Here is a 288,358-nt window from a genome sequence, read left to right as displayed (position 1 = left end):
CACTTTGTTGTAGTTTGGTACACAAAAATTTCGTACTTCAGTTGAATAATAACTCATCAGAGGTTACCCCTGAGCTTTTAATTCACCAGTACACTGTCTGCCTGGTGGAGCACAGCGACACCCTCCAGTGTCACTCTGCCCATTCTTTGGTAAATGGTTTCTTTATCCAAATCCTGAATTAATCTCTGCTTATATTTATCATTCTGAAATTATTCAAACCACCACATAATTTCTCTTTAGTGCTATCTTTCTAACAAATAGTTAAAAGGCATAAATTTATTTTCAGCATGAAGATCATCCTGGCTTTGATTTGTTTCTAAGATCAACTCAATCATGACAATAAAAGAACTGGGGTAACAATTATTTTCTGAAAATAGGTAAAAAAGTAAACCAAGGAACAATTGGCCTGTTTAAAAGAATAAACATTTAAAACACACCATTTATATACATACATTTACTTCCTTTAACTTTCCAGAATCTCGTAGCCTGTATGTCCTGGTGCTGGATTGAATAATTTCCTCACATCCTTTGCCCAGGTTTATGCCATTCCCTGGGAGCTGCAGAAATCAGAAAAATAAGTATCAAGAGAAGCAACTTGTGAGCAGCTAAAATTCAATGTATTATAACTTCAAGAAAGGAAAAAGAAAAGATGAAGGGAGAGCTCGCATTGTAGAATTAATTGGCAAGTGGAGAGACTGATCAAGATGGGAGACAAAGCAGAATGGCACAGGTAGGAGTTGGCTGGCTGGAATCTCAGGGAACAGAAGAGATCCTTGGAATTCCCAAACCCGACCATTCTCATCTTCCCAGGCACATCACTAGCCAGGGGATTCTCAAAGCGTGGTTGCTCCTTGGATTGGTGTGTATCAATGCCTATTAATACATGACTCTGTAAGGAACTCGGATGAGAATATAAATCACTAAGCACACAATTAAGTGGAACTAACATTTTCTTTGCCAGAAAGACTTTCCTGAATGAAGGAAATAACGTGTTCATTTATATTCTCATTTAAGTTTCAAGGGTTTAGTAGAACAGCTACTTTGAGCAACGCCAAATTAAATAACATTATCCAAACTCCTTCCATGTTTGGGGGGGCATGTGATTGGGTCTCCCCAGTGTAACATGAACAGAAATAACATGAGTCAACTCCCGGCCAAGATATTTGTGGTGGACACTGTGTCTTAATACCTGGTTCTTCCTCTTTACAAGTGAAGTACTCATTCCTCTAGCTGCTCTATTAGCTTCCAGCTCATGGCTAAATACCTTCGCCCAGGGATTGCTTTCGGCTGAAGAGAGTCGCCCCTCCCAACACTGCAGTAGCCATATTACTTATGGCTACAGTAATAGAAATATTACTTCTCAGCAATGGCCTTCATTTGATGATTTATTCATTTATAAATATAAAGTCCTGGCCCCTTACCATAAATTTTGGGCAACTCTGGTTCAGGGATCCCTGTGGTTTGACTGAGCCCTTTGTTTGGACTACATCAGAGCTCAACTCCTCTCTCTGGCAGCCATGCTTCCTTCATTTCCCCAAAGATTTTGATTCCAAGAGAATACCTAAAAGCTTGCTGAACACGAATCATCTCAGAGCATACTTCCCAAGGAACCCACCCTTCCACAATGATGACAAGCAGATCCGATCTCTTCCAGCCCTTTCTCTTCTCTGGGCTGGCAGGCTTATGAGGAGGATTCACCGGAGACCCGAGACTTCGGGGAGTCACGTGATGCATCCTGGGACCCTGAAACCTTAATCAATATCAGGCCAGGGTGCAACAACATTTGCCCTGTTTATTTGTTAAGCATTTCAAATTTGTGGTATTTGTTGAAATAGTTAATCTACACGGAATAACAGGGAACACAGATTATGTATGCATTAAGAACTAAATATTACCTAGACATTTTTTACCCTATTCCAAAAATGGGGCGTTTTTCCTCCTTTCTTTTTCACAGCCAATTAAGATTGTAGTACCTATTTTTTCAAGTGTTCTTTCCTCTCCGTCTTCACTTTTAACTTTTCAGATGTAGTAATGGTAATTCCTGAAGATGCTATCCAAATTCGATTTAAAGAAATATAAGCAAGTGAGGAGATAACTTTTCCTGTGGAAATTCTAAGTGATTAGATAAATTTCTAATGGAACAGCTGATACACAAATCATAGCAAAAGGGATATGCACAGTCTCAACCTTGTATTTGAAAGTAACTATAAACCTGTTAGTCTTGACAGGTGAGACAAGTTGAAATACAATTAAACACTGTTAATATTCCAAATAATGCTTTTACTAAGAAAATGGTGTCTCGAATCAGTTGACTGTGCCACAAAGAAGCAACCAAAGACAAATTTCCATGCAAATCATATAAGATAAATAAGAGTAGACTCAAATATTTTTAAAAAGAAAATCATATGATTTAGGAACAAGGCAAAGAGCTGTGTGCTGTAAGTATGTGCTTTTAGTTGACTCATTAAAATAAGGTGATAAAATATGGTCTAACAAGTAACTAACTTCATAAGAACTTGGAACAGCTGAGATTTGTAATTTTATGACACTCCTCGGTCAGAGGCAAAGGAGAGTTTATTACTGATAGCAATAGCGAAATCCAAATTATTAGCAATTTTTGCACTGATTCCTTGAACTCAATTTCCACATAGCAAAATGAAAAGAACCAGTGACTCCTACACACCCAATAAATTTCTTATAGGAGAGGAACTCAGAGCTTACAGAATCTAAATTATTTATAATGGGCAGCAAGCATGCACACTCTTTCATCCAGAGGGTGATAATATCTTTATTTTCCAATACTATAATAAAATCTTTCCTTAGTTCCAGGGCTATACATTATCTCCATCATCTAAATGTTCATTATACAGATAATACAAATATCAGCTGGGCATGGTGGCTCATGCTTGTAATCTTAGCACTGTGGGAGGCTGAGGCAGGAGGATTGCTTGAGCTCAAGAGTTTGAGATCAGCCTGAGCAAGAGCAAGAGCCCATCTCTACTACAAATAGAAAAATTAGCCAGGCATTGTAGCAGACACCTGCAGTCCTAGCTATTGGGGAAATTGAGGTAGGAGGATCTCTTAAACCCAGAAATTTAAGGTTCCTATGAGCCAGGTTAACACCATAGTGCAGTAGCCTGGACAACAGAGTGAGATTCTATCTAAAAAAAAAAAAATTATATGTATGTGTGTGTGTATATATATATATAATATATACATATATAAAATTATATATAATATATAATTATATATAAAATTATATATATAATATATATACCTACACAAATATCCTTGAAATATCCTTGAAAAGATAGTCTACGACAAAGGCAGTCATTGCCACCACTCATAAGCTATACAGAAACATGAGAATCCATTGTGTTTATTTTCAAAAACACAAAGAATTACTTCCAAAGATCCTGAAACAAAGCTTTTCTATGTTCACATGTCATACAACATAAAAACATAAAGCTCATGTTTTATAGGGTCAGTATTTTTAGATACTTAAAAAGAATATAAATGCCAGTATTTTATTCATACTGTTTTTAAGATCAGCTAGACTGATCCTTCTGTTTTATGTCTTGGGCCTTTTGGAGGACAGAATATATCCCTAGAGCTAGGGTTTCCAAACATTCTAAATTCTCCTTCAATTTGTTTTATGCCAATCCAGTCTCTCTTAGAATTTTAGTCTAATCCTAACTATGAAGAGAGATTTGCCCTTCTGTTCCTCTCTCTTTGTTACTGATTGATTCAGCCATGTCTTTGTGTTTTGTGTCTGGAGAAGGCTTTCATCTGTCATGATAAATACCCAATTAGGCAATGGTTATTATCTTCCTGCTATTACTTTTTCCCCTGATGCACCCCTGAAATCACAGTAATTGTTTAATGTACCAAAAAGCACTTGATGATAACACAGGACCTCTGCACTTCAGGATTCCTGTGAACATCCATGAAGTTTCTTTCATTTGGCTTTTGCTGTGGAACTGACACTCTGTGAGATTAATGGGCTGACCTAATTGAGGCCACTAATGAGCTATTCTTCTCTCTTGAACGAACATTTTGTTCAATTTCTTGCACATACATAGCATAGCATTAGGAAGGTTCATTTTTCTAGTTTTTTGCATTGTGATAACATTGAGTGTCCTGGGAATTAATAAAACCTTCATCATCAATACACAGTGCATGCCACCTGCCTGGCTTCTGTAAGCATATGAATTTGAGACCTACTATTTAAAAAGTAATGAGAAAAAGATGGAAACTTAGTAACCAGTAGTTTTTGATCTATCGATTGTAGTAGATGTGAAACCAAATCCTGATTAATAGCAGATTTTCCTCTCTTAATAAGAATTAGAGTATAAGTGATAAATTTAGTAGGTAAAAGATCATAGGGCATGAAAAACCTGATATAATTTACTTGATAAATAAACTAAAATAAATTTTCTACTACCTAATAGCTTTCTAGTATTGTAATGGATCAAAAATGATTACAAGTAGGGTGAATCGTGATTCTTTCATTTTAATACTTTGTAACCTATGAAGAAAGAAAAGGTGATAGAGATGTGAAAAATAACACAGTAAATAAGACAAAATAAAATAGATAGCAACAATAGAAAATAGATGTCACAGGCCTGTGTTCCCAAACCCCCAGGGTGTGGACCAGCATCCTCGTCTGTGGCCTTTAGGAACTGGGTTGTGCCGCAGGAGGTGAGCAGTGGGTGAGTGAGTGAAGCTTCTTCTGCATTTACGGCCGCTGCTCCTCATTCCTTGCATCATTGCCTGAGCTCCGTCTTCTGTCAGATGAGCAGCAGCGTTAGGAGGGCAAACCCTACCATAAACTGCATGTTCTAGGGATCTAGGTTGCACGCTCTTTAAAAGAGTCTGTTGCCTGATGATCTGAGGTGGAGCTGATGCAGTGATGCTAGCTCTGGGAGCAACTGCAAATACAGATTATCTTCAGCAGACAGGTTTGACTGCACAGAGACCATAATAAATCAATAACTTACAGACTCATATCAAAACCCCATCGGTGAGTGGCAAGTGACAAGCTGCATCTGGTGGCAGTGTGCCTTGATGTGCTTCAATCGTACAGCTGCATCTGGCGGCAGGGGTTAAGTCAGCATCAGAAAGGTATTTTAGTCCACCATTACTCATTCACTATTTTATTTACCACTTCCATTTGCACCTCTCTCCCACACTATGCACTGTCTCAGTCAATTTTGGTAGGCCCACAAGCTAATCCTAGCAAAATGAGTAAAAACAAATATTGCTGAAGATCTTTGGAAAGGGGGAAAGACCCACCTCCCGATGAGAAAGCAGAAGAGTCCAAGACTGCCAACAAAATGAAAGCTGTATTTAATAGAAAATATCAAGAGTCCTACTTAACTTACAAGTTCATTGCAACAGGTTATTCACATTCTCCAAGCCTACTTTGCATAATGTATGGTGACCAGCTATCTAATGAAGCCATGAAACCTTCAAAACTGCTTTGTCATTTAAAGACCAAGCACTCTGAATTAAAAGACAAGCCTTTGGAGTTTTTGAAAAAAAGAAAAAGATGAACACAAGGAACAGAAGCAATTATTGAAGACCACCCTCTCATCAAATGTGTCTTCGCTGAGATGATCATTCTCAGTGGCTGACGAACCACATTGCTAACACTAAGAAGCCCTCTGCTATTGGTGAGGATTTGAACCTGCCCGTTGCTAAGGACAATTGCCATGAACTTGAAGCTCGAACACATAACTCAAAAATAAGGAAGCCTGCTCATGAAGGCCTGCTAAGCCACAATATGTCTCTGTAGAGTTGGGGATTGATGATTATATTTCAATAGTCCTGTGTACTGCTCCATAAAATCAGAGATGAGGGTGGGGATGGGTATTAAACACTTTGGTCAAATTCTATGTATGAAGGAATTCGTTGTTAAGCTATTTAGAGACTTTATCTTCTTTTTGTGAGGTAGTGCCATGAAAAATGCCACCCTTGAGTTATACATACCTTCATTTCTGATGACCCAAATTTACCTAATGCAATTTTCACTCATTTCTGTAATGATTTAAATCTTTAGTAACTGGTGAAAAGAATAAACAATATTTGACTTCATACTTTTACTACTGGTGTGAGTACAACACTCATATCGAGATACTCTATTTGAACAATCTTGATATCAGTGCTGGCCAAACCCAAACTGATTCTTTGTGTTGCAATAACATCTGTTCCTGGCATGTGTTCTGGGGGTGGTGGGGTCTCTACTTCCTGCTGCTCACATTCTTTGTACTCCCTTTTCTATGTTGGGAGTTGATTTTAGACCACACAATGCAAAAAGCTCTCAGTGAACTTGCTCATGTGAGATTTAGAACCTAAGTTTCTGTGATTCACTTGTCCATGGTCAGATGGAATAGCAACAGCAGCCTGTTAGACTTTCTCTTCAGGCTAGGAAACGAATGCTTTTCCTTACGCAGAGTAAGTTAACAGCATCGTGACTTTGCTGACTGAATCCATTCTCCTCATGTCTTCCTCCCTTTCAGGACATTCTTTATTTTCAGTCGTCTGGGATCTCATGCTGCTTATTCTATTCATAATTTGGGGGGATAAACTGGCCCATTGTAGAATAATGCAATGCATTATTGGTTTGAATACTTACTATGGAATTCCTAATACATAGGAATGTGTCCTATACTCACTATACTTTATCTGCTATGTAGAATTTATAATAACTACTCTAAGAAACGTACATAATTGTTGTGAATTTTAAAAAGACAATGAAAATGGTAAAGTACTGCACAAACGTAAGGGCTGTTCTTACTTACAACAACAATAATGAAAGCTTTTATGTTAAAATAGCTGAGTTACAAGTTCTGACAGAAGATTGACAAAGCCTTATTTTCTGATTTAGGTTATGATACTGATGCTAATCAGAAGAAATTTTGTCTTTTTAATTAATTACTTTGGCATCGACATGTAAGTACCCACTAAGTGTCAGAAGACATTGGGCTAAACATTCATTATACAGAGATGAATAGTCAGATTCCCTACTTTGAAGAAGTTCTTGGCCTAGAGAAGAAGACAAACAATTAACAAAAATTACAATATAATGGGCTGGAAGTATATACAGATATTATAGATGCGCAGAGACTGGCAAGAAGTTTCCCGCCTAGTGTTCATTTCACCAAACACAGCAATTCTTTCTCTGCCTTTCCTTAAAGGGAACTGGCTTCTGTCACATCAGTTTTCCTAGATGTGCACTCTCAATGTAGCAACAGAGCAAAATTGTATCCACAAAGAAAGCAGGAAGAGTTCAAGTATAGTAGAGCTGGTCATATGTACAGATGTTCATTAGCTTTGCCAGTCCAATATTACTTTCCTGTTCTTTTGGTAACAGACTCCCCCTTTCATGGGGGCATTTTAAGCAGTCAGAGCAGGCTGACCTTGTCCTCCCCCCATAGGTGTGGGCGCATGACCCAATTCAGACCAAACAGAATCTTGTTTTATGTTTTTTTGTCTGAACTATCAGAGCAAATCTCTACTGTCCCTGAAGATACTAAATAATTAATGTGTGAACCCTAAAGCTGAAAGGAGACCTTAAAGAGGGTCTTCTTTGCCACTGAGGTGGGAGCCTCCCTGAGAGTGCCAGGAACACAGATGAAGCAGAGATGAAAGCTGAAAGACAAAGTTGTACAGACGTGATGATGGCTCTTGGTTCCTAAGATCCTGCCGTGGCTGAATTGCTACATCCTTTGAACTTTTCACTTCTTTAGTTAATAAGTTCTTTTCTTTGAGTAAGTTGGTATAAATTATGTTTGGCTTACTTGCAAATCAGAGAGAGTTACTAATACAGTCTGAAAGGTAGCCATGAATCTTCCACTATTTATTTCTTCCAAAAAGACGAAAAAGAAAGCTGAATGGTCCTGCTCAGCACTGCATCAGTAATGAAAGAGAAATTCCCAACTGAATGAAAAACTCATTACCAGTGTTGCATTGTGGTGTTCTTTCTTCATTCAGCCATTTTCCTCTCCTTCATCTTGTCTAACATGCGTTCCTTATATTGAATAGATCATGTGTTGATTCTACAGTGAGAAGAGGATTTTGCTGCAGTCAGTGTCAACAGGACTGAATCTGCCCCCAGCACACATGGTTTGCTTCAGTCTGATGTATTATCTCCCATCTTTGACTCAGTAGCAATAAGGAAGGTGGGATATCATACTGTTGGGTTGCAGATACAGATTTGGAAAGCTGGAGATTAAATTGAAAGATACTTTCGTGTTTACAGAGTTAAGTGAAAATATTCTGTTGTAAATGACACGGCTTCCTCAGGATCAAAACTGCTTCATGCCAAAGATTAATTTTAAAGGCAAATATTTCCTGTCCTAGAGATGCAAGCTTACTGAAATATCTTCGTGTGTTTTTAAAAATGCACGTGAAACCAAAAAAAAAAAAAAAGTGTGGAGAAAGGATATCTCTTGAGTCTCTAGGATTGGTATTAAAAAAATTAACAATTCTACTTTCTACACTCAATTAAGTATTAAGAAAAAACAGAAACTCATTAAATAATAATAAAGCCAATAAATTTAAAAAATCAATATACAAAAAAATTATTGTCCAGAAATATATATCAAAGTTGTTCAACTCTTAAATTGACAAGCCAAAAAGTACTTGAGTATAATAGCAAATAAAGTAAGGCAAAGGAGCTTTGGGAATTAAAAACTTGAAAACAGATTCACGAACAAAACTGAACCAAATTGTCCATTCATTAAGTTTTGAGATGCTGAAGGGCTGACTGGGTGATGAGAAATCTAGATGAATAAAAGCACAGACAGCTTTTACTTTGTAACAAGGTTTTTATCAAAACAGTAAGAGATATTCGAAGTTATTTGTTAAGGATAATTCAAATGGCTTAATAAAACTATCACAGCAGTGTTCGAAACAATGTAATTGACACAGTTTATTTTCTCTTTAATATAGTTATAAATATACTCAAAGGTATTCTCAGAGTGTGGTTTTCATACTTACCAAGGAAGGCTAGGTGAGACTTGAGCTATTTCTAAGGTACAATGTGTATATCTGGAACCAGGAGAAAGGGGAAAATGTGTAGAAGAGTTAGCGAGCCCTGCTGAAATGTTTGGAATTCTGAACATTTAATTGTTAGCTGACAACAAGTTTTAGAGACTCCTAAATTATAACCTCCTCATATTGCTTATGATAGTTATCAATGAAAAAGAAAAATACAGGAATAAATATATTAAGTTCTACTATGTTTGTGAAAGGATGGGATTATCACATATGCACATGATGGTGTTGTGAGACCCTTCTTCCCCAAGGATCAACAGGCTGCTTCAATCAACTGGTTCTGGCCTGAAAACTGGGCAAAGGATGATGATTTCTTTTTTTTTTTTTTTTTTTTTTTCAGTTAAGAGCAACTGCCCTTAGCACCCTGTTCATCCGTTCTGGTTTTCTTGTATTATGTAAGTTAAGCAGTATCCTTGTTGGTGGCTCATCTGTCTCTCCTAGGGAGCTGGAGTCTATTAACCATTTCCATATTTCTCTGAACATCATTCTTCCTTGGGTGTCATGCTGATCTTGCTGGTCATTACACATAAAATAATTAAAACACCCTGGATTGGGGCACTACCCAACCTCTCTTGACTTGGGACTTTACCATGCCCCTTGTCATTCATAAGCCAAACTCTGTTGATTTTTTTGGCTGTCAGTCTCTGAAGAGCCATGACTGATGTCACCAATGCCTGCCTGGCCAGCGCATTCTTGGCCTAGGTGAATGGTTACGCCTTCTGGTCTTCCTGTACTATAACACTTGAAATCGTCTTTTGTTCTCACATAACATGCCCACTTCAGGATGCTTCTTTCTCTGATGCCTTTGTTTCCCCCATCAGTTTTTGCTATAGCAATTTAAGCATTGCAGTATCACTCTGGGTGCGCCCTTACTTTCTCCAGACTTCCAGGAGCCACACCAGCAACATGTTGACGCCATCTACTAGGATGTTTGCCAGATAGTCAATACCATATCTTGAGTAAGTGCCTTCAAGCCCAGAAAGGCTCCCATTTCTAAGTTTTGTGTTCTAGTTCCCTTTAATTAGTCAACAAAATATCCAGTTCTACTGTTACTCCCTTAACTTTTTTGACTACTCACTAGTTAACATGTGCAATTCATTTGTATTATCACTCTTTTCTTCCCTTGTCATGCTCAGCTAGATAGAGGCAGATTCTGAAGGGACCTTCTGATACAAGGAAAAGACCACAAAGGGAAAATTCTGGTTCTTAATAGGAAAGGCTAACTACATCAGTAGGTTCTGATTCTAAATCTTATAGAAAATTACCAATGTAAGGAATGAAAAACACCATTACTATAGATCATGCAAATAGTAAAGAGATAATAAAGGAATGTTATAAAAAATGCCAATACATTTAACAACTGGAAAAAATGAACAAGGTTTTTAATAGACATAAATTACTAGGGACAAAAGAAAAATTTAAATAGTTTTTATCTTCAGGAAATTGAATTCATAACGTAACATTTACACAAAAAATTCCAAACCAAGATAATTTTACTGAATTTTATTTGAATTCTATCAAATATTTAAGAAATAAATAATATTGGCCGGGCGTGGAGGCTCACGCCTGTATCCCCGCGCTGTGGGAGGTGGATTGCCTGAGCTCAGAGGTTCGAGACCAGTATGAGCAGCAGTGAGCCAGAGTAAGACACCATTTCTACTAACATCAAAAACAGCCGGACGTTGAGGTGGGTGTCTGTAATCCCTGCTACTGGAGAGGCAAGGGGACAGAGCATCACCAGAGGAAGCATTGAAAAAAAGAAGAAAGAAAATGAACAAAATAAACAAAAAAAAAAGAGTACTTCAAACAAAGAAGAATGATGAGCAAGCAAGCTAAAATTTAAAAAAAAATTTTTTTAAAGAAATAAATAATATTAATTCTACATAAATACTCCTTCTGAAATAGAGAAGTTACATTCATCAACCTGTTTAATAAAGCTGGTACAACTTAGTAGAGTGATAAACCTATGAGTATAATAGCACTCAATCAAATATTAGCCAGTTAAACACAGTATTAAATGAAAAGGTAATACATCATTATCAAGTGGTATTTATCCCTGCAAAGAATGAGTAAACAATAATAATTGTTAATAATAAAATAACTAATAATTTAATAATAAAATAAAATGCAATTCACTGTGATAAAAAAATAAAAAAGAACTAAAAAGAACTATATGGCTATTTCAGAAACAATTCAATATATTCATGAAAAAATTCTCAGCAAACTAGAGACTGAAAAAAGCTCTTCATTCTGATAAGGGTCAACCATAAACACCTACAGTATCAAACATAATGTTGAATTAATGATTTTTTTCTCTAAGATAGAGTATAAGACAATGATATTCTCTCTGCCTACTTCTATGCCATATTTTACTAAGAAATATGATTTAAAAAGAAAAAAGCCATAAAATTTAGAAAGGAAAGAGTAAAACAGTGTATTTGTAGAAAACATGGTTGTATACACAGAAAATCCTAGGAAATCTACTAAAAAACTAAAAGTGACTTAAAGTTGTAGGATACAAAATTAAATACACAAAAAGCATCTTTCTGTATACTATAAATAATTATAAAATGAAATTAAAACAAAAATATTTTTATTAGCAAGCAAAAATATAAAATACAATAAATTTAAAGAAAATACAAAAGGCTACCATACTGAAAATTACAAGACATTGCTGAAATAAATTACAGATAAAATTAAATGGAGATCTATATTAAGACTGAAAGACTTGATATTGTTAAGATAACAATTCTCCCCAAATTGACCTATACGTGCATTGCCAGCCCAAAGAAAAGCCCAATATATGTTTTAATAGAAGTTGAAAACTGATTGTGTAATTCATATTGAATTATTTAGATTTCTTTTCTATTGCCCAGCAGTTCAGTGATATATACTGGTCATCCAAAATGCACATATATAAACATCTTCTATGAATAAGAAGTCCATGTGCATCTTAGCAAACCATCTTCTGATTTGTTAAGTTTCTTCCACAATACATTTGTCTTTATGAATGAAGAGTCATTAAAATAAAGTTTATACAACAAAGAATGAAATTTCACTTAACTTTCAATTGAAGAATTGAGTCCCCAAGTCACTGGGGATCATCTTTAATATATATCACGCACACCATTAAACTCTTAAACGTAATTTAAAGGAAGTGGAATTTTTACATTCATTACAGCAGATCTCTACCATGTTGTAGGAGTGATTTAATAACAAGCATCTATGTCAATGCCTGACAGTTTAAGAGAGATGCTTCAGGGGGTGGGTAAGAAGTCTTATAGAAACTTTTTACACTTACGTTTTTCTGAAAATAGAGTTTTTTGGTTTATAAAAAATGACTCACCTCAGTCACTGTGCGACTGAATTTATTATTTTCGTACTTGAGAGAATTCAAATCAAGTGACTGAGATTTTCCTCTGATTGGGGGAGCTTCATGGAATCTTTTGGAAATGGTTTCTTTGCTGTAGGCATTCAACTAATTAAATCCTAACAGCATAGCTAGCAAAAAATACATAAGTAAATTTAGCTTTAAATGTCTGGAGGAAATAATAGAGACAAATGCAGGAATTTTTTATTAATAAAGAATTCATTTTATGGAGGAAATAATAGAGACAAATGCAGGAATGTTTTATTAACAAAGAATTAATTTTTGGGCGGCGCCTGTGGCTCACTGGGTAGGGCACTGGCCCCATATACCGAGGGTGGTGGGTTCGAACCCAGCCCCAGCCAAACTGCAACAAAAAAATAGCCAAGCATTGTGGCGGGTGCCTGTAGTCCAAGCTGCTGGGGAAGCTGAGGCAAGAGAATCACCTAAGCCCAGGAGTTGGAGGTTACTGTGAGCTGTGATGCCATGGCACTCTACCAAGGGTGATAGGGTGAGACTCTGTCTCAAAAAAATAAATAAATAAAATAAAATAAAATAATTAATTTTTAAAAATATAAATGCATGGTTTCTAATTTGCCTGTATTTTCTATGAGAAAAATAATGACAGATAGCTATAAATATTTTCGAAATAAAACAATCATTAGGATTTTTGCATAAGCTTCATCTTTAAAATTGAATTTTCAAATACTGTATTATATCTCTTTAAACAATTATTTTCTTCAGAATGATTTAGTCACTCAAGGTAGGGTATTATTGAGATAGAATATTCAGAAGAAATTGGTAATCGCTTCTCAGCCTTTTGGCTAAAATCAAGTGGAGAAGAAATTGGTGAACAAGCTGACATCTTAACAGGGTTTTCCTCGTGAGCTATTACCACATAGACATTTCAGTCATCAGAATTTTTTTTTTCTTACCTGTGAAATACATCCAGAAAAGGGTAGATAAGTAGATGAATGAATGGATGGATGGATATATTTATAAAATTACAATCATTAATGCAATTGCTTGCCTACCTAGGTTAAGAAACAGGAAATCATTGATACTAGAAGCTAATTTTCCATTCCTTCTAGACTCACATCCTGTTTCCTGTCCTAGTCTGACTTCTGTTATAATAAAATCTTTGTTTTTCTTGATAGTTTTACCACCACTAGAGACGTCAATTAAATAATATAATTTAATTTTGCTTGATTTTGAAGTTTGTATATAAATGATTTCTGACTACATATTTTCCTTTGCAACTTGCTACTTTTAACCAACAATTTGTTTGTGAGAATCATTTATATTAATGTGTAGCTATACTTTTATTTCCATTGCTGGATGGTATCCCACTTATGAATGTATCACAAATTATTTATACTGTTGATAAATAATTGGTTGTTTTCAGCCTGGGACTATGACAAACATTCTTATATATTTTTTCTTGATGCATATGTACAAAACTTCCTCTAGGATTGGAATTGCTGGGTTTACGCACATTTTCAACTTTCCCAGAGAAGGTAAACTCTTATGCTGGGTTGCACCAAGTACTTGAATACGACATTGTCTGAGAGGTACCTTTGCTGCTCATTCTTCATCAACACATAGTATTGTCAAAGTTTTTAATTGTGCTGTAACTTATGAGTGATTTTAATTTCCATTTTCCTAATCCTTGGGAGAGTTGAGCAACCATTCTTTATGTTTGTTAGCCATTTGGGTTTCCTCTTTTGTGAAAAATTTGCTCAAATCTTTGCTTATTTTTTCATAAGTTGTCTGTCTTTTTCTTATCCTTTTGTATTGATTTTATTCTGGATATTAATGACCTTACATGTCTGTTCTAATTTTTTTATTGAAAATGTTTTTAATGACAAATTAAAATATTGTGTCTCTTAGACATCAGAGTTGTTTTGCCTTCTAAAGCTTTATTTATTTATAGAATAAAAGAGTTGTATGTGTGGAAAAATAACACTTTTGTCAGAAAGTCATATGTGCCCTTGTATATATTCAAGGGTATAATGTTTTTGTACATATATGTGAACCTTGTAGAATGATGATATCAACCTAACATATACATTTATCACCTCACATACTTACCTTTTTTTTGTAATGATAACATTTAAAATCTGCTCTTTCAGCAATTTTGAAAAATACAATACCCTAGGTACTAATTTAAATGTTATCTGTTTTAAAAATGTATTTTCCAACTCCTTGTTGCTAACACATAGAAATATATTGTGCAACAAATTTTAGTAAATGGATTTTGTATCCAATTGCTTTGTAAAATTCTCCTAATTGATTCTAATATTCCGTCTTCAGATTCTTTGGGATTTTATCTTATGAACAAAAGCATATTGGCTATACATAATGATTAATTTGTACCTTTCTAATATAATACCTTTTTAAAGCTTTAAGTATAGCTGAGATTACTAGTGCAGCATTGGGGAGAAGGGAAAGTGGATGTAGCACTTCCTTGTTTTGTCCTGATCTCTAAGGAAAAGCTTTCAACATTTTGCCCTTAGTATACCAAATTTTTATTTTTTTTTGAAATTCTTTATATCTTATTAATGAATTTCCTTTTCCCATTTCTTTTTGCCTAGAATTTTCATCGTGAACGAATGTTATCAAATGCTTCCTGCATCTAGTAAAATGATCATGTGTTTTTCTTCACTTACTTGTTCTATAGAAATCGCAGTACTAATTTATACAATGTGAAACCCGCTTTCCATCCCTGGAATAAACTTCACTTCATGTTTCACACTTAGTGCTGGATCCAATTCTTTATTTTTTGTTTAGGGTTTTTGTATCTCTATTCTTGAATTATACTGAGTTCTAACATCTTTCTCATTTATATGTCAAGCTTTGATACCAAGATTTTGCAAACTAATAAATAACTTAAGGAGTATTTCCTCTTCTTATGTTCTCTAGAAGACATTGTGTAGGATTAAAATATTTCTTTCTGAAACATTCGGTAGCATTCTTGACTCCCATTAGGAGTGGAGCAAAATTATTCCAAGTGTGTGGACTTTAGCAGATTTCAATTCATTTAAAATGGAGTTTACAAAGAGTTTTATTAAACATGTTTTGATGGTATGTAGCAGGCACTTTTCATAATCATTAGCGTGTCTTATTGCCACAACTGAAGTTTCTAAAATTAGTTTAAAATATGTTTGGGGTGATCGTGAGACCTAACTGCAGCATCAATAAGTAGGTAGGTGGAGCCTGCTGGGCAGCAGGGAACAGCTCCGCGTAGATTTAGAAGTAGAAGTCATTCTTGTAGAGCAACTAGCTGAAGTCTCAGAGTAACCACGTTTTTCTGGGTAAATAGTATATGCTGAGAAAAAAAGTGGTGGTTAACTATCTTCATAGGTAATTATTTCTGCAATTAGCTGAGGATCTAATGGAGAGTTTGGAAAAGGAATGATGAAAGGCATTTGAAGACAGCCATATAACATGATATTGCATTTAAAAAGAAGTAAGCCAGTAATAGCAATTTGTTGAAATTGTGGTAACGAATACATGAGGGTTCCTTTCATTATTTTCTCCACTGCTGTATATGTTTGAAATGTTCCTTAACGAAAAATTAAAAATAAAAAAAGATAAGATTATTCACATGTACTTATATGGTGCTTTCTATTACATAGAAAATCTTCCAAGGTCTTTACACATGTACATTGATTTAATGCTTGCAATGCTATAAGATAGGATTAGTGAGTTAAGATAGACAGACTAGTTAAGTAGCAGCACTGGACTTTGTAACTAGTAAGTAAGTCTGGCTCTAGAAGCTTATACACTGTTGGTGGGACTGTAAATTAGTACAACCTCTATGGAAAACAATACACAGGTTATTAAAAGAACTAAAAATAGAACTACCATTTCATCCAGCAATCTCCTTACTAAGTATCCACCTAAAGGAAGCAAAGTCATTTTATCAAAAGGACACCTGCACCTGGATGTTAATTGCAGCACAACTCACAATTACAAAGACATGGAATCAACCTAAGTGCCCATCAATGCATGAATGGATTAAAAAGGGTAGAGTCCTACATATATATACCATGGCATACTACTCAGCCATAAAAAAATTAAATTATGTCTTTTACAGCAACTTGGATGGAACTGGAGACCATGATCCTAAGTGAAGCAACTCCAGAATGAAAAAGCAAGTACCACATGTTCTCACTTGTAAATGGGTATATATGTGGCATAAAGTGGCATAAGGGACTTTGGAAATTAAGGAGGTGGGAGATTCAGGGGTAGTGAGGGCTAAACAGTTACCTATCAGGTACAACGTACACTAAAAGCCCTGACTTCAACATTATACAATTCAACCAGGTAACAAAAAACACTTGTACTCACTAAATCTATTCAAAATAAATTAATAAATAACAAAGCAGAGGACAAAAATATTGAAAAAAGAAAACAGAGGGTGGCGCCTGTGGCTCAGTGGGTAGGGCCCCAGCCCCATATACCGAGGGTGGCAGGTTTGAACCCAGCCCCGGCCAAACTGCAACAAAAAAATAGCTGGGCATTGTGGTGGGCACCTGTGGTCCCAGCACTCAGGAGGCTGAGGCAAGAGAATTGCCTAAGCCCAAAAGCTGGAGGTTGCTGTGAGCTGTGACGCCATGGTACTCTACTGAGGGTGACAGGGTGGGACTCTGTCTCAAAAAAAAGAAAGAAAGAAAAGAAAACAGAGACTTGGAATGAGGTAAATACTCAGTTTCTCCAAGGAGTTCCAGAAAAAAAAGCAGTACCATGTGAGAATTCCAAAAAAGATGGTTCTACCAGGGGACTGGCAGTTATTGATTTGGTATATCAGGGAAGTCAAAGGGAAAGGCTTTTTTGTTTGTTTGTTTTTGTTTTTGTTTTTGCAGTTTGGCCGGGGCCAGGTTCGAACCCACCACCCGCAGTAAATGGGGCCAGCGCCCTACTCCTTAAGCCACAGGTACCGTCCTCAAAAGGGAAAGTTTTAAAGACTTAGTAAAACAACATTATAAGAAAAATAGAAAAGATTATAAAGCCACTCTGAGTGCATATTCATAATGATACCTGATTTTAATTTCCCTGTGGTCAAATAAAATAATAGAATTTTTGTATCTTGAAGATTTTCTCTGAGTTTAAATAGCTCAAACTTCTCATCTTGGAAAGAGGGAGCCAGAAAGTTTATTTGATCTACCTACGTTTGTGCAGCAATTAATAGCAGCACTCCCACTCAAGTATATCAAACTCAATTTTAAAATATCCCATACCACAAAGTTTTTGCTACAATAATACTAATTATTTTCTCAAATTTTTTATGTGACAAAATTGTATTTTATCTGGATGCCAAGTTAACTCTAACCTAAATTCAGAGTTTTTATTTGCTTTCTTCCAAAAGCAATCTTCTATTTTTGAGAAGCTTGCTTTGTATAATTATTTAATTTAATTTATTAAATTAAACAAATGATAGAACCACAGACAAAAACAGGTTAACTTATTAGTACACATATTTCCTAGGCCTCAAAATTATTTTAATGTTCTTACTGATGAAGATTAATTAATATTTTAATTTTTTTAGTAATCATGCAGACCATTCTTCAGAACATGAATACCAGTAATGCAAAAAAGTGAGATGTCAGATCAGAAGTTGACATCTACTGAAATTCTTATTTTCTCATATTTTCATTTCTGTTGGAGCTGATTAACTTTATTAAAGACAAAGGCTGTTAAAATTAGCTTGTTTATAGCAAAAGACAAAAAAATGCAAAATCTATAATTACTAGTACTGTTCCCTGGATTTTTTATTTTCTCTTGATTTTGTAAAATAGTATGAAACATGAAATGTTTAGTTTACTATCTCTCAAACAAGAAGCAGTACAATTAATCAAAGTATGTGCCTAAACTATTGACACAGTTTTGCCATCTTAATGGTGGTTGTGATGCCAGTAGCAAAGCAGCCTGGGGAGCCAGTGGAAAAGAAGGTGTTTTTCACAGCTTGTTGAGAATTGAATGTTTTTCTTGCAAGAAGTGCTCCAGAGCATGAAAGAAGTAATGATAGTCAGTTGTTGCAAGGTTTGGCAAATACAGTGGATGACAGAGAGTTTCCAAGACAGGCTTCTGTAGTTTGAGCAGATAGCCAGAAGATTGGCCTATCTTTATTGACCAATGATGGCAGCTTAATCACAACTATCCTCAACATGTTGTTCACGTGGTTGCAGTAGACATCTGCCAACAATTGACTGAAGGTTTCATGAGGCAGTTGTGGGTAGTACCAGTAATGTTGTGACAGCAAAAGAAGGCAAGCTTCAAGATGATTTCTCTTCTGACACTCATTTAATTCATGCAGAACCCATCTATACAGCTTCTTTACCTTGATGATTTGTTTCATATGGTCTGATATTGTTGAAATAGTAACATCAAACCTTGTTGCTAATTCACATCTAAGTTGGGGGGGATTCACTTCCACTACAACTTTCGGTTCATCATTATCCACCTTGGTCTCATATTGCCCACATGACTCACTTTCAAGATTAAAAATCTCCTTATACCGCTCACAAAAATTAATTCATGATGGATAAAAGACTTAAACCTAAGGCATGAAACTGTAAGTATTCTAGGAAAAAAAGTCAAAGAAACCCTTATAAATATTAGCCTAGGGAAAGACTTTGTGACAACCCCCAAAGCAATCATAGCAACAACAAACATTTAAAATGGGACCTGATCAAATTAAAACATTTCTGCACAGCTAATAACACAATCAGTAGAGTAAATAGACAACCTACAGAACAGGAAAAAATATTTGTACGCTGTATGTCTGATAAAGGGCTGATAACCAAGATCTACAAAGAACCGAAGCAAATCGCCAAGAAAAAATCAAATAACACCATTGAAGAGTGAACATAAGACATTAATATAAATTTTTCAAAAAAAGATAGTCTAATGGCCAACAAACACATGAAAAAACATTCAACATCTCTAATCATCATGGAAATGCAAATAAAAACCACCATGAGATATCACCTAACTCCAATGAGAACCGATCGTATCAAAAAGTCCCAAACAACAAGTGCTGTGGTGTGGATGCAGAGGGAAAGGAACGTTTATACACTGTCTGTGGGACCGAAAACTAGTACAAACTCTAAGGAAAGTAGTATGGAGATACTTTAGAGGACTAAAAGTAGAACTACCATTGGATCTAACAATCTAACTACTAGGTATTTCCCTAAAAGGAAATAAAGATAATTTTATAAGAAACACACTTGCACTCAAATCTTTATAGTATGCAATTCAGAATTGCAAAGATGTGAAAACTACCTGAGTGTCCATCAATACATGAATGGATTAATTAATACATGTAGAATAAGTTTACCTTGGAATACTATTCAACTATTAAAAAATGGTAATGTAATATCTTTTGTAACAACCTAGATAGAACTACAGACTATCCTTTTAAGTTAAGTATCACAAGAATGGAAAAACAAGCTCCCCGTGTACTCAATACTAAATTGGAACAGTTGATCAACACTTCACGTGCAAATATAGAAGTAAAACTGAATGGAAACCAAGTATGTGGGGGGGGAGAGCACTGAGTAAATTCACAGCAAAGTGGTACAATGCATACTTTCAGAGAAAGGCACATTTACAACTTTTGACTTAAAAATGTACAAAAGCAAATTATGTAACCAAAACATGCATACCCCTGTAATATTCTGAAATTTTAAAAAATCACCAGAATGAAACTTCCCAAACCATCAGCGTACTGTGCCTTCATTAGCCACATCCTTCTCTACCAATTCATTGATATTTCTTTTTTTTTTAAATTAAATCATAGCTGTGTACATTGATATAATCATGGGGCATCATTCACTAGCTTCACAGACCTTTTACCAAGTTTCACATATACCCTTGTAAGATGCACCGCTGGTGTAATCCCACCAGCCCCCTTCCCTCTACCTATCTCCCTCCTCCCTCCCCTCCCTTTCCCTTTTCCCCCTATTCTTAGGTTGTAACTGGGTTATAGCTTTCATGTGAAAATCCTAAATTAGTTTCATAGTAGGGCTGAGTACACAGGGTACTTTTTCTTCCATTCTTGAGATACTTTACTAAGAAGAATATGTTCCAGCTCCATCCATGTAAACATGAAAGAGGTAAAGTCTCCATCTTTCTTTAAGGCTGCATAATATTCCATGGTGTACATATACCACAATTTATTAATCCATTCATGGATTGATGGGCGCCAAAAATCACATCATAACAAAGATATTTGTACCAGAATGTTTATTGCAGCCCAATTCATAATTGCTAAGTCATGGAAGAAGCCCAATTCTTGATATTTCAAGCTGTCTGTGCTGCGTTGGTTCCACAATGAATTCGTATTCAAAAATGACATGAGTTTTGGGCTTATCCATAGTTGCACAAAAATTGGTCCAAAAAAAAATTGAAAGATAATCACAAGCCAAAATGTGCATTTGATGAATTAAGGATGTATCCCTACAATAAAAATGACAGTGTCAAGTGAAATGTCAGAGATATCAACCGTCAAACTTAGTATTTAAGGAAACCAGACAATTCCTTACTTAGTAATCAAACAGATTTTGATATTTTTGGCAAAAATAGCTTAGTAATTATAAAATAGAATGAAGCTTATGTATTTTAATTTTATTCTTTTTAAAAGTTTTCTCCTCTTACCCTCATCTGCCTTGATGTGAGAATTCCTTTATTTGGTTTATTTTATCAGTACATAATATTTGTACATATTTATGGGGTACATGTGATATTTTGTTACATACAGAGAAAGTGCAATGATTAAGGGTATTTAAGATATCCATCACTTGGGCATTTATTATTCATATGTGTTGGAAACATTTCAAGTACATAACACATTTTGAAGTACACAACACATTGTTAACTAGACTCACCCTACCCTGTTATTAAACATTAGAACTTATTCCATCTAACTGTATATCCATACCCATTAGCCAACCTCTCTTCATCCTCCTCTCCCACATCCCCCACATCTCTCACATCCTTCCCCCTCTTTGGTAATTATCATTCTACTCCCTTCCTCTATAAAATAACTTATTTTTAGCTCCATACATGGAGCTAAAAAATGCAATATTTGTTATTCTGTATCTGGCTTATTTCACTTAACATAATAACGTTCTTCAGTTTATCCATATTGCTACCAATGTAACATCAGAATGTCTCTCTGGTGAGTATATTTTCATGACAGATGCAATTTCTGTTTCCAAAGATTAGCAGTCCATATGATACAATACCCTCGTTCTGATATCTATTTTTTAGAGCCTTGCAAACAGAAACTTGTTTTATTTTCATTGTCTCTCCCAAGACCCTAATGCAAAGAACAGATACCCTATACTTGACAATGTCTTTCATGAATGAACTCCAGCCAGCATCAATATCCTTTACGTGCTTCCCCGCTATATGCATGAATGCTATAAAAAATGCTACAAAAATAGGTCTTTTTATCTATACTTGTATGTGCAGATGGCTCTCATAGGTTATATTGGAAAGTTTTATTCTTTGGCTGATAACAGAAATATTATTTGTGCATCATTTGATTAATATTCATGCTATTGACAGCACTGCATTTATGCATCAAGAGCCTAAGCAGTTTTCAATGATTATTATCTGAAAATTGTTACCTCCTCTTAATAAAATGATTTCAATTATAGAGTTATATTATACAGCCTATGATTTAGTATAGACTCATCCTGGCATTTGTTCTCCACTTTTGGTATTTATGGATAAATGAAATTCTAAATCTTAAAACATACAGTACGCTATTGCAATGTTAACACAAGTGCAAATTCTTTAACACATCTCTTTCCTGACCCCAGTTTGAATCAAGGTGGGCTTATGACTGCCTCAGCCAACCTGAAATGGCAAAAATGGTGATGCTAACAACATGTTTTTTGACTTCTGCAGTTAGACCATAAAAGCCACCAAAGTTTCCACCTTGCTCTCTGGAATGCTTATCCCAGAACCCCGAGCTCTTTGTAAGCACTGAACTCACAAGGCTGAAAATGTTACATGAAGGTCTTTGACTTGACTGCCCCAGCTGAGCCCAGCCTTCCATCTGTGCTGCTAAGGCTCCAACTTGAATATAAACTTGTGACAACTCTTGATGCCATGTGGAACAGAAGAGTCACCCAAGCAAAATTGTCCAAATTACTTATCCATGAAATAGTGAGATATAATAAAAATGTTAATTATTTAAAAGCCACTGTGTTTGAAGTGGTTTGTTACAAAGCAATGAACTGGCAACAGGTTACCAGAGCAGATTTGATACCTGGAAATGGGTCACTGCTATAACACAAACCTAAAAAAAAAGAAAAAAAGTATCATTGATCATGTAACTATCAGCTGCAGAAATTAGAAGGACTTTGAGAAGACTGACAGTGAGAGCTTAATGACACAAAAAACATGATTAAAGGCTGGAAAAGGGGTGACTCATGTTACATAACAGAAAGCTCAGCAAAACTATAACCTGCAGTAAAGTGAAAAATAGAAAATACACCTGATGAGCTGGTGGATCTACTTAAGGAACTTTCCAGGCAGAAGGTTGAGCATACCATCTGGTTTAAGTTGTGTATGACAAGGAATGGAAAGGAGGAGAGCACCTTAGAAGGAAAAACAAACTATTTCATTTTAATCAGAAGAAATATATAGAAACTGGGATGTGTTTGGTTCTAAAATTAAACTGTTTCTTCTCCACAACCTCCCCAGAAAACAAATTCTCAAAATAAAGAGTGGCCTCAGATCAAAAAGGCCACTCACACCATAAGAGTGTGCCAAACATTGCTCTAACACTGATCACTATCAAATTTTATTTTGTAACTTGAACTTATTTGATAATCACTGAAGTAATATCAGGAAAAAGTTTAAATAATAAATTTTCTAGCAATAGTGTTCCTTCTTGAAACATTCTCAAAGCATCCCAGGGTAAAGAATTTTGATTCTGTGTTTTTTTAATGACCAAAGAAAGAAAATTTTGACATAAAATCATTGTTTGCGTTCACTGTCTCTTTGAGAGAAAATGGATTACACCAAGCAAATGTTCAAATAAAAAGAAATATGGGTATTTAAATTGCATGTAATCAAGAATAGTTAAAATGTGCTCCCTAGGTTAGGTGACTCAACAGGGCTGATGAGTTGATGGTAGTTAAATTCTGCTCGGTTCTTTACTGAAGACAGCCTTTTTTAAGCTAAGTTAACCAAGTCAAGTGCTTTCAGGAGTTAGAAAAGCAATAGAAATGTGTGGAATTCACACCGAAGAATGCGTGTCCCACTTTAAAAAATTCTGATTTAAAAATTTTAACTTTGCAAACAATCGAAAGATGAGGGCTCCTGATATGTTATCTCTGGTTAAAGAATTCACCCTAATCAAGATACCTCAGACACACAGGCCAGCTTATGAGGGAAAACGTGCCTATTAACCTGAAATAAATTTTAAAAAAATAAAGCATTATTTACTTACATGAAAAGAATCAGTATTTTATTGTTTAAGTCATTAAGCAAAAGAATTGCTGGGTAACCAAATACAAGCAATAGACTCAACATTTAGAATGAAACTTAACATTTGCTAAGAGCTGTACTGAGGAAGAAAAGAGTGAGACCCCCACCAGTCAGGAGTGTGCCTTTAGGCCTTAAGAGGACGTGATGGGCCTGTAATTTATGTCTGCGATGGAAGGAAATAGAAAGTAGATATTCTTTGGATAACTCTGTGTGCACAGCTGGTACACTTCACCCTGCCTTCTGCCTTCATACAGCTGTTGCTTTATGTGGATAAAAGATTATTACTTCAGAATGGGCCTGTTACCAATAGGAAGCACATTTCTGCCAGTTTTCTCCAAGCTCTGTTCCCATTGGGTTCATCTCACTTGCACCCCATGGCTTTGCTTTGCAGGGCTTCTTTGTTTGGCCAAGCTCCTGGGAAGATCTTTGCTGCTCCAGTCATCTTCACATGGTTATCTGAGTCCTTGTATTTTCAGTCACACCATTGTCTCCTTAGATTTTTTTTTTTTTTTACAGTTTTTTGGCCAGGGCTGGGTTTGAACCCACCACCTCAAGATGTCTCCTTGGATCTTGAAAATGAAGTTAGCGGGGCTTTCTTTTTTCCATTCATTTTGTTGCCTTTCCCTAGTAAACAAGAGCAAAGAAGGGATATTGTTATCTCATTCTGTTTCTTCAGTTGACTTTTGTTTACATTGGGTGAGTCACCCATAAGATGACAAGAAAGAGACTCATTTCAGTGGAGAGACTGCCCCTCTGGAGGCCGCAGATAAGAACCATTGGTGCTATAACTTTCCTATCCTCTCCATGATAATAGTTAAGTCATAAACACGTCTGAGATGTCCAGGGAAAGTATGTGATAAGCAATGGGCTAAGGGCAGTTTACAAACAAAGGATCTAATGATGATCTAATGACAATAAATTGATGAAAAAATAATAAATGGCAAATCAGTTGAAAATAAACACTGAGACTGAGCGGTACAATCTGGTAATTATTAGAAGTTTTCATAGTGTAGTGAGTCAAGAAATCAATTGCAAATGATTCAGAAATCTTGATGCCAGTCTAACCCGCAGCATTCTTGCTGTCCACTCATGGTACTCATTCAAATACAAAAACATGTCAAATCATGTACAGTCCAAATAGAGACTCCTCAGGCCTTTTACAATTGTCAGCATTGAGGGTCCGGAAGGAGGACTTGACAAACTGGGAACACGAAATGTTTCCTGCCCTATTGATTCATCTGACATGTTTACAGGCCCTTTCCAGGTCCTCAGAATAAATTCCCATTCCAAATCTATGATGACAGCAGAATTATTCTCCTCAACCCCAAAAACACAAGGGCTCAAAAAAAGAGCTTTTCCCCTTAAAGCTATAACACTTTGATATTCTCCAGCAACTGATGTGGCCGGAAATACTTGTCAAATAGTTGGATGAGAGCATCTCTTTGTGAAACTTGAGATATGAGAATCAGGATTATTTTAGATAATCTATGGGCAACTTATTAATATGTTCTCTAAAACCTGAATTTTTGGATGCATGGACTCTTATTATTTATTTATTTTTTTTTAAATAAAGTGTCGATATTGCAAAAGCAAAGAAAAAACATGTAAAAAAGGGAAATTATATTTTTCTAAAACTCCATTTGAGTCGTTTATTTAACAAGATGCAGGCTGTAGAAAGTTGAAGAGTATTTACTCTGGACATGCAATTATCTTCCCCTGTCACATCTGTACCCCTGGGGAGACACTGTCAGCCTTGCTGTCAGGGGTCACATCTGTACCCCTGGGGAGACACTTGTCAGCCTTGCTGACTAAAAGAATTCTCCCTTAGCCTAGAAAGCTGGAATTTTGAAGAATATTTTTGAATGCTGCTAACTTGTTTACATGACTTGAGATGTAAATAGCTTACCTCTCAGAGACATGGTATTACCCTGTCACATAAACCTAGGTAATGGGATTCATTTTCTATTTCATTTTTAGTTTTTAGTTTTGTTTCTATTTGGTCATGAATAAAAGAAATCAGTTCCTTTATTTCCTTTTTATTATAAAAATGACATAGAGCTTTGAAATTAGAGAGAAAAGCATAATGAACTAAGACTTAGCTTCAACAATGTTCAATGTCCTGGCACTTTTGTTTCATATACGACTCGACTCCACATGCCATTGTGTGGCTGCACCGCAATCTAGGAAACCAATCTACTGCTATGGACAGTTGTCCTGTTTCCCCTTTTGCTAAAAGGAAATAAATAAATAGTGCTGCAGTGAGTCATTTATTTTTTCAGTTGTTTTCCGTGGGATGGATGTCTAGTACTTGGGTTTTCTTTGTCAAAGGGTAAAAGCACCTGTAATGGTGATAGATGTGGTAGATTATTAGCAAATCTGAGCTCAATTATGCTTCTCTCTATATTTGCATGCCCTTGACTTGTAACTTTGCAAGCCCTCCTATGAATGACTGAAGTCTGTTTTTCCACTTCGTGAGTTAGTGGTCATCCTGTGGCTTGTTTTGGTCAACAGGATTTGGTGAAAGTGATTATGGGCAATTCTGATCCTAGATCTCAACGGGCCTTGCACTTCCTGCTCACACCCCAGGATCATTGCCTCTGCCAAGTGAATGAATTCAGGTTGGCCTGAAAGGACTAAAGACCACCTAGGCTAGGGTCAAGTCAGCTTGCTTTGCTCAGCTAATGGCTCCAATAATGTGAAACAGCCTAGTTGAGGTCAGCAAAGCCAGCCAGCCTCTGCTGATGACAGCTGACATTAGGTGAACCACTCAGGGGAACGCAGCCTAGATGGATAACCCACAGGATTGTAAACGGAATAAATGGTGATTGCTTCAAGCTACTAAGTTTTGAAATAACAACATTGTTACCCAGCAATAATTAGCTTATCTGTATAGTATACATCATTGCTGGTGACATACTTTATCATTTTGTAGTCCCAATAGGAGCATAGGAGAGTAACTGCTTCCTCTCGGCATCAGTGTGCTCTTAAACATGGATTTTTTTCCATCAAAACAGTAAAGAACAATATATCTGTGTTGTTTATTTCTGCGACTCTCTTATTATGAATGAGCTTGAGATGAGCAAGCATCCTCCCATTTGGACTTTATCAAAAACATTGCTCTCCTATCCACCATTAGCATGTTTTTTAGAGCACTTCAGCACATCCAAGAAAGGAATGGCAACTGTTTTAATTTCTGATTTAAGGTAAGTGTCCCCAAATTTTAAGCTACTCATTAAATTCCTTATATCCCACCCCCAAATGAATTGTTTTTTAAGGAAATAATGGATGCTATTAGTTTTATGAAAAACCCTCCGCTCTAGATAATTTGAGAACAGGATAGCCTATTTATTGAAAAACAGGAATGAGATGACTTGAAATGATTGATTCTCCACAAGCAGTGCTCTGAAAAGCAGCTTTGCATTACCAAATCGGAAATCTTCAGCTCAAATTCAATGTAGCATACATTTAATACTGATGTTCATCCCAAGGTAATGTTAGAAACGCATCTAAGGTAACTTCTAATGTTCAGAGTAAATGAATTTAAAAAAAAAAATCAGTTTAAAAGATTTTCTTCTTCTTCCTTGTAAGTTATCAAGTTACCCGGGAAAGACACAAGCACAGAAATACTGTATGAAAGGAAGTGTAGTTACCCTACCCCTCTCCTTGCTTGAAAAGCTAACAGCCACAGAGGGGCTGGACCATGATCAAACCTATAAATTAGGCATTTGGGTCGTCTGCTTCAGGAGCGTCTAGCACCCCTGCATTCCTATTTCTCTGTGCCCATCCCCAGCCATCTGTTTATCTGTCTGGCACCTAAGGAGAAGTCAGACAGGCACCGCTCTGCTCATCCAAACATCCCTAGCCAGTACTTGCATCTAAAACATAATAGATGCCCAATAAATATTTTTCGAACTCAAACAAATGGAAAGGTAATTGCTAGCATAATGAAAACTATCCACCATAATGATAGTTATTAATATAGAAATATAGTCCCTGAACTTTCACATTTTGCTATAAAACAAGATTTCCAATTGAAACATACTCGTGTGTTTTGAAGACATTCTTATTCATGTGTTCTTTACACAGTACTGCTAAAGAGAGTAGTAGGCTTAATAAGGGAACCCTGATTAATTCTTTTATAATTGCTATTTTACACTGAAAATGCCTAACACAGACCTCATGTAGGAGGGGCCAAAGAAGCACATAGGGAGAGAAATGGATTATTCAGCAGGTTATTGGTTTTATGAACAAAAGAGTGTGGAGCATTTTCTAAATCACTTTCTCAGTCCATTTATAGGAGAAGAGAAAAGGACATAGTAAAGTTTCTCATTCTATGAATTTGTGTATGTCTGTCCCACATCCTTGTCATTGATTGTTCTTAGATGCTTTGCTATTATAAAAAATATACTCGTGGGTACAGATAACTTAGTCCCAATAGAAATAGCACATTGTAGTCTCATATACACTTTACTCCAAATGATGTAGGCTTTGCACAGTGTAGGGCTAGGGAATCAGAAGGACCTGATTTGAATTCTTTGCATCTCCACTCAGCCATATGATCTTTGGCTTACTACCTAACTTTTCAATCTCTTAGTTTCTCCATCTGGAAAAAATGGGAATTGTGAGATGCTATTTATGAAACTGTCTAGTACAGTGCCTGATCAAAACTAGGTGTTCAATAACTTATATAAGTTGTCCTGTTCTCCAAGAAAATCCTTGCCCTGCTAACCTGGGGATTCATTATGAAGCACATTTACTATGGTAAAGGCATTGGAAAATTCAGCTCAGCAGGCAATAGTAGAAACAATACAGGCTTAGATTAACTCTATTTTGAACTTGGAAAGTTGCTTAATCTCTTTAAGCCTGTATTTTCTCATCAGTAAAATGGGGATACTGAGTGAAATAAAAACACCGCATATGATGTCTAGCACACAGTAAGTGCCCAATAAGTGTCCGGTTAATTTTTTTTTCTTATTTAAAAGTATCGTACCTGAAATTTATAGCTGACTATCATGGTTTGATAGGACATTTGAACACTAAAACCTAACCTAATTTAGTTAGTTTTCCCTGAGCTGTCATCACTCACTGACAAAATAAGAAAAAAATAGCTTAGAGCAGAAATTCTTGGTCTTCTGAACTCTTGATAATGCTTCATAATATATAGATAGGATCTCATGCAATGCATTTCTAATTTATATTCATCAGTATATTATTTCACAGTCCAGGAAATGCTCGCATAGTACAATAGCCTCAAGGTTTAGCAGTCACGTATAAAATTTCATCTATGCTAGTTCAGTTATTCTATGCCGGAAACATGATGGATAAATCAGGAGAAGAAAAGGAAAGAAATAAGTCTGGGGGCTCCCCGGGGAGAGGACATGGAGCATTTGAATTGAAACCTGGTCTGATCTGAGAGATGAGATTCTGGCTTGTTTTGTCTTCTAGCTACAGAAACTATTGTTGGTGAGGAGGATGCAATCAGAAATGACTGCCTTAGAAGCGAGATGGAAATATTCCTTTTAGGTATCAGGGAGTAAGCACTAAAGAAATGACTATGTGCTTCGCAGAAAGAAATGACCTCTTTCCGGATAAAAGAAAGGAGCTGGTGATTACTCAGAGTTCATCCTAAAAAAAAAAAAAAAAAAAAAAAAAAAAAAATCATTTTATTTTATCAGGAACCCTCCAATTCTGTTCCAATGACCTCTCTTAGGGATCAACAAGGTCAAAGAGAAGTGTAAAATTGGGCTGTAGTGGATAGATACAAGTAGAGGAGGCCTTGTTTCCCCTTCAGTGCAAAAAAATACACCTTTTGTGTGAGATATGTGTTCATCGGAGGATCCAAGACTACAATGATCAATTGTGGAAAAATGGTTTGGCCATCATAGAACCAGATAATAATGACAATAACGCAGTATGGCTCAGTCCAAGACTAAAGACTTCAGGATCAGGAAAGCCAGTGGTGTACCATATTGTGCCAAATATAAGCCACAATTTTGCCCAAATTTTTGAAGGGAAAATACGGATAAGAATTATATGTAAGTAGTACTAACTCTGTATCTATATAAATGTTTTTTAATTCTTTTATTCATGCTTATGCTTTAAAATGTAACTCTAGAAAGCAATAATGATATCTGTATGCAAAATAATACCCTAGAATATGGTAATCGGTTTTGTTGAACTTACAACAAACTTGCAACAAAAGCATTTTCAGCCAACAAAGAGCAATGTATTTCTCTTTGTAGGCTTGAGGTACAGCTAGCAATCTCGGCATTGCAGAGAGTAACCTGCCTTAATCAAAGTCTGTTGATGGTAAAGGTAAATCACATCTAAAAACTACCTTGGCAGCAACATCTAGTCTGGTGTTGACCAAACAATTGAATGACATAGCCTAACGAAGTCGACATATAAATTAATCATGACACAGCATGGGTGGCTGGAGGAAGTTGATCTCGTTTACCAGCTCCAGGAGCCTGACTATTCTAATCTAATCACAGTTATCCCTTCTCTTTTCTCGATGGTTGCCTTAGAAGTCAGGTGTAAGCCAAAAAAAGAACATGTCATTCCCTTGCTGGCTTTTATTTGTTCAAGAATAGCTGTATAAATGAGCACCTGACCCCCTTAGGCTGTGCTATGGTTTAAATGTTTGTTATCTCCCAAACTCATGTTGAAAGGTAATGGCCATTTTAACTATGTTGGGAGGTGGGACCTTTAAAAGGTGTTTAGGTCATGAGGACTCCACTCTCGTAAACAGATTAATACTATCATCGTGAAAGTCATTGTCACAGGAATAGGCTTGTCTCATCTTGCTTGTGTATGAACTTGTCCTCTCTTTCTTTCTGCCCTTCCCCCATGTGATACCCACCATCACGTCAGCATGCAGCAAGATGTCACCTCAGTCTTGGACTTCCCCATCCAAGAATGGTGAGCTACTAATTCCTATTCATTATAAATCATCCCATGTTTGCAGTTCCAGTATATAGCCACACAAAACAAAGACAGGCTGAAAGGAATGTCTTTCAGTTTATATTTAATAGAGAAATTGTCTCTCTCTCATGCTTGGTTTGAACACAGAGACCATTTTGCCTCAGCTGCTGCTGGCAGTTATCTTGGAATTCCTAGGGAAGTCAGCCTCATCACAAAGATAACCCTGCAGAAAGGAAACACGATGAAGCAGGAGATCTGTGATGTGTTGTTCATTTGTTACGTGGCCAGGCATACATAGGGCATGTACTACATTCAAGAAATGACAAGAGCTCGTATTACTAAGCTCCTTCCTCTATATACCAATGTATCTCAATGTTACTACAAAATAGTTAGAAAATATTACTGGCTCTTTCAAAATAGTCCTGCCAGGAGGTCATCGGTTTCAGTGAGTTTGTCATTATTTTCTTTTGCAAATGCCATATGGCCTTTGACACATTCATTTTGACTACTGTTCATGACAACAAATTTTCTATGGAGCCTGGAATCATTTTATAGAAACAACCCAAATTTATATGGCACCAACCAAATCTTTTTAATAAAATGATAATTAAGTTGGGTAACACAATTTTCACTCAAAAAAATGAGAATATAAGGAAACTATGTGTGAATATTTTTTCTTGTCATCTGAGTTGAAACATGAAGATGCTATGCCTCAATCCTTAAGAAAAAACTTTATTTGAAATAATTAATATTGCTTTATTAATAAAGCAATAATTAATTTTCCCCTAAACTCTATCAGAATGCCAGTCTGCCATAAGAGATCATTTCTTTGATTTTTGAACTCTTGCTGAGCTTTAAGAATTTTCTGTGAAAACATATCTGAATAGTAAAAAGGAGTGATCTACTGAATTGTAATACTTTATCCAAGATAACATGGGTGGGGGGGAGTACAGGAGATAGTATGAAAGAGAAAGCTGTTTGGAAGAAGAGGACAGAGTCCATTTTAAAAAATAAAATAGACCTAATATAAAATTTCACACCAGGTGCTTCTGTACTTTAGAAAAAGAATAGATTTTTGAGTGCTTTAGCTTAGCAATGGGGGGAGATTTCTTTCAAGTAACTGTAAAGAATAAAATTAATTGAAATTCATTTTTACTTAAGTTCACTTTTTCCACTTTCTTACCTTCAGAAATAAAGGTTCCCACCATAAACCTTCTTAATATTGGTGATGATAATTGTACCCTTTAAATACTGTACACCATAGGTAGCTCTAGACTTCATTCTCAATGAACACTGCGTATTTTCTGAGTCCCAGGGATAACAAAGAGTGATTTCCTTTTTAACTGTTGTAGAGCTATAAGCATTTTTCCCAGATCTTCTAAAACATTTTTCTAAAAACTTGTGTCAAGTTTCTTTCTGAAAGTATAAAAGATTCCTCAAAGATTGTAATATAATGAGATAAAAAAATCATGTGTAAATTGGGCTTGAGTCCATTTGATGTAAGATAAAAACACAAATAGATTTAAGGCATTTTGGCATTGAGTTTGGCTTCATCGTGCAACTTTCCTTTTCTTATAAAGAAAAATTTTTTTTTTCCTAGAATGATGCTCCAGCAGTAATTTAGCATGGGTCCTGTGTTTGTGAACTGAAGGACCCTATGCTTTGTAGGACCAGCCAGGAGTGTGTGGAAAGAGGTGAGTGAGTGATGCTTTCAAATAAACTCTGTGCAGTGACTCAAAATTTCAAAATGTAACCTTGATCAAAAACAAAGAATGCTTCTGAGTATTTTAGTTACATTTCTAAAGTCAAAAAAATTCAAGTTTTTTGCATTTTCTAAGCCAACACAAGTTTGTTCAACACTGTCATTTTCTTTAATTTCTTGCTCTCCAAACTGGTTCTTGAATTTGAGCCTTTAGCCTTGATATAATACCAAGACAGATTATTTCTGAATAGAGGCAGACCACAAGTAAGTGGCTTATGAAAGGCCCAGGCAATTAGTACAGAGGTGATTTATTTTCTAGGATTTGGCATCTAGCAACACCCTCCTTCTGAAAGTTATTGCTGAAAGTCAAGCCTCATATCAAAATGAAATTACCTTTACAAACACATTCCTGTCTGTAAAATTAGCATTTCTCAGTTGGCAAATTCATTAAGTGTCCTTTTCAGGTGAGAACGTGATTCAAAGGATACAAAATGATTTTTGCACTTCTTTAGATAATTTCTTTCCTTTGAGTGTAGGGAAGAAATATGTTATTAGGTTATATTCCATGCAAAGCTATATGATTATAGTATGTTCCATGGAGATTTATGTGACTATGTTATATTCTTTTGAGTGTGTGCAGGAAACAGGTGATTATGTTATATTCTATCATACAGTTGACCTTAAGATAGGTAGATTATCCAGCCGGGCCTACCTTAATAACATGAACCTAAAAATAGAGAATTTTCTCTGGCTGGCTGCAAAAGAGAAAGAAAGATTTGAAACATGAGAAAAATTCAACACATCTTAGCTGGCTTTAAATATGAAAGGGGGCCACACGGATAGGTCTCTAAGAACTTAAAGCAATCCCTGACTGATAATCAGTTAAAAAAAATGGTGGGGAGAATTTAGTCCCAAAGTATCAAGAAACAGAACTCTGGCAATTATCTTAATGAGCTCAAAAGTTAATTCTTTTCCATATCTTCCAAATGAGATTGCATTTTGACTAACATCTTGATTTTAGCTTTGTAAAACCCTAGGCAGGAAATGTAACCCAGCTTATCTGTCATTGACCTACAGAACTGTGATAATAAATGTTATTGTAAGATTTTTGTAAAGTGTTAATAAAACACTTTAAGTCACTAAATTTGTGGCAATCTGTCATGTTGTAATAGGACATTAGAAAACCCACTCACTCTATCAGAGACATTAGAACCTTTATGTATATATGTCATAACACAAATAATAGAGAACTTTAAAATCAAAGAGAAAAATTAACTAATTAGATGAGAATCCACACCCTACAAATTTGGAAGATTTGCACCTTACCAGGTATTTCATTTTAATATTTAATGAAAATGGTAATACAGATTAGAATACCTACCTCTAAAAAAGGACTTGAGATATAATGCTAATCACTCTCTAACATCCTGTATACCAATGTACAATAATATATTTTAGAGCCTTTGAATTCTTTTTTTTTTTTTGCAGTTTTTGGCCAAGGCTGGGTTTGAACCTGCCACCTCCAGCATATGAGGCCGGCATCCTACTCCTTTGAGCCACAGGCACTATCCACCTTTGAATTCTTGTCTTTGGCTTTGATGTCTTCCTACTCAGTAAGAGTCTCCATTCACATAAAGAAATTTCCAGAGACTTTTGTTAGTCATCATGATTTAAATTAACTTGAAAGGGGCTCAGTACCCAGTGAGTAGGGCACCAGCCACATATAATGAGGCTGGCGGATTTGAACCCAGCCCAGGCCAGTTAAAACAACGACAACTGCAACAAAACAATAGCTGGGTGTTGTGGTGGACACCTGTAGTCCCAGCTACTTGAGAGGCTGAAGCAAGAGAATTGCTTAAGCTCAAGAGTTTGAGGTTGCTGTGAGCTGTGATGCCCAGCACTCTACCAAGGGCGACATAGTGAGACTCTGTCTCAAAAAAATTAATTAATTAATTAATTTGTAAGGGGCGATCTAACCTCTCAATGCTTTTCATTACAATACAACCTCTATAACTGACCACCTCCCTAAATTGACCTAACTTTCATAGACTGGACAGGCACATGTACACATCAGTATAGTAGGCTTAGTTCCCTAAGTGTATCACCGCTGTATGTTGACCAGTTTGATATGTCCCTTGGGTGGTCAACTTTCAGAAGTTATACTATATCTCTTTTACAAAGTCAGTAGAGAAAATTAGTTTAGACATCTAGAGGAATCCCAGTGATAGGATAGAAGCCAGGGCTTCTAAAAGCTAATTTCTGGAAAAAAACTGAATGGTGAAATTCGGAATTCCTGACACTGCTTTCATTTATTTCTTTTCTATGCTGAAGTCCCTACATTATCTACAAAACTTCAGCAAAAGATTGTTACACAGTAGTCTCATGTTAGTGATAGTTTAAGGAACAAAGGTAACAAGGCCATTGAAGAGCAAAGCAAAATGGGGATAGCAGGTTTGAGAGGTAGCTTGACAGTCAAGACTCAAGACCTGAGTTAAGAAGAGAGATTCAAGGCAAGAAGTAATGGAAACCCACCAAGAAAAAGTAAGTGCCGTCCTTAGAATCCTGAAAAATATACACAAGGGGTTTGTGCTTTCCATTTTTACAGGATATGAAGTGTGAGTTATTTCATTTAGACATTAAAAGAAAGGAGACTCCAGAATGCTAGAAGACATGGGAAACTATTAGACTGTGTAAGCTGGTCTATTTATGCCTGATAAAAGGGAATAGAGTCCAATAGGTCAGAAATGCCTGAGGTTAAGCAGACCATTTCTAATCCTTCATTACCTATTGTCAAATTACATAGAAAATCAATGGAAAATAATTAATATACAAGTAATATTTATCTTATTGATGACTTTGGCATGAAATGGTATCAGAAATGTTGGAAAGTGTTTTAAATTTTGTCCTGCAGGTTCTCCTGGAGTCATATTATAGATTCCCTCCCTTTTAGACATTATCCATATTACTTTAAATATTAAAAAAAAATTAAAAGCTCTAATTGCTTTAGACAAAGCTCAAACTGGGAATCGTGGAACTTATAAGATTTCAGGTCTTCAGCACCTGGAAAATATGAACTTTTTTTTATACAGGACAAGAGGAAGAAAGAAGAACATTTTTAGTTTTCATTAAAAATCTAGGAAATATAGCCAGAGGGATGTGCTGTTAAGGATACAAAATATTTCACCCTGACCCCAGATCTTTAGATGATTCACTATAAATGTCAGAAATCATTCAACCCCAAGTGAAAAGAATAATTCTTCACCTCAGTTTCTAATTTAAAAATGTCTTGCTTGCTCTTTCCTGAACGAATGATTTCTTGGAAGGAGATAAAGCAGTTGGGTGATAGCCAGTTTTCCTCTAGCTTCCCCTTCTTGATATTAAAATCGTATTTGAGTATTGAGTGCACTCTTGGGCTCAAGAAATACTGGTTAGAAAATAAAAGGACAAAACACCAGAGTGTTCTCAAAACAGATAATAGGAGTGCAGGTAGAAAAGATCTTTCTGGGGCAATCTTTGTCCCACTTTTAGTCATATTTCAATCAGTCTTTGTACTTTTTAATAGCTCAATTCCAAATAAGTTTCTTAATATCACCTCTTTTCTGCAGAGGAAATGAAACTTTCTCTGGTTAAACAAAGAAAAGGAAAGGAGAATTCCCTGTTTAGTCTTCATCTAAAAATTTCCACGCACTGATTTCTTGTCTTAGACATCTCATTGTCTCTCACTTATTTTTGTGTTATTATTGCCCCTTAAAGGCACAGAGATCTATTTAGATCTCTTTCCTTTCTGCCAGTATCCTTTAAATAGGAGGGACTTTTTCAAATGACAGCCTTTGTTCTATTGTATCATGACTTCTTCCTGTTCTTTCTGCTAAATGTCTTCCTATATTTTCTGAAAGATTGTTTTATTTACCTGTCTATTGTATGCCTATCTCAGCCAACTGGACAGTTAGTAATATCAAGTACTTCTGATGATTAGAAGAAAGAGGAATTGGCCAGGTGTGATGGCCTATGCCTGTAATGCTGGCATTTTGGGAGGTTGAGGCAAAAGTATTGCTTGAAGCCAAAAATTCAAGACCTTCTAAGGCAACATAGTGGAAAAAAAAAAAATTCTATGCATCTCCTTCTCCAATAACCTTTCTGCCATATTATAATAAAAGCAAGTATCAGAGAAAAGTCTGACAAATTTAAGGACATTTACTAGCAAGCAGACACAAGATAACCATATAAACTTTCCTTTTATGTTCAAGCACTAAAATATCTTCATTCGTATGCACTCTGACAAGCCCATTGATGGAGATTCTCATTCTAAAACATATACTATATAATATCCCATATATAAAATCTGGCTGTGCCCTGCCCTTGAGCCAAGTTCAGATTAATGCAGCTACAGCCCCCACCCAACTAGGGAGGAAAAGGAAAACCAGATTTTCCAATAAATAACTGTAATAATATCCACCACCATACAATAAGCTACCATGAGACTAAGTCTTGAGTGAACTGCATTCCCTACAGTTTCCTACCAATGCACTCTGCCTGGAAAGGGTTTCATCCTCACCCAAGCTTCCACTTTGGGAATTTAAATCTTGGATGCACTCCACCCTCAGACTGATACAGCTGCAGCCCCACCCAGCTACAGAGAGACAGGAGAGCACAAACTCTCCTACACACCAACTCTACTACCCTGCTACAGGGATGCTGTGAGACTGAACTGTCAATGGCCAGCATTTACAGCTGGGCTGGGCCCTGCCCTGTCTGTAGCCACCATCTAGTCAGAAAGGAATAGGAGAACACAAGATCTCCTAACCACACTTAGGATATCACCCCCCACCCGCAACCTCTTATGGGCAACTGTGGGACTAGGCAGTATCTTGCCATGTCCATTAAAACTACCAGCCTCACCAACGTGAACAATTTAGACCCTAATGGCCAACTCCATCACTACTGTTACCACCTCCTGTATCATACTGTCTTCGCAGGGGTCTGAGAACCTACCCACACACCCAACCTTCTGCTCCAACTACTAACTTTTGAGCAAGTGACCAGAAGTTCCAAGAATTAGCACCCCCGGACACACTAACTCCACTGCCAGTGTACGCTGCTTTGGGGCCTAATGTCAGACAACTCAGCCCTAGCATTTAGAACACAGTTGGGACTTGAAGACAAGCTCAGCTAGCATTCTATTCCCCAGTAAAACTTCACTAATAATTATTCCATAAGCACCAAGGAAATTACAGATACCACTGACCCTGTGTACTACGTAAGGAGTTATACAATGATCACACTACCACAGGCACTCAAAATCAAAGCTAAAGTGTCCTACTCAATCAACAACATATATACATCGTCAAGAAAAAATTCTTCCCTATGAAAGCAATTTCAAAAATTTGAAATAAGCAGCTACTACATCAGAGGCCCAGATATGAATGGAGGGGCATAAGAAACATGGGAAAGCAAAGAACTATGACACTACAAGCAAAGGACCACAACAATTGTCCCAATGAAAAAAATTCCCAATAATGCCAGATAAAGAATTCTAAATATTGATTCCAAAGAAGCTCAAAAAAGATGCAAGAAAAATCTGAAAACCAATACAAAGAAGTAGAAAAAAATTAAGTCTGGATATAAATGAAAAATTAATGAAGCAGATTTCTCAAGAGAAACTGTACAGTCCAGAAGAGAATAGAATGGCATTTTCAAACTGCTGAAAGAAAAATATATATATCACCAGGAATCTTATATCCTGCCACAGTAAGCTTTATAAATGAAGGAGAATAAAGACTTTCCAAGACAAGAAAATCCTGAGAGAACTTGTCACTAATAGACCAGCCATATAGAAAATGCTTGAAGATGTCTTAAATCGATAACAAAATGACAATATTTATCACCATGAAAATATACAATTCAAGTATCAAGTAAAATAATCACACGAAGAAGGAAAAGAAAGAAATTATGTGCCAACATGGCAAAAGTTCAGTTCAAAAAATATAAAGACAAAAAAAGAAAAAGAAAGGAAAAAATAATTTATTAAACAATTAGAAAACAATTAAAAATATGGCAGGAACAAAGCCTCAAATATCAATATTAACTTTAAACATAATGTTCCACTTAAAAGATATAAACTGGAAGAACAGATAAAACCCATGATTTTACCAAATGCTGCTTCTAGGAAATGCACTTTACCCATAAAGATACTTATAGACTGAAAGTAAAGGGGTGGGAAATATAGTCCATGTAAACAGAAACCAAAAGTTAACGAAAGGAGTTATACTTACATCAGATAAAAAAGACATTAAGTCAATAAAAGCAAAAAAGAAGACAAATAAGGTCATTCATTCTATAATGATAAAGCGATCAAACAATCATAAATGCATATGTACCCAACATTAGATCACCCAGATTCATAAAACTCATTTTACTAAACCTAAAGAAAGAAACAGACAGAAAGAAAATGACAGCAGGAATGTGGCTGCAAAAGGAGGGAGCGGTGGCCAGAGCTGCTGGTGGCAAGAAAAGAAGCATTGATTTTAGGCATCAGCATATGGAAATCAATGAACCAGTTCCTTCCTTTGAAGTCAGTTCACATCCAGTTCCCCGCCAGATGATCCTTACATTGCAGATCTCCTGCAAGTGGCCGATAACAGGTGCTGCATCCCAGAATAATGGAGGCTTTCCAGTTTGGAGATATGCAGAGATGTATCAACTTTCTTAAAAACCAAGGAGGCAACTTAATGTGGTCTTAAAATCAGGACTTTAATTTGTAGAAGTGAATAAAACTGATTTTGGAAAATAGGATGACTAGAGCGGTAGAAAGAAAGTATGCTCCTATTTGAAGAAGATTATATCAGCTGGGATACCATCACACTCTGACAGTGGAGAGTTGATCCTTAGCACAAAAACTTTCCAGAGTTGAAAACTACACTGAAGAAGAATACAAGTGAAACAGCTGATCTCAAATTTCTAAATAACCAACATGTTCATAAACTCAATCTTTTGGAGAAAGAGAGCCAAGCTAAGAATGAAAAAATTCAACAGGGGTGGAGACAAGATGGCTGACTGAAGCCAGCTTTCCACAGAGGCTTCCATCCAGAAGGAGAGTTAAAGGACAGAAATTTAGCAAGTAACCTGGTGGATTAGAGCTGCACCAAGAGAGCAGGTTGAAGAACGCACACCAACTCCACTGAGGCGAGCTGCGACCCCAAGGATACAAACAAAAGGTACAAAATCCATCACCAAGCTGACAGGAGTACCCTCCCCCATGAGAATGCCTCGGAGTGCCCCACAAACAAACGAGCAGAGTTCAAAGGTCCTCCCGCTACACACGACGGGAGAGACCCTCTAAAAACTGGACCTACCTCCCCTACTAGGGTGCCACAGAGTTCTCCTGCCAGGCATAAAGCTGTATAAAACTTTACATATTCTCTACCTGCAATTTGGAGCTCCAGCACTCCCCTCCAACTCTCACTATGAGGGCTGGAGGCCTGTCCCCCAGGAGTCCAGATTCTTGGGTGATTTCTCGAGGGGTGTGGACAGGGCCTAGACGACAGCTGGTCAGTGCTGATTCTGTGGCACAGGAATGAGGAGAGGAGGGTTGGCTGAGAGGAAACCACGCCCGAGCGGCAGTGCCTGAGGTGCAGAGCAGCAGCTGTTTTTTGGCAACAATAGGGCTTACCCCCAGATATTCTGAAGCCACACTTCCTGTCTCCCTGGGCACACAGAGGAAGCTGAGCATCTTCTCAGGTGGCAATGACCGCAGAACAGATCTGGGACTGAAATGCAGGCCCCCTGAGTAAAGGGTTTGCCTGAGGTGGTACCAGCCTAGGTAGAGCGTGGGGACTAGAAAACACACGTGCAGAGCCGGGAAATTCCCAGGGCAGGGCTGACCCAGAGGACCACTTTACGGAGCCTAAGATGCACCCGGCCCTCAGGAGATCATCAGCCTATAGATAGAGGAAGACAAGAGGCTAGAACTGACAGCTAACCGTGCAGGAGCAAAGACAGGGCCTGTGGTGCAGGTTCTGGGAACTCAAAACAGCTTCTCTTCTGCAGGGGAATTTAGCAGGGAGAGAAACAAATTCCCACAAAGTTGTTCTGTTCTGTCAGTAACATCAATCAGGGGTGGGGCTGGAACTGAGTGAACACCCCCCAGCCTCCATCAAGCACCCGAGGTTGTCAGGCCTCACCTCCTTCTGCTGGATAGAGGCAGAGGGCAGTGACCTGGCTGCACAGATAAAGATTTCCTTGTGATTCAGGCAGGTGCAAACCCCTAGAGTATCTGCTCCCTGGAGGCAACTGGGTCATAGCCCTGCGGGGCTATCAGTGACTGGGTATGACAGAGGTGCAAGGTGGGGAAGGAGGCCTCAACCTTCCCAGACTAATCTATTTGCTGGGTGGGTCCTCCTAACTTCAAAGAGCACTGGAGCAAGTCATATTTGAGTTGTCAGAAGACCCCTGCAATCCACTTGCCAGAGAACTTTTAAACTCTCCCACCTGAGACAGGTACTGACTGAGACAATTGATTTGGACCTTTTGAACTGAGCCAATCGCCCAAGGAATATTCAAGTGGTGCACTGGGTATGTGGTTGTAGGAAGGTGTGATTTTCCTTTTCCAATTGTTGCCTGTGGGGGGCGGGGTGACTTAATTGCCTGTATTTCTCCACAGCTGAGACTTCAACCCAGAGTAACTATTTCACTAGGGTCAGACAGAGACCAGCTGAAAACAAGACAGAACCACTTAGAACCACCACACCAAACAGGTCCCCAGTATCTCAGGCCATAGCACTTTATGGGTCCTTGACAAAGCTCCAGGGGAAAAGTCAAATGGTGTAAAATAATCATGGCGCAGAATCAGCAGGAAAACGCTGGTAACATGAATAACCAGAATAGCTCACAAGAAAGACATGGCAGATGTAACTGAAGATCCCATTCATAAACAGCTGGCTGAGATGTCAGAAATTGAATTCAGAATTTGGATTACAAACAAGATCAATAGAATGAAGGAAAATTTGGAATTAGAAATTCAAGGAGCAATTCTAAAGTCAGAATTAGAAATTCGAGGAGAAATTCAAAAGTTGTCTCAAGAATTTAATGAATTTAAAGACAAAACCACCAAATATTTTGATGCACTGAAGCAAGAATTTGCAGCCCTCAAAGATCTGAAAAATACTGTAGAATCCCTCAGTAACAGAGTGGAGCAAGCAGAAGAAAGGATTTCTGACATTGAAGACAAAGCTTTTGGACACTACCAAACTCTCAAAGAGGAAAAGAAATGGAGAGCAAAAACGGATCATTCTCTCAGAGAGCTCTGGGATAATTCAAAGAAGGCTAATATATGCCTCATTGGAATCCCTGAAAGTGATGAAGTGGCCTCGCAAGGCACAGAGGCTCTTCTCCATGAAATTATGAAAGAGAATTTTCCACAAATGCCAAGAGATTCTGAAATTCAGATAGCAGACAGTTTCAGAACCCCAGCACGACTCAACCCGAATAAGACATCCCCCAGGCATATCATAGTTAACTTCACTAAAGTTAATATGAAGGAGAAAATTCTGAAAGCAGCCAGACGTAAGAAATCCATTACCTACAAAGGGAAGAATATTAGAACGACTGCAGATCTCTCTGCTGAAATTTTCAAGCCAGAGGAGATGGTCATCGAGGTTTAATGTCCTAAAACAAAATAACTTTCAACCCCAGATCTTGTATCTGGCTAAACTGAGTTTCATTTATGATGGAGAAATTAAATACCTTAATGGCGTTCATATATTGAAGAAATTTGTTGAACAGGCCAATATCAAGTTCTGAAATAGCATCAACCATACAAAATCTTCCTAAAAAGAAAAGTCCGGGACCAGGTGGCTTCACATCAAAATTCTACCAAACCTTTAAAGAGGAACTAGTACCTATATAACTCAAACTGTTCCAAAATATAGAAAAAGAAGGAAGACTACCCAACACATTCTATGAAGCAAACATCACCCTGATCCCCAAACCAGGAAAACACCCAACAAGAAAAGAAAATTATAGACCAACATCACTAATGAATATAGATGCAAAAATATTCAATAAGATCCTAACAAACAGAATCCAGCAACACAAATAACAAATTATACATCATGACCAACTTGGTTTTATCCCAGGGTCTTAAGGCTGGTTCAATATACGTAAATCTAGAATATAATTCAGCACATAAACAAATTAAAAAAAAAAGACCATATGATTCTCTCAATTGATGCAGAAAAAGCATTTGATAATATCCAGCATGCCTTTATGATCAGAACACTTAAGAAAATTGGTATAGAAGGCACATTCTTAAACTGATAGTGGCCATCTACAGGAAGCCCACAGCCAATATCATATTGAATGGAGTTACATTGAAATCATTTCCACTCAGATCAGGAACCAGACAAGGCTGCCCATTGTCTCCACTGCTCTTTAACATTGTAATGGAAGGTTTAGCCATCACAATTAGGGAAGAAAAGGCGATCAGGGGTATCCATATAGGGTCAGAGGAGATCAAACTTTCACTCTTTGCAGACCACATGATCATATATGTGGAAAACACCAGGTATTCTACTACAACACTCTTAGAAGTGATCAAGGAATATAGCAGCGTCTCAGGTTACAAAATCAACATCCATAAATCAGTAGCCTTTATATATATACCAACAATAGTCAAGCTGAAAAAACAGTTAAGGACTCTATTCCATTCACAGTAGTGCCAAAGAAGATGAAATATCTGGGAGTTTATCTAACAAAGGACGTGAAAGATCTCTATAAAGAAAACAATGAAACTCTAAGAAAAGAAATAGCTGAAAATGTTATCAAATGGAAAAACATACCATGCTCATGGCTGGGAAGAATCAACATTATTAAAACATCCATACTACCCAAAGCAATATACAATTTTAATGCAATCGCTATTAAAGCTCCATTGTCATACTTTAAAGATCTTGAAAAAATAATACTTCATTTTATATGGAATCAGAAACAAACTCAAATAGCCAAGAAATTACTCAGAAATAAAAACAAAGCAGGAGGAATCACGCTACCAGGCCTCAGACTATATTATAAATCAATAGTGATCAAAACAGCATGGTACTGGCACAAAAACAGAGAGGTAGATGTCTCGAACAGAATAGAGAACCAAGAGATGAATCCAGCTACTTACCGTTACATGATCTTTGACAAGCCAATTAAAAACATTCAGTGGGGAAAAGATTTCCTATTAACAAATGGTCCTGGGTGAACTGGCTGGCAACCTGCAGAAGACTGAAACTGGACCCACACATTTCACCATTAACCAAGATAGACTCTCACTGGATTAAAGATTTAAACTTAAGACATGAAACTATAAAAATGTTAGAACAGAGTGCAGGGAAAATCCTTGAAGAAATTGGTCTGGGCGAGTATTTTATGAGGAGGACCCCCTGGGCAATTGAAGCAGCTTCAAAAATGCACTACTGGGACCTGATCAAACTAAAAAGCTTCTGCACAGCCAACAACACAGTAAGTAAAGCAAGCAGACAGCCCTCAGAATGGGAGAAGATATTTGCAGGTTATGTCTCCCACAAAGGTTTAACAACCAGAATCCACAGAGAACTCAAATGTATAAGCAAGAAAAGAACAAGTGATCCCATCGCAGGCTGGGCAAGGGACTTGAAGAGAAACTTCTCCGAAGAAGACAGGCGCACGGCCTACAGACATATGAAAAAAATGCTCATCATCCTTAATCATCAGAGAAATGCAAATCAAAACTACTTTGAGATATCTAACTCCAGTAAGATTAGCCCATATCACAAAATCCCAAGACCAGAGATGTTGGCGTGGATGTGGAGAAAAGGGAACACTTCTACACTGCTGGTAGGAATGCAAATTAATACATTCCTTTTGGAAAGATGTTTGGAGAACACTTAGAGATCTAAAAATAGATCTGCCATTCAATCCTATAATTCCTCTACTAGGTATATACCCAGAAAGCGAAAAATCACATTATAACAAAGATATTTGTACCAAAATGTTTATTGCAGCCCAATTCCTAATTGCTAAGTCATGGAAAAAGCCCAAGTGCCCATCGATCCACGAATGGATCAATAAATTGTGGTATATATACTCCGTGGAATATTATGCAGCCTTAAAGAAAGATGGAGACTTTATCTCTTTCATGTTTACATGGATGGAGCTGGAACATATTCTTCTTAGTAAAGTATCTCAAGAATGGAAGAAAAAGTATCCAATGTACTCAGCCCTATTATGAAACTAATTTTTGGCTTTCACATGAAAGCTATAACCCTGTTATAACCTAAGAATAGGGGAAAAGGGGATGGGGGATGGGCAGAGGTAGGGTGATTGGTGGGATTACACCAGCGGTGCATCTTACAAGGGTACATGTGAAACTTAGTGAATTTAGAATATAAATGTCTTAACACAATAACTAAGAAAATGCCAGGAAAGCTATGTTAACCAGTGTGATGAAAATGTGTCAAACAGTCTATAAAATCAGTGTATGGTGCCCCATGATCGCATTAATGTACACAGCTATGGTTTAATAATAAAAAATAAGAAAAAGAAGAATATAAATTAAAAATAAATATTGATGCGCTCAAAAAAAAAAAAAACAAAGAAAGAAAAGACAATAAGAGTGGGGACTTCAATACTTCCCTCACAGCACTAGACAGATTGTTAGGACAGAAAATCAAAGAAACACTGGACTTCAGTTGAACATTAGATCAAATGGACAAGACAGTCTGTCCAACAACCACAGAATACACACTCTTTTCATGAGCACATAGTACATTCTCCAAGATAGACCACATGTTACACCATAAAACAAATCTGACCAAATCTAAAGGGAAGAAATCCTATCAGGTATCTTCTCAGAGCACAGTGGAGTAACACTGGAAATCAAACAGTAATGCCAGAAATAGTACAAATATGTGGAAATAAAACAGTATGTTCCTGAGTGATCACTGGGTCAAAGAAAAAACAAAGATGAAAATTTTTAAAATGTTTGAAATGAATGAAATGGAAACACAGCGTACCAAAACCCACAAAAGCAATGCTAAGAAGAAAGTTTATAGCATTAATGTTTACATCAAAAACGTAAAAAGATCAGAAATTAACAACCTCAGTATGAACCTCAAATAACTGGGAAAAACAAGAAAAAAACAAACACAAAGTTAGCAGAAAGAAGGAAATAACAAAGATCAGAGCAGAACTAAATAAAATAGACACATACATATATACAGGATCAAATGAAACAAAAAGTTCTCAAAATGACAAACAAACTTGATAAGCCACCACCAGCTAGACGAACCAAGAAAATAAGAGAAAAATTCAAATAAACACATTAGGAAATGGGGGGATATATTACAACTGGTATTACAGAAATACAAAAGATCTTCAGATACTATTATGAACAACTGTACACTCACAAAGTAGAAAATCATCCTAGAAAAAATGGATGAATTTCTGAAAAGTATAACCTCCCAATATTAAAACAGGAAAATAGAACTCCTGAAAAGACCACAAATGACTAGCAAGATTTAATCAGTAATTTAAAAAAATCTCTGAAAAAAAAAATCCAGGACCACATAGATTCACAACTAAATTCAACCAGACATATGACAAAGAATTGGTGCCAATTCTAATAAAATTGTTCCTTCAGATTGAGAAGAAGAGAATTCTACCCAACTCATTTTATAAGGTTAGTATTACCCAGATTGCAAAACCAGACGAGGAAACGACAACAAAAGAAAACTACAGACCAATATCTTTGAGGAACATAGAGGCAAAAATCCTCAACAAAATACTAGCAAACTGGATCCAATAAAAGGATAATTCACTAAACTAGCACAATAAAAGGATAATTCACTAAAATAAAGTGGATGTTATCTCAGAGATGCAGGAATGATTAAAAATATGCAAATCAATAAATGATTCACCACATGAACAGAATTAAAAACAAAAACCATATGATCATTTCAATATATGCAGAAAAACCATTTGATAAAATTCAACACCCTTCATAATAAAATCCCTCAATAAACTCAACATAGAAACAACATACCTGAAAATAATAAAAAACTAGATGTGACAAATCCATAGCCAGCATAACACTGAATAGAGAAAAGTTAAAACTCTCCCCTAAAAACGAACATGACAAGGATCCCTGCTTTCACTAATTCTACTCAACGTAGTGCTGGAAGTCCTAGAGTCCTAGCCAAAACAATCAGGCAGGAGACAGAAATACAGGGCATCCAAATGGAAAAGAGGAAGTCCAATTATCTCTGTTTGCTGATGTAATTTTATACCTAGAAACCCCTAAAGACTCCTCCAAAAGACTCCTAGGTTTGATAAATAAATTCTGCAAAGTTTCAAATTATAAAATCAATGTACAAAAATCAATAGCATTTCTTTATACCAACAACAACCAAGCTGAGAGGCAAACCAAGAATTCAAATTCATTTACAGTAGCTGGGAAAGAATATATGTGGAAACATATTTAACCAAACAGGTTAAGGATCTCCACAAAAAGAAGTACAAACCACTTGTAAGCAAAATTATAGGCCAAGCATCATGCCTCACACCGGTAATCCCAGCACTTTGGGAGGCCTAAGAGGCAGGATCACTTGAGGTCTGGAGTTTAAGACCAGCTTAAGCAAGAGTTAGACCCTGTCTCTACTAAATAAATAGAAAAATTACCCAGGCATGGTAGTGTGCACCAGTAGTCCCAGCTATTTAGGAGGCTAAGGTAGGACGATTGCTTGAGCCAGGAGTTTGAGGTTGCAATGAGATACTGCATAACATAACACCACTAAACTCTAATGTGGGGAACAACACGAAAAAAAAGGAAAAGAAATAGGAAGGAAAGAAAGAAAGAAATTATAAATGACACAAACAAATGGAATAAACATCCCATGCTCGTGGGCCTGAAAACCCAAAGCAATCTATATATTCAATGTAATTTCCTAGCCTCTAGTAAAAATTGAACAATTAGGAAACTGACCTGGTTGTTGCATGACAGAATCACAAGAGAAAGATAGAAAAAGAAGTCACAATTCTAGGTTGGAGAAAAAAAGAGCCTAGGTAAATTGTGCCTTTTATTTGGGTAATCCTAAATTAGGGCTAGCATTTAATCATACCTCAAAGAAAACACACTTAGAACCCTTTCCAGAAAAACCTCCCAGGCTATCATCACTGTCAGCAGATAATTCATTAAGTCAAAATTTTTCTTTTGCATTAGTGTTGCGTGAAGAGCCACAGCAGTAAAAGAATGCAAAAAGAATGCTTTTTTTTTTTTATTTTCTTCTGCATACCTATTTATTATTATTATTAAATTATAAATGCATAGATCATGTGTACATTAATGCACGTATGGGGTACAATGTGCTGATTTCATATAGAATTAGGAGCATTTACATCACACTGTAAATGTAATATAATTACATTACACTGTTAATATAAACCTCATCTTGTTTAATTAATTATTGTATTAAGACATTTATACTCTATACTTAATAAATCCAACAAGTAGCCTTGCGTTATGCACCATAGGTGTGATCCCACCATTCACCCTCCCTTGATCTGTCCTCTTCCTTCCCTCCCATCCCCCCTCCTCCCTCCTTCATCTCGGGTCGTAGTTGTGATCTATTCTTCATATGAAAGTGTGAGTGATTGTAAATTGGATTAATAATAGTACTGAGTACATATCTCAAGAATGGAAGAAAAAAGAATGCTTGTTTTTATTTTCCATAAGAGATGTCCACGGAGAAAGTCACAAGGTAATGATACCTTACTCACTCAGAACAGCAACTGTGCCAATGGAATGAAAGTATGTGCTGTGATTTGTAACTCTTCATGGATTGTTGCACAAACCAGAGTGTAGTTCAGACAAAAGTAGGTATCTTCCCAGAATTAGAATGTTAGCTGGTATTGAAGCCAAAAATGTCTTCAAACATCAGCAAGAATCCCAAAATAATCTGAAACATTCATGTATATATGTGGTTTGATCCAGTGCAATTGACTATAAATAAATCCAGCTTCCTGTTAACTTCTTACAGAATAATGAAGGTCAGAAACATCCTTCTGGGGATTTTGAGTTCTGAATATTCTTATCCATAATATGTGTGTGTGTGTGTGTGTGTGTGTGTTTGTCTCTAACCACAAGCTCAAGGGAAGACTCATTTTAATTTTATTCAATTGGGAAGACCTGGGAAAAGACCAGATTGATCTGCCCATTGTCTGGGGATGGAAGAAAAGTAGTTGGGATAGGTAGGATGCTGTATCAGAGGGCCTATTTCTATAAAAGTTTCCTTGTATTTCCTAAGATTTCTCCAATTTAAGCTAAGAACAGGGACTGTTTTCACGAAATGGCAAAAATATCTACAATTACAAGTGACAGCTTGATAGATAAAATGCTACCTTTTGGCTTGCTTCCCTATGATTGAGTCTTTTAATTGAAGAGAATTTGAAGAGGTAAAATTAAATGTATCTAGAATGAACCAAATTTTGCTATTTCAAATACTTCAAAAGGTGATATTCAGACGTTTCCATCTGTAGTGAAATCTACACTACAGATATTTAGAGTTTTGAAAATTGTCAAAGATTGCACCTCTATCTAGTTGCCATAGTATTTTTTTCTTTATTAACCTTTGATGTTTTAGAGTTTTGCTTTAAAAAAAAAAAACAGCAATGGCTTACAACTTTATAAGTAAAACAACATTTATCACACTCCTCCCTTATTATTCATCTTCAAAGAAATCTGGATCTTCTTATTTTTATTTCTGAAAGCCTCAAAAATAGACAAATAGTTTGACATTAACAATAATGTCACACTGTTCCTTTATACTTAAAAGTGAGATAGCATGTTGTCTTAATGGTTGGTGAACTTATTACTTACACAGTCTTAGACATAAGAAAAAAATGTTAAGGAACCAACTATAATATAGCTCATTGGTTATTCCAGTTGAAGTCAAAAAATAAAAAACAATCTTCATTTTTAATTACAATTTGGGTGTATATATGTGTGTGTTTTGTGCACACAAGCAAGCACATGGTGCACCACAGATAGTTTGGAAATTTTTTCATATGACAAAGAAGCTGGTGAGTGTTTGTAATCTTTCCATCCAGTTCACGATCTGGAAATAACATACCCTCTGTCTTTTTCTTTGTTTTGTTTTTTTTCTCTGTATAAAACAATTTTTTTTTTCAAGTAACTTGACAACTTACAACAATTTATTAATAAAGCTTCAGAAAAATAGTTATGTCTAAGTGCCATTTCTAGGGTAACAAATTATTAAAATATCCAGTTTCACAGAAGATTGCAACAATCTTTGAACTCTAAGTACATAAAAGACCCCTTTAATAAGGAAAAAACGTAATTTGAAAATATGTGCATATTTTGGCACACTTCTCCCTCCACCTGGATAGGAGAGTAAGGATGATGCTTTTGAATGTTCTCAATGTACCCTATTTCTCAAAACCTGCTTTATGAGAGAGAATACCGTGTGTTTATGCAGCTGAAGAATATTTTCTCATTCTTTTCTTTATTTTAAAAATTCAGATTAATATGAGAGTGCAAACAATTAGGTTACAATGTGTGCATGTGTTAGGTAAGGTCCCTATTGTAATTGTGTCCTGCATCCAGGAGGTGTGTCATATACCCTTACATTGTGCCCATTGGGTGGGAGCACACCAATCACCCCTCTCCTCCCCTCTCTCCTCTCCCGCCTCCCCCAAACTTGTATTGAATTGAGTTTTTCTCTTCTGTGGGCATGTATTAGTTCATCTACTGGCTTCAGATTAGTATTGAGTACATTGGAAACTTACTTTTCCATTCTTCTGATGCTTTACTAAGAAGAATGTGTTTCAACTCCATCCAGGTTGTGTAACAATTTTTATCGTGTGTGTTAACCTTAATATAACAGTATTTAAATTAATAAAGATAGTCTAGATTATGTTGTGGAAACAATGTCCAAATCCTAGTAATTTATGACATCAAATCTTTTCTTCTCCATCACGCTAGATAAACTGTACAAGTGAGCGGAGGGCTTCTCTCCAAAGGGCCTCCAGGAATGTGGGCTAAAGAAAAATTCATCAGCTTTTGTTGTGTCATCTGGAACACGTGGCCGCAAAAGTTATTTCAGAAAGAATTAATGTCATGCATAGGCTTTTTACTGCCTACATCAGGAAGCGAAATATTGTTTCCGCTCCTGAGTGAGTGGTGTGGAATAGTCACATGGCAATTGGGAAATATGGAAAAGCAATGGAGGGGTGAGCTAAGGCTGTCTTCTCATATGGGTTCTACTGACACAGATCCACTTCCAGCCTCAGCTTATTGAAAGAACTCAACTCTTTGCAGCTGTGGAAAAGAAGTTCCTATTTAATGGCTGGCTTTGGCCAGGGGTCATCTCAGCTCCTGATGGACACCAGCAGCTCCTTGCCGTGTGGCTCTCTTCATAGGCCCTCAGAACACGCACCTCACTTCTCCAGAGCCAGCAAGGTGGGGCAGGGGGTCTCTACCCAGTCTTCTAAATTAATCTAAATTAATGTAACCTAATTCAGGGAGTCATATCCTTTCCAATTTGCCATATTCTATTGGCTAAAAACAAGTCACAAGACTCTCCCACACTAGGGGTCACCTCAAGATTTGTCTGCCATAAATAGCTATAGACACAGTCTATAACTAAAAGAAAGATGTGTGTCATGCTCCCTTGGAAAGTCAAAAAAATACTAACCTGAACAGACATAGATATAGCAACTTTTCTCCCTTTTAGAGAACACAATCCAAGTCATATTTCCTCTAAAACTTTACCCATTTGGGTTTATCAACATGTACAGCCTCTCTCCTGCTCTAAATTGCAGACATCGACTCAGAAGCTTGACTGTAAATTGATTGTACAGGTGGTAGATGCTGTTTACCAGCTACTGTTAAGCAACACTAAACCAGGCATCCTCAAACTTTTTAAACAGGGGGCCAGTTCACTGTCCCTCAGACCGTTGGAGGGCTGGACTATACTTAAAAAATAAAAACTATGAACAAATTCTTATGCACACTGCATATATCTTATTTTGAAGTAGAAAAACAAAACGGGAACAAATACAATCACACCGCCTCATGTGGCCCGCAGGCCACAGTTTGAGGACCCCTGCTTAAAGACCCAACTATAGTATGAGAAATCATTTAATAGTCTCTAAGTTATATGTGGTTCATTTACAGTTTGAGATATTTCCCAAACTCCAGCCTCATTGAAAAAAATTAAAAGTTGAGAAGTCCATCATACATAAACATTGTAATTTTTAAAAGAATAAAAATTCTCACTTTATCTTGTGTGCAGATTGTTCAGCCTTTCTATCCAAACATGTTATTGATATCTGAAGAGATTTAAGCTCTGTTCATCAAGAATGAGGCTGAAGAGAACATTCTATATTAAGAACTCATTTGGTTTCATCAGAAAACTGTCTGTTCTGTCTACCACCCACGTAGCTCAGTACCTGAAAGGTCAAACAATCATTATTATGACCCTATCAACGTAGCACAGTAAAGGTTTTGGGGGGCTTCTGAAATGTACCTTTAGTTTTACTATGTTTAAATTCAATTTGAATAATCAGAAGACTTCATTTGTATCTTTGAGGAGCTTTAATTAATTTAAAAATTTGAGAGAACGACTTGGAAAAAATATTTTTCAGTATCATGGGAGGAAGGAATTAATGTTTGAATCTCTGTCAAATTATTCAGCTTGTATGTAATATTCCCCAAATCCATGGAGGTAACTATAACTGTTCAGAATTGCTTCTAATCCATTCCACAGAATTGGAAAAGTCTTCATTGGCAATTCAATAAGAAATATTACAAGCCAAAAATCAAACTTCCTCTGCTGGCTTGTATCTAGGGTATGACTTTTGTTTGTTTGGGGGTTTTTTGTATGTTTGTTTGTTTTGTTTTTCTAATGTTTTTAACTTTTCACTTTGAAAACAATTCAGATTCTCAAGAATTTCTATATATACCAAAGATTCCTCAAATACTAACGTCTTCTATAACAATAGCATAATTCTCAAAATAGGGAATTTAATATTGATGCCATAATAACAGCTGACCTCAAAGATGTCAAAGATTTCCAGTTGTCCCTCTAATGTCCTCTGTGTTCTAGAATTCAATCTAGAACCTCCCATTTCCTCTATGCCATGTCTCTTGTCTCTCCTTCAATCTGAAACCTGTCTCAGTTTTTCTTTGTCTTTCATGATCTGCACACTTCTAAAGGGTACTGGCCATTTATTTTATGTAATATTCCTCAATAGGGATTTCTCTGCCATTTCATCGTTATAAAATTCAGCTGATGCATTTTTGGCAAAATATCACAGAAGTGATGTTGTGTATTTCTTGGTACTTTCTGTCAGAAGAACATAATATCCATTTGTTCCATTAATGGTGATGTTAACTTTGATCACTCGTTTAAGATTGTGATTAGGTTTCTAGAGCTGATGTAACTAAATATCACAAGCAGAGTAACTTAAACAACAGAAATTTATTCTCAGAGATCTGGAAATCTGAGATCAAGGTATCTGGAGGGTTGGTTTCTTCTGAGGGTTATCAGGAAGAATCTGTTCCGTGCCTCTTCCTTGGGTCCTGGTGGTTTTCTTGCTATCTTTTGGTATTCCCTAGCCTGGAGAATCATCACCCCAACCAACCTCTGCATTCATTTTCACATGTGTTCTCCCTGTGTGCATGTACGTGTGAGTGTCCAAATGTTCGTGTTTTATAAGAGCACCAATCACATTGGATTGGGGGCCCATCCTACTCCAGTATGACCTCATCTTAATTAATTACATCTACAATGACCATATTTCAAAATAAGATCACATTCTCAGATACTGGGAGTTAAGACTCTAACATACAAATTGGGGAAGGGAGAACACAATTCAACTCATACGAGGTGTTATCTGTCTGGTTTCTCCATCACAAGATTACTCTTTTTAGCTTTGAAATTAATATATATCTTGGGGAGATAAATTGAGACTGCATGGTCTCAGTATACAGTTTTCTGTCATACTTACAGCCACTAATTTTAGCATCTATTTTTGATTCTTACCTGAAAGTAATTATTAAAATGATGTTTGCCAAATGAAAATTTTCTATTTCCTTGATTGCCTTATTTTTATCCTATGAGATGCTCCTACAAGGAAAAGCTTTTTCTTCTCTCCCATTGATTATTTTATTTATATCACTATGGGCTCATGGATCTATATTTTATTCAAATCACGATGTATTTTGTTACTGATTTATTCATTAGGATCTACTTCAAGTTAGCTACCATATTCTTGAACATCATTTTTGAACATTTTCTTCTTTTCTGGCACCACAGTGTGTTCCAAACTAAATTTGTACATTCCCTACTTCACCCTTGAAATCAGTCATTTGTCAAAAACAGTCCTGTTTTATTTGAGAGTATTTAGAACTAAGATCAAGGTGTTAACCGCACTTGTTGGTTCTTGTGTTTCATTGCTTCAAGTCCTGCTCAGTGGGCAGAATTAAGATATATATAAATGAATTCACATACAAATATATTTCCATATCTATTTTAATATTTATCTTTATGTCCAACTGTATTATAAACCAACTGTATTATAAAGCCGAATAATTTGACAGAGATTCAAACATTAATTCCTTCCTCCCATGATATTTAATCCAGTTCTAATCCAACATCACAGTTGATTTAAGGCCTTCCCTTCTTCCTTAATTTGTAACTCCTTTTACTGAAAGTAAGAAACATAATGTGAAAGCCATCACCACTGAGCAAAATTTCTCCTTTATGTACATCTGTGATCTTAATGCAGCCTATTGTAGTACTTCGCAAGAGTTTCTATTTCAAGACATATGTATACAGTAAATGACAAAATTCAATAGTATACTGGTGTAATCCGGGAGTGATTTGGGGGACTATATAGATGGTTTAATGCAACTTTATTCTATTTCTTCACATTAGACATTTTTTAAAAAAGACTACATATGAGGGAAGATATTTAATATAAATTGTGCATAAAAATGTCAACTAAGTACTTCAAAAATTTTAATTACTGAGTTTGATTTCTCAAATACATGTTTGACGTTTGAAATAGCTATACACAGCCATTTTTAGGATATCTCTTCACCTTCTTGATACTCTCTATAGGTAAGAAACATTGTTCTATGAGACAGTGAAAAAAATAACACCCTTTTGAACTATAATTCAACATTAACAACAGTTACAATTGAATTTAAAAAATTAATAAGATCTTTTTAACCACTGACAAATGTAATGTTGAAAATTATTGTGATAATGTTAATGAGCATAAAATCTAATTACACTTGTTTAAATCAACTACTTAAAAATAATGATGAAGCTCGAATTTGCAAACTTTACACTCATTGTCAGACAAGCTATTCCACATCTTGGTTGGTTAGATGTTTCTTTTTATTTTTTTTAAGTTTTTTTTTTTTTTTAAACAAAAATCCTTCTTTGTCTCTCAAGAAAAATGAGACAGGCTATTTCATTTTTCTATCCTTTTTATCTATGGATTCCTTCTCACCACTCTGTCTCCCCTCTTATTTTCTTTTTATTATTATTATTTTTTTTTAATTGTTGATGATTCATTGAGGGTACAATAAGCCAGGTTACACTGATTGCATTTGTTAGGTAAAGTCCCTCTTGCAATCGTGTCTTGCCCCCAAAAGTTGTGGCACACACACCCCTCCCTCCCTCCTTCCCTCTCTCTGCTCTTCCTTTCCCCACCCCTGCCTCCTTCTTTCTCTCTCTGCTTTCCCCTTCCCCCACCCCCACTGTGACCTTAATTGTCATTAATTGTCCTCATATCAAAATTGAGTACATAGGATTCATACTTCTCCATTCTTAGTGATGCTTTACTAAGAATAATGTCTTCCACTTCCATCCAGGTTAATACAAAGGATGTAAAGTCTACATTTTTTTTAATGGCTGAATAGTATTCCATGGTGTACATATACCACAGCTTGTTAATACATTCCTGGGGTGGTGGGCATTCAGACTGTTTCCACATTTTGGTGATTGTATATTGAGCTGCAATAAACAGTCTAGTGCAAGTATCCTTATGATAAACCAGCCTTGCATCCCTGGGATGAAACCTACTTGATCATGATGTATGACTTTTTCGATGATAAGCTGTAATCTATTGGCTAGGATTTTGTAGAAAATTTTTGCATCCATATTCATGAGTGAAATTGGTCTGAAATTCTCCTTTTTAGTTGGGTCTTTTTCTAGTTTGGGTATCAGGGTGATGTTTGCTTCATAGAACGTGTTGGGGAATATTCCTTCCTCCTCAATTTTTTGGAATAATTTCTGCCATATGAGAATACGCTCTTCTTTGAAGGTTTGATGGAATTCTGCTGTGAAGCCATCTAGGCCAGGGCATTTTTTTGGTTGGAAGATTTTCTATTGTTTCTTTAATCTCAGTGCTTGAAATTTGTCTGTTCAGGAGCTCTATTTCTTCCTGGCTAAGTCTAAGGAGAGGGTGTGATTCCAAATATTGATCCATTTCCTTCACATTTTCAAATTTCTGGGCATAGAGTTTCTGGTAGTATGCAGAGATGGTCTCTGGTATCTCTGTGGGATCAGTTGTTATTTCCCCTTTATCATTTCTGATTGAGGTTACTAGAGATTTTATTTTTCTGTTTCTAGTTAGTCTGGCCAAAGGTTTATCTACTTTATTGAGTTTTTCAAAAAACCAACTCCTTGTTTCATTAATTTTCTGAATGATTCTTTTGTTTTCAATTTCATTGATCTCTGATTTGATTTTAGATATTTCTTTTCTTCTACTGAGTTTAGACTTAGATTGTTCTTCTTTTTCCAATTCCATAAGATGGTTTGTGAGTTTGTTGATGCGATCTCTTTCTGTTTTTTGAATGTAGACATCTAAATCAATGAATTTTCCTCTCAAAACTGCTTTTGCAATATCCCACAAGTTTTGGTAGCTTATGTCCTCATTGTTGTTATGCTCAAGGATGTTAATGATTTCCTGTTTTATTTCTTCCTGTACCCATCTGTCATTCAACAGGTTGTTTAATTTCCATGCCTTTGTGTGGGGTTGAACATTTTTGTTAGAGTTGAGTTCTACCTTTAGTGCCTTATGGTCTGAGAAGATACACGGTAAAACTTCAATTCTCTTTATTCTCTTGAGGTTTGTTTTGTGGCCTAGGATATGATCAATTTTGGAGAAAGTTCCATGATAAACTTTGGAGAATGTTCCATGGGGTGATGAGAAGAATGTATATTCTTTATCTTAGGGATAGAGTGTTCTACTTGCATTTATCAACCATAGTTGTTCTAGGGTCTCATTTAAATCTCTTATATCTTTGTTTAATTTCTGTTTAGAGGATCTGTCCAGCTCTGTAACAGGGGTGTCAAAATCCCCTGTTACTATGGTATTATTGGATATCATATTGCTCACACTGAGTAAGGTCTGTTTCAAGAATCTAGGAGCATTTAAATTGGGTGCATAAATATTTAGAATTGAAACATCTTCTTGTTGTATTTTTCCCTTGACCAACATAAAGTGACCATCTTTGTCTTTTCTGACTTTAGTTGCTTTAAATCCACATGTATCTGAAAATAAGATTGCAGCTCCTCTTTTCTTCTGAATTCCATTTGCCTGAAAAATTGTCTTCAACCCTTTACTCGGAGTTTTAATTTGTCTTTTGAAGCCAGGTGTGTTTCCTGCAGACACCAGATGGATGGCTTGTGTTTTTCAATCCAGTCAGCCTGTCTATGCCTCCTCAGTGGGGAATTCAAGCCATTAACATTCATTAAGATAATTGATAAGTGTGGTAGTATTCTATTCATTTTATTTTGTGAGAGTCCATTGCTTAGTTTTACCTTTTGCATCAGTGTGGAAGTTAGGTTCTGTCCTTCAATTGCTGAGTTCTTACTTTGCTGTTGATTCATTATGATGGTCAGTGTGTAGAACAGGTTGAAGTATTTCCTGTAGAGCTGGTCTTGTTGTGGCAAATTTCCTCGATGTTTGTATATCAATAAATTATTTGATTTTTGTCAATTTTAAAGCTCAGCTTAGCAGGATATAGAATTCTTGGCTGGAAATTGTTCTGTATAAGTAGATTAAAGGTAGGTGACCATTGTCTTCTTGCTTGGAAAGTTTCATTAGAGAAGTCTAAAGTCACTCTGATGGATTTGCCCCTGTAGGTCAACTGGTGTTTACTCCTGGAAGCTTGAAGAATCTTTTCTTTTGTCTTGACTTTGGACAGGTTCATCAAAATGTGTCTTGGAGAATCTCAGAATTGAGGCAACCTGGGGTCTGATATCCCTCTGAAAGGAGTGTGTCAGAATCTTTGGTGATATTTGGGAATTTTTCTTTTATAATATTCTCTAGTATGGCTTCCATTCCCCTGGGGCATTCTTCTTCCCCTTCTGGGATTTCTATAACTCGTATGTTGGAATGCTTCATAAAGTCCCATAATTCTGACAGTGAACATTCTGCTTTCTCTCTCTTCTTTTCTGCCTCTTTAACTATCTGAGTTATCTCAAGAACTTTGTCCTCTACTTCTGAAATTCTTTCTTCCGCATGGTGTAACCTGTTGCTGATACTTTCTATTACATCTTTAAGTTCCCTAATTGACTGCTTCAGTTCCTTCAACTCTGCTATATCCTTTCTATATTCTTCATATCATTCATCTCTTATTTGATTCTGTTTTTGGATTTCCTTTTGGTTATTTTCCACTTTTTTAGCAGTTTCCTTTATTGTTTCCATCATTTCCTTCATTGTTTTCATCATGTGTATTCCAAATTCCCTTTCTGTCATTCCTAACATTTCTTTATAGGTGGAATCCTCTGCAGTAGCTACCTCATGGTCCCTTGGAGGGGTTGCTCTGGACTGGTTCTTCATGTTTCCAGGAGTTCTGCTGATTCTTCCTCATAAGTGATTTCTTTTATCTGTTTCCTTGCCCTAATTTTCCTTTCACTTTCTCTTGCTCTTTAAGTTGCCATGCCTGTGGACTAGGGTTTCAATAAGTCCTTTTTGTACAGGACCAGAAGGATGAGAAGGTTAAAGGGCGGGAAGAAATAAAAGAAAGAAAGAAAGAAAGAAAAGAAAAGAAAAAAAGAGAAAGGAGAAGTGGTGGATGAAAGGGAATATTGACAAAAAGAAGACAGGCACAGAAAGAGGGATACAGAGCAATATAGGTGTACAGTAGGGTACTTTGACACAACCTTAAAAAAAAAAACCCCAACCTCTGGGGGTGCCAGGTTTGGTGGTTCCCTTGAGGTCAGCATCTCTTTGCTAGCCTGATCAGACACAGTACCCCACCTCCACCAAGTAGAGAGGGTAGGCAAAAATGCTATAAATCAAACCAAAACAAGAAAACAGAAAACTTTAATGGATAAAATTGGGTGAAAAACCAAATAATAGGGGTAGAAACACTAGCAAAAATGAAGTTCTAATTATTGAAAAAGGCAACAATGAGAAAATGTATTTAAACTACAGAAATGGAGAAAGAAAAAAAGAAAAGAAAAATCTATAGGGAAAAGGTTGAAATTAAAAAACAAAGCAACAACAACAAAAAAAACAAAAGCAAACAAACAAGCAAAAAACAATAACAAAGCAGTATATAGATCTTGTTGAATATTGTCTGGGCGACAGGTGATCTTCTGGGGTTTGAGATGTTAATCAGAATGCTGATACAACTGGAGACCTATACTGATTTCTCAAACCCTGAAATCTCTCTTCAGCCCTCTTAAAAGTCACTTTAAACTTCTAGACTTGGCTAAGCAAAAGCTTTCCCAGGAAAGCCCTTTTCACTGGGATCACTGCTGAAGTGGCTATCCACTTACCCAGTGTGCTCCTGAGGGTTAAGGCTGTAAGGTGGCTCAGTCCCGGCCTTTAGACTGCTAAGTCACTAAATTACTAGCTCCCGCCCGATGCTTGCTCTGGGAGCCTGAAGGAGGAGCTTGCTGGGGCAGTTCTCTCACAATGGCTCCCTGCAGCCCAGAGCTGAACACTATAGCTCCATCCAGCTCAGAGGCTCAGTCTGGGGCCTTAGACAACACCCAAAGTTCTCTGCACTCCTGTCTAAGCTCTCCCAAGGCAGTTCAACTGCGTGCCAAGTCCAAAAACACCAAAACAGCTCACAGGTAAGGCCTTTCCAGTTTGCAGTCTCACTGCTGCTGTACTTACAGCTGCCGGCAGGATTAGACCGAACGAACACACACAACCACTTGCCAGTTTTCCACTGCTTTTGTCCTCCTCTTGGGGTCCAGAAGTCTCTTGCTGACTCCCTGTGTCCTCAAAGGGATGATTATAGGCAGATCCCACCACCCAGAGGTGCCTGGAGTCTTGTCTCCCCATACTCACGGTGTCCAGTTGCAAGGAGGCTGTTACTCGGCCACCATCTTGCTCTACCTCCCTAGATAGTTCTAAAATAAAACAGAAGAGAGCTAAAAAGTAAACTTGGACAGCAAAGAAAATGTACCTAATTCAACAATCTTTTCCCTCAAGGAACTCATTCCCAGGTATTTAACTTCTCCACTTTGAGGGAAATCATCTTATGATGACTAGAGATACTAGAGGTTATCTTCAGTGAGGCCCGTGTGGACTGTGTCAACTTCCCTGCTGTTTCTAGCTGTGGCATCCAACACTACCTCTTACTGGATTCCCTAAAACCTGCCCATATGTTTCTTGATATAATAGTTGCTTTTGCAACTTCCCATAATTACTACATTTGAATGTGCTTATCTGTTTTAGTGTATTGAAGATTCATTGATAAAGGTTATATTGGCCTCTGTCATCTTTAGAGCTACAAAATGCAATTATTGGGATTGATTGTGCTTTGAAAACAAGGTGGTGGTGAGACCTTTTTTTTGACACAGAGTCTCACGTCTCAGGCACTCGTCCTGGGTAGAGTGCCATGGCACCATCACAATTCACAGCAATCTCCAATTCTTGGGCTACAGTGATCCTCTTGCCTCAATTTTTCCATTTTTAGCAGAGATGGTAGAGTTTTTCTATTCTTGCACAGACTGCTCTCGAACTCCTGAGTTCAAGCAGTTCACCTGCCTCGGCCTCCCAGAGTGCAAGGATTACAGGCATAAGCCACTGTGCCTGGTGAGGTGAGGCAATTTCTCTCTGAAGAAAATATACTCCAGGGGAATTTTGCCAAAGATGGGATAATACATCTCCTACAACCTCACTATCCAAAACTCTGGGGAAATTATTTAACCATTTTCTACATCTGTAAAATGAGAAGTGTTGTATTGACAGCCTTAATACATTTTCCCTGAGATGCGAAATTGAGATCAAGCTACAGGCTACTTCCTCCTTTTTAGCATCTGGTCAGAGAGCTGATGGATACCCTCTTTGGTCCCAACAGGATGACATAAATTTGCAAAAAGATGATAAGAATACCAGGGATGCATTGATCAAAAGATTTGGTACTCAGAATGGAGCTCAGAGAATTGAATTTTAAAAGAAATAATTTGCCAAATAATGAAGAAAAGATAACTGTGGCAGATGAACTGGTAAAAAATAATTGTGACCAGGTGGTGGCGCCTGTGGCTCAGAGGGATAGGGCATTGGCCTCATATACTGGAGGTGGCGGGTTCACACTCAGCCCCAGCCAAAAACTGCAAAAAAAATTGTGACCATTGAACTGTAGAGGGTACTTACATTGGATCTGAGATTTATCTTCTGATCAATGTTGTCATTGCTTTGTGAGTCCTAGATTAAATAGTCTCCTATCTTTTGGGGGGAAAAAAGATTCTAAATGAGCTTGACAATACATGTTGTTTTAGGATTCTGGACAATTCAATTGTCTCTTATTTCTGTCACATGGTAGTGTCAAAGATAAAGTTGAACACTAGTTAAAGCAGAAAGGACAGATTTTAATCAATAATATACTACTGAAATAGGAAAGGAGTCCAGCATGAACTGAATTCAAATTAGATATGTACAGAGGTGAGAATGAGAGACTAGTAAGAGGGGTAATTGGGATCTCAGTAGCATCAGGGAGGTAAAAAATAAATAAATAAACAGGTTGGTCAGTATAAAATGCTAAGTAGGCCAGAGTGCCTGTGACTAGCAGTTATGGGGATAGGGACCCAGAGATAGCCACCCTGTCTTCCCTGGTGATGACATTTTAAAGGAATGACTTTTGGGTCTTTAAGAAAGACAATCCCAAGTTTTAGGACATATGTAGACAATTCAATGGGACAAAGGTAAAATTCACCATTGCAAGCCCTTTCTAGTAAATGCTCTAAGAAAGGGTGGACAGCCAACCTCAGCCTAGAACAAACAGTAAATTTGTTTGGCATTCTTGAGCTTTCTCAGGTAGTCACTCTGGGGGGGCTTGGATCATTCCAGGGATGTGGCCTCGAGCTGTTAAAAACTATGCTCATTCTTTTATCTTTTAACATAAGGGGAAAGGAATGGACAAAATTATTGGTGCTAAGACTCTATAGTTTTTATAGGGAAATATACAACAAATAAATGTGTAAAATAAAAAGGATTAATACCATAATAAAATATAACAAATTAATAACAAAAGCTCTCAGAAATTAACAACAAAAGTCACTTGTCTAATAGAAAGGAAATGGGCAAAAGATATGAAAAGGAAATTCAAAAAAGAGGAAAGACAGGAAAGGGGACAACCCACAAAAGAGTTCAGAATTGTATAAATGGAATTTTTAAAAAAATTGGCTGTTACGTTGGCAAAAGCGAAAAAGAATCATAACATGCAGAGTGGCAACTGAACACAGAAGTAAATATTCTTGTGTAATAAAATGTTATACTATTTTAGTATATATTTCCTCAAGTTGAAAAATGTAGACAAGTTTTAATGTAGCTGTTTAAATTGGGGAAATTTAAGTAGAAATAAAAATACTATGATAGAAATAGAAAAGGAAGATTGAAGAATTATTATTGCTTAGCCATTTAAAAGAATTTAAATGTCCCAAAATGAAGAAATAGTCAGACAAATGAGTAAAGCAATGTTATAATTATTATCCTGAGAGAACTGTTAAAGTTGAATGTTAAGTTTAGAAAATTTGTTGCATGAATCCACTTTTATAAAAAATTTTGAGTGCTGTAAAATGACTGTGTGATGATATGTATGAATATGCTAAAGGAACAGTATCAATGTAGCTGGTGCAGGAGGGTTTATGTAGGCTTATTTTTGACACTTTATGTTTTTTGGATAATGCAACAAGCATTTATTACTTTAGTAATTGAAATGACTGATATTCTTAAATATCAATGATATTTTAGAAATTGTATACAGAAAAATAAAAAATTAAGTAAAACACTAAATGCAAGAAGTATAAAGTTTTGTAAGGTAAAATGACAGGACAGGAGGTTGGACATACCTCATTATCCCCCACCCCCACCCCTAGGATTTAGTCACAACAACCGACCAGCATTAATGTTAAAACAGACATGTTTTAATGTCATTAATGTCATAAGATGGACAGAATGAACTTTTTGTGTAATTGTCAATAATATGTATATGAAGAGGTTTTTTTCTGAGACTCTATATCACTTAAGATAAGAAGGACACACAGGGAGAATGATTTCTTCAAAGGTTCAAACCTGAAGGTTTTCAACACTATTCATTTTATTTGTTTATTTATTTATTTTTGAGACAGAGTCTCACAAGATAACAAATTATGAATAAGACGTAAGGCCATGCCAAACAAGGGTTAAGGCATGTACTCCCACCACTTAAAGTATAAACCATATTCTACCACAAGGTTTTTCTTTTTCTCTAGTAGCTAAACAAGCACAGGCCTCAAGATAAATAATATTAGAACAACTGAAGCTTCATTATCAGGTGCTGACCTCCATCCCCTGTTCCACAAGCCATAAATTCAGCATTGAGTGGAAAAGAGACTGATTTCAGTAACTTTCTCCTAATAAGAAGACCACTGATGATTATTGGTTCTGGCTGGTTTTATGGAGGCTGTGCACTTGAGTGCCTTTGTGTTGTGAAAAGACCCTTTGGTGTATAAAGCCTGATTATAATACTTTTAAATGTTAAGCTTCCCTACCAAGTGAACATGGATCATATTCGTTCAATACATATAGGTCAGATAACCTTCATGAATATCCATAGTTTCTCTTGGAACCTGTTGAATACGTGTACTTGGCCAACCTTTTCAGCTTAAATTCATGTCTTAACCAGTAGCCAAGAAACACATGAAAAAATGTTCATCATCCCTAATCTTCAGAGAAATGCAAATCAAAACCACCCTAAGATATCATCCAACCTCTGTGAGAATAGCCCATATCAAAAGTCCCAAAGCTGCAGATGCTGGCAAGGGTGTGGAGAAAAGGGAACATTTTTATTCTGTTAGTGGGATTGCAAATTCATACAGTCTCTTTGGAAAGAAGTATGGATATGCTCAAAGAACTAAAAGTAAAACCTTCCATTTGATTCCTCAATCCCATAAATAGGCATTTACCCAGAAGAAAAAAAAATCATTTTATGATAAGGACATTTGCACTGGAATGTTTATCACACCTCAAGTCACAATCACCAAGACTTGTAATCAGCCCAAGTGCCCATCAATACATGAACGGTTTAATTAACTGTGGAATATGTATACCATGGAACTCTATTCAGTCATAAAAAGATGGAGACTTTACATCTTTTGAATTAACCTGGATGGAGTTAGAAAATATTCTACTTAATAAAGTATCACAAGAATGGGAAAGCAAGTATCCAATGCACTCAATACGAATATGAATGCAGTAGGTAAAAAATACAGGCCTACGCAAGAGAAAAACACAATTAAACTCAAGTGGGGGTGGGGGAAGAAGGAAGGAGGGAACAGGAAGGGGAAGAGGGAGGGGGGAAGGGAGGATTGGGACCTGTTGAATACGTGTACTTGGCCAACCTATTCAGCTTAAATTCATGCCAAACAGACACAATATAAGGGTACATGGCACACCTCCTGGGAGAATAGCACAACTATAACTTGGACTTAACCTAACAAATGCAAATAAAGTAACCTAATCTTATGTACCCTCATATTAATCTGAAAAAAAAAAAAGTACGTCTTACCCCTTTCTGCCTCAAAGTATCTGTTACTGGTCTTTGGCTGGAGGCTCTTCTTCCCAGCCTGTTAGAATGACCACCCTACAGGCTGTAAACCTTTTTAAGAAGTAAATCTCTGCTCTCTAAATCCATAATGGTGTAATTTTTAAGTTAATAAAACTCATAAGATTAATGCTCAATGCAAAGTTTAACTATTAAAACCATATAAGCATTTTTATTGAGTCACCATTTCCCCATCCCTTGATATTGTCACTTCATAATTGCAGTTAGCTTAATAGGTTAAAAAAAGTCATGCTTTATATTTTCTGACTATTAATGAGGATTGACAATTTTTCTTATATTTTTGGCCATTTGTTAAAATCTGTGAAATTTTTATTCATGTTTTTATATTATATTGTTTGTCTTTAGCTTAAAAATTATTTGGAATTATGCATAGGTCTATATTCTTGATAGTACTTCATTATATATTTTGCAAACTTCTTGTAGTTTATGACTTCTTTTTTATGGTGCTTTTATAACTATCTTAGTTTTAAAAAATACTTTTCTACCTTAAGTGATACAGATTATCTCATATTAATTTAATTTTTATCATATGTGTCTTATTAAGCATAGAATTGATTTTTGTATATACCCTGTTTCCCCGAAAATAAGACAGTGTCTTATTTTAAGGTGTGCTCCCAAAGATGCACTAGGTCTTATTTTCAGAGGATGTCTTATTTTGGGGGAAACAGGGTAGTATGAAAATTTTTCAAGTAGATATTCCTGTATCAACAATAGTGCTAGCAACTTCTTGATTATTTCCTCTTTTCCCCACAGGACTGCAATGACCATTCTGTTTCTATATCAAAGCTGTATGTACCTGTGAGTTTCTTTCTAGGCTATTCATCTTTTTCCTTTAATCTTTCTATCCATCCTTATGCCGATACTATACTATCTTAATCATTATGACTTTATGTAGACCTTAATTTTTAGTAACACAAGATCTCTCCATCTTATTTTTTTTTTTTTTTTTTTTTTTTTGTAGAGACAGAGTCTAACTTTATGGCCCTCGGTAGAGTGCCGTGGCGTCACACAGCTCACAGCAACCTCCAACTCCTGGGCTTAAGCGATTCTCTTGCCTCAGCCTCCCGAGCAGCTGGGACAGGCGCCCACCACAACGCCCGGCTATTTTTTTGGTTGCAGTTTGGCCGGGGCCGGGTTTGAACCCGCCACCCTCGGTATATGGGGCCGGCGCCCTACCGACTGAGCCACAGGAGCCGCCCTCCATCTTATTTTTTAATTCTCAAGTATATTATTGTTCCTTTGCTCTTTCTAATGCATATGGGAATTAGCTTGCTAATTTTCACATGTGCACAATGGATTTGATTAAATTGTACTAATTCCACAGAACAATTTAAGGGAAATTAGCATCATTACAATAGACATTCTTCCTGTCCATGAATATAGTATAGTATAACTTCTATCTCATTAAAACTAATTTCTTTTTTGATAATTTCTTATCCTGTTCTTGACATATTGTATATAATTTTCATTAAAATTATCCCCAGAGACTGTAAATAATTTATTGTCTCTAGAGAGAGAATTTTTTACATATTATAAATTTATAAATTATATGTTCAACCTCCTTGTTGCCTGCAGAAATCTTAAGGACCATCTTAAAATCTTGCCTCCCTTAAGTTCTCTGCCTATCACAAGTGCTCTGTTCTCACTTCATTCATAGCTTTCCTAGACAATTGAAAACTGTATAAAATGTGAATTCAAATATTTTCAGAGCACAAAGTGACTATTTTTTAAAAAAATTGAAGTTGAGCTGTAGTGAAATAATCACTTACTATATCTGTACATCTGTAGCTTTCCTAACTAGGGGATGAGTTCTCTAATTGCTACTTCTATACTGAGATCTTTCCTCTTCTCAGAAGAGTAGTATGGTACGTTCTCCACACAACATTGGAAGCTTCCTCCTCTGAATCTCAATCCAGTAAATAACATAAAAATATGTGACATTAAAACAATGCCTCCCTCTTTAACATAATAATATTTATTAACCCGTGTGGCAAAATGCATATTATAATCACGAGTAAAAGATAAAACAGTAAAATGGACACTGTTTGTATAACTCCATCCTTACCTGTTTTGCATCAGAAATGGGATCTTAAGTAAAATTCCAAAAGAGAAAGTATGATTTAATTTTACAGGTACTAAAAGGCAAATTTGTAGCTTTTGATCAGGATGCAAGAACAGTGTTAACCACTGAATTTTTAGAAGTTTTCCACCTGTAATTTTCAATGGCTAGTAAGCATCACCATTAGATCTTAATTGGCAATCATGACGTCTGGTCTAGCAGCCCCTATTGAATTAAATATGAAAGTGCTGACCTAATTTCCCAGACATTTGGAAAGCATCATGTCTTGCTGCTTTCTAGTATACACAGCCTGTAATAAATGGCCCCTTTAATTGCTGTCCTACTGTTTTGACTAGCAGATCGCTTCTACAAGAGCCCTGCAGGATAAAAGCCAGCTTGAGAACTTAAGCTTCTGCAATTTATGACAGAAGCTTAATTATTCCACCATTAATCACGAGTGATTTCTGGTTTTGAATCTAACGCAGGGCAGACATGTCCATTTATTCTTAGGTTGCCATGCAGAATTCTGTACAAATTACCCTGAGCTTGCTGCTCATGTGGTATCAGTAAAGCTGTCATATTCACTGCAAAGTTCTTTTGCCGGAGAAACTGTGGGGATCAGAGATAATAGCTTCTTGCTAGTTGTAGGAACTAATGAGATTTACACTCTATCCTTTTCTGCTGGGAAAGGAATGTGGTATAATTCTCTTTCTCCATATCCTTGCTACTTACAGTGGGGGAAGAGGGGGGAATCAGCATTATTGGCATCAACTTGGGTCCCAACCTGGATGTACTGAATGAGAATCTGCATTGTCACTAGGTCCCCAGGTGATTCGTCCCCAGGTGCTTTTCAAGATTCAAAAGCAGTGCTCAGTGGGTCTTAGAGCGCTATCAACCAACTCTGAGTATAATAATGATTAATACTGTAGAATAATTATAACTTTTATACATGTAATTGTCGATAATATGTATATGATGAGTTTTTTTTTTTCTGAGACTCTATATCATTTAAGATAAGAAAGGCACAGAGAGAGTGATTTCTTCAAAGGCTCAAACCTGAAGATTTTCAACACTATTCATTTTATTTATTTATTTATTTATTTTTGAGACAGAGTCTCCCTTTATCACCTGGTAGAGTGCTGTGGCATCACAGCTCACAGCAACCTCAAACTCTTGGGCTCAAGAGATCCTCTTGCCTCAGCCTCCCGAGTTGCTGTAATCTGTCCTCCTTTCCCAGGACTGAAGACACAGCAGTCTATCACCTAAGGCACATGAAGGAGTGGATTATTCTGTAGTTCCTACAACAATCATCTTTCTCCAGATAATATCTTACCATGGTGTTTACCCCACAGCATTGAGACTCCTACCCTACATGCCAAGATCCAGTAGGCATTTGCAGAGACTGGGGAGGAAGAGTGAACCAGCTTGGCTGATCTGGGCCTGGAGAGCTTCCTGCTTTAGAAGCGTGGATGACACAGAGCTAGATGGTTGGGTCCCTACATGCCAACTAACATTTCTCACATTAGAACTTATAGTCTCTCCCCAACTCATGTTTTATTTTCTGCCAAGCAAAGGACTGTTTTAAATTCACTGTAACAGTCATATATCTCTTGACTTGAAATAGATAAAATAAACTAGCAGATAAAATAAATCCTCCTCTTTCCTATCTCATAAGGACTCTACCCACTTCAGGATAAGATCTCCCGATTACTTTCCTCCATCTCCCACCAAATCTGCTCTGAACTTGCACATTTGCATTAATGAATACGTATCTGCCAAATATAAGTGCCTTAAACCAGTAGTCCTTAAACTTTAGCATCAGGGTTACTTAGATGATTTGTTAAAACACAGACTGCTGGACCCCATCCACAGAGTTTCCGCTTCAGGAGTGAGTCCCCAGATTTTGTATTTCTAATAAGTTTCCAGGTAATGCAGATGCCACCAGTGTGGGCGCCACACTCTGAGAATCACTGCTATCAAAATGGAATTCCAGGCATCAGGAGCAGGTGAGGAATTTTGCAGTAGGTAGGTGCTACACCAGCATCTCTTCTATGCATCAGGCTTGCCTGCTGGTGTCCCCCAGGCCAGCCAAGGTCTTACTAGTCCAGGCTTTATATAGCTAGAGCAGTGATGTACAGAAATACATCACCCCTTCCCCCACAGCTGGTCTCTTTAACCAGCTTTTTTCTAGCCACTTCATGCAAAGGCAAGAAGTCTCTTGTGCAAAAACATTTTACAGACACAGAAAGTGACGCAGCTAGTAATATGCCCGCCTGCCATAGATATTTAATGGGCAAGGCTGGCACACCAAGAGCAGAAAATGGTGAGAGCTAAAGTAGCACCGTCTGTCTATTGTCTACTTGGACTCCGAGATCCACAGATTAAGCAACTATCAAAGAAAACTGTTTGGTTTTCTTTCCTTTCCCAAAAGTGGAAACTGTTTCTCCCCTTAACAAAGAAAATGAAGAGGGCTTATCTACTACACCATCTAAAATTGGTATTTTGAACTGTTATGTGTCTGTTAAATATTTATCGGTTTTCTTTAGTAGCATAAGAAATGATTGTGCTTAATATAAATAATACAAAGTTACCTATGTAATAGGAGCATGTCAAATGTAAGCATGTGCTCATTCATTCAAACATTCACTTATTTAACAAATGTCTGGCATATACTAGGAAATGTGCAAAGTTCAGAGACAACAGATGTAGGAAGTCAAGAGTGACATTTTCTCAGAATGTGAATGTTTCTTTTGCCAGGGATCCAGGAATGCCTGAATTCATCTCTGCAAATCTGTCCTCCTTTACTGGGAAATCTAAATACTATCTAATAAATAGCAGTACAACTGCTTCAGACATTTATTCTTTGTTAAAATTACACAGAAAACGCCGCCCTTGTTACCTCATCAGTCACGGTCCTGGAAGGAAATCAGGTGTACACAAAGAGCCAAACCAAATTAAATAAAGGTGCTATTCACGGAGGTATGGACAAGGTTGGGGAAACAAGGAAAAGCAAAGCTCTCAGGGACTAGCAATAGCAGGAGGCTTCTACCACCCGTAGGCCTGATGGTCCAGGTATTACTGGAATCTAAGAATAACTGTAACTGTAAAGAGACTAACTGCAGTTGGAGGAAAGATAGCCAATGCCCAAACCCTGGCCAACCTGAGGAGGGAGTGAAAATTATTCCAAACTCTCTTCGCTCCACCTTCCAACTTCCTACCACTGCTTCCCGTTAACTGAATCCAACCAGAAGCCCAAGTGACATCATTTGTAGGATCAACCTCTTGAAGCATAAAGCAGGGCTCATAGTAGATAATGTACACACTTAAAATCTCCTTCCTCAGGTGTAATCCCACCAATCACCCTCCCTCTGCCCAACCTCCCCCCTCCCTCCTCTCCCTATCCCCCTTCCCCATATTCTTAGATTATAACTGGGTTTTAGCTTTCCTATGAAAGCCATAAATTAGTTTCACGGTAGGGCTGAGTACATTGAATACCTTTTCTTCCATTCTTGAGATACTTTACTAAGAAGAATATGTTCCAGCTCCATCCATGCGGTGCATCTTACAAGGGTACATGTGAAACTCAGTGAATGCAGAATATGATTGTCTTAACACAATAACTAAGAAAATGCCAGGAATGCTATGTTAACCAGTGTGATGAAAATGTTCAAACTGTTTATAAAACCAGTGTATGGTGCCCCATGATCATATTACTGTACACAGCTATGATCTAATAATAATAAAAAAATAAAATTAAAAAAAATAAAATAAAATAATTAAAAAAAAATTTCCCTCCTCCTCAACTATAAATCACAGAAATGGAAAAGAGAAGAATTTCCATGAAGACAGAGGGGGAAAGATACCTTTGCCTCCAAAACTGATTCTTTGAAACTGATTCCTTTGACAATTCTGCTGCAACAAAGGAAAGATGCATCACAGGTAAACGGGCATCCTTTCCTAGGAATCAGGTACTACCTAGAAATGTGACAAGCTGCAATGTGCAGGGCAGACAGGCAACATGGACCATGCTCGCTGAAAACTAAGACTGATTAACAACTTGACTCAGACCAGAAATCCCTCTTCCCTTAGGAGTTAGGAGCCAGCAATAGCAGGAACAAGCAATAGCAGGAGGCTTCTACCACCCCTAGGCCTGATAGTCCAGGTGTTACTGGAATCTATTAGGGGAGTGCGTGAGCACAGGACTACTGACATGATCAAGGTGCATGCACTTCTCTTCCTGAAGATGGATATAATTAGACTCTTGGGTTTATTTGTGTATAGTCATTTCAAATTTAGAAAAAAGAAAAGTCTGGCTATTTTTTTAAAGACATATATACAGCTCGAACTATATATATATTTTTCATTCTGTCTTTAAATGTTGCTGTGCTATTTCTCTTTGGAAAAAAACACACAAGAATATAAAGAGTAAAGTCATTTTAAAAATTGTTTACACTATATTATCACAAATTAGGCAAAGTCTGCAGTAAAAACTCAGGAGACTGATTTTCAAAAATAAACAATTAAAAACAGTGGAACTAAGCTGGTCTATGTGCAGAAAAACTAATGGAAAACATTCTTTTTCACAGTGGGTTCTTGGTCCCATATTGGTTATGTATTGGTAACCAGTAAGATGTGGCAATCAAAGATGAAGCACAAGAGTTGAAAATTAGCTGATCTTTGCTATTGCCAACTCAAGCATGATGCTACCATTTGCTCTCCCAACAACACATTATTACAAGCAAGAACAATGTGCAGTGAGGTTATTCAAATTCTACTGGAAATGAAGGGGCTCTGCTCTGGCTCTAGGTCCACAGGTTTAGAAGGATTTGTCATGGGTAGAATAGAGTTGACCAATGGCCCAAAAGCTCCTTCCCTTAGAGATCACCCTCAGTATAAGGGGAAGCGTATATACACAGGTGATTAGTCCTGACACCCAGATGGGGATTGCTGTCTACTTCCTTTGACTTTGGGAATAAAATTTTGGAAAGAGAAGGAAGACCAGAAGGAGCAGTGGAGAAACTGACCAAAGCAAGAGGTGAGGGGACTTCCTTTTGACAGTCCCTGGGTCAGTATCCTTTTTGCATCTAAAGCCTCAATTATTTAAAATTTCTGGTTGGGAGGTAAGGAGGCGAAAACAAGGAGGAGGGATATTTCTCTCCTTTGTGAATCCTCATTAGAGTCCTAGGATCCTCACTGACCCTTTATCTCTAACCCATTAATTAATCTCTAATATTGGAAGCCAATCCAGGTACCTTTTATGTGCTTCAATGATGTTAGTGTGGTTTTCCCCAAACTCTTGAAGTCAAGAATCAAGTTTATAAAAACTAGTGGATCCACTCATCCCTCACTAGAAAGGTTAACTGGTCTCCTGAATTGTGGAGGGAACAGGAGCATCTCAAAGTTGTTATCAAAGAGCATCTTTTCTCTTCTGGAATTGCTTTCATATCATTTTAGTAGCAGCTTATCTATAATCCAAACGAGTAAATCACAAAGACACTGTACTTAGGAATTACTGGTATTAGTCATATACACACTTGCAATGTATTATTACATGTACATAGCACATACTAGTGATGAGCTTTTCCCCTCAATCTTATTAAATACTTTTCTTCAAAGTTTAAAGATTTCAGGGGGGGTAAAATTTTAAATTTCTTTTGTTTAAATTTCACTATTACATTCTCTCTTCACGTTAATGGCTAAAGTGCAGTTTAATATCTTCATTATCCTTTGGTATAAATTCAACTGATGCTTCCTAGTTGTAAGCAAGACTTTGTTCAGGGCCTGTGAAAAATAATGCTGTTGTTTGTTAGGAGTTCAGCAGAGCTGGGCTGAGAGAGCAAGCTGAGCTGCAGGTGTTGGAGCAACTGATTAAAGCAATAAGACATAAGAGAAGGCACTGAGGCTTAAATCACTTCCTGCAATGGTTTAAAAAAGAGTTTAAAACTGGAGAAGGTGCCAGCTCCTGTTTCAATTTCTCCCTCTACCGTGAATGACACACCCAGAGTGGGGTCAGGTGGATCGGCCCAGAAGCACCGTCTTCTTACTGTTGAGGGAGCCCCAAACAAAAAGCTCCTGCACTATATGAGCCTGAAGTCAGAGGGCTGGGTGAGAGAACAGGGCTGGAAGGGAAAAAGTACAGATTATGAATCAGAGCGTGGAAAATTGCCTTCCAGATTTATCCCTCCTTCCCTCATAAGGAGGTCTCAGCAGAGACTCCTGAAGAAGACCTCTGCTCAAGGCTTCAGATAAAGAGACATAGGAATGAAGCACCGTGGCTAGAAATGTAAATATGCAAAGAACATGCCTGGCCAGAGGGCCGGAGTCCTCACTGCAACTCCCTTCAGAGACTGTGATATATTCCCTCTGCACCAGCTCTGGAACAGGAGGGAAGGTTTCCCCATGGAGGCTGCCAGGTAAAGGCTTTGAGACTGCCTATTTCCTAATTGAACAGTCACACACAGACTTAAACCAGCAGCCAGACTTCTCACTGCTGATGTCTTACTGAAAGTCCACTCTGTCATTTTCCACCTAGGCCTACTTTGAGTGATATTCAGCCATCCAAATGGATTTCTAGTTCCTCTTTTTCAATGTTTGACCAAACATTGACTAGAGTGAAAATGATGGTAATGATAAAAACCATAGCTGAAAAAACAAAGAAAAAATGATGTGTACATTTCAGTCTATTTGAAATAACTGAGAGATTACAGAGCTGGAGTGGAAACGATGGCAGGTTCTCTTCCACACTTACAGGTGAATGTAGACCAAAGCATGATTAGAAACACTGTTCTAGTGTGACAGATGGGAACTGGGTGGTCATCCAAGTTCCTACACACCAACTCGTATATAGGAAGAGGAAAAGTGCCTCGGGAATGATGGAAAGAAAAAATTATATACAGGCTTTGCCTGTAAACTTAATATTTAGGGAGCCAACATGTATGTGTGGAAGGCAAAGCCTTAAAACCTTTTCAGAAAGTCTAAGATAGTTTGTGCTGTTTGGACTGCGATCGGCTATTTAGGTTATTTTAGCATTGGGTCTGCATGATGTAGGCAGTTTATGTGAGTCTCTTATCCAGTGTCGTATTAGTAATTCTGTTTCATTTAATATTATGTAATAAATAAATCATTATGCCTTTGTGAAATGTCAGAAATTCCTGCCTGTATTAGTCAGAATAGGCTACGCTGCACTGCAGTAACAAGTAAACCACAAATCTCAGCAGTGTAATACATATACAACAAACTTACATTTCTTGTCTACATCACAATCTCATTTCAAGTGGTTATTCACCACATACCTCTTTTCTTACAACTCTGACGGTGAAAATCCTTCGAATTCAGCCATCTGGACAAGAGGGAGAGCAAGAAGGCAGCCCTTACACTCTTCACTGCCCGACATTACTTCCACCCCGTCCCATGGGTGAGAATGAACGTGGAGGAGCACATGAAATTCTCTGAGTAATAAAGCATTCAGCCACCCTCACAGAATCGTTTCTGTCCAATTTGGTGCAGCCAAAAGCTCTGAAGGCCCAGGAATCTCTGGGAAAGGTCAGAGTGTTATCTGTCTGCAGTTCTGGACTATAGAATCACCAAGCTCAGGAAATACGGTTGGGAGGTTTCTGTGCAATAGAATCCTGTTTTTGCTTTTGGTTTTTTCTCTACATCTTGCCACTTTCATGCAAACAAGGTATTTGTGGGTTTTTTAAAAAACAGTAGCCCAAAGAGAGAATCTGTTTCACATTTTCCAATGTGATTTGGAACACAGCACATTGCATTCACGGTTTATCCCCCTCCGTTCTGCCTGCCTTCACGCTCGTCTCACGGGAATCACTTCTCTAGCCCATTGCTGCTTCTCTGTGCGGTGTTTGCTCAATGTTCTAAAGCCTGTGCACTCACTCACATGTGCATGAGAAAGCAATAAAGTGACAACAGACTGACACAAAACGCAGTGTTGGGAAGACATAATTACAAACAAAATCTCCTGCTAATCCAGAAAAACCTCTGCGCAAAAGTAGAAGAGAAGGAGAACAGTTTCATTACCGAATGAGCATTAAAGCAGCATGCAACGCCTATCCCTGGCAGGCCATCCGCCAGAGAGGTTGCAGAAACAAACAAAAAATTTCTAACCTTTTCATACAGTCGGGCGAATACAGTATGTTACATACATGTCCTCGAGACAAACACAGTAACTAGTCTTCAAGTAAGAGGACTTGACAACCCCACTCATACATAGTTTCTCTTAAATTGAACTGCTAATTGGGGTGGCCATTTGTGCTCACTAATTGTCTTTATCCAAAGGAAAATAAAACTTCGCATATCTCTATCATGGGTAGGTAGTTAGAATCCGAGCCTGTGGCCTAAGTTAAACTCCCCTGAAGATGAAGAGATAGAAGTTTTATCTTCCTCTATATTTATGTGTCAAGGAGATGGCTTCTAGGTCCTTGAGAAAGACATTCATAGGCTTTAAAGCTGGCACTTATTTATCTTTTTAGAAGATTTCCATGCATATCAAAGGAGCAGAGAATGAATGTATAATTAAAAGTTTTCTAAAGTAAACTCTCTTAAAAAAGGAAAAGGAGAGGTTTTTTCTTCTTTTTTTCTGCCAGGAAAAATTCAATTCTTTTCTTGTTTCGATTTGTCTTTACCTCACAAAAGCAAATGTGATTTTGGAGAAATTTTTTCCATTCTATGATGGGAGAGTGGTACTGCAAAAGAAAGAAAAAAATGCTGCCTGAAAATAAAGGGGGAAAACTCCTTCTACTATATAAGCACTTTATTGTTACAGCTTAACTTTATTATGCTTTTTGATCAATATTTACTACCTTCCTTTTTCCTTTATCTTTTTTCCTGTCTTCCTTTTTACCTGAGGGAAAAAAAAATTAAAATTTCCTCAAGAAATGGGACAAGAGCAAAAGTCAAAAAGGAAGTCATGGGACTTTAGTGAAATGAAGCACCCGGGACAGAACGGTGGTTGTGAGCAACACAAGGGGACCCAGATGGAGATGTAGGAGGTACCCCCCCACATGCTCATTCACTCATCTATAAAACAGATACATTCAGTTTCTTCTTAGCCCAATCTTAGACACCTTTCCAAGTAGATGAATAGACACCCAATAAAGAAGCCTGGCAGCATTTGAAAATCCTCTTCTCCCTATTTTCTTACCCCCTCTGGAAGTCCCACGAGTGCTCCAGAGTACCTCTCCCTCTCGACCTCTCACCATCCTCATTCTGCCACCAAATCAGATAAACTTAACTGGATAAGGTTTGTCCAATAAACCTTGGATAAACCCTATTCCAAGGGTTCCTAGCTTACTTTTTATTTCTTCCTGTACCTGGGAGAGTCCTGCCTCTTTCTCCCAGGGCATAGACATGGTGGCCTTCTCCAAGAGGCACAGGAGCAGTGGCAGCAGACCAGCCTCACTCCAAAACTCACATCACAGACTGTGGCCAGGTAGCTGGAGAAGAGCATGGGCAAATAGAGTGTCATCCAGCATCATTAAATGAATCTCCCAAGTCACAAAACTGCATCAGAGCCGGGATTTGGACCCAGGCTTTTTGACCACATATCTGCTATAACTAAAAGAGAAAGCTTTTTTTTTCTTTCTTATCACTTGTATAAATTTGAGAATTGTACCAAAAAAAGGTAAAAAATGAAATTCTGATCATAAAACTATTACAGACAGACATACGAATGAAGAGAACACGGGTTTCAGGGCGCGTTTCCCACCTTTCAAGGTTCTTTAAACAGTGATGGCTAAACTACAGTCATATTCACTTGTTCTTACCTGTTTTATATTTTGGGGTTACTAGTAATCTTTCCTTTGAAAAGATATGCATTATTAAAACAAGATGTTGGGAAGAAATGAAAGAAAAATGGCATAAACAAATTTGATATTTATAATCTGACATCATGAATGTAAATTAGCAGTTTGGAATAAATACAAAACTCCCCATGATCATGAAACTGTAGGGGGCATCACAGGAATCAGAAGATACCAAGAATTTATTTACTCTTTTTAACTTTCTATTACTGCATTTATCCAGCAAGTGGGATCCAATTAAGGTGCGAGTCACTATGCACCTAGGGATGCTGTCTAAAGGCTCAAAGTTCTCTGCTGCCATGGGAGAGTTTATGAGCACTTCAGGTTACTGCCAAGAGAGGAACCAACAAAAGCCTCAAAGCCTAATAAGCAAGACTTACAAGCAATTTACTGTTCTTTTCCCTAAGACCAAAGACCTGTTTGAGAAGTGTGTTTACTGATTCATATTATTATGAGCTGTCAAGAGCTCCTCTGGCCAGAGAAATAGCAGCCCCAGGTCCTGAATCTCTTTTTGAGGTACAGCTCTTTGTAAGCTGCCAGGTAAAAGGGCTCCTCAACTGTCACTCTCAGAAAGCCACCCTCTGCACCTGCTATTTCTTTCCTGATGCTGATTTATGCTTAATCCAGGACGAGGTTCTATATTAGGCTTGATGAAGATGTTCCTAATTACCCATTCAAAAAGGCAGCAATTGTGAACATTTTGTCTTCGTGCAGTTTCTGCATTCCTCACTGTGCAGGCAGAACCCTGAGGTTGTCTCCTGGAGCAGACTTTGGTGATGTAGGACATGGGAAAGATGGAAAGGAAACAGAACTACAGGGTATAGAAAACAGAGAGGGGGAACGGAAGTGCTAAATGTCATGCCTGGACTCCCAAGAGTGCAGGAGGAGAGTTAGAAGGAAGGAGCTGTAAAGAGAAGCAGCCTCTGTGTCGTCTGGAGGAAGTGAATGGCTAGGAGGAAGAGGAGGGGTTTCAGGAGGAATTGCTGAAGGTTATGAAAGAGACACCCTTTATGTTCTTTAAGAGATGTGCACCGTGACGCATTTCCTTAAGTGCAACACTGCTCTGAGGCTGGGCCACATGAAGCCAGGGCATAATTCTAGTCAAAGATGACTTATTTTCTGACTGCAGAATGTAAGGTGATGATCTCTGTATTTAAACACTTCATTGGCTTGTGCCCTGTGGAAGGACAGACAGAGGACCTTAATCTTCTCATTTATCTATTCCAAGTCCATCTGCAAGGAAGGCAGCTCAATAAATAGGGAAGGAAGAAAGAAAGAAAAGTATGCAGTAAGGGAGAGAGGGAGGGAGGAAAGGAAGGGAGGGAGGGAGAGAAGAAGGGAGGGGCATAAAGAAATAAGGGGTCTGACAATTAATTTCAAAAAGTCATCCTAGAAAAAGTGCTCATACCTCATTGCCGAGTATCACTACAGTCTTTCAAAGACCTCCCCTTGGGAAGCTGGGCACAAACACCAGCACCTAGTCCACCTTTCAAAGCAGTTTTGGAACTCTTTTTCTGGAATGACCATCAGAGCTGTCATCACACAAAAACATGCAACACCAATGATCAACACCCCTCAGCCAGACACTGCCACACATCAACACGAACACAGCTGTGAGACACTGATACACCAAGGTTATGAAACCTCACTCAGCTGTTCGTGCAATCTGCCAACTTAAGCGCACAGTGGCATTGTGAATTTACTTGTTAGACCTCATATGACAACAGCTCTGATGGCCATTCAAGAAAAAGAGTTCCAAAATTGCTTTGACAAGTGGTCGAGGTGCTGGCATCAGTGCCCAGCTTCCCAAGGGAGTTTTGCCATCAACCTACACTGAGTGATATAAGTAGAATATTCTTATGAATTTTTCTGCTAAATATACTCTATGGAGGAGGGGAGAGGCAATGTTTACTTCCTCCCTACAATTGTTCCTTTATTTCTTCCATTATTTTTCAGTTCTACTGCATTATGATTTCCATTACACAGCATACTATAATATCCCTTGCACGGAAAGAAAACCTTTCCTTGTCTTCCCACGCGCTATGAAATACTTCCTCATTTTTTTACTCTATTTAAAGCAAACATCCTTAAAACCAATTTCTGTACTTGCCATTTCTACTTTCTCTCCATCTGTTCTCTCTTAAACTCACCCCAGTCAGAATCACATCCACACACTCCCAATGACCTCTTCTGAACCTAATAGGCCAAATACTGTCACATTGAGCATTAGGGCTTCGGCGTATGAATTTGGGGTGACACAAACAGGTAGTTCAAAGCACATGTTAAATTTTTAACTTCTTAAATAAAATGTCAAGTTAAAAATTACTTATTTTAAAGATATTTTAGAAATGTATTAGATCTGAGTTTCACTTGTGGGAAGCAGAATTTAAAGACGGCTCAGGAGATTCCCACCTACTGTTGTCCTCACCCTGTGTAATCCCTCCCTTTGAATGTGGACATAATCTATGAACATGTAGGGATCTCACCCCCATGACTATGTTACTGTTAATTGACTTTCAAATGATCAAATGGGAGATTTATCTAACCAAAAGAGCTTTTCTTTTTGCAGTTTTTGGCTGGAGCCGGATTTGAACCCACCACCTCTGGTATATGGGGCCAGCACCCTACTCCTTTGAGCCACAGGCACCTCCCCCAAAAGAGCCTTTCAAAGAGAATGAAGTATCAGAAAGATGTTCTCCTGCAAGCCTCAAAGAAGAGGCAAATTTCCCAGAGTTCTATAGCTATAAGGAAATATATGTCTATTTCAAATTTTTAACAATTTTTTTAAATGCTCACAGCAGGTAAAGTATTTGAAAAGCCAATTAATAAATCACACTTTATGCCTCTAATAAATCAGTATGCAATGAACTCATTTTTAACTCAATGAATTCAAAGCTATTGTAGATTTCATTAAATATTGAGTAACTAAATATAATTTTTATTTTAATAACTTTGTGAAACAGGGTATCAGGGAAGATGCAATGTTCTAGGACTAAAAACTTAGCTGTTCTTGCTAGTAATAATTCTCTTTTGGTGGAATTTATATTAGGAGTCTCACCTGGTGGAAGATTAATCCAAAATATCAGGCATGCCAGAGAAATGAATTATAGCCCTAGTTCTGATTTAAAGATTTTAACTCTTAACAGGTCTCCCTTCCAAGAAAGTCAGTTTGAGAATCACATAATTATGCATTACACAGTGCATGTGAAGGATATTACACCATATAAAAGCTTTAACTCTCTAGAGGACTAGAGTCAATTAGGGATCAACAAGGAAGTTAAGTTTGACAGGCTGCCCAGAGTCCAGCTGTGATCTAATCACAGGGCTTATTAATGGCCTAGTGTATACATTTCTTAGAACAGTTCTAAGGAATGACTCCTGCTGAATCCATTCAATTTAAGACAGGCTGACTTAGTAGCGATGACACAAAATATTCCAGAGAGACTAGTCATAAAATAGACTGGTGACTCTGACTTTTCCTTTTTAAATTTCCCCTATCATCTTTGCCACTTTTTTTTCTTCGTAGTAGCTATGGCATGTGAAAATCAGTATGATTTGCTCTCAAGTCTGTACGGAACTTGTATTATTTTATCAATCACTTATGAATATTTACTTATCATCATCTCTTTTCAAGGATTTGGTCAGATCTGCACCTCTAGTATCTGCCACACTTTCCCCACTGCCAAGCAAAACCACCAGCACAGAGGAGATATTCTATACAGACTTGTTATAGACTAGTCTTTAAAAGCTGTTTTTCCTTTTCTTTTCTTTTCTTTTCTTTTTCTTTTTCTTTCTTTTTTTTTTCGGTAACTTTTTTTTTTTAATTTCAGATTAATATGAGGGCACAAATGATCAGGTTACATTGTTTGGGTTTTAAGGTAAAGTTCAAGTTGTAGTTGAGCCCTTCACCCAGGGGGTATGCTGTACACCCTTACACTGTATCCATTAGATGAGAGTTAAAGCTGTTTTTCCTATTATTGTTTTCCATTCTTTCTTTCCCCTGATTTCACCTTGATAAAAAAATTCAGCAGATGGGAGGTAGGATAACAGCGATCTCCTCTAGAACTCAAATCCTTCTAGGAGAACAGTTCTTCACTAGGAATGATATTTTTTAAATACTAATATCCAGTCCTCATTAAATCAAAACCTTAGGGGTTACATATCAGAATATTTTAGCACCCAGATAATTCAGCTAGCACTGAAGACCAACCACAGCTTTAAGCTTGTGGTTCTCAAATTTTAGTATCCCTAGAATCACCTGGGATGACTGTTAGAAAGTTGCATTTCATGGTCTCATAGCATAATGGTGGATTAGACCATATTTCATGGTCTCATAGCATAATGGTGGATTAGACCATATTTCATGGTCTCAAAAGCATAATGGTGGATTAGACCATATTTCATGGTCTCATAGCATAATGGTGGATTAGACCATATTTCATGGTTTCATAGCATAATGGTGGATTAGACCATATTTCATGGTCTCATAGCATAATGGTAGACTGAATATTTCTTTCCCTTCACACTTTGCCATGTAAGTATGTCAAATGTTCCCATTATGGGTGGGCCATAGCTTCCCACCCCTGGTTTCTGTTGAGCCATGTGACCTGTTTTGGCTGATAGCATGTTACCAGATGTGGCAGAGGCGGAGATTTGAAAAGCAACATGTAATCAGGCCTGGACACTGTCACCTCTGCCATTGCCATGAGAACAGCACACCTGGCTTAGCTGGCAGGTCTCAGGAGAAGGATGGGGGACCCAGAGCAGGGCCAAGGTAACCAGCCAAACCCAACCCTCATCAGCTCACCTCCCACACTTCCTACCCTCAGATGAGCAAAAAAGCCTGGCCAAGATCAACAGAGCTGCCAGCCACTCTTGGTCTAGATCAGATGATCCCTGTCAACCTGCAGATATATGAGCAAAATGCTCATTGAAATGTTGTAGTTGTTTATATAAAAGATATCTACACAAGAAACTCTGATTTGGTGATGAATTAGGTTGCTTTTTGTTACACCCAATAGAAAGCTATCCTGAACCCACTTAAAAACAGAAGATAATGTTCTGAATTACAAAATGAATAATATGGGGGAAAACACAGCTCCAGAAATGCCAGAATATAAGTATTTGAATGATATTGTCAAAAATTTGTCTCTCTGAACCCCTGGGGGTTGGCTTCCTTCCCAGAAAGGGTCTCTACAATGTGATGAAAAAGGTGGTCACCAGCAGCGTTAGGTTTGCATTCTACCAACTAGGGAACATTAGTAAAAAGATGGTTTAGAGAGAAGTCCAAATGCTATAATTATCAGTGGATCTAGTTAGATAACTTGCTGATTACAGAACCAATTACTGTAAGTCTGACTGACCAGGCAAATTACATCATGCCTGTTTCTTCACCTGGAGTGGCATTATTCAAAACAAGCCACGAGGATTTCTGCGAGTATTGGAGGTCAGGTTCCACAGAGGAAAATCAGAGTGCTGTTACTGAAAGGAGAAATAAGCACTGAGCAGCCAAATGCAAAAGTCCCACAAGTGTAAGTCTGATTTTGGGATAGCACAGTAAGTGGTTCTATTAATATTTTTTCGAAACCCCCAAGCCACATTTTAAAAATTGTTGTATTATGGATATGATCCCCCTACTTGTAGAAATACTCAGAAGGAAAACACATAATGTAGTTAGACTTTAAAATGGCGCCTGTGGCTCAGTTGGTAAGGCGCTGGCCCCATATACCGAGGGTGGTGGGTTCAAACCCGGCCCCAGCCAAACTACAACCAAAAAATAGCCGGGCGCTGTGGCGGGCGCCTGTAGTCCCAGCTACTCGAGAGGCTAAGGCAAGAGAATCGCTTGAGCCCAGGAGTTGGAGGTTGCTGTGAGCTGTGATGCCACGGCACTCTACCCAGGGCCATAAAGTGAGACTCTGTCTCTACAAAAAAAAAAAAAAAATGTTAAAACAGTGCTTTTAAACTTAGGCTTCATGAAAAAAATCTTGGTCAGCAGTAACTAATGATTTGCATCCAATCCCCAGGATTTCACTTCATTTACAGCAGGTGTTTGACTGCTGTAAATTTTTACTTCTCGATCACTTCTTATATTTTAGAGTTTATGGTGGTTGCTTTTTTGTTTTGTTTGTTTCTTTTTAATTAGTTTTTTTGGATGGAGAGGGGATGGAGATCTTTATTATCTTGACCACTAATATATTGTTTTTCTGATTTTGTCAGGGATGCTTATTTCTCTCTGCTTGACTCACAAGAACGACAAGTGAAAACTCAAGCACTGATGCCATTGGAAATGGAATTTCTTTTTTTTTTTATTGTTAGGGATTCATTGAGGGTACAATAAGCCAGGTTACACAGATTGCAATTGTTAGGCAAAGTCCCTCTTGCAATCATGCCTTACCCCCATAAAGTGTGACACACACCAAGGCCCCAACCCCCTCCCTCGGTTGAAAATGGAATTTCTATTGTGAGATCCTTGGGTTGAGCTTCTGGGGTCATAAGCCTAAAAGACTAGGTTATTTCCTCATCAACAAAAGAAACCTGTTCTTCTGTTTTAATAAACATGTGAAACAAACAAGAAGAAAAAAGTAAACAAAACTCCCAAGTTATATTAAATTCAAGTAATGAATGAACTTCTCTCTGCAATAACCTCGGTTGCCTGGCAACAGAACTAAGTTTCCTCTGATTCTTTTTCTTCAATTCAGACCATTCTAATAATTGTTGAAGCTAATTTTCTTCCTACTTTTATATGGGAAATATCTCATTTACAACTCAGTAAAGTAGAAAATTTTAAAATAATTTCTATGATGTTTTTAAAAACAAAAATAAATAAGACAAATAAAGAGCAGTGATTCACCTAAAATTATTATTCTCTAAAGCAGAGGCACACAGTATTTCATCAAGTTGAGCAGAGCTAATCAGGGCTCTATTCAAACTGAGAGGCAACTTGGAACATGGGACATAGAGGCTCCCAGACTTTACTCCTCCTCACTACTGCTGCACATTGTTGGTCAAAAGACCCATGGAGCCAACCCACATTTGAGGGGAAGGTATTACACAGGGCCCAATTAACAGGAATCAAGAGTCATTTTTTTCTTCAAAATGAAACAGAAGGCATATAGATAGCAGTTGCTGTTTCATAGCAATTCAGAAACCCAGATGAGCAGAAGTCACTAATTTCTGTAATGAATAAAGTCTGGGTTTGCTGCTGAAGAGAGTTTTTTTGTTTGTTTTTGTTTTTGTGTGTTTGTGTGTGTGCATGTGTCTTTGTTTGACCTCTGGCTTCTGAGTTATTCGGCCTTTTTCATAAGAAATGGCCCATGTTTTCAGTTGAGTAACTTTCTACTTTTCTTTCTGTCGATTGAGGGTCCAGAAGCCTCTTTTAATTTTCATGCATTAAGATAATTCTTTGTAATGTAAAATTCTTAAGATTCTAAAATGTTATGTATTCACTATTAAAATGTCATACAGAATAGTTTGCCGTTCTAACAAATCCCATCTGCTTCACCTACTTATTCCTCCTCACCCCATACACCTAGATTTCTTTATTGTCTCTATAGTTTTGCCTCTTTGAGACTATCATATAAATGAAATCAATTTAAAATGGAATGATTTTAACTTAGCAATACTCATTTTTACTTAGCAATATGCATTTAATATTCATTAAAGCATTTATTGTACTTGTATAACTTGATAGCTCATTATTATTCATTATTATTTTTTTGGAGTGAATAATATTTCAAGCCTGGCCCTGGCCAAAAGGTGCAAAAAAAAAAATTTAACATTATATAATCTCGATTAGACATAACAAGAAAATAATTATTGACAAAAACAATACTATGGTTATATCAAGAGTAAACATTCAACAATATAACATTTGTTAGTAATGACAGAAATTGTTTAATGAACATAAAATAAATAACAGAGGGTTTAAATTATTGTAGCTTCAAAGCATGTAATTAATATTAGCATATAATTGCAATTTTATCTAATGTAAATATCTAAAATAGCTAAGTGCTTTTTCAATGATAGCAATGGTAGAAAGATTTTATTTTATACTTTAAATATTTTTTATTTTGTGTGATCATATGGCAATATGTTTTGTAAGAAAATACACGAACAATGTTAATTAAAAGCAAAGCAGAAATTTTTTTATCTTAAACCCAGAGGTAATTATCATTAACATTTTGTGTATGGCTTTCAATCTTTCATCTATTTAGAAAGATTTTAATTTAAAGTCTTTAAGAGAGATGAAAACATATGATAGCTTTAATAGTTAAATGCCAAAGAGATCTGGTATTTTGATATTTTAATTTTTGGTAAAAACTTATGTTTGTAAAAAGCAATACTGTCTTAGTCTTCCAAAATGTATTTTTGTTTCAGGACAAACTAAAGGTAATACAAAAGAATCCCTAGATTGATAATCAAGAGGCCTAGGGGGTTTATTCCTGGCTAAGCTGAATAAAAAGTGCATATTCTTGGATGAGTTCTTGCCTTAAATTGGGTTTCCCCAGAAGCAAATCCTGAGAAAAGTATTTAAGTGCAGGAAGGAAGCCCATAGAGGGGATGTTATTAAGCAGGTTACTGCACTGGGAATGAGGTCAATCCTGCTAAGGAACTCTGGCAGACTGTAGCCAGGCGTCCTCAAACTGCAGCCTGTGGGCCAGATGAAGCAGTGTGAATTGTATTTGTTCCCGGTTTTTTACTTCAAAATAAGATATGTGCAGTGTGCATAGGAATTTGTTCAAAAAAAATTTTTTTTTAGACTATAGCCTGCTCTCCAACAGTCTGAGGGACAGTGAATTGGCCCCCTGTTGAAAAAGTTTGAGGACGCCTGCGTGTAGACTATGCCTTGGAGTTACTTCTACCAGAGTAAAGGAGCTGGGTTATATACGCACCAGCTCCTATCTTTAATTAAGTCCTGCTCCCAGGTGAGTTTACTCCTCAGCACTTTTGGCACCCAGAGAAAGCTTGCAAGCAATCACAGTACTTCCAGTTGGAAGTCAGATGATTGTCTGCACAGGAACAGGGACCCCAGAGGCAATTCAGGCGGGAACCAGCAGCTTCTGCTGTAGGTTTTGTACCTCTGCATCTTAGTTCCCTCATCTGTAAAGTAGCGACCTGTCTACTGAGTATGCCTACCTTTCAGTTAATGTGAAGGTACAGGGGATACATCTGAAAGATGTGTGTGAAGTTTTTACTTTAAATACTCATAAATGGCGGCGCCTGTGGCTTAGTCGGTAAGGCGCCGGCCCCATATACCGACGGTGGCGGGTTCAAACCCGGCCCCAGCTGAACTGCAACCAAAAAATAGCTGGGCGTTGTGGCGGGCGCCTGTAGTCCCAGCTACTCGGGAGGCTGAGGCAAGAGAATAGCTTAAGCCCAGGAGTTGGAGGTTGCTGTGAGCTGTGTGATGCCACGGCAATCTACTGAGGGCCATAAAGTGAAACTCTGTCTCTACAAAAAAAAAAAAAAAAAAGAAATTGTAAAACATAAATACTCATAAATGCCCAAGATGATGTATACCTCAATTACCTTGATTGCATTAATCCACATTGTATGCCTTTATCAAAACATTACATGTACCCTAGAAAAATATACAACCATTGTGTGCCCTAATTATTAAAATTTTTAAGTATATGCAGTATAAGAAATAGGCTAGATAATTCTTAGATTTTTTTTTTCACTTTTGCGTTATATGATTCATTGTTTTTCCAATAAACTCCATACAGTTAGGGCTGGTGTAACATGAATGATAATACAAACTACACGGAAAAGGTTTGGTGTGTGATTCTTACTAACAGGGCTTTAAACTTTTAAATTATTATCCATCTTTACATGTGACACCTGGAAACACTTAACTACAACCTGCTGTTCAGCTAGGGGATATATAAATATTCATGATTTATTGTCTATCTTTTTTTTTTAATTAAAGTTTAATTACTATTTTGGAAAACAGGTATTTTTTTCTCTGTGATTTTTTCCTTTTATTAAGTCATATACACATAGATCATGAATCTATTTTACAAAAAGGTAAAAATAAGTCTGTAGCAAAGAGATCAGTATCTTGAGCTGTATTTCTGTTGCTTATGTGACTCATACATCTAGTCTTATTTTGGAAGTGTGTTATTTCTAATAAGAAAACTTGAGTCTCTGCCATAAATTTTTGCAGTCTGCTTGCATTTTGAGATACAGTTTTGATTTTTTTTTTATTAAGTAATCTTTTAAACTTTGCAATACACGTATGGTGCTAATAGCTGATAGAGGAATTTTAGGATTTTAAGTCACAGGGAAGCACACTGAAAATTAGTGCTTAGTCATGGCAATCTTAGCTTTTTTCCCATCAAAGCAGACTTTTTTATTTTAATAAATAAGGAAACAATTTTTTGTTTGTTGATATGAGTGTGTTTGTTTTTATCTCTAAGGATGACCCAGTGCAGTGGCCAGTATGGCTGACTGTCTAACATCTATTAGAAGTTCAAACTAATAATAATATACTACTAATAATATACCATAATAAACACTTTTCCTTTGCTATTGATTATATAAGAAAATCACGTGATCCAATTAAGGCTGATGTGAAGGAAAGTCTGCAGACATGTTCTGGAAAATACTTCTGCACTATTAAGAAGTCAGTAGAAAAAATGGCTCCTTGGCCTATTTTCCTATTGCATTTTTATTTTTTACTTGTCAATGATATAAGTCTTTGGGTTGTTTTTGTTCTTTTTTTTCATATTTGAAAAAATATATAATTAATTGCAGGAATTAGTTATTTGTCTTTTCTATGAGTTGCAAATATTCATTTACTCTTTCTTTTTAATTTGTTTATCATAGATTCTGCAGTGTGTTTTTGTTGCTTTGTTTGAGGGGTTGTTTGGGGTTTTATGCAACAGAAATAGTCTTTTCCTTAACATACCCTGGTTTTTGTGGCAGTTAGATTGGCCTTTTTTGCTTTAAAATAATAGAAGAATTTTTCCATTCTTACTTTTATACTTTTTAAATAATTATTTGATCAATTTTGAATTTATTTTGGTGTGACATATGATATAGAAATCCTACATTCTTACTGTTTTCCAGCTTTAAAATTTGTTTCTTTCTTTCATGGTTGAATATTCAATTATTCGTCCTAAAAGAAGCACAGTGAATGGTATACTATTTTCACAGCCTTAGTGACCGTCACCTTTGCCTTCATGGTGTTGATTGTAAGATCTATGTAGTTAATCATAGTATTAATAAAATTATCTTTAGCCATTTTCCAATCATTTATTTTCACTAAATACTAAGAGGAAAATTGTTTTAACACTATTGTAATGCTGCCACACTAAATTGTTTTCTGGCAGGCATGGAATTATTTCTAAAAGTACAAAGGAAAATGTCAAAAAAAATTGACTGTAATGTAATGAAACAAAACTCTAGGATTCTGTCAAATATAACTAATTTCTCAATATCGAATAGAACTGAATTTTCCAAACTTCTTTGAAGTTGACACAACTTACACATGCCTAATGATTGAATAAAGACGCTTCTCACACTGCTTAAAGTATCTGTGTGTTGGGTATTACTTGCTTCCTACCAAGGAAAACACTTCATTACTTCTTCCTGCTCTTAATCTAAATGGGAAGGCTGTTGATATCTCTGAACATTGATTTGGTGACAAGGAGTCCCCACATTAAATACAGGGTTTGAAATTCTTTGATTCCACATCACCATTTCTCTTCTTCCCCTACAGAAGAAGCATTGCTGGAGAATTTAAACTGCTCTAACCCAGATGAGAATAGGTCAGATCCCTAAATAGCTCTGTCAGATCAGCGAAAGAAAGCAACCAAGACAATTTAATCTGCAGGGAAAATGGGGATGAAAGACCCCATACTCTGCAAGGGAAAACACCCCCAGAAGAGGGGACAAAGAGAAATAAGCTGAGCAAGGGGAATAAAAACAATTTAGCTAGCTTACTTTTAAAATAACAGTTGGACTACTTGTCTGGGGAGTTTCTACTTTTACTGAAAACCAGGCCTGTGAGGGATACAGCTTACAGACACCCCTGCTGGGTCTGTAAGCACTCTGAACAACAATGGCCAAAATAGAAGCTGCGTGGAAAGCCTGGAAAGGAACATTAACCAGGCCAAACCCTGCCCAGCCAACAGTCAAAAACCTTCCAGAAGCAAATACCCATTGTGGGGATTTGTATAATGGCAATGCAGAGATCAAGGGAACAGCTCAAGTCCTGAGATATGGGCAGGAGAGCTTGTATCCTAACCATAGAGAGAAAGGCCTATGGGTGGAGACAAGGGGGAAATTCCTCTTTCCACTGATTCTTCAGAGAACTGATGCTGTCGTGTCTGCTCCACAGAGAAACTAGAGGGGTCTAACCTTCCCCAAGGGATCTGTGTGTATGACCACAGACAGGAGGCTGGCCCCACACAAGGCTCAGATTTCAGATTTCTTTAGGCTGCCAGGACCCTTAAAGTTAATGATTGTAGATAGAATAAGAACTAACATACTTACTCATAGAAACTGCTGACATTTTTGTTCCCTTCCTCAGCTTGTCCCCTCAGCTAAATAAGAAAATAGCCTTCTATAAAAGCTGAGCAGAAGCACTCAGGACCATTCACTGAAGTCCCACAAGCTAGTGGCAGACCCCTGTGCCCACTCTTGAAAACTCCATTCTGTGTGTCCGGTCCCTTTATCTCTCACCACAGGTCTTGAAGGACCCTTCCCCCAGGGCAGGACCCTGGCCTAATCCTTTAACGTTTTATATAGTCAGAGGTAGAGTCCATCTGAATTTCCCAGCTAAGCTCCTCATATTGGTTCCACACTTTCTATACAAGTGGTTCTCAACCTGTGAATCATGACCCCTTTTTAACAATGAAAATACATCCTGCATATCAGATATTTACATTACAATTCACAACAGTAGCAAATTACAGTTACGAAGTAGCAACGAAAATAATTTTATGGTTGGGGGTCACCACAACATGAGGAACTGTATTAAAGGGTAATGTCATTAGGGGGCATTAGGAAGGTTGAGAACCACTGTTCTAGACAATTCATCAGTTTTTCAGGGCAATCAACTCCCCTTAAATTCAATTAGTGGGTTAGAATTAAATTTTATTTTTCTTCTCAAAAAAATATTTTCTGCACAAATGAACACAAAAATAAGAAAACATGAAGAAATAATTATCCCTAAATGGCTGCAATATAAGAAACTGTTCATGGACATATATTGCAAAACTCGATCTTGGTGAGAACTTCTTCATACAAGAATGGTCATAGAAACAGACCAATTTCTGAAACAGCATATTTTTCAAAATCTGATCTTCAGTAATCCAGAAATAATCAATATAGTCTACACATTTACCTGGAGCAATAAACTGTCCAAAATCTTTTCCATTTGGAGAGATTAAAGATGGCGGCCAAGTAACAGCTTCCCTGCAACTGGGAACAGCGAGTCTGGGAAGATAAGATTCCAGGCATCTCTGGCCGGTGGGATCTGCCTATAATCAGCTCTTTGAGGATACAGGGAGCCAGCAAGGGACTTCTGGACCCCATGAGGAGGACAAAAACAGTGGAAAACTGGCAAGTGGTTGCGTGTGTTCGATCGACCTAATCATGCCGGCAACCATAAGTACAAGCAGCAGTGAGACTGCAAACCAGAAAGGCCTTACCTGTGAACTGTTTCAGTGTTCTTGGACTTGGCACTCAGTTGGGGAGAGCTTGAGCAGGAGTGTGGAGAACTTTGGGCATTGTCTGGGGCCCCAGACTGAGCCACTGAGCTGGGCGCAGGAAGCCATTGTGAAAGAACTGCCCCAGCAAGCTCTGCCCTCAGGGTCTCAGAGCAAAGATTGGGCGGGACAAAGTAACCTACTGATTGAGCAGCCTAAAGGTGGGGACTGAGCTGCCTTACAGCCTTAATCCTTAGGGGCAGAATGAGACAGTTTTGGCACACTGGAGCCTTGGGCTGTTGCCTGGGTAGAGTGCTGTGACATCACAGCTCATAGCAACCTCAAACTCCTGGGCTTGGCGCTGCCCAGAACTCCATAAGAGCTGTGCAGTGACCCCCAACCGGTGACCCGCACCCACCGGGCCTCCACATTCCCTGACCAGGAACTGCGGGAGCCACGCAACCCTGCGTCCTCCCTCTGGTGTCCTCCCAGCTTCCACACTAGCCCATTCATCTGGAAAGGGACTCCGGTAGCTGTGTGCCCTTTGGAGCCCTCCCTGCCTCTGCGCAGAGCTCTTCTCCTGGCCAGAGACTGCTGGAGCCTTGGGCTCTCTGTGCCAAAGTCACTGGGCACCTGGCACTCCCAGAACCGTGCGCACCACCCCCAGCCCTATTGCTGGATCCGGTGTGTCACAAACCAGAGCTGCTTCCACAACCTGAATTCCCTAGCTAGAACAGCCCCAGAGGAACTACACAGGGTCACTCCCTACAAAGATCCAGCAACAATAGAGTGATCCCGCTGGGGTCTAATCTTGGAGAGACACCTCCCCAACTCTGAGGACAGCCAGAGGCAACGGTGAAAAACAATCATGAGGTGAAATCAACAGAAAAACTCTGGCAATATGAATAATCAGAGAAGATCAACTCCCCCAAGGATCAATGGGGCAGAAACAGCACAAGACCCCATGCACAAACAAATAGCTGAGATGTCAGAAATTGAATTCAGATCTGGATAGCAAATAAGATCAAATTAGAATTCCAAAAGTTATCTCAAGAATTCAACAGATTCAAAGACCAAATGACCAAAGATTTTGACACATTGAGACAAGACGTTGCATCCCTCAAAGATCTGAGAAACACAGTAGAATCCCTCAGTAACAGAATGGAGCAAGCAGAAGAAAGGATTTCTGACATTGAAGACAAAACTTTCGAACGCTCCCAAACCCTCAAAGAAGAAGAGAAATGGAGAACAAAAACAGACCACTCTCTCAGAGAGCTCCGGGATAATTTGAAGAAAACCAATATTCGTCTTATAGGGATTCCCAAAAGTGACGAAGTGGCTTCACAAGGCACAGAGTCTCTTCTCCATGAGACTATGAAGGAGAACTTTCCAGACACGCCAAGAGATTCCAAAATTCAGATAGCAGACAGTTTCAGAACTCCAGCATGACTCAACCTGAATAAGACATCCCCCAGACACATCATAATCAATTTCACTAAAGTTAATATGAAGGAGAAAATTCTGAAAGCTGCCAGACAAAAGAAAACCATTACCTACAAGGGGAAGAATATCAGAATAACTGCAGATCTCTCTGCTGAAACCTTTCAAGCTAGAAGAGGATGGTCATCGACTTTTAATCTCCTAAAACAAAATAACTTTCAACCAAGGATCCTGTACCCAGCTAAACTGAGCTTCATTTATGACGGAGAAATTAAATACTTCAATGACATTCACATGTTGAATAAATTTGCCACAACTAAACTAGCTCTCCAGGACATTCTTAGAGCTATCCTCCATAAAGACCAGCATAATTCTCCACCACAAAAGTAAACCCACCAAAAAAAATTTTGATCAAATTCCAACTTCCACAGTCGCAAAAGGATTAAAAATGACCACCAGTCTCTCGAAAGGCTTATCAATACTCTCAATTAATGTGAATGGTTTAAATTGTCCTCTAAAGAGGCATAGGTTGGCGGACTGGATACAAAAACTCAAGCCAGATATCTGCTGCATCCAAGAATCGCATCTTACATTAAAAGACAGATATAGACTCAAGGTGAAGGGATGGTCGTCTATATTCCAGGCAAATGGAAAGCAGAAGAAAGCAGGCATTGCAATCCTGTTCACAGACGCAATAGGCTTTAAACCAACCAAAATAATTAAGGATAAGGATGGACACTTCATATTTGTTAAAGGTAATACTCAATATGATGAGATCTCAATTATTAATATTTATGCAACCAAACCACAACGCACCTCAATTTATAAGAGAAACTCTAACAGACATGAGCAACTCGATTTCCTTCACTTCCATAGTAGTTGGACATTTTAACACCCCTGTAGCAGTCCTGGGTACATCCTCCAAAAAGAAGCTAAGCAAAGAAATTTTACATTTAAACTCAACCATTCAACATCTGGACTAAACAGACATCTATAGAACATTTCATCCCAAAAAAACTGAATACACATTCTTCTCATAAGCCCATGGAACATACTCCAAAATCGACCACATCCTAGGCCACAAATCTAACCTCAGCAAATTTAAAAAAAATAGTAATTATTCCTTGCATCTTCTCAGACCATTATGGAATAAAAGTTGAACTAAATAACAACAGGAACCTGCATACCCATACAAAAACATGGAAGCTAAACAACCTTATGCTGAAGGATACATGGGTTATAGAAGAGATTAGGAAGGAAATCACCATATTTTTGGAACAAAACAACAATCAAGACACGAATTACCAGAACCTCTGGGATACTGCAAAGGCAGTCCTAAGAGGGAAATTTATAGCACTGCAAGCCTTCCTCAAGAAAATGGAAAGAGAGGAAGTCAATAACTGAATGGAACATCTCAAGCAACTGGAGAAAGAAGAACACTTCAACCCCAAATGCAGCAGAAGAAAAGAAATAACCAAAATCAGAGCAGAATTAAATGAAATTGAAAACAAAAGAATTATACAACAGATCAATAAATCCAAACGCTGGTTTTTTGAAAAGATCAATAAAATAGATAAACCTTTGGCCAAACTAACCAGGAAAAAAAGAGGAAAATCTCTAATTTCATCAATCAGAAATGGTAATGAGGAAACAACAACAGACCCCTCAGAAATTCAAAAAATCCTTAACGAATACTACAAGAAACTCTACTCTCACAAATATGAAAATCTGAAAGAAATCAACCAATACCTGGAAGCACGCCACCTACCAAGACTTAGCCAGAACGAAGTGGAAATGTTGAACAGGCCTATATCAAGTTCTGAAATAGCATCAACTATACAAAATCTCCCTAAAAAGAAAAGCCCAGGACCAGATGGTTTTACGTCAGAATTCTACCAAACATTTAAAGGAGAACTAGTACCTATAGTACTAAACCTCTTCCAAAATATAGAAAAAGAAGGAATATTACCCAGTGCATTCTATGAAGCAAACATCACCTTGATCCCCAAACCAGGGAAAGACCCAACAAGAAAAGAAAATTATAGATCAATATCACTAATGAATATAGATGCTAAAATACTCAATAAGATCCTAACAAACAGAATCCAACAACACATCAAAAAAATTATACACCATGACCAAGTCGGATTTATCCCAGGGTCTCCATGCTGGTTCAATATACGTAAATCTATAAATGTAATTCAACATATAAACAAACTTAAAAATAAAGACCATATGATTCTTTAAATTGATGCAGAAAAAGCTTTTGATAATATCCAGCATCCCTTCATGATGAGAGCACTTAAGAAAATTGGTATAGAAGGGACATTTCTTAAACTAATGGAGACCATCTACAGCAAACCCACAGCCAATATCATATTTAATGGAGTTAAACTGAAATCATTTCCACTTAGATCAGAAACCAGGCAAGGTTGCCCATTGTCTTCATTGCTTTTTAACATTGTAATGGAAGTTTTAGCCATTGCAATTAGGGAAGAAAAGGCAATCAAGGGTATCCACATAGGGTCAGAAGAGATCAAACTTTCACTCTTCGCAGATCATATGATCATATATCTGGAAAACACTAGGGATTCTAAAACAAAACTTTTAGAATTGATCAAGGAATATAGCAATGTCTCAGGCTACAAAATCAACACCCATAAATCTATAGCCTTTATATATACCCAAAAATAACCAAGCTGAACAAATAGTCAAGGACTCTATTCCTTTCACAGTAGTGCCAAAGAAGATGAAATATTTGGGAGTATACCTAACAAAGAACTTGAAAGATCTCTACAAAGAGAACTATGAAACTCTAAGAAAAGAAATAGCCAAAGATGTGAACAGATGGAAAAACATACCATGCTCATGGCTGGCAAGAATCAACATTATTAAAATGTCCATATTGCCCAAAGCAATATGTAATTTTAATGCAATTCCTATTAAAGCTGCACTGTCATACTTTAAAGATCTTGAAAAAATAATACTTCATTTTATATGGTATCAGAAAAAACCTCAAATAGCCAAAACATTACTGAGCAATAAAAACAAAGCATGAGGAATCATGCTTCCAGACCTGAGACTGCACTATAAATCCATAGTGATCAAAACAGCATGGTACTGGCACAAAAGCAGAGAAGTAGATGTCTGGAACAGAATAGAGAACCAAGAGACGGATCCAGCTACTTACCGTTATTTGATCTTTGACAAGCCAATTAAAAACATTCAGTGGGGGGCGGCGCCTGTGGCTCAGTCGGTAAGGCGCCGGCCCCATATACCGAGGGTGACGGGTTCAAACCCGGCCCTGGCTGAATTGCAACCAGAAAATAGCCTGGCATTGTGGCAGGCGCCTGTAGTCCTAGCTACTTGGGAGGCTGAGGCAAGAGAATCGCTTAAGCCCAGGAGTTGGAGGTTGCTGTGAGCTGTGTGAGGCCACGGCACTCTACGGAGGGCCATAAAGTGAGACTCTGTCTCTACAAAAAAAAAAAAAAAAAACAGTCAGTGGGGAAAAGATTCCCTATTTAACAAATGGTGCTGGGTAAACTGGCTGGCAACCTGTAGAAGATTGAAACCGGACCCACACCTTTCACCATTAACTAAGGTAGACTCTCACTGGATAAAAGATTTAAACTTAAGACATGAAACTATAAAAATAATTGAAGAAAGTGCAGGGAAAACTCTTGAAGGAATCAGCCTGGGTGAATAGTTTATGAGGAGGACTCCCCAGGGAATTGAAGCAGTATCAAAAATACACTACTGGGACCTGATCAAACTAAAAAGCTTCTGCACAGCCAAGAACATAGTGAGTAAAGCAAGCAGACAGCCCTCAGAATGGGAGAAAATATTTGCAGGTTATACCTCCGATAAAGGTCTAATAACCAGAATCCACAGAGAACTCAAACGTATTAACAAGAAAAGAACACGTGACCCCATCTCAGGGTGGGCAAGGGACTTGAAGAGAAACTTCTCTAAAGAAGACCAACGCAAAATCTACAAACATGAAAAAAAGCTCATCATCCTTAATCATCAGAGAAATGCAAATCAAAACTACTCTGAGATATCACCTAACCCCAGTAAGAATAGTCCACATAACAAAATCCCAAAACCAGAAATGTTGGCGTGGATGCGGAGGAAAGGGCACACTTCTACACTGCTGGTGGGAATGCCCACTAATACGTTCCTTCTGGAAGGATGTTTGGAGAATACTTAGAGACCGAAAAATAGACCTGCCATTCGATCCTATAATTCCTTTACTAGGTTTATACCCAGCAGACCAAAAGTCACAATATAACAAAGACATCTGTACCAGAATGTTTATTGTAGCCCAATTCATAATTGCTAAGTCATGGAAGAAGCCCAAGTGCCCATCAACCCACGAGTGGACTAGCAAATTTTGGTACATGTATACCTTGGAATACTATGCAGCCTTAAAGAAAGATGGAGACTTTACCTCTTTCATGTTTACATGGATGGAGCTGGAACATATTCCTCTTAGCAAAGTATCTCAGGAATGGAAGAAAAAGTATCCAATGTACTCAGCCCTACTATGAAGCTAAATTATAGCTTTCACATGAAGACTATAACCCAACTATAGCACAAGACTATGGGGAAAGGGCCAAGGAAGGGGAAGGGAGGGGGGAGGGTGGAGGGAGGGTAATGGGTGGGGCCACATCTATGGTGCATCTTAGAATGGGTACAGGCGATTGCACTAATGTACACAGCTATGATTTAACAATAAAAAAAAGATAAAAAAGAAATCTTTTCCATTTAATAGCAGCCATTAAGTTAACTTGCTAGAAAATTTCTGCTTCTTATACAAAGGGATTAAGCATATTTAGGAGTAGTATAAGATTTGGTTGGAGTTTTTCAGGAGTAGGGATAAACGTTTGTTGCTGGCTGATAACAAAATAACTTCTACATCTTCTTTCACACACAATTTTGATGAATTTGTAAGAATGAAGTTCTTCTGTTGCTAAGGAGACAGCAACCAAATCTCAGAAGGCAGAGAACATTTGGAAACGCACCCAGTGCTTCAAAAGGATAGCGCTTAACAATTTCGAGGGTCACATCCTCCAGAGCAGACTTCCAATGTGAATTTTACTGGGGACCAGCAATGTTTCCAACTCATCTATCTCAGACTCAAGAATGAGGAAAAGAGGGAAGGAGAAAGACTGAGGAGGAGAGTTGTAATATCTGTAATAAAAAGAGAATTGCAAGAGGGAGCATGACCATAAATATGACTTTATCTCGGGCCGTAAGAAGATATAAGACCTGAAAAAGAGGCCAACTACTACAAATGTGTGTTAAAATACACGAGTGGTCTGCTGAAGTGTTGGAAGATGGCCAAGCTCCCCCGGAGTTAAATGCCTCTAGAATCAGCATTTATTGTGCCTGGCTCCACATCTCAGATGAAGCCTTGGATTTGTGTACCTGGCGTTTCTACTGTTCTCCAATCTAGACACTGTACCTTCATCACTTCTCCTTGGGTTATTGTCGACTCTGCTCTCTCACCAACATCATGGGAAGAGGTTCACATCCCTTTCCCCAGGTTTCCTTCCAGACCTGTCTATGCTTTGCACGGCTCCTATCTAGAAAGTTACAATATCAGGCAGTTAACTCCACTTAAAAAATGAGAAAATAGGTTTGTAGAGGAGGTTCCCATTTTTATTCCTCTAATTGGAGATATTTTGAAGTTATCAATGCCAGAAAATGATTGAGAAAACTGAATCACATAGAACATGTCTTCTTTTTTTTTTTTTTTTTGAGACAAGAGTCTCACCCTTGGTAGAGTGTCGAGGCATCACAGCTCACAGCAGCCTCCAACTCTTGCGCTTAAGCGATTCTCTTGCCTCAGCCTCCCAAGTAGCTGGGACTACAGGCACCCGCTGCAATGCCCGGCTATTTTTTGTTGCAGTTGCCACTGCTGTTTTAGCTGGCTGGGGCTGAGTTCAAACCCGCCACCCTCGGTATATGGGGCTGGCGCACCTTCCCACTGAGCTGCAGGCACTGACAATATTTCTTCCAATGGGATAAAAATTGGTTCTTTGGGTGGGAGCAGAGCAGTGAATTTTATATATTACAATGGTTTATAATTTACCTAACCAAAATATTATTCTTTAGTATTTGATTTCTTTTATTAGAAAAAAAGTTTTATTTAAATTTAATTTTTTCTTTATATGGGGGTGGTAATTTAAAAAACAAGTTGAGAAACACTAGTTCATTATAGTAACTCACTAAATACAATGTAATTAATTTGTGCACAATATCAGTTAACTAGATATCAATACTTGCAAATGATATTAACTTTAAATTCTGCATGATTAAGGATTACCTGGCTGAAGAATTTGTCCTAATGCTCTTCTTTTACTATTCAATAATTTTGTTGATCTTCCTTTGTAATTCTTCATGTTCTTTGATCATCTGTGCTAAGATTACTGCAGTTGGTATTAGGGAACTTATTAATTGTAGGAAAAAAGTCTCAGTTTCTACTTATGAAACTGCTTTAAGTTCTGATTTCCATAAATGACATAAATGCATAGGAATGGCATTTTTCTTTGTGTATCCCTGTAGCTTTTTTTTCTCTCTTCCTTTCTTTCCCTTTCTCACCCCTCAATTGTATATTTTCATGTTTACAAAAATAAAATAATTCCCTATTTTAGAGCACTTTTTATATGTGTGTTTATATATAAAGAAAGCTGGCAGTCTCCTCAATTATTCCCTGAAAACAGCATTATATTTGTTTTGTTTTGGTATTTAGTAAAATTGGAGAATCAATACATCAATCAATCAAATATTCTGGTTTGTTGAAACTCCTTGGTCTTTAACGATCATAAAAATTGAGAATCCAGAAGAATTCATCTCTGTGTTAATTTTATCCACCAATATCTACTATGTTACAAATTAACACTGTGGCATCTAGAAATATTTATTTACAAATTATTATAAAATTGCAATAGTATTTGTTATATGTAACATACACAATATTAAATATTTTTCTTGAAAATGACGATATTTTATTTGGCTCGGTACCCATAGCTCAGTGGTTAGGGCACCTGCCACATATACCAAGTAGGCCCAGGCCTGCTAAACAACACTGACAACTACAAAAAAAAATACCTGGGCATTGTGGTGGGTACCTGTAGTCCCAACTAGTTAGGAGGCTGAGGCAAGAGAATCACTTAAGTTTAAGAGTTGGAAGTTGCTGTGAGAGGTGATGCTACAGCACTCTACCCAGGGCAACATAATGAGACTCTGTCTCAAAGAAAAAGACTATGTTTTCCAAAACAAAACAAAATTGTCCTACATTTTGGAAAAAAGCTATTTAATGTCTTCCTTAACAAAACACAGCTAGGTGTTCATAACCGCATTTGCATGCAATGTGTTGTGATATGTTGTTTTTGGTGGAAGTGTATGAAGAACGTCTGGCCTCACCAAGATACGTAGTCGGAAGAGGAACCTTGTGACCCCGTGAAATAGTCTTGGGGATGCCCCAGGGACCCTAGGAACTCCTCGAGAACAGCCACTTTTAAGCAGGCTTCTACAACTTCCGTTCTGAGTAATCATTTAAGATCCTTGCCAGGAGCAGGAATTATGTTACTGACAGCAAAATTGGAGGCCCTGTGTTTGTAGTACTAGTTGGAGCAATCTTTAACATTAAGTGCCCACCGAGAGTGGAATAATGAACTGCAATGCAGGCCTTCAAGTCTCACTAATCCCAGAAATAGAAAGCAGTGTTTGTTTGCATCTGTATAAAGAGAAATTGAAAAGAACCATGCACAGAAACAAAACAACCCACAGAAAAGGGAAATATAAGCCACAAATTGAGTTAGTCGTTGGAAACTTTCACTTGGTAGAGAAAGTGCATTTAGGAGCATAATAAAATATTGTAGTAGGTTTATGCTAAAACACAGAGTTATCAGCTCTCATAATACTACAATTTTCTCTCTGTAATGTGATTTCTGCTGAAAGAAATATAATTAATGAAGAGCAACACCTCTAAGACCTCTATAGCTGATTCAATTATAGAAGTATATTTTAAAAATATTAAAAAATGGACATATGCTTAGAAAAAAAGAGCATTAAAAGCCTTCATCCACCTGCCCTATTTTCATGAGAGACTTTCCATTTTCCATCATACTTTAAAACTACCTCCCTTCTTGATTTAGCAAATATTTGAAAATTTTACTTCATTTAAAAATGAAAGGTTTTTAAAAGACAGGAAATATATTTAGCCTTCCTTCATCTTTTTTTATTTCAGAATATTAGGAGGTATAGGTGTTCTGTTTACGTATTTTGTTTTTTGTACAAATTCAGTCAAGATTATAAGGAAACCAAATTATTATTCACTTATAGAGCTATGGAGTAATCTAAAAACTAGATAAATTACTATCTAGGGGCAAATATATATGTGTATTTAAATCCAGCACTATTGTGCAGTCACTCACCACTGGCAAAGGCAAAATACCCTTGGTCACTGCCAAGGAGGCCTACCAGACTGTGCAGCATGGAAACGCCTACTCTGAATTCCCAGGATTTAATTTATTTAATTTGTTCAGCAATTCTCCCAACAGTAACTGATAGTGAAAGTCAAGACAGGAAGTGGCAAAAATGTCCCACCAAAACAGGACACCAAAATTAGAAAATACACTAAGTTTATTATTTTCTCAAATTGTTTGCCAAATTAAAAGATTAAGTGTTACCCAGATAAAATATTTTAGACAGGGATATCTCATGAGAAGTTTAAATATGGGCTCACTTGTTTTAAAGTGGAATACCTTTCAACCTTATGGAGGCCACGGGGCAGGCTTCAATGGACTCAGCAAGTCCTCTGGCTCCCAGCCCTGTATAGCTTCCATCTGAATGAGGTTAGTTCCCTTATTTTCTAATTTAGTTCCATTTGAGCAATCAATTAGCAATTATAGCCAATTATTAATGTGAACATTATTTATCAATAATCTATGGATAATGATCTTTAAATCGTCCCTGTTTTCAACTTGTAGGCATTGATTTCACAATGGTAATAGAAGGCTAAGCTGGGAACACAGGACAAGCACCAAGCAGCTAGTGCAAGGCAGTTTCTCAGTAAGTCGTGTTATTTTTTTGTCTACACAAAAATAATTTAGTTTAATACATAGATCAGATCCAACTGTATTCACATAAACAATGATGTAAAAAAGATGGCATTTTCTGTCTCAGCAGCAAACTCCCTTAACCCTTGAGTTTTTGTATCTAATTTAAAAGTCTGAACCCAGTGAGAATGTAATAGGACTGATTAATGCAAGATGATGAAATATCGTCTTCCCTGTCAGTACAGACGGTCTCTCTGAAGCAGGCACTTATCAGTCATATCTATCACATTTAAATATATTTATATTGTATTCCCCACTTATCACAGGCTATACATTTCAGCAAGGTTTTATCACCTTCTTGAAGGAAGGGACAACATGAAAAACATGTTTACAACATGTTTACTTATTATTAGGCCCTCATCATTTTGAGATGGCTTAATTAAATTCCATGTCTCTGATTCAGGGAAAATAACTAATTTATTTTGTAGATTCTTAATGTCATTTGTGTGAACATGCACATATATTTCAGCATTCTGCTTTAATATCTTTTCTATATTTAACAGCATCTTTCAAAAAGACATTAATTGACATTAGGCACATTTATCTGGTGAGTACATACTATTTCTTAATATAACATCATGGTAACATGCTCCAGTTTCTTCAGATGTTTAAATCTATGCCAAAATTTTAAAAACTAATCAGTTGCTGTGGAAATAGTCTGACTGGTTATGACAGCTCTTAATTAATTTGAATGTATTTCTGTAAGCTTTTTAGTTTAATTTTCAATTAAATCACCACATGTTTACCAAGTATCTCACTGACACTAAATCTGATCAAATGTATGACTTTATTATCTATATCCAAACTTCTCCAGTTTCATTCGCACCTGCTTAAAAGCACATACGTACATACACACACCTACACCTACGCACACACACACCACACACATAAAAAACAGTAAAACTCAGAGCAAAGAAAATGGTGTATGCCAGTTTCCTTTTAATTTGAATTTAGCTCTTGCTAATTTGAAGTCATGGCTTCTTTCTATTACTATAATAATTGTGTATTCTTTTTATATAACTCATGAGTAAGTAATTGGACTTTGAATATGAGATATTACTAGATATGGAGAATAAAATGATACTCTGGGGCACATATGCAAACCTCTTAATCACCCAGTTCCTAACTGATATTGATATCACCATTTGTTTTTAATACAGGATGTACCTTCTCCAATATTTAGAATTTGAAGATGAATAGGGATATAATTTATATATATTAACATATATTAATCTTCAAATTCTAATACATTCATACAAATTTCAATACTTCACTTTAATGTAGCTTAGGACACTTTTTAACTTACTAATCACTGTAAGTGACAATGTAGTTTAAAAAAGAAAAAGAAGGTTGGGCACCATGGCTCACGCCTGTAATCCTAGCACTCTGGGAAGCAGAGGTGAATGGACTGCCTGAGCTCAGGGGTTGGAGACCAGAGTGAGCCAGAGCAAGAAAAATAGCCAGGCGTTGTGGCTGTTGCCTGTCGTCCTAGCTACTTGGGAGGCTGAGGCAAGAAAATCACTTGAGCCCAAGAGGAGTTTGAGGTTGCTGTGAGCTGTGACACCATGGCACTTTACCAAGGGCAACAAAATGAAACTCTGTCTCAAAAAAAAAAAAAAAGGAAAGGAAAAAGAAAACGTGCCTTATCTTGCTATTTTCACTACTTTCTCTTCAAAAGAACTGTGGTTTTAAAAAACTTACCATGGCTACACGAGTCAGTAATTAGTTGTGTTTTCTTTGAACTTGCTATTCACCAAATAATGATGGAAATGAAGTTTACAAAATGGATAGATCCTTACAGCTCAGGATTTTTCAGGCAATGGCTGTTTCTCCACAAAACAGATGCAACAGTTCACTGTTTATTTTACTGTAGCAGAAGTTTCCTATTTGATAGTGCTTATCCTAAATCCTACGACTACTATCAGAAACCTCTCCGAGGTCTCTCTCCTTGGCCCCCTCTTTAGAATTTTTTCTGACCATTATTTCCCAAATTGAGCCATTGAACTATTGGCTAAGTATGCCAATTCCTGGTTTTCATCTTAGACTGGATTAATCAAAATCTCTGCTGTGGAATATGGTAATTTAAGCATATGTCATCCCAGATAATTAATGTACACAGTACAGTTTTTTTAAAAAAGAAAACACACACACTTTTAAATCATTTAATAGTTATTTTCTAAAGTAAAATTCTACATGTCACAAACCTCATGATGTATTATTTTTTCCTTTCAAGAATGAGGTATCTTTTAAAGAAATTTATATGCAATTTTAACAATGTATACACCTGTGTTGCCTATACCCTTATCATGAAATGAAACATTACCATGTCCTCAGAAAATACCCTTATATCTATTTGTTTTCAATTTCACTTCCCCTAAAGCACTGTTTTGATTCTGGGTTTTTAAAAAAATATTGTCTATGGTTTATATTACTGCATATACAGTCTGAAGTAGTTTTTCTTATTGATACCTAAGATAAAGGCCACTCTAACTATTTCTAGCATATGTCCTTGGATTTTCTCTTGCTGATAGCAAAAGTTGTTTTTACTCGAAATTAAATTTTAACCAAAAACAAAAGCATTTTTAGCAGATGTGGTGGATTTGGGTGCAAATTGAGTGTGACTTACTCTCCTTCCAAAATTCTACCATACCCACGTCCTTCATCATTTCCACCTAACAATTACAGGGATTATTGAATAAGGAATGGGTATATCTTAAGGTTAAAAAGCATCTCATGTAAGAAATATAAAATTTCCATCGAACAGCACAAATAACATGTGCCTCGTTGACTAATATCACAATATTGTGGGCTAACTATACAAATGATAGAACTCTGTGTTAACTGTCATTAACTCTGTCACAACAGTAGAATATAGGTTCTCTTCAAGTGGACGGGAACATGAGCAATATAGACCATATAATGTTCCAGACAGCCAATCTCCATAAACTCAAAATGATTCAAGTAGTTTAGAGCATGTTCACTGATTACAATGAAATTAGATTTAAAAATAACAGATGAGTGTTTGGAAATTAAACAGTACAGTTTTTATTTTTGTTTGTTTTTTTTATTTTTTTCAAACTATTAAAGCATTTATTTATGTAACAAATTTGCATCTGGATTTTGTTGTCCCTGCTTTGATCTTTGTCTCTCAGACACATGCAGTGATGTCAGAAATGTGGGTGACTCGGCGCAACAGTGGGGAGGTCGTTGTTCCAAATCTGAGGTGGATGCAAGCCCCCAGGCACCACAGATTGCTATAACCCCTTGGAATGAAATTTGTTAGTTATACAGCAGCTTCAAAATAAATGCCTCCTCCCCAGAATGGAGAATAAATTGCAATTATTAATCTCAAATTACTCTTAGTTTAGCAAATAACAATTCCAAGGTCTGTTTTGAAAAGCAGGTAGCTTCTTTTTTTTTTGAGATTGGTTAATTTATACATGTGAATCAGAAAACAAATGAATAATGTACTTCATTAATATATACATTATGAAAAAAATAAGACAGGAAGCACTGTTAATTTTATATATCTGAGTTGTGGGATTTGGGGCATTTTCTTATTTTCATGTATTTTCCCAGTTGTCTAACAGTACAGTTTTTAAAGTAACCAACCCCACCAAGGAGAAATCCCAAAAGAAATTAGAAAATAGTTTGAAAAGAATAAAAATAAATGCAACATATCTAAATATGTGCAGTGCTAATAAGCAGAGCTCAAAATAAAATTTGTGATTTTAAATGCTTAATTAGAAAAAGAGAAAGTTCTAAGATGATTGATTTCAGTTTCTACTTTATGAAGTTACCAAAAGAGGAGCAAAGTAAACCCAAAGTAGAAAGAATAAAATAATAAAAATGAAGAGCAGAAATCAATAAAATAAAAAGTGGTCAAACAATAAAAATTTCTCTCCTAACAGATATAATGCATACTATCTGGGTGCATGTAACTAAAATATTTGTCTTCCTATAATACTCATAAATATAAACAAACAAAGAATAAAGAAAAATCAACAAAGTTAAAAACTTTGAAAAGTTTAAAAATTTTGACAAAATTCTTGCTGTACTAATTAAAAAATAAAGAAAGAAAATACAAATTAGCAATATGGTAAATGAAAAAATGAACACAACAATTAAAAGGATAATTAGGGAAATATAATAACATTATGCCAATAAATTTTCCATCTCAGATAAAATAAACAAACACTTTGACAGATACAAATGATTGAGAAGAAATGAAAAGGCCAAATAACCTTTATCCGACTTTTAAATAACTGAATTATAACTTCCACAAAGGAAAGTCCATGTACAGAGGTTAAACATGTAAGGAAGAAATAATACTAAGCCTACACAAATTATTTCAAATATTAAAAAAAGAAGACTTTCTAACTCATTTTATTAGACCAATATTGTCCTCATATCAAAATTAAGACAAAGACATTATAAGAAAATAAGATCATAGGACACCAATCCTCATCAATTTAGATCCAAACATCCTTAAGAATAAGACATAAAATGAGTCTCCAAACTTAAATGGCAGGTTTGTGTGTAAATGTGTGTGTGCAAATTTCTGTAGTTATTTTTCCTCGTTTATCTGCTAGTCTGGGTTTAAGTTTTTAAGAAAATTTATAGAAAATCTCAAACATATAATCTTCATTAACATCATTAGACTAGTCTTTAGATTCTATACAGAATTCTCAAATTTATTTTGCAAACTTGAAGCAATCTCAAAAAAAAAGTGTACCTATGAAAATTTATATTGTTAACCATGCGTGTGGTAAGACCACCAGCAACTATCACAATTAATTGCATATGAAATTTGTTGATATTTGTGCTGCTTGATAGCAAAAAAGATGAGCATTAAAAACCTGATTACAACCCAGAAAGTGGGAAGCTTAATTGCAGGGAAAGAAGTTTGAACCTGTAAAGTTCACAAGAAAGATGCAGTGGGATGAGGAACAGGAATGATAGTCTCTGGTGGAACTGGTGATGAACATGAGAAGGACTTCATGCTTAGAGCACTGACAAGTCACCACAGAACTGGGAAGGGTCCTGATATTCTAGAAGTTGTGAGTGAAAAGAGCTTTCAAAGACGATGAGGTCTTCTGGAATAGGAATTTTGAGTTGTCCATCCTTTTATTTGCCAAACACATCACAGAGTGTAGCTCAAAAAGGGTATAAGCATTAACTGAACAGTTACTGTGTTAATGAAGTAGGGACCCATCTGGGCTAAAATAGAGCAGGATTTGGTCACCAGAGAGGTACTCCAAACTCACTTCTCCACTCACAGCTTTTCTTCTTCTTACTCATTATGTCCAAGTAATGCTTATTTTCATTATGTTTTTAAAATATCCAAACACTTTCATGGTAAAGTGTTTTGCCCTTATTGTGCCATTTGCCTCAAATATATTTCCATGCCTGGCTTTGTTTCCCCATCTTTCGTGCCTCAACTCAGAAGCCACATTCTGAAAGCAGCCTTCACTGAACTAACGTAACTTGAGCGTATCCTCCAGCATTGCCTTTGATCATGTCACCCAATTTTCTTCACAGCAGCTCAGTCCAAAATGATCTCATATATTCAGCCTATGTTTTTCTTTACTATGTGGACTGTCTTTTCCCAAATAATACAACTGTCTTGAGAATAAAGACCCTGTCAAGCTCCTTAAGCACAATCCAGTACATGTTACATTTTGTTGAATAAATAAAATAAACTTCTAAATAAAGTGTGACATATTTCTATATCCAGAGCCTTTTGGTAGAAAAATGACATGAAAATTTCAACTGGTAAAAATAGAAAAATTTATGGGTTTCATCATTAAAAAGTTTACATATGATGTGGAAGGATTTAAACCTCAAACAAAATCACCAGGATGCACACACTAGCCTTGCCTCTTTGGGGCTGGCTTCCCTGTCAAACTCTGTATAATCACAGCTTCAGACACGTATCTTAACAATCAGTCCCCTTCAGAAATTCTTTCCCTAGCCCTGTAAGTTTAGGAGTTTTTCCCACGCTTTCTTCTAGGGTTTCTTCTTGGGTTTTTATAGTTTCATGTCTTAGATTTAAATAAACTTGGATGGATTTGGAGAACATTGTCCTAAGAGAAGTAACACAAATGGAAAAACAAGCATCACAAGTACTTAGTACTAAATTAGAACCAGTAAATTAACAATTACATGCTCACATGAAAGAAAAACTCAATTAAATTCAAGAAAGGGGGAGGGTGAAGGAGTTGAGTAAATTCCTACCCACAGGTACATCATACAGTATATTCCACACTTCCTGGGTGAAGGGCACAACTACAACCTGGACTTTAACCTGAAAAAATCAAAATATATCACTTAAGTCTATGTACTTCCATATTAATCTGAAATTTAAAAAATAATAATAATAAGTCCAGTAGGGGAAAGCCCATTTCTTCCCCAGGAGCCCAGCCTCATCACTAGCCCAATGATTGGCCACAGGGAAGGGATAAGCTGCTTGACTAAAGCCTAATGAGTCCTACCTAAAAGTTACAGGTACCATCAATCCCACCCAAACCCTGAGAATGGGAGAAAAGTGGTTTCGCAAAGTGAATTTGTAGTATTATTACCACTAGAAGGAACAGATTCCAGGCAGCAGACACAAGACACCCTCTACAGAATCTTTCTTCTAATTCTTTAATTGCCGTCAATCATAGTTTGAGTCAAACCTATCCTTATTTGAATGTTATTTGGCTTTTACAGAAATAGTCCTGCTATTTCTGATCAGACTAAAGAAACCAGTAGTGCAGGGGCTGTATTACTCAATATCCCTTTATAGTTATGAGTATTTCTGTGTCTTCTAACATCTGGTTGTTATCCTGCCTGAATGCCTCCAAAAACAGGGAGTGAAAAAAAAAACAGGGAGTGCACTACCTCTATTGAGGCTCATTCCTTCCTTTCGAAGCCTTGAATTATTCAACTGTAACTTTTCTTTAACTGAAACTTGATAATACTAGGTAGGTCTCAGCAGAATACCCAGGAAAGCTCTGGAGGAATAGGTTACTCAGCAGGTGGGGAGGCTCACTACTGACATTTGGGGGTATAGCAGAGCCATGACAAAGAATCTCCACTCAAAGGTAATGTCCCCTGTCTTTCCTTCATTTCTCATCCTCAACTACTTCAACTAAAAGAGCTTTTATAGCCCCCAAAATTTCTGATTTTTACAGATAGTTGAAGCATGTCCATAAATAATGTAAGATGGGATGTTTTGAATAGATATTATTAATTTTTAGAATTGATGTCCTCAAGCAAAGTTGAAATTAGCTAAGAATTGTTAAGAAGGAAAATTCTTTGATTCTAGATTAATGGAGTGTACGTGACTGCTTGACTATATAAGGTGTTCCCAAATGAAGCTCATTTGCTACATGCCAATCTGAGATGTAGCCTGCTTCTTGTTTTCCAAAACATGGCAGGAGCAAGCTTGCATTCGCCGCAAAGCTGCTGTTCCCTTGCGTCGTCCTTCACTGCAACATTCTCCACCATAATGTCTTGAAGTACAGAATTTGTGCCTTTGGGATCATCCTCTTCTTCTTAAGGAATCCCTAGAATTAAGATGTTTGATTTTTTTTGAATGATCCCATAACTCTTTCAGAGAATACTCTGTTCTTGTTCTCCTTTTTTCTGCTTCTTAGAATGTTTGGCATAGTTCAAAAGTCTTGTCTTCTTTTTCTGAGATTCTTTCTTCACATTGTTCAACTCCATTTCTAAGGATCTCTACTGTATTTTGAAGCTTCTCAAGTAACTTCTTCAATTCTTTAAGCTCTGTTATAGCTTTCCTTATTATGTCCACATGGTTGGTGACTTTGTCTTTGAATTCATTAATTTCTTGAGACAACTTCTGAACTATTTTTTTGGTTTTCTATTTCTCTCTTTTCTTCCATGCCAATTATCTTATTTGCCATCCATATTCTGAATTCTAATCCCAACATTTCAACAATTTCCTTGTGGATGGTGTTTTCTGCTGTATCTTCTTTGAAATTCCCTGGGGGATTTGATCTACTCTAATTTTTCGTGTTACCAAAGTTCTTCTGTCCATTCCTCCCTATGAGTATTTTCAGCTTCTTCTCTTTTTCAATATGTTAATTATAGATTTTTAGTTCAATTGATAGGTTGTCCCTGCTGAGGCTGCCCCTCACTATTGTCATACGGCTGCCCTCTAACAAAGGTAGGCAAGTGATGAACCAGCAAAAAACAAACAAACAAAAAACCTGTGAAGACCTTCCTGGTTTATTCTGCCCTTAACAAAATGCAGTAAGATTAAATCACCCATTGAATCAGTTTTTGATGTGCAGATTTTAAGGAGTTTTTATGATTTAGTGAAGCATTTTCTCCAAACCACTCAGCTCTGAATATGTTAGATGCCCCTGTGCTCCTTAGATTAAGCTGAACTGGGGTGCCTGCCTTTTTCCTGCTTAGGTTGGCATTTTTCTGAGGCATGGATTTCTGTGATTATGCGAGGGGAAGGTCTAGGTGGGCAATCAGTGGAAATGTGGCAACAAGAATCTGCTGTCTGTCCTAAAGATAAGAAAAAGAATGTATGCAAACTCACAGCTATATGCACTAATGTTGTTTTCTTATTTAGCCATTTAAATCATTAATCAAATGAGCCACATAAGTTTTCAAAATAAAATGTAATTTTAGAAAAGATTGGGGTCCAAGAGGAACTGAATTTTAATGTTAGTAGCATTAAAAATTAGTAAGGGATAAGAATGTTCACCCATTGTACTTGACTTCTGCACCATTTATAGATACTTTGATTGTTCTACATAGTTTTTATAATAGTGTATAAATGGAAACCTACCTAAAAGCCATCTTTAAATGTCATGGAGATGAGTAATCTAAAGTTGTTCAGAATCATTTTTACAGCAATACATGTGCAAATTTCCATGGTCTCATGAGGCAGCTTAAGAGCAAAAATTAGATCTTTACATCTAGTTGTTTATTTTTTGGATGGGAATAAAAGGAGAATTTAAATTCAAAATTTATTTTCTATTCTGATAGTCATGAAAAACTGGGAGATAAAAATGCTTTAATCCTACAATCATGTTTTCATTATTTTTCACATTTCATAATTACTGGTAATTCTACCATCAAAATATTTGAGACTAATTCTTATTTATGGATTTGGCTTACAATTAGGCTCTTTATAAACAAAGTAAAAAAACAAAACACATGGGTGAAAGAATGATCGGGGCATTGGAGTTAAACAAAACTGGGTTTAAGTCCTGACTCAGCCACTTTGATCTGGAGCAAATCATCTAGTCTCTGTAATTATTTCTATGGTGTTGAGATGGGGATAATGATATCATTATATGTTGCAATGATTATATGATAAAATATCCTGAAAATACTATGTTCAATTCCTAAAGCAAAGAGAGTGTACATCAATTGTTTTTCCATGTTATTCCTAAGCAATCATAGAGGGGACATTCTCTTTAACCTAGAAGAGCTGTAGATGCACAGGTAAGAGCTTTGCTGAACAAGTAATTGCCTGTGTATCTTAAGGAGAGGGCTTGACACTAGAGGAATAGGCAGAAAAGGTCTAATAAGAGAAAAATGATATCCAAATCACAAAACAAGAATGTTATAACTCTTTAAAAAAGATGAGAATATCTTCTACAGATTTGTAAACAAACTCAACCATATAAATACTTACACTTCCAAAATAAAGCAAGTGCTGGAACATGTAAATGTGAGTTAAATGGCAAACTAGAAAACTTCCTTCCTTTTACATGCAGCACATGAAATACCATAAAATCTAGCAAAATAATTGATCTCCATGAAGCAACCAAATAGCAGTAACATAGCTTAACTTCCAGAGATGTGCAACTATGGACTGTACCTGGCTATAAACGCTTATCTGTGGCAGTGAATACCACAAAAATTATACATGGACCTTTTTTGTCTCCTCAGCTTTCATTAGTGTTTGTGTATTTAATGTGCGGCCCAAGACAACTCTTAGATTAGCATTCATAGCCAACGGCAGGCCATGACTGGATTCCCTTATGTGGACCATTAGAATTATTTTCATTTGGGAAATTAATATGTTAAACTCTATAATATATAAAAAACTAATATATAATATGTACTCTAATATATTAAAACTCTATAATAGTAGTCCCAGCTATTTGGAGGGCTGAGGCAGGAGGAGCCTTTGAACTCAGAGCTATAAGCCTGGATAGCATAGGGAGACACCATCTTAAAAAAAAAAAAAATGAGAGGGTGCCATCTGTGGCTCAAGGAGTAGGGTGCCGGCTGCATATACAGAGGGTGGCAGGTTCAAGCCCAGCCCTGGCCAAAATTGCAAAAAAAAAGAGAGAGAGAGAGAGATTAAGAACTCTAGAAACTAAGGATTTCTTTGTTCCTTGAGGGAATAGATTAGGCCTTGTATTTTTTTGTGGCCCAGAACTTAACATAATATCTGTTCTATAATAGGCTCTAAGTAAAATGTTTATTTAATTAATAAATGAATAAACTTTAAGGAAAATCTTAACTCTAAAGGCTTTATTCATACTTGTTAATGTAAAAAAATAGTGGTCTAGTCTTTGATTTGGGTTGGCTTATCAGGTAAGAACTCTGTATTTTCTATATTATCAAAATATGCCTAATCTAACAATTCCCTATTATACTACAACAACTGATAAAACCTTTTCTAATATAATGGGAAAAATGAGATTTAACTTAAAACAATTATGTAAAAACAACCTAAACCAAATATTTGTATAGAATTTTTACATTACGAAGTGCTTTCAAAGAGAAATGTGTGATTTCTCTTAACACAGAACAATTCTCTGAGGTAGACAAATATAATCTTCATTTGAAAAATTGAACTGTAAAGGAAATTAATCTCTGCCTCAGCCCATAACTTTTCTCTCCTAACAGGCAGGCAGACTGGGGATGTAACAAAATAGGATTGAATCAGATGAATTACCTATGTACAATGGCACCTTTATAAACAGAAGGGAAAGAAATAGTCTGCACTATAGCACAGAAGAAAAAAGAAGGAAAAAAGCATGGAAAAGAAGTGTCATATTTTTCAAAAGGGTTTGTAGATATCAGAGCATCTTATTCATCATGACCCAATTTGCATGTTGGTTAAGTCATTTAGCAAAATAAAACAGATAAGCTTGAGATGTGCACCTGAAAACATGTTGTTCCGATGCTTTTGATTTCCTACATGTATGTCTTCTCCACTAGAAAGGAGACTTCATGATGGTCAGAGACTAAAATATGTTGCAAGTTTCTAAAATACAATCTGCCCAGAAGGAATTCACCAAATTTTTTGATTGGTTAATAGGCTACATATTATATTGGTGACAATAATGACTAAAAACATGGGACTTAAAGTCAATGTGTTACCATCCTCCAAGCGGAGATTTGTCCAAGTTCTTGGTGTTCTTTGTGGAAAAGAATTTCAGTATGCACCACATAAGCCAAGCAAGGGGAAGCTTCATTCAGAGTGAAAGTACACTCTGAGGAAAGAGAGGGGGCAGGCTCCCAAAGAGCAGCATCACCAGGAGGAAGTGGTCTTACAGCATCACCAGGAGGAAGTGGTCTTACATCTTTTGTAGTCCTGCTGATGAGGGGAGGAATATTGAAGGCCAAGGTGTTGGCTTATACTAAGATTTTGGGTAGTAACTCCTAGAATTAAGTTCCCTCTCATTTTATAATTTATATGGTTGCTTCAGAAGAGTAGAATCTGTCAGTTGATCACCCAAATGATTGTAGAAAACTGGTCAACATACAGAGGTGATCAACAAAATGAATCAGGGCTACTGTACTGATATGTGTATGTGGTACATGTCTAGTTTATAAAAATTAGGCCAACTTAAGGAGGTCAGAAATTTAGGGAGGTGGTCAACTATGGAGGCTCTACTATACACATATTATCATGATTTCAAGGGCAGAGAAATTTTAAAACTGTGATGTAAATGATATTGTAATTAGCCTAAGTTCATGTAAGGTAGCAGAGACAGTTGACAAGAACTAGTTGAAGCCAGTTCTTGCCTGTCGTTATCAGCCCCTTTTGTTTAAAAGTTGTTCACTTTAACACCTGTACCCAATCTTCAAGCACCTGCACCTGATAGTCTCAACCCTATCTCCTACTTTCCAAAAAAAAAAAAAAAAAAAAAAAGATGTTTATCTAAAACCATTCTCAATTATTAGCTGTGCAACTTTGGGCAAGTTACTCTACCTCTACAAGCCACACTGTTGTCTGTGAAAAGAGTGGCAGTTAGAAGACTCACTCTGTAAGTTTTTATTGAGGATTGAGTAAATTAATGCTTATTAAAACCTAGGAGGGTCCTTGCTGATACATGACATGCACTCAATAAATGAGTCCAAAAATGCAACATACTGAAGTTTCAAGTTCAGTAAATTACAGAAGATAAATGCTGTATCTGTACATTTGTAGGCAGGAAATTTGGTTGGTTCTTAAAAATAAAGTGAAATACTGAAAGGAAATTGAAAAAGTAACCCAAAGTATATTTTTAAACAAACTTTTAATTTATCCCATATGTCACGTGCAATACAGTTAACAGATAAAATATGAAAAAAATAGATGTGGTGTGATTTACTATCAATATAAATTATTATCAATAAAACCAGTTTGCAGACACACGCTTTCTACATTGTCCTGGTTTACAAAGAAAGGGTGAAGACCTGAACTCTTTCTGGTCACAAAGGAGACATTCAAAAGGAGGGGTATGTGAAATGTTCTTGAGAGATTTTCGTTGGACCCAGAAACAAGTTCAATTGTCATAAATGCATTATTTTATCAATGTCCAGCCAGCTAATTTTCCAGTTATTTGTTCTTAGATCTTTTTATCTTCCAACAAATATTTTTCAGATCCTAATTGCTCCTATACACAGGCTAAATGAACATAGCAATATAAAGTACATTAAAGTGATAAAGACAAGAAGAGGCTGCTCATTTCTTAAAAGGAAAATGATACACACTAACTGATCGTTATCCTATGTAGGGTGGTATTTATGAGAGAAATTTGCAACCAGGCACCTGAAACTTTTTCTACCCAAAAGCAGCAAGGAAAAAAATGAACCGTCACTGAGCAAGTACCATACGTGAATTTAGAAGAGAATCTGATGCCAACATAAGGTATAATAACAAACAACTCCATTGGCACTTCCCTTTTTGTGTCTTTAGTATTTATAAGAGCCAACTCATCGAGCGTTTAAGTAACACCTTAACCCTGAATTTTCAGCCTTCAGGGCTCAAGCGGTTTAGGATTGCCAGCCAAGCTCCCTTCACACAACCACAAGGACCAGCCGGTTCGATCCACAAATTTGCTTCAGAGAACACCCTCAGTTTCTCCTCTGCATCCTTCGGGGTCTGCGTTCAGTGCCATAGGCCTGGAAGACTCCTCCATTGGAATGTCGTCGCTCTGCCTCCCACGTCCTTCCTCGGTCTCCTCGTGGACGGAGGGTGGCGGGCAGTCCTGCTCCGAGTTGCTCCAGACGTAGCCGGGAAGGGTGATGTGGCTGTCGGGCTGCCCCCTACCGCCGCGGGCCGCCTTGCCGGAGACCAGCACCATGCGCGCGCTGGCCGCCGCCTGCGACTGGCTGCTGGTGCTGTGCGTCACGGTGGTGAGCAGCGAGCCGCATCGGGGGCCGCCGCACCGCGGCGTCCTCTTCCAGTCGACTGAGAGATTCCAGCGGCTCCACAGCTTCTTCACCTCCGCCTGAACCTAGGCCACAAGAAACATGCGCATCAGGAGTCAGAGCGGAACCCTGCCACCTGTTACAAAGACGTTTGCCTTGATTTCAGTAACAGTAATAGCCATTGGTTGAGGTTCCTCTACGTGCCAGGGACGGCACATCCATACTCCCTGTCGGCCTCAAAACCGTTTGAGATAGGTGTTATTTTTGGAAATGAGCCAGCTGAAGATGAGAGAGAAGTAAATAGATTTGTTCAAGGTTAGGATTGAAATAGAAGTTGAAATGCATCTGATAGAAAATGTGATTTACAGGAGAGAAAAAAAGAGGACTTTGGCCAGGAGGAGAAACATGAGATAAATAGTGCCAGTTGAGAACCGCAGAATTCTAGCTAGTACCTGACAGCCCTGTCGGAACCCCTGCACTTAGAGACCGAACGCTAGCACGGCTCCTGGCAGCATAAGGCCATGTCCCCAGGGTGATCCCAGCCTCTTCGCAGTGGCTGCCTGAGAATACTCAGACTGCCAGAGAAATTTACTATTTGTTCTGCACAATACACACCTGATATCAGGCCTGGTGACCCTCCCCCACTTCTTAGGCCATTTATTAAAATGTGCTCACAATCATAAGTATATAGCTTTTACAACTCAGGAATGTCTCTTACAAGGACCTGAAAGCTATTCCCTTGAAATATAGCCATCAGGAAGAATAAGGCTTCTATCTCCCAATCTCTGGGGGTGGATAGAGCCCTAACCTAGACACCTGCCTGCTACCAGACACTGCTGGCCTGATTATGTTTACACTGACCAACTCTTTGTACTTTTTTCACTTTTCTGACTCCACTGAGCCCCCTGCACTGTCTTCCTTCTGTCTAGCTTTAAAATGCCCAAATCAGCTCTGCCCAGTTGGGCTCCACTCTTTCCCTTACTTATTAGCAGTTACTGAATAAAATATGTGTTCACCACTTTAATGACACCAGCTGAGGCTGAGGAGCAGCAGAAGGTACTCAACCAGAAATGTGACTGACAACCTATCAATTTGCATAGGCATACTGAAGGATGAAAACAAGGAAAGAAGGATGGTAGACAGAAAAGCAGGCCCTGCAAAGGCTTTAACAGGGTGGGGCTCTTGTTTGCATTCCTACTCATGAAGATTTTGTTCTGCTTCTATTGTCGCTTTCCAGAAGGGAGTTTATTTGGAAGTTCCGTGAAAAGCAGTGGAAACTGGTAAGCTGATGTCACCTGAAACAACAAACTTCTATCTATTCATCTCCACAAAAAATCAACGTCTGGCCTACTCATCTCTACTGCCAAATAAGGTTTTAAAAAAAAGGAAGAAGAAGAAGAAAATCAGAAAAAAATAAGCTCATTCTAAAAGAAAGCACATCGCAATTTCTAAACCCTAGTCAGAAGCATCAGCTGGTCTATAGCCATAACCAGCACGCTTGTGTTTCTGAGTTTTGCAGCAAGTTTGAAATTTGACAGACGAAGGTAGCAACTCATCCAACAGCAGGACATATTAAAATGTACAAGGTAAAAATGTGCTATCCAGCGTGATCACTTTCCTCTGGCCAACTCCTAAATATTGATATTGTCACATCATCATCTTATAGTTTCAAAAATATCAAAATATTCTAATGAATTTGTCCCACGGAAACATACATTTGGGTTACTTATAGAACTTGAAGTGGAATGTTAAGTTTAAGTATTAACTGGAATATGAAATTCTCTGCCCATCCAAGTATTGATTTATATTCCAGAAAGGTGTTTTTAAACATCAGAGCTTATATTTGAGGTGACATTTAAAAGTACTAGAAGAAGACCTTATATTATTTACACTAATTTTTGTTTTCTCTAATAATTTTATGATTAAAATAGCTCCCTTCCTCCCACCTATTCTGTCCTTTATTTATTTATTTATTTTTTTGTAGAGACAGAGTCTCACTTTATGGCCCTCGGTAGAGTGCCATGGCCTCACACAGCTCACAGCAACCTCCACCTCCTGGGCTTAAGTGATTCTCTTGCCTCAGCCTCCTGAGTAGCTGGGACTACAGGCGCCCGCCACAATGCCCAGCTATTTTTTGGTTGCAGTTTGGCCGGGGCCAGGTTTGAACCCGCCACCCTTGGTATATGGGGCCGGCGCCTTACGGACTGAGCCACAGGCGCTCAGAACAAGCTCTGTGGGATATCCAAGTTTCCTACAAACTTACCTCTCCATTGCAGTAGCAGTAAATGATAGACACAAAGAAACCCTGTAGAACAAAGAAGAACATTAGTCCACTGACAATTTATAACGCTCACAGCATTGAAATGTCTTGTGTCAAAATGTAACATTGAAAATCTAGTCTTTTCTTATGACTCTTTCAGAAAATTTTACAAATCATTATCTCCTAATGTTTCCAAATCCTTACGTTTACATTTAATTTGTTTGACATCTTTTCTTGATGTCAGCAGAACCAAATAAGTCATTGAATAAAAAACTCTATGATACACAAAGAACACAGTTGTATTGTATTATTATAGTTTTATTTATGTTGTCACTCAAGGACCACATAATGTCCATCCCCCGCTTGTTAAGAGATATTTGTAAGCTGTGAATGCTAAAAGCTACAGACATGAAATAAATGGAAACTTTTCATTTATTCAGAAATATTTAGTGAAATTACACAGTGTGATATGACCTGCTCAGCATGACAGGGTTAAACAATGTAACAAGACAGGTAAGGTTCCTGTTCTAGAAGGGAAGAAGCACTTATTAAAACATAAACAAACAACCACACGAGAAAAGCGCAAGATGATAAGGGTTGTCCAGGTAAAAAAAGGGATGTTAAAGAGAGTAATGGAATGAGTATATTAAATGAAGAACTCAACAAAGACCACTCTGAGAAAGTGACATTTAAACTGGTCTTAGTGACAAGAACAAGAATCCAGCTGTGTGATATATGGGAAAGAGAACAGGGAGTGGGAGGGAGCCCCTGAGCTAGAATCAGAAAGCAGAATCAATAGTGTGGCTCTGTCTCAGTGGGGTACCTGGAGAGTGGTATGAGACAGAGCGAGAGGTGAGGGGGACCCACACCCCCGGGGCTGTGTATGCCAGGTAAAGGCATGTGAATTTCATTCTGAGAGCAACAGGAGGCCTGGCCTATTTCTGGCAAGTAAGTGACATGGTCAAATTCATATTCTTAAGATTCTTCCCACTATTGCATTACCTATGGGCTAGATTTAAGGCAGCAAGGGGTGGCAGCAAATGAGTACGTGGAATGGAGAGCAATGCAGGTGACAGACAGTGGTAATCATATTTCAAATGATATAAAATGGGCAGCTCTTTTGTCTCCTTTCTCCCCGCCCCTCTTTGTCCTCTTCCTTGCCTTCACTTTCTTTCGCTTTCATTTATTTTCCATACACACAAGCAGAGGTCCCTGCTCTGTACGTGTTACGTATTTTACAAGATGTTTTCTAATGTCTCCACCCAGCTTGTTGGGGTGACAGCTAGCTCCAGAACTGCTACTGCTGTGAGCAGAATAACCTGACCTCCGTAGAACAGAAAAGCACAGGCCTCATAGAATATCACCTTTGATAGGCCCTCTCTGCATCAAAGCCAGAGAGAGGGCACAGAAACGGGTTGCACGGGAGGAAAAAGGAAAAAAAAACGTTACAAGAATCAAATGACTTGGTGGCAATCTACCTGAAAGGAGTTGAAGAAGAGCTCACAGTGCATGCGGATCTCCCACCCGAGACCAGTGAAAGAGTGGGGCAGGCACACGAACACGATGTAATGCACCCCAAAGACCAGGACCAGGACCAGCGTCGACTTGGCCAGTTGCCTGAAAAAGAACAGCAAGCCTTTTTATTGATCAACTAGATGCCTTTCAGCAGAGATAGCTTGCTGGAAAAAATAAAGTTTCTCTCTCTCTTTGGATCCCACCACTTTTACTCATTTATTTTCCCCCTCCCTCTTCTTCCTGTCACTTTTATACTAAATCAGGGAGTTTATTCTTATTTCCCATAATTATTACCTCTTAAATCGGTGGTTCTCAAACTTCCTAATGCCACGACACTTTAATACAGTTTCTCATGTTGTGGTGACCCCTAACTGTAAAATTATTTTCATACACCTGTATTTGTACGGGGTGTATGTGATGGTTTTAGGCGATCCCTGTGAAAGAGTCATTCGACCCCCAAAGGGATCGCGACCCACAGGTTGAGAAATGCTGCCCTAAATCTTTCTAATTATATTTCCATACATTTTGCTTCAATGATATTCTTTTCATAAAGTTGTGAAATTCCTTTTTTTCTGTCCCAAGTCTTCTTTAACTTCTATATTTGAAAATTAATATTTACATTTATCCAGGTTAACTGCCTTTACTTTTATGGGAGCATTTTGGCTTTTGTTCACTTTAAAATCAGTTACTCCCTTTTTTCTTCTAACATTTGACTCTCCATTTATGCTTATTCTTGGAGACATATTTTCTTTATTTTTCTTTATTTTTATTTTTTTATTATTAAATCATAGCTGTGTACATTAATGCAATCATGGGGCACCATACACTGGTTTTATATATCATTTGACATATTTTCATCACACTGGTTGACATAGTCTTCCTGGCATTTTCTTAGTTACTAGGTTGAGACATTTACATTCTACATTTAGTAAGTTTCACATGTACCCTTGTAAGATGCACCGTAGGTGTGGTCTACATATTTTCTTATGAGCTACATGTGGTCAATTCCTCTTGCCGTCTCTGAATATTTTCTGTCAAATACCTCAATTCTCTTTTGTTTAGTTATTTTATTTTGTAGACCTAAATATTTTAGCATTATTTTCCTTCACTGCTTCTTTATATATATTTTCTTGAGTATTTTGGAGAATCCAAGGCTTTCCGATATAAAGGGGTTACTCTACATGGTCCTCAATGATCCTCAGTGCCCTTATTAATCCTTCACTTTTAAGCATGGGCAGAACCTGGGGCATAATCTGATCAACAGATTACACAAAGAAGAGGGCGTGCCACTTCTGTGATTGCATTGGTTAAGGTTGCAACTTTCCTCTTACTAGGTGACATGATCCTTTGCTTGGTTCAGTGAAGCAAGCTACCATGTTGTGAACTGCTCTATTGAGAGGCCCATGTGACAAGGAAAGGTGGCATCCTAGAGATCCTATAGTAAGTGACTGAATCCTTCCAATAATCACACAGGCTTAGCAGTAGCTTCTTTCCCAGTCCAACCTTAAGATAAGACTGCAGCCCCAACTAACATCTCAATTGTAGCTTTGTAAGAGACCTGAAGCAGAGGACCCATACTCAGATTCCTACAACTATATTTGTTCATTTTTCTTCTTGGAAACAAGCTTTGTAGGTGAGCAGAGATCACACTGGACTAGGAGTACAAAGAACTCTCCAGATTTAACATTAACTACCCGTGCAATCATGATTTAGTTTTTTCATCACTAAAATGAGGAAATAGGGCACAGAAGTTTATAAGAAACCTAATATTTTAGGTATCATCTTTTACATACATACACTTTCCTACACAATCCTCTTGTTAAGGAAAATGGAATACGCCACAAAATAATACTGAAAGGCTTAATTTAGACATCTGGAATTACACATTTGCTCCATCTCATTCTCCTTTTCATGCCTTATCTCTCACTAGGGTCCTGTCCATCTGCTCTTCTTGGCTCAGGGCCACCCACTCCATCTCACTTTCATAGTTTCTCTTGAACTCTGTGAGCTTTCTTCTAGGCCATCGTAGTCCTCATAACATAACTTCAGTTACCTACAGTCCATTCTATTTGAAAATTCTACCTTAAGTCTATTTTCTTGAGATAGCATCTCTGATAAGCAGTGGGTTTCTCTGCCCTAACCAATGGGGATATGCTTGTTCTCAATTCTGACTGGTGAATATCCTCTTTCCATCATTGCCTAAAGGGGAAGATCATTTTGAGCATTTTCAAGGCCTTTTAATTCAGTCTAATCAGATAAAGGGGGACAGCATTAACTGCATTGCAGGACAGTCTTATCTAACACCACTCTGAAAAGAAAATTACATCTCCTCCTTTCAGATTAAAGAGTAAATCTCCTGGGAGACTGTTCTCAAAATCAAGCTAACATTGATTATTCCTACTGTGTATGGCTAGGAGTCAAAAACTGGGTTAAAACAAAAAAAGCAGTGCAACACATTGAGAAATGGTAAAATGTAAATGTTTATAGCCGGGCGTTGTGGCGGGCGCCTGTAGTCCCAGCTACTCGGGAGGCTGAGGCAGGAGAATCGCTTAAGCCCAGGAGTTGGAGGTTGCTGTGAGCTGTGTGAGGCCATGGCACTCTACCGAGGGCCATAAAGTGAGACTCTGTCTCTACAAAAAAAAAAAAAAAAGAAAGTAAATGTTTAGGGACAGATTGCCTCATTGCAGAGTAAGAAAAAGTTGCCTTAGGCAACAGAAATTTAGTGGGTATCCTGCTAGCACAGCCATCTGGGTTTTTCCTTCTTTGTCTATGACTAAGCTCTTTACAACTCTGCATAGAAAAAGGTTAATTTACAGAAAACAGATAGTAATTATATTCATCTTCTATCGCTGTGTAACAAATAGACACAAATTTAGTAGCTTGCAACAACACCATTTATTATGTCTCAGCTTCTATGGGCCAGGAGTGGAGGCATACACGGTGGGTCCTCAGTGCACAAGCTCACAGGCTGAAATTAACGTGTTATCCGGGCTGCATTCTCATCGGGACCTCAGGGTTCACTGCTAAGCTCATTCTGATTGCTAGAAGACCTCAGTCTTGCAGATGCAGACTGTCTGCTAGCTGTTGGCCAGGGTTCAGTTTCTATAGGCTGCTCTTATGTTCCAGGGAGAAGCTCTTGCAACATGTCAGATTAATTCCTCAATACCAACAAAAGAATATCTGTCCATGCTATGAGGACAGAGTCTTACAATCATAGGAGTGACCATCTTACCACCCTTACTTGCCATATAACATAATCCATGGAGATACTGTTTCATCATAGGTCTTCCCCACACTCAAGGCAAAGGGTATTGAGGGATGGGAATTATACAAAGCATGTTCACTCAGGGACAGAAATCTTTGGGGGCATTTTGGAAATATGCCTACCACAGTAATGCAAAGAATCCCTACCCATAGAAACACAAATTCTGTGCAGTGGAATGCCACTAATTATAGCCTGTGGACATTGATACATTTTTCTAGTTTACATACATTTCTAAATTCAATTCACATTTATTATCTGACTATACATTGAGTTCTATTTTGAATCAGTTGTAATATAATTCCCCACATTAATTATTGAGTTAAATGAAATATATGAATTGTGTTTATTTATATTTGTATGAATTATGATCATTTATTCTTTTAAAATTCATCCTTTCATGACAGTGAATGAGTTAAAGTAATGGCCTGAGCAAGGCATTATAGGTCATCTGTCTATTCACTTATTCAACTAGATATCTCCACTCAGTTCAAATCACACAGTGGTCCTAGGCACTGAATGTTTTTCCATTGCCCATCTGGTCACCCAGTACATTATCTGTACATTTTTACAATCCGGCTGTCTGAAAATGCACAGCTGTCTAATGAGATGATTCAGGGATGTAGCAACTGATAGTGGTCGTGGGGCTTGCTGTAAACATGGTGACGTCTCTGTCCAAGCCGAGAGAGGAATACAAACAAGTCAAATGGTTTGGGGACTCAGTGTCCTGTTTAGAAAATAGATTTCCAATTTTTGCTGTATGTCGCCCAAAGTGATTTCTCCTAAGGTGATCTCTCCCCAGGTGAACAGTGCTGGGAAATCTCTAGTTTTAAGAGTCAATTTAGCTTAAAAAACATGACTGCTCTTAAGCCTCTCTTGATCCCTCCTGGCCTTGAATTAATTTTTCCTTTTGTTCTATAAACGTAGCATTTTGTATGAGCATCACTACTGGTACTTTCCTCACTTTAATTTAAATCAATCTCTATATCGATCTCTCGCCCTCATTCTTTCTCTCTCCACACCGTCCCCTAGATTGAGGGTTCAAGCAGGGCACTCAGCAAACGAGCTCCTGGCTATGAAGCACCAGGCTCCTGCTACATCCTATGCTGGCTGCCTCCCTTTATTCCAACAACCATGTGAGAGAGCTATTATTATCCTTATGAGGTAAGGAGAGAGGCTCAGAGAAGGAAAGTACTCATCTAACGTTACACAGTAAAGTGGTGGATTCAGCCCTAAAAATCTGTTGCCTTTACTACCACATTTTATAATAAATATTGGCTAGATTTATTCTAAACACAATAAGCATTAATATGGTTGGGGGGGAGGTCTAACAGTTAGCCAAAACATTCATGTATTCTTTTACCTTAAATTTTGCACTTTTTTGTATCTCTTACGTTTTTCCGGTCCTGGAAACCTTTTCTTTAGCAAGACAATTTGAACCTTTGTTAGGCAAAGTAATAACAGAATGAAAGATAAGTTTAAAGGTACAAAAATGAGTTGATGTAAATTAAATAGTCAATTAACACTCAGAGTAGGAATGTCACTGCTACGAGGACACAGATTAATTTTCCAATGTCTATTTGAAAAGTGGGATACCATTTAAACCTGAAAGTTTAAGGCCTCAGAAACTAAATGTAAAATTGAATTTACAAATTGATCCCAAGTAAGTTCCCACATTTTCCTTCCACTAGATTTTTATCTTTGAACATTATTAAGGATATTAAATATGCTTCCACTTATTAAAAAAATGCATTTGGCAGAAAAACACTTTCCCTGATTTTTACTTGTCTATAGACTGTTCTAATTAACCACTTCAAACTTTTAAAACTTCTGGGCACAAGATCATTTAAAAGTTATTCTGAATTCTGCATAGTATATGATTCCAATTGCTGATAAATTACTTTCTTCAATTTTTCTGAGAAATAATCCCCCACGAATTAATTCAAAATATGTTCATTCCATTCAGTTTGTAAAATGAGCCACCCTTTTATTTTCTCCAAAATTTTTCACATCTTTTGGGCAACCTTTACTAAAAGTGTTAAGTTCACTTCATTCAGAACTATAGAACCAAGCAGCTTTTGTTAAGAACTAGACAAATAAGTGGCTTCCAAACACCACTGCATGTTTTAGCTTTATGAAGATGAATATAATGTCATTTACATTTTCCATTACTCTATCATCCCTTGACCAGTAGGATGTGGCATGAGACAAGCCATAGCATAGGGCCTTCATAATAAATTCTTACGTACAATTTATATTATAGTATTGCCACTTGCTGCAGATTGAAAATAACTGGAGCTCGCAGCAGCTGCAGTTATATTAACACTGAGCATCCTATCCAGACTTCATAGTAAATGCTCAACAGTAAACGCTGCCTTTATAAATGATGTGGGGATGAATAAATCAACAAAGGAGTTAGATAATATTCATGAGAGAGGATCGAAACACTAACTATGATTTCTTCCTTTCTGTGATTGGGAGAGCATTTCATAACACTCTGAGACAGAGAGGGCGGAGACAAGATGGCTGACTGAAGCAAGCTTTCCACAGAGGCTCCAGTCCAGAGGAAAGTTCAAGGACATATATTTAGCAAGTAACCTGGTGGATTAGAGCTGCACCAAGAGAGAAGGTTGAAGAACGCACATCAATACCACTGAGGTGACCTGTGACCCCAAGGACACAAACAAAAGGTACAAAATCCATCACCAAATGGACAGGAGTCCCCTCCCCCATGAGAACGGCTTGGAGTGCCCCACAAACAAATGAGCAGAGTTCAAAGGTCCTCCCACTACACTCCACGGGAGAGACCCTCTAAAAACTGGACCTACCTACCCTACTAGGGTGCCACGGCATTCTCCTGCCAGGTATAAAACTGTATAAAACTGTAGATATTCTCTATCTGCAATTCTGAGCTCCGAGCACTCCCTTCCACTCTCATTCTGAGGTCTGGAGGCCTGTCCCCCAGAAGTCCAGATTCTTGGGTGATTTCTCTCACAGGAAAGAGGAGGGGACAGTTGCCTGAGAGGGAACCACGCGGGAGTGGTGGTGCCCTGAGGCGCAGAGCAGCAGCCATTTTTGGCAACAATAGGTCTCACCCCAGGATATTCCGAAGTCACACCCCCTGTCTCTCTGGGCAACCAGAGGAGGCCAGGCATCTTCCTAGTTGGCAACCACTGCAGAACAGATCTGAGATGGAAACGCAGGCCCCATGAGTAAAGGGTTTGCCTGAGGCGGTACCGGCCTGGGTGGGGTGTGGGGACTAGAAAACAATGCACAGAGCTGGGAGATTCCCAGTGTGGGGCTGACCTAGAGGACCATTTAAATAAGCCTAAGACACACCGGGAACCTCAGGGGATCATCAGCCTATAGATAAAGGAAGGCAGGAGGCTAGAACTGACAGCTAACTGTGCTGCGAATACAAACCTACAGGAGCAAAGACAGGGCCTGAGGTGTAGGCTCTGGAAACTCAAAACAGCTTCTCTTCTGCAGGGGAATTTAGCAGGGACAGAAACAAATTCCCGCAAAGCTGTTCTGTTCTGTCAGTAACATCAATGGGGGTGGGGCTGGAACTGAGTGAACACCCCCCAGCCTCCATAAAGCGCCCGAGGTTGTCAGGCCTCACCTCCCCCTGCTGGATAAAGGCAGAGCGCAGTGGCCTGGCTGAGCAGATATAAATTTCCTTGTGATTCAGGCAGATGCAAACCCCTGGAGTATCTGTTCACTAGAGGCAACTGGGTCACAGCACTGCGGGGCTATCAGTGACAGGGTGTGACAGAGATGCAAGATGGGGAAGGAGGCATCAGCCTTCCTAGACTAATCTGTTTGCTGGGTGGGTCCTCCTGACTTCACAGAGCACTGGAGCAAGTCATATTTGAGTTGTCAGCAGACCCCTGCAATTTAGTTGCCAGAGACCTTTTAAACTCTCCCATCTGAGACAGGTGTTTCAGGTGACTGAAACAATTGATTTGGACCTTTTGAACTGAGCCAGTCACCCAAGGACTATCCAAGTGGTTCCCTAGGTGTGTGGTTGTAGGAAGGTTTGATTTTCATTTTCCAATTGTTAACTGTGGGGGGTGGGGTGACTTAATTGCTGATATTTTTCCACAGCTGAAACTTCAACCCAGAGCAACTGTTTCACTAGGGTCGGACAGAGACCAGCTGAAAACAAGACAGAGCCACTTACCCCACCACACCAAACAAGTCCCCAGTTTCTCAGGCTGGAGCACTGTATGGGTCCTCGACAAAGCTTCAGGGGAAAAGTCAAATGGTGTAAAATAATCATGGGGTGAAATCAGCGGAAAAACTCGGGTAACATGATTATCAGAATAGATCAAAACCCCCACCCCCAAGGAAAGATATGGCAGATGTAACTGAAGATCCCATCATAAACAGCTGGCCAAGACGGCAGAAATCAAATTCAGAATTTGGATTGCAAACAAGATTAATAGAATAGAGTAAAATTTGGAATTAGAAATTCAAGGAGCAAGTCAAAAGTCGGAATTAGAAATTCAAGGAGAAATTCAAAAGTTGCCTCAAGAATTTAATGAATTTAAATACAAAACCACAAAATATTTTGATGCACTGAAGCAAGAATTTGCAGCCCTCAAAGATCTGAAAAATACAGTAGAATCCCTCAGTAACAGAGTGGAGCAAGCAGAAGAAAGGATTTCTGACATTGAAGACAAAATTTTTGAATGCCCCCAAACTCTCAAAGAGGAATAGAAATGGAGAGCAAATGAATTAGTCTCTCAGAGAGCTCTGGGATAGTTCAAAGAAGGCTAATATCCACCTCATTGGAATCCCTGAAAGTGATGAAGTGGCCTCGCAAAACACAGAAGCCCTTGTCCATGAAATTATTAAAGAGAATTTTCCAGACATGCCAAGAGATTCTGAAATTCAGAAAGAAGACAGTTTCAGAACCCCAGCATGACTCAAACCGAATAAGATATCCCCCAGGCATATCATAGTTAACTTCAATGAAGTTAATATGAAGGAGAAAATTCTGAAAGCAGCCAGACATAAGAAATCTGTTACCTACAAAAAAAAGAATATTAGAATGACTGCAGATCTCTCTGCTAAAACTTTTCAAGCAAGAAGAGGGTGGTCATCAACTTTTAATCTCCTAAAACAAAATAACTTTCAACCCTGGATCCTATATCCAGCTAAACTGAGTTTCATTTATGATGGAGAAATTGAATAATTTAATGAAATTCATATGTTGAAGAAATTTGCCATAACCAAACCAGCTCTTCAGGATATTCTCATACGTATCCTCCATAATGACCACTCCAATCCTCTACCACAAAAGTAAACTCACTCAGAAACTTTGGATCAAACTCCAACTTCCACAGTGACGAAAGGATTAAAAATGTCCACTGAACTTTTGAAAAACTCAATACCCCAAATTTTACTGGACTTATCAATATTCTACATTAACGTGAATAGCTTAAACTGTCCTCTAAAGAGGCACAGATTAGCTGACTGGATACAAAAACTGAGGCCACATATTTGCTGCATACAAGAATCACATCTTACCTTAAAAGATAAATATAGACTGAGGATGAAAGGATGGTCATAAATATTTAATGCATATGGTAATCAGAAAACAGCAGGTGTTCCAATTCTATTTGCAGACACAATAGCAACAAAAGTAAGGAAGAATAAGAATGGTCACTTCATGTTTGTTAAGGGTAATACTCAATGTGATGAGATTTCAATTATTAATATTAATGCACCCAACCAGAATGCATCTCAATTTATAAGAGAAACTCTAACAGACATGAGCAACTTGATTTCCTCCAGCTCCATAATAGTTAGAGATTTTAACACTCTTTTGGCAGTGTTGGATAGATCCTCCAATAAGAAGCTGAGCAAAGAAATTTTAGATTTAAATCTAACCATCCAACATTTGGATTTAGCAGACATCTACAGAACATTTCATCCCAACAAAACTGAATACACATACTTCTCATCAGCCAATGGAACATACTCCAAAATCGATCACTGAATACACATACTTCTCATCAGCCCATGGAACATACTCCAAATCGATTAACCTCAGTCAATTTAAAGGAATAGAAATTATTCCTTGCATCTTCTTAGACCACCATAGAATAAAAGTTGAACTCAGTAACAACAGGAATCTGTATATTCATACAAAAATATGGAAGTTAAATAGCCTTATGATGAATGATAGCTGGGTCAGAGATGAGATTAAGAAGGGAATTGCCAAATCTTTGGAACAAAACAACACTAAAGACACAAATTATCAGAACCTCTGGGATACTGCAAAGGCAGTCCTAAGAGGGAAATTTATAGCACTGCAAGCCTTCCTCAAGAGAACAGAAAGAGAGGAAGTTAACAACTTAATGGGACATCTCAAGCAACTGGAAAAGGAAGAACATTCCAATCTCAAACTCAGTACAAGAAGAGAATTAAAAAAAATTAGAGCAAATTTCATTAAAAAATTAAATGAAATTGAAAACAAAAGAATTATACAACAGATCAATAAATCAAAAAGTTGGTTTTTGAAAAGGTCAATAAAATAGATAAAACTTTGGTTAACCTAACCAGGAAAAAAAGAGTAAAATCTCTAATCTCATCAATCAGAAACAACAAAACAAAATAACAACAGACTCCTGAGAAATTAAAAAAAAATCCTTCATGAATATTACAAGAAACTTTATTCTCAGAAATATGAAAATCTGAAGGAAATTCACCATTACTTGGAAGCATGTCACCTTCCAAGACTTAGCCAGAATCAAGTGGAAATGTTGAACATGCCCATATCAAGTTCTGAAATAGCATCAACCATACGAAATCTCCCTAAAAAGAAAAGCCCGGGACCAGGTGGCTTCATGTCAGAATTCTACCAAACCTTTAAAGAGGAACTAGTACCTATATTACTCAACCTGTTCCAAAATATAGAAAAAGAAAGAAGACTACCCAACACGTTCTATGAAGCAAACATCACCCTGATACCCTGATCCCCAAACCAGGAAAAGACCCAACAAGAAAAGAAAATTATAGACCAATATCACTAATGAATATAGATGCAAAAATATTCAACAAGATCCTAACGAACAGAATCCAACAACACATCAAACAAATCATACATCATGACCAAGTCGGTTTTATCCCAGGGTCTCAAGGCTGGTTCAATATACATAAATCTATAAGTATAATTCAGCACATAAACAAATTAAAAAAAAAGACCATATGATTCTCTCAATTGATGCAGAAAAAGCTTTCGATAATATCCAGCATCCCTTCATGATCAGAACACTTAAGAAAATTGGTATAGAAGGAACATTTCTTAAACTGATAGAGGCCATCTACAGCAAACCCACAGCCAATATCATATTGAATGGAATTAAATCGAAATCATTTCCACTCAGATCAGGAACCAAACAAGGCTGCCCATTGTCTCCACTTCTCTTTAACATTATAATGGAAGTTTTAGCCATCGCAATTAGGGAAGAAAAAGCGTTCAATAGTAGGTCAGAGGAGATCAAACTTTAGCTCTTCAGAGATGATATGATTGTATATCTGGAAAACACCATGAATTCTACTACAAAGCTCTTAGAAGAGATCAAGGAATACAGCAGCGTCTCAGGTTACAAAATCAACATTCATAAATCGGTAGCCTTTATATATACCAACAATAGTCAAGCTGAAAAACAGTTAAAGACTCTATTCCATTCACAGTAGTGCCAAAGAAGATGAAATATTTGGGAGTTTATCTAAAAAAGGACGTGAAAGATCTCTATAAAGACTATGAAACTCTAAGAAAAAAATAGCTGAAAATGTTAACAAATGGAAATACATACCATGGTCATGGCTTGGAAGAATCAACATTGTTAAAATGTCCATACTACCCAAAGCAATATACAATTTTAATGCAATCCCTATTAAAGCTCCACTGTCATACTTTAACGATCTTGAAAAAATAATACTTTGTTTTGTATGGAATCAGAAAAAAACCTCGAATTGCCAAGACATTACTCAGAAATAAAATCAAAGCAGGAGGAATCACGCTACCGGACCTCAGACTATATTATAAATCGATAGTGATCAAAACAGCATTGTACTGGCACAAAAACAGAGAGGTAGATGTATGGAACAGAATAGAGAACCAAGAGATTATCCCAGCTACTTACCGTTATTTAAACTTTGACAAGCCAATTAAAAACATTCAGTGGGGAAAAGATTCCCTATTTAATAAATGGTGCTGGGTGAACTGGCTGGCAACCTGCAGAAGACTGTAACTGGACCCGCACCTTTCACCATTAACTAAGATAGACTCTCACTGGTTTAAAGATTTAAACTTAAGACATGAAACTATAAAAATACTAGAAAAGAGTGCAGGGAAAACCATTGAAGAAATCGGTCTGGGCGAATATTTTATGAGGAGGACCCCCCTGGGCAAATGAAGCAGCTTCAAAAATATACTACTGGGACCTGATCAAACTAATAAGCTTCTGCACAGCCAACAACACAGTAAGTAAAGCAAGCAGACAGCCCTCAGAATGGGAGAAGATATTTGCAGGTTATGTCTCCAACAAAGGTTTAATAACCAGAATCCACAGAGAACTCAAAAGTCTAAGCAAGAAAAGAACAAGTGATCTCATCGCAGGCTGGGCAAGGGACTGGAAGAGAAACTTCTCTGAAGAAGACAGGCGCATGGCCTACAGTCATATGAAAAAATGCTCACCATCCTTAGTCATCAGAGAAATGCAAATCAATACTACTTATCATCTAACTCCAGTAAGATTAGCCCATATCACAAAATCCCAAGACCAGAGATGTTGGCATGGATGTGGAGAAAAGGGAACACTTCTACACTGCTGGTAGGAATGCAAATTAATACATTCCTTTTGGAAAGATTTTTGGGGAACACTTAGAGATCTAAAAATAGATCTGCCATTCAATCCTATAATTCCTCTACTAGGTATATACCCAGAAGACCAAAATCACATTATAACAAAGATATTTGTACCAGAATGTTTATTGCAGCCCAATTCATAATTGCTAAGTCATGGAAAAAGCCCAAGTGCCCATCAATCTATGAATGGATTAATAAATTGTGGTATATGTACACCATGAAATATTATGCAGCCTTAAAAGAAAGATGGAGACTTTACCTCTTTCATGTTTACATGGATGGAGCTGGAACATATTCTTCTTAGTAAAGTATCTCAAGAATGGAAGAAAAAGTATCCAATGTACTGAGCCCTGCTATGAAACTAATTTATGGCTTTCACATGAAAGCTATAACCCAGTTATAACCTAAGAAAATGGGAAGGAGGAGAGGGAGGGGAGGAAGGGGGGAGGGTGAGCGGAGGGAGACTGGCGGGATTACACCTGCGGTGCATCTTACAAGGGTACATGTGAAACTTACTAAATGTAGAATATAAATGTCTTAACACAAAACTGAGAAAATGCCAGCAAGGCTATGTTAACCAGTGTGATGAAAATGTGTCAAACAGTCTATAAAACCAGTGTATGGTGCCCCATGATCACATTAATGTACACAGTTATGATTTAATAAAAAAAATAAAAAGGAATCGGAAATTTCAAAAAAAAAAAACAATCTGAGACAGAAAGAGACAGTTACCTGCTTTGGAATTTTAAAGTCAAATCCATATCCAGTTGACTAGTGGATGTATGTATTTGGTTGGATAGAAACCACTGTCATTCAGAATTTCCAAAACAATCATTGTGAGAAATGAACACATCCTTAAGATAGTTTGATAATGATCATAAATATTCAATTTACCCTTTCCTTCATGAAAGACCAAAAATGGAGTGACCTCTCTCAATCAGTACATTTTTGAAAGTTTTTAAAAATTCATGTTTGGTAGAAGCCAATTTGATGGAAAGATTAGAAACAGTCTAGCAAATGTTCTTGATTTGAAAAAATTCTTGATTTTTTTCATTATGGCACATTTTTAGAATGCAGATAAAATTGTCTGCAAAGATCATCAACAAGAGATTTTTCTGGGAGTTCATACATGGTTTGCAGGCAACTCCTATCTGCTAAAAACAGACTTAAAATATATTTACAATTTAAGCACTTCGGGTAGGTTTGGTGTTACTTATATTTTCCTGAAACATGTATACCTTTCTTATAAAACACACAATTGAACCAAACAAAAATATACATTTATAAATTTATCTCTTAAAGACATTTCAGATGAATCAATGTCTGTTCTTTAAATCCTTGTTCTGATGGTCCCTGTCTAGGAATTACCTGTACTGCTTCCTGGTGTCCTGACCAACGGCATTGGTCTCCCAAATTTTGGTAGCCAGCACTCTAACCGTATTCAGAAACAGAATAAAATTTAGCTGAAAGAGAAGGTGAGATTACAAGGAATTATTAAATTAGTCTTCAAGATGTATATAAATATTTACATAAATTGAACATTTTTCTATTCAAAGACCAAAAGTGAACCGTTCTATAAATGTGAATGAGGGAATCTGAGATAAGCTATTAGAAAACTATTGACCCTTTAATTTCCCCTCATGAAAACACAAAGATACATTTCAACAGCGCTGGAAATACCAGAGGATGACCTGCCCAGATCCATGGGGACTCTGAAAGCCAAAAAGCCCCACGGCAAACTGGCAGGACAGGATGTAACTTTTATATAAGTGTAATAATGGACTGGCTTTTTGAAATGAATTCCCAGCTCAGTCTCTGAAGAGAAATAAAATAATTGTTTGGGAGATACTCTCCTGTGATATATGAAAATCACTGGGTAGGAGCGGTGCCTGTGGCTCAAGGAGTAGGGCGCTGGTCTCATATGCCAGAGGTGACTGGTTCAAACCTAGCCCCGGCCAAAAAAAAAAAAAAAAGGAAAATCACTGGGTAACGTATATAAGGTTTTTTAAAAGGCAAGTAAGATGCCGTATAAGAAAAGGTCCCCAATGTAGGCAATTGATTCTGTAATGTTATAGGTGTGGGTACCACTACAGACAATCAAGCTGGGACCTTACAAAGTGGGGGAGGAGAGTACTGGTGAGACACACCCTTTCATACCCCAGAGCCTCAAGGATCAGCAAAGAGATCCAAAATGAAGAAGAGAAGGGCTCCAGGTCTGGGGCCATAAGGAGGTGGAACCCTTTAGGTCCCTTCATTCAGGGAGATGCCTACTGTCTACAAAGTGCTGCTGCTCAGGAAAAATGGAAATGCAGGGGGCTGAGAGTGGGCATGGGGCAACGCCAGAGCAGGCTACACAAATTATGTCTGGCCACATAGCTAGCAGGTGGCAAGGTGTTAATGCGGTCCATGCAGCCCGCAGGATGCACAGTGTATCATCCTAACCACAGCACAGACTGCCCATAACACAGAGTTAACAGCAGGTTGAGGTCAAGACAGAAATGTTTTAAAGGAAGGATGGATTAACAAAAGATTGTAAGAAATCTAAAGTATAACCAAGTTTTAAAATCAGTATTAGGAACGGCAAAGAGTAGTTCTGAGAGAGCAGGAAAACAGACGGAGCAATTTAGAAAACACCTGAAGAATCCTCAGTGGAGGGAAAAAGAACTGGTAGTAAACATGCTGATTTGTGCTTTTTCTGAAGAAAAGGTAATGACAGAAAAATCGATAAAGGTTTAAGAGAAAAAAAACCTACATTAAAGAAATCTGCAGATGGAAAAGTGACCCTACATACAGTGGGAAGGAATAAAAGAGAACAGAACAGGGGGGTCCTGTTGAGATGTTAGCGGCATTAGTTAAGAGTAGTAGCAATACTCTGAAGGATGGAGACATAAGTCTAAGAGAAAATCGTTAGGGAGAACTTGCAATCTCAGGCGACCTTATTGGAGATAAAATCTAGCCCGAAGGTCCACTTTGAGCAGACCACAGACAAAGCCAATGAAAACTGAGAAGCTGATGAATCAAATGACCATTAGTGAGCATTAAACCAATGACACATTGAATGAATTTTGTGTATTCACAAAATTTTACATAACAGTTCATTCACATAACAGTATTTTAAAGATGAAAAGACAGAAATGAGATCCTTTCTCAATTAAAGATTTCAAGAAATTTAAAGATTTATGTGAAGTGGACCACAGATGCATTAAGACAAAGAACTCAAAATTTAAGCCACAAACTCTCTGGCTCCTCAGGCTACCCCCCTCTGAGACTTGCATCCTGGAGTTCTCTTTTCCTGGCTCCTCCCACTCCCTCGACTCGCTGGCCCTCAGTAGGTCAGATCAGGATAGATGTCACGTTTTCTTCGAAGCACTTGTCACGTTTACATGCTTGCCTTCCCCACTAAGCTTAAACTGTGTGGGGAGAAGCCGGTGTCTCTGTCCTCACCCTCTCATCTCCATTGCCTCACACAGGGTCTGCAATGGTCTTGATGTTTAATCAAGATTTGTTAAAAGAGATAGTGAATAAATGAGTGAGTGAAATATGCACACTCTCAATGCCACTTATATTAGGGGGGCAATCAGCTTATCCCCCTTTGACTTCTAATATGTCTCATAAAGGATATAGTCATAGGTATGGGAAAGTTGACTCATGAAATATCTATAAAACCCTCTCTTTATACTCGGCAGTTTTCATCTATACCAGCGGTTCTCAACCTGTGGGTCACGACCCCTTTGTAACAATGAAAATACATCCTGCATATCAGATATTTACATTACATTCATAACAGTAGCAAAATTACAGTTATGAAGTAGCAACAAAAATAACTTTATGGTTGGGGGGTCACAACAGGAGGAACTGTATTAAAGGATTGCGGCATTAGGAGGCATGAGGAAGGTTGATCTATGCCTTCGGATACACCTCAGGGAAGGGTCCTTTCTCCCCATTCCTGATTTTTCTTTCCAGGTAGGGGACTCAAGTGATACACACATCTTTTCTCCCCTCCTTTCTTCTTTCTATCCCTAAAGGAAAGGGATTGAAGTATTTGATGAGTAAATGCAGGAAGAGGTACTGAGTGTGCTTGATACAGCTCACCCTTCCTTATTTTGGGAGTCTGCAGTCATCTCCATGGATAGAAACTGCTGGAGCGTCCTGGGCCTGGGGAAGCTGATCCTAAACAGATCCTGAGGTTCTTCAGTAGGCACACTTACCTATCAGACCTAAGGTTGTACCCTCCAGCAGCTCAGCCTCCCGCAGCAGTAAGGGTTTAGCCCCCCTTTGCTTTATATTGCAACTTGTTTACAGTCAGAACAGCAAAAAGAAATGCTATGCCTCTTAGTTCCCCTCATAGATTCTTGGAATACATCATACCTTTTCACCCCACATATACTGGCTTAGTTTTGTCTCCTTTTCATGCTTTTAAAAAGCAACTGGATGTGATTTTTTTTTTGGGGGGGGGAAGAGGGGATATGATATTTTTAAAACTTATCACCTAAAAAAAAAAAAACTTATCACCTAGTGTTTTTCCTAACACCCTTTATCAGAAGTACCATCTTATTCCTTCTGCTAGAATTCCCTAAGATATCTTCTGACAAGTAATGCGGAACAAAACATTTATTAGGGGGGGAAAAAAACAGAGAATCTGGAGCTATTTAATGCATTCTAAGTAATATGCAGCCCCCTCGAGTCATCTCCTTGGTTAGTCATTCAAATGAGATCATTACTCATACAGTGAGCAAGCCCATGACAGACACTGCAGACTATTTGTTGAACAAAAATGATTAGTTTTTAACTTGGATACAAAATGGTGATGTGAGGCATGGTAAAGTAAGCATCTAAAATCAAGTAAATATTTACCAATAAAAAGTGACCCCCAAAAGAAATAATCACAACTTCTTCATATTTTCCTAATACCCATCGTCATCTATTAATATAATGCAAACCACAGCTCTCACCATTACATCCATTCTCTGTAGTTTATTTAAAGGCCCAAATCTCTCCCGTAGTGCTGTCAGATTAACATTGGGCAAGACCTTCCCCCAGTTGGCTTCCCAACTTGAACTATATCTCATTGAGTGACTAACCCTGATTTCCACTTTCTTTTTTTTTTAATGCCAGCTGAAGGTTGCTTTAAAGACTGAGTTTTAGGTTTTCTATTCTATTACATCCTTTCTGTAAACAATGCTTAGATGTATGTACTATAAGAAAGGTGACTCTAAAAGAAATTTTTATTCAAGTATAAAAGTTATGTCACTAAATTGGTTCTACATTTACATTTTTATTGATAACAATATTTACCTTGTCTTTGTTCCTTTAAAAAACCTCAACTTATTGCATATTCACATTTTAATTTCAGGTAGGATGAAACAATACATTGCACAGAGAAATATTTTTAGGCTTTATGGTATCTCTAAAGGAATAGATCTAAATGAATGGTATATGTAGGATTGATTCCCATCAAAACAGCAAAACCCCATCTCCCCGCCCAAGGTCACCCACTGCTGCAGTACTTGATCACCCTTGGTCATTCACACCTGCATCTGACAATTGTTTATAGTTGTTTCTAGTTTAATGCAACACTTTAATACCTATCTCTTTGGAAGGCTACATCAAGAGCACAGGCTCTCATACAGATGCCAATCAGTTAGCACTATGCACTTAAAGATGATAACTAGTATGGCTCTTACATGGACATTCATACCTCTGCCCCAGCTCATCCAATCCATTCGCCATACTGTCTCCAGAGTTTTCTTTTCAAACCCAATTCTAATCAGATTGCTAACTTGCTTAAAATCTCTCAATGTTTTATCATAATTTTAGGAAAATTCCAACATACTTAAACATAGACCGTGAGTGCAATCATGATGCACTCCCATCCAGCTTTATGGTCTGATCTGCGTTTTCTGCACTCTTCACTCTAGCCGCAGAAAACATATGTGTCCACTTGGCATGTACTAATATCTATGTCAGGAAAACCCACATCCTCTCTTAGCCTATTAGGTAATATCTCCTTTTCCTTCACATTTTTAGTTCAAATCATGCCTTCTTAGTATTTCCTTTACTAAGCCTGCCAGGCAGTATTTGGTGCCTTTTCTTCCCTATTCTTAACTTCATGATGGCCATAGAAAGACTTAGGCAAGCCTCTATTACAACGACATGAACCACCGTGTCTGTTACTGCCACCTCTACTATTACCATGTCACTACCACTGCTCGTACTACTATTACTATTGTTGCTGTAGACAACTGCTTGTTGAGTGCTTTTCATAGGTTGCACTATTTTAACCCTCATAATAATCCTATGAGGTAGATAGTAGCATATCCATCTTCCTTTTTAGAAAACCTCAGCTAAAGACAGGCTAAATCATAGTGTGATCAGCAATTGGTAGGAGTTAACCAATAGGATTCATACTCTTGTCCACACCATACACAAACTACAATGAGCTGCACCTTTTCCATGAGTGAGGTCAGTTATGAGTTGACCTCGGATATGAGTTTTATTACTTGTAGGTTAATCAGTGAGACTCAGTAAAGTCTAAGAGCTCTGCATCTCTAAAGTCCTATGATTCTAATCTAATAGATATTATCTGCCAGTATCACCAGTTATACCTACAAGTGTAACAATAGTGTTGATTACACCTATCTGAGTTATCTATGGAGGAAATTATATTTTAAATGACTATAAGGTATTTAAATGTGGAAAATGTTTTAAATTTTTGGCATGCTTAAAATTTTCTTATGAACCACTTTATGTCATCTTTCAAACACATATTTGTATTTTTCATTCATTCACCATTTTCTAGGCACCAATAATTAGCAGGTACACTGGAAAAATAAAATCATAGAAAATGATCCTTCCCAACAAAGAGCACGCAGGGAGACAGAGCCAATGAGCAAAATGCAACATGGTAGGCACACTTTCACAGTGCCCGACCATGGGAGACACAACAGCCTCCCACAGTCATGGGGACACCCACTGAATACACTGGTCAGACTTCTGCAATCATTTCAGATTTCACTGTTAAAGAAATTTGTCTAGTTCTGTGTTCTACAAATAAGTCTCTTAGGGTGCCACTGCTACGATTTTGCCCTATTGCTATTACTCACCTACTATTATTTACTTACTGCTTTTCCTCAAACAATACACTTTCATTAAATTATTAAAATTTAAAATCCATACCACTATTGCACCCCATAAATGTATTAATGTACAAAGCTATGATTTAATAAGAAATCGTAAATAAAAAATAAATAAAATCCATCCCATTACCATAAATGCCAAACCAGTAGAAGTTGCTATAAATAAGAGACAACTGTAAAATAAACATGATGGAAATGAAGTCTTACCAAATTTTATCATCTAGATTGGGTTACCCCTCCTGATTCCTCCTCCCAACCAAAGAGAGACACCACACACAGTACTAAAATGAAACTTTCTTTTTAATGTTTTCAGAAGGGTTGGAAAGGGACAAATGTTCTTCCTATGTTACTCAACATTGCTTAATAACGGTTCATGTACTACCTAAATCCTCTCATTCACTGGGCTGTGTATCCCTATTTCAGGAAACTCTGGTCCAGCTTAAATCCTATCTCAGGAAAGAGCAAAAACTGTGGGCTCTGGAACCACACTGACCAGGTTTGTTCCTGGCTCAAGCACTTTCTAAATGTGCAGCCTTGGGCAAGTTATACAATCTTTCTTCCACTCAAACTGGGAATAATGAAAACATCTGCCTAAAAGTTATTTGAAGGTTAATGTAAAAGAGATTCTGAGATATTCTTGAAACCAAAAGGCACTGAAAAATATTTACCAAATAATAAAGTATAGGAGACTAACTTTGTCAAAGGACTTAAGAAAAGACTTTTTGGTATGGATAAAAGTTGGGCAGGGCCAAGAAAGACAGTTTTAATTCCTTACCAGTGATGCTGGATGAAAGGATAAATGAGCGGCAAAGAGTAAAAGCGTGAAGAAAACAATAAGGACAAATGATCAGGAGTGTCTCTTTTCCTTTTCCCTAACTTGCAAATTCAAGATCTCAGGTTTCTGCTACTACCAAACCATTCTCCACTCAATACTACTGGCATCCTCAAGGCCATCTCCTAAGTGCCCAAGAGCAATTTTGCTCAATTTCTCAGTCTGTGTTTTTATATCTGTGGCTTTTTTTGCTTTTCAGCTGTCATAGCCCCTCCTTGTGATGTCAGTCGAAACACAGGTCCTTGGGTCTCGGGGCAGTGCCCTGGCTTGGATGGGATTTACTGAATCTGCTGGACTTTCCCTTCCCCACTTCTTCCAGGGCTGCAGCCCTGCCCACCGCATTTCCTGCTCTGTGGGCTGAGCTTCCAGGCCTTCTAAGAATGTTCCAGAAGACCCGGGACCAAAACAAAGCTTCATGCTCTGCTGTCAATTAGGAAATACCTCTCTCATATTTTAATGTTATATAGATGAATGGAAAAATCTTTCTCAAAGCAGCATCAAGAGGTACACGAGAATAATAAATTGTTATGTTTGGAGACATTTACATCAGAATAAAATTTAATATTTTCCAGTAACTCTAGTTCTTTGTAACATAATTTTAACACAATGAACAAAACAGAATAAGAAAAAAAGTGCTACAGTTTTAGATCCCACAACTCCATAATCAAGCAGTTCCTTCCAGATTTGTACCAAAGTCTGTGGCTATCTTTAAGATTCAGTTCTCTTGACATGACTTTTCCGACTGCTCATATTCTACAAATTATAACCCTATTTTATCAGAATTTACTCCCACACATACAAACATGCATTAACAGAATCTATAAATCATGAACCCAGAATTAAGTAAGAGACCTAAGCTGGATGTAAAATTCCAGGCACGTGATATTTTGAAAGCACATGTGATGTGTATCTATTTACATGAGACCATGCCACAGGCAACGCAAGGCTAAGAAACAAATTTTACATCCTAAAGTTAGCATATGTTTAAAAATGGTAAATATAGCATAATAAATAAAAATATTTTCGGGAGGCTGAGGCAAGAGAATCGCGTAAGCCCAAGAGTTAGAGGTTGCTGTGAGCCGTGTGACGCCACGGCACTCTACCCGAGGGCGGTACAGTGAGACTGTCTCTACAAAAAAAATATATATATATATATATTTTCCCCATAAATTCAAGAAAAAGTTTGACACGTTTTGGAATGCAAGTAAAAAAAGAACATGGCCACAAAATGCGAGCTACACCCTTTTTGTAGTCACACTCACCACGTGACCTCTATCTACATGGGCCATCAAGTTTCCTTCTCAGAAAATGTAAAGACGGCATGAACGGACTCAGAAGTTCTGTAATTTCCCTTACTTTGTGCTCTTATTTTACCTCTTTCCTGCTCCCCAGGACATTCACTTGGTCTGCATATTTCATTTACAATATCCTTCAACAACTATTGTATTTATGGAAGAGCCCACAAATACAATTTATGGCCAGGAAATTTGCTAGGCATTAGGAATATAGATGGTTAAAAAAAAATACATGGCTCTCGTTCACACACACCTTGCAGTCAAGTGGGCAAAACGGACATTGCCCAATCATAAACACATACTCTGTGGTGATGTTGAGAAGCAAAATCACCGCTGCACTTTGCACACTATAAGAGTCATCTAATTTAGACAGGAGAGAGAACAAGGAGGTCCCAATGAAGAAATGCCAATTAAAGCAAGGAACAGGAGGAATCACATCCCAGCCTTGCAGAGGTACAGTGGGGGCATATGGAATAGCCCTGAGGGGGGCAAATGTAGATAAGTTCAAGGAACTGATGGGAAAACAACATACTATGCAGCTGAGGCATAGTATGTGAAGGGGCATGGCCATGAGTGAGGAGCGGTCTTCTCTGGGTTATTAGGAATGTTAGATTTTGTTATAAGTGCATGGAGCACCTTGGGTGGGGACATTGACCCTGAAGTTAGAATTCTGGCTCCATCACTTGATAGCTGGGTGACTTCAGGCAGTTTCCTTATTTAGAATTGTTGTGGGATTAGATAAATTGATGTATGTAATACTTTTAAAACAGTGCCCATCACATGGTGGGAACTATGTCTTGTTTGCTGTTGTGATCACCTTCATCTTCCCTGGCTTCATGACACAGAGTAACTCAGAGCAAGTAGCGCCACACTCTGAGCACAGAGATTAAGTTCCAGGCTCATTCTGCCTTCATTGGCTGAAATGAGGGATGTGGACCTCGTGGTCCCCACGATCCATAAAGTCCTCAAGGGTCTGAAATCCCAGAGGAAAATACATAGGATATCACTGCAAGACCATTTCATGTTTAAAGCAACCCAGAGACTTCAGTTTCTGCTTTGTATAAGGCCAAATACAAATTAAAAATGAGGCTTAATTCTTTTTGTTGAAAATGGAGGCAGACATTTCTTTTCCCTCCTTTTCCTCAGAGCATTTACCTTGGAAAATTTGTAAGTATTTCCTCATCTCTTTGAAATGTATATAAATTCCTCTTGAAGATTAGATGAGACTTTTGTCAGCTTTATGATCCAGGAATGTCTTTCTCAAGTAAAATATCACCTCTATCTGGAGTTTTTATGGAAGGGTTGGAGCCTAACTTCTATAGGAGCCTCTCTTGGAGGTACACAACCACCTCTTGCCCTAAAGAGGTGATGAGTTTGTCTTTCCTACTGATAAGGCTAATTAGTTAATTGCAGTGGTGTTCATCCCAATTGCCAAGTAAAGTTAGGATGAATCATGCATAAATAACAGATGATATTGTCAAGTCTTCTTACCTGAAAACTAGCGATTGTTTCTCTTGAAAACAACATGTACACGTGGGGTGAGATTTCTTTTTGTTCTAGCCTACTTTCGGTAGGCTGCAAGTAATGCGTATGACATTCTGGTTTAATAATTTAGTAGTAAAAGTATTTTCTTTCCCTACTACTTTTATGGAGGAGATTTCTGAGTTGGGTGAGTATTTTATTTTAAATTATATCTCCCTAACAGTACAAAGTTAGAAAAAGCCTTATTCCTATTGTTATGATAAAGAAATGCTGGGTCATCTGAAAAGCAAAATTTAAACTTTTTCAGATGCATTGGAGAGCAAAGTTACAGGATGATCTAAGGAAAGATTGGCACCTCCTAGGAGAGATGGGAGGAGAGATGGAATGGGAGCACTTGGCTCCCTGATGTCAATGCTAACAGCTATACACAGCTGGGAAGGAGAATTCAGTTAAAAATGCTTGACAAAATTCACAATGAACTACCCAGAAGGAAAATAAAGAAAATAATCCAATTTTCAATAACAACAAAAAGAGTAAAATACTCAGGAATAAACTTAAATAGAAATAGAACCACCGTAGGATTCAGCAATTTCATTTCTGAGTTATCTCTTTGGTTTAAAAGAGATGTCTGCATTCCCAGATTCATTGTAGCATTATTCACAATAGCCAAGACATGAAATCAACCTAAACATCCATTGATAGATGAATGAATAAATAAATTGTGGCATATGTGTGTGTGTTTATATGCTACTGTGTGTAATATATATGTATGCACACATATACACACATAGTAGAAAAGTATTCATTTCTTTTTAAAAGGAAATTCCTGCCATTTGCAGCAGTACAGATGAACCTGGAAGACATGATGCCAAGTGAAATAAGCCTGACATAGCCGCATGAACACGTTCTGAAAATCTAACGCACAGCAATGTGGCTGGAGTTAACAGTATCTTATGCATGATGTTTGCTAAGAGTGGAGATCTTAAGTGTTCTCACTACAGAAAAACAAGTTTAACAAATTGCTAAACGTCAATTAGGGATTGAGGTGAAAGTAGAGACCCCCTGGGAGCCACAGACACAAGGAAACTCTTTTCCCTGGGCCGTCCTATGTGCTAAGGAGAAAGGGGTGGAGGCTTGTGGGGAGAGGGCAGACAACCCACGCACTGGTGTTGCAGAACTCTCCCTCTCTCCTCATCTTCATGCGGACCCTGAGAAGAGACTCAGGGTGCAGGTCAGGTTCAACACAAAGCTCCTAACTTACTGTCTGCCGGGTTTGCCAGCAAGTCATTAGGAATTCCTCGGGATGCAATGGCTGCCTACACAAGGTAGAAGCTTGTGCTTGATACGGGGCACAGACACTGTGGGTCTTGTTGGTGGATTACAAAGTTCTAATACTTGATGTTAACAAGAGTATTTAACTTACAATAATTCATTAGGCCATATACGTGAAAAAAAAAAAAAGAACCAGTTTTCTTTTTAATAAAATATTTATTGAATTCAGGAGCTGGACCTCACATAGGAAGCAAGAAAGTGAAAGTAAAAATGAGAATATTAGGTTATACTTTTCTCACCTCGTGTTTTACTGTGTTTGAATAGAAGATGAATCACAGAATGGTTTACCTGGAAAATTACAAAAGTAAGAGCTTAATAATGCTTTCTAAATCTAAGTACCTATTTCTTGATTACAAAGTAAGTTCTTCTAATACCAAAAAGGTAGATAATACTAAAATGGTTAATGATAGGGTAAAAATAACCTCTAATCTTACCAACAAGAGGTAACAATTCTTGGTAGATATCTTCACAGCTTTTTAAAACGTTCAAACCAATAGCCTGCTGGGCTTTAAGGGACAGAGGCCCTCTGATCATGAAGAGAGGACATTCCATGATCAGAGGGCCTCTGAATGGCCCAGGAGCCCTGATGGTGCCAATGGGGGAGATGCAGAGTCTGGGAAGCCACATCATCACTGGGAAGCCTCCTGGGTCCAAACACTCACTTACAGATATACAAGCATAAGTGTTATATTATTACTGTCCAGAAACTGACATTATTTTTATTATTTTATGGACACATTTTTAAAGATACTGTGTTGAGGGGAGGGCACCTGCCATCCTTAAAATGATAATAGCTAATCTCATAGTGCTATGTGCAGTCCTATCATTAACTCATGTAATTTACTCTATTATTTCCACCTTAGAGATGACCAAAATGGCCACAAATAACTTGCCCATGGCCACCCTGCACAATAAAATGTCAGCCTGCACACTTGACAAAGGGGCAGGCCTGGGATTCTAACAAAGGCAACCTGGCCCAGAGTCTGTCAGGCCATCAGAAAAGGCCTGTCTGAAGGGGCTTCCTTTAAGCCGGGACCTGATGAGGAATGGACATTAGGCAGACGACAAGCCAGCGGACAGTACACCAGACATGCAAGAGATCACAGGCAAAGGCGCCGTGGTGGGAAACAGCACAGCATGTTCCCAGAACTACAGGAAAGCCCTTGTGTGGACCGAAGGCAGCGCTGGGGGAGGAGGTGATGTGATGCGAGAGGCATGAAGGAGGCCCTGGGTCAGGGATGTGGGAAATGTATTCCGCGTGTAAAGGGAAAGTATTCACACTTCCACACCCCTGTTTCTGGTCTCTTTTGCCCCCTGACTATCGGACCTATGTCCTGTCCACTTGCCATCCCTGTGTCTTAAACCCCTATCCAATAGACATCTGTCATTGACATAGTTTCCCTGAGGCCAGACTCAACCAACCCCTGGGATCTTTCTGAATGAGAAACCTGATTCCTTCCCTCTCAGGGCGTAAAACTTTGGCTGTCACTGCTTGTACAGTTAGGTCTCAATTCTTTTTTTATCTTTTTTTTTTTTTTGTAGAGACAGAGTCTCACTTTATGGCCCTCGGGTAGAGTGCTGTGGCCTCACACAGCTCACAGCAACCTCCAACTCCTGGGCCCAAGCGATTCTCTTGCCTCAGCCTCCCAAGCAGCTGGGACTACAGGCGCCCGCCACAACGCCCGGCTATTTTTTTGGTTGCAGTTTGGCCGGGGCTGGGTTTGAACCTGCCACCCTCGGTATATGGGGCCGGTGCCTTACCGACTGAGCCACAGGAGCCGCCAATTCTTCAGTGAGGCCTAGGAATCCCTCAGGGTCCAGCCCCTGCCCCTCTGCAGCCTCAGCTCCTGACACTATTTCACACACAACCTTGGCTCAAATACATCTGAATGTTCTCACACCCTCCCCTCAACCTACAATAACCAATAATGAATGAATTTCCTCCATGAATCACTCCTATTCTGCTCATGATTTTTAGTTATAAATCTTCACTTACTTCCAAAGTAGCTATTATCTTCCTTTCTTTTCTCTTGAAAGCCAATCTTGCTTACAAAGTTTGGGTCTTGGAATTCTAAGTAAAATAATTATTGTCCTTGGAATCCAGGTTTTAAAACATAGCCACATAGGTTCACTGTGTATCTTCCAAACTCCTAGATTTCCGGGGTTTCTGTGTGTGCTATAAGCTGATCCTCTGAACCACTGCCACTGGCAACTTTACCGCCGTGGTAGCATGCATCCAATACAGTCCTCCACACAGGCCTTGCCATTCTCACTCCAAGGCCAGCCAAATCTCCCATCTGACAGCCCTGTATTCATGGGGGTTATCCTCTCACCTTTTGAGGTATTCCCCCTCATTTTATTATAAACTCCGTCTTGGAGTTTTTCTTTATAATTCTATCTTTTATTTCTCGTAGTTTTCCACTTGCCTTTTTAGTTTTTCTCTTTCATAACTCAACCTTCTCTAAATTATTCATAAAAATAAGTGGAGTGTTGATTTCAAATCCAATTCTTGACATATTTATGAAAACGTTTAGATACACTAGTAAATTCCGAGTAAATTAAGAACCTTTAAAGGAATTGCCTAACATGAATTATAATAATGAAAGAAAGAGGTAACTCAGTGAACAGAAAGGTGCACTTGAATCCTTTCTATGATTTGGGGGATTAAATGGACTTCATAATGTTGGAAAAATATTTAGAATGTTACTTTGGAGTTGTTTATAAATTTTTTTTTTTTTTTTTTTTGTAGAGACAGAGTCTCACTTTATGGCCCTCGGTAGAGTGCCGTGGCCTCACACAGCTCACAGCAACCTCCAACTCCTGGGCCCAAGCGATTCTCCTGCCTCAGCCTCCCGAGTAGTGGAGTTGTTTATAAATTTAAGTAGATGAAAATGACCTCCGACCCTAACTTTTCTCCAGAATGTATTGAGTATACCAAAATTTCTAGTTCTCCTTCTCCAATGCTGAATCTTTTAGAAGCTCTTTCATCCCCTAACTTTACTGTTGCATGCTCCAAGTCAGAAACATCAACAAATAAATTTTTCATCCATGTCAATGATGTAACTTAGATCTATAAATAAATAATAAAGCTCTTAATAAAAATCAATTGTTTCAATGTAAAATGCCCAATGGTTGACTTTTTCTATTGCCTGCTTCAATTCCTAATGGTTTTACAAAGATCGCAGTTTTCAGTAAGTCTTTCCCTTTTTATCAAATGAAAAATCAAACTAAGCCATTACATTAAAATGTAGGTAAATTTAAGAGTTTTAATTAGGATCCTGTATTTATCAGTCCCAATACAAGGCACTGAAGATTTAAACAAAAAAAGTAATTAAAATATAGGTTGTTCCCTTAAAAATAGAATAATAAGATATGAAGGAGCAAACACATACGGGAGGAACTAGAAAGAAGGAAAATAAAAGGTTTCAAAGTACAAATAATGACACGATGCCAACACAGAAAGGGGAAATCAGAGTAGTTCATTTTTAAGTTCATTGATATTCTCTCAGAGATATAGCTGTACTTCTGGGGTGGTTTACCAGTAGGTTAATATTACAGCATTTCATTTACATTAAAAATTAAAAGTATAAGAGTTTATAAATTTAAGTCATTCATTCATTAATTTACAATCCAGTTTTGAGCTTCTTCTAGGACATAGGGATCTGGATCTAACTTGTTAATAGGTTGTTTTGGCAAGGATAAAAACTGTCTTCTGTAAAAGTGTTCCGTATTTTATTTTTCCTTTCTAACTATTTACTTCAACGAAGATTCCTTTTATCTCTTTCTTTTTTCTTTCTGCACTTTTGCTATGAGGTAAATAGGCTTTTATTTGACTGTGGACCATCCTACAAAACCTTGACCACCTTAACAGCCACCCTCAGGATTCAACATGCCAACATGCCGACAAAGTGGGTGACACAGTATCCAAAAGAAAACAAAATGGAAAGAGGAGGAAGCTGGAGAAAAAAAAAAAAAGTGTCTCTAACCTGAACTGGATACATGAACACCAGGAAAACACAAGGTTTCTTCAAAACAAGAGAAATTGGTGCCATGCAGTCTTTAAGGATTATTAAGAGTAAACATGTAGGTGAGTTTTGTTTGACCCAGTGCAATTTTTTTTTCCTTCTCAACCTAGCTGCAATACATAGTTAAACTATTCCAGACAGGTAAGGTCCATTGCCACATGCGTTGCTGTTGCTACTTATCAGACAGAACTCTGCAAGACATTATCTTGGTATGGCATCCACTGAACTCTTTGGGGAAGTATGCCAAATAAAAGCTTTAGACGATGCTTTGTAAGGTATCATCCTGTCATTCTTCTCTCTTGGTAATTTCTCTGGTCTCCTGTTATTCCATCTTTCCCTCTCTACCACCCCAGCCTACTATCGGGTCATCGAAACATTAAAGTGGAGAATTAAATATGGACAAGAAAGGAAGAAACATTTAGGACCCTCTAACTCCCTAAGCATATAAATTCTCATGGATATTTTGAAGTCTCAGAATAATCCCCAGGTATTAGCTAATTAAAGGAAGGATTTGTGAGAGATGGGAGTGATGCAGCCACAAGCACGGCAGTGCTCTGCCAGCTGCCCCCTGAAGCTGGGAGAGGAAGGGAACTCCACAAGACTTCCCAGAGAGAGTGCAGCCATGCCAAAACCTGGATTCCAGCCCAGGGAAATGGGGTTTGGACTGCTGGTCTCTAGAACTATGACAAAATAAAACTCTGTTTCAAGGAACTGATAGCAAGCTCATTATAATGGCTACAGCAAACTAATTCATTGCAAGAAATGACTGAACAGGAACAACTGTACCAAGACAGAGACCATCGGGATATTAGACTGACCACTATAAATGAAATGAGACACTGAGAAGTGGACAACGCTTGCAAAGGTCATAGGGAAAATAAGGAACTTCTATTGGAGAAAGAGTGGACAGTGGAGCTGCTGGGACAACCATTGTCTCTGGGCTGAGGTACCTGGGACAGGTGGAGCAAGATGGTGACCGAGTAAGAGCTTCCCTGCAACAGGGCACCGTGAGTCTGGGGAGATAAGACTCAAGGCATCCCTGGCTGGTGGGATCTGCCTATAATCATCCCTTTGAGGATACAGGGAGTCAGCATGGGACTCCTGGACCCCAAGAGGAGGACAAAAACAGTGGAAAACTGGCAAGTGATTGTGAGTGTTCGATCAACCTAATCCCGCCGTACAAGCAGCAGTGAGACTGCAAACCGGAAAGGCCTTACCTGTGAGCTATTTTGGTGTTTTTAGACTTGGCACTCAGTTGAACTGCCTTGGGGAGAGCTTGAACAGGAGTGCAGAGAACTTTGGGTGTTGTCTAGGGCCCCAGACAGAGTGGCTGAGCTGGACGGAGCTAATAGTGTTCAGATGTAGGCCGCAGGGAGCCATTGTGAGAGAACTGCCCGAGCAAGCTCCGCACTTAGGGTAGCAGAGCAAGGATTGGGCGGGAGTTAGTAACCTAGTGACTGAGAAGCCTAAAGGTGGGGACTGAGCTGCCTTACAGCCAAAACCCTCAGGTACAGAGTGAGACCGGTTCTGGCACACTGGAGTCTTGGGCTGTTGCCCTGGGTAGAGTGCCATGTCATCACAGCTCATAACAACTTCAAACTCCCAGGCTTGGCACCGCCTGGACCTCCATAAGAGCTACAATGCAACACCTAACCTGTGCCCGCTGGGCTTCCGCCTGCCCTGACCAGGAACTGTGGGAGCTGCGCAACCATGCGTCCTCCCTCCTTTACCCTCCCTGCCTCTACACTGGCCCAGTAGTCTGGCCAGGGACTCTGGTAGCCATGTGCCCTTCAGAGCCCTCCCTGCCTCTGCTCAGACCCCTTCTCCTGGCCAGAGACTGCTGGAGCATTGGGCTCTCTGTGCCAAACTCACTGGGCACCAGGCACTCCCAGAACCATGAGCACCACCTCCCGCCCTGTTGCTGGATCCAGGTGTGTCACACTCTGGAACTGCTTCCACAACCAGAACTCCCTGGCTGGGGCAGCCCCAGAGGAACTACACAGGGTCACTCTCTACAAAGATCCAGCAACAATACAGTGATCCCACTAAGGTCTAATCTTGGAGAGACATCTCCCCAATCTGAGGACAGTCAGAGGCAACGGTGAAAAACAACCATGAGGTGAAATCAACAGAAAAACTCTGGCAATATGAATAATCAGAGTAGATCAACTCCCCTAAGGATGAACGGGGCAGACACAGCACAAGATCCCATGCACAAAAATATAGATGAGATGTCAGAAATAGAATTCAGAATCTGGAAAGCAAATAAGATCAAAATAGAATTCTAAGCAGTAACCCAAAAGAGGTCTCAAGAATTCAATGAAATTAAAGACCAAATGACCAAAGATTTTGACACATTGACACAAGAAGTTGCAGCCCTCAAAGATCTGAGAAACATGGTAGAATTCCTCAGCATCAGAATGGAGCAAGCAGAAGAAAGGATTTCTGACACTGAAGACAAAACTTTCGAACACTCCCAAACTCTCAAAGAGGAAGAGAAATAGAGGGCAAAAACAGATCACTCTCTCAGAGAGCTCTGGGATAATTTGAAGAAAATCAATATGCGTATTATAGAGATCACAGAAAGGGATGAACTGGCTTCACAAGGCACACAGTCATTTCTCCATGAGACTATGAAGGAGAACTTTCCAGACATGCCAAGAGATTCTGAAATTCAGATAGCAGACAGTTTCAGAACTCCAGCACAACTCAACCCAAATAAGACATCCCCTAGACACATCATAATCAATTTCACTAAAGTTAATATGAAGAAGAAAATTCTGAATGCAGTCAGACGAAAGAAAACCATCACCTAAAAGGGCAAAATATTAGAATAACTGCAGATCTCTCTGCTGAAACTTTTCAAGCTAGAAGAGGATGGTCATTGACTTTTAATCTCCTAAAACAAAATAACTTACAATCCAGGATCCTGTAACCAGCTAAACTGAGTTTCATTTATGACGGAGAAATTAAATACTTCAATGACATTCACATGTTGAAGAAATTTGCCATAACTAAAACAGCTGTCCAGGACATTCTCAGACCTATCCTCCATAAAGACCAACATAATCCTCCACCACAAAAGTAAACACAACCAGAAAATTTTGATGAAATTCCAACTTCCACAGTCGCAAAAGGATTAACAATGCCCACCGGACTCTCAAAAGGCTTAATCAATATTCTCAATTAATGTGAATGGTTTAAATTACCCTCTAAAGAGGCACAGGTTGGCTGACTGGATACAAAAACTCAAGCCAGATATCTGCTGCATACAAGAATCTCATCTTACATTAACAGACAAATATAGAATCAAGGTAAAGGGATGGTCATCTATACTCCAGGGAAATAGAAAGCAGAAAAAAGCAGGTATTGCAATCCTATTCAAAGAGACAAAAGGCTTTAAACCAACTGAAATAAGGAAGGATAAGGACGGACACTTCATATTTGTTAAAGGTAATACTCAATATGATGAGATATCTATTATTAATATTTATGCACCCCACCAAAATGCCCCTCAATTTATAACAGAAACTCTAACAGACATGAGCAATTTGATTTCCTTCAGTTCCATAGTAATTGGAGATTTTACCACCCCTTTAGCAGTGCTGGATAGATCCTCGAAAAAGAAGATAAGTAAAGAAATTTTAGATTTAAACTTAGCCATTCAAAATCTGGACTGAACAGACATCTACAGAACATTTCATCCCAACAAAATTGAATACACATTCTTCTCATCAGCCCGCAGAACATACTCCAAAATTGACCACATCCTAGGCCACAAATCTAACCTCAGCAAATTTAAAATATAGAAATTATTCTGTGCATCTTCTCAGACCATCATGGAATAAAATTTGAACTCAATAACAATAGGAACCTGCATACCCATACAAAAACATGGAAGCTAAACAACCTTATGCTGAAGGATAGATGGGTTATAGATAACATTAAGAAGGAAATCACCAAATTTTTGGAACAAAACAACAATCAAGACATGAATTACCAGGACCTCTGGGATACTGCAAAGCAGTCCTCAGGGGGAAATTTATAGCACTGCAAGCCTTCCTCAAGAAAACAGAAAGAGAGGAAGTTAATAACTTAATGGGACATCTCAAGCAACTGAAGAAGGAAGAACACTCCAACCCCAAACCCAGCAGAAGAAAAGAAATAAACAAAATCAGAGCAGAATTAAATGAAATTGAAAACAAAAGAATAATATAAAAGATCAACAAATCCAAAAGCTGTTTTTTTGAAAAGATCAATAAAATAGATAAAACTTTGACCAACCTAACCAGGAAAAAAAGAGTAAAATCTCTAATGTCATCAGAAATGATAACGATGAAATAGCAACAGACCCCTCAGAAATTCAAAACTCCTTAACGGATACTACAAGAAATTCTACTTTCAGAAATATGAAAATCTGACAGAAATTGACCAATACCTGGAAGTACGCCACCTACCAAGACTTAGCCAGAATGAAGTGGAAATGTTGAACAGGCCTATATCAAGTTCTGAAATTGCATCAACTATACAAAATCTCCCTAAAAAGAAAAGCCCAGGACCAGATGGCTTTACGTCAGAATTCTACCAAACCTTTAAAGAAGAACTAGTACCTATATTACTAAACCTCTTCCAAAATATAGAAAAAGAAGGAATATTACACAACACATTCTACGAAGCAAACATCACCTTGATCCTGAAAGCAGGGAAAGACCCAACAAGAAAAGAAAATTATAGACCAATATCACTAATGAATATTGATGCAAAAATACTCAATAAGAGCCTAACAAACAAAATCCAACAACACATCAAAAAAAAATTATACACCACAACCAAGTGGGATTTATCCCAGGGTCTCAAGGATGGTTCAATATACGTAAATCTAAAAATGTAATTCAGCACATTAACTAAAAAATAAGGACCATATCGTTCTTTCAATTGATGCAGAAAAAGCTGTTGATAATATCCAGCATCCCTTCATGATAAGAACATGGTATAGAAGGGACATTTCTTAAACTAATAGAGGCCATCTACAGCAAACCCACAGCCAATATCATATTGAATGGAGTTAAATTGAAATCATTACCACTTAGATCAGGAACCAGGCAACATTGCCCATTGTCTCCATTGCTCTTTAACATTGTAATGGAAGTTTTAGCCATTGCAACTGGGGAAGAAAGGCGATCAAGGGTATCCACATAGGGTCAGAAGAGATCAAACTTTCACTCTTCACAGGTGATATGATCGTATATTTGGAAAACACTAGGGATTCTACTACAAAACGTTTAGAAGTGATCAAGGAATACAGCAATGTCTCAGGCTACAAAATTAACACCCATAAATCTGTATAGCCTTTATATATACCAACAATAACCAAGCCAAAAAATCATCAAGGTCTCTATTCCTTTCACAGTAGTGCCAAAGAAGATAAAATATTTGGGAGTATACCTAACAAAGGATGTGAAAGATCTCTACAAAGAGAACTATGAAACTTTAAGAAAAGAAATAGCTGAAGATGTTAACAGATGGAAAAACATACCATGCTCATGGCTGGGAAGAATCAACATTCTTAAAATGTCTATACCACCCAAAGCAATATATAATTTTAATGCAATTCCTATTAAAGCTACATTGTCATACTTTAAAGATATTGAAAAAATAATACTTCGTTTTATATGGAATCAGAAAAAACCTCAAATAGCCAAAACATTACTCAACAATAAAAACACAGCAGGAGGAATCACGCTACCAGACCTGAGACTGTACTATAAATCAATAGTGATCAAAACAGCATGGTACCGGCACAAAAACAGAGAAGTAGATGTCTGGAACAGAGTAGAAAACCAAGAGATGAACCCAGCTACTTACCGTTATTTGATCTTTGACAAGCCAATTAAAAACATTTAGTGGGCAAAAGATTTCCTATTTAACAAATGGTGCTGTGTGAACTGGCTGGCAACCTGTAGAAGATTGAAACTGGACCCACACCTTTCATCATTAACTAAGATAGACTCTCACTGGATAAAAGATTTAAACTTAAGACATGAAACTATAAAAATACTTGAAGAAAGTGCAGGGAAACTATTGAAGGAATCGGGCTGGGTGAATTTTTTTTTTTTTTTTGGCTGGGGCAGGGTTGGAACCCACCACCTCCAGCATATGGGGCCAGCGCCCTACCCCTTTGAGCCACAGGCACCGCCCCCGGGTGAATATTGTATGAGGAGGACTCCTCAGGCAATTGAAGCAGTATCAAAAATACACTACTGGGACCTGATCAAACTAATAGCTTCTGCACAGCCAAGAACATAGTAAGTAAAGCAAGCAGATAGCCCTAAGAATGGGAGAAAATATTTGCAGGTTATACCTCCGATAAAGGTCTAATAACCAGAATCCACAGAGAACTCAAATGTATTAGTAAGAAAAGAACACATGATCCCACCTCAGGGTGGGCAAGGGACTTGAAGAGAAACTTCTCTAAAGAAGACAGACGCACGATCTACAAACACATGAAAAAAAGCTCATCATCCTTAATCATCAGAGAAATGCAAATCAAAACTACTTTGAGATATCACCTAACCCCAGTAAGAGTAGCCCACATAACAAAATCCCCAAACCAGAGATGTTGGCGTGGATGTAGAAAAAAGGGCACGCTTCTACACTGCTGCTGTGAATGCACACTAATACGTTCCTTCTGGAAGGATGTTTGGAGAATACTTAGAGACTTAAAAATAGACCTGCCATTCAATCCTATAATTCCTTTACGAGTTTTATACCCAGAAGACCAAAAATCACAATATAACAAAGACATTTGTACCAGAATGTTTATTGCAGCCCAATTCATAATTGCTAAGTCATGGAAGAAGCCCAAATGCCCATCAACCCATGAATGGATTAGCAAATTGTGGTACATGTATACCATGGAATATTATGCAGCCTTAAAGAAAGATGGAGACTTTACCTCTTTCATGTTTACATGGATGGAGCTGGAACATACTCTTCTTAGCAAAGTATCTCAGGAATGGAAGAAAAAGTATCCAATGTACTCAGCTAAATTATAGCTATGTACATATAGTATAGCATAGTATTGTGCCATAGTTGGGTTATAGCCTTCATATGAAAGCTATAATTTAGCTTCATAGTAGGTAATGAAGCTAAATTATAGCTTTCATATGAAGGCTATAACCCAACTATAGCACAATACTATGAGGAAAGGGCCAAGGGAGGCAAGGGCGGAGGGAGGTTAGGGTGGAGGGATGGTAATGGGTAGGGCCACATCTACGGTGCATCTTAGAATGGGTACAGGCGAAATTTACTAAAGTCAGAATACAAATGTCTACATACAATAGCTAAGAAAATGCCATGAAGGCTACATTGAACAGTTTGATGAGAATATTTCAGATTGTATATGAAACCAGCACATTGTACCCCTTGATTGCACTAATGTACATAGCTATGATTTAACAATAAAAAAAAAAAAAGGAAGGATTTGTGTTTCTGCATGAGTCTTAGGGTCAAACCCTGACAACGGTCTGATTCCTGAACCAGCCTCTCCCGTTATTGCTGGACACATCATAGTTTCCCAAACCTACTGCACAATGAAGTGACAGACAAACTTTCTCTGGGTTTTAGTAGCAGTGTTCGGTTTGTCTCTTTAACTATATACGATTATCAACTTACCCCGATAGCTGCTAAGATTGGTGCTTGATAAATCCACTTGATGTTTCCTGCACTAAGTTCCCAGCACCTAAGACATGAGGAAAAAAACTTTCATGAATAAATTGGCAAGGCAAATAGGTAGTGAGAACCAAATAGCATTTTAAATTTTACCAAAAACCCCAAACCCAAACTTATGATTAAGAAACAAAGGAACAAATAGACCAAAAAAATTTTTTTTTATTTTAAAACACCCAAACCAGTGAATAATATGGAACAGGCACTGGTTTTCAAAGGGTTGGCTACCCTTTGTGGATAAGCAAAGAATTATAAATATTAGTGAATTGCTTTTATAGTGATGAGAATTAAAACAATGTTTTCAGAGCCACACACACACAAAAAAAAGTATAGTGTTCTAAATGTGTTGCAATTGACGTTTCACTTTTATTTTCACTGGTAGGCAAGAATTCTACCACTGAACCACCAGTGTTTGACTTTCATTTTCATTGAAATGGGACTTAATAATTAAAACATCAGTAATTAGTAAAAATACTATACAATTTGCCTATTTTTTATATTAATTTTCTGCTTCCCTCCCACTCCAGACAGATTTCAATTCTATATGAACAGTAATCACTGTTGTTTCTGTGTTGTTTTGTATTACAAGTGCCTGGAATAGTATATACAGAGTCAACAAGGATTTGTTAGATTGAATTGCCATGAATTGAATGCAAAGTGTTACCCAACCTCACTCAGTATGGTCTTACTGATAAAAAGTCTCATATTATAATAATCAGCACAAAATTGATATTTTTAAAATATCTATTTCCACTTGAAACTTTAATGAAGCACTTTAGTTTTTTTTTGTTTGTTTGGTTGGTTGATTGGTTTTTTTGGTAGAGACAGAGTCTCACTTTATTGCCCTCAGTAGAGTACCATGGCATCACACAGCTCACAGCAATCTCCATCACCTTGGCTTAGGTGATTCTCTTGCCTCAGCCTCCCAAGTAGCTGGGACTACAGGCGCCCACCACAATGCCCAGCTATTTTTTTGTTGCAGTTTGGCCGGGGCTGGGTCTGAACACACCACCCTTGGTATATGGGGCCGGCACCCTACCAACTGAGCCATAGGCACCGCCCTTTAAATAGTTTTTTAATTAAAGATACATTTAAAAGGGCGGCGCCTATGGCTCAAAGCAGTAGGGCGCCGGCCCCATCTGCTGGAGGTGGAGGGTTCAAACCCAGCCCCAGCCAAAAACTGCAAAAAAAAAAAAAAATAAAAAAAAAAAAATTAAAAGGCCTTCAGTTTCTTTCTCTTTAGACTGTCATTGATTATGGCAATAGTAAAATGACATTTTATAAAGAAATTTGGGAGAGATACTGGTAATTTTTTAATTCTAACTGATAAACATATCAAGAAATAACTTTATATTAATGAACAAATTATGGATAATAAAATGCTATTCAACTATTCCTTAAAGGTAAAACATTTTCAGTACATATCTACAATTTTTAAAGTTTAATTTTATATATATGCCATATATTTTCATTTTAAACATCAAACTACATACAAAGGGAGATATTGAGATGTCTCAGTTTTGCTCACATTTCTATTTCTGGCCCATCCTTCTTTCAGATAACATCTGTTAGTACCTCAGTTCATATACTTCCAATTTTTCTTCATGCATATACATATATGAATGTTACATTCTTATTTTCTTCTATCATACAAAAATGTAATGTGTGCATGGCTACACAATTTGCTCTTTTCTTTTAAAGGTATATCTTTTATTTATTTCTCTATCGGTACCAAGAGAGCTCAGAGGTACAGCATTTCACTGGGGGATATGCCACAGTTAAATTAACCAGAACACTACACCAAAGTGTAATTTTGTCCTGCCAAACTAAAATCCCCATATTCAAAGGTTGTGAAATCTAAATAACATGAAAATGTAAAACACAGTGATTTTACATTTGCATATCGTTGGACAGTTCCTAGCATTATTTACATGTATCTATTTTTCCCATTATTTAACCATGTAAGAAAGATAAAGAAGGATGGGGAGCCTGTGGTCTTGGGGCCACATGTGGCCTCTGGATCCTTGAGTGTAGCCTTTTGACTGAATCCAACTTAATAAAGGAATTTGTTCTGTGAAGTTTGGATCTGGCCAAGGGATCACACTTGGGGATCTGGAAGCCCATATGCCTTGAGGCCACAGGTTCCCCACCCCTTAGAACATGCATCATACTACCTTAAAATAGCTTTATAATATCAGGAAGGGAACATATGTTGTGTGACTATAGACTTAACATTGATTAACTACCTACAAGGCTTTTGGACCCCATAATTTTTTTTCAGGTTCTGACCCTTGCTTGGTAATACCTTCACAACCTTCTTGCTTAGCCTCAATGACATTTCATCATGATGTCTCCTAATGCACTGGGATTCAATTACACAGCTCTATAAAATACATGTATTTGGAATTAGGTCAAAACCAGTTACCTTAACCTCTAAAAGCATGAAAAACTTGATTTCAATGATTTTTGGTGTCAAAGTTTCAAATTTGCCCTTAGGAGAAAGCAAGCTGAAAAATTAAACTTTTCAAAAACGATGCTATTAATGCTTGTTTTTAAATTAATTTTTCAATGCTCCAGCTCACATTGTGTTTGCTAATGTGACACAGAAACTACTCTCTGTTCAGAATTAAAAAAAAAAAAATAATAGTCTAGAAAATGCAGCTCTGTATGGTAGAGCATGAGGCACAAAGGTCTGACTAGTGAGTAGAACTTCCAACACGAGTGTTGGAAACGGAGGCGCTGTTTTGCTGGAAAGGTCTGGAGAACTGTGCTAACCGTAGCTACATTTGCTCTAGGACTCAGTCAATAAGAACAGAGGAGCTGAGAGGGCCCGGCCCTGGCAGCCTGAGCAGATGACCTTGAAATGTTAGAGGGACTCTTTTTTTGGTATTTTCCATCACAAGCCCCACGTTTACTGCCGGATGGTGAAACAAAAATATAGTAAAGAAGTTGAGGTTTTCCCCTTTCATTAGCCTCTCTCATCTCTTTTGAGTGAGGCAGGGAAACAATTATAAGCTATCTTATAATGTGATTTGATTTTGTAAGTAAAAACAAAATTACTCACATTTTAATTTCATTTGTCCAACCTTAACTAATTGATTATCTTAGCCAACTTTAGTTGAATAACAATCTTCATAGGATTTTAGAACTGGAAGAGGCTTCCTTGTATATTCAACAGAGTTTCAGTCAACTTTTGAAACTAGGTCTTATCTGCTTATCCCTAAATGGCCAAGATCAGGGAAAATCAGAGTTTCTAGCATTGAAAGGCTGTCTGAGAAAGAGTGGAGTCACAAATGTAGGAGACCTCAATATGGATCAATATGGACTCCATCTATGCTCTGGAGATACTTACCGTCTGCTCTCTCCACCTGGAAACTATGACATAGCACCATATGTAGGTCAGATTACATCTAAGAAAACGCACAAAACTTCCTATCTGTAGAAAAGCTAAATTTTAATAGAAATTGAATGAGGCTATTTTGAAATTCTGTCAGATAAACAGTACTACAGTCTAATTGTTACATGCAAAAGCAAATATGCATTAAATGATCACTTCATCCAATTATCCCATATTAGGGCCATAAAATTCAAGAATTTATTATGAGTAAGAGGGGAAGAAAGTGAACTGGTTTGCACAGCTGATTTAACTTATATTTAATTTTCAATTAAACAGCTGAATTAATATTCTAATGTTTTAGTGCAATATTTAATATCAGTTGTGTTTTCCCACATACAATACACTCAATGACTTCTTTGCCTTGAAAATAATTACCACATTTCTTAATGTTTTAAGACTTAGTTTCTGATCACTAAGAAAGAAAACGAGATAACTAGGGCGGCGCCTGTGGCTCAGTTAGTAAGGCACCGGCCCCATATACCGAGGGTGGCGGGTTCAAACCCAGCCCCGGCCAAACTGCAACAAAAAAATAGCCAGGCGTTGTGGCGGGCACCTGTAGTCCCAGCTACTTGGGAGGCTGAGGCAAGAGAATCGCTTAAGCCCAGGAGTTGGAGGTTGCTGTGAGCTGTATGATGCCACGGCACTCTACCAAGGGCCATAAAGTGAAACTCTGTCTCTACAAAAAAAAAGAAAACAAGATAACTAAGAAAACTAATTATCTAATTCAATATAAAATTCGTTGTGAACTTATTTGCTTTCTTGCTGTGCTCAAGGCCTGGAATATCTCTGAATGAATGAATAAGCCAAATTTATGCTCTAGGCTGAGTGTAAGCTTTGAGAATATGACCAGATGTCCCTGGATCTCGGTTTATATATGTCTAAAATGAGGCGATTGGACCAGACAAGTCCTCGGGACCTACCATCTTTAAAATTGAAGCTATCTATACAGTTACACATCTGAGAATATGATTATTACAGCACTAATTATACCTCTTTACTGACTCAATCTCCCTCCCACAGAAATAAAATAGCAGATGCTACAAAGTTTTCTTTGAGATTTCCAATATCACTGTGTAATGAAACTGAAAACAGTTCAGATAGAGAGCAAGATGACAGCCGAGTAACACCTTCCCTGCAACTGGCAAAAGTGAGTCCAGGGAGATAAGACTCCAGGCATCTCTGGATGGTGGGATCTGCCTATAATCATCCCTTTGAAGATACAGGGAATCAGCGAGAGATTTCTGGACCCCAAGAGGAGGACAAAAACAGTGTAACTGATAAGTGGTTGCATGAGTTCAATTGGTCTAATCCCACCGGCAGCTATAAGTACAGCAGCAGTGAGACTGCAAACTGGAAAGGCCTTACCTGTGAGCTGTTTTGGTGTTTTTGGACTTGGCACTCAGTTGAACTGCCTTGGGAGAGCTTGGGCAGGAGTGCAGAGAATGTTGGATATTGTCTAGGGCCCCTTTCTACAGATAGGAAGTTTTGTGAGTTTTCATAGACTGAGCCAGGTGTGTTTCTTGCAGACAGCAAATGGATGGCTTGTGTTTTTTAATCCAGTCAGCCAATCTATGTCTCTTCAGTGGGGAATTCAAGCCACTAACATTTATTGAGATAATTGATAAGTGTGGTAGTATTCTATTCATCTTATTTTGTGAGAGCCCATTGCTTAGTTTTATCTTTTCCATCAGTGTGGAACTTAGGTTCTGTTCTTTAATTTCTGAGTTCTTACTTTGCTGCTGATCCATTGTGATGATCAGTGTGTACAACAGGTTGAAGAATTTCCTGTAGAGCTGGTCTTGTTGTGGCGAATTACCTCAATGCTTGTATATCCATAAATTGTTTGATTTCTCCATCAAGTTTAAAGCTTAGCTTAGCGGGGGTACAGAATTCTGGGCTGGAAATTGTTCTGTTTAAGTAGATTAAAGGTAGATGACCACTGTCTACTTGCTTGGAAAGTTTCATCAGAGAAATCTGCAGTCACTCTGATGGATTTACCCCTGTATGTCAACTGGTGTTTACTCCTGGCACCTAGCAGAATCTTTTCTTTGGTCTAGACTTTGGACAGGTTTATCACAATGTGTCTTGGAGAGGCACGGTTAGAGTTGAGGTGACCTGGGGTCTGATATCCCTCTGAAAGGAGTGTGCCAGAATCTTTGATGATATTTGGGAAATTTTCCTTTATAAAATTCTGTTGTATGGCTTCCATTCCTCTGGGGCATTCTTCTTCACCTTCTGGGATTCCTATAACTCATATGTTGGAATGCTTGATAAAGTCCCATAATTCTGTCAGTGAACGTTCTGCTTTCTCTCTTATTTTCTGCCTCTTTAACAACCTGAGTTATCTCAAGAACTTTGTCCTCTATCTCTGAAATTCTTTCTTTTGCATGGTGTAACCTGTTGCTGATACTTTCCATTGCATCTTTAAGTTCCCTAATTGACTGCTTCAGTTCTTCAGCTCCACTATATCCTCTCTACATTCTTCATATCATTCATCTCTTATTTGATTCTGTTTTTTTATTTCCTTTTGGTTATTTTCCACTTTATTAGCCGTTTCCTTCATTGTTTTCATCATATGTATTCTAAATTCCCATTCTGTCATTCCTAACATTTCTTTATAGGTGAAATCCTCTGCAGTAGCTACCTCATGGTCCCTTGGAGGGGTTGCTCTGGACTGGTTCTTCGTGTTTCCAGGAGTTCTCTGCTGATTCTTCCTCATGCGTGATTTCTTTTATCTGTTTCCTTGCCCTAATTTTCCTTTCAATTCCTCTTGCTCTTTAAGTTCCCATGCCTGTGGACTAAGGTTTCAATGAGTCCTTTTGGTACCAGAAGGATGAGAAGGTTGAAGAGCAAGAAGGGATAAAAGAAAGACAAAGAAAGAAAGAAATACAGAGAGAGAAAGAAAGAAAGAAAGAAAGAAAAAGAAAATAGAGAAAGGAGAGGGGGTGGGTAAAAGGTAATATTGACAAAAAGAAGAGAGGCACAGAAAGAGGGAGACAGAGCAATATAGGTATACAGTAGGGTACTTTGACACTACCTTAAAAAAACCCCAACTTCTTAGGGTGCCCGGTTGGGAGGTTCCCTTGAGGTCAGCAGCAGTGAGACTGCAAACTGGAAAGGCCTTACCTGTGAACTGTTTTGGTATTTTTGGACTTGGCACTCAGTTGAACTGCCTTTGGGAGTGCTTGAGCAGGAGTGTGGAGAACTTTGAGTGTTGTTAGGGCTCCAGACTGAGCCATTGAACTGGACAGAATGAATAGTGTTCAGCTCTGGGCCACAGGGAACCATTATGAGAGAATGCCCCAGCAAGCTCCACCCTCAGGATCACAGAGCAAGGATCAGGTGGGAGCTAGTAACCTAATGACTGAGCAGCCTAAAGGCAGGGACTGAGTCACCTTACATCCTTAAACCTCAAAGGCAGAGTGAGAACAGTTTTGGCACACTGGGTAAGTGGATAGCTACTTCAGCAGTGATTCCAGCAACAACCACTTTCCTGGGAAAACTTTTGCTTAGCCACGTTTAGAAGTTTAAAGTGCCTTTTAAGAGGGCTGAAGAGAAATTAAAGGTCTCCATCCTGTGGGGTTTGAGAAATCAGCGGAAGCCTGCAGTCGTATCAGCATTGTGATTAACATCTTATACCCCAGAAGACCACCTGTTGCCCAGACAATATCCAACAAGATATATATACTGCTTTCTTTTTGGTTGTTTCTTTGTAGTTAGTTAGTTTGTTTTTGGTTCATTTTGTCATTGTAGTTTTGTTCTTTAATTTCAAACTTTTCTGTATAGGTTTTGTTCTTTTTTTTCTTTCTTTCTCCATTTTTCTAGTTTAAATTCAATTTCCCATTGCTGCCTTTTTCAATAATTATAACTTCATTTTTGCAAGTGTTTCTACTCCTATTATTTGGTTTTTCCCAAAATTTTGTCCCGTAATGTTTTCTGTTTGCTTGTTTTGGTTTGATTTATAATACTTTTGTCTTTCCTCGCTAATTGGTGGAGGTAGGGTACTGGGTCCGATCAGGTTAGCAAAGAGCTGCTGACCTCAAGGAAACCACCCAAACAGGCAACCCCACGGGTGGGGTTATTTTAAGGTTGTTTCAAAGTACCCTACCGTACACATATATTGCTATGTCTCCATCTTTCTGTGCCTCTCTTCTTTTTGTCAATATTCCCTTTTACCCACCCCCCTCTCCTTTTGCAATTTTCTTTTCTTTCTTTCTTTGTCTTTCTTTTATCCCTTCTTGCTCGTCAACCTTCTCATCTTTCTGGTCCTATACCAAAAGAACTCATTGAAACCTTAGTCCACAGGCATGGGAAATTAAAGAGCAAGAGGAATTGAAAGGAAAATTAGGGCAAGGAAACAGATAAAAGAAATCAAGCATGAGGAAGAATAAGCAGAAACTCTGGGGAACATGAAGAACCAGTCCAGAGCAACCCCTCCAAGGGACCATGAGGTAGCTACTGCAGAGGATTCCACCTATAAAGAAATGTTAGGAATAACAAAATGGAATTTAGAATACACATCATGAAAACAATGAAGGAAATGATGGAAACAATGAAAGAAACAGCTAATAAAGTGGAAAATAACCAAAAGGAAATCCAAAAACAGAATCAAATAAAAGATGAAAAACAAGAAGAACGTAGAAGGGATATAGCAGAGCTGCAGGAACTAAAGCAGTCAATTAGGGAACTTAAAGATGCAATGGAAAGCATCAGCAACAGGTTACACCATGCAGAGGAAAGAATTTCAGAGGCAGAGGACAAAGTTCTTGAGATAACTCAGATATAGTTAAAGAGGCAGAAAATAAGAGAGAGAAAGCAGAACGTTCACTGTCAGAATTATGGGAATTTATCTAGCGTTCCAACATACAAGTTATAGAAATCCCAGAAGGGGAAGAAGAATGCCCCCAGAGGAATGGAAGCCATACTACAGAATATTATAAAGGAAAATTTCCCAAATATCACCAAAGATTCTGGCACACTAATTTCAGAGGGATATCGGACCCCAGACCGCCTCAACTCTAACTGAGCTTCTCCAAGACACATTGTGATAAACATGTCCAAAGTCAAGACCAAAGAAAAGATTCTGCAAGCTGCCAGGAGTAAATGCCAGTTGACATACAGGGGTAAATCCATCAGAGTGACTGCAGATTTCTCTGATGAAACTTTCCAAGCAAGTAGACAGTGGTCATCTACCTTTAATCTACTTAAACAGAACAATTTCCAGCCCAGAATTCTGTACCCCCGCTAAGCTAAGCTTTAAACTTGATGGAGAAATCAAACAATTTATGGATATACAAGCATTGAGGTAATTCGCCACAACAAGACCAGCTCTACAGGAAATTCTTCAACCTGTTGTACACACTGATCATCACAATGGATCAGCAGCAAAGTAAGAACGTAGAAATTAATGGACAGAACCTAACATCCACAGTGATGCAAAAGATAAAACTAAGCAATGGACTCTCACAAAATAAGATGAATAGAATACTACCACACTTATCAATTATCTCAATAAATGTTACTGGCTTAAATTCCCCACTGAAGAGGCATAGATTGGATGACTGGATTGAAAAACACAAGCCATCCATTTGATGTCTGCAAGAAACACACCTGGCATCAAAAGACAAATTAAAACTCCACGTCAAGGAATAGAAGACAATTTTTCAGGCAAATGGAATTCAGAAGAAAAGAGGAGTTGCAATCTTATATTCAAATACATGTGGATTTAAAGCAACTAAAGACAAAAAGGACAAAGATGGTCACTTTATATTAGTCAACGGAAAAATACAACAAAAAGATGTTTGAATTCTAAATATTTATGCACCTAATTTAAATGCTACCAGATTCTTGAAACAGACCCTATTCAGTCTGAACAATATGAAATCCGCTAATACCATAATAACAGGGGTGTTTCACACTCCTCTTTCAGAGATGGACAGATCCTCTAAACAGAAATTAAACAAAGTTATCAGAGATTTAAATGAGACCCTTGACAAACTGTGCTTGATAGACACATATAGAACAACCCATCGCAAAGATAAAAAAACATACATTCTTCTCATCATGCCACGGAACATTCTCCAAAATTGATGAAATCCTGGGACACAAAACAAATATCAACAGAATCAAAAGAATTGAAATTTTACCTTGCATCTTCTCAGACCTTAAGACACTAAAGGTGGAACTTAACTCTAACAAAAACGTTCAACCCCACACAAAGGCTTAGAAATTAAACAACCTTCTGTTGAATGACAGATGAGTGCAGGAAGAAATAAAACAGGAAATCATTTACTTCCTTGAGCATAACAACAATGAAGACACAAGCTATCAAAACCTTTGGGATACTGCAAAAGCAGTTTTGAGAGGAAAATTTATCGCTTTAGATGATTACATCCAAAAAACAGAAAGCGAGCACATCAACAAACTCACAAGCCACCTTATGGAATTGGAAAAATAAGAACAATCTAAGCCTAAACCCAGTAGAAGAAAAGAAATCCAAAGAAATCTAAAATCAAATCAGAGATCAATGAAATTGAAAACAAAAGAATCATTCAGAAAATTAATGAAACAAGGAGTTGGTTTTTTGAAAAAATAAATAAAATAGATAAACCATTGGCCAGACTAATGAGAAATAGAAAAGTAAAATCTCTAGTAACCACAATCAGAAATGATAAAGGGGAAATAACAACTCATCCCACAGAAATAAGAGAGATCATCTCTGAATACTACCAGAAACTCTATGCCCAGAAATTTGACAATGTGAAGGAAATCGATCAATATTTGGAATCACACGCTCTCCAGAGAGAAATACAACTGCCGAACAGACCAATTTTAAGCACTGAGATTAAAGAAACAATAAAAAAGCTTCCAACCAAAAAACTCGCTGGTCCAGATGGCTACACACCAGAATTCTGTCAAACTTTCAAGGAAGAGCTTATTCCTATGCTGCAGAAATTATTTCAAAAAATTGAGGAGAAAGGAATATTCTCCAACACATTCTATGAAGCAAACATCACCCTGATACCAAAACCAGGGAAGGACCCAACCAAAATGTAGAATTTCAGACCAATCTCACTCATAAATATACATGCAAAAATTCTTCAACAAAATCCTAGCCAATAGATTACAGCTTATCATCAAAAAAGTCATACATCATGGTCAAGTACATTTCATCCCAGGGATGCAAGGCTGGTTTAACATACACAAGTCTATAAATGTTATCCACCGTATTAACAGAGGCAAAAATAAGGTCACATGATTCTCTCAATAGATGCAGAAAAAGCATTCGATAAAATCCACCATCCCTTTCTAATTAGAACACTGAAGAGTATAGGCATAGGTGGCACATTTCTAAAACTGATTGAAGCTATCTATGACAAACCCACAGCTAATATTTTACTGAATGGAGTAAAACTGAAAGCTTTTCCTCTTAGAACTGGAACCAGACAAGGTTGTGCTCTGTCACCTTTACTATTCAACATAGTCCACGAAGTTCTAGCCAATACAATTAGGAAACACAAGGAGATAAAGGGAATCCGAAAGGGAACAGAGGAGGTCAAATTCTCCCTCTTTGCTGACGACATGATCTTATACATAGACAATCCCACAGACTCAACCACAAGACTCCTAGAAGTCATCAAAAAATACAGTAATGTTTCAGGAAATTAAATCAATGTCCAAAAGTCAGTAGCCTTTGTATACACCAATAACAGTCAAGATGAGAAGCTAATTAAGGACACAACTCCCTTCACCATAGTTTAAAAAAAAATAAAATACCTAGGAATATACCCAACAAAGGAGGTGAAGGACCTCTATAAAGAAAATTATGAAATCCTCAGAAAGGAAATAGCAGAGGATATTAACAAAATGAAGAACATACCATGCTCATGGCTGGGAAGAATCAACATTGTTAAAATGTCTATACTTCCCAAAGCCATCTACCTACTCAATGCCATTCCTAATAAAATACCAACATCGTACTTCCAAGATTGGGAAAAAAATAATTCGGTGTTTTGTATGGAACCAGAAAAAAACCCGTATAGCTAAGGCAGTTCTTAGTAATAAAAATAAAGCTGGGCGTATCACCATACCAGATTTTAGGCTGTACTATAAAGCCATAGTGGTGAAGACAGCATGGTACTGGCACAAAAATAGAGACATACACACTTGGAATCGAATAGAAAACCAGGAAGTGAAACTAACATCTTATAACCACCTAATCTTTCATAAACCAAACAAGAACATACCTTGGGGGAAAAACTCCCTATTCAAAAAATGGTGTTGGGAAAACTGGATATCCACATGTAAAAGACCGAAACTGGACCCACACCTTTCCCCACTCATAAAAATTGGTTCAAGATGGATAAAGGACTTAAATTTAAGGCATGAAACAATAAAAAACCTCAAAGAAAGCATAGGAAAAACACTGGAAGATATTGGCCTGGGGAAAGACTCCATGAAGAAGACTGCCATGGCAATTGCAACAACAACAAAAATAAACAAATGGGACGAGATTAAATATGGCGGCCGAGTAACAGCTTCGCTGCAACTGGGCACGGTGAGCCTGGGGTGATAAGACCCCAGGCATCTCTGGCTGGCGGGATCTGCCTATAATTATCCCTTTGAGGATACAGGAAGTCAGCAAGGGACTTCTGGACACCAAGAGGAGAACAAAAACAGTGAGAAACTGGCAAGCGGTTCCGTGCGTTTGATCGCCCTAATCAGGCCAGCAACCACAAGTACAAGCAGCAGTGAGATGCAAACCAGAAAGGCCTTGGCACTGTTTCGGTGAACTGTTTCGGTGTTTATGGACTTGGCACTCAGTTGAACTGCCTTGGGGAGAGCTTGAGCAGGAGAGCGGAGAACTTTAGGGTCCCAGACAGAGACCTGAGCTGGGCTGCAGGCAGCATTGTGAGAGAACTGCCTGGCAAGCTCCGCCCTCAGGGTCCCAGAGCAAGAATCAGGCAGGACCTAGTAACCTAGTGACTGAGCAGCCTAAAGGTGGGGACTGAGCTGCCTTACAGCCTTAATTCTCAGGGGCAGTGTGAGACAGTTTTGGCACACTGGAGGCTCGGGCTGTTGCCCTGGGGAAAGTGCCATGGTGTCACAGCTCATAGCAACCTCAAACACCTGGGCTTGGTGCCACCAGGAGCTCCATAAGATCTGCGCCGCGACCCTGCACCAACTGGGCCTCCGCATGCCCTGACCAGGAACTGTGCGAGCCGTGCAACCCTGCATCCTCCCTCCTGTGTCATCCCAGCCTCCACACTGGCCCACTCTTCTGGCCAGGGATAATGGTAGCCGTGTGCCCTCTGGAGCCATCCCTGCCTCGGCACAGAGCCCTTCTCCTGGCCAGAGACTGCTAGACCCTTGGGTTCTCTGTGCCAAAGTCACTGGGTGACAGGCACTCCCAGAACCGTGCACACCACCTCCTGCCCTGTTGCTAGATCTGGGTGTGTCACACACCGGAGCTTCTTCCACAACCAGAACTCTCTAGCTGGAGCAGCCCCAGAGAAACTACACAGCATCACTCCCTACAAAGATCCAGCAACAATAGAGTGATCCTGCCAGGGTCTAATCTGGGAGAGACACCTCCCCAACTCTGAGGACGGCAAGAGGCAACGGTGAAAAACCATCATGAGGCGAAATCAACAGAAAAACTCTGGCAATATGAATAATCAGAGTAGATCAACTCCCCCAAGGATCAATGGGGCAGACACACACAAGATCCCATGCACAAACAAATAGCTGAGATGTCAGAAATCGAATTCAGAATCTGGATAGCAAATAAGATTGAATTAGAACTCCAAGCAGTAACCCAAAAGATATCTCAAAAATTCAACAAATTCAAAGACCAAATGACCAAAGATTTTGACACATTGAGACAAGAAGTTGCATCCCTCAAAGATCTAAGAAACACAGTAGAATCGCTCAGTAACAGAATGGGACAAGCAGAAGAAAGGATTTCTGACATTGAGACAAAGTTTTTGAACGCTCCCAAACTCTCAAAGAGGATGAGAAATGAAGAGCAAAAACAGAGCACTCTCTCAGAGAGCTCTGGGATAATTCGAAGAAAATCAATATTCGTCTTATAGGGATCCCTGAAAGGGATGAACTGGCTGCACAAGGCACACAGTCATTTCTCCATGAGACTATGAAGGAGAACTTTCCAGACATGCCAAGAGATTCTAAAATTCAGATAGCAGACAGTTTCAGAACTCCAGCACGACTCAACCCGAATAAAACATCCCCCAGACACATCATAATCAATTTCACTGAAGTACTACGAAGAAGAAAATTCTGAAAGCTGCCAGGTGAAAGAAAACCATTACCTACAAGGGGAAGAATATTAGAATAACTGCAGAGCTCTCTGCTGAAACCTTTCAAGCTACAAGAGGATGGTCATAGACTTTCAATCTCCTAAAACAAAATAACTTTCAACCCAGGATCTTATACCCAGCTAAACTGAGTTTCATTTATGATGGAGAAATTAAATACTTCAATGACATTCACATGTTGAAGAAATTTGCCATAACTAAACCAGCTCTCCAGGATATTCTCAAACCTATCCTCCATAAAGACCAGAGTAATCCTCCACCACAAAAGTAAACACACCCAGAAATTTTTGAACAAATTCCAACTTCCACAGTTGCAAAAGGATTAAAAATGTCCACCAGACTCTCGAAAGGCTTATCAATATTCTCAATTAATGTGAATGGTTTAAACTCTCCTCTAAAGAGGCACAGGTTGGCTGACTGGATACAAAAACTCAAGCCAGATATCTGCTGCATACAAGAATTGCATCTTACATTAAAAGACAAATACAGGCTCAAGGTGAAGGGATGGTCATCTATATTCCAGGCAAATGGAAAGCAGAAAAAAAAGGCGTTACAATCCTGTTTGAAGACGCAATAGGCTTTAAACCAACCAAAATAATTAAGGATAAGGATGGACACTTCATATTTGTTAAAGCTAATACTCAATATGATGAGATATCTATTATTAATATTTATGCACCCAACCAGAATGCACCTCAATTTATAAGAGAAACTCTAACAAACATGAGCAACTTGATTTCCTCCACTTCCACAGTAGTTGGAGATTTTAAAACCCATTTAGCAGTGCTGGATAGATCCTGGAAAAAGAAGCTAAGCACAGAAATCTTAGATTTAAACGTAACCATTGAACATCTGGACTGAAAGGACATCTACAGAACATTTGATCCCAACAAAACTTAATACACATTCTTCTCATTAGCCCACACAACATACTCCAAAATCGACCACATCCTAGGCCACAAATCTAACCTCAGCAAATTTTAAAAAATAGAAATTATTCCTTCCATCATCTCAGACAATCATGGAATAAAAGTTGAACTCAATAACAACAGGAACCTGCATACACATACAAGAACATGGAAGCTAAACAACCTTATGCTGAAGGATAGATGGGTTATAGACGAGATTAAGAAGGAAATCACCAAATTCTTGGAACAAAACAACAATCGAGACACGAATTACCAGGACCTCTGGGATACTGCAAAGGCAATCTTAAGAGGGAAGTTTATAGCACTGCAAGCCTTCCTCAAGAAAACAGAAAGAGAGGAAGTTAACAACTTAATGGGACATCTCAAGCAACTGGAGAAGGAAGAATACTCCAACCCCAAACCCAGCAGAAGAAAAGAAATAAACAAAATCAGAGCAGAATTAAATGAAATTGAAAACAAAACAATTATACAACAGATCAATAAATCCAAAAGTTGGCTTTTTAAAAAGATCAATAAAATGGATAAACCTTTGGCCAACCTAACCAGGAAAAAAGAGTAAAATCTCTAATTTCATCAATCCGAAATGATAAAGATGAAATAACAACAGACCCCTCAGAAATTCAAAAAATCCTTAAGGAATACTATAAGAAACTCTACTCTCAGAAATACGAAAATCTGAAAGAAATCAACCAATACCTGGAAGTACGCCACCTACCAAGACTTAGCCAGAACGAAGTGGAAATGTTGAACAGGCCTATATCAAGTTCTGAAATAGCATCAACTATACAAAATCTCCCTAGAAAGAAAAGCCCAGGACCAGATGGCTTTACATCAGAATTCTACCAAACCTTTAAAGAACTACCACCTATATTACTAAACCTCTTCCAAAATAAAGAAAAAGAAAGAATATTACCCAACACATTCTACAAAGCAAACATTACCTTGATCCCCAAACCAGGGAAAGACCCAACAAGAAAAGAAAATTGTAGACCAATATCACTAATGAATATGGATGCTAAAATACTCAATAAGATCCTAACAAACAGAATCCAACAACACATCAAAAAAATTATACACCATGACCAAGTGGGATTTATTCCAGTGTCTCAAGGCGGGTTCAATATACATAAATCTCTAAATGTAATTCAACACATAAACAAACTAAAAAATAAAGACCATAGGATTCTTTCAATTGATGTAGGAAAAGCTTTTGCTAATATCCAGCATCCCTTCAGGATAAGAACACTTAAGAAAATTGGCATAGAAGGGACATTTCTTAAACTAATAGAGACCATCTACAGCAAACCCACAGCCAATATCGTACTGAATAGAGTTAAATTGAAATCATTTCCACTTAGATCAGGAACCAGGCAAGGTTGCCCATTGTCTCCCTTGCTCTTGAACATTGTAATGGAAGTTTTAGCCATTGCAATTAGAGAAGAAAAGGCGATCAAGGGTATCCACATAGGGTCAGAAGAGATCAAACTTTCCCTCTTCACAGATGATATGATCGTATATCTGGAAAACACTAGGGATTCTACTACAAAACGTTTAGAAGTGATCAAGCAGCAATATCTCAGGCTATAAAATCAACACCCATAAATCTGTAGCCTTTATAAACAACAACAATAACCAAGCTGAAAGAACAGTCAAAGACTCTATTCCTTTCACAGTAGTGCCAAAGAAGATGAAATATTTGGGAGTATACCTAACAAAGGATGTGAAAGATCTCTACAAAGAGAACTATGAAACTTTAAGAAAAGAAATAGCTGAAGATGTTAACAAATGGAAAAACATACCATGCTCATGGCTGGGAAGAATCAACATTGTTAAAATGTCCATACTGCCCAAAGCAATATATAATTTTAATGCAATTCCTATTATAGCTCCATTGTAATATTTCAAAGATCTTAAAAAAATAATATTTCGTTTTATATGGAATGAGAAAAAACCTCGAATAGCCAAAACATTACTCAGCAATAAAAACAAAGCAGGAGGAATCATGCTACCAGACCTGAGACTGTACTATAAAGTGACAGTGATCAAAACAGCATGGTACTGGCACAAAAACAGAGAAGTAGATGTCTGGAACAGAATAGCGAACCAAGAGATGAATCCAGCTACTTACCGTTATTTGATCTTTGACAAGCCAATTAAAAACATTCAGCGGGGAAAAGATTTCCTATTTAACAAATGGTGCTGGGTGAACTGGCTAACGATCTGTAAAAGACTAAAACTGGACCCACACCTTTCACCATTAACTAAGATAGACTCTCACTGGATAAAATAATTAAACTTAAGACATGAAACTATAAAAATACTTGAAGAAAGTGCAGGAAAAACTCTTGAAGGAATAAGCCTGGGTGAATATTTTATGAGGAGGACTCCCCAGGCAATTGAAGCAGTATCAAAAATCACTACTGGGACCTGATCAAACTAAAAAGCTTCTGCACACCCAAGAACATAGTAAGTAAAGCAAGCAGACAGCCCTCAGAATGGGAGAAGATATTTGCAGATTATACCTCCGATAAAGGTCTTATAACCAGAATCCACAGAGAACTCAATTGTATTAGAAAGAAAAGAACATGTGACCCCATCTCAGGGTGGGCCTGGGACTTGAAGAGAAACTTTTCTAAAGAAGACAGATGCACAATCTACAAACACATGAAAAAAAGCTCATCATCCTTAATCATCAGAGAAATGCAAATCAAAACTACTTTGAGATATCACGCAACCCCAGTAAGAGTAGCCCACATAACAAAATCCCCAAACCAGAGATGTTGGCGTGGATGTGGAGAAAAGGGCACACTTCTACACTGCTGTTGGAAATGCACACTAATACGTTACTTCTGGAAAGATGTTTGGAGAATACTTAGAGACCTAAGTAGACCTTAGGTCTTAATAGACCTGCCATTCTATCCTGTAATTCCTTTACTAGGTTTATACCCAGAAGACCAAAAGTCACAATATAACAAAGACATCTGTACCAGAATGTTTATTGCAACCCAATTCCTAATTGCTAGGTCATGGAAGAAGCCCAAGTGCCCATTGACCCATGAATGGACTAGCAAATTGTGGTACATGTATACCATGGAATATTATATAGCCTTAAAGAAAGATGGAGACTTTACCTCTTTCATGTTACATGGATGGAGCTAGAACATATTGTTCTTAGCAAAGTATCTCAGGAATGGAAGAAAAAGTATCCAATGTACTCAGCTCTACTATGAAGCTAAATTACAGCTTTCACATGAAGGCTATAACCCAACTATAACACAAGACTATGGGGAAAGGGCCAAGGAAGGGAAAGGGAGGGGAGATGTTTTGGTGGAGGAAGGGTGATGGGTCCACATCTACAGTGCATCTTAATGTACACAGTTATGATTTAACAATAAAAATAAATTAATTTAAAAAGAAAAAAAAGAAACTGGCCCAGGGCAAATCCACTCTAGTGTATCTCAGGATAATATAAAGAAACGAGGAAAGTTTCGAGCAAAAGGAATATCATAAAGAAATGGAAGAGCTTGTTCCTTGGAGATGTTTTCAAAGACACAGGCTAGTGGTTTTAATTCTCATCACATCTGACGAAGGTTCAGCTTTCCCTGGACTCTGGGCATTGACTATGAACACACTGTCTTCCATCCAGTCCCTGGTGTGCTAGGATTCTTTCTTACCCTCATTCCTCCCTCTGATGTAGCACTGATCATCTGTACAGCAGCACCGTCTCCCTTCTGGGTGTGCTGCCTCCATCAGAATTAAACTTGCCGTGTTAGACTTCCCGCTGACAGAGGAAACCAGCCTCTGGCATTCTGTTTACCCAGAGCTTTTAGGTATGCATGATTTTTCACTGCCAGAGCCAAAGCAGCCAAAGTGCCACAGATTAGAGCTGAGCTTAATTAAGACCAGATCCCTATCATTACACCCTCCATGCCTGGGGCTCAGGTGCCTACACCTTTTCCTCCAATTCTCATGGAAGATAAATCACTCAATGTTTTTTCTTTTTCTTTTTTTTTTTTTTTTTACCCCTGCAAGACATTTATTTTGGATCAGAGAGATTTTTGTAGAGTGACAAAAACAGGCCGGGATACACAGTTGGAAAAAAAATAATAATAATAATAAAATAAACAAATGGGACTTCATTAAACTGAAAAGCTTCTGTACAGCTAAGGACACAATAACCAAAGCAAAGAGACAACCTACACAATGGGAAAGGATATTTGCATATTTTCAATCAGACAAAAGCTTGATAACCAGGCTCTATAGAGAACTCAAATTAATCCACATGTAAAAAGCCAACAATCCCATATATCAATGGGCAAGAGACATGAATAGAACCTTCTCTAAAGAAGACAGAAGAATGGCTAACAAATACATGAAAAAATGTTCATCATCTCTATATATTAGAGAAATGCAAATCAAAACAACCCTGAGATATCATCTAACCCCAGTGAGAATGGCCCACATCACAAAATCTCAAAACTGCAGATGCTGGCATGGATGTGGAGAGAAGGGAACACTTTTACACTGCTGGTGGGACTGCAAACTAGTACAACCCTTTTGGAAAGAAGGATGGAGAAACCTCAAAGCACTCAAGCTAGACCTCCAATTTGATACTGCAATCTCATTACTGGGCATCTACCCAGAAAGAAAAAAATTCTTTTATCCTAAGGACACTTGTACTAGACTGTTTATTGCAGCTCAATTTACAATCGCCAAAATGTAGAAACAGCCTAAATGCCCACCAATCCAGGAATGGATTAACAAGCTGTAGTATATATACACCATGAAATACTATTCAGCCATTAAAAAATATCGAGACTTTACATCCTTCGTATTAACCTGGTTGGAAGCATAACACATTATTCTTAGTAAAGCATCACAAGAATGGAGAAGCATGAATCCTATGTACTCAATTTTGATATTAGAACAATTAATGACAATTAAGGTCACGGTGGAGGTGGGGGAAGGGGAGAGAAGAGAGATAAAGAAGGAGGGAGGGGTGGGGAAAGGAAGCGCAGACAGGAAAAAAGTGAGAGAGTTGGGGCCTTGGTGTGTGCCACACCTTTTGGGGGCAAGACATGATTGCAACAGGGACTTTACCTAACAAATGCAATCAGTATAACCTGGCTTATTGTACCCTCAATGAATCGCCAACAATAAAAAAAAAAAGAAAGAAAGAAAAAGAGGAACAATCCAAGATGGCAGCTGAGTAACAGCTTCCCTGCAACAGGGCATGGTGAGTCTGGGGAGATAACACTCCAGGCATCTCTGGCTGGTGTGATCTGCCTATGATTATCCCTTTGAGGATACAGGGAGTCAGCAAGGGACTTCTGGACCCCAAGAGGAGGACAAAAACAGTGGAAAACTGGCAAGTAGTTGCGTGTGTTCAATTGACCTAATCCCACCAGCAGCTGTAAGTACAAGCAACAGTGAGACTGCAAACCAGACAGGCCTTGCCTGTGAACTCTTTCAGTGCTTTGGACTTGGCACTCTTTGGGGAAGTATGCTAAATAAAAGCTTTAGATGATGCTTTGTAAGGGATCATCCTGTCATTCTTCTCTCTCGGTAATTTCTTTGGTCTCCTGCTATTCCATCTTTACCTTTCTACCACCCCAGCCTACTACCGGGTCATTGAAACATTAAAGTGGAGAAATAAAATATGGACGAGAAAGGAAGAAAGATTTAGGACCTTCTAACTCCCTAAGCATTTAAATGCTCATTTTGAAGTCTCAGAATAATCCCCAGGTATTAGCTGATTAAAGGAAGGATTTGTGAGAAATGGGAGTGATGTAGCCATAAGCACAGCAGTGCTCTGCCAGCTGCCCCCTGAAGCTGGGAGAGGAAGGGAACTCCACAAGACGCCCCATAGAGAGTGCAGCCGTGCCAACACCTGGATTCCAGCCCAGGGAAATGGGGTTTGGACTGCTGGTCTCTAGAACTATGACAAAATAAAACTCTGTTTCAAGAAACTGATAGCAAGCTCACTATAACGGCTATGGCAAACTAATTCATTGCAAGAAATGACTGAACAGGAACAACTGTACCAAGACAGAGACCATCGGGATATTAGACTGACCACTATAAATGAAATGAGATGCTGAGAAGTGGACAACGCTTGCAAAGGTCATAGGGCAAATAAGGAACTTCTATTGGAGAAAGAGTGGACAGTGGAGCTGCTGGGACAACCGTTGTCTCTGGGCTGAGGTACCTGGGACAGGTGGAGCAAGATGGTGGCTGAGTAACAGCTTCCCTGCAACAGGGCACTGTGAGTCTGGGGAGATGTCCCTGGCTGGTGGGATCTGCCTATAATCATCCCTTTGAGGATACAGGGAGTCAGCAAGGGACTCCTGGACCCCAAGAGGAGGACAAAAGCAGTGGAAAACTGGCAAGTGATTGTGAGTGTTCGATCAACCTAATCCCGCCGTACAAGCAGCAGTGAGACTGCAAACCGGAAAGGCCTTAACTGTGAACTGTTTTGGTGTTTTTAGACTTGGCACTCAGTTGAACTGCCTTGGGGAGAGCTTGAGCAGGAATGCAGAGAATTTGGGCATTGTCTAGGGCCCCAGACTGAGTCGCTGAGCTGGACAGAGCTAATAGTGTTCAGCTGTGGGCCACAGGAAGACATTGTAAGAGAACTGCCAAGGTAAGCTCTGACCTCAGGGTTGCTGAGCAAGGATCGGGTGGGAGCTAGTAACGTATTGACTGAGAAGCCTAAAGGTGGGGACTGAGCTGCCTTAAAGCCTTAACCCTCCGGGGCAGAGTGAGACTGGTTTTGGCACACTAGAGCCTCGGCCTGTTGCCCTCGGTAGAGTGTCATGGCGTCACAGCTCATAGCAACCTTAAACTCCTGGGCTTGGTGCTGCCCGGACCTCCATAAGAGCTGCGCTGTGACCCCTGACCCATGACCTGCACCCGCCAGGCCTCCACATGCCCTGACCAGGAACTGCAGGAGCCGCGCAACCCTGCTTCCTCCCTCCTGTTCCCTCACTGCCTCCACACTGACCCGCTCATCTGGCCAGGGACTTGGTAGCCACGTACCCTCTGGAGCCCTCCCTGCCTCTGCACAGAGCCCTTCTCCTGGCCAGAGACGGCTGGAGCATTGGGCTCTCGGTGCCAAACTCAGTGGGTGCCAGGCACTCCCAGAACTATGGGCACCACCTCCCGCCCTGTTGCTGGATCGGGGTGTGTCACACTATGGATCTGCTTCCACAACCAGAACTCCCCGGCTGGGGCAACCCCAGAAGAACTACACAGGGTCAATCCCTACAAAGATCCAGCAACAATACTCTGATCCCACTGGTGTCTAATCTTGGAAAGTCACCTCCACAACTCTGAGGATGGCCAGAGGCAATGGTGAAAAACAATCATGAGGTGAAATCAACAGAAAAACTCTGGCAATATGAATAATCAAAGTAGATCAACTTCCCCAAGGATCAATGGAACAGACACACACAAGATCCCATGCACAAATAAAAAGCTGAGATGTCAGAAATCAAATTCAGAATCTGGATAGCAAATAAGATAAAATTAGAATTGTAAGCAATAACCCAAAAGATATACCAAGACTTCAACAAATTTAAAGACCAAATGACCAAAGATTTTGACACATTGAGACAAAAAGTTGCAGCCCTCAAAGATCTGAGAAACACAGTAGAATCCCTCGGCAACAGAATGGAGCAAGCAGAAGAAAGGATTTCTGATATTGAAGACAAAGCTTTCGAATGCTCCCAAACTCTCAAAGAGGAAAAGAAAAGGCAAATACAGATCACTGTCTCAGAGAGCTCTGGGATAATTCTAAGAAAACCAGTATTCATCTTATAGGGATCCCCGAAAGGGATGAAGTGGCTTCACAAGGCACACAGAATCTTCTCCATAAGATTATGAAGAAGAACTTTCCAGACATGCCAAGAGATTCTGAAATTCAGATAACAGATAGTTTCAGAACTCCAGCATGACTCAACCCAAATAAGACATCCCCTAGACACATCATAATCAATTTCACTAAAGTTAATATGAAGGAGAAAATTCAGAAAGCAGCCAGATGAAAGAAAACCGTCACCTAAAAGGGCAAGAATATTAGAATAACTGCAGATCTCTCTGCTGAAACCTTTCAAGCTAGAAGAGGATGGTCATCGACTTTTAATTTCATAAAACAAAATAACTTTCAACCCAGGATCCTGTACCCAGCTAAACTGAGTTTCATGTATGACGGAGAAATTAAATACTTCAATGACATTCACATGTTAAAGAAATATGCCATAACTAAACCAGCTGTCCAGGATATTCTCAGACCTATCCTCCATAAAGACCAGTGTAATCCTCCACCACAAAAGTAAACCCACCCAGAAAATTTTGATCAAATTCCAACTTCCACAGTCGCAAAAGGATTAAAAATGTCCAGCGGACTCTCGAAAGGCTTATCAATATTCTCACTTAATGTGAATGGTTTAAATTGTCCTCTAAAGAGGTACAGGTTGGCTGACTGGATACAAAAACTCAAGCCAGATATCTGCTGCATACAAGAATCTCATCTTATATTAAAAGACAAATATAGACTCAAGGTGAAGGGATGGTCATCTATACTCCAGGCAAATGGAAAGCAGAAAAAAGCAGGCATTGCAATCCTATTTGCAGACGCAATAGCTTTAAACCAACCAAAATAAGGAAGGATAAGGATGGACATTTCATATTTCTTAAAGGTAATACTCAATATGATGAGATTTTAATTATTAATATTTATGCACCCAACCAGAATGCCCCTCAATTTATAACAGAAACTCTAACAGACATGAGCAACTTGATTTCCTCCAGTTCCATAGTAGTTGAAAATTTTAACACCCCTTTAGCAGTACTGGATAGATCCTCCAAAACGAAGATAAGCAAAGAAATTTTAGATTTAAACTTAACCATTCAACGTCTGGACTTAACAGAAATCTACAGAATATTTCATCCCAACAAAACTGAATACACATTCTTCACATCAGTCCACACAACATACTGCAAAATCAACCACATCCTAGGACACAAACATAACCTCAGCAAATTTAAAAGTATAGAAATTATTCCTTGCATCTTCTCAGACCATCATGGAATAAAAGTTGAACTCAATAACAACAGGAATCTACATACCTATATAAAAACTTGGAAGCAAAATAACCCTATGCTGAAGGATAGATGGGTTATAGACGAGATTAAGAAGGAAATCACCAACTTTTTTGAACAAAACAACAATGAAGACACGAATTATCAGAACCTCTGTGATACTGCAAAGGCAGTCTTCAGAGGGAAATTTATAGCACTGCAAGCCTTCCTCAAGAAAACCGAAAGAGAAGTTTAAACCTTAATGGCACATCTCAAGCAACTGGAGAAGGAAATGCATTCCAACCCCAAATCTAGCAGAAGTAAACAAATAACCAAAATCAGAGCAGAATTAAATGTAATTGAAAGCAAAAGAACTGTACAACAGATCAATAAATGCAAAAGTTGGTTTTTTGAAAAGATCAATAAAATAGATAAACCTTTGGCCAAACTAACCAGGAAAAAAAGACTAAAATCTCTAATTTCATCAATCAGAAGTGGTAAAGATGAAATAACAACAGACCCCTCAGAAATTCAAAAAATCCTTAACAAATATTTCAAGAAACTTTACTCTCAGAAATATGAAAATCTGAAAGAAATCGACCAATACTTACAAGTGGCCACCTACCAAGTCTTAGCCAGAATGAAGTGGAAATGTTGAACAGGCCTATATCAAGCTCTGAAATAGCATCAACTATACAAAATCTCCCTAAAAAGAAAAGCCCAGGACCAGACAGCTTTACATCAGAATTCTACCAAACCTTTAAAGAACTAGTACCTATACTACTAAACCTCTTCCAAAATATAGAAAAAGAATGTATACTATCCAAAACATTCTACACAGCAAACATCACCTTGATCCCTAAACCAGGGAAAGACCCAACAAGAAAAGAAAATTATAGACCAATATCACTAATGAATATTGATGCTAAAATACTCAATAAGATCCTAACAACAGAATCCAACAACACATCAAAAAAATTATACACCATGACCAAGTGGGATTTATCCCAGGGTTTCAAGGCTGGTTCAATATATGTAAATCTGTAAATGTAATTCAGCACATAAACAAACTAAAAAATAAAGACCATACAATTCTTTCAATTGATGCAGAAAAAGCTTTTGATAATATCCAGCAACTCTTCATGATCAGAACACTTAAGAAAATTAGTATACCCAATGTACTCAGCCCTACTATGAAACTAATTTAGGGTTTTCACATGAAAGCTATAACCCAGTTACACCTAAGAATAGGGGGAAGGGGGAAAGGGAGGGGAGGGAGGGGGGAGGTAGGTAGAGGGAAGGAGATTGGTGGGATTAAACCAGCGGTGCATCTTACAAGGGTATATGTGAAACTTGGTAAATGTGGAATGTAAGTGTCTTGGCACAGTAACTGAGAGAATGCCAGGAAGGCTATGTTAACTAGTGTGATGAAAGTGTGTCAAACGGTCTGTGAAGCTAGTGAATGATTCCCCATGATCATATCAATGTACACAGCTATGATTTAATAAAACAAATAAAAATAAAAAGACAAATAAAATACAAAGACCATATTTTTTGATCACTGTACAATTAAGTTAGGGGTTAATAAAAAAAAATCCCTCAAAAAATATATAGAGTCAACCTTGAGACCCTGGGATGAAGCCCACTTGGTCATGGTGTATAATTCATTTGATGTGTTGCTAAATTGTGTTTGCTATGGTTTTGTTGAATATTTTTGCATCTATGTTCATTGAAGATATTGGTCTATAAAAAAAAAAAAAGGAAAGAAAATTGGTATAGAAGGGACATTTCTTAAACAAATAGCGGCCATCTACAGCAAACCCACAGCCAATATCGTATTCAATGGAGTTAAATTGAAATCATTACCACTTAGATTAGGAACCAGGCAAGGTTGCCCATTGTCTCCATTGCCCTTTAACATTGTAATGGAAGTTTTAGCCATTGCAATTAGGGAAGAAAAGACGATCAAGGGTATCCACATAGAGTCAGAAGAGATCAAACTTTCACTCTTCGCAGATGACATGGTCGTATATCTAGAAAACACTAGGGATTCTCCTACAAACTTTTGGAAGTGATCAAGGAATACAGCAATGTCTCAGGCTATAAAATCAACACCCATAGCCTCTATATATACCAACAATAGCCAAGCTGAAAAAATAGTCAAGGACTCTATTCCTTTCACAGTAGTGCCAAAGAAGATGAAATATTTGGAAGTTTATCTAACAAAGGACATGAAAGATCTCCACAAAGAGAACTATGAAACTTTAAGAAAAGAAATAGCTGAAGATATTAACAAATAGAAAAACATACCATGCTCATGGCTGAGAAAAATCAACATTATCAAAATGTCTACGCTACCCAAAGCAATATATAATTTTAAAGAAATTCCTATTAAAGCTCCATTGTAATATTTTAAAGATCTTGAAAAAATAATACTTCATTTTATATGGAATCAGAAAAAACCTCGAATAGCCAAAACATTACTCAGCAATAAAAACAAAGGAGGAGGAATCATGCTACCAGACCTGAGACTGTACTATAAATCGACAGTGATCAAAACAGCATGGTACTGGCACAAAAACAGAGAAGTAGATGTCTGGAACAGAATAGCGAACCAAGAGATGAATCCAGCTACTTACCGTTATTTGATCTTTGACAAGCCAATTAAAAACATTCAGCGGGCAAAAGATTCCCTATTTAACAAATGGTGCTGGGTGAACTGGCTAACTATCTGTAAAAGACTAAAACTGGACCCACACCTTTCACCATTAACTAAGATAGACTCTCACTGGATAAAATAATTAAACTTAAGACATGAAACTATAAAAATACTTGAAGAAAGTGCAGGAAAAACTCTTGAAGGAATAAGCCTGGGTGAATATTTTATGAGGAGGACTCCCCAGGCAATTGAAGCAGTATCAAAAATACATTACTTGGACCTGATCAAACTAAAAAGCTTCTGCACAGCCAAGAATATAGTAAGTAAAGCGAGCAGACAGCCCTGAGAATGGGAGAAAATATTTTTAGGTTATACCTCTGTTAAAGGTCTAATAACCAGAATCCACAGAGAACTCAAAAATATTAGCAAGAAAAGAACAAGTGATCCCATCTCAGGGTGGGCAAAGGACTTGAAGAGGAACTTCTCTAAAGAAGACAGATGCATGATCTACAAACACATGAAAAAAAGCTCATCATCCTTAATCATCAGAGAAATGCAAATCAAAACTACTTTGAGATATCACGTAACCCCAGTAAGAGTAGCCCACATAACAAAATCCTCAAACCAGAGTTTTTGGCATGAATGTGGAGAAAAGGGCACACTTCTACACTGCTGGTGGGAATGCACACTAATACGTTCCTTCTGGAAGGATGTTTGGAGAATACTTAGAGACCGAAAAATAGACCTGCCATTAGAGCCTATAATTCCTTTACTAGGTTTACATCCAGAAGACCAAAAATCACAATATAACAAAGACATCTGTACCAGAATGTTTATTGCAACCCAATTCCTAATTGCTAAGTCATGGAAGAAGCCCAAGTGCCCACCGACCCACGAATGGACTAGCAAATTGTGGTACATGTATACCATGGAATAGTATGCAGCCTTAAAGAAAGATGGAGACTTTACCTCTTTCATGTTTACATGGATGGAGCTGGACCACATTCTTCTTAGCAAAGTATCTCAAGAATGGAAGAAAAAGTATCCAATGTACTCAGCCCTTCTATGAAGGTAATTTATAGCTTTCATATGAAGGCTATAACCCAACTATAGCACAAGACTATGAGGAAAGGGCCAAGGAAGGGGAAGGGAGGGGGGAGGTTTTGGTGGAGGGAGGGTAATGGGTGGGGCCACACCTACGCTGCACCCTAGAATGGGTACAGGCAAAACCTACTAAATGCAGAATACAAATGTCTACATACAATAACTAAGAAAATACCATGAAGGCTATGTTGAACAGTTTGATGAGAATATTTCAGATTGTATATGAAACCAGCACATTGTACCCCTTGATTGCACCAATGTACACAGGTATTATTTAACAATAAAAAAAAATAAATAAATAAAAAGAATCAATTAGTAGAAGATTCAAAATGAACAAAATGGTACTGGCCAACAAGACTTGAAAATAGCTATTACAAACGTATTCAAAGATTTCAAAGAAAATACAATCTTAATAAAGGAACAGACAATCTTAATAAAAAAAAAAGAAAGCTATAACACAGTTATAACCTAAGAATATGGGGAAGGGGGAGAGGGAGGGAAGGGAAGGGGGAGGATGGGCAGAGGGATGGTAATTGGTGGGATTACACCTACACTGCATCTTACAAGGGTACATGTGAAACTTACTAAATGTAGAATATAAATGTCTTAATACAATAACTAAGAAAATGCCAGGAATGCTATGTCAACCAGCATGAAGAAAATATGTCAAATGGTCTATAAAACCAGTGTATGGTAAGCCATGATTGCATTAATGTACACAGCTATGATTTAATAATAAATAAATAAATATTGATTCTTTGCCTACACTGATGGTAATAATATTTAATGTTTGAAGTTAGAGTTTACAAAGCCCTTTCACATCTGGCTCTCATCTGGTTCTCAAATCCATCTGCTAAAGATTCACAATCTTAGTCGTGGCCAAGAATATCATTCTCATTTTACAGATGGGAAGACAGAGGCTGAGAAACACCACCACACCTAGTGAATAAAAGGAAAATCACATCTCCTAATAACTCACAATTCTATGAGCTCAAACTTTACTGTGGTTCAGTAGATACTTAGCAAATGGAGAAAAATGGCCAAATGCATCTATAAGAATGGATCCATAGACACTGGAGAGTTCTCTATTGTAAAACAGAGAATGTCACTCACAGACATTTAAAATATAAGACAGTTACACATGCACATCAAGAGAAATAAGATGATAAATAACAAAGGGATAACTATATAATAAGCATATCATATGCTACAGGAATTTGATAAGGAAGATTTTATATGATGGAATAATAGATTTCAAGCATCCTAAGGAGGCAGAGCATTTGCAAATCGTGGGTCCCATCAACTTGATAGGATAAAAATCAAAATATCATCAGCTAAATCAATGTAAGGATGAGTCCTGCTTTCTAATGGAATAACAACAATCAGAAATGTTATTTTTTAATTGTCTCATCAGACATTACCTGTAAGTACAAACTAATGAAAGAATTAGAATTAAAGGAATAACACTTGCCAATGAGTACTCAGCACTTACTACCAGCATATTGCCCACATTTACATTCGTTATCACATCTAATCTTACACCCACAAACCTGTGAAGAATAGTAGTCATTTTATCATGATTTGCTGGAAGAGAAACCTGAAGCTCAGAGAGGTTAGGTTGCGTACCTGCTGTCACAGAGCCACGAAGCGGCAGAACAGCCCTGTCACACCCCCGCCCCTGAGCACACTCCCGTTTAATCTGCCAGCACTGGGCTGAGTGTCTCCGCATCTGTGCATAATTACGTCTGTTTTAGAAATGAGGAGCTGAGACTCAGATCCTTCCCATCATCCCAAAACTAGCAGCAGAAAAAAACAAGATTTGAACTCCAGTCTGTCAAAATCTAAAGAAAGAGCTCTTTACCATCACTCAGCACCATTGCCCTGGACATTTCTTTCCACAAAGAAAACAGTTTTTTTTTAAATTGACACATTATTCTTGCACTTTTATTTTTTCTTTTTTCAATTTTTTTTTTTATTGAATCATAGCTGGGTACATTAATGTGTTCTTGCACTTTTAAATGCTACTTTAAATTAAGCCCATGCTACCTGGAAGATCTTAATGATTCACAGATAAGTGTAGATTCCACTTCCGAAGTGCATTTGTTTTATTATTTTAAAATATTCAATTCTATAGAAGATAAAAAACCAAATGTGATAGATAAAACCTCTGGCTTTCACTAAATATAAATAAGCGATCAGCAAGTAGTACATGCATGTTAAACACAGGTACTAAAAATACGTGAGCCCAGGGAATGCTCAGCAGGCTAATGGGAATCTACTGCTGTGGCCAGCGTGTTCGCCTCTGCATCTCTCTGAGACCCAGGCACCTACTGTCTGTAGGTTCCCTTTCTACTACCTCATTTCCAGTCGTCATAACCAGGGTGGAAGCTGAAGTAATGGGGAGAGAGACAAGAAGTATGAACCTTCCCAACCCCAGAATCAGGTAGTGCGGCCCTTCCACCTGCTCGCACTATGTCCTGCACGGGTTCCCTTACCCTTCTCTTGCTCCTTGCTTCATGCACTATGTTTCACCTTGATTCCATTAACCTGAGTTCAGATGTCTTACTCTGGTCTGTGAATCTTCCTGTTCTGTGACCCCTGGGACAGATGGCTTGCTGGTATTTAATAATGTATCAGAGGATACCATTGGATCAAGGTAATTTCCCACGTGACATCTCTAAAGGGTGCTAGCATCAAGAACAGCAAGAAGTTGAAATCAGAGAAGGAAGACTGGAGAACCTGAGGCTCTCTCTTTACTTCTTTTCCACTCACCTTCCATCAGCCAGGGTTGCTCGTGCCACAGCCCAGGCAGCGACAAATGCTGCTGGAAACCCTGCAATCAGAAAAGGATTCAGACACTGTAATTCTTTTATGACTAACAGTTTTTCCTTTTCTCATATTCACCACACAAGAATATACTATTAGCAGTTGAGAAAGACAGACAGACATGAAAAATGTTGATATGGAAAGAAGAAAAGCCACTTAAATTTCATCTTGTCAGTTTGAGAAATGAGCAAAAACATTGATGTTTGTTCTGAAAAGTCTGAAGATGAAGGCTGGTCAAATGAGCAAGGTATGGTAAAGCCACATTTGGAGGAGACTGATGTTTCTGGGGCCAGAAGCAGGTGGTGGTTGCTGCATTTGACTTGGATACCTGCCCCACTGACAGCCACATGCTTTTAAGGAGTGGAACAATGAGAAGAACTTGTGAAAATCCAAAGGATGCTGATATTTTAAAAAAGTTAGAACTTTGGGTACAGGTGAAACTTACTAAATGCAGAATATAAATGTCTGAACACAATAACTAAGAAAATGCCATGAAGGCTATGTTAACCAGTTCGATGAAAATATTTCAAATTGTATATAAAACCAGCACATTGTACCCCATGACTGCATTAATGTACACAGCTATGATTTAATAAAAATAAAATTAGAACTTTTTCATTTTAAAAGTAGAAGGCATAGAGAGGCTACACATAAAAGCTATAAAATAAGGAAATTTTGACCTCTTCCTTTTTGGGCTTATAATGGTCCAAGACAGAAGCATTTGCATGTATTAATAACTTAGCAAAGGGTGATCAATATGTTACTTTGATGATTTGAGCATAAGATACTTTTCCTTCATAAATGATAAACACCTGCAGTGCTTGTAACATCAAGTCCATCATACTGACCATAGGTCTTTTCCCCCCTCGTAAAAGTTCAGTTCATGTTATGGTTTAAGCCATAACTTTTCATGGAACACTGCAATGGCGAACTAAAACACTTAACAGATGACTTTTCATTATGAGGCCTTTACAAAAGATGTTAAAATGAAGACTATATGGAGACCATAATGAAAATACTTCAAAAGCTAGGAAGCACCTTACAAAGGGAGAAGAAAAATGTTTTTAGGATATACAGGGAGATATGTCTTTTGCTTAACATTATCTTGCTTAAGTAGGGTTGGTAAATTATTTCAGATTAAAATGAAGGTACAAGGTGAGGGATAGGGGAATGAGTGAGCAGGGAGAGGGGAGGAGGGAAGGAGATGGGGGATCATGTTGTATGTCACACCTTTTGGAGGTGGGATACAATTATAAGAGGGACTTTACCTAACAAAGGCAATCAGTATAACTTAATTCTTTGTACCCTCAATGAATCCCAAACAATAAAAAATAAAATAAAATAAAATGAAGGTACAAATGATTAGGTTACATTGTTTGTGCTTCTTAGAAAAAGTTCTAGTTGTAGTTGAGTCCTTTACCCAGGGGGTGTGCCCTGACATTGTGCACCTCAGGTTAGAGCTTCCCGATCAACTTCCATCCTTCTGTCTTCAATTGTGTTTTTCTCTCATGGGGGTGGTAGCTGTTTATCTATTAGTTGCATGTTAGTATTGAGTGCATTGGATACTTGCTTTTTGGTACTTGTAATACTTTACTAAGAAAAATGTGCTTTATCAGGCGTGATGGCTCAGGCCTATAATCCTAGTGCTCTGGGAGGCTAAGGTAGGTGGATTGCTTGAGTTCAGAAAGTCAAGACCAGCCTGAGCAAGAGCTAGACCCCATCTCTACTAACAAAAATAGAAACTAGCCAGGCATTGTGGTGGGCACCAGTAGTTCCAGCCACTCAGGAGATGAGACAGGAGGATTGCTTGAGCCCAAGAGTTTGAGGTTGCTGTAATCTATGATGATGCCAGGGCACTCTACACAGAGAGACAAAGTGTGAGACACTGCCTCAAAAAAAAAAAAAAATGGAGCGCGGCGCCTGTGGCTCAGTCGGTAGGGCGCCGGCCCCATATACCGAGGGTGGCGGGTTCAAACCAGGCCCTGGCTGAACTGCAAACCAAAAAATAGCTGGGCGTTGTGGCGGGCGCCTGTAGTCCCAGCTACTCGGGAGGCTGAGGCAAGAGAATCACTTAAGCCCAGGAGTTGGAGGTTGCTGTGAGCTGTGTGATGCCATGGCACTCCACCGAGGGTGATAAAGTGAGACTCTGTCTCTACAAAAAAAAAAAAAAAAAAAAATGGAAAAAAAAAAAGAATATGCTTCAACTCCATCCAAGTAAGTACAAAAGATGTAAAGTATACATCATTTTTTATGGCTGAATAGTATTCCATGGTATACATATGTCACAGATTATTAATCCATTCATCAACACTTTAATCTAGCTTAGAATATTTTTAACAAGCATAATATTAAATTATTTACCCTTTAAAAACACATATTTGTAATTGTTTACATATCATTTCTTAGCAACAAATTGAACCAAAAATAGGTTCAGGGCAGTGCTTGTGGCTCAAAGGAGTAGGGCGGCAGCCCCATATACTGGAGGTGGTGGGTTTAAACCTGGCCCCAGTCAAAAACTGCAAAAAACAAATAGGTTCAGATGAACGAAAATTTCAGAAAAAGATGAAAATAAGTTTACATTCATAATAAGGAATTCCTTTGTTATTTCTATGTAATTCTTTTTTAAATTTGCTGAAATTCCTTCTTCTAGGAAATTTTTGTCAAAATGATCAACCTAATTCTAGTTATTTCCTAGTGCAGCTTGCATATTCTATCTATCCATCTCTCCATGAGTTAATCATTTATTAAATGCCTATATATATATATATATATATATATATCAAGGATTGTTCTAGAAGATAAAAACAATGAACAAATAAAAATACATAATATCCCTGTTTTCCTGCAACTTATACTCCGATGAAGGAAGGAAATTAATAAAAACAAATTATCAATTAGAGCTATGAAGAAAAAACAAGAAGGACAAAATGTAAGGGCAGGGAATAGCTGCTTCTGAGAGGATGGTTAGAAAAGGCCAACACAGATTCTTTGGCTGGCTATGTTCACAAGCTTCTGTGCTTGATCAAAGTCTTCACATTTTATCCTTTTTAGATTGCACTATGTATCTCCTGCTTCCTCTGCAATCTCCCGATCTGACAATTCACTGAATGATGCTCTATATAATCTTGATTAATGGCACCTGACTTGGCATCGTGTTTTAGGTGATAATTATATCAAATATCTCCTCTAGGCCTCCCGTCTCAATTAAATTGCTTTTCTCACCTTCTTATAAGATTCTCATGCATAAGACTAGCATAGAGACAATCATGGAGGAATAAGAACGGAAAACCCCTTTGGAATTCTTTAAGAATTTTTGATCACCAATCTTAGTATAACATTATTACACAATTTAGAACAAATAAATACCCAAAGCATTTAAAATGTAAATGTCATTTCAAATTTAAATGTTAATTTAAGTAAATTTGTAAATGGATTTAAATATTACTCAATATATGCATTTACTAAAAGTTGAGTTATTTCCATAGAAGAACAGGTTTTATAAATTAAAATTTTTGAATATGATACTTATGATCAGAACAGGCAGACAGACAAACAAAATAAAGGGTCAGAATGCATGCTTCTCATATGGGGAGCTTTAACACGTATCTCTGTATTTAAACTATATTCACTGCTAAATGGTTGATCCGTAAAGTGAAGATTTCAAGTGGTAATTCTTATCTATTTAGTTGTTCCAATGCCAAAACTTTTGTGGCCAGATTTTAAAAAGCCATAGAGGAAGATAAGAAATCCATACTTGCATATCAGATCACTATTTAGTAATTTTTATTTTCATTTTCATAGAAAACTGTGAAAGCTGGTTTCCTGGGTTTCAGGAGGACAAACTCCTGATTCTAAGGAAGAACTGAGAGATACAGCCAAACAGAGTTGATGAGGAGGCCTGCACCAGTTAGTCGGCAAACCAAAAATAAAATAGAGAAAAGAGAATTTATTATAAGTGTGACAATGATGATTACAATGATGGAGAAATTTTAAAAAATAAAATATAATTCAAACAAACAAACGTCTACGTTCATCACTGAATTTTCTATCAACACCTTTACCAACATCTAGTAATTATGTGGGCGCATGGATATAATTTTGATTTGAAAGAAAACTACAGAAAAGAGTCAATGAAATTTCCAAAGTGCCCTAAAAAAATAAAATCTATCCTTTTTATGTTAGTAATTGCTGGTTGAAGATAAGATAAACTCTTAAAATAGATGAGCTGCCTTCAGAAATAAAACTTCATTTGTGATGATTGTTTCATAATAATGAAATGTAATGGTAAATTGATCCTTTGTCTTCTTAAAGGTTATTAATCAGCTAGAAGGAAATTCAATATTCCTTAATTGACATTTCAAATTTTGAAAAAAATTTAAGGGCAAACAGGCACAGGAATATTCTTATTTTGGAGGAGAAAAAAACCTACAAATTTCATCTTGAGCTACTTAGTGAATTTATTTCCTATGCTGGGCATCTCGTAATTTAAATATTAAAACATAAATTGAGATCAGCAATTGTTAATCTTTTGACTCTGCTCAATTTTAACTACATACAAGTTTTAATTCCCTTTAAATTTTAATGAGCAAATAATTTATTCTCTGTGTCGTATTGAGTTACTGCCTAATCCAGTACTCCTTCCAGTGCTGATAAGTCATTTTTGGGATGTGAGGTGAATATTTTTTTTTCACTATTTATGCCAAAATTAATCTAAATTACTTCCTTCTAAAAGACGTGGTAAGCGCACATAATTAGTTTGCAATCTGTATTTGTTAAATTCGTCAAGACAGTTCTATTACTATAAATTCCTTTCTGGCCTTCTCATTAAATCAAAGATATGTCATTATAGAAATTCAGAAATAAAAAATTTTAAGATGAAATTATTCATAAGGCAGAGCACTGACAGGACACAAACACAGCAGTTCTAAATGTGTCTGGCTAACAACATGTTCTTAGGCTGCCTTGAAGAATCCTATCAAGAGTCTGGCTGAAGAACATTCACCATAAAATTAAACGTGAAAAGTTTGTTACCACTGGGAGGACTATAGACTTGATCTTAATAATTTTCATCTAAAAACAGAACAATGAAAGAGAAAGGGGGGGATCATGAATGATAGAGAGAAGGATTATTTTGGGAAAATGGCTGCAGGAATGCTAATGATGGGCATGACAGAAAGTCCTCAAATCCATAATCCAGTTTAAAAGGAAAAGTAACGCTTTACCCCAGCCTATCAAGACGAAGCCCCACAGGTATTTGGCGTCCGAAAAAAAAGCCACAAAGATTAGACTATGTAGGTAGAGACCTTCCACCAGGATCCAATAGTAGTTTGTAGCCAAGAAGTAAATAAACATCACAACAGCAATCTTGCATCCGATCTGTTACAAATAAACCAGAATAATGCATCACATTAGAACTCTTCATTGTACCCCTAAATACAGTTCAGGTAACTTTTTTATAGTCTGAAATGTGTCCTGTACATAGAAAGGCCAAGACTTTTGAGAGACCAGAACAAAGTTATTTAGCATAGCATTTTTTAGGACTATTATTTGATTCTATTTTTTAAAATGAGTTTTTATTCTTTTAGAAGTTACAAAAAATTACTTTCTTAGTTTTTTCCCTTTATGTAAGTAATATATATGATCATCAGAGAAGAATAGGAAAGTATAGAAAAGCATAAAGAAGAAAAGGTTATCTGTATTTCCACCATGAATTTATTTTATTGTGGTCTTTTTATGCAGCTATTGCTGCAAAATAAACTGCCCCAAATGTTAATGACTTCATAAACATTTAACATGTCATAAATCTATGGATTAACTAAGTGGTTCTGCTGATCTGGGCTCAGCACACCGTGGCCAGGTTCCCTCAGAGTGGTTCACTCTCAACTAGCTCACTGTCCTTCCTCTTCTTTCTGCTGGGTAAAGCAAGTCACAAAGCCAGTCCAGAATCAGAATTAGCAGGGACTACAAAGTCACAGGGCAAAGGCACTGACAGAGACAGGCATTAATTGATACCCTCAAGACAATAAATCTGCTCTGTCTAATTTCCAGATATATTGCTCCAGGGATCTAATTAACTGAATTACTGAGTGACTCTACACAAACTAACACCAAGACATTTAAGAGTAGAATAAAATAGCTGGGCATTGTGGCGGGCGCCTGTAGTCCCAGCTACTTGGGAGGCTGAGGCAGGAGAATCGCTTAAGCCCAGGAGTTGGAGGTTGCTGTGAGCTGTGTGAGGCCACGGCACTCTACCGAGGGCCATAAAGTGAGACTCTGTCTCTACAAAAAAAAAAAAAAATAAATTAAAAAATAAATAAATAAATAAATAAATAAAAAATACCACAAAATTTTATATTAGAACAAGGTTTTCATTCTCTAATAAAGGAACTAAATATTATGGACTTTTAAATACCAAGTTTCTGGCTTTATTAATGAACCTTTTACTTTCCAGAGTGGTAAGCCTGCCAGTGACTATGGTACATCCATCAAATGCCATTCAGATCATGTCCTTTTTGCAGTTTCCATTCCAGAATGTTCTTGAGGAGAGAACCCAAGCACTTTTAATCATCTAAACTGACTTGTGATTAGTAATGAGGGAACAGGATTGAGAGAACAATCATCACTATTCAAATTAATAGTCTATTTTGGTTAGTTGAGAGATTAGGTAAGCAAAACAAGTTAACATGTATTTAGTGGACTATACATTTTTATTTATTAATATTGTCCAAATCTGTAATCAGAGAAAATAGTGAAAACACTTACATATTGTGATTTGTCTACAGCAGGTGCTTCAATGGAACTTGGTAGATCACCCTGCATCATCAGGGACTGCAGCTCCTTTACCCCTATGTGAGCATGGACCACTCTGTCTTTGACAAAGATACTTGTAGCTCTCAGCATGAAAGATACGAATAAGTGCATGTGGATATAGTTCCTAGTGCAATGCAATCGTCTATGGAGAGAAACATTCAGTATTTAGATCTGCATAAAATTAGAAATGGAGACAGACACCCAGTATCCACCACGGCCACCACTGGCCAGCCTACCCTCTCCCCAGGGATTGGTTCCAGGACCCTACATGGATACCAAAATCTGCAGAAACCCAAGGCCCCTTTATAACATAGTGTAGTATTTGCTTATAACATCTGCCATCATCTCATACACTTTAAATCATCTCTAGGTTACTCATAATACCCAATACAATGTGGATGCTATGTAAATAGTCATTATTCTATATTGTTTAGGGAATGATGACAAGAAAATTCAGTCTGTATGTGTTCAGTACTGATACAAATACCATTTTTTCCCAAATATTTTTGATCTGCAATTGGTTGAATCTGGAGACACTGAACCTTGAGATACAGAGGGCCAACTATATTGGTTGCCCAAAGTTTTGTGTTAATTCAGATTAAACTGAATGAAATTGGACATGGTCTAAGTGAATAAAAAACAAACCGCAACAAAAGCAATAAACACTATTTCTTTATAAGCTGACATCAGATAATTTTGAAATTATTAAGATGGATTTTTGTTCAATGAAGGAAAATCATCTGAGAAAAGTGAAATAAGTCATTACATACTGAAGGAAAATGTCTGTAGCTCACTCAACTCTATTCCGCACCATTTAGCAAATAAATATCCTGCAATGCATACCTATTGGCTCAAAGGTCTCACATTGCTTTGATGCTGCTCTAAAAAATTACTATGTGGTTATTGGGCACAAAAATATGGTTAGTTAGAATAAACAATGATAGCACAACAAAGTGACTATAATCACCTATGAGGTAGGGTATATTTTAAAATAATGAAAAGATGCTTTAAATTTTTTAATGAAAAAAACTGAATTTGTCATGAAAAAGGAACTGTCAAAAATATAATAATATTAGGTTGAATTCAAAAACTTGCATTTGGGAAAAATATTTAGAGACACAGATTGTGAAATCCCTACATCTTATATGGATAGGAAACAGGACATGTCCCTTCACAGAGAAGGGACTGAGAGTCACTCACCTGAAGTAACCAATGATGAGAATAGCCACAGCCAAGGAAGCAAAGGAGACGGAGTAGCCAACAGTGTACATTACAAAGAGGCGTTCAAAGAAGTCTTGCTGTAGTGGGAAAGATAGTCACATATGTTGTTGGACTATTTCACCAGGAAACTGGTAAAAAATAGTGTCAGTCTTGGAATATTACTTGCAGGTCTCTTTAACATTTTTGAGCTTTTTTGAGTAATTTACATCCAATAAAATGTACAGATATTAAGTGAACATTCTGATGGGTTTTGACAAACCAAGTTTATTTGTGCCTCTCGCTAGTCAAAAAATCACCTGCCATTCATCCCCAGATAACCAGATTCTAATTTCTATCCCATGGATTAGCTTCTGTTCAAGTACTTCCTATACTTCTTGACTGTTCTTAGACTTCTTAGAATTATTATATCACAGTAAAGGCTCTTTATGTCAACATACTATTTTTAATACTCCTCAATATTGTTATGTGTATAAATGGTTCGTTCTTTTTTAATTTTTGTTTTTTTCAATTTTTTTATTTTTGAAAAGTAAATTTATTTCAGGTTAATGTGAGGGTACAAACAACCAGGTTAAAATATTTGATTTTGTTAGATAGAGTCCCTCTTGTGTTTACGTCCTGCACACAAAAGATGTGCCAGACACTCCGACAGAACCCCAACTCCCTCCTCCTCCCTCATGACCCCTCCCCCAACTTGAACTGAAATGAGTTTTTCTCCTATGTGGGCTTGCATCAGATCATCTACTGGCTTCATGTCAGTATTGAGCACATTAGATAATTACTTTTCCATTCTTATGATACTTTACTAAGAAGAATGTGTGTCAGCTCCATCCAGGATATTACAAAAGATGTGAAGTCACCATCTTTTCATGGCTGAATCGTTTTCCATGGTGTGCACGTACCACAATTTGTTAACCCATTTCTGAGTAGATGGCATTTAGGTTGTTTGCATGTCTTGACAATTGCAAATTGAGCTGTGATAAACAAGCTAGTGCAAATGCCCTTACGATAAAATGTTTTTTTTTTTTTTTCCTTCCAGGTAGATGCCTAGCAGTAGGATTGCAGGATCAAATGGGAGATCTGAGTTATTTGAGGATTCTCCATACTCCTTTCCAATGAGGCTGCATTAGTTTTCAGGCCCACCAACAGTGTAAATGTGTTCCCCTCTCTCCATATCCGCAGCAGCATCTGCAGCTTTGGGACTTCATTATGTGGGCTAATCTTGTTGGGGTTAGGTGATATCTCAGGGTGGTTTTGATTTGCATTTTTCCGATGATTAGGGAGGATGAGCATTTTTACATATGTTTGTTAGCCATTCGTCTAGACAACCTTCATAATGGGAAAGATATTTACAGATTACAAATCAGACAAAGGCTTAATAACTAGGATCTACAGAAAACTCAGATTAATCAACAAAAAAGAGCTAACAATCCCACATGTCACTGAGCAAGAGACATGCCTAGAACCTTCTCTAAGGAAGACAGAAGAATGGCTAATTTTGTTTTATTTTAAAATAATTAGACTCACAAGGAGTAGAAAATACAGTAAGAAAGGTCCCCTGTGCCCTTTACCCAGTATTCTCCAGTGTTTATATCTTACACTATTACACTAACATATCAAAACAAGGAATTTCATATCAGAGCAACGTGTGCATTTATAGTTCTATTCCATTTTATCATGTATGTACATTTTTGTAACTATTACTGCAACCAAGATCAAAACTATTCCACCAGCACAAAGTTCTCCCTTAGGCTGTTCCTTTGAATTTGACACCCCCTTTCCTCCTTTCTACCATCCCAAACATCAGGCAATTACTAATCTGTTTTCCATCTCTAATATAATTTTATTCATTTCACAAATATTATGTAAGTGGAATCCTATAGTAGGAGACCTTCTCAGATTGGCCTTTTTCACTCAGAATAATACCCTTAAGATGTATCCAAGTTATTACACATAAGAATAGTTTGTTCTTTTTGTTGCTAAATAGTATTCCATGGCATGTATATAACATATGTATATCACTATATTTGAAGTGAGCTTTTTGTAGATCATATAACAGTTGGGTCATGTTTTTTAATAGGACTTTCCTATCTCTGTTAATTAGTGTATTTAGACCATTTTTTAAGTTCATCACTTTTTATTGTTTATTTTCTGTCGTCCTATTTGTTTATTTCTGTTTTATTTTTCCTCCCATCCTGAAGGTTACTGAAATCTATTTTAGAATTTCATGTTGGTGTATGTTTGGTACAGTGATTTTAGTGGATGCTGTAGGTATTACATTATACAGCTTAACGTGGAAACTTTGATCACTGAATTCTCATCTTTCTTCTTTTCTAATTAACCATTGAAAAATATAAATTTCCCTCTAATCTCTGTTTTAGCTTTTCCCACAATTTCTGGCATGTTGGGCTTTCATATTTATTCAGTTTGAACCTCTGCCATGCACTGTATAATTTCCAACTATTTGTGAATTATCCACATATTTTATCTTAATTGATGTTCTTTTAATCCCTTGTGAGAGGAGAACATACTCTACAATTTCAATCTTGGAATTTACAGAGATTTGTTTTGTATCCCAACATTATGTTCTGTCTTGGTGAACCTTTGGTGTGTGTCTTAAAAATATGAATTTTGCAATTATTAGATTAGTATTCCATAAATATAAATTTAATCAAATCCTTTGAAAGCTGTCCTATAGAAGTTTTTGTCTAATTGTTCTATCAATTATTAAGAAAATGTTGTATGAACACTCTAAAAGATGAACTTTGGCTACTTCCTCTTTGAGCTCTGACAAGTTATACTTTGTGTAATTTGAACCTCCAGAATACATGCATTTTTAGGAATATTTTCTCTTAGTAAATTGATTCTTTTATAATTTTGAAATGTTTTTCCATCTTGGTAATATTCTCGCCTTGAAGTTTACTTAATCACACGAACTTTCTTACGTTCGTGTGCAAAGCATATGCCTCTTTCTACCCTTTTAATTTCAACATGTGTGGAAATGTTATCTTTATATGTTTATCAATATCTTTATATATTTTTTTAATTATTAAATCATAGCTGTGTACATTAATACGATCATGGGGCACCATACACTGGTTTTATAGACCGTCTGACACATTTTTATCACACTGGTTAACATAGCCTTCCTAGCATTATCATAGTTATTGTGTTAAGACATATATATTCTACATTTACTAAGTTTCACATGTACCCTTGTAAGATGCACAGCAAGTGTAATCCCACCAATCCCTCTCCCTCCGCCCATCCTCCCCCCTCCTTTCACTCCCTCTCCCCCTGCCACATATTCTTAGGTTATAACTGGGTTATAGCTTTCATGTGAAAGCCATACACTAGTTTCATAGTAGGGCTGGGTACATTGGATACTTTTTCTTCCATCCTTGAGATACTTTACTAAGAAGAATATGTTCCAGCTCCATCCATGTAAACATGAAAGAGGTAAAGTCTCCATCTTTCTTTAAGGCTGCATAATATTCCATGGTGTATATATACCACAATTTATAAATCTATTCGTGGATCGATGGGGACTTGGGCTTTTTCCATGACTTAGCAATTATGAATAGGGCTACAATAAACATTCTGGTACAAATATCTTAGTTATAAAGTGATTTTTTTGGTCTTCTGGGTATATGCCTAGTAGACGAATTATAGGATCGAATGGCAGATCTATTTTTAGATCTCTAAGTGTTCTCCATACATCTTTCCAAAAGGAATGTATTAATTTGCATTCCCACCAGCAGTGTAGAAGTGTTCCCTTTTCTCCACATCCACGCCAACATCTCTGGTCTTGGGATTTTGTGATATGGGCTAATCTAACTGGAGTTAGATAGTATCTCAAAGTAGTTTTGATTTGCATTTCTCTGATGATTAAAAATGATGAGCATTTTTTCATATGTCTGTAGGCTGTGCGCCTGTCTTCTTCAGAGAAGTTTCTCTTCAAGTCCCTTGCCCAGCCTGCAATGGGATCACTTGTTCTTTTCTTGCTTATACGTTTGAGTTCTCTGTGGATTCTGGTTATTAAACCTTCGTCGAAGACATAACCTGCAAATATCTTCTCCCATTCTGAGAGCTGTCTGCTTGCTTTACTTACTGTGTTCTTGGCTGTGCTGAAGCTTTTTAGTTTTATCAGGTCCCAGCAGTGTATTTTTGAAGCTGCTTCAATTGCCCGGGGTGTCCTCCTCATAAAATACTCGCCCAGACCGATTTCTTCAAGGGTTTTCCCTGCACTCTCTTCTAGTATTTTTATAGTTTCATGTCCTAAGGTTAAATCTTTAATCCAGTGAGAGTCTATCTTAGTTAATGGTGAAAGGTGTGGGTCCAGTTTCAGGCTTCTACAGGTTGCCAGCCAGTTCACCCAGCACTATTGGTTACACAGGGAATCTTCTCCCCACTGAATGTTTGTAATTGGCTTCTCAAAGATCAAATAACAGTAAGTAGCTAGATTCATCTCTTGGTTCTCTATTCTGTTCCAGACATCTACTTCCCTGTTTTTGTGCCAGTACCATGCTGTTTTGATCACTATTGATTTATAGTATAGTCTGACGTCTGGTAGCATGATTCCTCGTGCTTTGTTTTTATTTCTGAGTAATGTCTTGGCTATTTGAGGTTTTTTCTGATTCCATATAAAACGAAGTATTATTTTTTCAAGATCTTTAAAGTATGACAGTGGAGCTTTAATAGGGATTACATTAAAATTTTATATTGCTTTGGGTAGTATGGACATTTTAATAATGTTGATTCTTCCCAGCCACAAGCATGGTATGTTTTTCCATTTGTTAACATTTTCAGCTATTTCTTTTCTTAGAGTTTCCTAGTTCTCTTTACAGAAATCCTTCATGTCCTTTGTTAGATACACTCCCAGATATTTCATCTTCTTTGGCACTACTGTGAATGGAATAGAGTCCTTAACTGTTTTTTCAGCTTGACTATTGTTGGTATATATAAAGGCTACCGATTTATGAATGTTGATTTTGTAGCCTGAGATGCTGCTGTATTCCTTGATCACTTCTAAGAGTTTTGTAGTAGAATCTCTGGTGTTTTCCAGATATACAATCATATCATCTGTGAAGAGCTAAAGTTTGATCTCTTCTGACCCTATATGGATACCCTTGATGGCCTTTTCCTCCCTAATTGTGATGGCTAAAACTTCCATTACAATGTTAAAGAGCAGTGGAGACAATAGGCAGCCTTATCTGGTTCCTGATCTGAGTGGAAATGATTTCAATTTAATTCCATTCAATACAATATTGGCTGTGGGTTTGCTGTAGATGGCCTCTATTAGTTTAAGAAATGTCCCTTCTATACCAATTTTCTTAAGTGCTCTGATCATGAAGGGATGCTGGATATTATCAAAATCTTTTTCCGCATCAATTGAGAGAATCATATGGTCTTTGGTTTTTAATTTGTTTATGTGCTGAATTATACTTATAGATTTACATATATTGAACCAGCCTTGAGACCCTGGGATAAAACCGACTTGGTCATGATGTATAATTTGTTTGCTGTGTTGCTGGATTCTGTTTGTTAGGATCTTGTTGAATATTTTTGCATCTATAGTCATTAGTGATATTGGTCTATAATTTTCTGTTCTTGTTGGGTGTTTTCCTGGTTTGGGGATCAGGGTGATGTTTCCTTCATAGAACGTGTTGGGTAGTCTTCCTTCTTTTTCTATCTTTTGGAAGGTTGAGTAATATAGGTACTAATTCCTCTTTTAAGGTTTGGTAGATTTCGTATCGTTTATGCTATTTCAGAACTGATATTGGCCTGTTCAACATTTCCACTTGATACTGGCTAAGTCTTGGAAGGTGACGTGCTTCCAAGTATTGGTCAATTTCCTTCAGATTTTCATATTTCTAAGAATAAAGTTTCTTGTAATATTAATTAAGGATTTTTTGAATTTCTGAGGAGTCTGTTGTTATTTCATCTTTGTCGTTTCTGATTGATGAGATTAGAGATTTTACTCTTTTTTTCCTGGTTAGGTTAGCCAAAGATTTATCTATTTTATTGACCTTTTCAAAAAAACAACTTTTTGATTTATTGATCTGTTATATAATTCTTTTGTTTTCAATTTCATTTAATTCTGCTCTAATTTTGTTCAGTTCTTTTCTTCTACTGGGCTTAGGGTTGGAATGTTCTTCCTTTTCCAGTTGCTTGAGACGTCCCATAAAGTTGTTAACACCCTTCTTTCCATTCTCTTGAGGAAGGCTTGCAGTGCTGTAAATTTCCCTCTTAGGACTGCCTTTGTGGTATGCCAGACGTTCTGATAATTCGTGTCTTCATTGTTGTTTTGTTCCAAAAATTTGGCAATTTCCTTCTTAATCTCATCTATGACCCAGCTACCATTCAGCATAAGGATATTTAACTTCCATGTTTTTGTATGAGTATGCAGATTCCTGTTGTTACTGAGTTCAACTTTTATTCCATGGTGGTCTGAGAAGATGCAAAAAAATAATTTCTATTCCTTTAAATTGACTGAGGTTAGACTTGTGACCTCAGATGTGATTGAGTTTGGAGTATGTTACATGGGCTGATGAGAAGTATGTGTATTCAGTTTTGTTGGGATGCAATGTTCTGAAGATGTCTGCTAAATCCAAATGTTGGATGGTTAGCTTTTAATCTAAAATTTCTTTGTTCAGCTTCTTATTGGAGGATGGATCCAACATTGCCAAATGAGTGTTGAAATCTCCGACTGTTATGGAGCTAGAGAAAATCAAGTTGCTCATGTCTGTTAGATTTTCTCATAAATTTGAGGTGCATTCTGGTTGGGTGCATAAATATTAATAATTTAAATCTCATCATATTGAGTATTACCCTTAACAAATATGCAGTAACCATTCTTATCCCTCCTTACTTTTGTTGGTTTAAAGCCCATTGTGTCTGCAAATAGAATTGCAACACCTGCTTTTTTCTGATTACCTTTTGCCTGAAATATGGACAATCATCCTTTTACCCAGAGTCTATATTTATCTTTTAAGGTAAGATGTGACTCTTGTATGCAGCAAATATCTGGCCCTGAGTTTTTGTATCCAGTCAGCTAACCTGTGCCTCTTTAAAGGACATTGTAAGCCATTCACATTAATGGAGAATATTGATAAGTCTGGTAAAATGTTGGGTGTTGAGTTTTTTGGAAGTCCAGTGGACATTTTTAATCCTTTCGCCACTGTGGAAGTAGGAGTTTGATTAAAAGATTCTGAGCGAGTTTACTTTTGTGGTAGAGGGTTGGTCTGGTCATTATGGAGGATAGGTCTGAGAATATCCTGAAGAGCTGGTTTGGTTATGGCAAATTTCTTCAACATATGAATGTCATTAAAGTATTTAATTTCTCCATCATAGATGAAACTCAGTTTAGCTGGATACAAGATCCGGAGTTGAAAGTTATTTTGTTTTAGGAGATTAAAAGTCGATGACCACCCTCTTCTGGCTTGAAAAGTTTCAGCAGAGAGATCTGCAGTCATTCTAATATCCTTCCCTTTGTAGGTAATGGATTTCTTATGTCTGCCTGCTTTCAGAATTTTCTCCTTCATATTAATTTTAATGAAGTTAATTATGATATGCCTGGGGGATGTCTTATTGGGATTGAGTTGTGCTGAGGTTCTGAAACTGTCTGCTACTGAATTTCAGAATCTCTAGGTATGTCTGAAAAATTCTCTTTCATAATTTCATGGAGAAGGGCCTCTGGGCCAGGCGAGGCCACTTCATCACTTTCAGGGATTCCAATGAGGTGGATATTACCCTTCTTTGAATTATCCCAGAGCTCTCTGAGAGAATGATCCATTTTTGCTCTCCATTTCTCTTCCTCTTTGAGAGTTTGGGAGCATTCAAAGGCTTTGTCTTCAATGTCAGAAACCTTTTCTTCTGTTTGCTCCACTCTGTTACTGAGGGATTCTACTGTATTTTTCAGATCTTTGAGGGCTGCAAATTCTTGCTTCAGTGCATCAAAATCTTTGGTGGTTTTGTCTTTAAATTCATTAAATCCTTGAGACAACTTTTGAATTTCTCCTCGAATTTCTAATTGTGACTTTTGAATTGCTCCTCAAATTTCTAATTCCAAATTTTCCTCCATTCTATTAATCTTGTTTGTAATCCAAATTCTGAATTTGATTTCTGACATCTCAGCCAGCTGTTTATGAATGGGATCTTCAGTTACATCTGCCATATCTTTCCTTTCGGGGGGTTGATCTATTCTGGTTATTCATGTTACCAGAGTTTTTCTGCTGATTCCACCCCATGATTATTTTACACCGTTTGATTTTTCCCCTGGAGCTTTGTCGAGGACCTGTACAGTGCTATGGCCTGAGAAACTGGGGACGTCTTTGGTGCAGTGAGGTTAAGTGGTTCTGTCTTGTTTTCAGCTGGTCTCTGTCCAACCCTAGTGAAACAGTTACTCTGGGTTGAAGTCTCAGCTGTGGAGAAATACCAGCAATTAAGTCACCTTGCCCCTTCCCCCTTCCCCCCAGGTAACAATTAGAAAAGGAAAATCAAGCCTTCCTACAACCACACACCCAGGGCACCACTTGAATAGCCCTCAGGCAATTGGCTCAGTTCAAAAGGTCCAAATCAATTGTCTCAGTCAGCACCTATCTCAGTTGGGAGAGTTTAAAAGGTCTCTGGCAACTGGATTGCAGGAGTCTGGTGACAACTCAGATATGACTTGCTCCGGTGCTCCGTGAAGTCAGGAGGAACCACCCAGCAAATAGATTAGTCTGGGAAGGTTGATGCCTCCTTCCCCACTTTGCACCTCTGTCACACCCAGTCACTGATAGCCCCACAGGGCTGTGACCCAGTTGCCTCTAGTGAACAGATACCCCAGGGGTTTGCACCTGCCTGAATCACAAGGAAGTCTATATTTGCTCAGCCAGACCACTGTGATCTGCCTCTATCCATCAGGGGGAGGTGAGGCCTGACAACCTCGGGCGCTTGATGGAGGCTGGGGGGGGTGTTCACTCAGTTCCAGCCCCACCCCTGATTGATGTTACTGACAGAACAGAACAACTTTGCAGGAATTTGTTTCTGTCCCTGATAAATTCCCCTGCCGAAGAAAAGCTGTTTTGAGTTCCCAGAGCCTGCGCCTCCGGCCCTGTCTTTGCTCCTGCAGGTTTGTATTCGGTTTAGCTGTCAGTTCTAGCCTCCTGCCTTTCTTTGTCTATAGACTGACAATCCCCTGAGGGCCAGGTGCATCTTAGGCTCAGTAAAGTGGTCCTCTGGGTCAGCCTCGGCCTGTAAATTTCCAGGCTCTGCATGTGCGTTTTCTAGTCCCTGTGCTCCGCCCAGGCCAGTACCACCTCAAGCAAACCTTTTACTCATGGGGCCTGCATTTCCGTCCCAGATCTATTCCATGGTGGTTGCCACCTGAGAAGATGCCTTACGTCCTCTGGTTGCCCAGGGAGACAACCAGAATATCTGGAATGAGCCATATTGTTGCCAAAAACGGTGTTGCTCTGTGCCTCGGGGCACTGCCCCTTTGGTGTGGTTCCCTCTCAGCCAACCATCCTCTCTCACTCCCATGCAGCTGAGTCAGCACTGACCAGCTGCAGTTTAGGTCCAGTCCACACTCCTTGAGAAATCACCCAAGAATCTGGACTCCTGGGGGACAGGCCTTCAGACCTCAGAGTAAGAGTGGAGGGGAGTGCTGGGAGCTCAGAATTGCAGGTAGAGAATACATACAGTTTTATACAATTTTATGCCTGGCAGGAGAATCCCATGGCACCCTAGTAGGGGAGGTAGGTCCAGTTTTTAGAGGGTCTCTCCCGTGGAGTGTAGTGAGAGGACCTTTGAACTCTGCTCATTTGTTTGTGGGGCACTCTGAGCCATTCTCATGAGGGAGGGGACTCCCGTCCACTTAGTGATGGATTTTGTACCTTTTGTTTGTATCCTTGGGGTCGCAGCTCACCTCAGGGGGTTGATGTGTGTTCTTCAAACTTCTTTCTTGGTGCAGCTCTAATCCACCAGATTACTTGCTAAATTTCTGTCCTTTAACTCTCCTTCTGGACGGGAGCCTCTGTGTAAAGCTGGCTTCATTCAGCCATCGTGTCCCTGCCCCCAATATCTTTATATTTAAAATACATTTCGGAAGACAGCATGTAATTGGGTCATACTTTCATTATCTCTTCTAATAATCTCTCTCTATTAAATGATGTGTTTAGTCCATTTACATTCAATATAGTCAGTGCCATTATTTGTGGTAACAAAACTCAAATTTTAATTAATTTTGGCATCATTTTTAATAAAATAGTACATATCTTTGGTATTTTAGCCATCTTTAATTGTTTTGATTCTTAAAATACACAGTAATCACGAAGAATGGTTATGAAATTAGAATTCAGTATAAATATATTAAAAATCATGATTTAATTTAATCACCATTAAAAATCATCACTGCGTACATTGAAATATCAGTGAATGTTTCTTTCAATGAGATTAAAATTATGTTGATTGTTTCTATATTGACACAATGTTGGGATTAGTGCATCATAGAATATTTCACAATCTCTTCAAGTTGACTAATTTTATCCAAGAAGCTTCCAATGATGAAACACAAGTCTTTCAGTGAATTACTAAACATTTAATTATGAAGGTAGTGCTTTGTGTTAGAAAAGAAGTAAAAAATGGAAGTTCTGACTATTAATGCAAAGTTGAACAAAGAAACCTTCAATTCAGTACTTTTCCCCCTACTGTTCTCCTTCCCTGCTTCCCTACAGAAAATCACCAGGCATAAAGAAAAACATCTAATTTGGGGAGAGTTTATATGTGATGGACTGTTCTTAGGGTCCTCATAATAATCATTTAAACACCAATTTATCATATTCACTCAGCATCATCTATCATCAAGCAGTTTTACTCACAAGGTCATCGTGAAATGAATTTAAGCCCAACTTTTAAAATACCACATATAATATAAAAATAACTCTGTAAATAGAATTTCTCTTTTTTTTTTTATTAATCATAGTTGTGTACATTAATGCAATCATGTGGCACCATACACTGGTTTTATATACAATTTGACATATTTTCATCACACTGGTTAACATGGCCTTCCTGACATTTTCTTAGTTATTGTGTTAAGACATTTATATTCTACATTTAGTAAGTTTCACATGTACCCTTGTAAGATGCACCAGAGGTGTGGTCCCACCAATTACCCTCCCTCCACCCATCCTACCCCCTCCCCTCCCCTCCCTTTCTCCTTTCCCCATATTCTTAGGTTATAATTTGGTTATACCTTTTATATGAAAGCTATAAATTAGTTTCATAGTAGGGCTGAGTATACTGGATACTTTTTCTTCAATTCTTGGTATTTTAGCCATCTTTAGTTATTTCGATTCTTAAAATATACAGTAATCACAAAGAATGGTTATGATATACTTAGATAGAATTTCTCTAAGTTTACTCATGATTTCTATGCTGGCATCAATGCTGATGTGAAATTAGGACATCAGGGCTCTGCTTTAAACACTCCCCCACCATGATCAGCAAGAGATGTCACTCTGACCAATACCTCATCTCTGATTCTCAGTTGACTCATATCTGTGAAATTAAGGTATTGTGCTGGAGATCTTATAAGATGTCCCCTGCTCCTCCTTAATCCTACAACTCTAATCTTTCATATACTAATGATATCATATACTGGAAAATCTTATCAAATGGAAAATACACCTCTAAAATGCAGGGGTCCTTCAGGAATATAGAGATGGATGTAAACATTCATAGGTAACTAAGAACTCTGACCAGCACCATCTCTGAGGTGTTGTGAACCATATTTCCAACTACCTGCTGGGATTTTTAGACATAATATAATATAGTATAATATAATGTAATGTAAACATAATATTATAAACACACAGAGATATTTATTAGCATATATTCAGGTATCTCTAGCGTAAGGAAAGTACCAGAATGTGTCATATGCATCTAAAAAGATTCCAACTTTGCTTCTATCTTTTAATATCTTTGTGTTATAGAATAAAAGGGTTTTTATATATAATAGTTGACAATCAAGAATTGAACAAAATATTATTCTACTTTCCCTTAGGGGTTTATGAATATAAAAATTCCATTACCTTTCCAATGCTGATATCTGGCTGCAGAAAGTGAAGGCAGTCCGAATAATTGGCCCACGTTTTATTTAAGCTGTGCATATAATCCCATGTTCCGTTGGGGTTACAATGTCGGAGAGCAACTCCTGTAAAGATGTTGAGAGTTTCTTTAGAGTCTATTACAAAATAAATAAATAAATAAAATTTTTCAAATTAATCATTTCAGAAAAACTCCATACCTTTATGATTGAAGTCATAAATATAAGAAGGGCATGGGACAGCTGATATTTTCCCCACTGTTCCTCTGGGCCAACAAATGAGCCCATCCCATTCTGGGAAACAGTTACCTTCTAAAGAGAGAGAAAAAAAAAAGACAAGTTTAAAGTAAATAAACAAAGAAAAATGAACCAGATGCACTCAAAATACAAAATTTCATGTCACTGCCTGTGGCAAAATGGAAAATAAATTAGTAGGTTTGGAAACTGAAATAGAATAGAGACAATGAAAATGTTCCAAAATGCATCTGCCTCATCAAAGGCTCACTAATGGAAACATGTAATGTGTATACATTAAAAGCATTCAAATAATTCTAGTATATTAGTTATAGCAGTCACAGCAGTTAATATCTAAGAAACATTGAAAGGCATTGCGAACAAGTTCTGTAGTGAGTTCTTGCAACTATCACAATTATAGCTACATTTTTTACCCTAGATTTTTAAAAATTTCTGTTAAAAAACATGAGACACAAAATACTGCAAGATTGGGATTTATCTTTTTACCAATAATTTTAGTAATTTCTCTTGAGTTTAATACTCATCTCAAAAAAACCCCAAAATTCCCTTAAGCTCTGCTCTTCTCAAAGAGTCCAGAACTTTATCACTTCTCACAACCTCCCCTGCCACCACCATGGTCCAAGTCACCCTTCTCTGTCCTGAATGAATACAGACGGTCTCCAGCTGTCTTCCTGATTCCATTCTTGCCTTCTGCAGGACAGTTCTCTGGGTGGCATTGAACAGACCCAGTTATCCCTGCCCCTTTGCTTGTAGTTCTCAAGAATAACCATAGAATGTATTGGAAATACAACATCCTGAGATAGAGGAGGAGCTGCCTGGAATAGCCCGGCTCTGTTGCAGCCCATCCCAGAAACAGCATGTCCTTCAGCACTTAGCCCAGTGCATCATGTCTTCCCTGAGGCATATAACCTAGGGTGGGCTGTTTTCTGGGTCACTACCCCACAGCCCCTGACCTCTCCACCCATGTCCCCCTGCTGTGGGGCAAGTGGGGCATGCGCAGTGGAGATTCCATCTACCTTGGGCAGCTTTCCTGAGCCTTGGGGGACTCATGCCCAATGACTCCCAGGCTTCTGTTGTCCCTTCCTGCCAATCTATAAGTAAAAAACCTGCTCATGTAACTTGTGTGATGGGTGTTCTGTCTCACCACACTCAGACGAGTTGGTAACTAATGCATAGTGATCCCCCTTCACTCTCTCCTTTCCTTTCTTCTTGACACAATACCCCAAAACCTTTGAGCACCCCACCTCAAAATGCCTAAGTTTTTACAATGTCTGAAGTGCCTATAGGATCTGCCCTCTCTCCCAGCTCATCTCACTGGCCTTGGCTCTGGCTCTGGTATGCACTCACTGCACAGACCCTATTTGCTCTTCCTTGACGTGGATGCCATGCCCCAGACAGCTTCAAGACTAATTCTCTTACCTCCTTCAGAGTTTTACTCAAATGTCAACTGCTGAGTAAATGCTTCTCATTTAAAATGGTGTCCCCAAATACTTGCTATTCCTTTTCCTGCTATATTTTTCCCTAGAACGTGAGTTCTCATCACCTTCTAGTAGTAAATGTTATGCTGTTATTGTTTTCTTAAGCCACAGGATTTTGGAAACTTCAGAGTGGAGATACTTTTGTCTGCTTTGTCTCATGCATTAGTGGTGTTCCTTGAATGGCCCCCGACACCTGGTAGCAGCTTAACAAATAATCAGTGTCAATCCTCTGTGCCTTTCAGGACTCCTTTCCATTCATTAGTGACAAAATAAGCATCCAAGAAGGCAGGCTGTCAGCCAGGTTATACCCCAACCTCCCAAAAGGAAAGGCTTCAATGAACACCATGTTAGTTTTCCATCACTACTATAACAAATTACCACACACCTAGCAAGTTAAAATAAAAGGAATTCATTTTCTCACTATTTCTAAAGGTCAGAAATCTGGTGGGCTCAGTTAGCCCTCTGCTTACAGACCCACAAGGCCAGAATCAAAGGCTGGACAGAGCTGCGTTCCTTTCTGGAGGCTCTAGGGGAGAATGCTTGCTCATTCGGGCTGTTGGCAGAATTCGGTTGCTTGCAGTTGTAGAGCTGAGTCCATGTTACCTTGCTGGCCGTCCATTGAGGGCTGTTCCCAACTTCTAGAAGCTTAACGTAGAAGTCTCTACTGATCTGTTGGCTTAAAGCTTGGGTTTTGATAATTTCCAGGTAACAAATGATGAGCCTCAGGCCTCATGATATTGGGAAATTAAATGAGAAATACCTACATAAGGTTAGTATCCCCTCTAAAATTATCCCCCACCCCCAGTTAGTGGGTGGAAAAAAAAAACAGAAAGAGAGTGTCTTGCTTCACTCTTGGCTACATTTAGAGTTGGGATAGGAAATAGCTGAGAAAATAATCTCTAAAAATTTATTCAAACTCAGACCCACATGTGGTCTAAATTTATTTTAAAGTGGACTTAGGTCAATAGTTCCTCTAGGCATTGTGCAAAAAAAAAAAACCAAAACACAATTTTTCTTTGGATGAATGCAGTTTAAACGAGGACTTTATGAGTTCCTCATCATAAATCATTAGACATATAAGGAAATAAACCACCATGCATGGTCATTAGCATTGACCAGCAAATATGGTCAATGAGCTGTGTGAGGCCACGGCACTCTACCAAGGGCCATAAAGTGAGACTCTGTCTCTACAAAAAAAAGAAAAAAAATGTCTGGGAAAAAGAGAAAAGATTAAAAGACTATTGAAAGTATAAGGGACTATCAAAATTCAATATGTAGATTTCAGAAAATAAAGAATAATAATCAAAATTAACTAATGGATAGATTGCACAGCTGTTAGACAAAGCTGAAAAAGAGCTAGAAAATTGGAAAATAGATTTAAAGAAATTACCAAAACAGCAGTAGAGAAATAAAGGAAAAGGAAGTATATAAGACATGGACACACAAAGGATAGTATCACAAAGTCAACTGGAAGGAGATAACAGAGGGAATGAAGGAAAACAAATTTTCAAAAACAAAATAGCATTCCCATCACCGCAGAAAGACACAGATGTTCAAATTCAGGAAATCCAGGGAATCTATATCTAGATACCAAGTAAAAATGAAGAATATTGCCAAGTTGGGTGAATTGCCTGAGCTCAGCCTGAGTAAGAGTCCAGACCCCATCTCTAAAAATAGCCGGGTGTTGTGGCAGGAGGCTGAGGCAAGAGGATCACTTGAGCCCAAGAGTTTGAGGTTACTGTGAGCTATGACATCACAGTACTCTACTGGGGGTAACAAAGTGAAACTCTGTCTCAAAAATAAATAAATACATTAATTAATTAATTAAATGCAGACTATCAAACTTTAAGAGTTGGAGAAAAAAAGCTGATCACCACCAAAGACTGAGAACTGATTTATCAACAATAACAATGACAGCTAGAAAAAAAAAAATGCAATGATATCTTCAGGTGATAAAAATAAATTTGAACCAATGATCATGTGACCATAAAAACGTATTTTTCAAGTATTTTCAGACAAAAAAAACCCTGAAAGCACTACAACTACATTCTAATGTAAAGAAAATTAAAAAATAAATAAATAAAAGACACAATTCAAAAAGATGAAAAAGTGTAATAACATAAAATTAAGGTAAAACTAAAACCTTGTGGGACAGTAGCATATAATTTGGCAGCAATTAAAGTATCTCAAACTGCTTATATTTTCTGGAAGGAGGAAGTTATTTATAAAATTTAAACTTGCTTAAAGTAAATATATATATGAAAAATTAGGATAACCACTAAAAGAATTAAATATGTATCTTGTAAACTAGTTAGGGAGGATAGGGAATGAAATAAGAAAAAAGTATGAATCAGGGCAGCGCCTGTGGCTCAACGGAGTAGGACACGGGCCCCATATGCTGGAGGTGACAGGTTCAAATCCAGCCCCAGTCAAAAACTGCAAAAAAAAATATATGAATCAAACCCAAAGGAAGTTGGAGCAAAGAGAGTGAAAAAGACATGTAAAAAGAGCTGGTGAATGAATAGGAAGCCTTAATAACATAGCAGAATTCCATTTAAATACTATAGGCTGACTGCGGTGCCTCACATCTGTAATCCTTACACTTGGGGAGGATTGCTTGAGGACAGGAATTCAAGACAAGCCAGGTTAACATAGTGAGATTCCATCTCTACAAAAAATTAAAAAATTAAAAATTAGCTGGGCATGGTGGTGTGCATCTGTAGTCCTAGCTACTTGGAAGGCTCTTGGAGTTCAAGGCTGCAGTGAGCTCTGATCACACCACTAAACTCCAGGTAGGGTTGCAGAGTGAGACCCTGTCTCAAACAAGACAAAAAAAAAAGTATTTAAGAAACTACAATAAATGTAATTAGTCTAAACTCTCCCGTTTGTAGAAAAAAGATTGTCAAAATAGATAAGAAAAAGTCCACATGTCCTGTTTATAAAAAATACTCCCAAAATGTAAGTATACAGAAACATTTAATGAAAGAATTGGAAAATATGAGGAGTTGTTGAATGGAGTTTGCTTGCACCATGATATGAATATACTTAATACTACTGAACAGTAGGCCAAGCACATAAAAAACAATTATCATACAGAATATATGAACCACACAACCAATAAGCTTAATCTAGTGGACACTACACAACACTGTACTCAGAAACTGGAGGACTTACATTCCCTTGAAGACCACATGGAACATTTATCAAAATTGGCTACAGTAGAAGCCATTAAATCTAAATACATTTTAAAAAATCAGTATCATGTATACTGCATTCTCTGATTACAGCCACTTGAGAAATCAATCATAATTTTTTTTATTTACAGACTAGTCTTAAGCAGATATCAAACTACGTATTTTATTATAGAGGCATAACTTGAAAAACATTGTCTGCAGCATTCAGTAAGGAATTCAGAGAGCTCAGTAAATAGCATCCCACTTCTTACTTGAATTTGGAACTAATTGAGAGATTTCACAGAATCAGCCATTTGGAGATAAAATCACTATTTTATTAACAAAAAGTTTTTGGAGAATATGGCTGATGCGTGGGCTTATTCACTGCTCTGAATTGAACTTTCTACGTAAAATGTCTGGCAATATCCACAGGTCAAAGCCTACACCTCCAAACTTTCTACACAGTTCAAGGGTGAACCAGCATGCACACTCTCTACAGGTAGACAAATCCCAAGGAGAGATCTGAGGAAGAGGCTGATGTGCACATGTTCTGTTGCTATTCCCAAACTCAGTAATCAACCAAGTCACTCCTTTCATGGGGAGAGAAAAGCAAATGGGGTAAAAAGATTAAGAGTATTATTCTGCTACAGACCTCTCCACATGGAAATATAGATTAGGAGGAGGATGGGAGGCACAAGGGAACACAACTTTCTTAGCATCTTTACCTCCCTCCTGGAGTTGAGCTGTGATGTTGAGTTCACATTGTAATTTAGCTTTTAGCACAAGGACAATCTGCTCCTCTATAGTAATGGTGCCATCAGAATCCAGCTGTAGGAATAAATAAAATACAACATTCTCAGCATTTTTTTAAAAGCCATGATAGAAACTGCCATTATTTCACCTTCTCATACAATTGAAAATGAGTTTTAGAATCAACTTATCTGAGATAACCCTTCATCTGAATCAAAATTTGAAATCCATCAACATATAAGATTTTAGGATAATCTTATTTTTTGCTAATTAATGTAAAGAAAAATAGCTCATACCAGAAAATGTGAGAAAAAATTAATATAATGAGGTAATAGCTGGGTGCAGTGGCTCACATCTATAATCCAAGTACTCTAGAAGGCCAAGGCAGGTGGATTGCTTGAGTTCAAGAGTTTGGGACCATATCATAAAAAATAATAAACAATGAAAATTTGCCACAATGTTATATTATGAAGATCTAATATTCTATTAATTCTCTCACAATGTATATGACACATAGAAAGACAGATGAACTAAAAGAATAAATTTACCAAAAAATTACCACTGAAACCTTGGTGAAATCACTCAATATCTTTGGGCTTTGATTTGTTCACCTATGAAATAAATGCATTACTTAAATGGTTTTTAGTTACCTATTTGCCCAAATATTGGGACTCTAATGGCAAGCTGTGCATCAACATATCCACTGTCCATTCAATCTGTGTTTGTTAATACCTTGTATGTGAAAATAATGTGATTACGTTAGGGTGAAGACTTTCATTTTCAATTTTTTTTATGTAGTATATTTTCTTAGGAAACAAAACAAACAAACAAAAAAGCTTATGAGAAAATTCCATCTACATGAAAAGAATAGAACTGTCCTGGCTGAAGGCTAGGGAAGGCAACTGCAGAATGAATCATAATGTCTCACTAAATTGGACTTTCCTTTATACGTGAATCTGAATCCAAAGATCACAGGGTTTCTCAAAGCATTGTCAGAAAATCACTATTGAGAAATGCAAAGATGTACAATAGCATTTAATAAGATGCCAACACATATGCTTCTTTACACTGGAGACCTTTCACTAGATACCTCGCTATCCCTTCCCACCTTGGAGCATGTTTCTAACATAGAACAAGTGAATAATAAGTACTTGTTGAATGAAAACAAATAGATTTGGCTTTAGTACATCAGTAATGGAAAGAAAATTCTATTACTGGAAAACCTTAATTTCCAGGTTTTAAATGTGTTTGTTCAAATTATGGTGAACACCTGAATCTGATGCCTGTGAAAGATGCAGATTCTTAGGCTGCATACTGGACACACTGAATCAGAATTTATTTCTGAAGATGAAGACTGGTAATCCTTATGTTTCACAGGAAGCCCTAGTGAGTCTTAAGTTTACATTAATGAGCTTGAGAACCAACATATTTAAAGGTATGAGATGATGTGAAGGTCATTTTATCTGTTAAGGCTCAATCAGAGAAGCAGAACTGCTAAGATACTAAGATTACAGAGAAGCATAGAGATGCAGAAGAGAGAGAAAGGAAAAGAGGGAGAATAGAGTGTTACAGGGATTTGAACTTATGTCATTGCAGAAGCTGGTTGAAGAGTTATGCAAGGGATTATTTTGTGGCCGATTTTGGAGCTGGAAATCCATAGGTCAGGTGAAAAGGAGGAGCGAAAAAAGAAGAGGAGTAAAAACAACCTACCTTGTCCTACCTTGCCTACCTTGTCCTTCTGAATGCAAAAAACAAATGGCTATTGCTTCACCTCTGCACCTCTGCACCTCTGCCCTTCAGCACTCACTTTTTAAAAAATGTCTCTTGTGGGCTCGGTGGGGTGGCTCACACCTGTAATCCTAAGCACTTTGGCAGGCCAAGGAGGCCACCTGCCTCAGGAGTTCAGGACCAGCCTGAACAAGAGGGAGACCCCATCTCTATAAAAAAAAAAACAAAACAGAAAAACTAGCTGGGCATAGTGGTACATGCATGTAGTCCCAGCTACTCGGGAGGCTGAAACAAGAAGATTGCTCAAGTCCAAGAGTTTGAAGTTGCTATGAGCTACACTAATACCATGGCACTCTATCCAGGACAACAGAGTATGACTCTGTCTCAAAAAAAGAAAAAAAAAAAAAGTCTCTTGTGGTTAACCCTAACCAGTAACAGAAGAAAGGAGATTGTGGGAAATATCATTTAACCTAGTCACATGGACATATTATGAAGCCACCAATACCCACCTCCGTCAATGTGGCACCCATAATTAATTTAATCTCTTTAAGCTATAATTAATTACCAAAAAATTTAATGTCATGCTTCATATAATATGATATAATTCATTTGGCACCAAGAGTAGTTGGTTTCAGAGGAATAGAATCTTAAGAGAAAAATCTGTATTTGCCACCAATAGCCGTGTCACAAATTACCCCAAAATATTGTTGAGGTATAAGGCAACAAACATTTTTTTCATAGCATGGAAGATGTTTAGCTGAACGGTTCTGGCTCAGGGTCCCTTATGAGGCTATGATCAAGATTTAGGTCATGGATGCTATCACTTAAAGACTTGTCTGTGACTAAAGGATCTGCTTCCAAAATGGCCCACTCACATGGCTATTTGCAGAGGGTTCTCAGTTCTTCAGTTGTTGTTAGAAGGAAGCCTCAAATCCTCATCTCACAGTTCTCTCCAGATGGGAGCTTGAATGTTTTTACAACATGGCAAATGGCTACCCACAAAGTGAATCAATCACAAAGTGAGTGATTCCAGAAAGAAAGCAAAAGGGCAGTCAGAATGATGGAGTCTCAGATATCACTAATGGTGAAGTCCAACATAATCTATTTGTTAAAAGTGAGTCACCAATTCTCACTCAAGGAAAGAGAAATTATTCTTTGCCTTTTAAAGAGAAGTATCAAAAACATTGTAAGTATAGACCAGGCACAATGGCTTGTGCCTATAATCCTAGCCCTCTGAGAGGCCAAGGTGGGACAATCCCTTAAGCTCAGGAGTTTGAGACCAACCTGAGCAAGAGCAAGACCCCATCTCTACTAAAAATAGAAACAATTAGCTGGCATCATGGCGGGTTCCTGTAGTCCCAGCTACTTGGGAGGCTGAGGCAGGAGGATCGCCTGAACCCAGGAGTTTGAAGTTGCTATGAGCTAGGCTGACACCATAACACTCTAGCCGGGGCAACAGAGTGAGACTCTGTCTAAAAAAAAAAAAAAAAAGTATAAGTATAATTTTAGATAACCTCAATTTTTTGCAATTTTCTGTTTTCTAGAAAAAGAATACCGACTATTGTGTTTTCTATAGATTTATTAACAATGATAAGGTCCAGAGCTTTTCATTTCTGTTTATTAGTAGAGACTTAGAGATTCTTAAATCAAATGAGATGATAAAACCAACAAATTCACCTAAGTGGCAAACTTCTCATGATGCAATCCTTTGCAACTCTCTAATCTTTAATATCAGGCTGCAAACACATTAATTCTCTACAACTATTTTTTAAGGTAAGTGGGAAAACAAGCCTCTTTATATTATGCAATAAGACATTATGGACTGAACATGGGAAAAACCAAGAGATTATTGATAATTATCATTTTAAATGACATATAAAATGATAGGCTGGGAGGTTAAAGTGAAATGGAAAATACAGAAAGAAATTTTACCATAAGAACTAGTTTTAGCATCAAAAACTATCACTGCTGAAAACTGTGAGTTTATTATCAATATTTCCTAATACATTTATAGTACAAAGAGAGGTTCAGTGAATAGTCAGGTATATATTTTGGGCAGATTTCCATACTCTATTCATAGCTCAATGCCCATGTTTATTTTAATGATTTCTGTAAAAGGGAAAAATAAGCAAAAACTAATTTGAGCAGTTAGAATACACATAATGAAATTTTAGCTATCAGGATAACGCAACACAGATTCTGAGTCATAGGTAACTACGCTAAAAGTGAGCCTAAAATTTCGCATATCAAAAAGAATGAAATTGAAACAGATGAGTCATCTGAGTGGGAACAACGTGAAAGCTTCTTATTCATTCTCTGGAAACGGTCAGTCACCATTCAAGTTATTTGTTTTGGTTTGGTTTGGTTTGGTTTGGTTTTTTTCCTGGTTGTTTTATTTTTCAGTTAAATATGTACTTTCCTTTACTTCAATCCTAGTAAACACTGGGCAAGTGGTGACCAAGTTTCAGAACTACAGATCTGATTCAGAGATATTTGACTTCAATTATTAAACTTGAACATTTCAAGTCACCCCTTGTACCATTTTTACTTGAACATACTCATTTTTGTTTCCTTTTGTGCAGATGGAGCCTTTCTATTGGAATAACCTTTTCAAGAACATAAAAATCTCATAAACTACAAAAAATTGACTTTGGGATTTTTCAGGAAAGCCCCTGAAAACCCTCAAGGATTATACTTTTATTAGGCTTATTTGATATGTTGGATTATATGAGAAACACTAACAAATAATAAAATGATACCAAATGTTCTTTAAGCTATATTCATATGGATACATTATCAATGTGAATGTTTTAAAGATTATTTAAAATTTATCGAGCGTGATGGGCCTGGCATTATGCTATTAGTCATGACTCTAGTTTTTACCTTAAAATGTCATATACAGTGGAAATAACTGAATTTCCTTATCAATTGCTGAACTTTAATCAGATTTTTTTTCTAAATACAAAATCCAGAATTTTTTTTTTTTTTAAGATAGAGTATCACTCTATTGCCCTGGGTGGAGTGCTATGCCATCATAGCTCACAGCAACCTCAAACTCCTGGGCTCAAGTGATCCTCTTGCCTCAGCCTCCAAGTAGCTGGGACTAAAGGCACCACCACAACGCTCAGCTAGCTTTTCTATTTTTAGTAGAGATAAGGTCTCATTCTTGCTCAGGCTGGTCTTGAGATCCTGTACTCAAGCAATCCACCAGTGTTGGCCTTCCAGAAAGCTAAGATTACAGGTGTGAGCCATTTTAGTCAGATTTTAACCATGGCCATTCTAAGTTTTCATCATCTACAGTGTTGATTCTTCTCTAATGGCATCTGAATGAGATTCATAAGAAAAGACTGTAGAAGGACTGTTAAATATAGGTGTCTAATAACTTTTGAGATCAGTGGAATAAATAAAAATTTCCAAAACTCTAATTAAAAAACTAATGATTTTTTTAAACTGCTAATCAAGATCAAATAGAAAAGTAATTAATTGCATAAGATTAAATAACTACAATAGACTTCCAGCAAAGTAAAACTACCTAGAAACTAAAGCCTAGCACCAACAATGGCCCAAGTGATAAAAGGAAGCAGCAGAAATCCCACAACAAGGTGAACAGAAATCTACCCTACTTGGCAATTCTTCAATAAATGGGAGTAGTTTGAACTCCCCACTGAAGGAATAAAAGCTAACTGAATAAAAATATACAAGCCAAGTATTTGCTGTCTTCAGAAAATGCATCTAACCCCCAAGGACATATCAAGACTCAGAGTGAAGGGTTGGAAAACAATATTTCATGCAAATGGAAACAAAAAGTGGAAGTTTCAATTCTTATCACAAATACCAATGAATTTCAAGCAACCAAAGTAAGGAAAGTAAAGGTGGTCATTATATACTGGCCAAGGGAACAATTCAATAAGAAGAAATCAACTCCAAATATTTATTCAATCAACTTAGGTATTCCCACATTTATAAGTAAATTCTAATTGAGCTAAAGAAAATATTAAACAACAACACAGTAATAGCCAGGGACTTCAACCACCCACCAACAGAACTGGACGGATCCTCCAAGCATAAATTAAACAAAGAAACTTTGGTCTTAAAAACAACTCTAGAACAAATAGACTTAATAGACACCTACAGAACATTTCACCCTAATTACCACTTCACATATATTCTTCTCCTCAGTTCATGGGTCATTCTCAAAGATCAAGCATATCCTTGGTCACAAACAAACATCAAAAAATATTAAAAAATAGAAATTATACCATATATCTTTACTGACCACAGTGGAATAAAAATAGAAATCAATTTCAACAGAAACATTCACCCCCATACATCGTGGAAACTAAACAACTTATTGCTGAGCACCAGCTGGGTCAAGGAGAAGATAAAGACAGAAATCAATAGAGTCCTTAAACAAAATGATGAGGCCAGAAGCTATCAAAACCTATTAAGATACTGCAAAAACAGTCCTGCAAGGGAACTCATTGCCTTCAATGCCCACACCCAGAAATCAGAAAGAACACAAATCAATAATCTAATGATTCATCTCAAGGAACTGGAAAAGGAGGAACAAACTCAGCAGAAGAAAAGAAATAACCAAAATCAGATCAGAACTAAATGAAATCAAGAACAAAAGAGCCATTCAGAAGATTAAGGAAGCGAAAGTTGGTTCTTTGAGTAGATAAAACCGATAAACTTTGGCCAGATTAATGAGAAACAAAAAAGTAAGATCTCTAATAAGCTCAACCAGAAATGAAAAATGAGAAATAGCAAAACAAACCATAGAAATACAAGATATCATCACTGAATGCTATAAAAATCTCTACACCCACAAATTTGAAAATGTGGAGGAAATGGACAAATTAATGAAATCACACTACTTACCAGGAAGCTCAACCAGGAAGAAATCTAACTCCTGAATAGACTAAAAATTGAAACAATAGTAAAGAATCTTCAAATAAAATGAAGACCGAGACCGGTTTTTCGCCAGAATTCTACCAAACTTTCAAAGAAGAGCATGTAACTATATTGCAGAATCTATTTCACAATGCTGAGAAGGAAGGGACTCTCCCACTTCCTTCTCTGAAGCAAATATCACCTTGATACCAAAGCCAGGAAAGGACATATACACAAAAAAAGAAAATTATAAACCAATATCTTTAATTAATATAAATGCAAAAATACTCTACAAAATCTTAGCAAATAGAATTCAGCTGAACTTCAAAAAACAATAATTCATCATGACCAGGTGGGCTTCATCTCAGGGGTGCAAGGCTGGTTCAATATATGCAAATCTATAAACATAATCTACCACAAGAACAGAAGTAAAAACAAAGACCATATTACATTCTCAATATATTCAGAAAAAGAATTTGACAAGTACATACAAGTATATATTATCAACATGATTTCACTACTGATGTCAACTTATGTCCTTTTTTTGATCTTTTATGCAACCATTTAAAAATGTGAAAATGAGGGCGGCACCTGTGGCTCAAAGGAGTAGGGCACCAGCCCCATATGCCAGAGGTAGCGGGTTCAAACCCAGCCCCAGCCAAAAACTGCAAAAAAATAAAATAAAATAAAAATGTGAAAATGATTTCTTAGCTTATGAGGCTATATAAACAGGCGGTGGGCCAGATTTGCATGATGGACATAGTTTTCTGATTTTTGCTCTACTGCATAAAAATTTTGAAGTAAGGTTTAAGAATTGAGGGCTTAGCAACTCAAGATTACCTATTCTAATAGGACAAACTAAAAAATAATCACTGTTCTCATTATCTAACAAAAGATGCAAAAGGTTATTAGAAACAGTACAATGATTATGGCTTTTAAAGGACTTGAGGGAATACCATAAGGAATGTAACTATGCAGAATGTATCATATCTATACGTGGACAAGACTTGATATAAAAATATCATAACTACTATTCTTACCATCTATATCAAGAATATGGACTATGAAGTGAACATTATTTCAATTTTAGTTGTGACAATACTCAGAGTGGATAAACAATATGGATTAATAAAATGTTTTCAATAACACATAGAACACTTTGGAAATGTGAAAATAACATATGTTCAATTTAGTCAAAATTTTTCAAAAATATTTTTAATGCTGAATTCAGGAATATATTTAAGTATTCTTGCACTATGGAAATTACAACAGAACACAAATTTCATTTTGAAGTAACTCACTTTGTGGTTCCTGAGTGCTGACGTTTTCAAACACTCTCATCTAAAGTCTAATTTTTCTTTCTGCATTTTGGTGATACTTTAGTGTCCAAATGTTATCACTTGAGTATCTTGCTTCTTAGAATTTAGGTAACAATTACTTCTCTGCAGCTGTGTCCCAAAGTTTTGTTCTGGTGTCACATGAGGACCACATGCTAAGATATAACATTCCAAGATGAAAGGGGACAGTCCTCCCCAGATCCAAAATGGGGGCTTTCTGCTCCTTTGTAATATAATTTAATAACTTCAAATTACCAGTCTTTTACATTTCTCACAAACATTTTCTGTGTGTGTGCGTGTGTGTGTGTGCCATCTTGGAATTGGAACTAGGCTAGAGAGTATCATGCTCTGGGGGAAGTACCCACAGCTCCCCTTCATCCTTGATGCTAAGCCATGACCAAACTACTCTAACTCAATGGCCTAACATTCCCAAACCCAGCTGCAAGCAGCTGTTATAAACTTCTCTATGGGACCAAATGGACATAAAGCCATTCCATTTGTCCCCAATCTCCTCAGGCCAGAGCTGACATGATAATCTGCCTTCTGAGATAACATTTCCTTGGCTACTTAGAGAAGTCACATCTCTCTGGTGTCTGAGTTGAAGCACTACCCTGCATTCCAGGAAATAGTACTTTGGCTGCCCCTCTCATGCACCCCAGTACCTAAGCTGAAGTGGTACCTTACATCCAGAGAAATGACCACCCATAACAGTCCTGCCCCCACAGGCCTGAGCTGAAGCAGCACATAGTCTTCTGGGGAATTGGGGCTCTGGCCACACTCAGCAGCTACAAATGCATCCCAAAGCTGAGCTGACAAATAGGATTATATCAAACTAAAAATCTTATACACTACAAAGGAAATAACCAACAAGTGTAAAAAGACAATCTATAGAATGGAAGAAATTATTTTCAAACTATTCATCTGACAGGGAATTAATATCCAGAATATACAAGATAGTCAAACATCTCGAAAGCAAAAAAAAAAAAAAGAGGTAATCTGATTTAAAAATGGACAAATGATATCAATATGAACAGACATTTCTCAAAAAAACATATACAAATGGCAGATATACATATGAAAAAAATGTTCAACATGACTAATAATCAAAATGAAAACCAAAACCAAAATGGGATATTATCTCACCCAGTTGGGATGGCTATTATCAAAAAGAGAAAAAAATAACAAATACTGGCAAGGATACAGAGAAAAGGGAGGTCTTATATATTGTTGATGGGAATTTAAACTAGTATAACCACTATGGAGAAAACATAAAGGTTCCTCAAAAAACTAAAAATACAACTACCAGATGATTCACCAATCCCACTACTGGACATTTATCCAAAGGCAGGAAGTCAGTATGTCAAAGAAACATCTACACCTCAATGTTTCCTGCAGCACTATTCACAATATCCAACATATAGAATCAACCTAAGTGTTTAAGAATTGATAAAGAAAATGTTGTATATATACACAGTGGAATATTACTCATTCATTAAAAAGAATTCAATCCTGTCACTTACAAAAACATGGATGGACCTAGAGGACACAATGTTAAGTGTCCAAATAAGCCAAAAATAGAAAGTTAAACACTGCATGTTCTCACTCATATGTGAAAACTAAAATTAGCTGATGTCACACAAGTAAAAAGTACAACAGAGGATACAAAAGCCTGAGAAGGGAGAGATAGGGAGAGGTTTCTTAAACAATATAAAATTACAGCTAGATAGGAGGGATAAGCTCTAATGTTCTATATCACTATAGGATGACTATAGTTAGCAGTAATACATTATATAGTTTCAAATAAATAGGAAAATACTGAATATTCAAAACACAAAGAAATGATAAGTATTTGAGATGGTGAATATGCTCATTACTCTTACCTGATCACTATATATTACATTTTGATACATCACTATGAACCCAAGAAATATGCACAATTATTATATGTCAATTAAAAATAAAACAAAAATAATAATAAAGTAAAATAAATCCAGAAGCAAAAATTCTGAATTAGGTACAATAACAAGTAATAGTACTTAAAATTTACTAAGCTAAGACCTACAATATACGAATCAAACTCCAGAAAACTACCAAGGAATGAAATTCTTTGGGAACGGCTTAAAATTTCATAAATAAAAAATAATAAAATTTTAAGAGACAGGCTATTTGAAATTATCCAATCATAAGGGGAAAAAAGGAAATAAGAACGATAAAGAGTGAAAAATGTCTATAAGATTTATGGGACAGCATTAAGTGAACAAATATTTGTATTATTGGCATTCCAGAAGGAGAAGAGAATGGAAAAGGCATAGAAAATCTATTCAATAATATAATAGCTTTTAATTTTCCACTAAGCATCAAGTAGGAAATGAAAGAAGTTAAAATTAAAAACAGCTGAAAACTTCCTAATTCTGGGGAGAGATATGGACTCCAGATCCAGGAAGCTCAAAATTCCCCAAATATTCAACCCAAAAAGGTACTCCTCAAGTCTCAATGTTAGGTAAGATAGTCTTTGTTTTCCCAAATTCTATAATAAAAGAGCAAATCTCATAGATCTTTTCATGTAAATCTCTGCCTATTACACATTTAACTAAATAATGTGAAGAAATTTCTTGGCACATGTATCTGAATTCACAGGTAGAACAGGCTTCCAGGAAGTAAGAGAATGCAAACTTCATGAGGGCAGAAATTTGGGGTTTTGCACTTTTTTCACAATGTATCTTTACCACTTGTCCTTTTTTTTAGTTAGTGAGGAATGGGAGGATGTTGGAAAGGCAAGAGGGTGATTGGTGAGATTACACCTGTGGTGCATCTTTCAAGGATACATGTGAAACTCAGTAAATGTAGAATATGGTTGTCTTGGCACAATAACTAAGAAAATGCCAGGAAGGCTTTGTCACCCAGTGTGATGGAAATGTGTCAAACTGTGTATAAAACCAGTGTATTGTGCCCCATGATCATATTGATGTACACAGCTATGATTTAATAAAAAAAAAAAAATGCTCACTTACCTTGCTCATAGAATGTTCTGAGGATTAAAGAAAATAATGCATATGAGGCACTTAAGTACCTTCTATATAATGACCACTGTATAAATGTGACCTATTATTTTTTGCTACTATTATCAAGTCTACAGCTATTGCAGGAAGGGAAATAAGAAGTTAAGAAGAGAGGCAAAGAGCTTATCTTTGCATTATGGGTAATCCATCTGCTCCCCTAACCTGGAACTCCTTTGGAGGATAGGGCCACATCTTAGTCACTCTAGGAACATGCACAATAAATTTAATACTGAGTAGTACAATGCACAATACTAAGTAGTACAATACAACTTAATGAATTGAAAATGAGAAGACCTGGGGAGAAGCATTTAAATCACAGGATACCTCCTTATGTTCACAGAAAAGCCTATAGCAAGGCATTCTTTATTCTATGCTGATTGCTCTGGTTTAGCAGTAAATACTACTGAGCATTATTTATTCTACAAGTATTGTTTGAGACTTACAAGGGGCAAGACATTATCTATAGCTACCATGGAAAAAGATAGATATATCTATGAATTTAGTACTTCAGTAGGTCAGGAAGTACAATATAGTTCTCCAGCACTTACAACTCAAATATAATAAGCGGGGAAAAAAAATTCAATATGTTTGCACACAAAATGCCATTACTAGTATGTTACAAATCTGGTGGGAAATAGAAGTATTCAGTGTCTTTCTCTCTCTCTCTTTTTTTTGGGGGGGGTGCTAAATAACTTATTTTAATAAATTCATTTTTAATACAAATGTAAAGATTCCTGTCATTTCAACTATAGTTAAACCCAAACTTCAAATATAATCGGTAATTAATAATTTGTTAATTTTTAAAAGTTTTTAACTAGAAAAGTATCAAATATAATACAGAACTCTTAAATATTTAAGTCTTCCTGTCACAGCATTAAAAATAAACTTCTTAGCATTCCAGGCTATCAAAAGATCCTCATTATCAGGACTTTACCTAACAAATGTAATCAGTGTAACCTGGTTCTTTGTACCTTCACTAAATCCCCACCAATAAAAAAAAATTGTTGGGCGGCGCCTGTGGCTTAGTCGGTAAGGCGCCGGCCCCATATACCGAGGGTGGCGGGTTCAAACCCAGCCCCGGCCAAACTGCAACCAAAAAAAAATAGCCAGGCGTTGTGGCAGGCGCCTGTAGTCCCAGTTACTCAGGAGGCTGAGGCAGGAGAATCGCTTAAGCCCAGGAGTTGGAGGTTGCTGTGAGCTGTGTGAGGCCACGGCACTCTACGGAGGGCCATAAAGTGAGACTCTGTCTCTACAAAAAAAAAAAAAGTTGTTTTAATATTAATTTATACCAATTATCTTAAAGATTCTATTCAAGGTTCCTTAGCTATAGACAACCTTACCTGACTCTTAGCCCCACAAGGCACACTCTATTTATACCGTGCAGTCCCACAGTGACATGCTCAGACTGCTATCCTGTTACTCATCATGTCGACTGCAATTATTAAACATGTTTTTCTCTCATAATTAAAAAGTTCCTCACTCTCAATCTTTGTTTTAAAAAACAAGTAAAGGATCAGTGTAACCTGGCATATTGTACCCTTAATGAATCCCCAACAATAAAAAAAATAAATAAATAAAATAAATAAATAAATAAAAATAAATAAATAAAAAATAAAAAACAAGTAAAGGCTTTCTATATTTCTATAATTTATTTTAAAAAATTAACTTTTAACTTAAATGTAAGTAAAAACCATCCAAAACTATAGGTAATAGGTTCTGAACAATCCAAAAATACAGGTAATAAGTTCATGGTTTTCATAGAAGAAATTATGTCAGAGAGTTTTAATGTTATGACTAGACTTTTAAACCACAAAATAAAGCAGGAAAATCTAAAATCATTTAGTACCTTTTCTTGTTTTTTTATTTTACCAATAACAAATCAGATTAAATGCCATCATTCTTCATTCAAATGAACTACCATTTGATTTCTCTGCTTGTTATTGGTTAGCTAGTTATTATTGAATACTTAAGACAATTCTCATTAGAACCGAGCATTTTCATAGGAAGGTAATTAGTTTTCATATAAAAATTTTGTTTCACCAGCGGTGCATCTTACAAGGGTATATGTGAAACTTGGTAAACGGTCTGTGAAGCTAGTGAATGATGCCCCATGATTATATCAATGTACACAGCTATGATTTAATTAAAAAAAATTGTTTCTAGCCCTTCACCTTGAGTCTGTATGAGTCCTTGTGGGTTAGATATGTTTCCTGGAGACAACAGATACTTGGGTTGTATTTTTTCATCCATTTAGCCAGCCTAGTATCTTAAGTGGGGCATTCAAATCATTCACATTAATTGTCAGAATTGATATGTGGGATGCTATTCAGTTCATCCTGTTGGGCAATACTTTTTTGATGCTGATGCTGTTCAGTTCATCCTACTGGACAATTGCTTTATTTTCCTCTTGTGCTATTATTTTATATGAGCTCTGAGCTTTAGTTTTTGGGTGGTTTGATGCTGGTGGGTGTCCATTGTGCTAATCCCTGAATAGGGCAGTTCTGAGTATTTCCTGCAGGGCAGGTCTGGTCTTGACAATTTCTTCAGTGTTTGTTTATCTGGAGGAGTCTTTATTTCTCCATAATATGATAAACGTAGGTTTGCAGGATACAAAATTCTATATTAGTACTTGTTCTGTTTAAGAAGACAGAAAATGGTGCCCTAGTCCCTTCCAATCCTATGTCAGACAATGTCAGACAGAATGATTTTCCTGTTCTCCAATGTCAGAATATATCTGACATGTTTTTTTGGTTGTGTTTGTTTGCCTGCTCCACCATTAGAAGCCTATCTGATCCATTTTCTCATGTAGTAAGGACTCCACCCAACTGATAATGCAGGTTGTATTCTTTCTGTTTCTCAGCAGGCCTTGTGTTTTTATGTGAACGGGTAATCATGTGTTGTATTTTCATGGTTGTACTTGGAAGAAAATGGCAGGGAGAAGGCATGTAAGTGACAATGATGCTGCAATGTGGATTTTTGAGGACAGTGAGGTCAGAGGAGAATTAGTGATGAAAGTAAGCATCTTCTATACGCATTGATATTAGTTCCAGTGAATCTGAAGCTAGTGATGAAGAGTGACAATAATAAGCGAGCTGCAACAATTAACAGGGAGTCTTATCATGATGGCAATGGTGATCTTATAAAGTTCTCATCCCTGTCACACAGCAGGGGATTCACCCTCCATCAAAGTGCTCAGCCAGAAACTGAATTTGAGTATTTCCAGCTCTTTTTCTCAGATGATATTATGGGTGAAATTATGATTGTGACAAATGTATCTTCAGTGGGAAAAAGAAAGAAGGTGACTCCACTAACAAATACTCAATGTGGTGCTTGTGGTAGGATATTTTACAAGAAAAAAATGAAGACATCCTTTGGTGTAATACTCAACATGGCTCTGAGTTTTAAGGGAAAATTAGTTGACTACTTTACCAAAGATTGGCTAGACTGAACTGAAGGGTGCATGTGGGAAGACTTAAGGAAGGAGTCATATCTTGATGTGCTTGCATTGCTAGTAATAATGATTTTATAAGTTTGAAACTAATACTTAATTATTAATTGTTAATAGATTAGAAATATTAATATGAATAGGGAACAAAGTCTAGACAAAGGGAGACAGTTATGAGGGTTTCAATTATGGCTGATTTTTCTGGGCTCTGAGCACAAAGTGTGAGATCCTGTCACTTTAATATTTCTGCAGCATAGTATGTTGTATAGCCACCCTCCCCAGTACAGCAGTTGGCTGGAGGCTTTGAAGCTGCACAGGTGTAATCTCACCAATCACCCTTGCTCTGCCCATTCTACTCCCTCCCTCCCTTCCCAGTGTATGATGCCCCATGATCATATTAATGTACACAGCTATGATTTAATAATTTAAAAATATATATAAAGATATTGATAAACATATAAAGATAACATTTACACACATGTTGAAATTAAAAGGGTAGAAAGAGGCATATGCTTTGCATACTCTAAACATAAGAAAGTTCCTGTGATTAAGTAAACTTCAAGGCAAGTATATTACCAAGATGGAAGAACATTTCAAAATTATAAAAATATCTCAAGGATGGAAGAAAAAGTATCCAATGTATTCAGCCCTACTATGAAACTAATTTATGGCTTTCATATGAAAGCTATAACCCAGTTATAAGCTAACAATATGGGGAAGGGGGAGAGGAAGGGGAAGGAGAGGAAGGATGGGTGGAGGGAGGGTGATTGGTGGGATTACACCTATGGTGCATCTTATAAGGGTACATGTGAAACTCAGTAAATGTACAATATAAATGTCTTAACACAGTAACTAAGAAAATGCCAGAAAGACTATGTTAACCAGTGTGATGAAAATATGTCAAATGTATTAATTTGCATTTCCACCAGCAGTGTAGAAGTGTTCACTTTTCTCCACATCCATGCCAACATCTCTGGTCTTGGGATTTTGTGATATGGACTAATCTTACTTGAGTTAGATGATATCTCAAAGTAGTTTTGATTTGCATTCCTCTGATGATTAAGAATGATGAGCATTTTTTCATATGTCTGTAGGCCATGCACCTGTCTTCTTCAGAGAAGTTTCTCTTCAAGTCCCTTGCCCAGCCTACGATGGGATCACTTGTTCTTTTCTTGCCTATAAGTTTGAGTTCTCTGTGGATTCTGGTTATTAAACCTTTGTCGGAGACATAATCTGCAAATATCTTCTGCCATTCTGAGGGCTGTTTGCTTGCTTTACTTACTGTGTTCTTGGCTGTGCAGAAGCTTTTTAGTTTTATCAGGTCCCAGTAGTGTATTTTTGAAGCTGCTTCAATTGCCCGGGGGGTCCTCCTCATAAAATACTCACCCAGACCGATTTTTTCAAGGGTTTTCCCTGCACTCTCTTCTAGTACTTTTATAGTTTCATGTCTTAAGTTTAAATCTTTACTGAATTGTTTTTCTGATTTCTTTCAGTTGATTTTCCATTTTCTCTTTAATTTCACTGAGCTTCCCTCCTATCCATATTTGGAATTCTTTATCTGTCATTTCAATATTTTCATCTTAGTTAGTATCCATTGCTAAAGAGTCTGTGTTCCCTTTGGGGGATGTTCTTTAGCTCTGATTTTTTGTACTTCTACTCTGGGGCAGCTGTGATTCTTATTTTGGGATTTTCTTCTTTTTAGATGGGGCTTCCCACACACACACACTTGTAAAGGAGTGTCTGTAGCATATAAGGCCTGGACAATTATTAGTTCACAAACTTGCCAGTGTGCACATAATTTGGCAGCACTGTACAAACAACTCAGGAAGGCTTCATAACCTTAGTATATTGGTGTCTCACTGTTGTATTCATGTTGACATGTGGTGATGTCTTACTGAGTGACATTTACTATAGTTGTTGCATGTTTTTGTGTGTCACGTGAGAATGTCACAGCTTGAATTAGAGCAACACACAAGCATTCATAAATTTCTTGTTAAACATGGCAAAAGTGGAAGTAAAATCAAGGACATGTTAGTCCAAGTTTATGGGGTTAATTCCATGAAGAAAATGGCAGTGGAAAAATGTATTAAATGTTTTCTCTGAGGGAAAAGAAAGCATTACTGATGAAAAGAGATCAGGGCAGCCAATAACAAGCAGGAATGATGAAAACATTGCAAAAATTCATTGAAGCATGCATCAATATCAGAAGCATAGTAGATCAAGAAAACATTATTAGAGAAAAAGTAAAATCTTAACTAAAAATATTAGCAAATAACTCATGGCTCTTGTGTCACAGCAATGCACCAGCTCACATGACACTATCCATGAGGGATTTTTTAGCCAGTAAACAAATAACTGTATTGGAATACCCTCCCTGATCACGTGATCTGGCCTCCAATGACATATTTTCTTTACCCAAATATAAAGGAAATATCGAAAGGAAAACATTCTGATCACATTTAGGACATCAGAGTAATATGACAACAGCTTTCATAACCATTCCAGAGAAAGAATTCCAAAATTGTTTTGAAGGGTGCACTAGGTGCCAGCATCAGTGCATAGCTTCCCAACAGCAGTACTTCAAAAGTGACCATAGTGATATTCAGCAAAGAGGTATGCAGCACTTTTTCTAGGATGAGTTTGCAAATGTAATTGTTAGACTTTCCTCTGTTGGACCTTTGGTTTTGCTTTAGGGTGCTACAATGATGATTGAGACTCTGGATGGATGTCTTGGTTATAAATATCATTAGTGTGGTGGTTTTTTCAGTTTCTGATTGCTTGTAGGCTATAGCAGTAGTGAGCTATAAGTGTAGATATATTCCCTGTCTCTCTCTGATGAAGGAGGATGGAGATCTTTCAAATCCTTCCTCTTTGTCCAGCCCTCTGGTCTTCTTAACAGTACAAATACAAATTGTATTGCCAGTTTAATTTCAGAGATAGTAGGTGGTGCTTGTGGATAAGAATCAACCACATCCTGTATGGTGGCATCAGTAAATGCCGTAAAAGGTGGCACAAATTGACCTGGCAGGTGGCACTTGCAGGAAGAAACAAGCTGCAGTGTTGTTTGGGGACCTGTGACAAGCTTACCCACTAAGGAGAAGCACTCGTATGGCCCAGGTGGCGGGTAGGGCCCTAGAATTTCCAAGTGAGTCGTGTAAACTAAAATATAACCATAAGCAAACTAGTAAGAGAAATTCAACTAGAAAATAAGAAAGTATCCAGTAGAAAGAAAGAAAACATAAGAGAATTTTTAAAATTATGTTAATACCTTTTTTTAATCATTAAGTTACCTACTATCAATGTATTCAGATAAACTAAGATTAGAAAGAATAACATGAAAAAAAAAGAAAGAATAACATGGAAACCACTGAGAATAATTTCTCCTACATTTAAAACAAATGTGTTTTTAGGATACAGAAAAAAATAAGCTAAGATACTGAAATGAAAATTATGAAACAAAACATGGGATTAATAATTTATTAAAAATTGCACTCTCAGCTCAGTGCCCGTAGCACAGTGGTTATGGCCCCAGCCACATATACCGAGGCTGGTAGGTTCAAACCCAGCCTGGGCCAGCTAAGCAACAATGACAACTGCAACAGAAAAATTGTGGCGGGCACCTAAAGTCCCAGCTACTTGGGAAGCTAAGGCAGAAGAACTGCATAAGCCCAACAGTTTGAGGTTGCTGTGAGCTATGATGCCACAGCACTCTACCTAGGGCAACATAGTGAGACTCTGTCACAAAAAAATAAAAATTGCACTCTTGATTTTCTTTTGGGGAAAAAAACATTAGTTTTTAAAACAAGGACATGAGAAAGAATTCAGATTGAGACTCATGCTGATTCTTGGTTTTCAATGAAAAGTACTAGTAGAAATAAAATTAAAATTTCAAGTATTTTCTATTTAATATAGGCAAAAAACATATTGTTTACATCTGAAATATAAACTAGCAATTGATTTTCATTTATAACATAAAGTGTTTTAGGAAAAGTTTACTTTTCTTAGTGTTCAAAATTAAATAGAAATTATTTTCCATACCTAGCAATTATAATGATTAATGCAAAGTAAAAATTTAATTCTGTTGAACTAAAAAGCTCAAATACATTCCAATAAAAAAATGAATAAAAATGCCTAATCTTTTTTAAAAGTTTTAAATTTTTGTTATTTTGCAATAATAGGTTTACTTTTTCTAACATTTATAAAAATATAGCTTTCTTCTATTTTGACATAAAACTATTCAAATGATCACAACAGAATCTTTTATATCAGACAAATTCACATGATATGCTCCTAACACTCATAAACTAAAATCTACAAAGAGGTAGTCTCCCAGAAACAGAAAGAATCAATCTCTCTCTCTCTCTTTTTTGTTACCTTCATTCCTTATACAGAATCTTTATTTCACATCATTTACATAGCAATATTACCACAATCTGACAGGTAGATAAGAAAAAACATTTTCTTTTTGCCTTCTAGTGCTCATTAACTCCATTTATCCAGTCTTCTTAGTATGCTTCTTTCTAACCTTCTCCGAAGTATCATCAGCTTTGGAGAACAATGACCCATTGCCATTGTAAGATGATTTGGCTTCACTTTTCTTTTTACCTGATGAACACTGCTGTTGCCAACCAAACAGCATCTGACTCAATGTACCCTCAAAAAAAGCAAAAGTGAAGTCAACCAAATGAACAAAAAAAGAGCAACAACCCCCTCAAAACTGGGCAAAAGTCATGAACAGAATCTTTTTTTGTGAATAGCTAATAAACAAATGAAGAAATGCTGATCATCTTTAATTATCAGAGAAATGCAAATCAAAACCACTTTGAGCCGGGCATTCTGGCAGATGCCTGTAGTCCCAGCTCCTTGTGAGGCTAAGGCAAGAGGATCATTTGAGCCCAAGAGTTTGAGGTTGCTGTGAGCTATGACACCACAGCACTCTACCCAGGGTAATAGAATGAAACTCTGTCTAAAAAAATAATAAAATAAATTAAAATCAACTTTGAGATATCACCTAACTCCAGTGAGAATGACCTGCATCACAAGGTCTCAAAGCAACAACTGCTGGTGTGGATGTGGAGAGAAGGGAACATCATGCACTGTTAGTGGGACTGCAAATTAGTATGGCCTTTATGGAAGAAGCATGGAGAATCCTCAATGAACTAAAAGTAGACCTTTAATTCCTAGTAATTCCATTACTAGGCGTCTACACAAAACAGAAAAAGTCATTTTATCATAAAGGAATTTGCATTCGAATGTTTATAGCAGCCAAGTTCACACTTGCAACAATGTAGAAACAACCCAAACCCCTTTCAACATAGGAATACATTAATGAACAGTTGTATGTGTATGCCATGGAATCATGGGATACTATTCAGCCAGACAAAAGATGGAGATGGTGTATCTTTTGTAACAATATGGATTGATTTGGAGAACATTCTCCTAAGTAGTGTATCATATGATGTATCACAGGAATGGAAAATCAAGCATGATGCCATGGCATTCTACCTAGAGTGGCAAAGTGAGACTCTGTCTCAAAAAAAAAAGAAAGAAAGAAAAAGAAAAGAAAGAAAAACAAACATTGCATGTACTCAATGCTAACTTGAAACTAGTAGATTAACACCTACCTGGTCACTTGAAAGAAAAACTCAAATTAAAGAAGAGGGAGGAGGGGGAGAGGATTGAGCAAGTTCCCACCCAAAAGGAACAATGTACAGGTATACCGCACAACGGGAACTTTACCTTATAAATGCAAACAATGTAACCCAGTCGCACGTATCCTCATATTATTTTCAAATTTAAAATAAATTAAATAAGTGTATGAATTAAAAAACCAAAATTATTAAAACGATTTCAAAACAGCAAAAGTCATAAAAGTCTGGATAATCATCATGGTTACCTTTGAGGCCACAATAAAGATGGTATAAAGGAACATAAGATTTTGCTTTGATATTGCCAGATGCTTGATGTTCTGGAAAGCAAAGATAACTGACCCCAGCAGAGTTTCCTCAAAAAGGTAGGACATCTTTGGCTATTTACAACCTTCTAGTTTTCAATCTCCTTTCATCAACCTCTCAAAATTTGTGATAATGGTATCACCTGCACTATTCTCCAAGTTTTTGGTCACTTCCTCCATTGCTGTATCCAGGAGTTGAACAGATAAAAATGAATAGCCTTTCCTAAAAAAAAAAAAAAATTTTTGTAATGAATAGCCCTGAAAAAACTAGGTCTGACAGGCAAAAATATTTAATGTACCAGACTGAAAATGCCAGTTTATTAGTGTGGCTTGTAAGAAACCTCACTGGAGACTCTGGATGCAGTGTACAGGATTAAATTTATCCACCAAAGCAGTGGAGTATAAGACCAGACTGAATTAAGATTATTTTGTCCCACTGCTCCCTCCTGATGCTTTAGAGCCATCACAGACATTAGATAGTGGGTGATGTCAACACAGGTGCACATGGATGCTGAGGAGAAGGATAGGGCCAGCTCATCCCATGGAGAATCCATGACAACTTGCCATGGTGGCCAGTGCAGCTGCAGCAGAATGCTGAGTCTTTAGGATTGGTTTTAAAAGACATTTCTGGGCTATAATTGGGTTGTAGGTTTCATATGAAAGCTATAAATTGGTTTCATAGTAGGGCTGAGTACATTGGATACTCTTTCTTCCATTCTTGAGATACTTTGCTAAGAAAAATACGTTCCAGCTCCATCCATGTAAACATGAAAGAGGTAAAGTCTCCATCTTTCTTTAAGGCTGCATAATATTCCATGGTGTACATACACCACAATTTATTAATCCATTTATGGAGAAAGCAGAGAGGGAGGGGTAGGGGGAAGGATGGGTGGAGGGAGGGTAATTGGTGGGACCACACCTACCGTCCGTCTTGCAAGGGTACATGTGAAATTTACTAAATGTAGAATATAAATGTCTTAACATAATCACTAAGAAAATGCTGTGAAGGCTATGTTAACTAGTTTGACTATGTTAACTAGTTTGATGAAAATATTCAGATTGTATATAAAATCAGCACGTTGTACCCCATGATTGCATTAATATATACAGCTATGATTTAATTTAAAAAATAAAATAAAAAATAAAAGACATTTCTGAAGCTTCAGGAAAGTCCCATAAGTCTATTTCAAGTTTCTTACAGCTTTTAGAGATCTCTAAACCTAATTAATCAACATAAAAATTGTGCTTAAGTTCTGCTACAAAAAGCTTGTGGACATTGTGTTACAAACTTTCTTCTCTAGGAAATAAGAGCTATGCCAAAATATATGTTGAGAAGAGAATTCCACTTTGTTACTCATTACATATGCATGAGAGCCTTCCTGAAAGCATTTTCTCTAGCAGGGTAGGCAGAAGGACATGCAAGCTTAGACAATCTCATGCCCGTGAAATTGGTTTAAATGCACTGTCAAACAATCTTTGCTTTCAGAAAATTATTTTAAAGAAAACAAAAACGTTGTCACATAGGAAAGAGAGGTAGCCTAATTATATAAGTAAGGAAAATGACAATTATTATAAATTATTCTTATTTAGGAAATTTCAGCTAATTTGCAATTTGAATAAATGGTTTCCTAAAGGAGAAGCAGAAGTCTACCTTCAGAGATTTTGCTTACACATATAATCTAATCTCATCACCTAAAATTTTGGCAAGAAAGTTAAAGCAACTTTTTCGTTTTGCTGCATATGTTAATTTGTTATCAATCTGTGTCTTATCATTAACAAGAGTATTTTGCTTATTTTCCAATTGATGTAGCAATATATGATAGCCCTTTTACCTATGATCATGCAAATTCCAACATTTATTTGGCATTATCTAGATACCATATATTGTGGGAAAATGATTAAACAGTCCAATATTTGTGGCAAGATCAATATATCTGTTATTACCTATTTTAAAAGAAATAACACATTATTTCTGACTTTGAAAAAAAATCATAAATGTTCTAACATAATTCACAACTTCTATACTAGCGTTACATTTGACAACATAAAATTAGCAATGACATAATACCTATTTAAAAACTAGAGCAAATATCATACTTAATGACAAATCTTTAAAATAAATCCGATTGAAGCAAGAAACAAGATGTCCATAATAATTATTACTGTTCAATGTTATACTGAGAATTCAGCTAATACAAAAATATGATTAAAAAGTACAGATAGTGCAGAAAATTATTACTATTCAGTAATAAACTTGGTAGCTTTTAATAAAAATAATAGAGGTTCTCTATGCTAATAAAAACTAATTCAAAATATGATAAAAATTATCATAATGATGATGACAATGATTAGGAAAATACAACAACGATGGTGGCTAATACTTTCAGTAAGCAAACTCTGACTGGCACTACATTAAATGCTTCTGAGTCTTCATGTAATCCACACACTAACACAACGAATTTGGTATTAGATCATCTCCATCTTTCAAATGAAGAAATAAGGTTTTTGAGATGTTAAGTAACAGAATGGAGGAAACATAGACTCCAAGTTCAGTACTGAAATCGAAGTGCATAATTTTAACCATTTTGTATACTTCCCTTTTACCCCAGAAAGCTACGATTTACTCTGAGAGTCTAAATTCCATCAGCTAATAGGATAACTGATAATAAACTCAGAATTTAGCCTGTTTGCCAGTTACTGAGAAGAGAAAGCTCTAGAGACACCAAATTCCCTTAGGACATGCTTTACCAGCTGCACGCACCCCTCTGTACATCTCTATTGCCAGAGGCAGGTTCAGGGGCATCATTTGTACTCACCCCTGCCCCTCCTATCAGAATACAGTGACCTTTTTAAAATTAAAACTGGAATAAATGATTAGAAACAAGACACTAAGCTAATTGTCAAAGAGAGTTCCAAATAGTTTAATATATATAGTCCCTTTCTCTGTGAGTTTACAATCCAGCAGTGATTTTATAGGGGTAAAATCTGCAAACTCTTTTTAAAACAAATTGGCAAGCTGTTTTTAATTTTTTTTTATTTCAGGATATAGCAGGTGTACACATATTTTGGTTACATAATTTGCTTTTGTATGTTTTAAGCCGTGGTTAGAAGTGTGTCCTTCATGCAGGATGTGTGCATTGTGCCAGTTAGGTGTGAATTAACTCAGCCCCTTTACCCCCACCTACTTGCTTGATTCCCATTGACTTTTACTTCTGGATGTGCACATAAGTATTCATCAACTGGTTTCACTTTAGTATTGAGTACAATGGTGGTGTTTATGATACTTCCCTTAGAAGAATGATCTCCAGTTCCATCCGGGTTGTTACAAAAGACATTAGATCATTTTTTATGGCTGAGTAGTACTCCATGATATACATATACCACATTTTATTCATCCACTCATGTACTGATGAGCACTTGGGTTGTTTCTACCTCTTCACAAGTGTAAATTGTGCTGCTATAAACATTCAAGCACAAATGTCTTTTTTATAAAATGTCCTTTTTTCCTTTCAGTAAATACCCAGGAGTGGGATTGTTGGATCAAATGGAAGGTCTACTATGAGTTCTTTGAGTATCTCCTTACTGCTTTCCATAGCAGTTGTCCTAGTTTGCAGTCCCCCTAACAGCATATGAGTGTCCCTTTCTGCATCCACACCAGCATGTATTGGTTTGAGATTTTTTTGATAAGAGCCAATCTCCCTGGAGTTAGGCGATACCTCATTTGCATCTCCCTGATGATGTCAGCAAGCTCTTTTAATCCCATTATGTTCTCATTGAGAACAGTTTTCACACATGTAATGTCAGATATTCTCTACACAGAGATGATACTAAAGAGTTTTTCTTTAAGATCTTATCTTTCCCGGTGGCGCCTGTGGCTCAAGGAGTAGGGCGCCGGTCCCATATGCCAGAGGTGGCGGGTTCAAACCCAGCTCCAGCCAAAAACCACAAAAAAAAAAAAAAAAAAAAGATCTTATCTTTCCTTAAACTCCATAACCCAATACCTAACTATCTATTAAATATACGCTCAGCTTATCTAAAAATATCTCATTGAACCTACCCTAACCTCCTCTTCTCCAGCTGAATTTACCATTTAAATCTCTCTTAGATTCATCTACTTCCTTTCATCTCAACTTCTACAAGGATACACGAGTGATTACCAGGACTGCGGCAGCCACCTTCTGATTAGCTGTTCTGTCTTCAGAATGACATTTTCAAAGAGAGAGATGGATATCAATCAAGTGATCATATTAATAAATGTAATATTATAATAACTATCAGTACTATGATAAAATGTGCAACTGCTATCAGAAAGAAGTTGTGTTCTGAAAAAGCCATAAAGAATACAAGAGGAAACAGCCTTGCAAAATTCTAACACACAAACACCCCACTTAGAATCTTTTAGTGGTTCCCACTCATGTTTAGAAGTAATCTCAATCTAATAATCATTTCATTAGAAAGGGCTCAACTAATTTGCTAATTTAAAAAAGGGAAAGAGCTGATATCTCATTGTCAGACATTTTAAGGCTTTTGCTTATTTGTATATTTTTGAATACTCATGTTCTGTGAGTAAATGTCATTATGCTTATTCTATGAATAAGTTCCATTTTACAGTGGAGCCAATGGAGATGCAAAAAGATGAGATGAACTGCCTAAAGTCACCTAGCTGTTAAAAAATTAAAAGAATAACCCAGAGAAAAGAAAACAATGAAACAGAGGAGAAAGAAAGGACATGGTTGGGTTCTAGAAGATGACAGAACCAAAGATTCTGTCAGGAAGACAGGAAGATAAATGAAATGCATGAACATTCTAGAAGATGACAGAAACAAAGATTCTGTCAGGAAGACAGGGAGATAAATGAAATGCATGAACATTGACAATGTTCTATTTTTATTTACAAAGAATTTAGGAAATTAAGGGGAAATAAAACCTAATCTCTGTGCATTGCCAAGAAAAAGTGACATCCAGGTTCCTTCAATTTCACTGCTTCTGGACTACTAGGGCTAACGAGAGTGCCTATAATTAATGCCGCCACCAAGAAGCCAAAACACTCAGGGATGCAAGGCTTCCTTATAAGTAGAATACCGATGGAAACAGTCCTGTCATTCAACAAGAAAGAAAAAGAACAAACCAGCTAGCAGATCTTTAACTACTGCTTGTGGCAATGAGCACAATATAGAAATAACCAGCAGTAAAGTTTCAGTTTGATTTTGCCAAGGTCAGATGGTCCTCTGATATCCTAAGACTGTCCTCATTTTTCAATCTACTGGGAATGGTTTGTTGATAGTTCCCTCTATTATCACCACAATTTCCAAATAAAGCATGTTAGGATACAGTGTAGGCCCACTTGATTTATTGATTCATACCCAATTATTTCAATCAATTATTTATTGGTTCATACCCCATTCTTACTTCTCTACCTCCCATATTTAAGCATTTATGTGAGATAAAGTACACACATAATCTTATCTGAATATGTTTTCACATTATATATTACCATTTTGTGTCTTAATATACATAAGTGCTATCATGACATATATTCCCTTGTTTCTGTGGCATATCCTATTTTTACAATCTTATCCGTGCTCATTTGAATACACTTAATCCACTGCTTTTTTACAGTGCCTATTTCATAAAGTTACTATGAGCATTAAATGAGAGAATAAAGTACTTAACACAGTATTTTGCACTTAACAAGTAAATAAATACTGATAATCATCATTTTCCCCACCCAGTAAGATGTTTCCAATTGTCCAGTAGATTCTGAATCATCGTATTGGAAAGTCAGTAGAGCTCACCCTTTTCAGAGGGAGGAATGCTAAGACTTGACCCTTTTTTTTGTAGAATGAGACTCCTATAAGGGATAATTTTTGCCGCAGTTCTCTCCATTGAGTAGGCCAAAACTTTGTCAAATTTCCTTGTTATCCAATCCTGCTTCCTCACCATTTCATCTTTCACAGGCATTATTCCCTCCCCCAATACCCCTTCTGCATCCTGCACCCCTAATGCCATCTCAAACTCTGTTGCCAGGAGGATCCACTGATGAGGTAAAGAAAGTATTAAACAAGTGTTTCTTGTTAGCATGTGATCATCTGATTTTAGGAATTAAAAGGAAAATATACTGCTGGGCTCTATAATGACTCCTGATGTATGAATACCTGGGTTTTAAACCATTTATTGAGACAATAACACCATCTTTACTAACCAAAAACCACAGGATCCTTAAAACAACTGAGGAGCACTGGTCTATATAGTCTGTTTTGATATGTGATCCAATGTCTGCTGAATACTAAACATTTATCCTATGTAAGCTTGGATGAATTCCCTTTGGTGTTCTGTCAATATGCTATAATTTTTTAAGTGTATGTATTAGCTAAGAATATATTCGCCATTAACTGGGTACTCTAAAAAATAAATAAACCAGGCCATTTTTCATAAATACTTGAAATCACAAAAGTATTTCATGATTTCTCCTCTCATACTTGAGATCATAAAATCAGCAACTGACATTTGCAGAAATTAATAATACCCAGAATGCACTTAGTCTTTAGTTAACTAATGGAATTTCAGAGCATGAATTTCAGAGCACATGAATTGTTTTATTTTCCACCAAAATTAATCTACATGAAGCATTCTAATCATTTTAAGTAAAGCCCAAACTTAGCAGGGCACTTATTTCCTAGAAATCCCTTTTAAGTGTGAATTTATGTGGTTATGACTATGGCACTTTGAAAATATTGCACATTTAGGATAACTGAAATTTAAACTGGTCACACGAAAGCCGAAAACAGTAGTATTCAGTTTAGATAGTATCAGTGCATAAACCAATGCCACAATTTTCTCACAGTAAAAGAATTATTTTTAACAGGGGTTTATTTGACGGTCTACCTGCGCCCCCCACCGAACCGGAGAGGAATAACCTTGATTCCGTCTAAATTCGTAGAGCTCTTAACCCTCAACATCCGCCACTGCACGCGTGTCTTTCTAGCTCATCTGAAAAGCTGACTGTAAATCACAAATGTCATTTGACTAAAAAAGAAAGACGCGTATGAATTGTGCCCTGCACATTGTAAAACAGCTGTGTTGTAAAGGATCGGACAATACCAGGTATTCTTAACTTTAACAACTGAGCTGTACTTAATGTTTTTGTTCTTTTTAGACCCCTAGCTTTAATGAATGATACTCGACTCTGTATCAGAGAGAGCCAGTGATCACAGTCGATCCTCGAAGTTTAAGTTCGCAAAAGCAACGGTAAATTGCCAGCAGACAAAAACAATTTCGATTAATTAAATGCGGATTACAGAGTTTAAGAGTAAAAAAAGTTCCTTCAACTTCTGGTCTCACACTCCTGATCCAGAGCCAATTCAGAAATAACTCCTAGTTACAGGTGTCAAGATCCCGGACTGAAAGGCACCAGCCCCAGGACTTCACCTGCCTAAAGCACGTGTCTTTGCAACTCTACTAAACGCCTGGCAAACCTGCCCGGTGCGCTGCCCTGTGTCCTTCCCTGCGCGTGTGTGAGCGCTCGGCTCGCGCGCACCTGGGTCTCCGTCTCGCTACCGCTGAGTCCTGGCCAAGGCTCTGGGCAGCAGGTGCCTCGGAGCACTGGCTCTTACCTGGGCTCTGGCGAGGAGACAGTTGCCGAGCATCAGCCACCCCCAGACGTGGAGCGACGCCCCCAGCCCGGCCATACCCCGAACGGCTGGAGCGAGAAGCAGGGACCCTCCTCCCAAAGCCTGGAGAAGCTTCGAACTCGCCAACTTGGCTGACGCGAGGCAAACTTGTGGCCAGGAACGAAGCGCAGCTGCAGCGCCTGAGCCCAGGGCGGACAGCCGAGGATGCGCGGGGTCCGGCCGCCGGCTCCACGCGCGTCTCGGAGCCCGGATCCTGCCGAGTCGCGGTCCGGGGTTGGTCTCGTCTTCCAAGTAGAGCGGCTCGCTTCCCGGGCTCGACTCGAAGTCCCGCGCTGCCCGCGGCAGGAAGAGGGTCTCCCACGCCCCGCGGTTCCGAGTGCGCCCCGCGCGGCCGCAGGAACGCCTGGCAGGTGCCTACGCTCCTTTCTTGGTCCCGCAGCCCAGGGGCCCGGGGTGGGGGAAGGGGGGCGACGGATCCGAAGGCGCTGCTGCCGCCACCCCCAGCTCACAGTCTGTACTTCCTGCCACTCAGTCCTGGGTTCAATGCTGTTTCTCTGAGGGCGCCCTGGGACCTTGGGGAATAAAAACCAGAACTTCCCTCTGATCTTGACACAAGCTGACCATAAGCCAACCGGACACCGGACAATGTGGTTAAAAGGTTCCGAGGCCAGGCCATCACGAATCTGCGGTTGTTCACTTAACAGTCTCTGCAGCCCTCTGAAGTTCTCCGATTAATTTTCTACTAAGCCTGTAATTGTGTGTGTGTGTGTGAGAGAGAGAGAGAGAGAATATATTTTTATTTTGGGTCATTTCTTTATAGTGTTGTGAATGTTGAATACAGGCATTAAAGAAAGACAACCAATATTCTTTGACCCTTTGTGTATGGGTATGTAAACACCTTCCTTTGGGACCAAGCCTGTTCCTTTATTTCCTTTGGAGGCATAATTATCAAGATGCCAGGGTCCTTGCTTGAGTGATATTGAGTCTTCCAGGATCTGATACTGTTAGAATGAAATAATTCCTAAAGAGTAATTCCCTGATCCCCTCTTGACAATGATCTGAGATTTCTCCCAAATCAGCTTTCATTTGCTGCCAAAATGAAAACTACGTTTCTTTTAAAATGTATAGATTGTTGATTGCTGGCTAGCTCTAAACCACTTCAGAGAGGTGACACATTTCTACTTCTACACATCTGTAAACATTCACTATTTTAATAGTATGTTTTGTATTATGTATATGTATTCTAAATGATCTCATGTATTTTTTTGAAATAGCAGGACCTAAATTATACAACATATACACAGAAGCACAGGCCTGCAAAATTACCCCCAAAAGTTCACTTTCTACCACAGATTTAAAGTTCTTGTTTGGTTTGGGGGTTTTGTTTGGAACTCGTTTCAAAATAGAAGTCTGTATAGTCCTTATTACCCAAAACCCTCACTTTGATTAAATGATTTAGAATTGTTACCTCTTACATTACTATATTCAGTCAAGAAGGTAATGGTCATAATAGTGATAGATTACATTATTCAGTGCTGTATTACATTCAGTTACTCTTCTAAGGACTTAACATAAAATTAATCTTTATATGAACTCCAAGAGATAAGTATTCTTGTTACCAATATTGATAGATAAGAAAATAAACATTAAGTATTTACCCACAGCCCAGATATTCTGTCCTTATGGCACTGCTGATCATTTGTTCTCCTATTTGTACAATGGTGTTATTACATTTTTTTATGTTCCTTAGGCATCACAAAACTAGAAACACTTTTCCACACACTTGTTCTTTTTATTTCTTTGTTCCACCTCCCCAAATTGAGGCTGATTTATTCTCCATTATACCATGGGTTTTGAGCCAGGAGTCCTTTCATGCTCCACGCTGGAGAATCTGGCAATGTGTGAAGACATTTTTCATGTGTCACACTGGAAGCTAATGGCATGTAGTGGGGAGGCTATGCATGCTGCTAACCACCCTTCAAGTCACAGGACAGATGCTGGGAACAGAGAAATGTCTGGTCTAAAATGTCAATAGTGCCACAGTTGAGAAACCCTACATCACAACAAAGAGATACCCAAGTGGTTTATTAACTAAACATTCAGTAAAATAAGATGAAAGTCCTATACACTGGAATTTACTATCAACTTTTGTAAAACATATCCTTTTCAAGTGGTCCATTCACACAAACAGGGATAAATCAGGCTCCAGGCTCCAGAATGAAAGTGTTCAAAGCCTAAAGATTAATTAAACAGTGATAAGTTAAATGTTAAGTAAAAAATTAATTGCACAAATTGCTGTAATATCAATATTTTGTGGCTCTTCCCCTAAAATATATAATTGCTTATAAAACAGGTAAATTTGGAAGAATTAGTCAACATTACCCACAAACTGATAACTTTTTGAAAACAAATTGTTTGCCAAACTTGATGGAGTGACTTACCACCAAATCTCTTTGCAAATGATATCTTGTCAACCCTTAAAATCAATGAAAGGCAGGGGAAAATCTGATCATTTTCAATCTCCAAATGAAAAAGGAGATTTGATAATGAAGGGATTTAATCCTGGTCAAATCACAAACCCAATGAAATTGGTTATTTCTGAGAAAGTGGTCTGTTATTTTTTTCTGTTGTTTATTTATTTGTTAGTTTATTTTTGTCTTTTGGGGTCCACTATTTTCCTGACCAGTGGCACCAGAATCAGCTGGCATGCTTTTAAAACAGACTTTACCTAAGATGAGCTGAATCACTATAATGATTATCCTTGAACATGTATTTTAATGTGAATCATTGACTACTGTCTTCACGTAAATTCTTTACAATTAATTTTTTCCTTAAGACCATATGCTCAAATTTAAGGCTCGTTTTGAATATTTATAAATTAATTCCATTATATAGTCTTATATAGCATTTCCATGCACCCTTGCCTTCACTGGTATTTATCAGTCTTGACAATTTCAGCAAAGATGAAGTGCCATTATTATTTTAATTTTAAATTTTACTTTATTAGTTAAGTTTAACTATTTCATATATTTATCGCCTGTTGTATTACTTTTTTTTTTTTTTTTTTGCAGTTTATGGACGGGGCTGTGTTTGAACCCGCCACCTCTGGCATATGGAGCCGGCGCCCTACTCTGTTGAGCCATAGGCGCTGACCGATGATTGTATTACTTTTTAAATCTCTTGCTCTTGACTCTGAAGGTTAGAAATTAAGTGGTACACATTCTGAAACTGGATATCCTAGGTTTTCATTCTGGCTCTGCCACTTGCTAGCTGCTAAAAGAGGAAACATAACACATTTTCCTACAAAAAGAATTTGTTCTGGGAACATTACATAATGGCCTCTTTTAGTCTTAATTACCTCAGTTGTGGAATGAGGAATAAGAGAACCTCCTTGTCTTAGCTCCAGATGCTATAACAAAATACCATAAACTGAGTAGCTTAAACAGCAAACATGCGTGTATTTCTCACAGTTCTGGAGGTTGGGATCCAAGATCTAGGTACTGGCAGATTCGGTGTCTGGTGAGGGCCCATTTGTTTATTAACTACTTCTGTCTTTTTCCCATAACCATACATGGCAGGGGTGAGGGATCTGTCTTAAGTTTCTTTTATAAGGACACTACTACCTCATAAAAGGCAGAGCCTTCATGAGCAAATCACCTCCTGAAGGCCCCACCTCCTAATATTATCATCTTGGGGGTTGGAATTTCAACATACGTATGGACAGAGACAGTAAAATCATTCAGTCCATCGCACTTCCTCAAAAATTTGTAGAAAAAATTAGGTTACCAAACATAAAGTCCAGGGGAAGTGCTCAGTGTTACTTAGTATAATTAGAATTGTTGATGATACTGATGATGATGATGATTTGGGTTTTGTGACCCTTGTCCATAAAAGGGCAAAGGGCTGTGGTGAGTTTGAATGATCCTTATTTATGTAGAAAAGTACTCTCTATATTTAGAATAATAAATTTTTTATGACATAATTACCAAAATGTTTTTCAATTTTGTTCTTGGCCCAATTTATAATATCTTGATTAGTACAAAAGTTTTTTTAAAAAAATTTATATATCTAAACCAAATCATTCTTTTATAATTTATTCCTTATCTTTTATGCCAAGAAAAAAATTGCATACTAAAAGTTAGACTACCTTTTCATCAAATCATTTTTCTAGTTCTTTTTCACTGCTTCATTATTTCATATTTAACATTTTAAAATATCAATTTTTATGGTAATTTGACAATTTCGCCAAGTACCTAACCAGTTAATGCAGCATCAGTTGTTAAAAGAGTACATCTTTTTAATGGGAAAGCCAGTTAGAAGGGAAGTGGAGGATGGAAGTTTGCTAATGCCTCTAAAATCACAATTTCAGTTTTGTAGAAGGCTGATCTGCTAGAAGAGGTTTAGAAATCAAAGCAGGGTTTGTAAATGGTTTAATAGAGCATCTCTCCCTTTTACCTAGAGTGGAACCCCATTCATCAAACCCAGGTGTCAAAAAAATCCTTTCAAATGTTGGCAATGTTTCCTGTGAGTACCTGACTTTCAGATTTAGAAAGCAGTAAGAAATTAGGTCTGCAAAGCTCAGTCCTGAGGGCTTTCTGGCTGAAACTCAGGAAGGAGGCAGATAAAACAGGGAACAGCCTGGCCGTTTAAATACAGGTACTGGTCAAGGTACCAGAAGGGAAAAGGTGTCCCCACAAGGTGGTACTTTCTGCCTTGACTCCAAACTGATGTTCAGTGCCTCATATGCAAGCGGCTCACTCTCTGGTTAATATATGAAAGTTGTTAATAATAATAACAACAGCTTACCTCACAAATTTGGTGTGAGAATTAAATAAGGTAATAAGAATGTGAAAGAAACTTCTATCAGCTGTACATACAGAATTATACAAATGACAGTAAGCTGGATATTTGCAGAATACTTTTGTATACACTATCACATTCAATTATAATTATTAATATGCACAGCCTATTATAAAACATTCAATAATTAATTTGTAGCTTAAGGGAAAATAATGAAAAGGAAGCAGTAGCAAATCTTAAAGTTTACCTACTCAGGATTAAAGGAAATAATTAATAAATGCAGGACCCACCTCAGTCGAGATAAAGCAGAAAGAAAATTAAGAAGTCAGATAATCATATGCTTGCCACTATCCCATTGCTTCTCATAAATCTATACTTGCCCTATTTGTTAAATAACCAGTGTGCTGCATTTGTGTCTTGAATAATTAGATGAGAACTTTCTCTCCAGCAGCTAACAACCCCAACTCAAGCTTGTCCTCCCAAGATTTAATGTTCTCCTGCCCTCTGTTCTCTCTTTACATACTCTATCTGCAGAGGTTTTGAAACTGGTCCCCCAAATCCTTTGACACATACTTCCCATTGAGAGGGAAGTCTCTGTCTCCTCTCCATGGTTCTGGGCACTATGACTTCTCAACGTATAGAATACAATGGAAATGAACTCCAGCCTTAAGAAACCAGTACTTTCCAATCAAGGCTCTAGGACTCCCTTTCAATCTGGGAATTTAGTCACTCTGATGAAAGGAAGTCCAACACACTCACAGAGAAGCTAAACAGAGACCACTGAGGATCTCAAGTCTCAACACTAACTGATATTCCAGGTGACAACCAGTACCAAGTAATTACAGTGCCAAGTAATAAGCCATATGAACAAGCCATGTTGGAAGTGGATCCTCTAGCCCCAACTGAGTTGCCTCAACTGATGCCAAGTGAAGCAGAGATGAACCCAGCCCAAATCACAGATTTCTGAGCTAGATAGTTGTACTTACTTTGAGTCATTAAGTTTTGGAGTAGCTTTTTATACAACAATAATAATTGAACATCCTTCCACCATCAAATTCCTATGCCTGTGCTGTGAATATTTCATCCAGCTGCTGACATAGGATATGATTTCATTAACTGTTAGATCATTTGTGCCCAAATGCTAACTGGATCGGTTATAAGGTTCTGCCCTTACAACTCTACTCTGTCTTTGGTTTTCTCAAATTTGACACATTCTTCTATCAAGAATTTCCAAGAGCTGTGGTTCTTCTCTAGATATGTTGTAAGATCATAAAATACCAGTATTGGGAAAATCTTTCAATTTCTTCCCAATATGTAAACCATCCTTACATATCTATAGCCATATTTCCTCAATAAAAACAATTCTAATGACAAAAATCTTACTACCTCAATAGTTAGAGAGACTTACATGGAAAACATCTGATTGAATTAGCCAGTATCATGGATTAAATGGCTACAATTTACTGGTTATAACAATAACTCATAGTATTCTGCATTTTATAAATCCCTTTCATAAATTTGCTTTGTAAAATATTTGCATCAGCAAAATATCCTAATCCCCCAAATGACCCTAAGAGATAAGTAAACTAAGCTTCCCATTTTAGTGGTGGTACCCATTTAAATGAGGAAACCACAACTCAAAAAGAAGTTAAGTGACTTGCAGAAGGACACACATCAGCAAAGGAGACTTCAGCTTAGGTGTTCTGTTTCTACATTTTCGCTTTTCCTACCATCCTACCTTGCCCTTACATAATGTGCTTCAGCATTTGTATAGAACTATACGGATGTACCAAGGGCACCTCAGTTCATTTTCTCATTTCCTCCACAAAGATCACTTTTCAGTAGAATCACATTTTTTAGAAGAGATTCTTGTTAAACTAAAGGATTAGTCACATTTTGGGCAGTATGACATATCTGCAAATGATTTATGTTGAATCTTTTAGCACAAGGAGAATGTACAAAATAATACTAAAAAGAGAAATTTAACCTAGATAAGAAAAGTAATGACCCTTTAATTTCACAATGGATTAGGAAAGAATATTGAAAATTTTGATCTAGTTATTTCTTTATCTCTTAAAAAGGGGGAAAGGGCAAGAAGCGTTGCCAAAAAAAAACAAGAATTTTTTTTTAACCTTTTTTTTTTTTTCAGGTTAATGTGAAGGTACAAACAACCAGCTCACAATATTTGAATTTGTTACATAGAATCCATCTTGTAGTTATGGCCCCCATCTAAAAGGTATGCCATACATCCCTACATTTTGCTATGGTATTTTGTTAGCAATTATATTAGGTACTTTCTAGATGCAAAATTTAGTGTAAGAAGTAAATATTAATAAAAGCAAAGAAATAAAGAATATTGATTTTGCCCTAAAGAATTTATATGACAAAGCAAAATATCAACATAAGCAAAATATGTATTATAAAAATAGCTACAGGCTATAGAGTGAGAAACTGGTTAATTTGGGGCTAATCATGCTAAAAGAAAAGGCTTCCTGGATGGTGGGAAGATCTTCCAAGCTTCTCATTTCGTGTGTTTTGAATGGCATGAGCTCACCAAAAGCTGGATATGGTATACAATGTGTGAAAATGGGAAGAAACTGGCTGTCAGTAAAGAATGAGAAGGTGAGAAGTTCAGAGTCCCTCAGAGCCTGGCTAAGGTAAGAAAGTTGGAAAGGCATGGTAGTTAATTACACACCATTGAGAAGCTGAGACAAAAATGTTTTTGTAGGAAAATGTGTTCTGTTTGCTCTTGTAGAACAGATGCAGTGGAGTGAAACAAGATAGCTGTGCAAGAGGACAGCTGGGAATAATGTTAACGCCCAGGATCTCTGCTAGGCACCAGAGCTTCAAAGAGAATGGTCATTCCCTGTCCCCAGTGTGTCCCTAGTGCACTCACACAAAAGAAGAGCCTTGGAAACAGTGCAAGTTCTCTTAGCCCTGTGGGGGTAGGAGGGTTTCCAGAAGAAACATTAGTCCGTCTATCAAGAATGGTTGCGAATGACCTGATGGAGGACGTGGAAGAGGGCGCTCCAGGCAGAGAAAAAATACATGCACAACAGCGGGTAGACGTGGGTGAGCATGATAGCTGAAAATTATAAGGAGGAAAACACACAGGAAGGAACAGAGCTGACAGAAACTTCAAAAGAAAGAAAATATATTAACAGAACCTGGTCACTGCATGGCATTAGAAGGTAACAGGGATGATGAGGCTAAAAAATAAATAAATAAATAAAATAAAACACCTTTCTGCAAGTGTTGGGAAGCCCTGGTAGTAATGGGAAGGCAAGGCAGGGTACGGTGTTCACAGGGAACAGATGCTAATCTTAACTCTCCTAATACTGATTTCAGGTAACATTAGAACATACAGGGAGCAGGTTGGGGAGAACTTAGAAACTGAAGAGAATCTGAAATGAGAGAGTAGGGCTAAGATAAGGGCTGTAAACAGATTTAGGAATAGCCCAAATACAAGCGGAAGAAGAGACTGTGAAGAAACAAGTGTGTATAAGAATGTGAATGATTTCCTCATAGAATTCGTACGCACACATCCAGTATTTCCAAGCAAGGCATAATCCTACCGTGCACCTCCATCTAGACATTCGGCTCTGACAGGCTCCCATTATCATGTCCAGTTAGTTTCTATTCTGGAATTAATGATGAGATCAACGCATGCAAACATTGAGATCTACTATTGAGATTTGCTTTCATTTTCCACCTAAACAAACATTTTATGCTTGTATAGAAAAGTGCAAAAGATATAAATACATCTGGTTGAATATTTGTTAGATAATTGAAGATATCAAATACCTTTTTTTTTATTTTTTTATTTTATTTTATTTTTTTTTTATTTTTGGCCGGGGCTGTGTTTGAACCCACCACCTCCGGCATATGGGACCGGCGCCCTACTCCTTGAACCACAGGCGCCGCCCAATATCAAATACCTTTTTGTAAAAAAAGTTTTAATTGAATGTAACATATAAAAATCATACTTCCAATAAAATATAAATAGGCTTTAGAAATTAAATGAACAAACTATTCTTAGTTTGGAACTCTTGCTGAGCTAATTTGCAAGCCATTTAGATAAAATTAAGTCTTTGATTTTTCCATGACCAACATCATTTTCCTTAAATCAATGGGATCTGTATAAAAAGTTTTAGATAATATAACAATCCTGATACCAAAATAACATAAGTGTTTCTTAGTGATCTGGATAATGCTGCTATTTTTCCTAGGTTACCAAGTTAAACCAGACATTTCAAAAAGATGTCCAAATGAGAAATTCAAATAGCTCTTGCTTCTTCTAGAAATACAAGAATACTCTACCGAAGGGGATATCCTTTCATTATAGGTAGGCCCAAAGAGAAATACTGTTGAATAATTTAAGGACTTAGCAGATATTTTTGCGGGGTACTTCTTGAAAAATAACAACATATTGCAAAAGAGAAAAAAATCTATTAAAGTCAGTTCTACCACTTACATTTTGCACATTAATATGTGAATTTAATATTTTATGTTGTTTTCAATAAACAAGTACTCTACTACCCTTGGGACATATACCACTAGCATAGTTATATTTATAGCATTATGTTTATTTTAGTAAGCTATAAATAGCAGCATTATCTGCAAAACCAAATAAGTCAAAAAGCTAAGAAAAATATTAATAACTTGGACTTTAGGAAGAGTTTAATTTTCCAGGTGATTTAACTGGAGACCTATTGAAATAATATTTTATTCTCTATAGCATTATTAACAAAGATTTAAGATCCCAAAGACAAGGTAAGTATTTATATCAATATCAAGGGCCGAGGGATGTCAGCATGGAGGTTTGTAGCTCCACTCTATAGAAAAGATGACCAGCAGGCCTGCAAAGTTTTCTATCAGGGAGGAAAGAAAAACCTCAAATAAATCTCTCTGGAAACATGCTGCACTTGAGTCCCCAAGACCATCTTCAGGCTTGAGCTATTATGCTCATGGTATTATTCATTACAGTGAAAGTACACAAATTAAATTCAGCATAGAGAAAAGGCACATGGGATAAAGTTGGAAAAACCATATGTAAGCTTCAAGCTGTAGTCTCCAAGTGAAATCACACAGATGCACTTGATTCTCCCAGCAATGATGCATGAAAAGTTGTGCAAGGTGTTGCCTGCCAGGGAAGCTTACCTGAGCCTTCATGTCCAGGGTTTTTATCACCTGCTCACACTCCAGCCCCACCTCAACCTTGCTCCAAGCTGAAACAGGCATTTACCATAGATCACATTGTTAGCTTAAACTTCCTGGTCAATCTAGTACAGCATGGCCCATGGGTTCAGGCACAGGAAAACATTCTTATCCAGCAGATTATGCCAAGGACTTAGAGTTCATCGCTCAGGAGCCAGCCCAAGGCCAATCCTGAAAGATGGCCTTACTTGGAATATGAACCCCAGACCTGATGTGTTAACCCTTTCCTACACACATATGAATGACCAGATTTCCCAGGAAACATACTAACGGGAGACTAGGAATGAAAAAACAATGTTTTTATTTAAATAAAATTTACAGATTTATGGATGATATGACTTACTAGAAAACAGGGAGGGGTGATTATACAGTTAATCAAGGGGGTATGAAGAAGAGATGTTCCATCACTGAAATTATTCCTTTTGTTTGAACAACATCTCTGCATATATTGCTTAGAAAGAAACCTGTCTGCTAAACCTAAAACCAAAACTCATCCTCCTACATGACAACAGTGTTATTTGTTATTCAGCTGTGCTGAATGGTCTCAGACTTTCTCCACAAAAAAAAAAACAAAAAAAAACTGTTTTATCTGTTCCTGCTGTTTGCCTGATCCTTGGAATCTTTCATCAAGTTTGGTGCTGATTGAGAGCTAGAATTTAAGAGAATCTAATTCGATAATTGTAGCATTTGTGTTATTGAAAGCGACATCATTAAATGAGAGAACTCTTCCCTGCCTTAAGATTTAAATGGCACAAAAATCAAGATAGTAAGTACAGTAGAGCCTCTGTAAGTTGATCGCCCAAGGGACTGTAACAACTGGTCAACATACAGGGTGGTCAACGTAAGGAACTAGGCCTGATGCTGTACTGATACATACCTGTGGTGCATGTCCAGTCTATGAAAATTGGGTCAACTTAAGGGAGGGGGTCAACTATGGAGTTGCTACTGCATTATTCACAACTTTTGGGAAAAGAGAAATCTCAAGAGGTAATTACATTCCTCAAACCACATTTACACAAAATGACTTTTTAAGTAATAATACAATACCCCTAAAGAAGCTTTACATCGTGAACATGAAAACGTGATTGTCTTTCTCATCCTCTTTTTCAGGTTCTGTGTCTCAGGACACATATGTAATTCATCCACTAAATCTCCACTGCTACTGGAAATGATTAGAACACGGACAGTGGCTGCTTCAGAAAGCAGATATTTCCTCCCATCCACTTCCATAAACCCACAGGGAGTTTGTTAGTCTTCTTTTTACATGAAACACATGTTTTATTTCTATAGTTATTCTTGCATCAAATTTTTGAAGGGACTAAGAGAATCCTAAGGAGTGTTGAGTGAGGCATGGACTCTCTCATACATTTATTTTGCCGTGTATAATGCACAACCATGTTTTTGGCCCAAACTTTCAAGAAAAAAAATGTCATTTTAATTGTTTAATTCAAATATTTATTTGCTTATATTTATTTGTGTTTATAGGTACTTGTTTTCTATGCTTTAGCATTTTAGTATTTATTTTTTAACATAGCATGGTACAAGAAATGTTATATAACAAAAAATTATAAAGCATAAGAACAGATATAGGTACAAGAAATTTTATGTACTAGTAACAACTAATGTTACCAATGTATAATACATATCCTTATTTTTCCCTCAAAAATTTTTGGGGGAAGTATGCACTATACATAGAAAAATAAAGTGTACATTGAAAATTAGGTAAATATTTCACTAAAGATAATGAGCACATATCTGCTTTGAGACTTATTTCATTCTGAGAGAAAAATATATATTCAAATATATTTGAATTAAATGCCTACTATAGCAAAGTGTCTTTTCTATGATTTCTGCAGCCTAAAGAACATTAAGAATCAAAGGCCTGATACATTTTCTATTTATTTGATTTTATTTTTAAGCTAGATGAATAAATGGTTTTCTAGTAATACATCACACATATGATTATTACTATTTATTGAATAATAAATATTTGCTTTCAATAAATATCTTCTGTTGGGTGGCGCCTGTGGCTCAGTGAGTAGGGTGCCGGCCCCATATGCTGAGGGTGATGGGTTCAAGCCCAGCCCCGGCCGAACTGCAACAAAAAAATAGCCAGGCGTTGTGGCGGGCGCCTGTAGTCCCAGCTGCTCAGGAGGCTGAGTCGAGAGAATTGCGTAAGCCCAAGAGCTGGAGGTTGTGAGCCGTGTGACGCCACAGCACTCTACCCTCGGGCGGTACAGTGAGACTCTGTCTCTACAAAAATAAATAAATAAATAAAAAATAAATACCTTCTGTTACGCATTTGGAGACTCAGACAAAGTAAATACCCTCTCCAAGACAGGACTGGTAATTTATTTGTCTTTCACATAAACATGCGCCAAGTGCTTTTTGAGGTTGTAAAGAAAAACAGTAGTTTAAAAAACAAGAGAAAACAGAAAAAAACTTTTTCAAAGATCTCAAACTTTTGCTTATTAATGGCTTATGATAAAACATCAATATTTGGCATACTATGTTAAAGATAAGCGAAGTCAGCTTAGCTATAATTCATTACTTCTTCTCTTGGGTCATTTACAACCTGGAAATAGGGGAAAGGTACTGTTATTATATAACAGCAATACAAATGTGCTAATTCTACACTTGACAACAATCTGCAAACTAACCTGAGATAAATTCCATTTATAGTGATTACAAATTGAGCTGCAATAAACTAGAAATCTAGTGAAATTGTCCTTATAATAAAAGGATTTTTTTTTCTTCTGGGTACAATACCTAGTGGGTATTGAAGGATCAAATGGAAGGTCTATTTTGAGTTCTGTGAGGATTCTCCATACTTCTTTTCAAAGGGACTGCATTAGTTTGCAGTCCCACCCACAGTGTAAAAGTGTTCCCTTCTCTCCACATCCACTCCAGCATCTGCAGCTTTGTGATGTGGGCTATTCTCACTGGGGTGAGGTGATACCTCAAGATGGTTTTGATTTGTATTTGTCTGATTATTAGGGATCAGTTGCTAAGATGTGGAATCAACCCAAGTGCCCATCAACCCATGAATGGTTTCATAAACTGTGGTATGTGTATATCAGGGAATACTATTCAGCCATAAAAAGATGGAGAATTTACGTCTTTTGTGTTAACCTGGTTAGAGTTGGAGAACATTCTCTTTAGTAAAGTATTACAAGAATGGAAAAGCAAGTTTCCAATGTATACAATATGAACATGAAGCCAGTAGATAAATTAATACATGCCCACACAAGAGAAAAACTCAATTTAATTCAAGTTTGGGGGAAGAGGGAGGCAGGGTGGGGAAAAGGCAGGAGGGAGTGGAATGAGTATGCTCCCACCTAATGGGCACAACGTTAGGGTATCTGGCACACCTCCTGGTTGAGAGGTACAACTACAACAGGGACCTTACCTAACAACACAAACATTCTCACATAATCATTTGTATCCTCATATTAATCTAAAACCAAAAAATTCCATTTGTAGCCTAGAAAGTAAAAGATGCATTTAATTGTCAGTCTTCCAGGGCTTCTGCTATTTTTCAGCATTTATGAGAGTTACTAAACTACTATGGTTTCTGCAAATATAACTGGCAGTAATCCACAATTTATTGAGTTAATTAAGCATAATAATTGTCAAGAGCTAAAATAATGAGAAGGAAGAATTCTGATGAAATGTTGCATTACAGCACAGAGCTGTACCAAGAAGTGTAGACAACCTGCTTAGAGACTTGTGTCTGTGCATCAGTGTATTACTCTATAAAATATGGCATATTCCTAATGTTCAGAGTAATGGAAAATAAAGTCTTCAAAATTTAGTTTTTCAGTACCTTGAATGTATAATGCTGTCTAATGCTTAAATTCAGTTATACTGAAAATATTTTCACAGTATGAATACCCTATTATTGCTAATTAGAATCTCTTGATGCTAAAAAGAAGTGGACAAAGATGTTAATGCTAAGGTTACTTTATTCCATTCAACATATTCATGAAATGTTTGAACAATCTTCCATTGCTATTTGTGTGTTTATTGCAGTGACTTGGAACCATTGCTTTCTTATGTTTGTGCTATGCTGTAGAATTCTGGGCTACAATATATTTGCTGTTTATATTCATGAGTGCTTCCTGATTGCCTGACCCTGGATTAGTATTCTCTCCCCTGGTGTAAGCTACTAGCTGCAAAATTGTCTTTGAATCTCCTGTGGGTGGAATTATAACATCAGGAGAAGAAGAAGTTCAGGAATATAGGCCATTGATTTGGTATGTCTAATTGTTTCACCATGGTTTTTGACAATTTTCTTTCTAAAAATACATTTCTTTCCCCGCTTCTTCTCTACCCTATAATGATTCTTATCTCAACATGTCTGTTTCAGGCTGGGCATAGTGGCTAGCACATAGTAATCCTAGCCCTCTAGAAGGGTGAGAAGGGTGGATTGCCTGAGCTCACAGCGGGGTGGATTGCCTGAATTCGAGAACAGCCTAAGCAAGAGCAAGAATTTATCTCTTAAAAAAAAAGGGGGGGTGGCACCTGTGGCTGAAGGAGTAGGGCGCCATCCCCATATACCGGAGGTGGTGGGTTCAAACCCAACCCCAGCCAAAAACTGCAAAAAAAAAAAAAAAGCTGGCACCTGTAGTCACAGCTATTGGGAAGCTGGGGCAAGATGATTGCTTGAGCCCAAGAATTTGAGGTTGCTGTGAGCTATAACACCACAGCTATCTACATAGGGGACACAGTGGAACTGTGTCTCAAAAAAAATTATAGGATGACTGTAATGGTAATAGTGTAAATAATGATCCAGATCTCAGAAAGCAGAGAAGGGCGGTGCCTGTGGCTCAAAGGAGTAGGCCCCATATACCGGAGGTGGGTTCAAACTCAGCCCTGGCCAAAAACTGCAAAAAAAAAAGTGGAGAATGTTTAGTCAAAATGTTATTCTCCTGAATACATAAGTTCAAAAAGTACAAATTAAAGAAAGGGAAGAGGAGGATTTTAAAACAAAGAAAACACAGACTATAAATTAACATTTAAACTTAAAAATCTGCCGATTGTTAATGATCTTTTGTATGTAGAATATAAATTCTTGAGATTTTACACCTCACTTGTTACAAGCTGAATGCTTGTGACCCCTCCCCAGAATCCCTAGCCCCCAATGTGATGGTATTTGCAGGTGCACCTTTCAGAGGTAATTAAGTCACAAGCACAGAGCCCTCTTCATGAGATCACTGCCCCTAGGAGAAGAGAACTCTCTCATTCTCTCTCCCACCTCCATCCTTTCCTTCTCTCCTCCACAATGTGAGGATACAGTAAGAAATCTGTGATTCAAACCATTAGGAATTACAAAAGAGGATAAGGGCCCTCATCAAGAACCTAATCTTCCATACCTTGAACTTGGTCTTGCCAGCTTCCAAAACTGTGGGAAAGAAATGTGGGCTGCTCAAGTCACTCTGTCTATGATGTTTTATTATAATAGCCCAAACTATTATAAATATTAGAAAGTCTCTTTCTCTCTCTCTTACACACACACGTGTGCGCACACACAAACAAATACACACAACCGATTGCAATGTGCCAGGTGTAGTGCTAAGAGCTTCACATACATTGACTAGTTTACACCTTACAGGTCAATAAGGTGTTGACACAGATACAGCCCAGATGTTAATAAAACACAAATCCAATTCTACAGCTATACTGTGTCTACATCAATAATGTACAGCCATCTGTAGAACCATCTAGGTGTCTACATTAAAATCCATCCATCACAAAACTAATGTTACCGATGTATACAAATATCACTGCAAATGATGTGATTTTGACTCCTCAGAGCTTCAAATGATGTCAGGAACATAAGTATGAGGATGGGCGTAAGTCTTAACCTCATTTTCTGTATAATTAGGTGATGGGAACACTTTCTTGAGCCAGACCTATGGAATGAATTAAAGATGTGATGATTCAAATATTTTCCTGGAACTTTTTATATCTAAAGAGACATAGGAAAATGTAGAGGGAGGAACAGTAGTCTAGCTGCTTAAAATAACTCCCTCAGAATAAGGTGAAGACAAAAGCCCAGATTTCTGGATCTCTGAGTCAGAATAGGGGTGGAGAATGTATTTTAGTTGGGAAGGACTGCTTTGTTTAATAAGAATCCTTCTTTAAAAGTTTTTCCTCAATGGGCCTGGTAGTAATTTTGGCAATAATTTCTCTCCGACTTGAATTGTTTTTTTAATCTTCTGAGTTTTATTCTATGTCTAGGTCTTCACAGGTCTTTTACCACGAGTTGGGACTGGCCACATCAAGGCTGAAAGCCTGATTCCATTTCAAATCCAGAGTCCTCCAAATAAATTTGACATAAGAAAAAAATAAATAAATAAATTTGACACAGGAGATTTACTAGCAATACATGGTTGAAAATTAGAAAATGGACTACTGCAAAAAAGACCACAGCCCAGGACAGAATTGCTGCCTTTCCCTCTGAACCAGGCCAGGCTTTCTCCCAGACAAGCACAGATGCATGCAGCAAAGCCTAGAAAGGGAAATGGTGGGTCAAAGCTTAAGAGCATTATTTTAAAAACTTCTGTTACGTACATCAATTACCAGGAAAGGTGCATTGACTTGCAATCCTCCCCAGAAAATAAATTTACATAATAGTTTTCAAAGTATTAATTTGAGAGATAAAAAGGGTATCTCATTATTTTAATTTGCATTTCTTTGAATATTAGTAAGGAAACTTTTTCTGACCTGTTTATTGGCCACTTTTACTGCTTGCTTGTTAAATGACCAATTCATGTCCTTTACTCAAAAGCCATTTTAAAAATAATCATAGCACATACAATGAAAGGATACAGTTTCTTGGAACAGATCATTTCCCTGTATATTTTAAAGAAAGGTACTCCACAAATGTATTAACACTCTCAGGTGGGGAATGAAACTTGAAGAATAACAAGTAAAAATAAAAATCTATTTTTTTCTTAAAGCACAAGGCTTTTATTTCTGTTCTAAGAAAGGAATGGTGGAAGGTAGAAGAGTATTTTCCAAACATTTGTACTATTTTTTGCTTATGCTTTCTTCATTCCAATTCTAAGCAATGAAACAGAATTAGCTTGTTATGTATGCATAACACTAACCTCTCCTTTTAGAGTTGCTATGTATTAGCTGAATGTTTCATTGTTTTATGGGACTACATAACTTTGTAGTTTAAATAGCAGTTCATCTATCTGATAGAAAATTTCTCAAAAGAAAAATGTGCATTTTTAAAAAACTAGCATTTGATAGCAGCACTAAACCGATAGTCTTTTTTATACTAAATTTTTATAAAGGGAACCATCGCTGAGGTAACAGAATGGTAAGGTGTTTGGTGTTTACCCATTCTGCATACCCAGATCAGACTAAAAAAATGTTTTCATTATATTTCTCCCCAAATCTCCAGAACCTCTAGTCAACACTTCCCAAAAGTTCTCCATACAATGCCCTGCTCTTACTGGTTGTTCTGACACAAATACTTGAGCCTTCTCAGATCCAATGCCAGAGCCTTCTCTTGATCTGAGATGCCCACCCTGCCTCATTCCGCCAGTCCAAACCCTCAAGGGCCTGGTGAAGCCCCACCTTCACAAGAAAGCTGTTCTAACCTGTCCTGCGCTGAACTTCCACTCAGCTCAACTGCTATTGCCCTTGCTTTCCACATTACACACACGGTGGCCTGGTCACATGCTCTCTTGTCTGAGTTTTGGGTATATATATATATATATTATTATTATAAATATATATATTTTTTGAGTTTTGGCTCTTCCAAATTAAATATTAGGCAGAGCACTCATTCCCTATGCCTCGCTTCTACACAAAGTTTTAACTAGAGGAAAAAGCATCACCTTCTCTCACACCCGCCTTCTCCATTTGCTGCCCCCAGACTGTTAACTTCATCACAGCAAATAGATGCTCAGCTCGGAGAGGTCTGAGTTGCCCAGAGCACACAGGTCCCCGCTGATGCTCACTGCAGTGTTCAGATCATTGCTGAGTCTCAGCAGGGAAGTAAGAAGCATCCATGCCAGCCCTCACACCCAGGCCTTAGGCTTTAAGTTCAACTACTGGCAATCAGTATAAACCTCACGCTTTATTTCAATAAAACACATTTCTAGATTATTTCCTGGGACCATTTGTAGGCCAGAAGTTTTTCTTTGCTGAATACAGTCAGAATAAAAGAAACCTTAGGCTATAATTGGATTTGTCACTGACTATTGTATGAGTTTCATAAGAATCTTCTTTAAACATTTAAGCATTTCCACCTTTTACAACAATTCTACCAGAAAACTTAAGGAATTCCTTAAGAGTCTCCTAAGAGCCTCGGAGTCCCACTGACGATATCATTATTTCTCCTTGGCTGTGTATAACACTCCTCCCTGTCTCTGCCTTATGGCTACATGTCAGCTGTTGAACAAAGACACCAGATACACCTTTATTTCACATCCATTTCCTTTAACAAGTGTTTGCCCAAGATGTAAGAATCATTTGGTATGTGCTGTACAAATAACAAAAGGAAAATCTTCCTTACTTTAGATCCAAATATACTTAAAAAGAGAGAAAAATATTTAGCACATTACAACCTCTTAATATGTCTCTTGGATTACTTTGTCACCGGTGAATTTCTAGATAACAAAACTGTTACTGAGAAAAGGCTTTAGTATAGAAATTAAGGAGTTGGGTAGGCCTAGATCTGCCAATTAGGATAAGACAGAAAGAGCGAACGGTTAGTGCCTAGGTGAAATTCTTAGACAGAATAGACTAATAATGATAAAAATGGTTAAGGCAGAGTCCCAGATCCCCCCAGGGGACAGTAGTGGGAAGGCAAAGCAGGGAACCTCGCAAAGAATCGGTGTTGAAGGGCCAGCTTTATCAACCAAGACACCTTACCAGCACAAAGCAAACCTCAGAGGAATAATTCTGGAATGTCCCTGGAATAGCTTATGTTCTCCCTGACTCAATTATTAGAGCAGAAAAGGGCCCAAAAGCAGATGAATGTAATCTCTTATTGTGAGGAGTAAGGAGGATGAGACTCAAATGAGGTGGTATGGGGAAGCTCATATGACACTTCTCAACTTGAGTTTCCTGTGTACCTGCTCCATTTACACCTTCCAGGTATTACCTAGGCCACTCCTACAGGTAGACTGGGAAGCTATTGTAATACTAGACTCCCTGATGTCAGAGATACATAGCATCAAGATAGCTACCATATTTCCTCTTTTCTAAAAAAATCAAGTATGGTAGAAACATTTTAGAAAACAGTTCAATGGTTACTTTCTTTCTTTCTTTTTTTTTTTTTCCTTTGAGACAGAGTCTGACTGTTGCCCGGGGTACAGTGCCTCAAACTCTTGGGCTCAAGCGATCCTCTTGCCTCAGCCTCCTAAGTAGATGGGACTACAGACACCTGCCTCAATTCCTGGTTAATTTTTTCTATTTTTGGTAGAGACTGGGTCTTACTCTTTTGCTCAGGCTGATCTTGAACTCCTAAACTCAGGTGATAGACCCACCTCAGTGATAGCTCCATCTCAGCCTCCCAGAGTGCTGGGATTACAGGTGTGAGCTGCTGCATCTAGCCAGTTTGATGGGTCCTTATCATTTTAAACATACATAGTACTTAATATGTGACATAGCAATTCCACTCCTGCATACCTAGCCAAGGAAAATTAAATCCTATTTTCACACAAAGACATGTATATAAATGCCTATGGAAGTTTTATTCATAACAGCTGAAAACTAGGAACACCCAAATATCCATAAATGTGTATGGACCAATGCTGGGCATACCCATGTGATGTTGTCCTACTCAACAATAGCTCTTTGTGTGAGCTGTTGAGCACAGACACCAGATACACTTTTATTTCCCATCTATTCATTTCCAAGCTCGTTAGCAAATTCCTGCCCAAGGTCTAAGAATCAATCAATACATGCTTTGCAAACACATCCCAGTCTCCAAAATCTACGCAGAGGACCGGCTCCAGTCCTGGCCTGTTGGGATCCAAGGCAGCACCACAGGAGGTGAGCAAGGAAACCACCTGAGCTCTGCCTCCAGTCAGATAGGCATAGCATTACCTTCTCATAGGAGCACAGACCCTACTGTAAACTCTGCATGCGAGGGATCAGAATTTGTGTGTTCCTTGTGAGAATCTAATGCCTGATGATCTGAGGTAGAGACATAATGCGCTTGAATTATTCTGAACCCTCCCCAACCCCCATCAAATATTGTCTTCCATGAAAGCCAGTCTGTGGTACCAAAAAGGTTGGGGACCACTGATTCATGAGACATTCTGCTTGTAAGACTCAAATCCTTATGTTCTTGCTAGGATTAGGTTAGTTTCACCCAGGATAATCTCCTTTTTGAATAACTCAGTCAACTGATATCACTCAAAGGGAGGGGTATTAATTGTACAAAGGTATGGGTTGCTGGGAGTCATCTTAGAATTCTGCCTGCCACAAATTACTACTATAAAAGGCTTCTATGACTGTATGACACTATGAGATGGGATGGCATATTGATAAGTGTGACTTACTCAAAATTTAAGTGCAGAATAGTTATATTATGTTATGAAAATACTAAAACTTAATGAAAAAATTATACTATATTACTATCAATTATGACAAAAGATGCCAATTATCAATAAATGTTTAAAATGAGAGATAATAAACCCTTGGAGATGTGCTTTATCTAATAACCTCCAAGAGATATCTACAAGGTTCAAGTAGAATTTTTTAACTAGGTGGAATACATTTAGGGGAGAAAGGGAAAAAAAATCCAGAGACTGAAATAGGTTCTTTGCATAGACTTTATTAATTTTCACAATAACCCCATGTGATAGACTTTTTTAACTGTACTTCACAGATAAAGAGATAAATAAATTCTGAAAGGATGAATACATTTCCCTAAATCACAGAGCTGATAAGTGGTGGCCCAAAAAATAAAGGTTTTTAAATGAGTAACCTATACGAAAGGAAAGTGAGAAGAATAGACTGTGTGATTTATTGCAAAGAGTGCAAGACCCTTTGTCTGAAGATTTGGGTTTACTACCCAAGAGAACTTGGATTAGTCCCTCAACTTTTTTAACTTCCATTTTCTTTAGTTGTGCAGGAGTTCAAGAGGAAAAGGACTGTCATTTTTCTTACCAAGATACAGAACCAATAAAGATATATACATACACACACACACACACACACACACACATAGACATATGTGTATATATAGAATGGTTTAGCAGACGGAGATCAGAATGTCACCTTTATTACTGACAAAGCCAATACTGCAGAGGGGGGCTCAGGTCTACCAACCAATACTCCCTACCTGTTGAGTGTAGGGCTTCAACACAGTCCACACAAAGAAAGGTCAGGGCTGTACACAGACGGGCTCCATAGCACTGGGTGAAGGGAGCAGAAAGAGACTTACATTCGTCGGCTTTTATTAGATGATTCTAACCACCTAGAAATAAGTGGCTGCATCTAACCACCATCTAATTTGTTCCATTTCCAAGGAGAACAGTAGGATCAGGGCAAGAGGCCAGGGGCATTTAGGAGAAGTCTTCATTCAAGAGAAAAAGGAAAAGATAATTTTGGCAGCAAGACCAGACCATGTATAATATATACAGAGATCCTTTATTGGATCTTATTTCCAATAAAATATAAGGTACTTTTTCCTTCAATGGTAAGGATAAAATTCCTGACAAGCATAACTCATAGGGGTTTTGTAACACCCAAAACAAGAAAAAAAAGTCATTACTAAATTGTAAATATTCTTACTAAGGTCTCGTGCTGTCATAATTCACATGCAAGCATCATGTAAATTTAAAGTCTATACCCTTTCGCCTTGGGCTGCTTCCTCTGCTATGATGTAGCTTTCCTTAGCAAATTCCCATTCAGTATGACAGTTTCCATAAACTGTCATGCAGAATGGAAACTTGTGAAGAAAAAAATGGATAGATTAAATGAGAACTAGCTAAGGAAAATAACATCTACTGAAGAGCTTCTAGGTGAAACTTGATACATGCTGTTCTTCAAATTCTCACGCTGTCCTGTAAATTAAGTATTGGAGAATTCCTTGGCTCAGAGAGATCTCTGCCCAGGGTCATAGAGCTAGTGTAGATGAAATCAGGAAAAGTGGTTTCAGATAATTCTGTGCCTCTGAATTTTTTGATGCTGGAGACTCATGGATCAGGAATGTTTTGTGTGATACACACCTAGGGTCTCTTGATGTGGAATTTAAGATCCATTTTTAATTATTAAAATCCAAATGTGTTGAATTTTATTGCTTTGCCTATTGACAACTTTTAATGTAGCAAATGTCTTTCCACTGAGTAGAAGGTAATTTTATTTTGTATTACTGCAGGTGATTACCTACAGAAGAACACAGGCCGAAGTGATTATTAAATATTTCATTCATTCCAGGAAGTCTTCCTTTGTGAATCAATAGGGAAGTAACTCTAACTCTGACCCCCAATTGTGTAGATGTACAGTTACCCTGATTCTTCCTTTGTGCTTCACAATACACAAGAAATTCTCCCCACTTTATCTTTATATGTAGTATTCTCATGAACACTCCCAGAAAGCAGCTGGTGCCTGAATAAAACTGTTAAGTAACGATCTGGTGTCAACCATGATGATGGTGGTATGAACTGTGAGGTCACCCTCTGCAGAGCCACTGCTACACATCACCTTCTCCTCTCCCGCCTGAGTCTGTTCAGCCTGCTACAACAAAAATACCACAGACTGGGGGAATTGAAACCACAAAAATGTATTTCTCAGACTGGAGGCTGGAAAGTCCAAGATTAAGTTGCTGGTAGATTCAGTACCTGGTGATGACCCACTTCCTGGTCATAGACAGCTGTCTTCTGTGTTCTCAAAGGGTGAAAGGGCTCCGTGGGGTCTCTTTGATCAAGCCACTCATCTCACTAATGAGGACTCCACCCAATTACCTCCACAAAGCCTCATTTCCTAATACTAGCATATTGGGGATTAAGATTTCAACCCATGAATTTTAAGGAAACTGCTGAAGGCAATCACCTATGAATCCTGCCTTAGATACATGAAAGTGGTATGTTTTTATTAGAAGGGGAGGGAGTGGGAACACATTTTAGGGGCAGATGGAAGAGGGACTGAAGTACTGAAGTGCTGCAGAGAATAGAGCCCACATACAGGAACATATCCAAGGCGTGCACTCGGTATTGTAAGATCAAGAAATAAAATGTGTCATTGGGTGGCAGCTAGGTTTTAATAGATCATTCAGATAAATGTTTTCTTTTATTCTTATTACTTAATTACTTGTGGGATGGAGAACAAGCCCAAAATTAATAGTTAAAATCTTGCAGGTATCTTAAGAAATTGATTTACATATTGTAAATGATCAATCAAGTGGTAACAAGAAATATTAGCCTCACCAAAAAAACCTATTTTTACAAAAATATTTAATCTTCAAGAAAATCTATTGTATTAAAATCACATATTTGGGGAGGGGAGACAAGATGGCGGACTGAAGCCAGCTTTCAACAGAGGCTCCCGTCCAGAAGGAGAGTTAAGGGACAGGAATTTAGTAAGTATCCTGGTGGACTTGAGCCACACCAAGAGAGAAGGTTGAAGAACGCACATCAACACCGCTGAGGCAAGCTGTGATCACAAGGACGCAAACAAAAGGTACAAAATCCACCACCAAGCAGACGGGAGTCCCCCTCCCCCATGAGACTGGCTCAAGAGCCCCACAATTAAACAAACGGGCAGAAATTAAAGGCCCTCCCACTACACTCCACGGGAGAGACCTTCTAAAAACTGGACCTACCTCCCCTACTGGGGCGCCGTGGCGTTCTCCTGCAAGGCATAAAATTGAATAAAACTTTAAAAATCCTTTGCCGGCAACCCTGAATCCCCAACACTCCCCTCCTGCCCACTGAGGTCTGGAGGCCTGTCCCCTAGGAGTTCGGATTCTTGAGTGATTTCTCAAGGGGAGTGGACAGTCCCCGAGTTGCAACTGGTCAGCATTGACTCTGAGGCACACGAGTGAGGAGAGGGCACCGGGCTGAGGGGGAGTCACGCCTCGGCGGCACTTCCCTATGGTGCGGTGCAGCAGCCCTCCCCGTGCATCAATACGGCCAGGCATAAAACTGAATGAAACTCTAGCTTCCCCCCCACTCTCACTCGGGGTCAGGGGGCCTGTCCCCCAGGAGTTCGGATCCTTGGATGATTTCTCGAGGGGAGCGCACAGTGCCCGAGCTGCGACTGGTCAGCGCTGACTCTGAGACACGCGAGCGAGGAGAGGGCACAGGGCTGAGGGGGAGTCACACCTCGGCGGCACTTCCCTGCGGTGCGGTGCAGCAGCCCTCCCCGGGCAACATTAAAACTGAATAAAACTCCAGCTTCCCTGCTGAGCAACCCTACTCTCACTCGGGGTCTGGAGGCCTATCCCCCAGGAGTGCGGATCCTTGGGTGATTTCTCGAGGGGAGTGCACAGTGCCCGAGCTGCGTCAGGTCAGCGCTGACTCTGAGACACGTGAGCGAGGAGAGGGCACTCTGCTGAGGGGAAATCAAGCCTTGGTGGCACTTCCCTGCGGTGCGGTGCAGCAGCCCTCCCCAGGCGGGCAACAGTACAGCCGGGCACAAAACTGAATGAAACTCTAGCTTCCCCCCCACTCCCACTCGGGGTCTGGGGGCCTGTCCCCCAAGAGTTCGGATTCTTGGGGGATCTCTTGAGGGGTGTGGAACCAGCATAAACTGTGGCTGCTCAGTGCTGACTCTGGGGTGTGAGACAGAGGAGAAAAGGGTCAGCTGAGTGCCCACACCAGAGCGGCAGTTCCCTGGAGGCAGAGCAACAGCCGTTTTTTCTTTAACGGCAGAACGGCTCACTTCTGGATATTCTGAGGCCACACCCCCTGTCTCCCTGGGCAACCAGAGGAGGCCACCGGTTAGCGGGGGATTTCCTGACACTGCTCACAAACCCGGGAAGCTTCCAGGGCGGAGCCGACCCAGAGAGGTGATCGGATGCAAGCCTTCAGCAGCAAAGAGGACACAAACCTCCAGCAGCAAAGACGTTTCAACTCAGAACAGCCCGTCTTCTGTAGGTGATTTCGGCAGGAACAGAGACAGAACCCCGCAAAGTTGTCTGTTCTGTTAACAGCACCCATCAGGAATGGGGCTAAGCCTGAGTGAACACCTCCTTCCCATCACCTGCATCAAGCACTCAAAGATGTCAGGCCCCATCCCCTCCTGCTAAATAGCGGCGGTCTGCGGGGGCCTGGCAGACTTCCTTGCGATTCAGGCAGGTGCAAACCCCTGGAGTGTCTGTTCACTGCAGGCAACTGGGTTAGCCATCTGCAGAGATACCAGTGACTGGGTCCGACGGAGGGGCAAAGTGGGGAAGGAGACGTCAACCTTCCCAGACTGCTCTGTTTGCTGGGTGGCTCCTCCTGACTCCACGCTGCACTGGGATGAGCCGTGTCAGAGGAGTCACCAGGCCCCTGTGATCCAGTTCCCAGAGACCTCTTGAACTCTCCCACCCGAGACAGGTGCTGATTGAGACAGTTGATTTGGACCTTTTGAACTGGGCTAATAGACTGAGGACTTTTCAGGCAGTGCCCTGGGTGTGCGGTTGTAGGAAGGTTTGATTCTCCTTTTCCAACTGGGGCCAGAGGGGGGCAGGCGGGGTGACTTAATTGCTGACTTTTCCACACAGCTGAGACTTCAAGCCAGAGTAGAAGTTGCAATAGGATCGAACAGAAACCAGCTGAAAAGAAAACAGAACCACTTAGCTCCACCACACAAGACAGGGCCCCAGTTTCTCAGGCCACAACACTGTACGGGACCTTGATAAAGACCCAGGGGAAAAATCAAAGGGAGTAAAATAACCATGGGGCGGAATCAGCGGAAAAACTCTGGTAACATGAATAACCAGAATAGATCAACCCCCCCAAGAAAAGATACGGCAGATGTGATTGAAGATTCCATTCATAAACAGCTGGCTGAGATGTCAGAAATCGAATTCAGAATTTGGATTGCAGACAAGACTAATAAAATGGAATTAGGAATTCAAGGAGAAATTCAAAAGTTGTCTCAAGAATTTAACGAATTTAAAGACAAAACCACCAAAGACTTAGACACACTGAAGCAAGAATTTACAGCCCTCAAAGATATGAAAAATACAGTAGAATCCCTCAGCAACAGAATGGAGCAAGCAGAAGAAAGGATTTCTGACATTGAAGATAAAGTCTTCGAACGCTCCCAATCTCTCAAAGAGGAAGAGAAACGGAGAGCAAACACGGATCACTCACTCAGAGAGCTCTCAGATAATTTGCAAAAAAGCAATATACAAATTATTGGGATTTCTAAGAATGATGAAGTGGCCTCGAAGGACACAGAGGCCCTTCTGCATGAAATTATGAAAGAAAATTTTCCAGACATGCCTAGAGAATCTGAAATTCAGATAGCAGACAGCTTCAGAACCCCAGCATGATTCAACCCCAATAAGTCATCCCCCAGACATATCATAATTAGCTTCACTAAAGTTAACATGAAAGAGAAGATTCTCAAAGCAGCCTGGCGAAAGAAAACTATTACGTACAAAGGTAAGAATATTAGAATAACTGCAGATCTCTCTGCTGAAACTTTTCAAGCCAGAAGAGAGTGGTCATCAACTTTTAATCTCCTAAAGCAAAATAACTTTCAACCCAGGATCTTGTATCCAGCTAAACTGAGTTTCATCTATGATGGAGAAATTAAATACTTCAATGACATTCATATGTTGAAAAAATTTGCCATAAGTAAACCAGCACTTCAGGATAGTCTCAGACCTATCCTCCACAATGACCAACCCAATCCTATACCACAAAATTAAACTCACTCAGAAACTTCGGATCAAACTCCAACTTCCACACTGGCGAAAGGATTAAAAATGTCCACTGGACCTTTGAAAAACTCGATACCCAAAATTCCACCAGACTTATCAATACTCTCCATCAATGTGAATGGCTTAAACTGTCCTCTAAAGAGGCATAGGTTAGCTGACTGGATACAAAAACTCAAGCCAGATATTTGTTGCATACAAGAGTCACATCTTAACTTAAAAGACAAATACAGACTCAGGGTGAAAGGATGGTCATCCATATTTCAGGCAAATGGTAATCAGAAAAAAGCAGGTGTTGCAATTTTATTTGCAGATACAGTAGGCTTTAAACCATCAAAAGTAAGGAAGGACAAGAATGGTCACTTTATATTTGTTCAGGCTAATACTCAACATGATGAGATCTCAATTATTAATATCTATGCACCCAACCAGAATGCACCTCAATTTATAAGAGAAACTCTAACAGACATGAGTAACTTGATTTCCTCCAGCTCCATAATCGTCGGAGATTTCAACACTCCTCTGGCAGTGTTGGATCGATCCTCCAGCAAGAAGCTGAGCAAAGAAATCTTAGATTTAAACCTAACCATCCAATATTTAGATTTAGCAGACATCTACAGAACATTTCATCCCAACAAAACTGAATACACATACTTCTCATCAGCCCACGGAACTTACTCCAAAATTGACCACATTTTAGGTCACAAGTCTAACCTCAGTAAATTTAAAGGAATAGAAATTATTCCTTGCATCTTCTCAGACCATCATGGAATAAAACTTGAATTGAGTAACAACAGGAATCTGCATACTCATACAAAAACATGGAAGTCAAATAACCTTATGCTGAATGATAGCTGGGTCAGAGATGAGATTAAGAAAGAAATCGCCAATTTTTTGGAACAAAACGACAATGAAGACACAAACTATCGGAACTTCTGGGACACCGCAAAGGCAGTTCTAAGAGGGAAATTTATAGTACTGCAAGCCTTCCTCAAGAGAATGGAAAGAGAGGAAGTTAACAACTTAATGGGACATCTCAAGCAACTGGAGAAAGAAGAACATTCCAACCCCAAACCCAGTAGAAGAAAAGAAATAACCAAAATTAGAACAGAAATAAATGAAATTGAAAACAAAAGAATTATTCAACAGATCAATAAATCAAAAAGTTGGTTTTTTGAAAAGGTCAATAAAATAGATAACCTTTGGCTAACCTAACAAGGAAAAAAAGAGTAAAATCTCTAATTTCATCAATGAGAAATGACAAAAATGAAATAACAATGGACTCCTCAGAAATTCAAAACATCCTTAATGAATATTACAAGAAAGTTTATTCTCAGAAATATGAAAATCTGAAGGAAATTGACTGATACTTGGAAGCACACCACCTTCCAAGTCTTAATCAGAATCAAGTGGAAATGTTGAACAGACCCATATCAAGTTCAGAAATAGCATCAACTATACAAAACCTCCCTAAAAAGAAAAGCCCGGGACCAGATGGTTTCACGTCAGAATTCTACCAAACCTTTAAAGAGGAATTAGTACCTATATTACTCAACCTGTTCCAAAATGTAGAAAAAGAAGGAAGACTACCCAACACGTTCTATGAAGCAAACATCACCCTGATCCCCAAACCAGGAAAACACCCAACAAGAAAAGAAAATTATAGACCAATATCACTAATGAATATAGATGCAAAAATATTCAACAAGATCCTAACAAACAGAATCTAGCAACACATCAAACAAATTATACATCATGACCAAGTTGGTTTTATCCCAGGGTGTCAAGGCTGGTTCAATACACATAAATCTATAAATCTAATTCAGCACATACACAAATTAAAATACAAAGACCATATGATTCTCTCAATTGATGCAGAAAAAGCTTTTGATAATATCCAGCATCCCTTCATGATCAGAACACTCAAGAAAATTGGCCTAGAAGGGACTTTTCTTAAACTGATAGAGGCCATCTACAGCAAACCCACAGCCAATATCATATTGAATGGAGTTAAATTGGAATCATTTCCACTCAGATCAGGAACCAGACAAGGCTGCCCATTGTCTCCATTGCTTTTCAACATTGTAATGGAAGTTTTAGCCACCGCAATTAGGGAAGAAAAGGCCATCAAGGGTATCCATATAGGGTCAGAAGAGATCAAACTTTCGCTCTTCACAGATGATATGATTGTGTATCTGGAAAACACGAGGGACTCTACTACAAAACTCCTAGAAGTGATCAAGGAATACAGCAGCGTCTCAGGTTACAAAATCAACATCCATAAATCGGTAGCCTTTATATACACCAACAACAGTCAAGTTGAAAAAGCAGTTAAGGACTCTATCCCATTCACAGTAGTGCCAAAGAAGATGAAATATTTGGGAATTTACCTAACAAAAGACGTGAAAGATCTCTATAAAGAGAACTATGAAACTCTAAGAAAAGAAATAGCTGAAAATGTTAACAATAGAAAAACATACCATGCTCATGGCTGGGAAGAATCAACATTGTCAAAATGTCCATACTACCCAAAGCAATATATAATTTCAACGCACTCCCTATTAAAGTTCCACTGTCATATTTTAAAGATCTTGAAAAAACAATACTTCATTTTATATGGAATCAGAAAAAACCTCGAATAGCCAAGACATTACTCGGAAATAAAAACAAAACAGGAGGAATCACACTACCAGACCTCAGACTTTACTACAAATCGATAGTGATCAAAACAGCATGGTATTGGCACAAAAACAGAGAAGTAGATATCTGGAACAGAATAGAGAACCAAGAGATGAATCCAGCTACCTACTGCTATTTGATTTTTGACAAGCCAATTAAAAACACTCAGTGGGGAAAAGATTCCCTATTTAACAAATGGTGCTGGGTGAACTGGCTGGCAACCTGCAGAAGACTGAAATTGGACCCACACCTTTCACCATTAACTAAGATAGACTCTCATTGGATTAAAGATTTAAACTTAAGACATGAAACTATAAAAATACTAGAGGAGAGTGCAGGGAAAACCCTTGAAGAAATTGGTCTGGGTGAGTATTTCATGAGGAGAACCCCCTGGGCAATTGAAGCAGCTTCAAAAATACACTACTGGGACTTGATCAAACTAAAAAGATTCTGCACAGCTAAGAACACTGTAAGTAAAGCAAGCAAACAGCCCTCAGAATGGGAGAAGATATTTGCAGAGTATATCTCTGACAAAGGTTTAGTAACCAGAATCCACAGAGAACTCAAACGCATCAGCAAGAAAAAAATAAGGGATCCCATCGCAGGCTGGGCAAGGGATTTGAAGAGAAACTTCTCTGAAGAAGACAGGCGCACGGCCTTCAGACATATGAAAAAATGCTCATCATCTTTAATCATCAGAGAAATGCAAATCAAAACTACTTTGAGATATCATCTAACTCCACTGAGACTAGCCTATATCACAAAATCTCAAGACCAGAGATGTTGGCGTGGATGTGGAGAAAAGGGAACACTTCTGCACTGCTGGTGGGAATGCAAATTAATACATTCCTTTGGGAAAGATATATGGAGATCTAAAAATAGATCTGCCATTCAATCCTGTAATCCCTCTGCTGGGCATATACCCAGAAGACCAAAAACCACAACATAACAAAGATATTTGTACCAGAATGTTTATTGCAGCCCAATTCATAATTACTAAGTCATGGAAAAAGCCCAAGTGCCCATCGATCCATGAATGGATTAATAAATTGTGATATATGTACACCATGGAATACTATGCAGCCTTAAAGAAAGATGGAGACTTTACCTCTTTCATGTTTACATGGATGGAGCTGGAACATATTCTTCTTAGTAAAGTATCTCAAGACTGGAAGAAAAAGTACCCAATGTACTCAGCCCTACTATGAAACTAATTTGGGGCTCTCACATGAAAGCTATAACCCAGTTACAACCTAACAATAGGGGGAAGTGGGAAAGTGGGGGGTGGTGGGTAGAGGGAGGGGATTGGTGGAATCACACCTGTGGTGCATCTTACAGGGGTATTTGCGAAACTTGGTAAATGTGGAATGTAAATGTTTTGGCACAGTAACTGAGATAACACCAGAAAGGCTATGTTAACCATTGTGATAAAAATGTGTCAAATGGTCTATGAAGCGAGTGTATGATGCCCCATGATCATATCAATGCATACAGTTATGATTTAATAAAAAAAAATAATAAAAAAAATAAAATCACATATTTGCCAGCCCAGATTTTATTTATATATACAGAAACACCCTAAAATCTAACAGCAGGTATTTTAATTTAAAAACGAACTATTCTAACACAATACGAACAATAAAATTCGTTGTTAAGCTTACCTGGTTGGTTTTGTTTTTAATACTTTTTAAAGTGCTGGTTTACACTTTAAAAGCCTAAGATGTCAACCAATACTGTTTAACACTATATTAATGTTGGCAAAAATTCAATCATTACTGACTATAAAACAGGGAAACATTAGGCTGAAAAGTAACGGTATGGTAAATTGGCATGCTCTTATGAAATGGCACTGAAACAATGTTTGTCTCCATCAACAAACCAAACCTTTATCACATATCTTAGGATATTTTACAACTATTACTACTGTTCCTTGAGGCTAGGAAGGGTGTCTTTCAACTCTGCAACACCAGAATCTAGCCAAAGGAACATGTTCAATGCCTGTTTGTTGATTAAATGAGTGAAGGTATTGCCTGGATTTAGTTGCCTTTTTTTTTCTTTTTTTGTTAAATCATAGCTGTGTACATTAGTGCAATCACCTGTACCCATTCTAAGATGCACCATAGATGTGGCCCCACCTATCACCCTCCCTCCACCAAAACCTCCCGCCTCCCTTCCCCTTCCTTGGCCCTTTACCCATAGTCTTGTGCTATAGTTGGGTTATAGTCTTCATGTGAAAGCTATAATTTAGCTTCATAGTAGGGCTGAGTACATTGGATACTTTTTCTTCCATTCCTGAGATACTTTGCTAAGAAGAATATGTTCCAGCTCCATCGATGTAAACATGAAAGAGATAAAGTCTCCATCTTTCTTTAAGGCTGCATAGTATTCCATGGTATACATGTATCACAATTTGCTAGTCCATTTGTGGGTCAATGGGCACTTGGGCTTCTTCCATGACTTAGCAATTATGAATTGGGCTGCAATAAACATCCTGGTACAGATGTCTTTGTTATATTGTGACTTTTGGTCTTCTGGGTATAAACCTAGTAAAGGAATTATAGGATCGAATGGCAGGTCTATTTTTCGGTCTCTAAGTGTTCTCCAAACATCCTTCCAGAAGGAACGTATTAGTGGGCATTCCCACCAGCAGTGTAGAAGTGTGCCCTTTCCTCCACATCCACGCCAACATTTCTGGTTTTGGGATTTTGTTATGTGGGCTACTCTTATTGGGGTTAGGTGGTATCTCAGAGTAGTTTTGATTTGCGTTTCTCTGATCATTAAGGATGATGAGCTTTTTTTCACGTGTTTGTAGATCTTGTGTCGGTCTTCTTTAGAGAAGTTTCTCTTCAAGTCCCTTGCCCACCCTGAGATGGGGTCACGTGTTCTTTTCTTGTTAATACGTTTGAGTTCTCCGTGATTTCTGGTTATTAGACCTTTATCGAAGGTATAACCTGCAAATATTTTCTCCCATTCTGAGTGCTGTCTGCTTGCTTTACTCACTATGTTCTTGGCTGTGCAGAAGCTTTTTGGTTTGCTCAGGTCCCAGTAGTGTATTTTTGATACTGCTTCAATTGCCTGGGGAGTCCTCCTCATAAAATACTCACCCAGGATGATTCCTTCAAGAGTTTTCCCTGCACATTCTTCAAGTATTTTTATAGTTTCATGTCTTAAGTTTAAATCTTTTATCCAGTGAGAGTCTATCTTAGTTAATGGTGAAAGGTGTGGGTCCAATTTCAATCTTCTACAGATTGCCAGCCGTTTACCCAGCACCATTTGTTAAATAGGGAATCTTTTCCCCACTGAATGTTTTTAATTGGCTTGTCAGAGATCAAATAACGTTAAGTAGCTGGATCCATCTCTTGGTCTTCTATTCTGTTCCAGACATCTACTTCTCTGCTTTTGTGCCAGTACCATGCTGTTTTGATCACTATGGATTTATAGTACAGTCTCAGGTCTGGTAGTGTGATTCCTCCTGCTTTGTTTTTATTGCTCAGTAATGTTTTGGCTATTCGAGGTTTTTTCTGATTCCATATAAAACGAAGTATTATTTTTTCAAGATCTTTAAAGTATGACAATGGAGCTTTAATAGGAATTGCATTAAAATTATATATTGCTTTGGGCAATATATAACAATGTTGATTCTTCCCAGCCATGAGCATGGTATGTTTTTCCATCTGTTAACATCTTCGGCTATTTCTTTTCTTAGAGTTTCATAGTTCTCTTTGTAGAGATCTTTCACGTCCTTTGTTAGGTATACTCCCAAATATTTCATCTTCTCTGGCACTACTGTGAAAAGAACAGAGTCCTTGACTGTTTGTTTGGCTTGGTTATTGTTGGTATATATAATGGCTACAGATTTATGGGTGTTGATTTTGTAGGCTGAGATATTGCTATATTCCTTGATCACTTCTAAAAGTTTTGTAGTAGAATCCCTAGTGTTTTCCAGATATATGATCATATCATCTGTGAAGAGTGAAAGTTTGATCTCTTCTGACCCTATGTGGATACCCTTGATCACCTTTTCTTCCCTAATTGCAATGGCTAAAACTTCCATTACAATGTTAAAGAGCAATGGAGACAATGGGCAACCTTGCCTGGTTCCTGATCTGAGTGGAAATGATTTCAATTTAACTCCATTCGATACGATATTGGCTGTGGGTTTGCTGTAGATGGCCTCTATTAGTTTAAGAAATGTCCCTTCTAGACCAATTTTCTTACGTGCTTGGATCATGAAAGGATGATGGATATTATGAAAAGCTTTTTCTGCATCAATTGAGAGAATCATATGTTCTTTATTTTTAAGTTTGTTTATGTGTTGAATTACATTTATAGATTTACGTATATTGAACCAGTCTTGAGACCCTGGGATAAATCCGACTTGGTCATGGTGTATAATTTTTTTGATGTGTTGTTGGATTCTGTTTCTTAGGATCTTATTGAGTATTTTAGCATCTATATTCATTAGTGATATTGGTCTATAATTTTCTTTTCTTGTTGGGTCCTTCCCTGGTTTGAGGATCAAGGTGATGTTTGTTTCATAGAATGTGCTGGGTAATATTCCTTCTTTTTCTAAAATTTGGAAGAGGTTTAGTAGTATAGGTACTAGTTCTTCTTTAAATGTTTGGTAGAATTCTGACGTAAAGCCATCTGGTCCTGGGCTTTTCTTTTTAGGGAGATGTTGTATAGTTGATGCTATTTCAGAACTTGTTATAGGCCTGTTCAACATTTCCACTTCGTTCTGGCTAAGTCTTGGTAGGTGGTGTGCTTCCAGGTATTGGTTGATTTCTTTCAGATTTTCATATTTGTGAGAGTAGAGTTTCTTGTAGTATTCGTTAAGGATTTTTTGAATTTCTGAGGGGTCTGTTGTTATTTCATCATTACCATTTCTGAGTGACGAAATTAGAGATTTTACTCTTTTTTTCCTGGTTAGGTTGGCCAAAGGTTTATCTATTTTATTGATCTTTTCAAAAAACCAGCTTTTGGATTTATTGATCTGTTGTATAATTCTTTTGTTTTCAATTTCATTTAATTCTGCTCTGATTTTGGTTATTTCTTTTCTTCTACTGGGTTTGGGGTTGAAGTGTTCTTCTTTCTCCAGTTGCTTGAGATGTTCCATTAAGTTATTGACTTCCTCTCTTTCCGTTTTCTTGAGGAAGGCTTGCAGTGCTATAAATTTCCCTCTTAGGACTGCCTTTGCAATATCCCAGAGGTTCTGGTAATTCGCGTCTTGATTGTTGTTTTGTTCCAAAAATATGGTGATTTCCTTCTTAATCTCATCTATAACCCATGTATCCTTCAGCATAAGGTTGTTTAGCTCCAGGTTTTTGTATGGGTATGCAAGTTCCTGTTGTTATTTAGTTCAACTTTTATTCCATGATGGTCTGAGAAAATGCAAGGAATAATTTCTATACTTTTAAATTTGCTGAGGTTAGATTTGTGGCCTAGGATGTGGTCGGTTTTGGAGTATGTTCCGTAGGCTGATGAGAATGTGTATTCAGTTTTTTTGGGATGAAATGTTCTGTAGATGTCTGTTAAATCCAGATGTTGAATGGTTGAGTTTAAATCTAAAATTTCTTTGCTTAGCTTCTTTTTCGAGGATCTATCCAGGACTGCTAAAGAGGTGTTAAAATGTCCAACTACTATGGAAGTGGAGGAAATCGAGTTGCTCATGTCTGTTAGAGTTTCTCTTATAAATTGAGGTGTGTTGTGGTTCGGTGCATAAATATTAATAATTGAGATCTCATCATATTGAGTATTACCTTTAACAAATATGAAGTGTCCATCCTTATCCTTAATTATTTTGGTTGGTTTAAAGCCTATTGCATCTGCGAACAGATTTGCAATGTCTGCTTTTTTCTGCTTTCCATTTGCCTGGAATATAGATGACCATCCCTTCACCTTGAGTCTATATCTGTCTTTTGATGTAAGATGCAACTTTTGGATGCAGCAGATATCTGGCTTGAGTTTTTGTATCCAGTCCGCCGACCTATGCCTCTTTAGAGGACAATTTAAACCATTCACATTAATTGAGAGTATTGATAAGCCTTTCAAGAGTCCGGTAGACATTTTTCATCCTTTTGCAACTGTGGAAGTTGGAATTTGATCAAAAATTTTTTGGGTGGGTTTACTTTTGTGGTGGCGAATTACGCTGGTCTTTATGGAGGATAGGTCTAAGAATGTCCTGGAGAGCTGGTTTAGTTGTGCCAAATTTCTTCAACATGTGAATGTCGTTGAAGTATTTAATTTCTCCATCATAAATGAAACTCAGTTTAGCTGGGTACAGGATCCTGGGTTGAAAGTTATTTTGTTTTAGGAGATTAAAAGTCGATGACCATCCTCTTCTAGCTTGAAAGGTTTCAGCAGAGAGATCTGCAGTTATTCTGATATTCTTCCCCTTGTAGGTAATGGTTTTCTTTCGTCTGGCAGCTTTCAGAATTTTCTCCTTCATATAAACTTTAGTGAAATTGATTATGATGTGTCTTGGGGATGTCTTATTTGGGTTGAGTCGTACTGGAGTTCTGAAACTGCTATCTGAATTTCGGAATCTCTTGGCATGTCTGGAAAGTTCTCCTTCATAATCTCATGGAGAAGAGACTCTGTGCCTTGTGAAGCCACTTCGTCACTTTCGGGGACCCCTATAAGACAATTATTGGCTTTCTTCAAATTATCCAAATGAGAGCTCTCTGAAAGAGTGGTCTGTTTTTGCTCTCCATTTCTCTTCTTCTTTGAGGGTTTGGGAGCGTTCGAAAGCTTTGTCTTCAATGTCAGAAATCCTTTCTTCTGCTTGCTCCATTCTCTTACTGAGGGATTCTACTGTGTTTCTCAGATCTTTGAGGGATGCAACGTCTCAATGTGTCAAAATCTTTGGTCATTTGGTCTTTGAATCCGTTGAATTCTTGAGATAACTTTTGGAATGCTAATTTGATCTTATTTGCTATCCAGATCCTGAATTCAATTTCTGACATCTCAGCTATTTGTTTGTGCATGGGGTCTTGTGCTGTTTCTGCCCCATTGATCCTTGCGGGAGTTGATATACTCTGATTATACATATTGCCAGAGTTTTTCTGTTGATTTCGCCTCATGATTGTTTTTCACTGTTGCCTCTGGCTGTCCTCAGAGTTGGGGAGGTGTCTCTCCAAGATTAGACCCCAGCGGGATCACTCTATTGTTGCTGGATCTTTGTAGGGAGTGACCCTGTGTAGTTCCTCTGGGGCTGCTCTAGCTAGGGAGTTCTGGTTGTGGAAGCAGCTCCGGTTTGTGACACACCCAGATCCAGCAACAGGGCTGGGGGTGGTGCTCACAGTTCTGGGAGTGCCAGGCGCCCAGTGACTTTGGCACAGAGAGCTCAAGGCTCCAGCAGTCTCTGGCCAGGAGAAGAGCTCTGCGCAGAGGCAGGGAGGGCTCCAAAAGACGCAGGTACCAGAGTCCCTTTCCAGATGAACGGGCTAGTGTGGAAGCTGGAAGGACACAGGAGGGAGGACGCAGGGTTGCGTGGCTCCCACAATTCCTGGTCAGGGAATGTGGAGGCCCAGTGGGTGAGGGTCACTGGTCGGGGGTCGCTGCACAGCTCTTATGGAGGTCTGGGCGGCGCCAAGCCCAGGAATTTGAGGTTGCTATGAGCTGTGACATCACGGCACTCTACCCAGGGCAACAGCCCAAGGCTCCAGTGTGCCAAAACCATCTCACTCTGCCCCTAAGGATTAAGGCTGTAAGGCAGCTCAGTCCCCGCCTTTAGGCTGCTCAGTCAGTAGATTACTTTGACCCGCACAATCCTTGCTCTGAGACCCTGAGGGTGGAGCTTGCCGGGGCAGTTCTTTCACAATGGCTTCCTGCGCCCAGCTCAGTGGCTCAGTCTGGGGCCCCAGACAATGCCCAAAGTTCTCCACGCTCCTGCTCAAGCTCTCCCCAAGGCAGTTCAACTGAGTGCCAAGTCCAAGAACACCGAAACAGTTCACAGGTAAGGCCTTTCCAGTTTGCAGTCTCACTGCTGCTTGTACTTATGGTTGCCGGTGTGAATAGGTTGATCGAACACACGCAACCACTTGCCAGTTTTCCACTGTTTTTGTCCTCCTCTTGGGGTCCAGAAGTCCCTTGCTGGCTCCCTGTATCCTCAAAGGGATGATTATAGGCAGAACCCACCGGCCAGAGATGCCTGGAGTCTTGTCTCCCCAGACTCACTGTTCCCAGTCGCAGGGAAGCTGTTACTCAGCCGCCATCTTTAATCTCTCCTCTGCTTTTTTTTTTTTTTTTTTATTGTTGCGGATTCATTGAGGGTACAATAAGCTGATTGCATTTGTTAGGTAAAGTCCCTCTTGCAATCATGTCTTGCCCCCAGAAGGTGTGGCACGCACCAAGGCCCCACCCCTCTCCCTTCTTCCCTCTCTCTGCTTTTCCTTCCCCCCACCCATGACCTTAATTGTCATTAATTGTCCTCATATTAAAATTGAGTACATAGGATTCATGCTTCTCCATTCTTGTGATGCTTTACTAAGAATAATGTCTTCCACTTCCATCCAGGTTAATACGAAGAATGTGAAGTCTCCATTTTTTTTTAATGGCTGACTAGTATTCCATGGTATACATATACCACAGCTTGTTAATTCATTCCTGGGTTGGTGGGCATTTAGGCTGTTTCCACAATTTGACGATTGTAAATTGAGCTGCAATAAATAGTCTAGTACAAGTGTCCTTATGATAAAAGGATTTTTTTCCTTCTGGGTAGATGCCCAGTAATGGGATTGCAGGATCAAATGGGAAGTCTAGCTTGAGTGCTTTGAGGTTTCTCCATACTTCCTTCCAGAAAGGTTGTACTAGTTTGCAGTCCCACCAGCAGTGTTAAAAGTGTTCCCTTCTGTCCAAATCCATGCCAGCATGTGCAGTTTTGAGATTTTGTGATGTGGGCCATTTTCACTGGGGTTAGATGTTATCTCAGGGTGGTTTTGATTTGCATTTCTCTAATATATAGGGATGATGAACATTTTTTCATATGTTTGTTAGCCATTTGTTTGTCTTCTTTAGAGAAGGTTCTATTCATGTCTCTTGCCCATTGATATATGGGATTGTTGGCTTTTTTCATGTGGATTAATTTGAGTTCTCTATAGATCCTAGTTATCAAGCTTTTGTCTGATTCAAAATATGCAAATATCCTTTCCCATTGTGTAGGTTGTCTCTTTGCTTTGGTTGTTGTCTCCTTGGCTGTACAGAAGCTTTTCAGTTTAACGAAGTCCCATTTGTTTATTGTTGTTGTTGTTGCAATTGCCATGGGAGTCTTCTTCATAAAGTCTTTCCCCAGGCCAATATCTTCCAGTGTTTTTCCTATGCTTTCTTTGAGAATTTTTATTGTTTCATGCTTTAAATTTAAGTCCTTTACCCATCTTGAATCAATTTTTGTGAGTGGGGAGAGGTGAGTCCAGTTTCAGTCTTTTACATGTGGATATCCAGTCCTCCCAACACCATTTATTGAATAGGGAGTCTTTCCCCCAAGGTATGTTCTTGTTTGGTTTATCGAAGATTAGGTGGTTGTAAGATGTTAGTTTCATTTCTTGGTTTTCTATTTGATTCCAAATGTCTATGTCTCTATTTTTATGCCAGTATCATGATGTCTTGACCACTATGGCTTTGTAGTACAGACTAAAATCTGGTATGCTGATGCCCCCAGCTTTATTTTTATTACTAGGAACTGCCTTAGCTATACGGGTTTTTTCTGGTTCCATACAAAACGCAGAATCATTTTTTCCAAATCTTGAAAGTACGATGTTGGTATTTTAATAGGAATGGCATTGAATAGGTAGATTGCTTTGGGAAGTATAGATATTTTAACAATGTTGATTCTGCCCATCCATGAGCATGGTGTGTTCTTCCATTTGTTAAAATCCTCTGCTATTTCCTTTCTGAGGATTTCATAATTTTCTTTATAGAGGTCCTTCGCCTCCTTCGTTAGGTATATTCCTAGGTATTTCATTTTCTTTGAAACTATGGTGAAGGGAGTTGTGTCCTTAATTAGCTTCTCATCTTGACTGTTATTGGCGTATACAAAGGCTACTGACTTGTGGACATTGATTTTATATCCTGAAACATTACTGTATTTTTTGATGACTTCTAGGAGTCTTGTGGTTGAGTCTTTGGGGTTCTCTAAGTATAAGATCATGTTGTCAGCAAAGAGGGAGAGTTTGACCTCCTCTGCTCCCATTTGGATTCCCTTTATTTCCTTGTCTTGCCTAATGTATTGGCTAGAACTTCCAGCACTATGTTGAATAGTAAAGGTGACAGAGGACAACCTTGTCTGGTTCCAGTTCTAAGAGGAAAAGCTTTCAGTTTTACTCCATTTAGTAAAATATTAGCTGTGGGTTTGTCATAGATAGCTTCAATCAGTTTTAGAAATGTGCCACCTATGCTTATACTCTTCAGTGTTCTAGTTAGAAAAGGATGCTGGATTTTATCAAATGCTTTTTCTGCATCTATTGAGAGGATCATATGATCTTTATTTTTGCCTCTGTTAATACAGTGGATAATGTTTATGGACTTGCATATGTTAAACCAGCCTTACATCCCTGGGATGAAACCTACTTAATCATGATTTATGACTTTTTTGATGATAAGCTGTAATCTATTGGCTAGGATTTTGTTGAGAATTTTTGCATCTATATTCAGTTGTAAACAGTAATCAGCATTATTTAGGCCAGTAGATTTCACAAGTGTGATAAACCAAAGATGACCTTCCTAGAAGCAATTAGAAAAGAGTACAAGGCAGACTGCAGTGAGTGAGGACAGTTAGTGTAAGGTGGTAGTCAGTGTGGCCTGTGCCTTCTATAACCGATAGTTCTATTACATACAGACCAAGTATAGGAGAAGTCAAAGGCATGGGGAAAAAAATAAGGGCTACTTTGTAGAGAAAGAGCAGGAAGATGTAAGGGACCAAGAGTAAAAAAGGAGAAAACTGTAAATCTTGGAGGGGGAAAGACCAGCAGAGAATTGTTAAAATCCATGAGAAAACTACCAAAGCCAGGAAAAGAACCACCAGAAACGGAAATATATCCTCTTTTCACTTGCCTATTTTCTTCTAAATTTAAAACAGAGGATTCTTTAAATTTTGAAAGCGGGAAGGTATTTTCACAGTAAAAATAAAGGGCAAAAAGGACCCTCACTTGATTTCATTAAAATCAAAGTGTTTAAGGTGGGGATATTACTGTATACAGTATAGGCATTCATTTGTACAAACAGCCTTGAATCTATTATTTCAACAGTGAATATATAAATCAAATTTACAAATGTACAAAGGTATGTAAATTAAATATATAAAGCATTTCAAGTTTATTCGCTTTCAAATAAAAAGCTGTCAGTGCTACTTTTATATGAAAAAGAATTACATTTCTGAATAAAATATATTAAACTATTTGTAAGTTAAATCTCCACATGAAAACTACAAATTCTGTGATGTCAAAAGATTATTGTCCAAGAATAATTCGTAAGACATTTAAGGCTTAGGTAAAGATTTTGGGTACTGGGCTCACCTACGCCCAATAGTCACTTGTAGGGCTTCCTCCACTCTGAAGAACAAATTTGGAAATTTTGGGATCAAGTATTTTGGGGCCCTCTAGTGGCCACTGCTCACCACTGTAATCTCATTTTGGTCCATCTTGACCCCAGCATACTTTTGCAAATAACACATCCCTTCCCCCATGAGCACGAACAGTTTTTACAGCACCTTGCTAAATGCTATGTAAGAAAAGGCAATGTCCTAAAGATGAGTGTTAATCAAGTGAGACATTTCTTCCACTCTGACATACGTATTCTGGCAAATGTGAAATATTTCAATGCAGCAGGCAGCAGGGCCAAATTCAAGATACGTGACTTCAAGGATAAATCAAGGGACATTTACTACAGTAAAACTGTCTCTTTGTAACTTTTGAGTTTAACAAATCAAAAATAGAGATTTACAAAAGCAAAAAAACATTCTTTCAATAGTGTGGAAACACTGAAAACAATTCCTAAGGTAGCAACTACTCCTTTAGACATCTATTGTTATTCTGTGGCTTATCAGTTTCAAGACACTTTACCTGGATCTCTACTTCATCTTTCTTCTCTTTCAGCTTAAGACATCAGAATACATTTTATAAAACATAAGTTTTCTTTGGGATATAAATTGGGGATGGAAATATTGTTCTTAATTCTTGTGTACCTTTAACGGACACATTCTCCAAAAGGTATAACTCTTGCCTAGACTATTAGTTCTCCCTGAGTTTCACAAACTCTTTTTTAGTTGATATGCCCTAATTTATATAACCACTCCTTCCTGTTATATTAGCTATGTTTCTAGAGTTTTGCTATTAGAAACAGTACATCCATTTCTAAAAGTCTGCCTACTTCTGAACATTACTTTATGATGATTAAGTGAATGCTAACCCAAAAAGCTAATTAAATTTAAAGTATATTATTAAAAAGTATTCTGGACAAGAAAACTACTTATAAAAGCTGATTAAAATTAAAGTATATTATTAAAATGTATTCTGAATAAGAAAACTACTTATATGCCATGATACGCACTTACATGACCTAGAGTGGTTTTGAACTGTGATAAACTTGCCCCTAACAAAGGTATTTATCCAGCCCTGATTGATCAGACTTGACTGAGCATCCTTTCTAAAAAATAATCTCCAATCTTTTAAATGACAATCTCTTAAATCAACCAAATAACATACAGAAAAATCTAAAGTGTCTATCACATATAAACACTTAATAAGTATCAACCACTGAAAATGTTTATCTTGCATTTGTGAAACCTCAGTGATAAACCAAAACCAAAAGTGAAGAAGCAAAAATAACATCTTGCTCTGCTATTATATGAAGATCATATCACAACACACGGTGAAGGGGTGAAATTGATACTTTGCAACCTGTGATGAACCAAAACGTCACCTCATCCAGTTCAAGTTCACCAAATCAGTGAAACTTTGAGCATTTCCTAAAAGTTACTACAAGCCTAACAAACGCATGTTATACCTGACCTATGTAATCTCTGCAGGTATAGTAACTTTAAAAAACACTTTTTCTACCATAAATAGACTAAAATCTTGGTCGTGTTGGGAGGAAAACTTTTCCCCAACTTAGGTTTAAGTGAGCCAGAGCTTATCAATTAATTGACAACAAATTAATAGGAGAAAAGTTTACTCCCCATGCTTGAGGGAACATTCTATACGAAGTTAATTCCCAAATAGCCAGGGTAAGAGTTTATATACCCCCTGGGGCTTCAGTGGGAAAGTATAGTAAGTTCTGATAAGGCTCATTTATACTTTTTTTAATGTAACAATTTGAAATATTAGTCACCCCTCTGTCTGGAAATTCCCTTGGAGGGAATTTATGATAGAACGCTTGGACAGCTCTGCTTGTAATCAGATGAAAGGGTTTTTACCGCAACTCATTTGTTCAAGTGTTTTCAGTTTAAAGTAATCTTTATGCCTTTCTGGTGGGTTCTTGGTTCCTTCATTTCCCCCATTTGAAACTTCAATTGAAGTTTTACAGAGATTTGGATTAGAAATTGAGAGGTAAGAGATCTTCAAAATGCAAGAACATAAATTAGAACAAAGAGAGAGAAATCTAAACACATGCTCCACGGAGTCATTGAACCAGTGTCCCAGTCCTCAGAACAGGTCAGTCCAATTTAATAGTTGTACCTCATTTATCTATTATAGAATGTTGACCATTCCTTATAAATGATAAAGACACTGTTTGTCTCGTCTTGTGCCAATGATTGCACAAACTCCTTGTCAGGCAGTCAGTATATGTAGGACACAATTTCGAAGTACAACAAAGGTTAAACAGCTAACTTCTTTTTATTTTTGTGTTGTTGTTCCGTTTTAGAGATGGGAGTCTCACTATGTTGACCACAAATTGAACTCCTGGGTTCAAGCATTCCTCCCACCTCTGCCCCCCAAGTTGTTGGAACTACAGGTGTGAGATACCCCATTTGGCTAAACTGCTAACTTCTAACTGGAATGCTTCCAAGATCTTAGTATAGTGGTACCAGATCCTTGCACCACTACTTTGGAAATGCTTAGGGTTGTTCTTTCTAGATCACAAGTCTCCAGACTTGGAAAAGGTGTCCTTATGACTGAATGGAACTTGGTGCTTCAATACACAAGTGGATTTGTCTTATTAGGTGCATCTCTGTGGCATTTCTCTGTGTATGAAGGAGGCCTGGTTTGTAATCTGGCTAGCATTCAAAGTGGGATACCTGGTGAGGAGAGGCACTGGACATCCAGTCCACACTGCCCTGACCATTTAAGTGAAAACTCTTTGTATACTTTATTGCCACATAAAATGAGACCAGTGTTGTTTCCAGACAAGATCAAAGTGGAACCCATGACCTACCAGAGTCTTTCGTTGGGATCTGCATATCTTCACTTCCAACATGCCTCCGTCAGGCTATAAAAGAAAAACAGTTTATGAAATACCTGGGAGAGAAACCCTTCGGTTTGTCCTTTGTAACTATAGAGATACATTTTATTTCCTTACTAAGTCAGGCCAGAATTTTAGTCCATCCATCTGTAGTAATGATGCTGGGCTGAGCCCTTCCATATCTAACTAGTTTTTCCTACAAAATAGGAATATTGTTCTGTAACTTAATAGTCACTCGCACTGAAATAATTAGTTGTAGTTCAAGTAACAATGTCAATGGAGGGTCACAAAGTGCCATCTGTGAAGTCAGATTATAGGATCTGGTTGCCAATGGATTTATTTTCAATGCAGAGAGATTTCCTTGCAATAGTCTTGCTTGAGAACAGGATGAACTCTGAGTTTCCATGGAAGTTTCTCAGTACCAAATTAAATTGCCATGGAAGAAGACAGGGTGACTTTGTCTTATTACTTACGGATACCATACCTTTTTATACGTCTATTGTCCAGAATAAAGCTACTAGGTATTTGCATTGGTGAGAACAAAAACTAATTGAGGTGCTTCTGCATTATTGAGATGTTAACCTAACAAGCAAATAGACTGATTAGTTAGGGTGGGTAGGTTTGGAAAACTGGCACAAGTGGGTGATGGGTTTGTGCTAGAATTGTCAAAAAAAAATTAGTAAGGGTTAGTTGAAGTAAGACTAACTTTGAAAGGAAGACCATTGTGGAGATTAAAATAAGCAATCTCCAGCTAGTCTTTCTATAAATGAAAAGGAAGGGGGCTTGTTAAAATTTCTAGGCCAAAGAGTTTTTCAGGTCAAGGAGGGAAAAGAGTATACGGAAAATAGGTGCAGGCAAAGTTCTTAATCTTAGATCTTGGGTAAAGCTGTCTACTTTATAATGTTATCTGCTTCTGAAGCCTGTGAATTGGTCCTGGATAATCTGTAATTTGAGGTCACTCATAAGTATGGTCTTCCAGTGATGATCTGGGGTCTAGAAGGACACGGTTCATGTGGACCCAGGAGAGCTTTTATTGGGATAGTAGTATAAGTGGTTTTAGTGCTTTCTTCATACGGTTCCTCCTAGTGAGATAACAGTGCATGCTTTCTTCTTCTCCTAGTTTTTTTATTTTAAGAGTCAGAATCTTGCTCTGTTGCCCAGGCTAGATAGCAGCAGTGCCACAGCCTCAAATTCCTGGGCTCAAGTGGTCCTCTTGCCTCAGTCTCACAAGTAGCTAGCACTGCAAGTGTGTGTCACCATGCCTGGCATTTTTTTTTTTTTTTTTAATTTTGTCTAGAGACAGGGTCTTGCTATATTGTCCAGGCTGGTCTCAAACTCCTGGCCTCAAGCAATCCTTCCACATAAACCTACAAAAATGCTAGGATTAAAGACATGAGCCACCATGCCTACACCATGCTTTTTTCAAAAAAAAAAAAAAGAAGAAAGTTTGAAGTATAATTGATCTTCTGGTCAAAAGGAAAAGCAGAGCTTGTTAGTGGGTGAAGGCCAAGCCTTTTCAACTGTACATGAACTGTTCCACATGTTAGTTCTGGGATATACCTAGTCATAGTATTAAATTATTCACTCATGTCTCCATAATACTCACTCAGTCCAAGAATAAAAGGTTTAGAGATGCCAGTAGGTGCAGAATGACCAGAAACTATGTCAAAAGGAGTCAACTTGTTTATCTTACTTGGTGTATTTAGATTTGCCAGGGGTAATGTTTCTGGCAATTTGAATCCAGTTACTTGCTGATTTTTCCTAGAATTCTTTTTTTTTTATTTTCACATATACATGTGTTCATTAGGCTTCCACTTTTTGCCTTCACAAAATTAAAAAGGCTTAAAATTTAACAACAATAACAATGTTTAAGACAGGAACCAGAAACAAAAGCCTCACAAAGAACTAATGAAGACAAATACATCCAGAAAAGAAATCAGACAATTGTTGCAACAAAGTATTAAGCAATAATAATCATAATAATGCAAAGAAAGTAACATTCACATTGTCAAATAAGAGTATGTCTATTATAAAATGCTTTGACTCTGAGGTTCAGTATGGAGTCATCAATTAACTTCTTCTTATCATTTTTTACCCAAAGTATCAAAGAATAGACAACTAATATTTATAAATAAAAACAAAAGATAATTTCAAAAAACAGATCAGAATTCTTTTTATCTTAAGATTTTTACATTCCATTTTCCCCGAGTGTGTAAAATTTTAATGAGCACCCCAGACCCTTTGCAAGAAAATGACTAATTTCTGCTGTAAAGCAAGTTCTTTGGTCCGAGTCAATCCATAAAGGGAAGCCAAATGAGAAATAGTCCGTTATTAGTTTATTTACTGTTGTAAATTAACAGTAGTCGGATGGCATTCAGTTTATCCACTAAATGTGCAGGCAGTAGCCAAACACTGAGAATATCCCAAGGCTGGAGGTAAATCTATGAAGTCCATGTGGAGTGCCTCAAAGGGTAGTGTCAAAGGGTCTTGGAGGATTTCCTGGACTATGCTAGTTAGTCAAGAAATTTATTGAGAATTACAAGTCATGCATAGAGAAATAATTTGTTCAGAAATATTGTGGATGCCATGGCAGAACCAACTGTCTTTTAGCTTCTACATCATCCTCCACTTACACATATGTCCCATTCGATAGGACTTAAATGCAAGCCAACATGTCAAACAATAGAGGGCTACAGGAAGTCTATTTGGTCCAACGTACAATCTACCTGATAATTGTTTGGCACCCTTTTGTAGCCACCAACCTTTTTCAGGTTGCAGGGCATTTGCCCCATAGTTAATATCAGTCAGAAAAAAGGACTGGGTTGTAAACCAGGTATAGAAGAGATAGGGGTCAAATCTTCAGCTGCCCATTTAGCAACTTTGTCAGCACTACCATTTCTTGGAGATATCATGTGAGTTTCCTTAGTATATGCTAGGCAGTGAACAAGGGCAATTCCAGTAGGAAGAGAGAATACTTGCAATAGTGTAAGAATTATATGCCCATTGAAGACAGGATAACTGGCAGAGGTCAAGCTGTGGGACCCAGACACTTGGGGGTCGGGGAGGAGGGTGAAACAAGAGGATTGCTTGAGAGCAAGCGTCTGAGGTTGCTGTTAGCTATGACATCACAGCACTTTACCGAGGGCAACGAAGAGAGTCTCTGTCTAAAAAAAAACAATCTATGGGACCTCCCATTTGTTTCAACAGTATGGCAAAGTCCAGAGACATGTATGGAGTCCATGTAAACAAGAGTCGTTTCCCATTTTGCCAATGTACAAGCTCTAATAAAAGCTATGAGTTTGGTGGCTTTGCCTGATCTTTTGGTGAGCAAAGAATATGTTTCACATGTTTCATGCGGGAAAACTCTATAGCACAGCCAGCTATCTTTTCCTGAGAATTTCACTAGCAGGAGCTATCATAGAATAAGACAAGTGCAGACTGCTCAGAGGAGCATCTCAGAGGTCTTCTAAGGATTTAGAACTCATTTCTATGTTCACAAGGCAGTCAGGTGCAAGGAAGCAGGATTCTTCAATATTAGAAATAATAGAATGGCAGCTTAAGAGTAAAACGACAGTACAAGATGATGGAAGGGCTGGCTGGCCTTAAGTAGGTAACAGTTTTTTGTACCTACTGGGTTTGGACCTGGAAGCTCTAGCAAACACAATTCAACAGCACATTAAAAGGATCATTCACCATAATCAAGTGGAATTTATCCCTCAATGCAAAAATCATTGAACATATAAAAATCAATACAACATACCACAGGAACAGAATGAAGAACAAAACCACATGATCATCTCCACTGATGCAGAAAAAGCATTTAGCAAGATTCAATTCCCTGTGCTCACTTTAGCAGCACATATACTAAGATTCAATACACTTTCATTCTAAAAAACACTCAAAGTAGGAATGAAGGAAATTACCTCCACATAATAAGAGTCATTTATGAAAAGTGCATAGCTAACATCACACTCAATGATAAAAGGCTGAAAGATTTTCCTCTAAGATCAAGAACAAAGCAAGAACATCCCTTCTGGCCACTTCTATTCAGCACAGTAGTAGAAGTCCTAGCCAGAGCAATTAGGCAAGAAAAAGAAATAAAAGGCCTCCAAATTGAGAAGGAAGAAGTAAAATTTTCTGCAGATGGCATGATCTTATATGCAGGAAAGTCTAACAGTTCTGCACATTAAAAAAAAATCATTAAAGGCTCAGCTCCTGTAGCACAGTGGTTATGGTGCACATACATCAAGGCTGGTGGATTTGAACCCAGCCGAGGCCAGCTAAAACAACAATGGCAACTGTAACAAAAAAGAAAATGTCCAGGCATCGTGGTGGTTGCCTGTAGTCCCAGCTGCTTGGGAGGCTGAGGCAAGAGAATCGCCTAAGCCCAGGAGTTTGAGGTTGCTGTGAGATGTGACACCACGGCACTCTACTGAGGGGAACATGATGAGACTCTGTCTCAAAAAAAATCATTAAAACTTATTTAAAAATCCAGTAAAGTTTCCAGATAAAAAATTAATACTCAAAAATCACTTGCATTTCTATATATTTATAGTGAACAATCTGAAAAGAAAACATTTACATTTATAATAGCATTAAAAGAATAAAATACTTAGGAAATATCTAAGAAAGTGAAAAATTATACAATAAGTACAAAACACTGCTGAAAGAAATTAAAGAAGACATAAAGAAGATAATGTAGTACTGGCATAAAGATGGGCATAAAAACCAATACAACAAAATACAGAACCCAGAAATAGACTCATGTGTGTATGGTTAACTGATCTCAAAAAAGAGTGCCAGGACCACTCAATGGAAAAAGGAAAATCTCTTCAACAAATGAGGTTGGGGAAACTGGATATACCCATGCAAAAGAATGAAAATGAACATTTTTCTTACATCAAATATAAAAACTAACTCGAAATGGATTAAAGACTTAGAACTAAAAGCCAAAACAGTAACACTCCTAAAAGAAAACATAGAAAAAATTTTCAAGACATTGAATTTGGCAAGAATTTCTTGGTATGACACTAAAATCACACGTCACAAAAGCAAAATAGACAAATGGAATTGCATCAAACATAAAATTTTTGTGTATCAAGGGATATAATCAACAGAGTATAAAAAGACAACCTAGAGAATGGGACAAAATATTTGCAAATCATATATCTAATCAGGGGTGAATAGCGATAATATATAAAGAACTCCTATAATTCAACAATCATAAAATGAAATTATATGGTTAAACAATGGTGAAAGGACTTGAACTGACATTTCTTTAAAGATGATACACAAATGATCAAAAAGTATATAAAAAGATACTCAATATTACCAAGCATCAGAGACATGCAAACTAAAACCATCTAATGTGTATAAGATATCTAATGTGTATAAGATATCACCTTATACACATTAGAATAGCTACTATCAAAAAAGAAAAATCCACAAAATAACAAGTGTTGATGAGGATGCCCAGAAATTGAAATGCTTGTGCCCTGTTGATAGGCTTATAAAATGGTGCAACTACTATGGAAGCACTATGGAAAACGCTACAGATGTTCCTCAAAAAATTAAAATAGAACTACCAAATAATCTAGCAATCTCACTCCTGGGTATTTACCCAAAAGAACTGAGAGCAGAATCTCAAAGAGGTATTTGCATTACCCTATTTACAGTTGCATTATTCACAACAGCAAAGAGGTAAAAGCAATCTGTGTCAGGGTTCTCCAAACAGATATGATATTTATACATATCTGCATATATTTCTGTGAATATGTGTATATATATATAAATATCATATATATTATATATAGATACGTAACAGGAGCTGTATTATGGGAATTGGCTCACATTGATTATGAGAACAAAGAAAATGTGTGCTGTAATTCAGTCCAAGTCCAAAAGTCTGACAGCCTACCGTGTACCCCAGTCTGAGGCTGAAGACTTAAAAAACAGAGAGGACATTGGTATAACTTCTGGAGTTTGAAAGCCTGAGAATCAGGAGCTCTGATGTCTGTGGGCAGGACAAGATAAATGTCCCAGCTCAAGAAAGAAGGAAGAGGGAGAAGGTGGAGGAGGATAGGGAAATTCTAACAT

The 288,358-nt window shown here is 37.8% G+C and overlaps 1 protein-coding gene across 2 annotated transcripts; it reads right to left on the bottom strand.

Annotated features, from left to right (window-relative positions):
* Positions 1–113,288: 113,288 nt before the first annotated feature.
* PTH2R (parathyroid hormone 2 receptor) lies at positions 113,289–282,240 on the bottom strand. 2 transcript variants are annotated; one of them, XM_053597514.1, is made up of 13 exons: positions 238,303–238,487; positions 210,250–210,352; positions 204,820–204,930; positions 204,605–204,726; positions 192,510–192,607; positions 191,262–191,451; positions 189,722–189,875; positions 184,446–184,506; positions 154,113–154,179; positions 131,705–131,799; positions 118,154–118,292; positions 116,679–116,720; positions 113,289–114,501 (listed from the first exon to the last, which is right to left on the bottom strand). In XM_053597514.1, exons 1-13 carry the CDS (start codon positions 238,375–238,377, stop codon positions 114,106–114,108), a joined length of 1,653 nt encoding a protein of 550 aa, XP_053453489.1. In that variant the 5' UTR covers positions 238,378–238,487; the 3' UTR covers positions 113,289–114,105. The 2 variants fall into 2 exon arrangements, with proteins under 2 accessions (XP_053453489.1, XP_053453490.1); XM_053597515.1 differs by lacking the exon at positions 238,303–238,487 and adding an exon at positions 282,236–282,240 and having other exon boundaries at positions 113,326–114,501.
* Positions 282,241–288,358: the final 6,118 nt, after the last annotated feature.

The sequence above is a fragment of the Nycticebus coucang genome, chromosome 7, assembly GCF_027406575.1.
Source record: "Nycticebus coucang isolate mNycCou1 chromosome 7, mNycCou1.pri, whole genome shotgun sequence".
NCBI classification, from domain to species: Eukaryota; Metazoa; Chordata; class Mammalia; order Primates; family Lorisidae; genus Nycticebus; species Nycticebus coucang.
This window is presented reverse-complemented; position numbering and strand designations above follow the sequence as displayed.

Coding starts and splice junctions, on each gene's coding strand:
- PTH2R (XM_053597514.1), bottom strand. CDS start 238,377: ATGGCCGGGCTGGGGGCGTCGCTCCACGTCTGGGGGTGGCTGATGCTC. Junction 154,180..184,445: donor GCAACCCTGGCTGATGGAAG/GTGAGTGGAAAA, acceptor CTCATGTCTTAG/GTGCTGGGAACTTAGTGCAG. Junction 118,293..131,704: donor GACACCAGGAAGCAGTACAG/GTAATTCCTAGA, acceptor GTTCTTTTTCAG/GCAACTGGCCAAGTCGACGC.